At 45.5% G+C, this 288,358-nt stretch overlaps 2 protein-coding genes across 3 annotated transcripts in view; both read left to right on the top strand.

The window, feature by feature from the left end:
- The window catches only part of knl1 (kinetochore scaffold 1), a 170,106-nt gene extending 131,894 nt beyond the window's left edge, over positions 1 to 38,212 (top strand). Inside the window, exons 18-26 of the mRNA XM_070878795.1 lie at positions 6,701 to 6,796; positions 9,035 to 9,074; positions 10,727 to 10,807; positions 27,502 to 27,602; positions 29,991 to 30,059; positions 31,965 to 32,074; positions 33,955 to 34,073; positions 34,636 to 34,758; positions 37,927 to 38,212. Of these exons, the coding sequence (XP_070734896.1) occupies positions 6,701 to 6,796; positions 9,035 to 9,074; positions 10,727 to 10,807; positions 27,502 to 27,602; positions 29,991 to 30,059; positions 31,965 to 32,074; positions 33,955 to 34,073; positions 34,636 to 34,758; positions 37,927 to 38,065 (878 nt within the window). The 3' untranslated portion in view covers positions 38,066 to 38,212. The remainder of the gene's footprint in view (positions 1 to 6,700; positions 6,797 to 9,034; positions 9,075 to 10,726; positions 10,808 to 27,501; positions 27,603 to 29,990; positions 30,060 to 31,964; positions 32,075 to 33,954; positions 34,074 to 34,635; positions 34,759 to 37,926) is intronic.
- Positions 38,213 to 79,724: 41,512 nt separating this feature from the next.
- rad51 (RAD51 recombinase) lies at positions 79,725 to 203,126 on the top strand. Of its 2 annotated transcripts, none has more exons than XM_070878794.1 (10): positions 79,725 to 79,862; positions 90,760 to 90,857; positions 115,327 to 115,464; positions 145,292 to 145,409; positions 172,622 to 172,713; positions 173,341 to 173,435; positions 191,333 to 191,446; positions 194,675 to 194,804; positions 197,539 to 197,660; positions 202,103 to 203,126. In XM_070878794.1, the coding sequence occupies exons 2-10, from the start codon at positions 90,777 to 90,779 to the stop codon at positions 202,224 to 202,226; spliced, it is 1,014 nt and encodes a 337-aa protein (XP_070734895.1). In that variant the 5' UTR covers positions 79,725 to 79,862; positions 90,760 to 90,776; the 3' UTR covers positions 202,227 to 203,126. The 2 variants fall into 2 exon arrangements, with proteins under 2 accessions (XP_070734895.1, XP_070734894.1); XM_070878793.1 differs by having other exon boundaries at positions 79,725 to 79,870.
- Positions 203,127 to 288,358: the final 85,232 nt, after the last annotated feature.

Raw genomic sequence — 288,358 nt, 5'->3', positions numbered from 1 at the left:
GAGTTTAGAAGAATGAGAGGTGATCTCATTGAAATTGAGGAGGATTGATAGGGTAGATGCTGAGAGGTTGTTTCCCCTGGCTGGAGTGTCTAAAACCAGGGGTTGTAGTCTCAGGATAAGGGGTTGGCCTTTTAAGACTGAAATGAGGAAGAATTTCTTCACTCAGGGTTGTTAATCTTTGGAATTCCCTGCCCCAAAGAGTTGTGCATGCTCAGTTGCTGAGATAGGTAGATTTTTGGACTCTGGGAAATCAAGGGATCTGGGGATAGGGCAGGAAAGTGGAGTTGAGGTCGAAGGTCAGGCGTGATCTTATTGAATGGCGGAGCTGGCTTAAGGGGCCGTATGGCCTACTGCTCCAAATTCTTATGCTTCTGTTTTTAAAGTCGTGGTACAGGATTTAAGTGCACAATCAGCTAACACTTCAGTGTGGTACTGATAGAGTGCTGCATTGTCTGAGGTGCCATCTTTCAAATGAGCTGTTAAACCAAATCTGCTGTTGGGTAGATATAAAAGACCTCAGGGCACTGTCTTAAGAAGGATACAGGAACTCTTCTGATGCCCTGGCCAGCATTTATTTCCTGCAAAGCTAGGTGCCCTCAACTCAGTGCAGTACTCCAGATGGGTCTGGCCAAGACTCAGAACAACTGAAGCAAAACTTCCTTCCCAATGTATTCCAGCCCTGTTGAAATAAAGGCTCACATTCCATTAGCCTTTTTGATTGCATTTTGTACCTCTACACGAGCTTAATTGATTTATGTACATGGACACCTTAAATCCCTTTTGTTCTGCCGCAGTTCCTCTTGCCATTTAGAAAATATTCTGATTAATCATTCTTGATTTCAAAATAGATGACCTCACGCTTCACCACATTGACCTCTATATCAACGTTTTGTTCACTCATTTAATCTAGCAAATTCCTACTCCAATCTACATAATTTGGTGTCATCTGCAAATTTAGATATATGACTCTTCTTTCATGCAAGTCATTAATTTTATGGTGAAAAGCTGAGGCCCCACTACAGATTCCTGGGGAGCTCTACTTGTCACATCTCGCCAATCGGAGTACACTTCCTTTATCCCTACTTTCTGGTCCTACCTCCAAATTGCAAACCCATGTCACAGAGTTAACTCCAATTTACGAATAATCTCTTGTGTAGGCTCTTATGGACTTCCAGAAGTCATTTCATATCGACAACATCCATAGACACCCCTGACTACCATGTTAGTGACCTAAATTACTCAGACACCATCTACTCTTCACAAATCCACACTGACTTTCTTTGTTCAGCTCATACTTGTTCAAATGCTCAGCCATTCTGTCCCTAATGACGAACTCCAGTAACTTCCCCACAACTGACATATCTGTAGTTTCCTGTTTTCTCCCTCTCTTGCTAAAGAATTGAGTGGCATTTGCAATTTTCCAACCCAAAGTTCAAATTCCCAAATCAAGAGAGCTTTGGAAAATTATGACCAACACATCTACAATTTCCTCACCTATTTTTGCAAATTCCCAAATCATAAGAACATAAGAAATCGGAGCAGGAGTAGGCCACTTGGCCCCTCGAGCCTGCTCTGCCATTTAATATCATGGCTGATCTGATCATGGACTCTGCTCCACTTCTCTACCCGCTCCCGTAACCCTTTACTCCCTTATCGCTCAAAAATCAATCTGTCTCTGCCTTAAATATATTCAATGACCCAGCATCCACAGCGCTCTAGGGCAGAGAATTCCAGAGATTTAGAACCCTCAGAAATTTCTCCTCATCTCAGTTTTAATTGGGCGGACCCTTATTCTCAGAATATGTCCCCTAGTTTTAATTTCCCCTATGAGTGGAAATATCCTCTCTGTATCCCTCATTATCGAGCTCCCTCATTATCTTATATGTTTCGATAAGATCACCTCTCATTCTTCTGAACTCCAATGTATATAGGCCAACCTTCTCAACCTATCCTCATAAGTCAACCCCCTCATCTCCGGAATCAACCTAGTGAACCTTCTCTGAACTGCCTCCAATGCAAGTATATCCTTCCTTAAATATGGAGACCAAAACTGTACGCTGTACTCTAGGTGTGGCCTCACCAATACCCTGTACAGTTGTAGCAGGACTTCTCTGCTTTTATACTTTATCCCCCTTGCAATAAAGGCCAACATTCCATTTGCCTTCCTGATTACTTGCTGTACCTGCACACCAACTTTTTGCGTTTCATGCACAAGGACCCCCAGGTCCCACTTTACTGAAGCACATTGCAATTTTTCTCCATTTAAATTATAATTTGCTTTTCTATTTTTTTTCTGCCAAAGTGGATAACCTCACATTTTCCCACATTATATTCCATCTGCCAAATTTTTGTCCACTCATTTAGCCTAATAAATAATCCTTTGCAGATTTCTTGTGTCCTCACAATTTGTTTTCCTACCCATCTTTGTATCATCAGCAAACTTGGCTACATTACACTCGGTCCCTTTAAACCCAGTCATTAATATAGATTGTAAATAGTTGAGGACCCAGCACCGATCCCTGCAACACCCCACTAGTCACTATTTGCCAACCGGAAAATGACCCAATTAACCCGACACTGTTTTCTATTAGTTAGCCAATCCTCTATCCATACTAATATATTACCCCCAACCCTGGGGAATTTTATCTTGTGCAGTAACTTTTTATGTGGCACCTTATCGAATGCCTTCTGGAAATCTAAATACAACCGCACCCACTGGTTTCCCCTTATCCACCCTGCTCGTTACATCCTCAAAGAACTCGAGCAAATTTATCAAACATGATTTCCCTTTCATAAAACCATGCTGACTCTGCTTGATTGAATCATGCTTCTCCAAATGTCCCGTTACTGCTTTAATAATGGACTCCAACATTTTCCCAACGACGGATGTTGGGCTAACTGGTCTATAGTTTCCTGCTTTTTGTCTGCCTCCTTTTTTAAATAGGGGCGTTACATTTGCAGTTTTCCAATTCGCTGGGACTGCCCCAGAATCCAGGGAATTTTGGTAGATTACAACCAATGCATCCACTATTTCTGCAGCCACTTCTTTTAAGACCCTAGGATGTATGCCATCAGGTCCAGGGGATTTGATCCGCCTTTAGTCCCATCATTTTACCTAGTACTACTTCATTAGTGATGGTGATTGTATTAAGTTCCTCCCTCCCTATAGCTCCTTGATTATCCACTATTGGGATGTTTTTAGTGTCTTCTACTGTAAAGACCAATACAAAATATTTGTTCATCGTCTCTGCCATTTCCCTTTTCTCCATTATTAATTCCCCAGTCTCATCCTCTAGGGGACCGGACCAACATTTACTTTAGCCACTCTTTTCCTTTTTATGTACGAGAGCGCTTTGGAAAATTATGACCAACACATTTACAATTTCCTCACCTATTTTTACTGATACTATCAGGTGCCAGAGAGTTGTCCATCTTGTGCCTAATTTTCTTCTTTACCATTTTTTAAAAACTTGTATTCAATCCTCTTGACTTATTTTAGGTTCCCTTGTGATGCTGGTATTTGTATCCGTTTTCCTTGTGGAGGAAAAGGACAAAAGTATTCATTTAACAAGTCTGCCATTTCTTTATTATCTATTATAGTACCACCTGCATCTATCTTTAATGGGCCAACAGTTCTTGCCACGCTTTCTCTTCACATATTTATAAAACCTTTTGCTGTTAGTTTTGATATTCTTTGCAATTTTTTTTCATATTCCCTTTTTGCATCTCTTAGTACTTTCTTTGTATCCCTTTGTTTTTTATAACTCTCCCAGTCTGATGAATTTCCACTTTTCCTTGCATTTGTATGGTTTGGTACTGTCACTTACCTCATTTGTTGACCAAGGTGGAAAATGTTATCCTATTAGGGATAACATCTTTGAATATTTCCCGGGTTTCTGCAGGTTTACACATTAAGGACCCAAGTTTCGAGCCACGCCTAGAACGGCGCAGTCCCGACCTGGACGCCCGTTTTTCGCGCCACAAAGTGCGACTAAAAAAACCTTCCAGATTCTCCAGCTCCCTGCAGGTCGTTTGCAGCTCGGCGCAGCGCAGCAGGAGCTGTAGGGGGCACGCAAGTGCAGTAGCTCCAGACGCCCAAAACTGTGTGGGAGGGGCCCGAAGCACGCAGCCCCTAGCCCTGGCCGAATGGCCTCACTGGGGCTGCGTGAATAAGGCACCTCCCACGGCCAGCTCCTGCTTCCTCCCGACGCGACTTGACTCCTGCTTCCCACCCTCCGGTCCGGACCTGACACCGACCCGACTCCCGCTCTTTCCCCCCCCCCCCACCCTGACTGGACCCGACCTGAACTCCCTCTCCATCCCTCCCCCCGACCCGAACCGAACCGACCTCCTCCCACCGCCCCCCCGACCCGACCCAACGCCACCTACCTGTAAATCTGGTGCTGGGGACGGGCCCTGCCCGAAGTCTCAGGCCCGGCCCGGCCCATTCAGCCTCCCTCCCCCTCCCCCTTCTCCTTTCCTCCCCCCACCCGTCCCCCCCCAATCTCCTTTCTCCCCCCGCCCCCCCCCCCATCTCCTTTCCCGCCCCCCCCCCACATCTCCTTTCCCGCCCCCCCCACATCTCCTTTCCCGCCCCCCCCCCATCTCCTTTCCCGCCCCCCCCCATCTCCTTTCCCGCCCCCCCCCATCTCCTTTCCCGCCCCCCCCCATCTCCTTTCCCGCCCCCCCCCCATCTCCTTTCCCGCCTCCCCCCCCATCTCCTTTCCCGCCCCCCCCCATCTCCTTTCCCACCCCCCCATCTCCTTTCCCGCCCCCCCATCTCCTTTCCCCCCCCACCCCGATCTCCTTTCCCCCCCCACCCCGATCTCCTTTCCCCCCCCACCCCGATCTCCTTTCCCCCCCCACCCCGATCTCCTTTCCCCCCCCACCCCGATCTCCTTTCCCCCCCCACCCCGATCTCCTTTTCCCCCCCCACCCCGATCTCCTTTTCCCCCCCCCCACCCCGATCTCCTTTCTCCCCCCCCCCACCCCGATCTCCTTTTTCCCCCCCCACCCCGATCTCCTTTTCCCCCCCCCCACCCCGAACTCCCCACCCCCCCGATCTCCTTTCTCCCCCCCGATCTCCTTTCTCCCCCCCGATCTCCTTTCTCCCCCCCCCCCCCCCCGATCTCCTTTCCTCCCCCGATCTCCTTTCTCTCCCCCCCCTCCCCGAATCTCCTTTCTCCCCCCCCCCCCCCGATCTCCTTTCTCCCCTCTTCCCCCCCCCCCCCATCCCTCCCTCTGCTCTCTCCCCCCCCCCCCCCCTCTCTCCCTCTACCCCCCTCCCCTCGCTGTCAGAAACACAGACACTGACAGACAGAGAATGAGACACACACACACACACACACACAGAGATAGAGACACACTGGGGGGGGGGTGGGGGTGGGGGGCAGTCGGTAAGTAGAAAATGTTTTTTTTTAATTATGTCTTATTAATTTTTTTTGATTGATTTATTGGGTGATTTATTGATTTTATCATTTATTATTGATGATGGCTCTTTATTTGTAAAACTGAAGTGTTAAATGTTTGTAAACTTCCCTTTAAACCCCCCCCCTCCCATTCCCTACGCCTGATTTGTAACCTACGCCTGATTTTCTAAAGTGTAGACAAGGTTTTTTCGAGCGTACAAAAATCTTCACTTACTCCATTCTAAGTTAGTTTGGAGTAAGTTTTCACTGACGAAACTTTGAAAACAGGCGTAAGTGGCCGGACATGCCCCCTTTTGAAAAAAAATTCTGTTCCAAAGTGAAACTGTTCTAACTGACTAGAACTGGAGCAAACTAAATGGCGAGAATTCTGATTTCTAAGATACTCCGTTCTACACCAGTTGCTCCTAAAAATCAGGAGCAAATCATGTCGAAACTTGGGGCCTATCAGTTGAGCCCACTTTACTGTGGTCAATTTATTTCTCCTCCGTTCAATGTTTGCCTCACTTAAATTTAAAACATTAGTTTGTGACGCTTCCATCCCCTCTCGAACCTAATATTCAATCATATTTTTGTCATTATTCACAAAACATTCCTTTACCATCCCCAAGCTAATTGGTGCCAGTTCTGATGAGGTGTAACCCGTCTGTTAAGTTTTCTCAATATAAATGGATGAAGTCCGCTCTGGATGTGGTTTTCGCAGCCTGGGTGTCCTGCAGCAAAATTAGCTTAAAACTACAAGATTTTGTTACTGGTTGTTTGGTACGATTTGAAAAGGCTTGCAGATTGAGTTGTGGGCAGTGTCAAAAATGTGCCTGTTTGTCAAACAACATTTAGTAGTTTTATGTTCCTTTAGCAGCAGGACAGCTAGGCTATGGGAGCCAGCAACCATCAATTCACCTGTTTAGTCCCCTTGCCATTAGCAAGCCTTCATATAAAGCATTGCATTCAATAAAATAAAGTATGGTATTGGAAAAGAGCATTTGGCCTAGGGAGTCAAAGGTCTGTGTACAAATATGAACTGTCCCGATTTTTAACTTTTGAGTGATGAATAATCGCAATTTAACACTTCTCCCAAGATGATGAAGCTCTGCTTTTTCCTGATCCCTGAAAGTAATCCAGCAAAACGCCAATCCATTCTCGGAGAGTCCTGTTGCTGGCAATTGACGGCTGAATATGTATCTTGAAATATTTCTGCACTTTATTGATGATATAACTTGCTGTTTCACAATGGGAACTGTGAAAGTGAATGATGTGTCTTGCCTTGACTGCAGCAAATTTGGATCATCTGGGAGAGTGCAGTGTGGATGTCATTCACAGCGACGCAAGTCTGATGCAGCTGGAGCAGACTGTGGCCGACAAACACAAGGGTAAGAAAGTGGCAGGCATGAAGTAAGTTTCCCAGAAATCCTCATGGTTAGCTGGTTATCTCAAATAATTATGACATTTGTGTGGGCAGTTCTGATTTTAATATTTGGAAACTAGCATTAAAAACTGAAGTGTGGTGTGGGTACAAATCACAAACATTTCAGGTCTAGCAAGTTTAATCAGACCCTATAGTAGCAGGAGTAGAAATATGTGTCTGCTTTGAACACTTGAATTTCATTCTTTTGGGACGCCATGATTTCAAGCAGCTTTTGGGTAAAATTGTATTTTTAATTTAGTTGAACTGTTTTTTAAAACCCAAAATGTTTTTTAATTAGTTCAAATACTCTTAATACTTGTATGACACAATTAAGTTTTATGTTGGGTGTGGTGTTGAAGAGGAAATTATAATCTCTCTCAATTTCCCTCTCTCTCGCTGTCTCTCTCTCTCTCGCGGTCTCTGTCTCTCTCGCGGTCTCTGTCTCTCTCGCGGTCTCTGGCTCTCTCGCTGTCTCTGGCTCTCTCGCTGTCTCTGGCTCTCTCGCTGTCTCTGGCTCTCTCGCTGTCTCGTCTCGTCTCTCTCATTCGCGTGCTGCCTGTCTCGCCCTTCATCCACCTACAATTTTTCACTTGGTGGCTAGCTGCACTTGAACACATCTAAAACCTGTATTTGAATGGAGTTGAGTATGATGGGAATTAAGGGGCCGAAATTGCCCTCCGCACCAAATGGGGCATACCTCCCATTCTTAAAGATTTTTCACCGCTCCAATCCATTTTCGGCTCTTTATTTTTGTTATTGTATCGGTGCAGTATTCTGGGCTTCTGCGGAGCGGAAGAACCGTTGTCAGGTCGGTCAGCACTCAGACTTTTCAGCGTGTCGCTGATGATGTCAGCACGATCGTGCTAACGCGTCACAACGTCCCTCCCCTTCAGTTAAAGGGGAGGGCCGCTGTTAAGTCTGCATTTATTTCAGTTAGGTCCACTGGGCCATTAGGTTCGGCCGGGCCAACGGCCTGGCACCCAAGAGGGAGTGCTGGGCTGCCTGTTGGGGGCCTGGCCGAACCCGTGGTCACCATTGTCAAGTTGACCTCTGAGTCGGCCGACAATTAAAATAAAATGGCGGCTGCGGCAGTGCGCCCCCCCCTTAAGGGCAGATGCGCCACCCAGCCACAAGAAGCTTCCCGCCGGGGCAAAGCTGTCGGCGGCACCGACCAGCGACCGATCCACTCCTGTGGGGCAATTTTCCACGCGGCATGGAAAGGGGTTCACCGCCGGTCGGCGCGTGCCTGATGGGGCGGGAAGACAGCCGGGGCGGTCCCGTACACCGCTCCAAAATAAAGGAGGGCAATTTACAAATAGGCAGTTCCTCCGCGTCGACCTAGCGGTGATTGCTTTTCGCACCGTTGCCACCTCTTTGAAGCAGTAGCAGTAACGGTGCTTAAATGTCTGTTCTCCATTGGTTGAAAGTGTTCCACAACAAATTTCATAGTTGCTGGTCCACAGCACAAAAAACTGCTCCTAATTCAACACTAAATTGGGGCCCAAAGTCGGATGCTGCAAAGATGTGAGGTAAGAAGCAAAGATGTGAGGTAAGAAGCAAAAAGTTTGCACTGATGCGATTGGATATGCTTTAGAGACTGGATTTAAAGGCATTGTTGAGCTAAAGTAGAGGGAGCTGTACCCCACTGCTGTATTTAACTAGTCTTAATGTGCTTGATGCTGACTGTGGGTACCCAAAGGAGTTTTATTCCTAAGCATTGGCTTCCTTCACATTTGGGTACAGAACATTTTCTTCACTTGTTTTAATTGTGTTCTGTGTGAATGTTTTAGTCTTGCGCAGTTTCTGGAGAAACATGAGTAGTCTTGAGCGTGTGCAGACTTGGTTTCAGTTTTTTTTGTGTTCATAGCATTTTAGTGCTGTGTAAAATGCACTGTAATAATCTGTTTGGTCTTGGGCAATTCTAAAACTCAGTTTGCTGTTTTCAGTTCATCAGGGAATGTAATCCTTGTCTCAATTTGTAAATGATCAGAATGAATGGAAGCTGTACATTTTATCTAGATTTAGCTGCGCCTTTTTTGTCTGTCTCGTTCAGATTTATACTCTGGTTACCACAGTAAAGTTTTTGCTTGACAGCCCCCAAAAATAAATGTGCATAAAACTGGCATGTTAACTTGATATAACTCAAATGATATAATTCTTAACACTGCTCTGTATAACTTTGTGTTGTCCTTTTATTCTGCAGATTTGAAGAAGCTTCAGGTAGAACACTGTGATTTGGAAAGGTATATTTTTTCATTAATAGTTGTTGATGTGTTTATTTTCTCTTTTTTTGGTGCGATTATGTTGAGCTTCTGTTGTCACAGCAGAATGTTCCATAGTTCAGTTCTCAGGAACTGACATGCGAGACTATATTTCCCAATGTTTTATAGCTGAATATTTAATTGTCTACACTTTGTCTGTTCAATATGTATATTTGATCATTGTACTAAGATTAAAAATTGGGTGATTTTCATCTAGTGTAAATCAGTTAGAAATAGGAGGATAGAGCAGATGAATCTATGGCTGGAGAGATGGTACTGGAGGGAGGGCTTTAAATTCCTGGGACATTCGGACCAGTTCTGGGGTAGGTGGGACCTGTACCGGCCAGACTGGTTGCACCTCAACAGAGCCGGGACAAATGTCCTCGCGAGTGGTGGTTTTGCTAGTACTGTTGGAGAGAGTTTAAACTCATTTGGCAAGGGAATGGGCAATAGGATATAGCATGAGAAAGGAGAAACAAGGCGCACAAAGGATTGGGAGAGACAGATAGCACTAAAATTAAAAAAAATAATATGGTATTAGCTGGAGACAGACTAAGAATACAAGAAGGTCTTAGATAGGTTAACAGTGCATGTGGGTAAACTCAAAGCGTGGTAAATAAGGTTGATGAGCTTCAGGCACAAATAACCACATGGGACTATGATGTCGTGGCGATAATGGAGATCTGCTTAAGGCTTCAGTTTAACCTCATCATAATTATTCACAACTCTAGGTACAAATTCAGGTAGGTCTAGGAATGATAGCACTAGTAGGAAAGGAAATTTAAGTGCAAGCCATATTTAGAGGCTGGGGCAATTGAAGGGGAGTGTAACAAAGTGGGGGACAAAAATTAGAAAGCTTTTGGTGAGCATTACAAGATATCTTGACCCATAAGCAGCCTTTACCAAGTCTGAAGGAGCAGGGAACCAAGAATTTGCAGGCCAGCATGAAGAGAAAGGGACCATGAGGTGCAGGGATGTATCTGCAGACAAATGATGGCGTATCCCAGCACCTCGCTTCCTCTTAGATGCTGAAGTTGTGATGATAGTGGGAGGAAGGTTTTTCTTGTGCCACTCCACAGCACCATTCTATAGGCCAGCACTGCAACATGCTCACGATAGAATGCAGATAGGTTTTCAGCCTCAACTGACTGTTATTGCCCGTACACATGTACAAGCACCATGCTGCACCATGGTCCGAGTTGCATTTGCAGAAGGAGATATAACATGGCATCTGCTTCTCTACTGACCTTGAGAAGACAGGTTACTGAGTCATTCCCAGGTAAACTTGCCAGATATCACAGATATGGTCAGTGGGATCTTGGCTGGTGTGACACTGACTATTGATCACCCTGGCCTGCCTTCTTTCACGCAGCATGACATGTTGACGTAAAAATTCGTCTCGGGTGTTATCTAATCGGCCACCCATTATACATCCAACATGCTCATGGGCCAGAACAGCACCCATCCCTGCCCTCAGCTGGTGAAGGTGTGCCCACCATGTAAAGGCAGCACTCTTTCACCTGAGCTGCCCAGTAACCCTCCAACTCAGTTTATCTAGTATTTAAGCTATTTTTCATCCTAAAATGTACTTTTCATTTTCCTATTTAAACCATATAATTTTTTTTCTTCCTCAGTCAACTCACCAAAGTTCTTGCTGAAAAAGCGCTACAGGAAAAGGCTGCAAACTTGTGGGATGTTAAGGAAGAATTCCAGGAGTGAGTATTGAAACATGCAGCTCATTCACTTCAGAAACTGATCTTTGTGCAACAGGCTTGAAATGTATTGTGTGCGCCGAAGGGTGTGGGGCTTCAGGCAGAGCGTTGCAAATCTCTGCTGTGCTGCTAGAGGGAGATGCAGGGTGGCGGTTTCATCCCTGTTCGAAAACCTCCAAGGGGCACTCGGCTCTGGCTGTGGAGCTGCTCTCCTCCCTTTCATTTGGTACAGAAGGGGAGAATAACTTGCAGAAAGTTTTTACATGAGGTATGGGGGTCTTTGAGTCAATGCCTGCATTCTGTAAGACAGTGTGTAAAGGGAAAGATTAGCTTCAGATAAGTATATTACATGTGTAGTTCCCACCACTTAAGTGCTCAATTTTCCCCAGTTATCTGCGCCGTTTTTTTGGCAAGCGCTGTTTTTTTTGGCCTATATTAAAATATCCAAGTTTCCCCAAAGACACTGCGCCAGCGTAACTCCGTTAGTTACGATTTTTTTTAGGTTCGTTTTTTTTGCGTCATGGGGACGTAACTTGATGTCTGTGCCAGTTTTTCACATTTATGCAAGTTTGGCCAACTTATATTTTTCCTAGGACGGTGTATGTGACCACTCCCAAAAAACCTTCTGGGCACTTAAGCAAAACCAGCACACATTAAAAAAATCGGCGCAGAAAGACGCTATTGTTTTTAGGCGAAGTTTTGGTGGGAGTCGAGAACACATTAAATATGCATCATGAAGCTTAATTTTTTCAAACTTAAAAGGCAGAAAATGGAAGTGGAAGAAATGCAATTCTTCAAATTTTTTTTTTCAAAATGCCACGTCACCACTGAACGTCTCCAAACCCAAATGTCCTCATTTAAATGCCTAGCTTCCCATTCTAAGCAAGCCTATTGCGCATGCGCAGACCTGGGTGTGGTCCATACTAGGGTGTCGACCTTGGGGGGTGGGGGGGGGGGGAGAGAGAACAAACAAGCTTGTCCTGTTTTGAGCTTCTTGCAAAGGTACAATTTAATCATGGGGGCAATACTGGCAATGCCATACCCCGTGCAAGCCTTCTGCATGACGGTGCTGCGGAGAAGACGATTGATTCGACGTCATTGCATGAGGAACCTCCGAGCACATAGAATAGAAAATAGGTGCAGGAGTAGGCCATTCGACCCTTCGAGCCTGCACCGCCATTCGATAAGATCATGGCTGATCATTCCTTCAGTACCCCTTTCCTGCTTTCTCTCCATACCCCTTGATCCCCTTAACCGTAAGGGCCATATCTAACTCCCTCTTGAATATATCCAATGAACTGGCATCAACAACTCTCCGAGGCAGGGAACTCCACAGGTTGACTAACAACTCTGAGTGAAGAAGTTTCTCTTCATCTCCGTCCTAAACGGCCTGCCCCTTATCCTAAGACTGTGTCCCCTGGTTCTGGACTTCCCCAACATCGGGAACATTCTTCCCGCATCTAGCCTGTCTAGTCCAGTCAGAATCTTATGTTTCTATGAGATCCCCTCTCATCCTTCTAAACGCCAGTGAATAAAGGCCCAGTTGATCCAGTTTCTTCTCGTATGTCATTCCAGCCATCCCTGGAATCAGTCTGGTGAACCTTCGCTGCACTCCCTCAATAGCCAGAACGTCCTTCCTCAGATTAGGAGACCAAAACTGAACACAATATTCCAGGTGGGGCCTCACCAAGGCCCTGTACAACTGCAGCAAGACTTCCCTACTCCTATATTCCAATCCCCTTGCTATGATGGCCAACATACCATTTGCCGCCTTCACCGCCTGCTGTACCTGCATGCCAACTTTCAATGACTGATGAACCATGACACCCATTGCACCTCCCCTTTTCCTAATCTTCTGCCATTCAGCTAATATTCTGCTTTCGTGTTTTTGCCCCCAAAGTGGGCAGGAGGCCTTACCCATGTCGGGTATATCGAGACAGGCGTTCATACCTACACCCAAGTGATGCAGACTGTGTGAGAAGGCTGCGTTTCCACAAAGAAGTTGTAACCGAGATCTGTGAGTTATCTAGAAACATCAGGAGGACCGCTTTGTCAGTTGAAGTGAAGGTTGCAGCTGCACTTTCATTCTGTGCATCTGGATCATTCCAGGCCACAACCGGGGATATGCGCACCATTTCTCAACATGCAACACACATCTGTATTCGGCGGGTGACTGATGCACTATAAGCCCGGAGGAATGATTACATGAAGTTCCCCATGACTGTCCAGATAATGCGTGAAAGGGCTGTGAGTTTCTCCAGGATTGCTGGCTTCTCAAAGGTACCGGGCTGCATTGATTGTACCCAAATTGGCTTGCGAGCACCTTTGGAGGATTCTAAGATGTACAGGAACAGAAAAGGCTTTCACTCCGTTAATGTGCAACTCGTGTGTGACGAGATTGCATCACATTTTGTCAGTTGATGCAAGATACCCTGGGAGCACCCATGATGCGTTCATCCTACGTGAGAGCGTTATATGTGCCATGTTTCAGCAGCAGCCAGAAGGGCAGAGCTGGCTGCTGGGAGACAAAGGGTACGGCCTTGCCACCTGGCTCATGCTGCCCCTACGCGTAACCCGGACAGAAGCTGACCGGGAATACATGTCGCATATTGTGACGCGCAGCATAATAAAGGGCCATTGGCATCGTGAAACAGTGTTTCCGATGCCTGGATCATTCCGGAGGCTACTTGCAATACTCCCCTGAGATTGTCAGTCGGTTCACTGTTGTGTGCTGCATGCTGCATAACTTAGCCATCGTGAGGCAGCAGCAGCTGGTAGTAGAAGACCCACCTGAGGTGAGAGTGGCTGATGATGAGGAGGAAGATGCAGTTATCAACGAGGAAGCCATGTAACTACCTGAACCCGGAGCACGACGACAGAGGAGGACAGGCCTTTTACAATTGCTAGTGCCTTGCACTAACAGCTCGTCCGTGAATGCTTTGCTGCCTGAAGGCTCAGCGGCAACTAATCCAAATGGACCGTGTTTACTGTTTGAACCTGCTCCATAATGTTGTGGTGTGTTAATGGAACAAATAATGGAAATGATTCAGATATCATTTAAAATATATTTTATTCAAAGGTTTAACAAACATTTGTTTGTACTTAACTTAACTTTAGTAAACATATTCTTGTATCAAACTTTGAAGTTTTCAATTAAGATCACTTACAAAATTTTAAACTTGTAAATTTACATAACTTACAAAAAACTTTTAATTTGAGAAGTTACAACACTAATAACAATAATAACGACAACAACAGCTGCACCATCTCTCCTCCACCTTACTCTAAGACCGCCCTCTGCGCTTGGTCTTGGTACTCCACCACCCCTGCCCACAGGCGGTGGTGCAGCGTTTCTCTGGTTGGTACCAAGCTTATTCTTTCGAACATCTCAGGTAATGCGCACTTCTTGATGGGGGGGGGGGGGGGTGCAGACGATAATGTGGAAGGCCCGACTTGGGCCTCTTCAGAGGCTGGTCGGGGGATTGGAGTGGGAGTGGCAGTTGATTCTATCAATGGGTTTGGGGTCTGGGCGTGTTGCTTTATTGCAGCAGCTAACTCCGACATTCCCTCCCTCGTGTGCCCTGACTCTCTCAACTACCTGCAACATTCCCTCCCTCATGTTCACTGACAGCGCATCAACTGCCTGCGACATTCCCTCCCTCATGTGCCCGGACAGTGTTCCCATTTCTCGTGAGTGTTACTTTCTCCCGACAGTGCCAATACCTCATCATCCACCCCACTGATGGTGTCCAGGAGTGATCGTGTAAGGTCAATGGTCTCCGCACTCATTGTCATCATCTGTTCGAACCTGCACCACAGGACAGCACTTTTGAGCTCTCCTTCCCCTCCTCACCCTGGGTGTGCCTTGCTGCATCTCACTGGGACCCGCAGCCTCGGACGGTGGGGCCCTGGGTGTGCCTCGCTGCATCCCACTGAGACCCGCAGCCTCGGACTGTGAGAAACCAGTACTACTCGGGAAAGGGTCTGGCACCTGCACCTCCTCCAGAGTGTGTACAACAGTTTGGGCTTTATCCATCACCACCCCCTCTATCTCACCGCTATGCTCTTGGTCTGGAAGGTGGGATTGGAAGATGTTCTCCCCTTCTTATGCATCAGCTTCAGCCTCGTCAGGGTTGGCCTCAAGTTCTGCAAAATATAACAGAACAGACAAATGGTTAGCAGCAGAGGAGGGGGCAGGATGGCATGCACAGGCTCACACAGCGCAGGCAGCTGGCTGATTTGAAGGACCACGATGAATGATAGCACATTGCATCAACCGAAGCGTAGCTGATCGATACATCCCCATGAACCGAAGCATGGCGAGCCCATGGAGTACTTAACATTTAAGAAAGCCAGACTGGAATTTGCAGGACTTACCCTCTCCCTCGAGTGTGGGCCCAGCTTGTGCAGTGGTGGTTGCTTTTCTCCAGGCAGGACCCATCAAAGCAGCGACCCTCTCTTCCAAGGGTGTCAGTGGGTGCAGATTTGCCGGGCCGCCTCCTATTCGAGTTCTTTACCTCTTGTTGTGTGCCACCTTTTTCTGCAAATATGAAAATATAACTTTTTGGAGACGGTGTCTTTCTGCTGGGTGGGACATGTACAGATGGTCACATTTACAATTGCAATTCCATTGAATGGACACTAACTACTTGACTAAGGTTCTGCCACTTCTTTTTGCACTGGCCTCCAGACCTCGGGGTGGTCACCATTTTAGTAATCTTCTGCAAGTTGTTTCCTGCGTTTCATTTCTTTTGGTGAAACTTTTATTTGACCTCTGCTGGTGTCCAGCTTGTGCCATCTGGCCTCAATTACAGTAACCAGTGCCTTCACTTCATGCTGTAAGAAATTCCTGGTCCTTGAGCCAAGTTGCAAATTGTATTGCAGCTTCGATTTTTCCAATGAGAATTAAAGTTCTCACGCACAACTAGCTCTTTAAAAATGGCCGAATGCAGACCGGGAGCTTTTCTGGGCATGTGCTCCCGGAGCAGCCACGTCAAAAAAGTCCTTTTTTTTTCGTGCATGCGCAGGAGGGAGGGCATAGTTTTTTCAGCGCAGATATTAGGCTCCACCGCCCCCCCTGCCGAAGCTAAAGGACAGGCTGCGCGACGCCAGTTTTTTAAAAAATAGAATGGGGGAAACTTGCTTTTTTTTTGGAGTAGTCGAGTCCAAAAGAAATGGGTGTAACCTTTGCAAAACACCAAACAACGGCATTGGGAAAAATTGAGCCCAATATGTTCATGTTTAAAACGGGCAGTCGCATATATCAGCCAGAAAGCAATAACCATTCTCCATTTGCATCAATGTTAATTTCAATGTTGCCAGTTAATAGCGTTTTAAGTGCTCCATTCATTTCAGGCAGAAACATCTGTGCTTACTCACTCATTCACACCTCATAAAGTTTCTCTTTCTTTAAAGCCACATCCGTATCCAGTCCTTTCTTCTAGTTTGGTGTACTTTAGAGTGTTGCACTCTGATCTTTTTGCCCAATTCACATTTCTGCAGGTTTTACATTACCAGTTATTGGCACTGAAAAGACCATTGCTTTTTTTCCTGCAAGTCTTTCCAATTTCTGTTCCTCCAGCCTTCTTTAGCTTTGTTGCGATGTGGAAAGAATTGTATTGTACAAATGGCAACCCCTGATGTAGTATAATGGCCGGTATAAACCTTCTGAAAGTTTATTTTCTTTTTCTTTCTCTCCCTGTAACAAGCCACCCACATCTCCCTAATTTCCAGCCCCTTCAGTGGGAGTAGATTAGATGTCGGCCTTTGCATCTGCGACAGTGACTGGATAATTCCGGATAAAAAAAATGTGGAAATATCAATTTTGTAAGAACAACAAACTAACAGATGTAGAAAGAACATGTAAAGCAAAGCTATCATTTGTCTTCTTGCAAAGTTAACATTTCCATATTTTTTATCACCTTGATTACTTGCATAAGCCCACTTAATGCAGAAATAACCCTTGGTTCACTGATTCATGACTGGTAAATTATATATGTTTCTCTGCTGGCACCAAACTTTATTGTCAAAGAGCCAGTCTGGTTGCTCTTTCGTTTTGTTCCTTTGTTTATAAAATTTGGATTCCTGTTGAATTGATATTTATTTCATCTTGTGTAAGATGGAATGTTTTTTTGATTTATATTAAAAAAAAAAATTCACATGGGGAACATTTATAATTCCGGTCCTAAAAGATGTGACGTGTTACACTGACACACAGAGCTAATGCTAACCGTCCATGTTTTTTTTTTAAGTAAAAAAATATTTCTGTTTTGCAAAAAAAAGTGCAAGATTAATTCTGCAACTAATATCAGATAAAATCAAGAAGCCTTTCAGCCAAATTCTCATAATAAAAATAAACGTGTTATTAATAACAGCAATATAATCTCCAAAATTCAGACAAGATATGCAGTTTAAACATAAGACTCTCCTTAATCCCCAATGTCCGCCTCTTTCAATAGTGATGCCCTCTTCTGTTTTGATGCCCTCTTCTGTTTTGTATCATAGAAACATAGAAAATAGGTGCAGGAGTAGGCCATTCGGCCCTTCGAGCCTGCACCGACATTCAATGAGTTCATGGCTGAACATGCAACTTCAGTACCCCATTCTTGCTTTCTCGCCATACCCCTTGATCCCCCTAGTAGTAAGGACTACATCTAACTCCTTTTTGAATATATTTAGTGAATTTGGCCTCAATTGGTAGAGAATTCCACAGGTTCACCACTCTGGGTGAAGAAGTTTCTTCTCATCTCGGTCCTAAATAGCTTACCCCTTATCCTTAGACTGTGACCCCTAGTTCTGGACTTCCCCAACATTAATAAGAAAAGAACATAAGAATTAGGAACAGGAGTAGGCCATCTAGCCCCTCGAGCCTGCTCCGCCATTCAACAAGATCATGGCTGATCTGGCCGTGGACTCAGCTCCACTTACCCGCCTGCTCCCCATAACCCTTAATTCCCTTATTGGTTAAAAATCTTATCTATCGGTGATTTGAATATATTCAATGAGCTAGCCTCAACTGCTTCCTTCGGCAGAGAATTCCACAGATTCACAACCCTCTGGGAGAAGAAATTCCTTCTCAACTCGGTTTTAAATTGGCTCCCCTGTATTTTGAGGCTGTGTCCCCTAGTTCTAGTCTCCCCGACCAGTGGAAACAACCTCTCTGCCTCTATCCTGTCTATCCCTTTCATTATTTTAAATGTTTCTATAAGATCACCCCTCAACCATCTGAACTCCAACGAGTAAAGACCCAGTCTACTCAATCTATCATCATAAGGTAACCCCCTCATCTCCGGAATCAGCCTAGTGAATCGTCTCTGTACCCCCTCCAAAGCTAGTATATCCTTCCTTAAGTAAGGTGACCAAAACTGCACGCAGTACTCCAGGTGCGGCCTCACCAATACCCTGTACAGTTGCAGCAGGTCCTCCCTGCTTTTGTACTCCATCCCTCTCGCAATGAAGGCCAACATTCCATTCGCCTTCCTGATTACCTGCTACACTTGCAAACTAACTTTTTGGGATTCATGCACAAGGACCCCCAGGTCCCTCTGCACCGCAGCATGTTGTAATTTCTCCCCATTCAAATAATAATCCCTTTTACTGTTTTTTTTTTCCCAAGCTGGATGACCTCACACTTTCCGACATTGTATTCCATCTGCCAAACCTTAGCCCATTCGCTTAACCTATCTAAATCTCTCTGCAGCCTCTCTCTGTCCTCTACACAACCCGCTTTCCCACTGATCTTTGTGTCATCTGCAAATTTTGTTATACTACACTCTGTCCCCTCTTCCAGGTCATCTATGTATGCTTTCTGTGAGCTAGCCAATTCTCTATCCATGCTAATACACTTCCTCTGACTCTGCGAACCTTTATCTTCTGCAGTAACCTTTTGTGTGGCACCTTATCGAATGCCTTTTGGAAATCTAAATACACCACATCCATCGGTACACCTCTATCCACCATGCTCGTTATATCCTCAAAGAATTTCAGTAAATTAGTTACACATGATTTCCCCTTTATGAATCCATGTTGCGTCTGCTTGATTGCACTATTCCTATCTAGATGTCCCGCTATTTCTTCCTTAATGATAGCTTCAAGCATTTTCCCCACTACAGATGTTAAACTAACTGGCCTATAGTTACCTGCCTTTTGTCTGCCCCCTTTTTAAAACAGAGGCGTTACATTAGCTGCTTTCCAATCCAATGGTACCTCCCCAGAGTCCAGAGAATTTTGGTAGGTTATAACGAATGCATCTGCTAAACTTCCGCCATCTCTTAATACACTGGGAAACATTTCATCAGGACCAGGGGACTTGTCTACCTTGAGTCCCATTAGATTGTCAACCACTACCCCCCTCGTGATAGTGATTGTCTCAAAGTCCTCCCTTCCCACATTCCCGTGACCAGCAATTTTTGGCATGGTTTTTGTGTCTTCCACTGTGAAGACCGAAGCACAATAATTATTTAAGGTCTCAGCCATTTCCACATTTCCCATTATTAAATCCCCCTTCTCATCTTCTAAGGGACCAACATTTACTTTAGTCACTCTTTTCCGTTTTATATATCGGTAAAAGCTTTTATTATCTGTTTTTATGTTTTGCGCAAGTTTACTTTTGTAATCTATCTTTCCTTTCTTTCTTGCTTTCTTAGTCATTCTTTGCTGTCGTTTAAAATTTTCCCAATCTTCTAGTTTCCCACTAACCTTGGCCACCTTATACGTATTGGTTTTTAATTTGATACTCTCCTTTATTTCCTTGATTATCCACAGCTGGTTATCCCTTCTCTTACCGCCCTTTTTCACTGGAATATATTTTTGTTGAGCACTATGAAAGAGCTCCTTAAAAGTCCTCCACTGTTCCTCAATTGTGCCACCGTTTAGTCTGTGTTCCCTGTCTACTTTAGCCAATTCTGCCCTCATCCTACTGTAGTCCCACTTATGTATTAAAAGACTTTCTCTTTAGAAATGAATACAATAAATGGGAGAATACTGAGAGGTGTGGAGGAACAGAGGGACCTTGAAGTTTAAGTATACAGATCGTTAAAGGTAGCAGGGCAGGTCAATAAGGTAGTTTAAAAAGGCATACGGAATGCTTTCCTTTATTAGCTGAGACATAGAATACAAAAGCAAGGAAGTTATGCTAAGAAACATAGAAAATTAGTACAGGAGCAGGCCATTCGGCCCTTCGAACCTGAACTGCCATTCAATATGATCTTTGCTGATCATGCAACCTCAGTACCCTACCCCTGCCTTTTCTCCATACCCCTTGATCCCTTTAGCCGTAGTATAGTATTGGGCAGTCCTTGTATCGAGGATGACCTGCTTCCACACCAAAAAGGGATGGTTCACAGGTGTTTCAATGAAGGACTTGATATTCAAGGTCCCGAACTATGGGCCCAAGTTTCGAGCCGCGCCTAGAACGGCGCAGTCCCGACCTGGACGCCCGTTTTTCGCGCCACAAAGTTCGCCTAAAAAAACCTTCCAGATTCTTCAGCTCCCTGCAGGTCGTTTGCAGCTCGGCGCAGCGCAGCACGAGCTGTAGGGAGCGGAGCCAGGTCCCTGCACTGAAAACAGTGCCGGGACCTCTGCACATGCGCGCTACAATGGGCGCGCATGTGCAGTAACTCCAGGCGCCCAAAACTGTGTGGGAGGGGCCCGAAGCACGCAGCCCCTAGCCCTGGCCGAATGGCCTCACTGGGGCCACGTGAATAAGGCTCCTCCTACGGCCAGCTCCTGCTTCTCCCCCCTCGCCCCCGACACCGACCCGACTCCCGCTTCCCGCCTCCGGACCCGACCCGACCCGACCCGACTCCCGCTTCCCTTCCCCCGCCTCCGGACCGGACCCGACACCGACCTGACTCCCGCTTCCGACCCGCTCCCGGACCCGACTCGCTTCCCGACCCGACCCCCCGGACTGGACCCGACCCGACTCCCGCTTCCCCCACCCCGCCCCCGGACTGGACCCGACCTGACCTCCCTCTCCCCGATCTGACCTCCCTCTCCCCGACCTGACCTCCCTCTCCCTCCCTCCCCCCGACCCGACCTCCCTCTCCCCCCTAGCCGAACCGAACCGACCTACCTCCCACCACCCTTCCCCCCCCCCCCCCCCGACCCCGACCCGCGCTCCCCCCGACCCGACCCGCGATCCCGACCCGACCCAACGCCACCTACCTGTAAATCTGGTGCTGAGGACGGGCCCTGCCCAAAGTCTTGGGCCCTACCCGAAGTCTCGGGCCCGGCCCATTCAGCCTCACTCCTCCATCTCCTTTCCCCCCGCCCCCCCCCCCCCGATCTCCTTTCCACCCCCCCCCGATCTCCTTTCCCCCCCCCCCGATCTCCTTTTCCCCCCCCCCGATCTCCTTTCCCCCCCCCCCGATCTCCTTCCCCCCCCCCCCCGATCTCCTTCCCCCCCCCCCCGATCTCCTTCCCCCCCCCGATCTCCTTCCCCCCCCCCCGATCTCCTTCCCCCCCCCCCGATCTCCTTCCCCCCCCCCCGATCTCCTTTCCCCCCCCCCCGATCTCCTTTCCCCCCCCCCGATCTCCTTTCCCCCCCCCCCGATCTCCTTTCCCCCCCCCCGATCTCCTTTCCCCCCCCCGATCTCCTTTCCCCCCCCCGATCTCCTTTCCCCCCCCCGATCTCCTTTCCCCCCCCCGATCTCCTTTCCCCCCCCCGATCTCCTTTCCCCCCCCCGATCTCCTTTCCCCCCCCCCCGATCTCCTTTCCCCCCCCCCCGATCTCCTTTCCCCCCCCCCGATCTCCTTTCCCCCCCCCCGATCTCCTTTCCCCCCCCCCGATCTCCTTTCCCCCCCCCGATCTCCTTTCCCCCCCCGATCTCCTTTCCCCCCCCCGATCTCCTTTCCCCCCCCCGATCTCCTTTCCCCCCCCCGATCTCCTTTCCCCCCCCCGATCTCCTTTCCCCCCCCCGATCTCCTTTCCCCCCCCCGATCTCCTTTCCCCCCCCCGATCTCCTTTCCCCCCCCCGATCTCCTTTCCCCCCCCCCGATCTCCTTTCCCCCCCCCGATCTCCTTTCCCCCCCCCGATCTCCTTTCCCCCCCCGATCTCCTTTCCCCCCCCCCCGATCTCCTTTCCCCCCCCCCCGATCTCCTTCCCCCCCCCCGATCTCCTTCCCCCCCCCCCGATCTCCTTCCCCCCCCCCCGATCTCCTTTCCCCCCCCCCCCGATCTCCTTTCCCCCCCCCCCCGATCTCCTTTCCCCCCCCCCCGATCTCCTTTCCCCCCCCCCCGATCTCCTTTCCCCCCCCCGATCTCCTTTCCCCCCCCGATCTCCTTTCCCCCCCCCCCGATCTCCTTTCCCCCCCCCCCGATCTCCTTTCCCCCCCCCCGATCTCCTTTCCCCCCCCCGATCTCCTTTCCCCCCCCCCGATCTCCTTTCCCCCCCCGATCTCCTTTCCACCCCCCGATCTCCTTTCCACCCCCCGATCTCCTTTCCCCCCCCCGATCTCCTTTCCCCCCCCCGATCTCCTTTCCCCCCCCCGATCTCCTTTCCCCCCCCCGATCTCCTTTCCCCCCCCCGATCTCCTTTCCCCCCCCCGATCTCCTTTCCCCCCCCCGATCTCCTTTCCCCCCCCGATCTCCTTTCCCCCCCCCGATCTCCTTTCCCCCCCCCGATCTCCTTTCCCCCCCCCGATCTCCTTTCCCCCCCCCGATCTCCTTTCCCCCCCCCGATCTCCTTTCCCCCCCCCATCTCCTCTTTCCCCCCCCCATCTCCTCTTTCCCCCCCCATCTCCTCTTTCCCCCCCCATCTCCTCTTTCCCCCCCCCATCTCCTCTTTCCCTCCCCCATCTCCTCTTTCCCTCCCCCATCTCCTCTTTCCCTCCCCCATCTCCTCTTTCCCCCCCCCATCTCCTCTTTCCCCCCCTATCTCCTCTTTCCCCCCCCATCTCCTCTTCCCCCCCCCCATCTCCATCCCCCCCCATCTCCTTCCCCCCCCCATCTCCATCCCCCCCCCATCTCCATCCCCCCCCATCTCCTTCCCCCCCCCATCTCCTTCCCCCCCCCCATCTTCTTCCCCCCCCCATCTTCTTCCCCCCCCCATCTTCTTCCCCCCCATCTCCTTCCCCCCCCCATCTCCTTCCCCCACCCCATCTCCTTCCCCCCCATCTCCTTCCTTCCCCCCCCATCTTCTTCCTTCCCCCCCATCTTCTTCCTTCCCCCCCTCCTCTCCTTCCCCCCCTCCTCTCCTTCCCCCCCCCTCTCCTTCCCCCCCCCTCTCCTTCCCCCCATGTTCCTCCTTCCCCCTTCTCCTCCCCCCTTCCCCCTTATCCTCCCCATCCCTCCCCCTTATCCTCCCCATCCCTCCCCCTTATCCTCCCCATCCCTCCCCCTTATCCTCCCCATCCCTCCCCCTTATCCTCCCCATCCCTCCCCCTTATCCTCCCCATCCCTCCCCCTTATCCTCCCCATCCCTCCCCCTTATCCTCCCCATCCCTCCCCCTTATCCTCCCCATCCCTCCCCCTTATCCTCCCCATCCCTCCCCCTTATCCTCCCCATCCCTCCCCCTTATCCTCCACATCCCTCCCCCTTCTCCCCCATCCCTCCCCCTTCTCCCCCATCCCTCCCCCTTCTCCCCATCCCTCCCCCTTCTCCCCCATCCCTTCTCCCCATCCCTTCTCCCCCATCCCTCCCCCTTCTCCCCCATCCCTCCCCCATCCCTCCCCCTTCTCCCCCATCCCTCCCCCTTCTCCCCCATCCCTCCCCCTTCTCCCCCATCCCTCCCCCTTCTCCCCCATCCCTTCTCCCCATCCCTTCTCCCCCATCCCTCCCCCTTCTCCCCCATCCCTCCCCCATCCCTCCCCCTTCTCCCCCATCCCTCCCCCTTCTCCCCCATCCCTCCCCCTTCTCCCCCATCCCTCCCCCTTCTCCCCCATCCCTTCTCCCCATCCCTTCTCCCCCATCCCTCCCCCTTCTCCCCCATCCCTCCCCCTTCTCCCCATCACTCCCCCTTCTCCCCCATCACTCCCCCTTCTCCCCCATCACTCCCCCTTCTCCCCCATCCCTCCCCCTTCTCCCCCATCCCTTCTCCCCATCCCTTCTCCCCCATCCCTCCCCCTTCTCCCCCATCCCTCCCCCTTCTCCCCATCACTCCCCCTTCTCCCCATCACTCCCCCTTCTCCCCCATCACTCCCCCTTCTCCCCCATCACTCCCCCTTCTCCCCATCACTCCCCCATCACTCCCCCTTCTCCCCCATCACTCCCCCTTCTTCCCCCATCACTCCCCCTTCTCCCCCATCACTCCCCCTTCTCCCCCATCACTCCCCCTGCTCCCCCATCACTCCCCCTTCTCCCCCATCACTCCCCCTGCTCCCCCATCACTCCCCCTTCTCCCCAATCACTCCCCCTTCTCCCCAATCACTCCCCCTTCTCCCCAATCACTCCCCCTTCTCCCCAATCACTCCCCCTTCTCCCCAATCACTCCCCCTTCTCCCCAATCACTCCCCCTTCTCCCCCTTCACTCCCCCATCACTCCCCCTTCTCCCCCATCTCTCCCCCATCTCTCCCCCTTCTCCCCCATCACTCCCCCTTCTCCCCCATCACTCCCCCTTCTCCCCCATCACTCCCCCTTCTCCCCCATCACTCCCCCTTCTCCCCCATCACTCCCCCTTCTCTCCCCCATCACTCCCCCTTCTCTCCCCCATATCACTCCCCCTTCTCTCCCCCATATCACTCCCCCTTCTCTCCCCCATATCACTCCCCCTTCTCTCCCCCATATCACTCCCCCTTCTCTCCCCCATCACTCCCCCTTCTCTCCCTTCTCTCCCCCATATCACTCCCCCTTCTCTCCCCCATATCACTCCCCCTTCTCTCCCCCATATCACTCCCCCTTCTCTCCCCCATATCACTCCCCCTTCTCTCCCCCATATCACTCCCCCTTCTCTCCCCCATATCACTCCCCCTTCTCTCCCCCATATCACTCCCCCTTCTCTCCCCCATATCACTCCCCCTTCTCTCCCCCATATCACTCCCCCTTCTCTCCCCCATATCACTCCCCCTTCTCTCCCCCATCTCTCCCCCATCACTCCCTCTGCTTCCCCCCCTCTCTCCCTCTACCCCCTCCTCCCCCTCCCCTCGCTGTCAGAAACACAGACACTGACAGACAGAGAGATAGAGACACTGACAGAGACACACTGGGGGGGCATCCCAGCACGCTGTTGGAGGGCTCCCGGTGCTGCAGTCGGTAAGTGGAAAATGTTTTATTTATTGATTTTAAAAAAAATTATTTCTTCTTAATTTTTTTTGATTGATTTATTGGTTGATTTATTGATGTTTTTATCATTTATTATTGATGATGGCTCTTTATTTGTAAAACTGAAGTGTTTAATGTTTGTAAACTTCCCTTTAACCCCCCCCCCCCCCCCCCCCCATTCCCTATGCCTGATTTGTAACCTACGCCTGATTTTCTAAAGTGTAGACAAGGTTTTTTCGAGTGTACAAAAATCTTCACTTACTCCATTCTAAGTTAGTTTGGAGTAAGCTTTCACTGACGAAACTTTGAAAACAGGAGTAAGTGGCCGGACACGCCCTCTTTTGGAAAAAAAAATTCTGTTCCAAAGTGAAACTGTTCTAACTGACTAGAACTGGAGCAAACTAAATGGCGAGAATTCCGATTTCTAAGATACTCCGTTCTACACCAGTTGCTCCTAAAAATCAGGAGCAAATCATGGCGAAACTTGGGGCCTAAATACTGAAGGTTGGAAGATGCCTGTGCATGGATTTTTTTTTTAAGTGGGGTGGCCGTTGCACATGGGCTTTAGCCGTAAGGGCCACATCTAACTCCCTTTTGAATACGTCCAACGAACTGGACTCAACAACTTTCTGTGGCAGAGAATTCCACAGGTTCACAACTCTCTGGGTGAAAAGGCTTCTCCTCATCTCGGTCCTAAATGGCTTACCCCTTACCTTTAGACTGTGACCCATGGTTCTGGACTTCCCCATCGGGAACATTCTTCCTGCATCTAACCTGTCCAGTCCCATCAGAATTTTATAAGTTTCTTTGAGATCCCCCCCTCATTCTTCTAAATTCTAGTGAGTTTAAGCCTAGCTGATCCAGTCTTTCCTCATATGTCAGTCCTGCCATCCCGGGAATCAGTCTGGTGAACTCCCTCAATAGCAAGAATGTCCTTCCTCAGATTAGGAGACCAAAACTGCACACAGTACTCAAGATGTGGTCTCACCAAGGCCCTGTACAGCTGCAGTAAGAGCTCCCTGTTCCTATACTCAAAACCCCTCGCTATGAAGGCCAGCATGCCATTTGCTTTCTTTACTGCCTGCTGTATCTGCATACCTACCTTCAATGACTGATGTACCATGACACCCAGGTCTCTTTGCACCTCCCCTTTTACTAAGCTGTTACCATTCAGATAATCTGCCTTCCTGTTCTTGCCACCAAAGTGGATAACCTCACACTTATCCACATTATACTGCATCTGCCATGCATTTGCCCATTCACCTAACCTGTCCAAGTCCCCCTGCAGCCTCTTAGCATCCTCCTCGCCGCTCGCACTGCCACCCAGCTTAGTGTCATCTGCAAACTTGGAGATATTACCTTAAATTCCTTTGTCTAAATCATTAATGTATATTGTAAATAGCTAGGGTCCCAGCACTGAGCCCTGCGGCACCCCACTAGTCACTGCCTGCCATTCTGAAAAGGACCCGTTGATTTTGTAAACCACCAAAGGAAGATCCCTGGTCTGTGTCGTGTAAGTACTGAAGAAAACCCCTATTTCCCTGGAAGTATGTCCAGTCTATAGCAGCTCCCTGAAATAGTTGCTAACAGGACTCTGGAGAAGGATATAAATGAAGAACATCTTTGCTCGTTTTCTGGTGGTCATTATTGCAATTGATGGGAGTTTTCAAGGTAGCACTTTATTCCGCTTTATGACTGAAACTTATTTTCCGTAACACAGAATCTGACCTGATTCTTTTTCAGACCTGTTAAAATCTGCACAGGAACTACTTTCTTAACCACTGATTCAGTGAAATTGTTCCAAGCTAATTAATTCTTTTTGTTGCTGGGCTATTTTGCATTATAATGAAAGAGACGGAGAACATGGCAGTGGGGTGTTTCCTGAGAGTAGCCTTGGGAGGCAATGATCTGCTGGTTGTGAGTAAATGCTCTGTGCTGCGTGGTACTGAGCCATTCAGCTGAGGCAGATTCCAGGTTCAATTCTAAGTCTGTGCTCAGTTAATTGATCTCATCCAGAGCCCCAGTGAGGCACTAATTGTTCTTGGTGCCTTGGCTAAGGAGGGAAAAATCAGCCAGGAATTACATTCCTGACCACTGGGCAAGAGTATGTTTATTCTTACCAAAATGTTCCAATACATATAGGGGGCTAAATAACCTGGGAAAGAAGAAAATCTGAGAAAATATGTATTACAATAATGACAGAAAGATAAGCTGGATATTCTTGCACTAATCCAAGTTTCAATGCAAACATTTCATCACATTTTCGAATGTCTTGGATTTTTTTTCAACCAGTAATAGAAAAATATGATCTCCTCTCCCTGAAGAGACTGCAGAAGACTTTATTTATTTTAAATTTATCTTAAATTGCCTACAGTCTTGCACACCCGAATGTCTGTTCCCTTATTGCTGCAACACTGCTCCTCTAAAAGGAGCTTATTTAAACTCAATGTTTAATACTTGTTCTCGTATACTTATGTTAATGTATTTTCTCTTCTCAGGCTGTTAGAGTGGACATTGTTCATCTACCAGAATGATCAAGCTGTTTACAGGTTCCTGCACGAGTCCCTAGAGCTCACCTTGAAGTTTGAAGAGCCTGTGTGTAAGTGTTTTATTTAATTGCATGAAAGTACAAAGATATAAATCTATTGGTCTTTTACCAGTGCAATAGTAATTACCGAGATACAATTTTAACCTCCACCATTATGATTAATGTGTCAGACATGCTCCTGTGTGACTGTCTGAAATCATCGCCATAGATTAGTACCACCAGTTGTAGACTTGTAACTACCAGTCCCTCACCCTTGTGTTATACAAGACTCAACCCAAGTTTGGAAAGTCAAGTGCTATAATTGTACTGCAGGTGTGCGTCTCTCAGTTACATAGGGTCTACGACACTGGGGATAAAAAAAAACAGGCCATTCGGCCTAACTGGTTTATGCCGGAATTGATGCTATACACGAGTCTCTTCCCATCCCTCTTAATCGAACCCTATCAGCATATCCTATTTATTTCTCTCAAGCTTATCTAGCTTCCCCTTAAATGCATTGTTCAAGTGGACTTGTGGAAAAATTCACATACCAACCATTGTGCTTCACTGAGATCCTACTGCAACACTTGACCCTTGATCCAATGGACTGGATTTTCCAGTCTTTGCGCCCCGGAGCTGCGTAAAAGACGGCGGTGAGGTCTCCAGCGCACCGCCACAATCCTCCAGTCAGGTTTTGCGGTGACGCTGAGCAGCACCACCGGGAAGAGCTGCACTCTGGTTGCAACACCGGCGCGAGTTTGAGCTCCTTCTTGACCCAAGATATACAAGGCCTCCCTTAGCGCTGACGCAGGGCCCAGATGCCCATACTAAAGTGCAAACTATTCCCGGCTGCTAACTTTCCTGCCCTGCCGCTTTTTTCACCCTGTAAACAGAAAAGCCGAAAATCTAGCCATAAGTGTCTTAATGCAGCATATATGCATGTTGAGATAAAAAGAAAACTTCTCTTCCTCGAGGTGGGCTCCCTGATATAAGGAGTCGACACCTGCCCTTTGACATAGCGACCACGGAATCACTCAGACGAAACCTCGGTTCAACCGGTTTTATTCGAGCATATGCAAGGGAAGAGTTCAAACGTGAACCTTCCCAGAACAATGGTTCTCACCCACAATTGTATAACAAACCGAAATGTGTGCCTCTCGCTTATCAGCAAAGTTACATTGATTGGTCGTCTCTTATCAGAGTGGCTCTGAGTGGTGTTTCCCAACTGTCCATCTCCCGTCATATGTCAATTTGTGTTGTTCAGTGATGTAAACTTTGTCTTAGTCCCCATGACGTGTGAAGCAACTTTGTTCCCAAACACAGGCTTTCTTATCTCTTCCCCGAGAGAACTCTAGTCAAAATGTTATGTATCTTAACTGCTGACCTCTACTGTCTTTGTTACTAAGTTTAAGGATGGTTCATTAACCATCAAGCTTTGCAACATAGCAAGCTTTGCTGCTTCCCCTTCTTAAAACCCATTCAAGCAAGTGTATAAGCGTGCTTTACATACATAAGCGAGTTTTACATACAATTACAATCGCTATAAAGATAGAGGAACTCCAGATTTCTCAGAACCTCCGAATACTGTTAAGCCCTACAATTCAGTTCGGGTCTCGGTTTTCCTCCCCTTACAATGCACCTTTGGTTTGTTCTGTTGTCAACTTAGCTCAGTTGATAGCAATCTCCCCTGCAGGTCAGAAGGTTGTGGGTTTGAGCTTCATGCCAGGACTCCAGTGCAAGGGACTGAGGCATTGTTGGAGGTTCCGTCATTTGAATGAAATGTTAAACCGAGCTCTTGTCTGCCTGTTGTTAAATCTGTGTCATGGGAAATGGTAGGGTTAGTATTGATGACATCAAATGGGCTTAAGAGCTTTATTCTTCTGAATCTATCTAATTTCTTCTATTATTTTTCTGTTTTAGTAGAGCTAGTCAGAGCAGAGATTATGTATTCAATGCTCTGTCCAGTGATGGGTCCTCAAGTGATATGAATTAGAGAAAGGTGCACTCCTCTTCATGAATAATCTTATTGATGAAACCATGATCTCAGAGACCAATCTATACAAAACATTTGTTTCCCCCCCTCCCACTCCCTGGTTTCCTTCAGCCAGCAGTTCAAAACTCTGAACAGGGCCGAGAGGCTGAATGACCTACGACTGATCTTGTGTACTAATTGAGGGTGCAATTTCAGACTTTCTTCTCCCTCCCCACCCCCCCCCCTCCCCCCAAGTCTCCAAATGTAATGTAAAGCCACGCTGACGTCTGTACTATCAGTAGTATAATCACACTTCCAGAGGTGCACTTCAAAGGGAAAGGAGAAGATACAATGCAGCCCCATTGTTTCAATTATAATTTTCAGAGTGTTATCTAATAAAGTTACTTTTCTAAGCTATTTCTGTTTTTGTTTTAAGACCTGTTTGCCCCAAACTAATTTATTGACTTTCATTTTGTTTTTAAATGCAGGTGCTGGTCTCTCTCCCAGTGAGAAGTGCAGGAGAATCCTTGACATTAAACTTGTATCTCAGTTGGATGGTGAGTTAAAAGATCGTACAGTTGGACCTTTTTAAATGAGCATCCTAATGATTTTTTGCTTTGAATTTCTATAAAAAGACCAGTTTAAAATTAAATTAAATTTGTGCCGTGGCTCCAATCTCCACTTGAAGCAATACCAAGTTTTATTGTCATAGCAAAATAAAATCATTAGTTTGCTATGAATGGCTAATTTGTCCTGGCAACTTGGTGTGGATTGAGACAAAAGATTGGTGGTTACTGAAAGCACAGGAATATTGGTGGTTAGAATGGGAAGGGATGTGATGTACTGGAATTCTGTCATCAGTTGAAAGTTCTGCTTGAATTGGATACGGCTGCAGGATTTATTGTAAAAATCCAATACAGGTAATTTTAAAACCAATAATTGAAGCTATTTGGAATTATTATTGTATGTACCTTATGCAATGGACATATTTCACAGTTAAGAAAAGAGAAGGCTAATGGGCGAACCTGATAGATGCCTTAAAGATTATTAAAGGGTTTGATAGCTTAGACGTAGAGAAAATATTTCCACTTGTGGGGGGAGATCAAAACTAGGGGCCATAAATATAAGATCATTAATAAATCCATTAAGGAATTCAGGAGAACCATCTTTACCAAGGGAGAATGTGAAACTCGTTACCACCGGGTGTAGTTGAAACGAATAGCATAGATGCATTTAAGGGGAAACTAGATAAACACTTGGAGAGGAATAGAAGGATATGTTGATAGGGTTAGATAAGGGGTGGGAGAAGGCTTGTGTAGAGCATAAACATCGTATAAACCAGTTGGCTCGAATGCCCTGTTTCCGTGCTGTACATTGTATATAATTAAAACATCAAATAGCACAAAAACACCTCTCACGGATGGCGAACTGCCACCTCCAGCTCAAATCCACGTAATACTAGCTGCTCAAGCAATCTTTAAATTATTACAAAGCAGAATTCAGTCATTTAGTGGTAACGCGGTTTTGCTGATAGAGCCTGTATACTTCAGGTAAAAAATCTGAACAAATGGTAATTCCTTTATGCTGTTAGTCCTGGTTTGAAAGCTAAACACAGTGGGAGTGGCGGAGGGGGGGAGGGGCGGGTGGGAATTACGGTCAAAAGCTTCCTTCGGACAAATGCCTCCAACCTTAAAAAAAATTCCGAAATACCTGGTGGTTTTGGAGGAGCATAGAATTCCGTTCGGAGCCCTTCATTTGCTGTGCAGCGTACGGAGACATGTTTTCCAGATAACGTATCCTGGAATCACGTGGGCCTGGACCACCAATCACGATCTAGTATTCTCATTGATAATGATGAGAGCTCTGATTTTACGAGCTCCCATTACTATCAATGAGAATACCCCCCTAAAACACACAACACAGCACAATAAATTTTTAAAAACACCTCACATATTTAAAATTAATTTAAATTGAATGTAATTAAATGTTTTAGAAAAAAAAAATTGGCGTTTTAATAGGGTTAAATATAAACTTACCTTAAAGGACAGGGTTTTTAATATAAAAATGAATGATTAAATTTAAATTTTTCTGTGTTTTAAAACTCTTACGCTGGTAAAAGTAGGCTATACGCCTGCTTTTACCAGGTATAAGAGTTTGAAGGATATTCGTTGGGCAAATAGCCGAATCTCTGCCGCACGGATAACCTTCCTGCGGGGATGCGTAGGATCTGTCAAAAGAAATTTTTCATATTGGAAAAGCCAGTTCTCGGCGCATGCGCATTGTGCGGCGACAACCGGCTTTTGCGAGGCCTCGCCAGGTGAATGCGCACTTCGTACGCACCTGACGAGGCAGCAATTTTCGGCCCAGTATTTCCAGTCAAATCTGCATGAAGTGTTCCTTTATATAACACACTGACTGCTATTCAAACAAACTCAGTTTTAGTTTTCTTCTTTATTTTTCAGAGGGAGAAGCACCTTCACACGCTAAGCTTGTTCATGAGTTGATTATGATGTACTGGAAGAGTCGAGGCAGTTGGCATAGCGTATACCCAAATGAATCGCAGCTTCCCATGGTATGGATACAAGATTTAACTCGAGCGAATTGCACCATCATCCCTTTTGTGATTTTAATCACTCCTGCCCTCCACCCTATCACAGATCTTTGTTCTTTCCTCTTCCAACCCCACTTCTTTTCCCTGCCTCTGTACATACTTATAAACTGTTAAATCTCTAACTTCTTCCAGTTCTGATGAAGGGTCATTGACCTGAAACGTTAACTCTTTTTCCCACTTCACAGATGCTGCCTGATCATCTGAGTGTTTCTAGCATTTTCAGATTTCCAGCAAGTGCAGTACAATGCTTTTGTTCAGTGGTCTATTAGCTGCTTAGTGACACTACATCACTACATTATCCTTTTTTGAGGGCTTGGAAGCAAGTGGGTAGAATTCTTTGACAAAACATAAAGCAGAGCAATCTGTGCCTGTAATCCCAGTGGGTCATTAGTTGAAATTGTAGTCTGGTCTGATTCTCATACTGAGCCGAACCACGTTGGATGAGTTTTACCAGTTCTTGGGAAGGCTTCTTGTCCGAGCACTCTGCTGTTGGTTTGTGATTTATCACAGGAGAAGGAAACAGCAGCATGTAGATGTCCAAACGTACCTGGTGTCAGCCGACCACAGCAACATGTTGGCAGCTATAGTGAATTCTGTGACTGAATTGTCCCACCTTTTCAGATGGTGGGGGGGGGAACACCGTGAGAGAGACTGCAGAAAAAGGTCTATTAGAGTACATATGTATTTTGATGAATTAACACATGTTTCAATGGTTTAAAATATTTCCACTGGCTGTTCATACCCAAGGGCGTAAGTTTGATACTCACCAAAAGAAGAGACTTTTTTCATGCAGAAGGTTTTTAGAACCTGGAATACTCTTAATAATAATAACTTATATTTATATAGCGCCTTTAACATAGTAAAATGTCCCAAGGTGCTTCACAACACAAAACAGATAAATTTGACACCGAGCCACAAAAGAAAAAATTAAAGCAGATGACCAAAAGCTTGTTTAAAGAGGTAAGTTTTAAGGAGCTTCTTAAAGGAGGAAAGAGAGGTACAGAGACGGAGAGGTTTAGGGAGGGAATTCCAGAGCTTAAAGCCTAAACAGCTGAAGGCACGTCCACCGATAGTTGAGCAGTTATAATGAGGGATGTTCAAGAGGCCAAAATTTGAGGAGCGCAGACATCTTGTGGGGTTGAAACTGAAAAAGATTAGAGATGGGGAGGGGCAAGGCCATGGAGTGATTTGTAAACCAGGATGAGAATTTTGAAATCGAAACAGAAACCGTGGTAGAAACTGAATCTATAACAGCTTATCTATAAGGGAGGTGAATAAACAGTTAATGTTTTTTTAAGGGTATGGAGAAAGGACAGTGCTAAGTAGATAGCTTTTTCAGCGAGTCGGCAAAGATATGATGGGTCAATTGGCCTCCTCCAGTGTTATAACATTCTGTGATTCAGAAATGTCCCAAACCCTGATACAGATGCTAATTGCTGTATTTAAACACAGAAGCCTTCAACTTGGTTTCTTGGTTAAACAAAAATCTTGTGTTGTAAACAGCAATTTAGGTGTGAAGTGTTTGTAATCCAGTTTGATCAAGGACATTATCTCTTTCGTAGGTTTTATTTCAGCTATATTCTAGAATACCTTAACCAACAGGATGGAGTCTGAGTGTGTCTGATTCACCGTATAACATACAGGATGAAAACTACAATCTGCGGTGTGGCTGTTGGATTACTGATCTGTCTTCAGCTTTGTGTGTGTTTTAGTACAGTTCACAGCCCAGGGCTCCTGAGTTTTTCCAGCCATGCAAGAGATGAAGCACTCTGGTACATTGAAAGGCTTAAGCAATCCTTTCTGGTTTGGGTTACATTCTGCTTATCTCTTTGCCATTCCAGCTCTTGCTTGACGTCTCACTAGTGGTGAGTCGATGCCGCTTGCTTGGTGATGAACTGGAATATTTGCTGAACTGGGGATGCAAATTTGACATTCTGAAGACTGAGATTCAGCATACAGAGTAAGTGTAGCGGTAACAGACTGCTTGAAATTATCTAGTAGAAGAATCATTGGGGGAAGTGGGAATGGAAGAGTCCAGAATTTGAAGCCTCTAACCTCTTTCTCTATCCCCTTTCCAAACTGATCATGCAGTACATTAATATGATTTAACTTGGTGTCCATGTGTGGTCTCAGTCTATCTGTGACATTATACATGGGTAAGTGTCAGTGTTCCTTGGTCATGCTTAGACTTGTGCACCATATACTCCCAAATCTTGCCCCCACCCCCCCGCTCCCCGACTGAAATGACTGACCGACTGCACAGAGCAAAAATCGTATTCAAAATAAAAATTGAGGTTAGGAGAAGCATTTGAAAGCTTGACAGGAAATTGGTAACACAAAGTCTTGTGCATTAGCTCAGGTTCCCATTTGCCTCCTTAAATACAGAAATCACCCCAAAATGTGGGTCCATTGTTCGGGGGTCAGTCACAATCCTGTGTAATTATTTGAATCTGTGTTGCCTTTGATTGCTGTATTTGGATTGGTCTCACTCCGTGATCGTTGCTTTTCTTTCGCCTTCGCAGCGTGAAGTATCTTTTCTCAAGTTATGATGCATTGTCGAAGTTTGAACTTGCATTTCATCTGAAGCCAGGCTATCCATGGTGCCCATTACAGTTCACATTTGACTCTTGGTTTGGAAACATCAGGTGGGTCCAAGTACTGTATAGAAATGTTCTAACGTTCCTGGCCCTGCTTTGGTAGAGCTCTCAAAATGGAGCTAAAAACCCAGGGCAGGAAAGTGGTTCGTGGAGGGAGGTCACGTACCCTTTCCACAGGACCCGGGGGAAAGCATCAATATTCTTGTTGCACAAGGCCCGAAGAATTCTTTATCCAGCTCTGCATGGAATACAGTTGCACAGGTACTGACACCCAAGGAACAATCCAAAGATGAGCCTTGATCGAGTGTTTTGGCTGCCTATTTAACCATATGGGCATCACAGCAAAACCTGGTCCTGTCCTCTTTCTCTATCAGCACATGCGCACTTCATGCTGGGGTAAATTCCAGTCAGGAGCAGAGCCCTGACTTTTTTGTTTGATTTTTCTTCCCTGCCCCCCCTCCACCCCGCTTCACAATGCACAACTCCAATGGGACTTGTAGTACCACTTACCACAGACATGGGATCAAACTTGGACTATGTGGCTTAGCTGGATAAAATCATTGAGCTATCGGGGTTGCCCCAAGTAGCCATTATTCAATAATGGAGAAACTTGGCAGGCTACATAAAGATGGAGGACTTTATTGCTGAGTACAATTCTAACCACACCCAGTATATGTATATTTCACACTTTACAGCCTATGGTCACTTTAAAAAAAAAAAATGCTCAGGTGTGGGAATCTTGACTGATTTCACCCTACCCCCATTTTGTAGCCCAGGTACATTTGGGCTGTTTTATGGTACCAGCACTATTCTGACCGGGGATCAAACCTGGGACCTTCTCGGATGTGTGGCTTATTGTTACGTGTCATGCATTTATCTTCTAGGCCATTGTAATTGTCATAGACCATAAATGATTCCACATATCAAGCTTATGTTAGGTGATCTTGCCCAGAGTAACAGATCAGTAAAGATTCTCCGACCCATTCACTACCCAGCATCTCCTGCTAGAAACTGCACTTGAGGACAGAATTGGGCTTTATGGTGATGCCTCCTGTGGTTAATTATCCTCCAGCATTTACTGTCCAGTTTCTTAAATAAAGAATGGCTGACTTGGTTGAAATTGTGGAACTGTACTCCAGCAGAGTTATCACCTGTAGGAGAGAAGGAGATGAGGGGAAATCATGAGCAAGCAGTAATTTTACAAGTGTTGGTGCCTGCAGTTCCTTTGAAAGTTCTTGTGTTTAATTAAAGGGAATACAACTTCTTGTGAAAGGTCTGTAACTATTAAAAGTATAATGCAATGGGCTAGACTTTCCCGAGAGCCCCTCAACGCCCGATTGCCCGTCCAGAAAAAACGCTAACATTTTGGAAGTTACACTGGCGCAAATTTCCATTATTAAGTTAAAAATAATCGCCTGGCGAGAAAATGGATCTTGCACCATTATTCTCAGCGGTTAAAGGGGAAACTAAGTAAAACGGGCGGTTCTTAAAACTTTTTAAAAATTTAGTCCGAGGCTGCAGTTGGGCCTAGGGAGAGGCGAGGGAACTTTTTTTTTAATTCATTTTTTTTTTTAAGTTTAAAAACATTTCCAAGACACTTTTAAAGCTAATCGCCATTTTACAATTTTAAAAAAAAGAACCTTTAACTTACCTTTCTTTGCAGACTACTCACCTACCACTCTGTTTAAGCAGCTTTCACAGGGTGGTTCCCTCGGCATTCTGGATGGGCTGCTGTTGAGGCCAAACTTACGCCCTGGTGATTTTCTCGGCAGTTTGGTCCCGGCGGGCGTTTTGAGATTTGGGTGGTACCATTAAAAAACTTAGGGGGAAAACTTTCGCTAGGCGGTTTCTCTAGCAAAAACAGCTGTACCGCCAAGAAAATCGACAAAAATGAAGATGAAAGTTTAGCCCCAAGTTTCATGTTGTGACTAGCCTATTAATCAAGACAACGCTTGCGTCTGCACACACTTGGAGGCCGAACTCCAAACCATCATCAACACCTTCACCGAGGCTACACACTAAATATCCGTAAGACAACCTGACCCTGCCACACAGCACTCCCTCCCCACCCCCCCCCCCCAGTTATCAAAATCCATGACGAGGCCTTGGACAACGTGGACCATTTTCCATACCTCGGGAGTCTACTGTCAGCAAGAGCAGACATTGACGACGAGGTCCAACACCACCTTCAGTGCACCAGCGCAGGCTTCGTTCGCTTGAGGAAGAGAGTGTTTGAAGACCAGGACCTCAAATCCGGCACCAAGCTTATGGTCTACAGGGTAGTAGTGATACCCGCCCTCCTCTATGGCCGAGACATAGACTATATACGGCAGACACCTCAAAACACCGGAGAAGTACCACCAATGCTGCCTCCGCAAGATCCTGCAAATCCATTGGCAGGATAGACGGACCAACGTCAGTGTTCTCGCTCAAGCCAATATCCCCAGCGTCGAAGCACTGACCATACTCGATCAGCTCTGTTGAGTGGGCCACATCGTCCACATACCCGACACGAGACTCCCAAAGCAAGCGCTCTACGCACAGCTTCGACACAGCATGCGAGCCACAGGTGGGCAGAGGAAACGCTTCAAGGACACCCTCAAACCCTCCTTGATAAAGTACAGCATCCCCACCGATTCCTGGGAATCCTTGGCCCACAACCGCCCAAAATGGAGGAAGAGCATCCGGGAGGGCACTGAGCACCTCGAGTCCCATCACCGAGAACAAGCAGAAACCAAGTGTAGACAGCGGAATCCCAGGCTTCCCACCCACCCTTTCCTGCAACCACTGTCTGCCCCACCTGTGACAGAGACTGTAGATCCCACATTGGACTCCTCAGTCACCTGAACTCACTTTTAGCATGAAAGCAAGTCATCCTCGACTCCGAGGGACTGCCTATGATGAATCAAAAACTACATATAGTTCTATTCAAGAAAATTTATACAGCACCTTTCATGACCTAAAGATATTCCAAAAAGCTCATTTAGTACTTTTGAAATGTAATGTAATGCAGGCAACATCACTAATGTAATGTAGGCAACACAGCAGCCAAAATGCGCACAGCAAGCTCCCACAAGCAGCAGTATGATATTGGCCTGATCATCTTTTGTGATATTGTTCTATTAGAGAGTTCATTATAGTTGGGAAGTTATTGACAGAAAAAGTTCACTTATTTCATGCTGCTGGTAAATTTTAATCTTTTTTTTTAAATTGTAGTGGTGAACATATCAATGAAGTCCTGCTGACCGTAAAACCAGGACATAAATACCTGACCAGGATTGTGAAGAGTCTCTTCCTGACGCTGCTCATCATACCAGGAGCTAACAGATTCCGACTACGGCATGCATCTCCCTAACCAGGATAGGAAAGAATGAGCATTCAGCCATCTTTCTCAAATCAGAACAACTTCTAATTATCATTCCCATCTACACTTTTTGGCCTTTCGATGAGCTTTGTACAATAAGACAACAATGAATGGGAACTGGAAGTTGCAGTGAGATTGCACCCAGTCTTTTCACCTCGTGGTTGGTGGTGGGGGCGGCGGGGGGAGCTGCATTTGCATACAGGTCGCACTGAAAAGATGAAAATCTCCCTTATTTGGCTCCAAGGGGCATATGTAAATTTGCATTTGGGCAGTTCCTTGTGGCCCTGGGCCTACAGAACAAGATCTGCCTACAAAGTTGGCCATCTTGTTCTGAAAGACCAAGGATGGTTTCAGTAACACTTATGAAATAGATGCTTTTCTGGGGGTGGGGGTTAAGAATATTGGGGATATTTTTTCCTGGTACACTGGTGTAAATAACAGTTTTATGATGTTGCAAGCAGCACATAAGATGGCTTTTCCCCCATTGTCAGTACAGAGTACAAGGAGACGTACCCTGGTGATGCTTGCTGCATTCCCCAGCACTTAGTCCTTTCACCTCAACTGGCACAAAATATACAGAGTTTCTCTGTCTTCACAGGAGTGTAAAGTGTTGGTATCTGTCTTTTTGATAATCTTTATTGTAATTAAAGCATTTTATATATCAGCCACTGATCCTGATGCTTGTGTTTTTAAATTCATCTTGTAGTGCTGTTGTTATGCAGGTAAACATGGAGATAAACAACCACATAATCTGTACTTTATGGAGTTGAATCAGTGATCAATGTTGCCCAGTATACTAGTGGAATCCCTTGTTCATCCTTGAATAGTATCACACTATCTTTTATACCCATTTCAACAGGCAGACTAGGCCCCAGTTTAATACCTCATCCAGTGACAATGCAGCACTGCACCCACGTATCTACCGTAATTATGTGCTCAAGTCATGGGGCTGGATTTTCGGTTTTAAGGATTTCCGGGTGCAATTCGTGGCGGGATAACGTTAGCGACACAGCGAGGAAGTTTCGCTGAGAGAGAGCTCTGGAGACACGTTACAGTTCAGTCCGGCATTGCATGACAGAGTCTGTGCGCCAGAGCCGAATCTTCCTGCAGTGAAGGAGGTGGCCATTTTGCGCATGTGCTTTTTTTAATCCACCTCCTGGTTTTGTTTCCTGTCGCAAATAGTAATACAGGGCGTGGCTACTTCCTGCGCACATGCGCATTTAAACTGGCTCACTTCAGCCACTTCTGCGGAGATGGAGGAGGAGGCGCTTCACGCATGAGGCCAATGAAGCATTGGTGGGCGTGGTGGAAAGGAGGTGGGTGGCACTGCATATTCGCGGGGGCGGGGGGAGCGTTCCAGACCTCTGCCTGCGGTTTTTTAACAGATAGCTGAGGAGGTCTCAGTTTCAAACACTGGTTGGGTGGCCATCTGTGCCACAACAGCAGATGGGCTGTTTTGTAACCATAACGGGGAGCAGGGCGGTAAGTTTTTGTGCCGCCGCAAAATGATTGGCAAAACTTCCACCTAGGCGCTAAATCTTTGACGTTCATTTGACGCCCAGAAACACCTTTTTCTGCTTCGGCAAGATGCTAAATGGGGCATAAATTAGCGGAAAATCCAGCCCCTGGAATGACGCTTGAATCCACAACCTTCTGACTCTGAGGTGAGGCTGCTGCCAACTGGCATATGTTACAAACCCTTAAGTGAAAGGCAAAACGGATAGCCAAATGGATTTTCAAGAGATAATTTGAGTGATGTCATTGATTTCTCTAGTTGTATTATTGGTGGCTGACTTTTGATTGGCTTTTTTCATATCTCCTTGGTACTATAGTACTTAATCGGTAGTTTTCACACCCATTTGTTCATTGGTAGGTTCCATATCCATTCCATTGTGATCTGTTTTATAAATTATGTTTAAGCCATTTTGCACGTGTGAAGATCGTGTGCTCGATGCAAGCTTTTAATATGAAACGATCTAGATGAATGCTGCCATTAATATAATGATCAGGAAAGACTGAACCGGCTAGGACTCTTTTCTCTGGAAAAGAGAAGGTTGCAGGGTGACCCGATCGCGGTCTTCAAAATTATGAAGGGGTTCGATAGGGTAGGTGTAGAGAAGATCATTCCACTTGTCAGGGAGTCCAAAACTAGGGGTCTTAACTCTAATCGTCACGAATAAATCCAATGAGGAATTCAAGAGAACCTACCTACAAAGTGATTAGGATGTGGAGCTCGCTGTCACATGGAGTAGTTGAGGTGAACAGCGTAACACAGATGCATTTCAGGGGATGCTAGATAAGTAAATTAGGGAGAAAGGAATAGAAGTATATGCTATCGGGTTAGATAAAGTAGAGTGAGATGAAGCTCCTGCAGGGCTCAATGATGTATTTCTGTGCTGTACATTCTATGTAAAACATTGTATAAATTAATAACCGCACGTAATTCTTTATTCCGACATTATTAATTATTAGTTGCAAACTACTTTTTTAAATCAAGTTAACTTTGTTGCACCTCACTTGGGTTCTTGTTCCGGGGATGTGGGCGTTGCTGGCAAGGCCAGCATTTATTGCCCATCCCTATTTTCCCTTGAGAAACATAGAAAATAGGTGCGGGAGCAGGCCATTCGGCCCTTCGAGCCTGCACCGCCATTCAATGAATTCATGGCTGAACATGCAACTTCAGTACCTCATTCCTGCTTTCTCGTTATACTCCTTGATCCCCCTAGTAGTAAGGACTACATCTAACTCCTTTTTGAATATATTTAGTGAATTGGCCTCAACAACTTCCTGTGGTAGAGAATTCCACAGGTTCACCACTCTGGGTGAAGAAGTTTCTCCTCATCTCGGTCCTAAATGGCTTACTCCCTTATCCTTAGACTGCGACCCCTGGTTCTGGACTTCCCCAACATTGGGAACATTCTTCCTGCATCTAACCTGTCTAAACCCATCAGAATTTTAAACGTTTCTATGTGGTCCCCTCTCATTCTTCTGAACTCCATTGAATACAAGCCCAGTTGATCCAGTCTTTCTTGATGTGTCAGTCCCGCCATCCCGGGAATCAGTCTGGTGAACCTTCGCTGCACTCCCTCAATAGCAAGAATGTCCTTCCTCAAGTTAGGAGACCAAAACTGTACACAATACTCCAGGTGTGGCCTCACCAAGGCCCTGTACAACTGTAGTAACACCTCCATGCCCCTGCACTCAAATCCCCTCGCTATGAAGGCCAACATGCCATTTGCTTTCTTAACCACCTGCTGTACCTGCATGCCAACCTTCAATGACTGATGTACCATGACACCCAAGTCTCGTTGCACCTTCCCTTTACCTAATCTGTCACCATTCAGATAATAGTCTATCTCTCTGTTTTTACCACCAAAGTGGATAACCTCTCATTTATCCACATTATACTTCATCTGCCATGCATTTGCCCACTCACCTAACCTATCCAAGTCAGTCTGCAGCCTCATAGCATCCTCCTCGCAGTTCACACCGCCACCCAACTTAGTGTCATCCGCAAATTTGGAGATACTACATTTAATCCTCTCGCCTAAATCATTAATGTGCAATGTAAACAGCTGGGGCCCCAGCACAGAACCTTGCGGTACCCCACTAGTCACTGCCTGCCATTCTGAAAAGTACCCATTTACTCCTACTGTTTGCTTCCTGTCTGCCAACCAGTTCTCAATCCACGTCAGCACACTACCCCCCAATCCCATGTGCTTTAACTTTGCACATTAACCTCTTGTGTGGGACCTTGTCGAAAGCCTCCTGGACCTTAGACTGCTGCAGTCAGTGTGGTGAAGGCACTCCCACAGTGCTGTTAGGGAGGGAATCCCAGGATATTGACCCAGTGACTGAGGGGACGGCGATATATTTCCAAGTCAGGATGCTGTGCGACTTGGAATGGAATGTGAGGTGATGGTGGTCCCATGTACCTGCTGCCCTTGTCCTTCTACAAGATGCACTACAGCAACCCGATGGGGTGCCAATCAAGTGGGTTGCTTTGTTCTGGATAGTGTTGAGCTTCATGAGTGTTATTGGAGCTGTACTCATCAGGTAAGCGGAGAGTATTCCATCACACTCCTGACTTGTGCCTTGTAGATGGCAGATGTATTCTTTAAAACTTTAGTAGTGGCCTGCTCAATGTGCCAAGTGTTCTTCACCTTTTTTCTCAAACATAAACTATTGATGTTTACTAAAAAAAAATGGGTGATATCCATTATTGAGCAATGCCTGCCTTGACCAATAGAGGGAACTCGTGTTCTACTGCATCTGTTGGTGTCAATTCTTTGTCTATGTAAAGCACCATATCATTCCATCCATGTGTTGTGACACAGTGATCAGATGCTATTCACATCCTTGGTTCCTTGTGTACTATATCATTAGAGCAGCTTGAAATAGGATTGTCCCTGTATTGCACATAGTGAGGTCACTCTCGGTTATATTGGCATGAGAGGGCGGGTGGTCAATGAGCAACGGTGATGCCACAATAAAAAAATCACTTCGCCCCATTAAATTCCGGTCAGGTTAAAATATTTTTCCAGATTTTTTTTTTCCCTTTTGAAGCTGTTTGTTTTGCCTCGCCCAGGAGATTATATGGTTGGGGGTGGGGAAGAAAGTAAGGACGAAGTGTTTAGCCATGATGCCCCGGCCATCATGAGTGTGGGGCAGGCTTGATGGGTCAACTGGTCTTTTCCTGCCCACCATTTTCGTATGTTTGTTCTTTAAAAAAACCTCACTGTTTAAAACAAATCAAAGCTGCCAAACAAGTACATACTTGAACAAATCTCGATGTTAATATTTTAATAGAATGGCTTTTCTCCAACATATACATCAGGCACAAACAAATTGACTAAAATCGATAACAAATGTATAAAATTAAAATGGACTGTTTTCTTTCAAACAGAGGAGGCTGAGGGGAGAACTTATTGAGGTGTATAAAATTATGAGGGGCCTAAATCGGGTGGATAGGAAGGAGCCATTTCCCTTAGCAGAGAGCTCAACAACCAGGGGGCATAGATTTAAAGTGATTGGTAGGAGGTTTAGAGGGGATTTGAGAGGAAATGTTTTCACCCAGGGGATGGTGGGGGTCTGGAATTCACTGCCGAAATGGGTGGTGGAGGCAAAAACCCTCACCACATTTCAAAAAGTACTTGGATGTGCACTGGAAGTGCCATAACCTACAAGGCTATGGACCAAGAGCTGCAAAGTGGGATTAGGCTGGATAGCTCTTTGTCAGCTGCCACAGACATGATGAGCTGAATGGCCCCCTTCCGTGCTGTAAATTTCAAGGATTTTATGATGTGTTACAAGGGAGAACCAGTGGATGTGGTGTATTTGGACTTTCAAAAGGCTTTTGACAAGGTCCCGCACAAGAGATTGGTGTGCAAAATCAAAGCACATGGTATTGGGGGTAATATACTAACGTGGATAGAGAACTGGTTGGCAGACAGAAAGCAGAGAGTCGGGATAAATGGGTCCTTTTCAGAATGGCAGGCAGTGACGAGTGGAGTGCCGCAGGGCTCAGTGCTGGGTCCCCAGCTATTTACAATATACTTCAATGATTTAGATGAAGATATTGAGTGTAATATCTCCATTTGCAGATGACACTAAACTGGGTGGCGGTGTGAGCTGTGAGGAGGATGCTAAGAGGCTGCAGGGTGACTTGGACACGTTAGGTGAATGGGCAAATGCATGGCAGATGCAATATAATGTGGATAAATGTGAGGTTATCACTTTGGGGGCAAAAACTGAATGGCGGCAGATTAGGAAAAGGGGAGGTGCAATGAGACCTGGGTGTCATGGTTCATCAGTCATTGAAAGTTGGCATGCAGATACAGCAGGCGGTGAAGAAGGCAAATGGTATGTTGGCCTTCATAGCTAGGGGATTTGAGTATAGGAGCAGGGAGGTCTTACTGCAGTTGGACAGGGCCTTGGTGAGACCTCACCTGGAATATTGTGTACAGTTTTGGTCTATTAATCTGAGGAAGGACATCTTGCTATTGAGGGAGTGCAGCGAAGGTTCACCAGACTGATTCCTGGGATGGCTGGACTGATATATGAGGAGAGACTGGATCAACTGGGCCTTTATGCATTGGAGTTTAGAAGGATGAGAGGGAATCTCATAGAAACATAAGATTCTGACGTGACGGGACAGGTTAGATGCGGGTAGAATGTTCCCGATGTTGGGGAAGTCCAAAACCAGGGGACATAATCTAAAGATAAGGGGCAAGCCATTTCGGACTGAGATGAGGAGAAACTTCTTCACTGAGTTGTTAACCTGTGGAATTCCCTGCCGCAGAGAGTTGTTGATGCCAGTTCATTGGATATATTCAAGAGGGAGTTAGATATGGCCCTGACGGCTAAAGGGATCAAGGGGTATGGAGAGAAAGCAGGAATGGGGTACTGAGGGAATAATCGGCCATGGTCTTATTGAATGGTTGTGCAGGCACGAAGGGCCGAATGGCCTATTCCTGCACCTATTTTCTGTTTCTATGTTATCTGTGACAAAATTAAATAAGTCAATAGCATGCTGAGTCTTAGACAAAAATATTACATTTTTGTTGTAGCTTTTTCCCATCCTGAAGTGCAACTGCTTCCAACTTTCTGTCAAGCTCGGTCACTGAGTTCGGGTGAGTCCTCTTGGAGACAATTCTTGCATTTGTACTTTCCCTGAACATTCTTTGTTTCCAGAATCTCCTAGGTTCTGCACAGAACCGACCTTCTCTGTCCTGCTATATTAATTATTTATTATTCCAGCATTCCTAATTATTCATTACATAACTACCTATTACTTAATCTTAAACTAGTGAAATGACAACTCTTTTTACCACCAAGTTCCTAATCAAAACCCATTCAAACTCCCTCTTAAAATCAAGGCAACTCTGTTGCTCCTCATTTGGGTTCTCTCGCAGCTTTAAATGTCTCTCACTAGTTTAGTTCTTTATATATTATTTGCAAATCAAAAGAAAGCTTGATTACCACTTGGTAACAGCATGTAATTTGCTCCACAGTAAATAAAGGGATAAAGAACTAAATTGCACTCAGAAAGTACTTTAACACATCCTCAGGATGTTCCAATGTACTTCACAGTAATTGAATTACTTTTGAAGTGCAATCACTACTCTTATGCAGGCAAACCCAGATAAGACCTGCAGAGAGGCGAGGAGAAGAAGTGGGAAATGTGGGAGCACGGTCCCGCATTTCTGAACGCATTGCTTCAGCCTGAAGTTTGGATTAAGAAAACAGGAAGATTGAAGTTTGGATTAAAAAACAAGAAGATTGGAAGTTTGGATCGAAAAGAGATCGTTAGACAATGTGGTGCCTTCCAGCCATTGAGATGAGTAACTGGTCATTGTATGTTAAATATTTGATTGTACCTTTGTTACTATTGTTACCATCAGCAGGCTGGGGCATTGGAGGGAGCAGCGGCGTGGCATACTACTGCAGGGAGCAGCGCGTGCTGCTGCATGAAGGCGACGGCTACGAAGCCAGGTCGCTGACTGCAGTGCGGGCAGGCACAGCAGGAGCGACAAGAGCCCATAGAGGGAAGTGACCGGGGCCCAGGAGAGGCATGAATCTGGGGCTCAGAAGAGGCGAGGGCCCAGGGGCAGCATGGGCCAGCCCACACTGCGATATGTGTGTGCGCTCAGTCTGTGCAGCAGAGCTGGTCTCCAGTTAGTCTTGGGTAATCCTTGCCACTGGACCAAGACCTAGCTCTGTCAAGCCCATGTGGTGGCTGGTGTGCAACGGCCACCACACTTTTTTAAAATCCAAGCACGGGCATCTTCCACCCTTCACGATGTAGTTTCAGGACCTGAAATATTAGGTCCTTCATTGAAACACCTGTTAACTCATCCATTTTTGGAGTGGAAGCAAGTCATCCTCGCTTCGAGGGACTGCCTATAATGATGATGAGGAGGAGGCAAACCACGGCAAGGTACTGCGCGAGCTGGTGCAGGAGAGTGACGGCAGCAAGGTCCAGGTTGGTGATTGGAGCATGGGCAGATACAGCAGGAGCGGCGAGGTTGGGGTGAAGGAGCGGCGAGAGATTATAGAGGGGCGTGATCGGAGCCAGAAGAGGCGAGGGCCCAGGGGCAGCACAGGCCAGCCCACACTGCGATATGTGTGCACACTAGGTCTGTACAGCAGAACAGGTCTCCAGTTGTCTTCGTTAACCATTGCCATTGGACCAAGACGTGGGGTGGCCCTGCAACAGCCACCTCACGTTTTATATTTAAAAAAAATCCATGCACAGTCATCTTCCAACCCCTCAATTGGAGTTTAGGACTGGAACATCGGGTCCTTCATCGAAACACCTGGGAACTCGTAGAAGCAAGTCATCCTCGTTCGAGGGACCGCCTATGATGATGATGATGATAACAAGTCCAGAGAATTATAGACCAGTCAGCTTAACATCGGTAGTAGGAGAAATAATTGAATCCCTACCAAAGGAGAAAATAGAAGACCATCTAGAAACCAAAAATATAATAATGAATAGTCAGCATGGATTCAAAAGGGAAAGTCTTGCTTGACCAACCATATTGAATTTTTTGACGAGGTAACGGAGGGAGTAGACAATGGTAATGCAGTAGATGTAATTTATCTAGATTTTCAAAAGGTCTTCAATAACGTACCCCATAATAGACTGATGAACGTGGTCATAGCATGCGGAGTCAGGGGACAAGTAGCAGAATGGATAGCTTGCTGGCTTCACGACAGAAAGTAGTGAGTAGGGGTAAAAGGTAACTCTTCACAGTGGCAGAATGTGGGGAGTGGTGTTCCACAAGGATCAGTGTTGGGACTACTCTTACTTACAATTTATATTAATGATTTAGACTTTGGAATCAAAAACACAATTTCTAAATTGGCAGATGACACCAAATTGAGGGCGCTAGTCAATACTGAGGAGGACTGCAACAAATTACAGGAGGGCATTAATAAACTTGCAGAATGGGCATATAATTGGCAAATGAAGTTAAACACAATGTGAAGTATTACACTTTGGTAGCAAGAATAGGGAGGTCACTTATTACTTGGAGGGTGGGGTCGAGGAACAAAGGAATCTCGGAGCACAATTAAACAAACTACTAAAATTTACGACACGTGAGCAAGGCCATAAAAAAAAAAGCAAGCCAAGCACAGGTTTATTTATAGAGGTATAGAATTGAAAAGTAGGGAAGTTATGCTAAACCTATATCAAACCTTGCTTAGACCACACTTGGCCAAAATTGGTGGACACCGTCCGCGGACCGCCGACATACCACCCAAAATCGTGAAATTCATAAAACAAATACCTACATATCGCCCAGTGGGGAATTCATCAGCGATCTACCGGTGGGCAGTATGCATACCAGCCACCCACACGGAGCACCCTACATACCGCCCAAAAGTCTAACATTGGTAACATACCAGCGGAGCTGCACACCATACACCATCTGAAAAAAGGTGTTTTGATGCCGATCATGTGTCGGTGATATGTAAACTACAATGTTCGGCCTCATCCCAGCGATCTATTTCTCTTGCCCCCACTACTCCCAGCGATCTAGTCCTCTCTTTACCCACCCCCCCCCCGAGATCTAATACCCCGCCTCCGCACCCCTCCCCCCCCCCCAAGATCTTCTCTCTTTCCCCCCCCCCCAGAGATCTAACCTCTTCTCTCTGCCCCCACCCCTGGAGATCTAATCTCCTCTCCGACCCCTCCTCGAGAGAGAGATCTAATCACCTCCTCCTCTTCCTGCCCCCCTCCCCCGAAAAATGTGAAAATAAATAAATGACATTACAAGTATAAAACAGTATTTTACTGCACAATACAATTAAAAATCTAAACTTGTCCAAAGGCACTTATCTGCGATCCGACATTGGCAGTCTTTGGCTTCCGGACAGCTTTTCTCGGGTGGCGGGGGACAGAGGTCGAGATGGTCTATTCATATCCATGTACATAGAAATTATTTAAAAATGGGGGAAATTCTTTAAATTTCTTTAGCTTTATTTTAATCTGTAGAGATTGTGTACAAAGAAAAAGTTCTTTTGAGTTAATATTTTTGAATTCCAAGTTGGTTGCGGTTGTAAAGTGATAATTACCACTAAACTAATTGGGCACGTGATTTATTCTGATTTAATTCTGCACGCGCAGAACTCGGGACCCAAAGAGTCCCGAATCCCAGATAACTTACCCTGCACCGCTGGAGCAGACCTTCCATCGCACTCCGCTGACGCGCCGCTCAGGACCGCCCGGACGAATGTTGCCAGCACTCAGTCCCAGTGGTACCAGGCAGTGAAGATTGACTGACCACCGAGAATTGGGCGGTCCACCAAGTTCAGGCCCTTGGAGTACTGCGTACCGTTCTGGTCGCCATGTTATAAAAAGGATATAGAGGCACTGTAGAAGGTGCAGATTTGCAAGGATGATACCAGAAATGCGAGAGTATACATATCGGGAGAGGATGAACAGGCTGGGTCTCTTTTCTCTTGAAAAGTGGAGGTTGAGGGGTGACCTAATAGAGATTTTTAAAATTATGAAAGGTTTTTAATAGAAAGGATACAAAGAGAATGGTTCCTCTTGTGGGGACGAGCATAACTAGAGGCCATCAATATAAGATAGTCACCAAGACATACAATAGGGAATTTAGCAGAACATTCTTTACCCAAAGAGTGGTGAGAATGTGGATCTTGCTTCCGTAGGGAGTGGTTGAAGCAAATAGTATAGATGCATTTAAGGGGAGGCTCGACAAGAATTTGAGGGGTATGCGGATAGATTTAGATGAGGAAAGACGGGTCGAGGCTCGAGTGGAGCATAATTTAGACGGGTAATTATAGACCGGTTAACGTGACATCAGTAGTGGGGAAAATGTTGGAATCAATTATTCAAGATGAAATAGCAGCGCATTTGGAAAGCAGTGACAGGATCGGTCCATGTCAGCATGGATTTATGAAAGGGAAATCATGCTTGACAAATCTTCTAGAATTTTTTGAGGCTGTAACTAGTAGAGTGGACAAGGGAGAACCAGTGGATGTGCTGTATTTGGACTTTCAAAAGACTTTTGACAAGGTCCCACACAAGAGATTAGTGTGCAAAATTAAAGCAGATGGTATTGGGGGTAATGTACTGACGTGGATAGAGAACTGGTTGGCAGACAGGAAACACAGAGTCAGGATAAATGGGTTCTTTTCAGAATGGCAGGCAGTGACTAGTGGGGTGCCGCTGGGCTCAGTGTTGGGACTCCAGCTATTTATAATATACATCAATGATTTAGATGAAGGAATTGAATGTAATATCTCCAGGTTTGCAGATGACAGTAAGCTGGGTGGCAGCATGAGCTGTGAGGAGGATGCTAAGAGGCTGCAGGGTGACTTGGACAGGTTAAGTGAGTGGGCAAATGCATGGCAGATGCAGTATAATGTGGATAAATGTGAGGTTATCCACTTTGGGGGCAAAAACAGGAAGGCAGAATATTATCTGAATGGCGGCAGATTAGGAAAAGGGGAGGTGCAACGAGACCTGGGTGCCATGGTACATCAGTCATTGAAAGTTGGCATGCAGGTACAGCAGGCTGTGAAGAAGGCAAATGGTATGTTGGCCTTCATAGCTAGGGGATTTGAGTATAGGAGCAGGGAGGTCTTACTGCAGTTGTACAGGGCCTTGGTGAGGCCTCACCTGGAATATTGTGTTCAGTTTTGGTCTCCTAATCTGAGGAAGGACGTTCTTGCTATTGAGAAAGTGCAGCCAAGGTTCACCAGACTGTTGCCCAGGATGGCAGAACTGACATATGAGGAGAGACTGGATCGACTGGGCTTGTATTCACTGGAGTTTAGAAGGATGAGAGGGGATCTCATAGAAACACATAAAATTCTGACGGGACTGGACAGGTTAGATACAGGAAGAATGTTCCCATAAGAACATAAGAATTAGGAACAGGAGTAGGCCATCTAGCCCCTCGAGCCTGCTCCGCCATTCATCAAGATCATCGCTCCACTTACCCGCCCGCTCCCCATAACCCTTAATTCCCTTATTCTAAAAATCTATCTATCTGAATTGAATACATTCAATGAGCTAGCCTCAACTGCTTCCTTGGGCAGAGAATTCCACAGATTCACAACCCTCTGGGAGAAGAAATTACTTCTCAACTCGGTTTTAAATTGGCTCCCCCGTATTTTGAGGCTGTGACCCCTAGTTCTAGTCTCCCCAACCAGTGGAAACAACCTCTCTGCCTCTATCTTGTCTATCCCTTTCATTATTTTAAATGTTTCTATAAGATCACCCCTCATCCTTCTGAACTCCAATGAGTAAAGACCCAGTCTACTCAATCTATCATCATAAGGTAACCCCCTCATCTCCGGAATCAACCTAGTGAATTGTCTCTGTACCCCCTCCAAAGCTAGTATATCCTTCCTGAAGTAAGGTGACCAAAACTGCACGCAGTACTCCAGGTGCGGCCTCACCAATACCCTGTACAGTTGCAGCAGGACCTCCCTGCTTTTGTACTCCATCCCTCTCGCAATGAAGGCCAACATTCCATTCGCCTTCCTGATTACCTGCTGCACCTGCAAACTAACTTTTTGGGATTCATGTACAAGGACCCCCAGGCCCCGATGTTGGGGAAGTCCAGAACCAGGGGACACAGTCTAAGGATAAGGGGTAAGCCATTTAGGACTGTGGGCGAAGAAGTTTCTCCTCATTTGAGAGTTGTTAACCTGTGGAATTCTCTACCGCAGAGAGTTGTTGATGCCAGTTCGTTGGATATATTCAAGAGGGAGTTAGATATGGCCCTTACGGCTAAAGGGATCAAAGGGTATGGAGAGAAAGCAGGAAAGGGGTACTGAGGTGAATGATCAGTCATGATCTTATTGAATGGTGGTGCAGGCTCGAAGGACCGAATGGTCTATTCCTGCACCTATTTTCTATGTTTCTAAATGCTGGCATGGACTGGTTTGGCAAATGGCCTGTTTCTGTGCAGTATATCTTATGTAATCCTTCCGATCTCTCCCTCTGATCATCCACTCTCTCTCGCTCTCCCTCCGATCTCCCCCTCTCCCCCCTCTGATCGCCCTCTAATCACTTCTCTCTCTCCCCGATCCTCTTTCTCCGATCGATCCTGTCTTCACCCCCATGCCTTGTGTGAGGCCTTGTTTCACGGAGCTGAAAAAAGTGTGGTTACACCTTGTGGCTGCAAAGCCGCTACTGTGGGGTACTACGCATGTACAGAAGGGGATGAGGTGCGCATGCGCAAAAAAGGCGAGTCCGTCTGTGCTCATGCGCACAGGGACTGAAAAATGTTCGTGCAGATAATCACTTTGGACAAATTATTAGTTAATCTGCTTTCGGTGGTATTGGTTGAGGGGCGAATATTGGCCAGGCCACCAGGAGAACTCCCTACTCTTCATCAAATAGTGTTTTGAGATATTTAATCTCTACGTGAACACCTCCTCTGAATACAAAAACAAAATACTGTGAATGCTGGAAATCTAAAATAAAAACAGAAATACTCAGCAGGTCAGGCAGCATTTGTGGAGAGAGAAACGGAGTTAACGTTTCAGGTCGATGAGGGAGTTTGAATGGGTTTTGAACAGGAGCTTGGAGCTAAAACGAGTTGAGCTGATTCACTAGGTTATGGTCATCGACCTGAAATGTTAACTCTGTTTTTCTCCACAGATGCTGCCTTACCTGCTGAGTATTTTTTAATTATTCAATTAATGGCAAGGCCAGCATTTATTGTCCATCACTAATTGCCCTTGAGAAGGTGGTGGTGAGCTGCCTTCTTGAACCGCTGCAGTCCGTGAGGGGAAGACACTCCCACTGTACTGTTAGGGAGGGAGTTCCAGGATTTTGCTCCAGCGATGATGAAGGAACAGCAATATATTTCCATATCAGAATAATGTGTGACTGAGAAGGGAATTTGCAGGTGGTGCTGTTCCCATGCACCTGCTGCCCTTTTCCTTCTCGGCGGTCGAGGTTGTGGGTTTGGGACGTGCTGTCGAAGAAGCCTTAGTGAGTTGCTGCAGTGTAGCTTTTAGATGTTGCACACTGCAGCCACGGTGCGCCGGTAGTGGAGGAAACCAATCAAGCGCACTGCTTTGTCCTGGATGGTGTCGAGCTTCTTGAGTGCTGTTGGAGCTGCACTCTTCCAGGCAAGTGGAGAATATTCCATCATACTCCTGACTTGTGCCTTGTAGATGGTGTAAAGGCTTCGGGGAGTCAGGAGGTGAGTCACAGAGTATTTACAGTATTTTCTGATTTTACCTCCTCTGAATGGTGTCACTTCCAAAAATGCAACACCTTCAACAGTCCAGCATTCACTCATTGCTCAACTGAAGTGTTAGCTTAGATTCCATGCTCAAATCTTGGAGTGGGGCTTGAATCCACAACTTCCTGACTTAGAGGCGAGAGTGCACGCAAGGGCGCTACGCTGACACAGAAAGCATTCTCTGTCCTATTTCCTATTTGTCCTTCCCCTGAGTGAGCAAATTGATAGGAACCACACAGCTGAAACTGTTTTCTGCACCAGGACTTGTACAGAGCATTTTTAGAAATAAGAGTTTCTACTTTCGAGAAGTTATGCCAGGAAGGGTCTCCTCCAGTGGAGGTGCTTGTCATTGAAGCAATATATATAGAGAGAGAGAGAAGACACAAATAGGAAAAATGACTGGATAGAGACAAACGGTTTAAAGTTAATTTTATTGAAAAGTGGGCCTGTGTACAAAATGGCAGAACATGCCACCTTCTCCACTAACATTATTAGCTTGAGAGTGAGGGGACAGAGAGAAAAAAAGAGCTCAAGATAGAAACAGAGAGAAAGAAAACAGTGAAAACAAAAAAAGACGAGAGTGTTGTGTTCTTGCACACTACTATAAATTCACACGAGGCACATTCTGCAGACAAGGTCACTCTGTGACCCTAACCTTTGTTCACAGGACCAAGAAGTGATGACCCTGCATGGGACCTCCCTTTATATACCTGGATGACTAGGTGAGGAGTGTCTCCCACAAGTTCACCCCTGTGGTCAAGGTGTGCATTTCTTAGGTGTATACAGTATACAGTGTTGTTACATGAAGGTTACAGCTACATGAAAGTTACATACGTGACATCACCTCCCCCTCCTCCCCCCCACAAACGTCTTATGGGGTCAAAGATGAAGTCTTTCGGGTGGTCGACGCTCTCTCGTGGAGCGCCGCAGTTGGGGCTCTGGTTGTTGAGCCTTGGCATGCGTCTCTGTCACCTGCGGTGATTCTGGCTTGTCCGGGCTGGCCACAGGGACTGTGCATGCTGCTGAAGGTTCCTATTGCTCGTTCACTGGCAGTGTTGTGGGCAGCATCTCATGGTCTTCCTCAGTGTCCATGCTGAACCTTTTTTTTCACTTGGTCCAGATACTTGCGGCATATCTGTCCATTGTTAAGTCTGACCACTATGACCCTATTCCCCTCTTTGCCAATTACAGTACCCTCAAGCCACTTGGGCCCCAAAGCGTGATTAAGAACAAATACAGGGTCATCGATTTCTATACATCTCCCCTTTGAGTTACGGTCATGGTACTCATTTTGGGACTGGCGCTTGCCCTCAACAATGCCTGACAGGACTGGATGAATGAGGGACAGCCAAGTTTTAAGTGTACGTTTCATGAGTAGTTCCGCGGGTGGGACTCCCGTGAGCGAATGCGGTCGGGACCTATAGGCCAGCAGGAGGCGCGATAGGTGGCTAAGAAGGGAGGGTCCTTGAATCCGGAGTATGCCTTGTTTTATGATTTGGACCTGGCCTGGCCATTGGAAGCCGGCTTGAACTGTGCTGTCCTGACATGTTTGATGCCATTACCCGAAATAAACTCCCGGAATTCATAGCAAATGAAACATGGGCCGTTGTCGCTAACCAGGATGTCCGGCAAGCCGTGGGTCGCAAAGACCGCATGCAAACTCTCCACAGTGGTGGATGTCGTGCACGAATTCAATATGATGCACTTGATCCATTTCGAGTACGCATCAACAACGAGGAACATTTTTCCCGTGAACGGGCCCACGTAGTCTACGTGAATATGTGACCATGGCCTGGTGGGCCAGGGCCAGGGCCACGGGCTGAGTGGGGCATCCCTGGGGGCATTGCCCAGCTGGGCACACGTTGTGCACCTATGAACACAGTGTTCCAGGTGTGAGTCAATTCCCGGCCACCATACATGTGACCGGGCAATGGCCTTCATTAGCACGATGCCTGGGTGCTCGCTGTGGAGTTCCCTGATGAATGCTTCCCTTCCCTTCTGGGGCATGACTACCTGGCTGCCCCATAGTAGGCAATCGGCTTGGATGGAGAGCTCATCCATCCGTCTGTGAAACGGTCTGACCTCCTCGGGCCATGCTCCGTGTGTGGGCGCCCAATCCCCAGTCAGGACACATTTCTTAATCAAGGATAGGAGGGGATCTCTGTTGGTCTAGATTTTGATCTGGCAGGCTGTGATGGGGGAGCCTGCGCTGTCAAAAGCATCGACAGCCATGACCATCTCAGCGCTTTGCTCCGCTGCCCCCTCAGTGGTGGCCAGTGGAAGCCTGCTGAACGAGCCAACGCAATTTTCGGTGCCTGGCCGGTGCCGTATGGTGTAGTCATACACAGCCAGCGTGAGAACCCATCGTTGTATGCGAGCTGACGCATTGGCATTGACAGCTTTGCTGTCTGACAACAGGGATGTTAACAGCTTGTGGTCCGTTTCTAATTCTAACCTTCTGCCAAAAAGGTACTGATGCATCTTTTTCACCCCGTAGATACATGCGAGTGCTTCCTTTTCAACCATCCCATATCCTCTTTCTGCTTGGGAGAGCGACCTGGAGGCATAAGCCACAGGTTGGAGTTGGCCCTCATCATTACTCTGCTGCAACATGCACCCAACCCCATAGGATGATGCATCACATGTCAAAACCAATTTCTTACAGGGGTTGTACAGGGTCAACAGTTTATTAGAACAAAGCAGGTTCCGCGTCCGATTGAAAGCAGGTTCCTGACAGTCCCCCCAAAACCAATCACAACCCTTACGCAGGAGCACGTGTAACGGCTCCAACAATGTGCTTAAGTTCGGCAGAAAATTCCCAAAATCCCAGAAATGAACGCAACTCCGATGTGTTGCCGGGCCTGGGCGCACGATGAATCGCCTCCGTTTTGGATTCGGTGGGCCGGCTTCCGTCTGCGGCAACCCTTCTGCCCAAAAACTCGACCTCTTGGGCCAAAAACACACACTTGGACTTCTTTAGTAGCAGGCCTACCTGGTCCAGTCGGTGTAGCACCTCCTCCAGGTTGTGGAGGTGTTCCTCGGTGTATCGACCCGTGATAAGGATGTCATCCTGAAATACGATTGTTCCAGGGATGGATTTGAGCAGGCTTTCCATGTTCCTTTGAAAGATAGCGGCTGCTGAACGAATGCCAAACCGACACCTGTTGTAGACAAACAGCCCCTTGTGCGTGGTGATGGTGGTCAGTAGCTTGGATTCTTCGGCTAGTTCCTGGGTCATGTAGGCTGAAGTGAGGTCCAACTTGGTGAACAGCTTGCCGCCTGCCAGCGTGGTAAAAAGATCCTCCGCTCTCGGAAACGGGTATTGGTCTTGTAGTGACACTCGGTTGATAGTGGCCTTGTAGTCGCCACAGATCCTGACCGAGCCATCCGTTTTTAGGACAGGGACGATGGGGCTTGCCCAGTCGCTGAATTCAACGGCGAAATTATGCCCTCTCTTAGCAACCTGTCCAACTCACTCTCAATTTTCTCCCACATCACATACGGCACAGCTCTGGCTTTGTGGTGCACTGGTCTGGTGTCCGGGGTGATGCGTATTACTACTTTGGTACCTTTGGAAGTCCCGACACCAGGTTGAAATAGTGACTCAAATTTCTGTAGGACCTGTGAGCATGAACTTCGCTCCACAGATGAAATGCCGTGCACATTCCCCCCATTTCCAGTTCATCTCGGCTAGCCAGCTCCTCCCCAAAAGCACGGGACCATTTCCTGGGACAATCCAGAGTGGCAGCCAGTTCTCTGATCCATTATGTGTGACCACCAACATTGCACTGCCTAGCACTGGTATGATCTCTTTGGTGTATCTCTGTAATTGCGTGTCAATGCGTTCTAGTTTGGGTCTGCTAGCTCTGAGTGGCCATAGTTTCTCGAATTGTTGGACACTCATAAGTGACTGGCTGGACCCTGTGTCCAGCTCCATGCGTACCAGGATGCCATTTAAAAGGACTTTCATCATCATAGGTGGCATTTTTGTATATGAGCTGTGGATGTTTGCCACATGAACCAACTGAACTTCAGCGTCCATTGCTTTGTCCCAAGCATAACCCTGCCTTGTAGAGACCGCTCTTGTGATTCATCTGCCTCGTAAATTAGCCTCGCTGCAGGCTTCCTGCGCAGTCTGGCTAAATGTCCACTGAAGTTACAATTTCTACAGATAAATTGTTGAAACCTACAGGTTTTTGCAGTGTGTCTGCCCCCGCACCTCCAGCATGAGCTGAGATTGTTGTGAACAAAAGAGCTGTTACCAGGCAATTCTCTCTGATTTTCTCTTTGATTACTCTTGAGCACTCTGTTAGTGGCTGTCAATGGCCCCACCCCGGGACGTATTGTCCATTGTGATGGTGCAAATGTCCGTTCAACCTGCCATTGTCTCTATTGAGGACCCACTCTAGAATCTGTTACTGCCTGGGTGGTGTCGAATTGCCCTTGCCTGCCTGCGGGGTTCTGAGTCGCGTTTACAATGTTAACTCCCTGATCCATCACCATGTTGGAAGCAGAGTTGCGCGCGTATATTATCTTGGTTTCCTCCTCCCCCACCATGAAGGTCTGAGCCATCAATGCCGACGCTTCCAAGGTCAAGTCTGAAAAGCATGACCAATGACCTCAATGAAGAAATCCCTTAACATCTCCCCCTTGCAAACGTCTGTGAACTTACAGAGGCTGGCCAAGTGCCGAAGGTCCGCAGCGAAGTCCGGTATGCTCTGTCCTTCTCGACGTCGGTATGTATAGAATCGGTGTCAGGCCATGTGTATACTGCTCGCCGGTTTGAGGTGCTCACCGATCAGTTTGCTGAGCTCTTCGAAGGTTTTGTCCACCGGCTTCTCGGGTGCGAGCAGGTCTTTCATCAGTGCGTACGTCTTAGGTCCACAGCTGGTCAGTAGATGCGCCCTTCGCTTGTCAGCCGCTGCAGCTCTCAGCCAGTCCTTCGTGACAAAGCTCTGCTGGAGCCTCTCAACAAAATCGTCCCAGTCCTCACCAACACACTGCCGTTCCTCTGTGCTACCAGAGGCCATTCTCGTGAGTCGTTGATTCCCGTTTCTCGTCGCCAAATGTTGTGTCCTTATACACTGCTATAAAGTCAGACGAGGCACATTCTGCAGACAAGGTCACTCTGTGACCTGAACCTTTATTCAGAGGACCAAGAAGTGATGACCCTGTGTGGGACCTCCCTTTATATACCTGGATGACCAGGTGAGGAGTGTCTCCCACAAGTTCACCCCCTGTGGTCAAGGTGTGCATTTCTTAGGTGTATACAGTATACAGTGTTGTTACATGAAGGTTACAGTTACATGAAGGTTACATACATGACATAGAGAGAGGACACGAGAGAGAGACAAAGTTAAATAGAGATAAAGAAAGGAGACATTAGAGATAAAGAAAGGAGACATAGGAGATACAATTTGGAAGCAAACAAAGAAGCAGAGAGAGAGATAGAGCAAGGGAAATACAGAGTAAAAAATGAAATGTGACAGATACATTGGTACAGCAGCATCACACTCCCCACAGTTTCCAAGGGCTTTGAAATGATCATGGGAGAACAGTAATGATCGGAGTAAGACTTTAATCCTGTCTTTTGGCTGTTAGCCACTCAACACTCAGAAAACATGTGTTGACAGGATAAATGAAGTAGATGAACGAGAGGAACAGCAACTATTTTCTCAGATATGTCTTTGATGCTTGTCACTGTCTTGAGGTAGAATCAAATCTTTGAAGGAACTGCTTATTTTTCTCGATGGAGCTGCTGCCTTTCAATAAATTTTTGGTGATTTACATTTCTGATGAATTTTCAGTGAGTTCAACAACTCTGTCCTTCTCCATTTCAAGAGATAGTTAACAGATTTGGCAAACTTCCAAAAACACTGGAGCCTGGCTATAGATCATGTAATTTGAAAATGACCTTGAGCAGATGCCTGATGTTCCTCAGCTATCAAAGCATTCCTACTTCTTTGGCTAATGCTGCTGGAAGTCCTAAATGAAAGCATGGACTTCAGCCAATGTCAAAATTAGCTATTTGAATGGGATGTGATGCCCTACAACACGAGGCATGAGCCGAGATGGGCCTTTTAACTGGTACATGGGATGCCAGTCCCAGGTCATAACTTGCTGCTTGCAACCATTCCTATTGGCCAATCCTTCAGCCAGACCTTGCATGTAATCTGGGCTCCATCCATTCCCAGTTTTCAACCCTTCAAAGCAATCTGCATCCAGTGTGCTGTAGGACTGTTTCGTCACTCGTCACCTGTCGCCGCCTCCAGGCCAGATCCAAGGTCGGCCCATTCTTTGTCATTGAATTAAAGTACGCAGATGACACTTGCGTCTGCGCGCACTCGGGGCTAGGTCAGGGGGTGGGTGGATTAGTGTCAAGAGGCAGATCAGTCACTAAAATCTTTTAAAGAGACAGCGTGCCTCCATTTTAACTGGATTTAAATGTTTTTACACAAGGAAGCCAGGATTCCTGGTCCTCAGGAATCCCGGCAGGTAAAAGGAGACAAGAAAGGCTCCACCCAGCAGGTAATCAGCCTGTCAATCTGGCTGGCTGTCTGGCTAGAAACTGGTTGAAAAAATGTAAAAGACACTTCTGTAGGACATTTACGCTTCCCATCTGGAAATCTGGGGTAGAGAATTCCAAAGATTCACAACCTTCTGAGTGAAGAAATGTCTCTTCATCTCAGCACTAAATGGCTGACATCCTGAGACTATGATCCCTAGTGCGAGACACCCGAGGCAGGGGAAACAGCCTCTCTGCATCTACCCTGTCAAGCTGTCTAGGAATTTTTATATTTTAATGAGATCACCTCTCATTCTTCTAAACTAATTTTGTATTCAATGCCTCTATTTATAAAGCCCAAGATTCTAATGCTTTTTCTCACAGCCTTATCAACTTGTCCACCCACCTTCAAAGAGTTGTGTACATAAACCTCCAGGCACCTCATTTAAAATAGTACCATCTAGTTTATACTGTTGATCCTCGTTTTCCTTCTATAATGCATCACTTCACACTTCCCTGCATTAAATCACCGTCAAATCCAGCAGTACACCAGAATAATGAAGAGAGGTATTGGCAAGGAAAATAGACGTAAAAATGCTAGAATGGAACAAAACCAACTAATGCTTGGAGCAAAATATAGGAAGGGAGTGTTGAATGTGGATCTTTTTCCACTAAAGATATTTTTCCCTTTAAGAGGCCTGCTTTAGCAATTGAACTCTCCAGCCTTCTGTCGCTACTACTACTTAAAAGGCAAGGCTGATGCTGTGGATGAAACCCTGGAACTTGCAAATTTTCTGGCTCCAACAATTCAATATGGGCTTTGCATAACGGCAACAACTTTTATTTACATAGCGCCTTTAAGATAGCAAAACGTCCCAAGATGCTGCATAGTACTAATATAAGACAAAAGAGATAAATTTGACACTGAGCCACAAAAGAAGAAATTACAGCAGATGACCAAAAGCTTGGTTAAAGAGGTAGGTTTTAAGGAGTGTCTTAAAGGAGGAAAGAGAGGCGGAGAGGTTTAGGGAAGGAGTTCCAGAGCTTGGGGCCCAAGCAGCTGAAGGCACAGCCACCAATGGTTGAGCAGTTATAATCGGGGATGCTCAAGAGGGCAGAATTTGAGGAGCGCAGACATCTCGTAGGGGTGTGAGGCTGATTACAGAGATAGGGAGGGCCGAGGCCATTGAGGGATTTGAAAACGAGGATGAGAATTTTGAAATTGAGGCGTTGCTTAACCGGGAATCAAAGTAGGTCAGCGAGCCCAGGGGTGATTGATGAGTGGGACTTGGTGCGAGTTAGGACACGGGCTGTCAAGTTTTGGATGACCTCAAGTTTACGTAGTGTAGAATGTGGGAAGCAAGCCAGCAGTGGGTTGGAGTAGTTAAGTCTAGAGGGAACAAAGACATGGATGAGGGCTTCAACAGCAGAAGAGCTGAGGCAGGGACAGAGGTGGGCAATGTTACGGAGGTGGAAATAGGTGGTTTTAGTTATGCTGTGGATATGTGTCCAGAAGCTCATTTCAGGGTCAAATATGACCCCTAGCATGTGAACAGCCTGGTTTAGCCTCAGATAGATGCTAGGGAACGAATTTGTGGTGGGGACCAAAGATAATGGCTTCGGTCTTCCCAATATTTAATTGGAGAAAATTTCTGCTCCTCCAGTACTGAATGTCGGATAAGCAGTCTGACAATTTAGAGACCATGGAGGGGTCGAGGGAAGTGGTGGAGAGGTAGAGCTGGGTGTCACCAGCGTACATATGCAAACTGACTCCGTGTTTTTGTATGATATCACCATGGGGCAGCGAATAGTTGAGAAATAGGAGGAATCCAAGGATAGATTCTTGGGGGACACCAGAGGTAAGGATGCGGGGGTGGGAAGAGAAGCTATTGCAGGAGATTTTTTGGCTACGATTAGATCGATAAAAATGGAACCAGCCGAGAGCAGTCCCACTGAGCTGGGCCATGGTGGAGAGGCGTTGGAGGAGGATGAAGTGGTCAACTGTGTCAAAGGCTGCAGGCAGGCGCAGGAGGACAAGGAGGGATAGTTTACCTTTGTCACAGTCACAAAGTATGTCATTTGTGACTTTTATGAGAGCCGTTTTGGTACTGTGGCAGAAAACCAGATTGAAGGTGTTATATATGTAAACCTGTAAATACTTGTGTAACCACAGCGGGCTCATCCCCTGGAGTCCCAAGGGATCCCACAATCCCTTGGGTGCACCTGTTCTTAAGGAGGCCTCACAGGCTGGAGAGGCACGCTGGAGACTGCAAGATTCCAAAATTCGTGGAACCCCCCCAGTGTTTGGACTCATTGAAAAGGAAATTCGATTTGGGACTATCAAACAGAAAGTTTGGGACCCTAAAATGCTTATGGAAGAAATCTACAAGTTTTAACCAAGTTTGGGATTTTTAAAAGATGAATATTGGGTCTGCAAGAAAAGGGGTGGGGTCAATCTCGAAAAGGCCAATTTGGATATTGGAGTTAATCAAATTGTCTGGGGGAACTGTTTAACCTCAGTCAGCCTCCCAGAAAACATTAGCATTTAAACAATCGACCATGGAAGAAACATTACCACCCCACCCACAGGACCCAAATGTCACATACATATTCCAACACCTTTTGAACAGGCATAGAAATATCTGGCTCAGGCCAGGCTTGCCGAAAAAAAAAGCAGTGCTATCACAATAGACAAGAGCTCATCAACTCAGAAAAGTCTATCAATGCCAGATTAAAACTTAATGAAGTTTCAGTTAGCTGGGCAGCAAAACTTAAACAAAAGAAACGTTAAATTGGCACGCAGATTAAACAGGCTCTCAGAGTATAATTAAGTGCCTATTGTACCAAGAGAACAATCTCTATTCTGACCATCACAGAAATAACTTTTCTGACCAGCACTTCGGAACAACAAGATCGAGAGCGAGAAAACACAGGAAGAAACATTGTAACATCGGAGAAAAGAACTCACCCCAACTGGCTTCAATACGCAGCAGAGATCTTCTACCATGTCCGGGGTAAGGCAAGGCGAAACTGCTATAACCAAAGAACCCCGAAACTGTGAAACAGCCCTAACTGTCAAAGGAAGGATTGGTGAGCACTATCCCTGGAGCCCTAGAGTTTGACATAGTTAGAGAGTAAGTGGGAGGTGGGAGGTATTTATGTTGTGTTTATTACCTGTAATAAAGTATTCCCCGTTGTTTAGAACCGTTTGTAAGGTTTTACAGTTTTACTGGAGAGTATTTGTGTTATTTGCTTTCTTGAATAAAATCCATATCTTCTTTGTACAAAACAGTTGTCTGCTGCACTTTATCACATGCTGATTAATAAATCCAGGCTCAAGAACCAGGGAGTGGGAGCGACTCGCAACTGCTCTGGGAAAGCAAACTGACCCCACACACCACCCCCGACAAGACATGCAATAAAAGACTACGGTCATACTTTACTTTGAGCTCACAGTATCTGGTCAGACTCTTTATTCATACATAACAACTGGCGACGAGATACAGATGACGAACCCAACGATGCAGAGAACACTGGGCATCCTGGAGAAATTTTCGGAGAGAGATGATTGGGAAACCTTCGTGGAGCAACTTGACCAATATGTAAAGGGTTTTCACAGGGTTGTTGTGCCTTGGGTGTCTCTCTCTGGGCTTCTGCCCTCACAGCTTATGCCTGGCCTGTGAGGTACCCTGAGTGCTGCAAGAGCACCCCTGGAGAGACTGTGTCCACAGCTTATGAAGGGGGTTTTGAGACTCGTGCGTCCCCACAGCTTATGTCTAGCCTGTGAGGCACCTGTGAGTGTCAAACACTCCTAACCCCTTCTTCCCTAGCCTGTGACACACAGTTGAGTGTTTTCGAGGCGCTCCTAGCTTCCCTTACACGGTTCTGACATAAGACTCACGATCAGGAGATGTAATACAATAGAACTGAGACAAGATGATTCCAAGAAGAACTTCAGGCTTCCAATTTATTTGACAAGGTGTAACTCAACAAACAGCAATACACCAACAAAACAATCCCCCTAAATCCCACTAAAACGGACCCAACGAAAATCTTTACACAAGTATAGCAGTACAATGCCCAACCTCCCACCTTTCCTGGCCTAACCGAGTTGGGAGTTCTGGGGATCAGAGGTTATACTCACTACTGTGCCTTCCGCAGTCTGGTGGTTTGTTTCTTCTATCTTCGGTGTCTTCGGACACTGGTTTTCCTTCAGTGTCGAGAGGCTTGCTGGTTGTGGTTGTTGGATGACGAGGGCAGGGAAAATCATCACTTCTTTTCACTACGTCAGAAACCCCTTTTTTATAGCCAGTTTATCCAGTCCGCCTCTTCTGCTGAAGTCGATTCTTCTCATTGGTGGACTTTTGATTTTGAAAAATGCAGCAGTTTTAGATTTTTGGGGGTTTTTTCCACTGATGTTAACCTACTCAAGGTTTGAGTGGGTGTTGATTGCATTGGCCTCCTGTAGCCATTGTGCTAGTCTGGCCTGAGCCAGATATTTCTATGCCTGTTGAAAAAGGTATTGGAATATGTATGTGGCATTGTTTAAATGCTAATGTTTTCAAGGGACAAGTTTCGAGGGTATACAGTTCCCAGACAATTTGATTAGTTCCAATGTCCAAACTGGCCCTTTAGATATTGACCCCATCCCTTTTCTTGCAGACCCAACATACACCTTTTAAAAATCCCAAATTCGATTAAAGTTCATAGTTTCTTCCATGTGCACTTTAGGATTTCAAACTTTCTGGTAGATAGTTCCAAATTAAATTCCCTTTCCTATGAGTCCAAACACTTGGGGGGGGGGGTCTCCATGAATGCACCCCCCTTTTATCCCCTGCAGGCCTCGTCTGCCCTTTTAAAATTAATTTGTGTCCCAAAGTTTTCCTTCCATCGGTTTCAATTCACAGCCCAGACTGATCCCACAACCCTTTTCCTTCTGGGTAAAATGAGGGGGTTTTCGTCCTCCCCTACAAATACTTTGTGGCCAACGAGCTGGAAGGAGAAGCGAATGCTGCCAAAAGAAGGGCGGTTCTTCTCATCATTTGCGGGGCACCAACGTATGGCCTCATGAAAAATCTGCTTGCTTCAGCAAAACCCATAGAGAAATCGTACGATGATTTGTGCACACTGGTCCGAGAGCATCTGAACCCGAAGGAAAGTGTTCTGATGGCGAGGTACCGGTTCTACACGTACAAAAGGTCTGAAGGCCAGGAAATGGCGAGCTATGTCGCCGAGCTAAGACGCCTTGCAGGACACTGCGAATTTGAAGGACATTTGGAGCACATGCTCAGGGACTTCTTTGTACTTGGCATTGGCTATGCAGTGATACTTCGCAAACTTTTGACTGTAGAGACCCCAACCTTGAGTAAAGCCATAGCGATAGCCCAGGCGTTCATTGCCACCAGTGACAATACCAAGCAAATCTCTCAGCACGAGTGCTGCTACAAGTACTGTGAACAAAGTGATGTTATTTTCAATCGCAATGTACAGAGCAGACCTCACATGCCTGCAGCTGCACGTCCACAGATGTCTCAGAGTCCACCATCAAGGGTGATAAATGCAAGGCCATTAACACCTTGTTGGCGTTGCGGGGGCGATCATCATTTCCATTCATGCCGCTTCAAAGGATACGTTTGCAAGGGCTGTGGAACAATGGGACACCTCCAACGTATGTGCAGGCGAGCTGCAAATCCTGCTAAGCCTGCAAACCACCATGTTGCAGAGGAGGACAAATCCATGGCAGATCATGACGAATCAGAGCCTCAGACTGAGGAGGCAGAGGTATATGGGGGTGCACACATTTACCACAAAGTGTCCCCCGATAATGCTGAAGGTTGAATTAAATGGACTCCCGGTGTCAATGGAGCTGGACATGGGCACGAGCCAGTCCATTATGAGCAAAAAGACTTTCAATAAATTGTGGTGCATCAAGGCCTCAAGGCCAGTCCTGACTCCCATTTGCACTAAACTGAGAACTTACACAAAGGAACGGATTCCTGTAATCGGCAGTGCTCCTGTAAAGGTCTCCTACGATGGAGCGGTTCACAAGCTACCACTCTGGGTGATGGTCCCACGCTGCTCTGCAGGAGCTGGCTGGGAAAGATATGTTGGAACTGGGACGACGTCCAAGCGCTCTCGTCCGTTGACACTTCGTGTGCCCAGGTCTTAAACCTGTTTAAAGCTGTTTGAACCAGGCATCGGGAAGTTCCAAGGAGCAAAAGTGCAGATCCACCTAATTCCGGATGCACAACCCATCCATCACAAGGCGAGAGCAGTACCGTACATGATGAGAGGATGGAGATCGAGCTGGACCGGCTGCACCGAGAGGGCATCATTTTGCTGATCGAATTCAATGAGTGGGCCAGTCCGATTATTCCAGTCCTTAAGGGAGATGGCACCGTAAGAATCTGTGTTGATTACAAAGTAACTATCAATCGTTTCTCCCTGCAGGATCAATACCCACTACCAAAGGCAGGCGACCTTTTTGCGACGCTGGTGGGAGGAAAGACATTCACAAAGCTGGACTTGACCTCGGCCTACATGACGCAGGAGCTGGAGGAATCATAGAAACATAGAAACATAGAAAATAGGTGCAGGAGTAGGCCATTCAGCCCTTCTAGCCTGCACCGCCATTCAATGAGTTCATGGCTGAACATGCAACTTCAGTACCCCCTTCCTGCTTTCTCGCCATACCCCTTGATCCCCCGAGTAGTAAGGACTTCATCTAACTCCCCTTTGAATATATTTAGTGAATTGGCCTCAACTACTTTCTGTGGTAGAGATTTCCACAGGTTCACCACTCTCTGGGTGAAGAAGTTTCTCCTCATCTCAGTCCTAAATGGCTTACCCCTTATCCTTAGACTGTGACCCCTGGTTCTGGACTTCCCCAACATTGGGAACATTCTTCCTGCATCTAACCTGTCTAAACCCGTCAGAATTTTAAACGTTTCTATGAGGTCCCCTCTCATTCTTCTGAACTCCAGTGAATACAAGCCCAGTTGATCCAGTCTTTCTTGATAGGTCAGTCCCACCATCCCGGGAATCAGTCTGGTGAATCTTCGCTGCACTCCCTCAATAGCAAGAATGTCCTTCCTCAAGTTAGGAGACCAAAACTGTACACAATACTCCAGGTGTGGCCTCACCAAGGCCCTGTACAACTGTAGCAACACCTCCCTGCCCCTGTACTCAAATCCCCTCGTTATGAAGGCCAACATGCCATTTGCTTTCTTAACCGCCTGCTGTACCTGCATGCCAACCTTCAATGACTGATGTATCATGACACCCAGGTCTCGTTGCACCTCCCCTTTTCCTAATCTGTCACCATTCAGATAATAGTCTGTCTCTCTGTTTTTACCACCAAAGTGGATAACCTCACATTTATCCACATTATACTTCATCTGCCATGCATTTGCCCACTCATCTAACCTATCCAAGTCACTGTGCAGCCTCACAGCATCCTCCTCGCAGCTCACACTGCCACCCAACTTAGTGTCATCCGCAAATTTGGAGATACTACATTTAATCCCCTCGTCTAAATCATCGAAGGGCCTCACCTGCATCAACACGCACAAAGGTCTCTTCATTTACAACAGATGCCCGTTTGGGATTCGATCAGCCGCGGCGATATTCCAGAGAAACATGGAAAGCTTCCTGAAGGCGGTTCCGCGCACCATGGTCTTTCAGGACGATATCTTGGTTACAGGTCGGGACACAGTCGAGCATCTGCAGAACCTGGAAAAGGTTCTTAGTCGGCTCAACCACGTGGGGTTCAGGTTAAAACGCTCGAAGTGTGTTTTCCTGGAGCCTGAAGTGGAGTTCCCGGGGAGAAGAATCGCGGCAAACGGCATCAGGCCCACCAATGTGAAAATAGAGGCAATCGAGAACGCACCGAGGCCACAGAACGTGACGGAGCTGCGGTCGTTTCTCGGACACCCGAACTACTTCAGTAACTTCTTATCGGGTCTCAGCACATTGTTCGCATGCCTTACTGAATAAAGGAGACGAATGGGTATGGGGTAAAAGCCAAGAAAATGCTTTTGTAAAACCTAGAAAACTGTTATGCTCAAACAAATTGCTTGTGTTGTATGATCCATGTAGCATTTGGTACTAGCATGTGATGTGTCGTCATACGGTGTCGGGTGTGTATTGCAACAAGCTAATGAATCTGGGAAATTGCAACCGGTTGCTTATGCATCCAGAAGTCTGTCTAAGGCTGAGAGGGCCTACAGCATGTTTGAAAAAGAAGCATTAGTGTGTGTCTATGTGGTAAAAAAAATGCATCAATGACTGTTTGGGCTCAAATTTGAATTGGAAACTGACCATAAGCCGCTGATATCCCTCTTTTCTGAAAGTAAAGGGATAAATACGAATGCATCGGCCCGCATCCAGAGATGGCCGCTCACGTTGTCCGCATACAACTACGCAATCCGCCACAGACCAAGCACAGAAACCTGTGACGATGCTCTCAGTAGGCTGCCATTGCCCACCACGGGGGTGGAAATGGCACAGCCTGTAGATTTAGTCATGGTAATGGAAGCATTTGAGAGTGAGCAATCACCCATTACCACCCGACAGATTAGAATCTGGACAAGCCAGGACCCCTTACTGTCCTTAGTAAAAAATTGTGTGCTTCACGGGAGCTGGTCCAGTGTCCCATTAGAAATGCAGGAAAAGATAAAGCGGTGCAAAGATGAAATGTCTATACAGGCAGACTGCCTTTTGTGGGGTAATCGGGTAGTGGTACCCAAAAAGAGCAGGGTCACTTTCATCAGTGATCTCCACAGTACTCACCCAGGCATTGTAATGATGAAAGCGATAGCCAGATCCCATGTGTGGTGGCCCAGTATCGATGCGGACTTAAGAGTCCTGCATGCACAAATGTAACACATGCTCACAGTTAAGCAATGCACCCAGGGAGGCGCCACTAAGTTTATGGTCTTGGCCCTCCAAACCGTGGTCTATGGTCCATGTCGACTATGCAGGCCTGTTCTTGGGTAAAATGTTCCTAGTGGTTGTAGATGCGTATTCCAAATGGATTGAATGTGAGATAATGTCGGCAAGCACGTCCGCTGCCACCACTGAAAGCCTGCGGGCCATGTTTGCCACGCACGGCCTGCCTGATGTCCTTGTGAGCGACAACGGGCTGTGTTTCACCAGGGCCGAGTTCAAAGAGTTCATGACCTGTAATGGGATCAAACATGTTACATCTGCCATGTTCAAACCAGCATCCAATGGTCAGGCAGAGAGAGCAGTGCAAACCATCAAGCAGAGCTTGAAGAGGATAACTGAAGGCTCACTGCGGACTTGCCTATCCCGAGTCCTGCTTAGTTACCGCACGAGACCCCACTCGCTCACTGGGATTCCACCTGCTGAACTGCTCATGAAAAGGGCACTTAAAACAAGGCTCTCATTAGTCCACCCTGATCTACACGAACAGGTAGAGAGTAGGCTGCTTCAACAAAGTACATATCATGATAGCGCAAATGTGTCATGCGAAATTGAAATTAATGACCCTGTATTTGTGTTGAAGTATGGACAAGGTCCCAAGTGGCTTCCCGGCACTATCGTGGCCAAAGAGGGGAGGGAGTAGGGTGTTTCTGGTCAAACTTTCAAATGGACTCATCTACAGGAAATGAGTTTGGACCAAACCAAACTCAGCTTCATGGACTATCCAGAACAACCTACCTTTTTTGACCCCCCAACACACACATCAGTGGCAACCGACACAGCGATTGACCACGAAGCAGAACCCATCACCGGCAGCAGCCCAGCAGGACTCACCACACCAGGCAGCCCAGCAAGGCCAGCTGCACAGTAGCCCAGCGAGGGCCCAACAAACGACTCACCTAAACCAGCATTTGCACCGAGACGATCAACCAGGGAAAGGAAGGCCCCGATCAACTCACATTGTAAATAGTTACACTCTTGACTTTGGGGAGGAGTGTTGTTATATATGTAAACCTGTAAATACCTTGTGTAACCACCAGAGGGCTCATCCCCTGTAGTCCCAAGGGATCCCACAAAATCTTGGAAGCACCTGTACTTAAGGAAGCCTCACAGGCTGGAGAGGTACTCTGGAGACCTGCGATAAAAGACGAAGGTCACACTTTACTTTGAGCTCTCAGTATCTGGTCAGACTCTTTATTCATCCATAACAGAAGGGATTTAAGCATGGAGTTCTGGGAAAGATGGTCACGGATTTGGGAGGCGACAACATGTTCAAGGATTTGAAGAGGAAAGGGAGGTTGGAGATGAAGGTTAGCAAACACATCAAGGGTTCGTTTTTTTGAGAGGGGTGATGACGGCAGATTTGAAGGAGAGGGGAACAGTACTAGAGGAGAGAGAACCATTAAGAATGTCGGCTAACGTGGGAGCCAGAAAATGAAGTTAGGTGGTCAGCAGTTTAGTGGGAATAGGATCAAGGGAGCAGGAAATGGGTCTCATGAGCAGTTTGAGCTTGGAGAGGTGAAGAGGGAGACCAAAGAGAAACTAGAGAAGGATGTGAATTTAGTGCTAGGGCAGGGGGGAGCCTCAGAGGAAGTTGGGCCCCGGTGGGCTAGGGGAAGGAAGGGAACTCGCAGAGGCAGCTGATCGGATGGTCTCAATCTTTAAGATGAAGAAATCCATGAGCTCCTCACACATTGTTGGAGGTGAGTGTGGTGGAGAAAGGGGAGAAGAGTCTAAGAAGACAGTTAGCAGTAGAGAATAATAGCCGGGTGTTATCTTTGCATTCCAGAACTATCTTGGAATAGTGAGCAGTTTTTGCAGACAAGAGTAGAACCCATTAATGCTTTATGTGTTTGAGCCAGATCTGGCGGTAAATGGCTAAACCAGTTGTCCGCCACATCCGTTCAAGTCTGCGCCCCTTGGACTTGAGGGAGCGAAGATGAGGGCTGGACCAGGGGGAACGGCCAGGGTGAGAGAGAGTAATGATTTAAAAGGGACTAGGGCATCAAAGGTGGTGGTGAGGGTGTGGTTGAGCAGATCGGTGGCTGCAAAAAATTTCATTGTGAAAGGAAGGCCAAAGGCTGGACAGTTTGGAGTTGATAAGTGCAATTGTAAGAGAGTTTGGAGAGAGTTTTTTCCAGGGATGGATGCAGAAGGAAGTAGGTTTAGATTGGGGAAGGGGGATGTGGGTGGAGAGCGATACAAGGAAATGGTCAGAGATGCCTTATCTGTAATTGACATGGTAGGATTAGCGAGTCCACGAGAGATGGCAAGGTCACGGGGGCCATGAATATGGGTTGAGGAATTCACATGGAGGGAGAGATTAAAGGAGGACAGGAGGTTAGTGAACTCAGAGGAGTAAGAGCATGATGAATTGATATGAAGGTTGAAATCATTGAGGATGAGAAGTCGCTCGGTGCAGAGGCCGAGTGAGGAAAGCAGTGAGGATATATCCATGATAACATTTTTATCATATTTGGATGGTTGGTAGAGAACGAGAATTTAAAATGATAAGTGAGAGGGGTGGAATAAGGTGAGATGTTCAAAGGAGGAGAAAGTGTCGGGGGATAGACCAAGGTATGATTTGGTGATGAGAGCCACACCGCCACCACGGCGGTCTGGGTGGGGTAAGTGGTGGAGGGTATAGCCAGGCGGGGAGGCTTCGTTTAAAGATAATGTGTCATCATCCCTCAGCCAAGTGTCTCTCATGGTCATGATGTCGATGCAATCATCCACAATAAGGTCATGGATTGCAAAGGCCTTGTTCGCAAGTGAACAGACATTCTTCAAGGAGATCTGGAGAGGATCGGTAATGGCTGATCCACTGCCAGCATACACAGGGTCATCGCTTGGAAGGATGAGTTAGACGGGGAGGAGATTGGCAAGGTTAGAAGGTTAGCCTACCCCCCGGGCAAGCTTGGTGAGAGAGTAGGATTGGGGTTGCTGCTCGTGAGGAGATAGTGACGAGTGCTATGGTGGGCCCTTCGGAGAATGTCAAGAGAGGCACAGAGGGAAGCTGCAGGCTTGTCTAAAAAGGAGTCGATCCTGGGATGGCAGCAGGAGAGTAGGAAGGTCAAAGAGTAATGAAAAGTTGGGGTAGGGATCTGGGAGGACAGAGTATCCGAGAGAGGAGAGATGAAAGGCGGCATGACGACAGAGGGACTGGTCAGAGAAGGATAAAGAGAAAAGAAAAAGCAGGAGGAAGTTGAAATAGAAGTGACTGACTCGGGTCCGAAGCGGCAGCCAAATGCACACGGAAATAGACACGGAGGGGGGGAAAAATTAATTTACATAGTGAATACTACAATAGGGATTCTACAATAATAGAATCTAGATCAATTTTCTTGAAACAAAAATTGATTACAGGTAATGTATAGAATAATTATAAGTTAATTTAAAATAGAACTTCAGTAATTGAAAAGTTAAAACAGTTTAGATGTCTCATTAAATCAATTATGTAAATAAGGTTGGGCTGCCATAGTGCACTCTCATTTTCCAATCCCTAATTATGATTTGTATAATCAATGTCCTGAGAATCACTCAAGGGCCTCATAGAATTCATCATAACATCTCGTCTGTGTGGTATCTGGCAGTGCTTGATTGAGACATAGGGCAAGAAATGGAAGAATGTTCCATTCACCAACACTGACATTCTTCACCTTGATAAACGTAAAACAGGTGAGCCAGGGAGCAGCCCTGTAAAGTACTTTTCTGTAGCTGAAAGAGATAATCATCTGTGATGAATCACAGCAGCTGAGGGTCTACATAGAGGATGAACATCAATCCAAATTCTGGTTCCACTTCAGTCCCACGCTCCTGATCTTTGGGCACCCTGTGAGGAGGGGAGCGGGCAGGTTGGAAGGCCTCCTCATAGGACTACTCCTGGGCATGGCCAAGGGGGCCATCAGCTGGTCCAGGCAGCGGGCGGTGGAGGGGGTCGTTCAACCCGACTGCCTGCCTCTCTTCCGCAATTACATCCGAGCTTGGGTGTCCCTGGAGATGGAGCACGCGATGTTCACCGGTATACTCGCGGCCTTCCGCAAGAGGTGGGCGCCGAAAGGACTGGAGTGCATCATCACCCCCGGCAACCAAATTTTAATTTGATTTTATGTCTAAAGTTTAATTTGTTTAATTTGCTGGTTTTAGTGCCCTCGCTTTTAGCCAGGGTATAATTTCTCATTTTGGTGCCCTAAACCCGCCCCCCCAAAAAAGGGCACTGGAAAAAAATAATTATTTAGGAGTGTGACCCCCCTTGCAGGGGGTATTTGTTTAAAGTGCACAACTAAGATAGTTGAACATCAATCCAAGGTTAAACTAATGGACTGTGGAGCTTATATATTGACTTTTAACTCAATTGAAAGTCTTCTTCATGTCCACAAGCATTGGTGTTGCAGGATATCAACCTTGTCAATATTATGTATCAAACTAGAAAACCTCCTCATGTTGTCTGATGACAACATTTGCCATCACTAAATCCATCTGGTTTGGTAAACAATTTTAAAAATGACTGATCAACCTACTGTGCAGGATTTTGGTGAGTATTTTACATTGTAGAGTGTTCTATAATTACTAATTTGCATGAATCCTCTTAATAACTTGTTGATAAGCTTTATGAAAGCAGCTGTTATCTTTCCCTTATTCATTATTGTAAAGCACCCAAAAATAAAGGGCTCACATTTGTCAAATCTGACCAAGAGCCTTTTCCCAACCAATGATTTGCTAATACGGATACCTATAATTGCTTCCATCATTTTCAACCGAACTACTACCAATCTTCTTTCCATAACTCAGAACACAGGTTCTCAAACTGGGGTCTGTGGATCCCTGGGGGTCTGCAGAGACTTTCCAGTGGGTCCACAAAACAGTGAGTACCGCGCGGGGCTGGCCTTATGGGACATGTGGCAGCCGCACCCAGTTCCTGCCTCATGGCTCGCAGCAAGCCTGCTCACTCGCTTCCAGGTCAAAATCCTGGAACTCCCTACCTAACAGCACTGCGGGAGTACCTTCACCACAAGGACTGCAGTGGTTCGAGACAGCAGCTCACCACCACCTTCTCAAGGGAAGTTAGGGATGGGCAATAAATGGTGGCCTTGCCAACGATTCCCACATTCCATGAATGAATAAAAACAAATTGGAATTGAACTAGCAGATGGCCACTTCTTAGCAGTTTCCCTTAGGACTAGATGGAAGGAAACCACTGCATGTTCCAAAATAATGACACTGCTAATCTTGGGGTCTCTTACTGAATCCCAAAGCAACTTGGGGATCACAAACAAACCTTTGGGGAGGTAATGGTGATATGGGGTACTGTAATCTCCAAAGTTCTACTTTTACAGTTTTACCGATTTCTCATACAACCTGTCACAATTGTTTTGGCTGCAAATCAGCTGTGGATGATTGATCAATAATAGGATCCATGAACTAGTTGAACATTCCATGGTCATTACTTGGGCCTCCCTGGGAACCGTCAAATCATTATGGACTTCTTGAAAGAAACAAAACATTTTACATGAGGGAGCCCAACATTAATGGGGCTGCATTAATGATACAATGAAGAATTACAGGTCATTCTGCCTGGAACAGTGTCTGTTCAATATGTTAAAATTATTTTTTTTTAAATCTTGCATTAAATTAAGCTGTGCATATTTATGAAAGAAAGACTTGAATTTATATGGTGCCTTTCACAACCTCAGGGCCTCCCAAAGCACTTTGCAGCCAATGAAGTATTTTTGAAGAATAGTCACTGTTGTAATGTAGGAAATGCAGCAGTCAATTGCGCACAGCAAGCTCCCACAAACAGCAATGCGATAATCTGTTTTTGTTATGTTGATTGAGGGATAAATATTGGTCAGGACACCAGGAATAACTCCCCTGCTCTTCTTTGAAATAGTGCCAGGGGATCTTTTACATCCACCTAAGCAGACAAATTTAACGTCTCATCCAAAAGGAAGCACCTCCCTCAGCGTTGCATTGGGGTGTCAGCCTAGATTTTTGTGCTCAAGTTTCTGGAATGGGACTTTGAACCCACAACCTTCTGACTCAGAGGCGAGAATGCTAACCACTGAGCCACAGCTGACACTATGGGGCCAAAATTGCCCTCCAACCAAAAAGTAAGCACACTTACCGATCTTGAAGTTTTTGTTCCGCCCCAATCCATGGTTGAGCAGTTATAATCAGGGATGCTCAAGAGGGCAGAATTTGAGGAACACAGACATCTTGTGGGGTTGTGGGGTTGAGATTACAGAGATAGAGAGGGGCGAGGCCATGGAGGGATTTGTAAACAAGGATGAGAATTTTGAAATCGAGGCGTTGCTTAACCAGGAGCCAATGTAGGTCAGCGAGCACAGGGATGATGGGTGAGCGGGACTTGGTGTGAGTTAGGACACGGGCTGTCGAATTTTGGATGACCTCAAGTTTATGTAGGGTAGAATGTGGGAGGCCAGCCAGGAGTGCATTGGAGTAGTCAAGTCTAGAGGTAACAAAGGCATGGATAAGGGTTTCAGCAACAGTGGAGCTGAGGTAGGGTAGAGGCGGGAAATGTTACGGAGGTGGAAATAGGCGGTTTTAGTTATGCCGCGAACATGTGGCCGGAAGCTCGGGAGTTCCAGGTGCATGGAGAGAGTTGGGAGGTGCGTCGCTGAGGCCTATAAAAAGACCCAACGCGTCGGAGGAGGCTCGGGAGTTCCAGGTGCATGGAGAGAGTTGGGAGGTGCGTCGCTGAGGCCTATAAAAAGGCCCAACGCGTCGGAGGAGGCTTGGGAGTTCCAGGTGCGTAGAGAGTCGGGAGGTGCGTCGCTGAGGCCTATAAAAAGACCCAACGCGTCGGAGGAGGCTCGGGAGTTCCAGGTGCGTGGAGAGAGTTGGGAGGTGCGTCGCTGAGGTGTGGCTTGTGCAGCTACAGGGAGAAGGCAAAAAAGAAGTAGAAAGAAATAGAAAGGTGACGTCACAGCCAAGGGGGTAAGTGATAGACTGGTGACTGGTAAGTAGTTTTTCTTTTTTCTCTTCTATATCAGTGAGTAACTTGTAGCACTGTTGTTGCCAATTTAAGTTAATCTAAGGGTTAAGTCATGGCAGGAGAGCTCGGACACTACGTGTGCGGGAAGTGTATCCGCCTCCAGCTCCTGACAGACCGCGTTGCGGAATTGGAGCTGAAGGTGGATTCACTCTGGAGCATCCACGATGCTGAGAATTACGTGAATGGCACGTTTAGTGAGTTGGTCTTACCGCAGGTAAAGGATCCACAGCCAGATAGGGAATGGAAGACCAACAGGAAGAGCAGTGCAAGGAAGGTAGTGCAGGGGTCCCCTGCGGTCATCCTCCGGCAAAACAGATACACCGCTTTGAGTACTGTTGAGGGGGATGACTCATCAGGGGAGGGCAGCAGCAGCCAAGTTCATGGCACCGTGGCTGGCTCTGCTGCACAGGAGGGCAGGAAAAAGAGTGGGAGAGCGATAGTGATAGGGGATTCAATTGTAAGGGGAATAGATAGGCGTTTCTGCGGCCGCAACCGAGACTCCAGGATGGTATGTTGCTTCCCTGGTGCAAGGGTCAAGGATGTCTCGGAGCGGGTGCAGAACATTCTGAAAAGGGAGGGTGAACAGCCAGTTGTCGTGGTGCACATTGGTCCCAACGATATAGGTAAAAAAACGGGATGAGGTCCTACGAGACGAATTTAAGGAGCTAGGAGCTAAATTAAAAAGTAGGACCACAAAAGTAGTAATCTCGGGATTGCTACCAGTGCCACGTGCTAGTCAGAGTAGGAATCGCAGGATAGTGCAGATGAATATGTGGCTTGAGCAGTGGTGTAGCAGGGAGGGATTCAAATTCCTGGGGCATTAGAACTGGTTCTGGGGGAGGTGGGACCAGTACAAACCGAGGCAGGACCGGAACCAATGTCCTAGGAGGAGTGTTTGCTAGTAATGTTGGGGAGGATTTAAACTAATATGGCAGGGGGATGGGAACCAATGCAGGGAGACAGAGGGAAACAAAATGGAGACAGAAGCAAAAGACAGAAAGGAGATGAGTAAAAGTGGAGGGCAGAGAAACCCAAGGCAAAAAACAAAAAGGGCCACTTTGCAGCAAAATTCTAAAGGGTCAAAGTGTGTTAAAAAGGCAAGCCTGAAGGCTCTGTGCCTCAATGCGAGGAGTATTCGGAATAAGGTGGACGAATTAACTGTGCAGATAGCAGTTAACGGATACGATGTGGTTGGCATCACGGAGACATGGCTCCAGGGTGACCAAGGCTGGCAACTCAACATCCAAGGGTATTCAACATTTAGGAAGGATAGACAGAAAGGAAAATGAGGCGGGGTGGCGTTGCTGGTTAAAGAGGAAATTAATGCAATAGTAAGGAGGGACATTAGCCTGGATGATGTGGAATCGGTATGGTGAGAGCTACGGAATACCAAGGGGCAGAAAACGCTAGTGGGAGTTGTGTACAGACCTCCAAACAGTAGTAGTGATGTTGGGGAGGGCATCAAACAGGAAATTAGGGGTGCATGCAATAAAGGTGCAGCAGTTATCATGGGTGACTTTAATATGCATATAGATTGGGCTAACCAAACTGGAAACAATATGGTGGAGGAGGATTTCCTGGAGTGCATAAGGGATGGTTTTCTAGACCAATATGTCGAGGAACCAACGAGGGGAGAGGCCATCTTAGACTGGGTGTTGTGTAATGAGAGAGGATTAATTAGCAATCTCGTTGTGCGAGGCCCCTTGGGGAAGAGTGCCCATAATATGGTGGAATTCTTCATTAGGATGGAGAATGAAACAGTTAATTCAGAGACCATGGTCCAGAACTTAAAGAAGGGTAACTTTGAAGGTATGAGGCGTGAATTGGCTAGGATAGATTGGCGAATGATACTTAAGGGGTTGACAGTGGATGGACAATGGCAGACATTTAGAGACCGCATGGATGAACTACAACAATTGTATATCCCTGTCTGGCATAAAAATAAAAAAGAGAAGGTGGCTCAACCATGGCTATCAAGGGAAATCAGTGATAGTATTAAAGCCAAGGAAGTGGCATACAAATTGGCCAGAAATAGCAGCGAACCTGGGCACTGGGAGAAATTTAGAACTCGGCAGAGGAGGACAAAGGGTTTGATTAGGGCAGGGAAAATAGAGTACGAGAGGAAGCTTGCAGGGAACATTAAGACGGACTGCAAAAGCTTCTATAGATATGTAAAGAGAAAAAGATTAGTAAAGACAAACGTAGGTCCCCTGCAGTCAGAATCAGGGGAAGTCATAACTGGGAACAAAGAAATGGCAGACCAATTGAACAAGTACTTTGGTTCGGTATTCACTAAGAAGGACACAAATAACCTTCCGGATATAAAAGGGGTTAGAGGGTCGAGTAAAAAGGAGGAACTGAGGGAAATCTTTATTAGTCGGGAAATTGTGTTGGGGAAATTGATGGGATTGAAGGCTGATAAATCCCCAGGGCCTGATGGACTGCATCCCAGAGTACTTAAGGAGGTGGCCTTGGAAATATCAGATGCATTGACAGTCATTTTCCAACATTCCATAGACTCTGGATCAGTTCCTATGGAGTGGAGGGTAGCCAATGCAACCCCACTTTTTAAAAAAGGAGGGAGAGAGAAAACAAAGAATTATAGACCGGTCAGCCTGACATCGGTAGTGGGTAAAATGATGGAATCAATTACTAAAGATGTCATAGCAGCGCATTTGGAAAGAGGTGACATGATAGGTCCAAGTCAGCATGGATTTGTGAAAGGGAAATCATGCTTGACAAATCTTCTGGAATTTTTTGAGGATGTTTCCAGTAGAGTGGACAAGGAGGAACCAGTTGATGTGGTGTATTTGGACTTTCAGAAGGCTTTTGACAAGGTCCCACACAAGAGATTAATGTGCAAAGTTAAAGCACATGGGATTGGGGGTAGTGTGCTGACGTGGATTGAGAACTGGTTGGCAGACAGGAAGCAAAGAGTAGAAGTAAATGGGTACTTTTCAGAATGGCAGGCAGTGACTAGTGGAGTACCGCAAGGTTCTGTGCTGGGGTCCCAGCTGTTTACATTGTTCATTAATGATTTGGACGAGGGGATTAAATGTAGTATCTCCAAATTTGCGGATGACACTAAGTTGGGTGGCAGTGTGAGCTGCGAGGAGGATGCTATGAGGCTGCAGAGTGACTTGGATAGGTTCGGTGAGGGGGCAAATGCATGGCAGATGAAGTATAATGTGGATAAATGTGAGGTTATCCACTTTGGTGGTAAAAACAGAGAGATAGACTATTATCTGAATGGTGACAGATTAGGTAAAGGGGAGGTGCATCGAGACCTGGGTGTCATGGTACATCAGTCATTGAAGGTTGGCATGCAGGTACAGCAGGTGGTTAAAAAAGCAAATGGCATGTTGGCCTTCATAGCGAGGGGATTTGAGTACAGGGGCAGGGAGGTGTTACTACAGTTGTATAAGGCCTTGGTGAGGCCACACCTGGAGTATTGTGTACAGTTTTGGTCTCCTAACTTGAGGAAGGACATTCTTGCTATTGAGGGAGTGCAGCGAAGGTTCACCAGACTGATTCCCGGGATGGCGGGACTGACATATCAAGAAAGACTGGATCAACTGGGCTTGTATTCACTGGAGTTCAGAAGAATGAGAGGGGATCTCATAGAAATGTTTAAAATTCTGACGGTTTTAGACAGGTTAGATGCAGGAAGAATGTTCCCAATGTTGGGGAAGTCCAGAACCAGGGGTCACAGTCTAAGGATAAGGAGTAAGCCATTTAGGACCGAGATGAGGAGAAACTTCTTCACCCAGAGAGTGGTGAACCTGTGGAATTCTCTACCACAGAAAGTTGTTGAAGCCAATTCACTAAATATATTCAAAAAGGAGTTAGATGTAGTCCTTACTACTAGGGGGATCAAGGGGTATGTCAAGAAAGCAGGAATGGGGTACTGAAGTTGCATGTTCAGCCATGAACTCATTGAATGGCGGTGCAGGCTAGAAGGGTTAAATATGACTCCTAGGTTTTGAACGATTTGGTTTAGCCTCAGATAGATGCTAGGGAGAGGGATGGAGTCAATGGCTAGGGATTGCAGTCTATGGCGGGGACCGAAGACAATGGCTTCAGTCTTCCCAACATTTAATTGGAAAAAATTTCTGCTCATCCAGTATTGGATGTCGGACAAGCAGTCTGACAATTTAGAGACCTTGGCGTGGTGGAGAGGTACAGCTGGGTGTCGTCAACATACATGTGGAAACTGACTCTGTTTTTGGATAATATTGCCAAGGGGCAGCATATAAATGAGAAATAGAAGGGGGCCAAGGCTAAATCCTTGGAGGATACCAAAGGTAACAATGTGGGAGTGGAAAGAGAAGCCATTACATGAGATTTTCTGCCTCTGATTAGTTAGGAATGGAACCTGGCGAGTGCAGTCGCACCCAGGTGGACGATGGTAGAGAGGCATTGGAGGAGGATGGAGTGGTCAACTGTGTCAAAGGCTGCAGGCAGGTCCAGGAGGAAAAGTTTGCCTTTGTCACAGTCACAAAGGATGTCATTTGTGACTTTGACGAGAGCCGTTTCGGTACTGTGGCAGGGGCGGAAACCAGATTGAAGGGATTCAAACATGGAGTTCTGGGAAAGATGTGCACGAATTTGGGAGGCGACAACACGTTCAAGAATTTTGGAGAGGAAGGGGAGGTTGGAGATGGGGGCGATGTCATCAAAACATATTAGCTGGTCATTTATCTAATTTGCTCTTTGTTGGGGGGACTGCTTTGTCCAAATTGTCTGCCGAATTTGCTAAGGCAAATAGCGATGTGTGAAAGGCGACGTGGTCAATGAAACGTCATTCCTTTCTCCCAATCTTCTTCACGCGGGAGCGAGGAGATAGCTCACACACTGGGCGCGTGCTTGTGCGCGTGTAGTGCGGGCTGTCGTGTGCGCGCATGTTCCTAATGACGTTGCACGCGCTTGCGCCATGATGTCACCAGCAGATGGCGCGAGTTTTGGAAAAGACAACACAAGAGCGGCGCGAGAGCAACGGCCGGTGAGCGGACAGCCGTCGCCTGGGGGAGATAGTGCCGCGAGTCTCGGTCAGGGCCGCCTAAAGCCCTTCATTCTGAGGTAAAGAAGTAAGTAACCTTTAGGAGGGTGGCCTTGACTCGACTCTGGCCCGGAGGCCGCTGAGACCCAGATCGGGGCTCCTGCGATGAACGGTGATAATTGAGGCCTGTCCCTCCGTGTGTTTGGTTGACGGTGTTTGACTCCCCTGGGCGCCACTCGGTGGCTGCCGCCTCCTGGACCGGCTGGCAGCTCGCTCCTGTAACCGACTCAAGCTCCCCAATGCTGGCCTTGAGTGGATAATGCAGTCAATCGCTGAGCCCCCACCCTGCAGCCCAGGAAAATCCCAGGCCCATCCCTGGCCTGTGCTGAGTTAACTGATCCAAGCTGGTGAATTCCGAGTTCAAGGATTTAGGGAGGGGTGGTGGGAAGAATTAGCCCAGAGGCCCTCATTCAACTGAAAGTGTCCTGCTTTAAACGCTGCCAAGGACCGGCTTGGGCTTGCCTGCTGTGGCTCAATCACCTCCATGATGATGGCTGCTCGGGTGAGGTACTGGAGGGTAACTGTCCTCTGACTGCACTTCTCCAGGGAGGAGTCATGGTGTTGTAAAAATGGACAGGGATAAACACATGCTGGGGACACAAAATCAAGGGGTTGACCTAAAATGCAAACGTGTTTTTCTCCCCCTCCAGATTCTGGTGGGTTTGCTGGGTATTTCTAGTGTTTACTGTTTTTTTAAATCATTCCTTGTCTGTTTTCATGCAAAGCAGGGGTGTCAAACTCAGTTTACGTGGTGTCTAATTTGACCTGATGCTTGCCGCAGGCCTCTTTCAGCAAAAGTTATTTGGATACACTGGGGTTGAAATTAGTATATGTTTGCCAGTTTTTTGGGCATAGAATGAGTGCAATATACACCACTTTCTGGGTGCAAGGTCCTGCACTTAATCTACAGTGCATTTTGGTGCTTGCTGATTTTAGGCATCGCCTGTGACTGCTTGAAATCAGTATTGGATTAATTTAAATATGCAAATAAGGCTCCTGCCTTTATTTCATGGCCATTCTGCAAAATGTGTGAAAAACTAGATTGAACATGTGCTGTGCAAGCTCCAACTCGTTTTTCCAGTGGCTTAACCGGCAATCCGTAAAGGCACCGCTGATGTTGTATTTGACAACCTTGGTATTGTTTGATCCCAAGATGAGCTTCCGACAACATATCCGCTCCATCACCAAGACTGCCGACTTTCACCTTGTAACATTGCCCTATCTCCCTCAGCTCATCTGCTGCTGAAACCCTCATCCATACTTTTGTTACCCTAGACTTGACTATTCCAATGCACTCCTGGCCGGCCTCCTATCTTCCACCCGACAAAAAAAACTTGTGCTCATTCAAAATTCTGCTGCCCGTATCTTAACTCACGCCAAGTCTTGTTCACCTACCACCACTGTGGTTGCTGATCTAAACCAGCTCCCGGTCTGACAATGTCTCAATTTTAAAATCCTCACCCTTGTTTTCAAATCACTCAATGGCCTCACCTCCTCCCAGCCCCACAAGCCTTTGTGATCACTGCGCTCTTCCAATTCTGGCTTCTTGCGTATCCCTGATTGTAATTGCTCCATCATTGGCGACCCAGCTTTCTGCTGCCTTAACCCAAGATGCTTAAGAGATTAGAATTAGAGCAATGCAGATATGAGGTTTGTGGGGCTGAAGGAAATTAGAGATGGGGAGGGTGAGGCCAAGAAGGGATTGAAAACACGGATGAGAATTTACAATTGAAGCGTTGCTTAACCGAGAGTCAATGTAGGTCAGCAAGTACAGTGGTGATAGGTGAACGGGACTTGGTGCAAGTTAGGGTACGGGCAGCGGAATAGGCAAGTCTAGAGATAACTAAAGCATGAACGAGGGTTTCAGCAGCAGATAAGCTGAGGCAGGGGCAGAATTGAACGATGTTCCAGAGGTGGAAATAGGCAGTCTTAGAGATGGCATAGATGTGTGGTTGAAAGTTCATCTCTGGGTCATGTATGACACCAAGGCTGTGAACAGTCTGGTTCACCCTCAAGCAATGGGCAGGGAGAGTCATGGAGTCGGTGTCTGGAAAAATGCAAATGTGACGCCTCTATTTCAGAAAAGAGGGAGACAGAAAACAGGAAGCCAAAGACCAGTTAGTCTAACATCTGTCATTGGGAAAATGCAGGAGTCCATCATTAAGAAAGTAGTAGCAGAACATTTAGAAAATCATAATGCGGCCAATCAGAGTCCGCGTGGTTTTATGAAAGAGAAATAATGTTTGACAAATTTGCTGGAGTTCTTTGAGGATGTAATGATCTGGGTGGATAAAGGGGAACCAGTAGATGTTGTGTATTTGGATTTCCAGAAAGCACTTAAGGTGCCACATAACAGGACAGTGCACAAGATAAGAGTTCACTGGGTTGGGGGTAAAAAATTAGCATGGATATCATCATCATAGGCAGTCCCTCGGAGTCCTGGAGGATTGGCTAACTAACAGAAAAGAGAGTCGGGATAAATGGATCATTATCAGGTTGGCAAACTGTAACTAGTGGGGTGCCACAGGGATCAGTGCTGGGGCCTCAACAATTTACAATCTATGTTAATGACTTGGCTGAAGGGACCGAGTGTAATGTAGCCAAATTTGCTGATGATACAAAGCAAATTGTGAGGAGGATGCAAATAATCTGCAAAGGGATAGGCTAAGTGAGTGTGCAAAAACTTGGCAGATGGAGTATAATGTGGAAACATAAAAAAGCAAATTATTATTTAAATAGGGAGAGATTACAAAATGCAGCAGTGCAGAGGGATCTGGGAGTCCTTGTACGTGAAACACAAAAAGTTAGCATGTTGGTACAGCAAATAATTAGGAAGGCAAATAGAATGTTGGCCCTCATTGCAAGGGGAGATGGAGTATAAAAGTAGGCAAGTCCTGCTACAACTGTACAGGGTGTTGGTAAGACCACACCTGCAGTACTGAGTACAGTTTTGGTCTCCTTATTTAAGGAGGGATATACTTGCATTGGAGGCAGTTCAGAGAAGGTTCACAAGGTTGATTCCTGAGATGAAGGGATTGTCATATGAAGAAAGGTTGAGCAGGTTGGAGTTTAGAAGACTGCGAGGTGTTCTTATTGAAACAGATAAGATTCTGAGGGGATTTAAAACTGAACTGAGGAGAAATTTCTTCTGAGGGTTGTGAATCTTTGGAATTCTGTACCCCAGAAAGCTGTGGAAGCTGGGTCATTGAATATATTTAAGGTGGAGATACAGATTTTTGAACGATAAGGGAGTCGAGGGTTATGGGAAGCAGGCAGGGAAGTGGAGTTGAGGCTAGGATCAGATCAGCCATGATCTTATTGAATGGCGGAGCAGGCTTGAGGGACCAAATAGAAACATAGAAAATAGGTGCAGGAGTAGGCCATTCAACACTTCGAGACTGCACCACCATTCAATAAGATCATGGCTGATCATTCACCTCAATGCTCCTTTCTTGCTTTCTCTCCATACCCCTTGATCCCTTTAGCCATAAGGGCCATATCTAACTCCCTCTTGAATATATCTAACAAACTGGCATTAACAACTCTCTGCGGTAGAGAATTCCACAGGTTCACAACTCTCTGAATGAAGAAGTTTCTCCTTATCTCGGTCCTAAATGGCTTACCCCTTATCCTTAGACTGTGACCCCTGGTTCTGGACTTCCCCAATATCGGGTACATTCTTCCTGCATCTATCCTGTCCAGTCCCATCAGAATTTTATATGTTTCTATGAGATCCCCTCTCATTCTTCTAAACTCCAGTGAATACAGGCCCAGTCGATCCAGTCTCTCCTCATATGTCAGTCCTGCCATCCTGGGAATCAGTCTGGTGAACCTCCGCTGCACTCCCTCAATAGCAAGAACGTCCTTCCTCAGATTAGGAGACCAAAACTGAACACACTATTCCAGGTGAGGCCTCACCAAGGCCCTGTACAACTGCAGTAAGACCTCCCTGCTCCTATTCTCAAATCTCCTAGCTATGAAGGCCAACATACCATTTGCTGCCTTCACTGCCTGCAATCAACTTTCAATGACTGATGCACCATGACACCCAGGTCTCGTTGCACCTCCCCTTTTCCTAATCTGCCACCATTCAGATAATATTCTGCCTTTGTGTTTTTGCCACCAAAGTGGATAACCTCACATTTATCCACATTATACTGCATCTGCCATGCATTTGCCCACTCGCCTAACCTATCCAAGTCACCCTGCAGCCTCTTCGCATCCTACTCACAGCTCTCACCACCACCCAGCTTAGTGTCATCTGCAAACTTGGAGATATTACACTCAATTCCTTCATCTAAATTATTGACATATATTGTAAATAGCTGGGGTCCCAGCACTGAGCCCTGCGGCACCCCACTAGTCACTGCCTGCCATTCTGAAAAAGACCTGTTTATCCCGACTCTCTGCTTCCTGTCTGCCAACCAGTTCTCTATTCACGTCAGTACATTACCCCCAATACCATGTGCTTTAATTTTGCACAACAATCTCTTTTGTGTGGGACCTTGTCAAAAGCTTTTTGAAAGTCCAAATACACCACATCCACTGGTTCTTCTTTGTCCACTCTACTCGTTATATCCTCAGAATTTTAGAAGATTTGTCAAACATGATTTCCCTTTCATAAATCCATGCTGACATGAACCGATCCTGTCAGTGCTTTCTGAATGCGCTGCTATTTCATCTTTAATAATTGATTCCAACATTTTCCCCACTACCGATGTCCGACTATAATTCCCTGTTTTCTCTCCTTCCTTTTTTAAAAAGTGTGTTACATTAGCTACCCTCCAGTCCATAGGAACTGATCCAGAGTCGATAGACTGTTGGAAAATGATCACCAATGCATCCACTATTTCTAAGACCACTTCCTTAACTATTCTGGGATGCAGCCTATCAAGCCCTGGGGATTTATCGGCCTTTAATCCCATCAATTTCTCTAACACAATTTCCTGACTAATAAAGATTTCCTTCAGTTCCTCCTCGCTAGATCCTCGGTCCCCTAGTATTTCCGGAAGGTTATTCGTTGTGTCTTCCTTCGTGAAGACAGAGCCAAAGTATTTGTTCAATTGGTCTGCCATTTCTCTGTTCCCCAATGTAAATGCACCTGATTCTGACTGCAAGGGACCTACGTTTGTCTTCACTAATCTCTTTTCTTCACATATCTATAGAAGCTTTTGCAGTCAGTTTATATGTTCCCAGCAAGCTTCCTCTATTTTCCACCTCCTAATTAAACAGTTTGTCCTCCTCTGCTGGATTCTAAATTTTTCCCAGTCCTCAGGTTTGCTGCTTTTTCTGGCCAATTTATATGCCTCTTCCTTGGATTTAACACTATCCCTAATTTCTCTTCTTAGCCACAGTTGAGCCACCATCCCTGTTTTATTTTTACTCCAGACAGGGATGTACAATTGTTGAACTTCATCCATGTGATATTTAAATGTCTGCCATTGCCTATCCACCGTCAACCCTTTAAGTATCATTCGCCAGTCTAATCTAGCCAATTCACGTCTCATACCATCGAAGTTACCTTTCCTTAAGTTCAGGACCCTAGTCTCTGAATTAACTGTGTCACTCTCCATCTACCATATTCTGGTCACTCTTCCCCAAGGGGCCTCGCACAACAAGATTGCTAATTAGTCCTTTCTCATTACACATCACCCAGTCGAGGATGGCCAGCTCTCTAGTTCGTTCCTCGACATATTGGTCTAGAAAACCATCCCTAATACACGCCAGGAAATCTTCCTCCACCGTATTGCTACCAGTTTGGTTAGCCCAATTTTTATGTAGATTAAAGTCGCCCATGATAACTACTGTACTTTTATTGCACGCATCCCTAATTTCTTGTTTGATGCTGTCCCAACCTCACTACTACTGTTTCGTGGTCTGTACACAACTCCCACTATCGTTTTCTGCCTTTTGGTATTCTGCAGCTCTACCCATACAGATTCCACATCATCCAAGCTAATGTCCTTCTTTACTATTGCATTAATTTCCTCTTTAGCCAGCAACGCTACCCCACCTCCTTTTCCTTTCTGTCTATCCTTCCTGAATATTGAAGACCCCTGGATGTTGAGTTCCCAGCTTTGGTCACCCTGGAGCCATGTCTTCGTAATCACAATTATATCATATTCGTTAATAGCTGACTACTGCACCTATTTCTTAAGTTCTTGTGTCCAGGGAATGGAGTTTGTAGTGGGGCCCGAAGCCAATAGCGTTGGTCTTCCCAATATTTAGATGGAGGAAATTTCTGCTCATCCAGGACTGGATGTCTGATGAGCAGTCTGACCATTGAGAGACAGTGGAGGGATCGAGAGAGGTGGTGGTGAGTTAGAGCTGAGTGTCGTTAGCTTGCATGTGGAAACTTGCGCTATGTTTCTGGATGATGTAATCGAGGGGCAGCATGTGGATCAGAAACCTCTCCGATGTTCTTCAATATGAGAGTCAGTGCTTCATGAATCTCTGAATTTCTGTAAACTGAATAAATCATTTTCTTTTTCCTCTCTAAGTTAGGACAGTGGTTTAAAATTAGTTTAGTTAATAGTCTAATAAATAGAGACACGCCAGAGCACCTCAGTCCCGTCGAATGCACATACTGTGCCATGTGGGAAGTCCAGGCTGCTTCTTGTGTTCTGGATAACCACATGTGTAGGATGTGTTGTCAGCTGGAGGAGTTCGGTGTCTGGCTTTCACAGCTTGAGCAGTGGCTGATGTCATTGCAGTGCATCCGCAAGGCTGAGATCTACGTGGATGGCACGTTTCAGGAGGTGGTCACGCTGCAGCTTAAGAGTTTGCAGCCAGAGAGGAAATTGGTGACTGGCAGACAGGCAAGGAGGACCAGGTAGATAGTGCCTGAGTGCAAGAGAATTCAGTTCTGAATAATGGTAAGGGCAATGGTTCCTCTGGGAAGTACAGCCAGAGCCAAGTGCGCAGCACCATGAGTGGTTGCAGGACATTCTGAGGGGGGAGGGTGAACAACCAGAGGTCATTGTCCATATCGGTGTAGAAATGACATGGGTAGAAAGCGGGTTAAGGTCCTGCAGGCATATTTTAGGGAGCTTGGAAAGAGAATAATAAACAGGTCCTCAAAGATAGTAATCGCCTGATTAGTCCCAATGTCATGCGCAAGTGAGTACAGAAATGGGAGGATGGAGCAGAAGAATGTGTGGCTGGCGAAATGGGGCAGGAGGGAGGGCTTTAGATTCCTGAGGCATTGGACTGGTTCTGGGGGCAAGGTGGGACCTGTATAACCTGGCCAGGTTGCACCTCAACGAGGACAGGACCAACGAGGACAGTGGTGGCAGGGGATGCTGGTGGGGATATTTGCTAGTGCTGTTGCTGTTTAACCTAGCTTGGTAGGGTGATGGGAACCTGAGCATAGATTCAGAAGGGAGAGAAGCAAAGCTGGAAATGAAAGGCAGAAAATTAGTTAGCAAGTTTGGAAGGCAGAGGAAACAAAGGTTAGAAAATGGACAACAAAGGAGTTTGGCAGTGCTTAATGGTATATATTTCAATGCAAGGAGTCTAGTGAATAGGCAGAGCTGAGGGCACAGATAGACACATGGAAGTATGATATAGCTATTACTGAAACATGGCTGAATGAATGGCCGGAATGGCACCTCAACATTCCAGTTTACAGGGTTTTCAGATGAGATAGAGAGGGGGATAAAAAAGGAGGTGTTGCAATATTGCTTGAACAAAACAATTACAGCTGCGAGGAGGAATGATATGTTAGAAGGATCATCAAATGAGGCCATATGAGTTGAACTGAAGAACAACAAAGGAGCAATCACACTGCTGGGAGTGTACTGTAGATCCCCAAATAGTCAGAGTGGGATAGAAGAGCAAATATGTGGGCACATTTCTGAAGTGCAAAAACAAAAGGGGATTTCAACTACCCGAATATTAACTGGGATAGAATCAATGCAAAAGGTATAGAGGGTGCAGAATTCTTAATATATTCAGGAGAACATTTTTAGCTAGTATGTAGTAAACCCAACAAGGAGGCAGTTCTGGATGTAGTTTTAGGGAATGAAGTTGGGTAGGTGGAAAGGGCATAATTGGGAGAGCATTTTGGTGGCAGTGATCATAATTCAGTTAGATTTAGCATAGTTATGGAAAAGGACAAAGATAGACCGGGAGCAAAAAGGCCAATTTTTACAAAGCTGAAATGTGATTTAGCAAAAGTGGACTGGAGACGACTACTTGTAAATCAGTGTCCGATCAGTGGGAGGCATTCGAGGAGATGGCGGCGAGGGTTCAGAGCAAATATGTTTCCACAAAGAAAGCTCTCAAATCTAGCACTCCCTGGATGTCAAGGGGAATGCAAGGTAGAATAAGGCAAAAAAGAGAAGGTACCGAGAGCTAAATACTGCAGAAAGCCTAGAGGAGTACAGAAAGTGCAGCGGTGAAATTAAAACCAATTAGGAAAGCCAAAAGGGGGCATGAAAAAATATTGGCTAGGAAAATCCAAAGATGTTTTATAAATACATCATCATCATAGGCAGTCTCTCGAAATCGAGGAAGACTTGCTTCCACTCTAAAAGTGAGTTCTTAGGTGACTGAACAGTCCAATACGGGAATTACAGTCTCTGTCACAGGTGGGATAGACAGTCGTTGAAGGAAAGGAAAAGGTTGGTGGGGAGTCTGGTGTGCCATACGCTCCTTCCGCTGCCTGCGCTTGCTTTCTGCATGCTCTCAGCGACGAGACTCGAGGTGCTCAGCGTCCTCCTGGATGCTTTTCCTCCATTTAGTGCGGTCTTTGGCCAGGGACTCCCAGGCCTCAGTGGGGATGTTGCATTTTTATCAAGGAGGCTTTGAGGGTGTCCTTGAAACATTTCCTCTGCCCACCTGGGGCTCACTTGCCATGTAGGAGTTCCGAGTAGAGCGCTTGCTTTGGGAGTCATGTTCAGGCATGCGAATAATGTGGCCCGCCCAACAGAGCTGGCCGAGTGTGGTCAGTGCTTCGATGCTGGGGATGTTGGCCTGATCGAGTGCACTAACATTGGTGCGTCTATCCTCCCAGGGGATTTGTAGGATCTTGCGGAGACATCGTTGGTATTCCTCCAGTGATTTGAGGTGTCTACTGTATATGGTCCACGTCTCTGAGACATACAGGAGGGCCCCACCAGCGACGTCCTGGTCTTTGCTCCCCCCGGCTGCTGATCCCACTCAACAGCGGAGTCTCTGTCGAGCACATGGTGTGCACAATGGCTGTGGCCACTCTGACCTGTTTGACCATTCCTCCTTCCACAAAATGGACCTCTGACCTATCCCAATGCCTGCCCTCAGCCAGGCCTTGATTTTCTCACCACCTCACCGAAGGCGCTGCTCAGCGCCGAGCTTATGGCTCGCATCTTGCCGTAAGCAACTAGGTTCATACAGTAGTGCCTGGTCTCCAGTTGTCTTGGACCCCCTTGCCACTGGACCAAGACCTTGCTCTGCTAAGCCCGTATGATAGCTGGTGTGCAACGGCTACCTCACGTTAAAAGAACTCGTGCACAGGCATCTTCCACCCTTCAAAATGAAGTTCAGGACCTGGAACGTCCGGACCCTCCTGGACAACTCCAAAAGTGACGGACTGGATCGCCGCACCGCCGTAGTTACCCGCGAACTTAGATGCTTCGATGTCGACATCGCCGCCCTAAGCGAGACCCGCCGGGCAGGGAAAGGCCAGCTCAAGGAACAAGGTGGAGCTTGCACCTTCTGGAAAGGCAGACCAGAGGAAGAACGCCGCCTCCATGGAGTCAATTTCGGCATCAAGAACGAGCTGGTCGATCGCCTCAGAGACTCCCCCTGTGGGATTAGCGAACGTCTCATGACTTTCCGACTCTCCCTATCCCAGGACCAGTGCGCCACAGTTATCAATGCGTACACCCCAACACTCGACACAACAGATGAGGCCAAAGAGGGATTTTACTCCAGCCTCGAACAATCCCTGCCCCCGTCAGTATGGACGACAGACTGATCCTCCTCGGCGACTTCAGCGCCAGGGTCGGTAACGACTCATTCCTCTGGGGCGGCGTGATCGGCAGAGAAGGGGTAGGGAAAATCAACTCCAGTGGTACCCTGCTCCTGACAAAATGCCCAGAACATGACCTTGTCATAAATATATGAAGAGCAAGAGGATAACTAAAGAAAAGTAGGGCTTAATTGAGACCAAAACGGTAATTTGTGTGTTGAGGCGGAAGATGTTGGTATGGTTCTTAATGAATACCTTGCATCTGTCTTCACAAAAAAGAGGGACGATGTAAACATTGTAGTTAAGCAGGATGAGTGTGAAATATTAGATGAGATAAACACAGTGAGAGAGGAAATATTAAAGGGTTTAGCATCTTTGAAAGTAGATAAATTGGCAGCTCCGGATGAAGAGCAAGGAAAGTGGGATTAGGCTGAATTTTCAGCCGATACAGACACAATGGATCGAATGGCCCAATTCTCTCCTGTAAATTACTATGATTCTGCTTTGCTAATATCAAAGTTTTAAGGCATGCACAGCTTGTGTTTCAATTTGGGCACGATCTTGTTAGTGACCTCCCTGTGAGGACTTACAAGAAGTAATGATGTAGCATTTTTTATAATCTCCTCCACATTTTTAATTTCCAGTGAGCCTCTTGGGGTTTTGATATCTCCCTGACTACCTTTCATGTCATGATGCGGTGCAGTGAAATTACTAATTAAGTCCAAAGTATATTATTTGTATTGGGTAGGTCGAGTAGTGGTATGTCTATTACATTAATAACTCATTTTACTTGAGATTGCTTATAATACTCCCACTACTTTCTCTTTTTTTTAATCAATCAGTTTTGTGTTTAAAGGAAACTTAATTTGGTACAGTGCATTGTTTGTGGAAACAATTTGATTGGACAGAACTGCTGAAATGTCTCCAAAATCCTTTCGTCAGTTATAATTTTATTTCATTTTCAGTTTCTTAAAGTTCCAAAATGGCAATGCAAACACGAACTGAGGAGAATGCTACCGTGGAAGAGGAAAGCTTTGGGCCACAAGCTATATCTCGTTTGGAGGTAATTTTTTTTTTGTAATAATCTGGAGATTGTTAGAAGGAACTTAAATTTGTGACTCTTTTTTTTCTATCCCATGTACATCAGTTGCATTTCTCTTTGTAGTTCTCTAATTGGTTGGGTCTGTTTTAATCGTGGATCTGATCCAATTCTTCAGTCAGTATTCTCTTTTTAAAAAAAAAAAAATTCGTTCCGGAATGTGGGCGCTGCGGACAAGGTCATCATTTATTGCCCATCTCTAATTGCCTTTGAGAAGGTGGTGGTGAGCGGCCACCTTGAACCACTGCAGTCCTTGTGGTGAAGGTACTCTCTCAAAGCTGTTTGGGAGGGAGTTCCAGGATTTTGACCCAGCGACGATGAAGGAATGGCTATGTATTTCCAAGTCAGGATGGTGTGTAACTTGGAGGGAAACTTGCAGGTGCTGGTGTTCCCATGCACCTGCTGCCCTTAACCTTCTAGGTGGCAGAGGTCGCAGGTTTGGTAGGTGCTGTCGAAGAAGCTGTGGCGAGTTGCTGCCGTGATCCTAATCAGTGGATCCATTACAGATCCAATCCGGACCTGGGTCAAACAGGGCTGCGTCATTGCTCCAATCCTTTTCTCAATCTTCCTCGCCGCCTTGCTCCACGTCACAATCAGCAAGCTCCCCACTGGAGTGGAACTAAACTACAGAACCAGTGGGAAGCTGTTTAACCTACGCCACCTCCAGGCCAGGTCCAAAATCACCCCAACCCGTCGTTGAGCTGCAGTATGCGGATATGCGCAGATGCAGGCGTCATTCAGAGGCTTGAACTCCAGGATATAGTCCATGTATTCATATGAAAGCATAGGTCTTACGCTTAACATCTGTACGACAAAGGTTCTCCTCCAGCTTGTCACCGCCGCACAGTACTGCCTTCCAATCATCAAGATCCATAGCACTGCCCTGGACAACGTGGACCATTTCCCATATCTCGGGAGCCTCTTATCAACAAAGGCAGACATTGATGCGGAGATTCAACAGCGCCTCCAGTGCAGCCGTCGGCCGTCTGAGGAAAAGCGTATTTGAAGACCAGGCCCTCAAATCTACCACCAAGCTCATGGACATAAGAACACATAAGAACATAATATAAGAATTAGGAACAGGAGTAGGCCATCTAGCCCCTCGAGACTGCTTCGCCATTCAAAAGATCATGGCTGATTTGGCCGTGGACTCAGCTCCACTTACCCGCCCGCTCCCCATAACCCTTAATTCCCTTATTGGTTAAAAATCTATCTGTCTGTGATTTGAATACATTCAATGAGCTAGCCTCAACTGCTTCCTTGGGCAGAGAATTCCACAGATTCACAACCCTCTGGGAGAAGAAATTCCTTCTCAACTCGGTTTTAAATTGGCTCCCCCGTATTTTGAGGCTGTGCCCCCTAGTTCTAGACTCCCCGACCAGTGGAAACAACCTCTGCCTCTATCTTGTCAATCCCTTTCATTATTTTAAATGTTTCTATAAGATCACCCCTCATTCTTCTGAACTCCAACGAGTAAAGACCCAGTCTACTCAATCTATCATCATAAGGTAACCCTCTCATCTCCGGAATCAGCCGAGTGAATCGTCTCTGTACCCCCTCCAAAGCTAGTATATCCTTCCTTAAGAAAAGTGACCAAAACTGCACGCAGTGCTTCAGGTGCGGCCTCACCAATACCCTGTACAGTTGCAGCAGGACCTCCCTGCTTTTGTACTCCATCCCTCTCGCAATGAAGGCCAACATTCCATTCGCCTTCCTGATTACCTGCTGCACCTGCAAACTAACTTTTTGGGATTCATGCACAAGAACCCCCAGGTCCCTCTGCACCACAGCATGTTGTAATTTCTCCCCATTCAAATAATATACTCTTTTACTGTTTTTTTTCCCCAAGGTGGATGACCTCACATTTTCCGACGTTGTATTCCATCTGCCAAACCTTGGCCCATTCGCTTAACCTATCTAAATCTCTTTGCAGCCTCTCTGTGTCCTCTACACAACCTGCTTTCCCACTAATCTTAGTGTCATCTGCAAATTTTGTTACACTACACTCTGTCCCCTCTTCCAGGTCATCTATGTATATTGTAAACAGTTGTGGTCCCAGCACCAATCCCTGTGGCACACCACTAACCACCGATTTCCAATCTGAAAAGGACACATTTATCCCGACTCTCTGCTTTCTGTTAGCCAGCCAATTCTCGATCCATGCTAATACATTTCCTCTGACTCCGCGTACCTTTATCTTCTGCAGTAACCTTTTGTCTGGCACCTTATCAAATGCCTTTTGGAAATCTAAATACACCACATCCATCGGTACACCTCTATCCACCATGCTCGTTATATCCTCAAAGAATTCCACCAAATTAGTTAAACATGATTTCCCCTTCATGAATCCATGTTGCGTCTGCTTGATTGCACTATTCCTATCTAGATGTCCCGCTATTTCTTCCTTAATGATAGCTTCAAGCATTTTCCCCACTACAGATGTTAAACTAACCGGCCTATAGTTACCTGCCTTTTGTCTGCCCCCTTTTTTAAACAGAGGCGTTACATTAGCTGCTTTCCAATCCGCTGGTACCTCCCCAGAGTCCAGAGAATTTTGGTAGATTATAACGAATGCATCTGCTGTAATTTCCGCCATCTCTTTTAATACCCTGGGATGCATTTCATTAGGACCTTGGGACTTGTCTATCTTGAGTCCCATTAGCCTGTACTATCTCCCTAGTGATTGTCTCAAGGTCCTCCCTTCCCACATTCCCGTGACCAGCAATTTTTGGCATGGTTTTTGTGTCTTCCACTGTGAAGACCGAAGCACAATAATTGTTTAAGGTCTCAGCCATTTCCACATTTGCCATTATTAAATCCCCCTTCTCATCTTCTAATGGACCAACATTTACTTTAGTCACTCTTTTCCGTTTTATATATCGGTAAAAGCTTTTACTATCTGTTTTTATATTTTGCGCAAGTTTACTTTCGTAATCTATCTTTCCTTTCTTTATTGCTTTCTTAGACATTCTTTGCTGTTTAAAATTTTCCCAATCTGCTAGTTTCCCACTAACCTTGGCCACCTTATATGCATTGGTTTTTAATTTGATACTCTCCTTTATTTCCTTGGTTATCCACGGCTGGTTATCCCTTCTCTTACCGTCCTTTTTCACTGGAATATATTTTTGTTGAGCACTATGAAAGAGCTCCTTAAAAGTCCTCCACTGTTCCTCAGTTGTGCCACCGTTTAGTCTGTGTTCCCAGTCTACTTTAGCTAACTCTGCCCTCATCCCACTGTAGTCCCCTTTGTTTAAGCATAGTACGCTCGTTTGAGACACTACTTCCTCACCCTCAATCTGTATTACAAATTCAACCATACTGTGATCACTCATTCCGAGAGGATCTTTTACTAGGAGATCGTTTATTATTCCTGTCTCATTACACAGGACCAGATCTAAGATAGCTTGCTCCCTTGTAGGTTCTGTAACATACTGTTCTAAGAAACAAACCCGTATGCATTCTATGAATTCCTCCTGCGGGCTACCCCGTGCGATTTGATTTGACCAGTTGATACAGGGCTGTAGTAATACCTGCCCTCCTGTATGGATCTGAGGCATGGGCAATGTATAGAAGGCACCTCAAGTCGCTGGAGATATATCACCAACGATGTCTCCGCAAGATCCTGCAAATCCCCTGGGAGGACAGGCGCACCAACATCAGTGTCCTCGACCAGGCTAACATCCCCAGTATTGAAGCACTGACGCACTCTTATCAGCTTCGCTGGGCAGGCCACATAGTTCACATGGCAGATATGAGACTCTCTAAGCAAATGCGTTATGTGGAGCTCTGTCATGGTAAACGAGCCAAAGGAGGACAGCGGAAACTTTATAAGGACACCCTCAAAGCCTCCCTGGTAAAGTGCGACATCACCACTGACACCTGGGAAACCCTGGCCGAAGACCGCCTGAGGTGGAGAAAGTACATCCGGGAGAGCGTTGAGCTCTTCGAGTCTCAACGCAAAGAGCATGAAGAGGCCAAGCGCAGGCAGTGGAAGGAGCGCACGGCAAACCAGCCCCACTGACCCCTTCCCTCGACTAATGTCTGTCCCACCTGTAACAGGGTCTGTGGCTCTCGTATCGGTCTGTTCAGCCATCAAAGAACTCACTTTGGGAAGCAAGTTCTCCTTGATCCGAGGGACTGCCTATGATGATGATGGTAGAGGTCACGGGTTTGGGAGGTTCTGCTGAAGAAGCTGTGGCAAGTTGCTGCAGTGCATCTTATAGATGGTACACACTGCAGCCATGCGGTGGTGGTGGAGGCAGTGAATGTTTAAGGTGGTGGATGGGGTGCCAATCAAGCGGACTGCATTGTCCTGGATGATGTCGAGCTTCTTGAGTGTTGCTGGAACTGCAATTATCCAGGCTGTGAAAAGTATTCCATCACACTCCTGACTTGTGCCTTGTAGATGGTGGAAAGGCTTTGGGGAGTCAGGAGGTGAAACTCTCGCCGCAGAATACCCAGCTCTGACTTGCTGTAGCACAGTATTTATGTGGCTAGTCCAGTTAAGTTTCTGTTTAATACTGATCCCAAGGATGTTGATGGTGGGGGATTCGGCGATGATCATGCCGTTGAATGTCATGGGCGATGGTTAGATTCTCTATTGTTGGAGATAATCATTGCCTGGCACTTGAGTAGGGGGCGGAATGTTACTTGCCACTTACCAGCCCAAGCCTGAATGTTATCCAGGTCTTGCTGCATGCTGGCATAGACTGCTTCATTATCTGATGAGTTGTGAATGGAACTGAACACTGTGCAATCATCAGCTAACGTTCCCATTTCTGACCTTATGGTGGGATGATCATTGATGAAGCAGCTGAAGATGTTTGGCCTAAGACACTGCCCGGAGGAACTCCTGCAGTGATGTCCTGGGGCAGAGATGTTTGGCCTCCAGCAACCACAACCATCTTCCTTTTGTGCTAGGTGTGACTCCAGCCAGTGGACAGTTTTCCACCTCATTCCAATTGACTTCAATTTTAGTGGGACTCGGTCAAATGCTGCCTTGATGGCAAGGGCAGTCACTCTCTCCTCGCCTCTGGAATTCAGCTCCTTTGTCCACATTTGGACTAAGGCTATAATGAGGTCTAGAGCCGAGTGGTTGTGGTGGAACCCAAACTGAACATCGATGAGCAGGTTATTGGTGGTTAAGTGCCGCTTGATAGCACCGTCAACGACACCTTCCATCACTTTGCTGATGGTTGAGAGTAGACTGATGGGTGGTAATTGGCCGTATTGGATTTATCCTGCTTTTTGTGGATAGGACGTACCTGGGCAGTTTTCCACATTGTCTGGTAGGTATCAGTGTTGTAACAGGAACAGTATGGCTAGAGGTGCATCTAATTTTTGAGCACAAGTCTCAGCACGTCAATCAGGATGTTATCGGGGCCCATAGCCTTTGCTGTATCCAATGCGCTTGTCCGTTTCTTGATATCATGTGGAGTGAATCGGATTGGTTGAAGACTGGGTTTTGTGATGGTGGGAACCTCGGGAAGGAGCTGAGATGGATCATCCACTCGACACGTCTGGCTGAAGAAAGTTGCGAAAGCTTCAACCTTGTCTTTTGCACTCATGTGCTGGGCTCTGCCATCATTTAGGATGAGGATGTACATGGAGCCTCCTCCTCCCGTTAGTTTTATTGTCCACCACCATTCACAACTGGATGTGGCAGATCTGCAGAGCTTTGATCTGATGGGATTGCTTGGCTCTGTCTATAGTATACTGCTTCTGCTGTTTAGCATGCATGCAGTTCTGTGTTGTAGCTTCCCTGGGTTGGCACCTTTTATTTTTTAGGTGCACCTGGTTCTGTTCCTGGCATGCTCTTCTACCATCCTCATTGAACCAGGGTTGGTCCCCTGGCTTGATGGCAAAGGGAGATTGAGGGATATACCGGGTCATAAGGTTACAGATTGTGGTGGAATACAATTCTGCTGATGGGCCATAGCACCTCATGGATGCTCAGATTTGAGCTGCTAGATCTGTTCTGAATCTATCCCATTTAGCAGGGTAGTAGTGCCACACAACACGATGGAGGGTGTCCTCATTGTGAAGATAGGACTTCGTCTCCAAAATGACTACGGTGGCGACTGTTACAAATACTGTCATGGATAGATGCATTGCGACAGGTTGATTGGTGAGGACGAGGTTCAGTAGATTTTTTCCTTGTGTTGGTTCTGTCACCATCTGCCGCAGGCCCAGTATGGCAGCTATGTCCTTCAGGACTCGGCCAGCTCAGTCATTATTGGTGCTACTGAGCCACGCTTGGTGATGGACATTGATGTCTCTCATCCAGAGTAATTTCTGTGCCCATGCAATTCTCAGTGCTTCTGCCAAGTGGTGTTCAACATGGAGTACTGATTCATCAGCTGAGGGAGGGTGGTAGGTGGTACTCAGCAGGAGGTTTCCTTGCCTATGCTTGACTTGAAGCCATGAGACCTCATGGGGCCCAGAGTCAATGTTGCGAACTCCCAAGGCCACTCCCTCCACTCAGTCTGGTGGCCATTGGCAGAAAAGTATGATTCTGTAAGTATGACTGTCAGGCTATTGCTTGACTAGTCTGTGGGCTAGCTGGGGTGAATGTCTCTGGAACAGCGAACGTCCAGAGATGGAAATAGGCGGTCTTAGTGATGGCACGGATACGTGGCTGGAAGCTCATCTTTGGATCCAATATGATGTCATGGTTGCGAACATTCCCATTCAGCTTCAGACAGTTACCAGGGAGAGTGATGGAGTTGATGGCTTTGGAACTGAGTTTCTGGCAGGGACAGAAGACATACCATTTGCCTTTCCAATTGCTAGCTGTACGTGCATGTTTACTTTCTGTGATTCATAAGGACACCCAAATCCCTCTGTATACCAACATTAACTTGTGTCTCACTTTTTAAAAAAAAACATTCTGCTTTTTTATTCTTCATACCCAAGTGGATAGTTTCACATTTCCCCACATTATACTCCATCTGACACCTTGCCCACTCAATTAGTTTGTCCATATCCCTTTGCAATCTCTTCGTATCATTCTCTCAGATTACTTTCCCACCTAGATTTGTATTGTCAACAAACTTGGATACATTATACTCGGTTCCCTCATCCAATTCATTGATACAGATATATATACATATATATCATCCGAAAACATGGAGTTAGTTTCCACATGTACACTGACAACATCCAGCTCTACCTCTCCACCGCTTCTCTCTCAACCATCCTTGGTATCTAAATCGTCAGACTGCTTGTCCAACATCCATTACTGGCATGAGCAGAAATTTTCTCCATTTAAATATTGGGAAGCCATTATCTTTGGTCCCCGCCACAAACTGCATTCCCTAACCACTGACTCCATCCCTCTCCCTCGCGTCAATCTGAGGGTGACAAGACTATTTGCAACCTAGGTGTCATATTTGACCCTGAAATGAGTTTCCAGCCATATATCCGCGACATAACTAAAACAGCCTATTTCCATCTCCATAACATTGCCCGCCTCCGCCCCTGCCTCAGCTCTTCTGCTGCTGAAACCCTCATTCATACTTTGTTACCTCTAGACTTGACTACTCTAACTCACTCCTGGCCGGCCTCCCACATTCTGCACTACGTAAACTTGAGGTCATCCAAAACTTAGCAGCCCGTGTACTAACTTGCACCAGTCACCCATCATCCCTGTGCTGTCTGACCTACATTGGCTCCCGGTTAAACAATGCCTCGATTTCAAAATTTTCATCCTTGTTTACAACTCACTCTATGGCCTTGCCCCTCCCTATCTTTTTTTTCCCGCCTACCCATGTCACAAGATGTCTGCGCTCCTTAAATTCTGGCCTCTTGAACATCCCTCATGATAACTGCTCAACCATCGGTGCCGTGCCTTCAGCTGTTTGGGCCCTAAGCTCTGGAACTCTCTCCCTAAACCTCTCCACCTCTCCTTCCTCCTTTAAGCCGCTCCTTAAAACCTATGTCTTTAAACAGACTTTTGATCATCTGCCTTAATTTCTACTTTTGTGGCCCGGTGTCATATTTATCTGTTTTGTCTTGTAACACTGTTGTGAAGCGTCTTGGGACGTTTTACTATGTTAAAGGCGCTATATAAATAAAAGATTATAATAATAGATTGTAAATAGCTGAGGCCAAAGCACTAATCCTTGGGGTACCCCACTAGTTACAACCTGCCAACCTGAAAATGACCTGTTTATGCCTATGCTTTTTTTTGTCCTTTAACAAATCCTCAATCCAAGCTAACATATTACCCCCAATCCCTTGAGTATTAATCTTGTGTAACAATCTCTGGTGTGGCACCTTATCGATTATCTTTCGAAAATACGAGTATACTACATCCACTTGTTCCCCATTATCAATCCTGCTGGTTACATCCACAAAAAACCCTAATAGATTTGCCAAACATGATTTCCTTTTCATAAAATTGTGTTGACTCTCCCTAATCGTATTATGATTTTCTAAGTGCCCTGTTACCACGTCCTTAACAATAAATTCTAGCATTGTCCCTACATTCCTCTCCCAACCACTGTCTTGGGCACCTTCATGTGGTAAGCTCCCATTGATTTCACGTTCCTGGTAATTTTTATCCTATATTGAAGTATTTCAGCCTGTTCCATTAAATTACGTGCTGCTTGTATTTGCGAAAAGCTTTAAATGCTGATCATTGCATTGTAGGGACTATCTTGGAGATAACAAATGAGCTATTTTATGGCTGTGAGAAATTACTGCTCAGAATAGTTTGTACAAATAAGTTATGACTTTAAAAATAATTCATGTTATGCTTTTGAGTCATTAAGACATATATAATATATTATATATACAATAGTCTGACTGGGTGAAGGAGCTAAATTAACACAAAAATAGTATAATTTACCTGCAGCAATAGAATATAAAGCATGGACAGAGTAAATGCTGTTTAGCCCAACAAATCCATTGTATATCAGTCAACGATTGAGCTCAGTTCATCTTCTTAGCCAGTTTTTTTCAAAGATAATCCAATTACTGAAAAATGAACAAATTGATTGGGAGAGGGTTAGTGAAGATTATCAATCATAATTCTTTCAGACTATTGAAAGAAATACTGAAAGGGTGGCTTTTTTTATGCTGGTTTGGCGTTTTGCAACATTTTTTCTTGGTCCCTGCCGCCCCAAACAAATCCTTTTTTTGATTTGTTCGGCTTGATTGGAGAAACCAATTCTTGGAATTTGGGAAGAAATACAAATAGCAGTAAAATAAATATAAATGAATATAATCTGGCTTTAGAATGGCATCAGAAATTGATAGGAATTCACGACTTGGAATTGTCCCTTTTTATATGAGATTAGTTACTTAAATTACGTGGTAAGTTGTCATCATCATAGGCAGTTCCTCAGAATTGAGGATGACTTGCTTCCACTCTAAAAGTGAGTTCTCAGGTGGCTGAGGAGTCCAATGCGGGAATTATAGTCTCTGTCATTGGTGGGGCAGACAGTGGTTGAAGGAAAAGGTGGTCAGGGAGCCTGGGTTGATGCACGCTCCTTCCGCTGTCTACGCTTGGTTTATGCTTGTTCTCGCCGATGAGACTCAAGGTGCTCGGCGCACTCCTGGTAAGTTCATTTGTGGGCATGTCTACTGTCTGCTGTAAATTGCCCCCAAGTCCTATGTTGTGATTCTCTACCTCTTTTTTTTTTTTTGCAGGGGGTGGGGGGGTCGATATTTTTGGTTATGTTCATAGCACATAACATAGTGTGCTATGAACTGGTCTTTTGTGCTACTCATTCAAGCTGCGGTTGCAGGAGTGCTGTTGACAACATAAAGTTAATCTGATCCACCTGCAGGATAATGGGCTGACTTCCAGACTGCTAGGAATTTCAGATGTTTGCGTTGGAACTATTGTAAGAAGAAAATTAAAGTTATTGGAATTTTAAAATAACGGGGTTAGAGTGCCAACTTGAATGGACTGTTAATCCTATTGTCTCCAGAGTACATCGCAACGAGGTTTAATATATCTTAAGATAAGGTCTTACCGCATCTGCATCTGTAGGATCATACCTGGTTACAAGCGACAGCAAGGCCCAGGCTACTGCAATGAATCACATGTCTCCACCTGAGACCAAGACCAAGGGTCTGCTCTTACCAGGCCAAGGGTCAACTTTGGAACATTAACTGGTTTTATTTACATTGAACAGGTGAATAAAAAGTAAACGGTGTAACACTGAAGAGTACATCACTATACAATGACAACTTTCATTTATATGCCAAATAATGCATTGCACAACATTAATGTATTGTTACAAATTCAGGTTTGCTATAGATACCACCTTAGATTCAGTGATGTAACTTGCTCCCATACGTTGATCCCACAATCTTTGTGCTATTGTAGACTCTCGCTGCACAGTATCTACTGATACTACCCAGAGCTTGACAGATGTGTCCCCTTGTGATAGGAACCAGATATTCGTATCTTTCGCGCACACCTCCCCAATCCTTTTTAAGGCAGACTAAAACAACACCGAGTAGGATTAGGCCAGACACAGATCGTAAAGTTGTGTTATTTCACAAATAGCAAGGAACATTGACTCAGTATAGCTTATCCTCTATAATGCTAAACAAGGAACAAAGTACACTTCCCCCACATCAGTTATCTTGCTTGATTTAAACAAAATAGCTATTAATGACCCTCCTTCTGAGCCTGACCTCTTCGTTTGTTTAAAATTTGACTGAGTTTGCAGCCTTTGTTGGACCTGACTGTTGGTGAGTATTTCGGTTTCTTTTTTTATCTCTGTATTCATAGCCAGAAGGGGAAGTCTGGCAGGCACCTAAAGACTCAGTACCCAGGACCAGAGACTTCTCAACATGAGGAGTGAGATGTTTACTGAGGGGCTAATGAATTGCTTACTATTAAGGAAATCAGCTTCAGTGTCTAGTGCATTAACATATTAACCACCTTTCATCTCCGTGCTTTTTTGAAAGAAACGTATGAATATATGGCTAAAACCCAAATTTAAAATGAACTTTCCCAAATCCTTTTTATGGAAAAATGGTCACAAAAATCTCATTGTGATAGTTATATAATAAGGTATCACAGAAGAGTTTTGTTACAAAAATTAAGGCACATAGTATTACAGGGAAATATGATCTGCCAAGAGGAAAGGGATAGCTATGGGACAAAAAGCAAGTAGCAGGGATAAATGGATCTTTATGGATTGATGGGATATGGTTAGTGGTGTGGATCAAGAAGCTGCTGGGACCTCTTGATTTTTTGTCTATAAATCATTTGGATATAGACCTAAGGAACGATATTGAAGTTTACTGATGCCAAATTAGCGAGTATAGCAGCGGGAAGAAGAATACAGAAGGACATTGTTTAGTGGAGGAGGTAGGTAGGTGACAACTATAGAAACATTTTAAGTTAAATATTTTTGAGGGGGAGAAGAAAGTGTAGCTTAAATGGTAAGCTAAACATGTTTGAACCCCTTGGGTTTCTGCCCCTGCCCCAACACTGAAACGGCCCTTACCAAAGTCACAAATTATATCCTATGTGATTGATTGATTGTGGCAAACTATCCCTCCTCATCCTTCTCTACCTGATTGCAGCCTTTGACATGATTGACCACACCATCCCATCCAACATCTCTCCTCTGTTCCACATGTTCGCTGACAACACTCAGCTCTAGCTCACCACCACTTCTCTAGACCCTTCCATTGCCTCTGATTTGTCACGCTGCTTGTCCAACATCTATTATTGGATGAGTAGAAATGTTTTATTAAATTTTAGAAAATCCAAAGCCCATTGTCTTTGGTCCCTGCCATAAACTCCATTCCCTAGCCATTGACTCCATCCCTATACCTGGCCACTGTCTGAGGCTGAACCAGACTGTTTGCAACCTTGCTGTCTTGTTTAACTCTGAGCTGAGCTTCTGACCTCAAATCCTCTCCCTCACCAAGACTGCCTAACATTGCCCATCTCTGCCCCCCTGCAGCTCATCTGCTGCTGAAATCCTCATTCATGCCTTTTTTAACCTCTCGTTTTGACAGTTCCAATGTTCTCCTGGCCGGCCTACCATTTTGCACCCTCCGTAAACTTGAGCTCATCCAGACTGCAGCGGTTCAAGAAGATTGCTCATCTCCACCTTCTTGAGGGGAATTTGGGATGGGTAATAAATGTTGGCCTTGCCTGCTACTCCCACCCCAGGAACGAATTAAAAAAGAAACATGAGGACTTGATTGTGTTAGTGCAGAGCCTTGGGAAATGGAATGGACCCAGTCAAGAGTCCTGTCGACACTCTGCTTTCCAGAAGACTCTTCCCTTTACTTTTGTGGTGTAGAAACCTTAGCTGAGAAAAAAGAGTAATATTTTAGAAACATGGGTGTGGAAAGTGGAGTCATCCCTGCAGATCCGATGAAGAAAAAGATGCACTCTGCAGGGAAGCTGGGTGAAAAGATACATAATCTGATAGGATTTGGATTGGAAGAGAATGTTTTTGATCTGCACAAAGGTGGTCATAGCTGGGACACATGCGGTTCAACATTTATGTAGTGGAAGTGAGTAGAATTGAAAGATATTATTTAATGGCTGAAGTTATTAAAGTTAAGTTGAGCCAAGCAGTCGTTGGTGGGGACTGGTTTGACTGTTTTTCAAGGAAACCATGCTGATGAATGACTATGTCCATGGTGAAAAGGAAACCATTAGTAAAATTATGAAAGCAGCAGAGGAGGGGGTCACTGATTGTAGGTGGGTAGGGACTGGGCAAAGCAGGGGTGGGAAGAGTAGAATTAGGGAGGCATTTAGTTTAGTGGGACAGGGATAGGCTGAAGCAGTAAGATCTCAGTAAGAGGTAGTGGAAATCTGGAACTCTGTCCAAAAGGCTGGGTCAGTTGAAAATTTCAAGTCTGAGATTGCTAGATTTTTATTAGATGTAAGGGTATTGGATTATGTGGAAAGGCTGGGTAAATGGAGTTGGGATACAGATCAGCCATGATCCAATAGAATGACATAGTAGCTCAAGGCACTGAATGGCCTGTTTCTATGTTCCTAAAAGATGAGATCAGTAATAGTCTGAAAAATGATGGCTGGTGCTCACTAATCGAGTGATGGTGCAGGGATTGAAGATTCTTTAAAAGTTGAGGAACAGAGCGAACTAAAGTGAAATTGCACGTATCTTTAAAAGTGGGAGTGTAGCTAGAAAAGGCTGTAAAGGCGATTCTAGGGTTTACACATCCGGACAATGATCGTGAAAGCAAGAAATTATGCTGAATTTGTACAAAGGTTCGTCTGGCCACAGTGGAAGTTTTAGGGGCTGGAAATTGCCCCCCATCCCATTTGGGGTGGATTATTCGAATTATCACCACCCAGCAGGAGTCGGAGGAAAGGGGTGGAAAATTCAACTCTTCAACTCTGACACTGCCTCCCAGCGCTTTGGGGTGTTGATGGAGGTAGTATCGGGGCGGTGTCCATCACCATCGCACTGACCATGTCAACGCTGTGGTGATGACGTCTGCACGATGCAGCGAAGTCCCTTCCCTCACTGTCTCAAAGAGGAGGGACGCTGCGAGTTCTAGGTGGAGCCCACTGTCACCAGGGATGATTTTGGTTGTCCTGGCACCCAAGAGGGGTGCCGGGCTGCTTGTTGGAGGACCAGCTGAACCAGAGGCCGCCATTGTTGGCTGATTCAGGAGTTGGCCGACAATTAAAACAAAATGGCGGCTGAGGCTGTGCGCCCTCCCCTTTAAGGGCGGCCGCACTGCACTGCCACTGGCAGCTTCCTGCTGCGCCAAGTTGTTGGAGGCACCGACCGGCTGCGCTTCCGTGGGGCAATTTCCCCTACGGAGCGGAAAAAGGGTCGCCGCAGGGCCGTAAGGAGTCGGCACGCTGAGTGGAGTGGAAGCACTGGGCATGGTGGAATCCCATTCAAGCCGGCCTGGGGGCAATTGCGGATGGGTCGGCCCTGCCCCTTGGCTGAAAGGTCTTACCGCTCTGTTACCACCTCTTGGAGGTGGTAATGGGCCTTAAAGAAGGGGTTAATTCCTTCCCCCCCCCCCCCCCCCCCCCCCCCCAAAACATAGGTGTCGCCCTAAGCATCACATTATAAGGCTGTTCGAGAGGTGGAAAGCGAATGACTAAAATCACACTAGGAATCGGAGATTGTAGTTCAAAAGAAAAAACACAAATGCATTGCATTTATTTAGTGCCTTTTATGGCTCAAGACATCCCAAATTGTTTTAGAATCAATGAAGTATTTTTGAAATGTAGTCACTGCTGTAATGTGGGAAATGGGCACACAGAAAGCTGCCATAAACAGCAATGAAATAAATGACCCGATCTATCATTTAGGTGTTTGAGAGAGAAATATTGGCCAAGACACTGAGAGAACTCCCATGTAAAATAAATAGGGTTGAATACAAAGAATTAAAGAAAGCCTGCTATTAGATCAGCAAAAAGGTTAATGGAAAAAAGAATTGTAGACAACTGTGGCAGTAATGGGAAGAGCTTTTTTAGTTATGTAAAGAGTCAGAAAACTGTCAAAGATTGCCTTGAACAACTGAAGGGTGTTCAAGGACAGATTACAAATTACTCAGTTTAGCGGAAATATTAAATGAGTACTTTGCATCAGTATTCACCCTTGAAGATGCTCGAATATTAGAATTTAATAATTTAATAATGCTAGTTTTATCAGTAACATTAACATCGATATGCATATTGTTTTAGAAAGAATTAAGAACTTAAAAATAGAGCAGCAGGGCCGGATGATATCCACCTGAGGATCCTTCGGGAGATGGGACATGTGCTGTGCGAGTCCCTGGCCTGCATTTTTAATAGCTCACTGCACTCTGGAATGGTTCCTACAGATTGGAGGGAGGCTAATGTAGTCCCCATTTTTTAAAAAAAAGTGACAAGGCAGACCTGGCTAACTATAGGCCCATCAGTTTAACATCATTAATAGATAAGATGCTTGAAAAAATCATAAGGGATGCAATATATGAATACTTGGATAGGGAGGGACATATTAGGGACAACCAACGTGGCTTCATTAAAAAAAGGTCATGTGTCTCAAATCTAATTGTATTTCTTGAGAAAGTTACAAAGTTGGTGAATGAGGGAAGTCCAGTAGATATTGTCTACTTTGATTTCCAAAATGCTTTTTACATGGTACCGTCTCTCGTATTAGTGAAAATATATTGAGCTGGATTCAGAACTGGCTGGCAGGGCGCAGGTAAAGAGTAGTTATAGATGGATTTGGATCTGTTTGGAGACCAGTCACCAATGGTGTCCTGCAGGAATCAGTGTTGGAATCGTAGCTTTTTACTATTTTTATTAATGATCTGGATCCAGGGGTTGGTGGCACAATTTGCAAATTTGCAGATGATACCAAGATCTGAGAGTGCTAGAACTGTAGAAGAGGCTCGTCTGGTTCAGGCAGATCTTAATGTGTTGGGAGTCTGGGCTCAAGACTGGAAAATGATGTATAACTTGGAAAAGTGCAGTGTTATGCATGTGGGCAGGGTAAATGCTGACCATTCACACACCCTCCAGGGAGGTGGAGATAGAAAGAGATTTGGGCATTCGAGTGCATACATCCTTAAAGGTACACGAGTAATGCTATAGCTAGAGCAAATAGGGTGTTTGGGTTTATCCATACGATAATTGAGTATAAGATGAAGCGTACTGTCTTGTCCTTATACAAGACCTTAGTTAGGCCGCATTTGGAATACTTGTTCAGTTTTGGTCTCCTTGCGTGCTGGGTGATATTGAAGCTCTGGAAAGGGTACAGAAGAGGGCCAGTAAACTCATTACAAATCTAAAGCATCTTAGTTATTAAGATAGGTTAAAAGAGTTGGGACTCTACCTTCGGGGGGGGGGGGCATTATGATTGAGGTTTATAAGATAATGAAGGGAATAGACAGTGTTCCAGCCAACAGTTTATTTCAATTAAATAGGTTAGGCAGAACCAGGGGGCACAAATTTAAGTTATATAAGGCTAGATCTAGGTTAGATGTCAGGAGATGGTTCTTTTCTTAGAGAATAGTAGACCTCTGGAACAAGCTGCCCTCATGTGGTGTATGCAGACTCACTGAATTCCTTCAAGCAAAAGCTGGATTTGTTTCTGGCTGTGCTGGAGATCACCTCTTACAGAAAATAGGTACTGCAGGGAATTTAATGGCCAGAGTGATGATCTGGACTAGTTTTGATCACCTAGATGAGTCGGAAAGGAATTTTTCAGATTTTTTCCCCCCAAATTGACCTGTGTTTTTAAAAATCTTTTTTTTTTTTTGCCTCTCCCAGGAGATCACATGGTTTCACGTGTATATGCTGTGATATACAAGGTATTGCAATTGCGTGGAACAGGCTTGACGGACTGGATGATCTTCACCTGTTTCTCATTTTTCGTATTCATATATGGGATCTACCTGAGGGGGCAGGTGGGGCATGGGTTCAACATCTCATCTGAAAGACAGCACCTTGCACAGTGCAGCATTTCCTCAGTATTGCACTGAAGTGTCAGCCTAGATTTATATGCTCAAGTACCTGCAGTGAGATTTAAACCTACAACCTTCTAACTTAGAGGCAAGAGTGCTACCATTGAGTCACGGCTGACACTGGAGACATTTTTCCCCCCACTGGAACAGAATAACTTAAGGGGGTATCTAACAGTTTTTTTTTCAAGATTATGTGAAGTTTTGAGATGGTAAATAGTGAACAATTGTTTCCACTAGCTGGTGATTGACTAACACGTGGCAGAGTCAAAACTATTACTAGAAGAATGAAGGGAGTGATTATAAGGTGGTTATTAGAACATGAATGCGTTAGCGCAAGTGGCTGTTGAGGTATAGACTATTGTATCATTTAAAAGGATTTGGATAAGTATCTGTAAAGGAATAATATAAAAGGGAAAGAGTTGGAATATGGAAGAGTAGATGGCTTCATTTTAACAGCTGGTTTCCTATGGTGTAACTTCTATGATTCTGTAAGTGCAGTTTTTTCACTTTATAGCTTATTAATTAATATCAACACACCAAATAAGCCTAGTAACAATACGGCTGATGTTTCTCCTGCATGTGAGCCTCTGTATACAGAAGTTAAATCGCTGAACTGTGGAAAGGCTTGTTTTTTCAGGTCATTGTGCTCCCAGTAGCCACCAGGGTCAATTTTATGAGCCATCTGTTTCACATTTATAGGATAATGCTTGGAGAATACTGGGAGCATTTCAATGTCGTGTGCTTGGAGTTATGATTTATAATGTGCTGCCACAGAGGTCAATTTTCTCTCTTGCTTCACAATAAATATACAAATGAACAAAAGAAAATATTTGGGCAATATAAAGCCATAATGTACTGTTGATCAATGTTAGATTATATATCAAATACAATGTATTGACATTCCAAGGACTGTTGAATGAGGACAGTGGTGAATTCTTGCACTCCTTAAGAAAAGTCAAGAATTGGCTGATCAGCCTTTGTGTTGTGAAATGGGTCTTCACACAAAGAAAATTAGTCCACTTTCTACCAAAATAGTGTTGGATGATGAGATACATTTAGGGTTAAAGAAATTCAGGATGGATTTATTTTATTTAAAATTGCTCAGGACAGCAACTCTCCTCACGTAGAGGAACTCTTCAGTGATTTATAGAACTGGGATTGGCAAGGCAACCAGGCAATGGGAAAGATGCAAGTGGTGGAGGGATGGCGCACGAATGGTTGAATAGAGAAGCTTTTGAAGGTGGGGGGAGAGAAATAGCAAGGTGAGGCAAATAGATGCCCTTTCTATGACTGAGCTCAATACTACAAATTTCATCTGGCTGAGTCTTTGCATTACATAAGAAACATTGAAAATAGGTGCAGGAGTAGGCCATTTGGCCCTTCGAGCCTGCACCACCATTCAATATGATTATGGCTGATCATGCAACTTCAGTACCCCATTCTTGCTTTCTCTCCATACCCCTTGATCCCTTTAGCTGTAAGGGCCACATCCAACTCCCTTTTGAATATATCTAACGAACTGGCCTCAACAACTTTGTGGGAGAGAATTCCACAGGTTAACTACTCTCTTGAGTGAAGTTTCTCCTCATCTCGGTCCTAAATGGCTTATCCTTAGACTGTGACCCCTGGTTCTGGACTTCCCCAACATAGGGAACATTCTTCCTGCACCTAACCTGTCCAATCCCGTCAGAATTTTATGCTTCTATGAGATCCCCTCATTCTTCTAAATTCCATTGAATATGAGCTTAGTCAATCCAGTCTTTGTTCATATGTCAGTCCTGTCATCCCGGGAATCAGTCTGGTGAACCTTCGCTGCACGCCCTCAATAGCAAGAATGTCCTTCCTCAGATTAGGAAACCAAAACTGTACACAATATTCAAGGTATGGCCTCACCAAGGCCCTGTACAACTGTAGTAAGACCTCCCTGCTCTTATACTCAAATCCTTTCGCTATGAAGGCCAACATGCCATTTGCCGCCTTCACCGCCTGCTGTACCTGTATGTCAACTTTCAATGACTGATGTACCATGACACCTAGGTCTTGTTTCCCCTCCCCTTTTACTAATCTGTCACCATTCAGATAATCTGCCTTCCTGTTTTTACCACCAAAGTGGATAACCTTGCATTTATCCACATTATACTGCATCTGCCATGTATTTGCCCACTCACCTAACCTGTTCAAGTCATCCTGCAGCCTCTTAGCATCCTCCTCACAGCTCACACTGCCACCCAGCTTAGTGTCATCTGCAAACTTGGAGATATTACACTCAATTCCTTCATCTAAATCATTAATGTACAATTGTAAGTAGCTGGGGTCCCAGCACTGAACCTTGTGGTACCCCACTAGCCACTGCCTGCCATTCTAAAAAGGACCTGTTTATTCCTACTCTTTGCTTCCTGTCTGCCAACCAGTTCTCTATCCACGTCAGTACATTACCCCCAATACAATGTGCTTTAATTTTGCACACTAATCTCTTGTGTGGGACCTTGTCAAAAACCTTTTGAAAGTCTAAATGCACCACATCCACTGGCTCCCCCTTGTCCACTCTACTAGTTGCATCCTCAAAAAATTCTAGAAGATTTTCCACGCATGATTTCCCTTTCATAAATCCATGCTCACTTGGACCAATCCTGTCACTGCTTTCCCAATGCGCTGCTATTACATCTTTAATAATTGATTACAACATTTTCCCCACCACCGATGTCAGGCTGACCGGTCTATAATTCCCTGTTTTCTTTCTTTTCTCTTCTCTTTTCTCCCCCCCCCCCTCTTTTTTTTTAAAGAAAGTGGCTACATTAGCTACCCTCCAGTCCAAAGGAACTGATCCAGAGTCTATAGAATGTAAGAAAATGACCACCAACGCATCCACTATTTCTAGGGCCACTTTCTTAAGTACTCTGGGATGCAGACTATCATACCCTGGGGATTTATCAGCCTTCAATCCCATCAATTTCCCGAACACAATTTGCTGACTAATAAGGATTTCCTTTAGTTCCTCGTCCTCCTTGCTACACCCTCGGTCCCCTAGTATTTCCGGAAGGTTATTTGTGTCTTCCTTAGTGAAGACACAACCAAAGAATTTGTTCAATTGGTCTGCCATTTCTTTGTTCCCCATTATAAATTCACCTGATTCCGACTGCAAGGGACCTACATTTGTCTTCACTAATCTTTTTCTCTTCACGTATCTATAGAAGCTTTTGCAGTCAGTTTTTATGTTCCCTGCAAGCTTACTCTCTTCTTCTATTTTTCCCCTCCTAATTAAACCCTTTGTCCTCCTCTACTGAACTCTAAACTTCTCCCAGGTTTGCTGCTTTTTTTTGGCCAATTTATATGCCTCTTCCTTAGATTTAACACTGTCCCTAATTTCCCTTGTTAGCCATGGTTGAGCCACCTTCCCCGTTTTATTTTTTATGCCAGACAGGGATGTACAATTGTTGAAGTTCATCCATGTGATCTTTAAATGTCTGCCATTGCCTATCCACCGTCAATCCTTTTTAAGTATCATTCGCCAGTCTATCCCAGCCAATTCACACCTCATACCGTCGAAGTTACCTTTCTTTAAGTTCAGGACTCTTGTCTCTGAATTAACTGTGTAACACTCTGCCTTAATGAAGGGGCCTCGCACAACAAGATTGCTAATTAATCCTCTCTCATTACACAACACTCAGTCTAGGATGGCCTGCTCTCTAGTTGGTTCCTCGACATATTGGTCTAGAAAACCATCCCTTATGCATTCCAGGAAATCCTTCTCCACTGTATTGCTACCAGTTTGTTCAGCCCAATCTATATGAAGATTAAAGTCACCCATGATAACTGCTGTACCTTTATTGCATGCATCCGTAATTTCCTGTTTGATGCCATCCCCAACCTCACTATGACTGGTGGTCTGTACACAAGTCTCTAGCGTTTTCTGCCCTCTGATGTTCTGCAGCTCTCCCCATACAGATTCCACCTCATCCACGCTAATGTCCTTCCTTACTATTGTGTTAATCTCCACTTCAACCAGCAATACTACCCCACCTCCTTTTCCTTTCTGTCTACCTTCCTGAAGATTGAATACCCCTGGGTGTTGAGTTCCCAGCCTTGGTCACCCTGGAGCCATGTCTCCATAATCCCAATTGCATCGTATCCGTTAATAGCTATCTGCACAGTTAATTCATCCACCTTATTACGAATGCTCCTCGCATTGAGACACCGAGCCTTCAGGCTTGTTTTTTTAACACTCTGTCCTTTTAGAATTATGTTGTAATGTGCCCTTGATTTTTCTGCCCTCCACTTTTACTTTTCTCCTTTATACCTTTTGCTTCTGACCCCATTTTACTTCCCTCTGTCTCCCTGCATAAGTTTTCATCCCCCTGCCCTATTAGTTTAAATCCTCTCCAACAGCACGAGCAAACACTCCCCCTAGGACATCGGTTCCAGTCCTGCCCAGGTGCAGACCGTCCGGTTTGTACTGGTCCCACCTCCCCCAGAATCGGTTCAAATGTCCCAGGAATTTGAATCCCTCCTTCTTGCACTATTCCTCAAGCCACGAATTCATCTTAACTATCCTGCTGTTTCTACTCTGACTCGCACATGGCACTGGTAGCAACCCTGAGATTACTACCTTTTGAGGTCTTACTTTTTAATTTAACTCCCTGGCTCCTTAAATTTAGCTCGTAGTACCTCATCCCGCTTTTTACCTATATGCACCATGACAACTGGCTGTTCACCCTCCCCCTCCAGAATGTCCTGCAGCTGCTCCGAGACATCCTTGACCCTTGCACCAGGGAGGCAACATACAATCATGGAGTCTCATTTGCGGCCGCAGAAACACCTATCTATTCCCTTTACAATAGAATCCCCTACCACTATAACTCTCCCACTCTTTTTCCTGCCCTCCTGCGCAGCAGAGCCACCCACGGTGCCATGAACTTGGCTGCTGCTGCCTTCCCCTGATGAGCCATCTCCCCCAACATTACCCAAAGTGGTATATCTGTTTTGGAGGGAGATGACCGCAGGGGATCCCTGCATTACCTACCTTTCACTGCTCTTCCTGCTGGTCACCCATTCCCGATCTGCCTGTGTAACCTTTACCTGCGGTGTGACCAACTCACTAAACGTGCTATTCACAACATCCTCAGCATCGCGGATGCTCCAAAGTGAATCCATGCACAGCTCCAGTGCCGCAATGTGGTCTGTCAGGAGCTGCAGCTGGATATACTTGCCGCGCACACAGTAGTCAGGGACACTGGAAGCGTCCCTGATTTCCCACATAGCACAGGAGGAGCATGACACGGGTCTGGGCTCTCCTGCCATGACTTAACACTTAAATTACCTAATTTGGCAACAATGACAAGGTTTCTTACTGATAAGAAAAGGAAAAAAGATAAAGAAAAAGAAAACTATTCACCAGTCAACCAGCCAATCACTTACCCTCTTGGCTGTGACGTCATACTTTGATTACTTTTTACTTCTTTCTTGCTTTTGACCCCGCTGCAGCAGAACATAAGAAATAGGAGCAGGATTCAATAAGATCATGGCTGATCTGGTCATGGACTCAGTTCCACATCCCTGCCTGCTCCCCATAACCCTTTACTCCCTTTTCGCTCAAAAATATCTCTGTCTCTCCGCCCTAAATATATTCAAAGACCCAGCCTCCACAGCTCTCTGGGGCAGAGAATTCCATAGATTTACAACCCTTTCAGAAGAAATTCCTCCTCATCTCTGTTTTAAATGGGTGGCCCCTGATTCTGTCCCCTAGTTTTAGTTTCCCCTATGAGTGGAAATATCCTTTCTGCATCCATCTTGTCGAGCCCTCTTGTAATCTTATATGTTTCGATAAGATCACCTCTCATTCTTCTGAACTCCAATGTGTATAGGCTCAACCTATCTTCATAAGTCAACCCCCTCATCTCCGGAATCAACTTAGTGAACCTTCTCTGAACAGCCTCCAATGCAAGTATATCCATCCTTAAATACGGAGATCAAAACTGTATGCAGTACTCTAGGTGTGACCTTACCAATACCTGTACAGTTGTAGCAGGACTTCCCTGCTTTTATACTCCATCCCCCTTGCAATAAAGGCCAATATTCCATTTGCCTTCCTGATTACTTGCTGTACCTGCAAACTAACTTTTTGTGTTTCATGCACAAGGACCCTCCCAGGTCCCTCTGTATTGCAACACTTTGCAATTTTTCTCCATTTAAATTGTAATTTGCTTTTCTATTTTTTCTGCCAAAGTGGATAACCTCACATTTTCCCACATTCCCACATTGTACTCCATCTGCCCAATTTTTGCCCGCTCATTTAGCCTGTCTATATCCCTCTGCAGATTTTTTGTGTCCTCCTCACAATTTGCTTTCCCACCCATCTTTGTGTAATGTAGCTAAGTTTGCTGTTGATACTCAGTCCCTTCATCCAAGTCATTAATATAGATTGTAAATAGTTGAGGACCCAGCACCGATTCCTGCGGCACCCCACTAGTCACTGTTTGCCAACTGGAAAATGACCCATTTTTTCTGATTCTGTTAGTTAGCCAATCATCTATCCAAGCTAATATATTACCCCCAACACCATGAACTTTTATCTTGTGCAGTACCCTTTTATATGGCACCTTATCGATGAGCTCAAGGCTCTGGTGAGGCATGAGCACACAACTTTCTGACTCCAAAGCAGGAGTGCTACCACTGAGCAACGGCTGACATCAAAAGAGATGACTCTGATCAGATGGGATGAATAATTCCACTCTCTGGATGTGAGGATCCTCTGTAAAATGAGCTTGTGCGAGACCCATTATACTCTTCAAAATATGGCACTAAATTAGCAGTCCAGCACATCAAACCAAATGGTTGATGTGGGCTATTGCAGTGATAGAAGGAAAGAATCTAGCATTTATTTAGCACCTTTCACATCTCAGGACATCCCAAAATGCTTCACAGCCAATTCATTACTTTTCAGGTTTATCCTGGTTGTTTTGCAGAAAAATACAGCAGCTAATTTGCATATGGCAACGTCCATCAAACAGCAATTAGAAATGTGACCAGTCAATTTGTTTTGATGGTTGAGAAGTAAATGTTGGCCAGGATACTGCTCTTTTTTTTGAACCGTGCAATGGGATCTTTTATAACATCTCATTTGAAAGATAGCATCTCTGACAGTGCAGCATTCCTTCGGTACAGCACTGACGTGTCACCCTAGAGTCTGTGGAGTGGGACTTGGCTCAGAGATGATTGTAATTTTTTTTTTGTCATTGGATGGTGTGATGTTTGTTGTGAATGAACAATAACATATCTCAACTGTTCACTGATTCCAAGCTGAGTTCATTCCTCACATCTGTTGTCACCAAAACCACCACCGTACTAGTCTCTGGCCTTGTCTCTCCCTTTCTGCTGCTGCGCCCCTACTCCATGCCTTTATTACTTGTGGCTCAGCGCTCCAGTATTGTCCTACCTTGTATCCCTGCTTTCACCCTGCACATATTGCAATGAATTCAGAATGTTGCTGCTGTGTCCTTGCACACTCAAATCCCCTGCACTTCCATTACCATCACCCCCACCAGGCTGTACTGAGAATATATTTCTAAATCCTTATTCACACCTTCATGTCTCCACAGCTTCACCCAATCCAGCGCAATAACTTTTGTTCTGCCTTGTCCCTTATCGAACAACAGTCTGCTCCTCATTCCCTATACTGATCCCTCTACCAATGGCAGCCACTTTTGCAGTCACCATGCCCCTGCCCTCTGGAACTCCCTTTCAAAGTTTCTTTGCCATATCTCCTCCTTTCATGCTTTTAAAAACCTATTAAAGACTTTTCTCAGTTGTATTTTTTCCCTGCTCTTATTTCCATTTTAGCTATTCTCTGATCCATAAAGCACTATAGGACGTAGTATTGTATAATTGCCAAGTTGTTGCTGTTAGTATGTGAATTGGAATTCAGCTTTAACTTGTAGTGAATGGATTTTAAAGAGAGATTGTTATCCCTGTAAAATTGATCTGTCTTTGCTTCTATTCTCAGCAATGTGGGATCAATGCTAATGATGTGAAAAAGCTGGAAGAGGCTGGTTTCCATACAGTGGAGGCAGTAGCCTATGCCCCAAAGAAAGAACTGCTAAATATCAAGGGCATTAGTGAAGCTAAAGCGGAGAAGATACTGGTAAGAGTGCAACTAAACATAGAACCATAGAAAAATAGGTGCAGGAGTAGGCCATTCGGCCCTTAGAGCTTGCACCACCATTCAATAAGGTCATGGCTGATCATTCACCTCAGTACCCCTTTCCTGCTTTCTCTCCATACCCCTTGACCCCTTGATCCCTTTAGCCATAAGGGCCATATCCAACTCCCTCTTGAATATATCTAACAAACTGGCATCAACAACTCTGCGGAAGAGAATTCCACAGGTTAACAACTCTGAGTGAACAACCCTCATCTCGGTCCTAAATGGCTTACCCTTTATCCTTAGACTGTGACCCCTGGTTCTGGACTCCCCCAACATCGGGAACATTCTTCCTGTATCTAACCTGTCCCGTCCCGTCAGAATCTTACGTTTCTATGAGATCCCCTCTCATTCTTCTAAACTCCAGTGAATACAGGCCCAGTCGATCCAGTCTCTCCTCGTATGTCAGTCCTGCCATCCCGGGAATCAGTCTGGTGAACCTTTGCTGAACTCCCTCAATAGCAAGAACGTCCTTCCTCAGATTAGGAGACCAAAACTGAACACAATATTCCAGGTGAGGCCTCACCAAGGCCCTGTATAGCTGCAGCAAGACCTCCCTGCTCCTATACTCAAATCCCCTAGCTATGAAGGCCAAAATGCCATTTGCCACCTTCACCGCCTGCTGCACATGCATGCTAACCTTCAATGACTGATGTACCATGACACCCAGGTCTCGTTGCACCTCCCCTTTTCCCAATCTGCTGCCATTCAGATAATCTGCCTTTGTGTTTTTGCCACCAAAGTGGATAACCTCACATTTATCCACATTATACTGCATCTGCCATGCGTTTGCCCACTCACCTAACCTGTCCAAGTCACCCTGCAGCCTCTTGGCATCCTCCTCACAACTCTCACCGCCACCCAGCTTAATGTCATCTGCAAACTTGGAGCTACTACTGTCAATTCCTTCATCTAAATCATTGATGTATATTGTAAATAGCTGTGGTCCCAGCACTGAGCCCTACGGCACCCCACGAGTCACTGCCTGCCATTCTGAAAAGGACCCGTTTATCCCGACTCTCTGCTTCCTGTCTGCCAACCAGTTCTCTATCCACGTCAATACATTACCCCCAATACCATGTGCTTTAATTTTGCACACCAATCTCTTATGTGGGACCTTGTCAAGAGCCTTTTGAAAGTCCAAATACACCTAGTTTATGTCAAATCACTGATTCTGTACTATGAAGACTGCAACAGCGTACCCTGTGGAAGAGCAGAGTTCACTGACAACAACCTCCGGATTTCTGCCTTGAATTGCACATGTGCGGATGCCAGAAGTTGCAAGTTGCTGTCAGTTTCACAGAGTAATGACTGCAAACAGTGACGGTATAGACGTCATTGCAACCGCAAAATCCGGGCCACCTATAATTAAACTTGGCTCAAGAAAAGATTTTTTGCAACTAGATATATCATCCATAATTTACTCCTTTGTTTGAACCAAACAGAATAAAATTGAATTGGAATAGCATAAAATGTTAACTTCCTACTTACTGTCTGCCGCTCCTATCACCGACTATGTCCAATTTAATGCTTCTCCATTTACATTGCTCGCATCTCCAGAAGAGCATACTGTGCATATGCAGGTAAGCTGGAGGCTGCATGTCTTAAGTAACAGAATGGATTTCTGTGCGTGCAACATTAGCAATGGCCTTTTCACATTTATTTGCACAAATGTTGACATTAAGGCATGAAGACCCAAAGAACGAATGGTCAATGTCAATGCAAAGCTCAATGGCGCTTCCTCTGGGGGGACAGAAAGCCACCAGATCTTAATATGTTGTACTCAGGAACCAATCCCACTGATTCATGTTTGTTGAAATGGAAGTTATCCTTCATTTGATTGCAGTCACCTTCAAACGGAGTACCTCTGAAACCTCAAAAGTCTAAGCAAAAATATAACCCACATCAGCTGACCTGAATCGGTGGCATTAGTAATTGGGTACAGCTTGTCAACATCTGTTGGCCTTCTGAACACCAGACCAGTACTTTTAGAGGGAGAACAAAGAGGTACAAATATGAGTTCACTTTCAGGTTCTGGAAACAACTTCTCATGCAGATCTTTGTCTATTTCTCTGATCTTGGTTAATATTTGAATGGAGAGGGAGGCACAGGGTTACATGTTCAGAGCATGATACTCTTCTTGGGTTACCACTCCCATAGCAACTCCGTGCAATCTGTTGGACCAAATGATAGCTGTTGTACTTTCTCATTGGATAGTGAACACCGATGCTCAATTCAGTTTAATGCCATTCTTGATTAGTCATATTCTACGAGCCTTCCACGCTAGCCTTAACAAACTTGATGTTGTCGAAGCAACAAAGAGGTGTATATCCTGAAGTAAAACATGCTGGAGCTGCAATCACAATTAGGCAGAACTCTCAAATGGAGAAAATTATTGTCCTTTACATTTCAGGAGCAAAATAAAGGCAGTTCATCAAGGACCAGGGCAGACTGATAGATTTTTGGTGTTATGGGGCATCTGATTCTGGGTACCTCTGTTTGAAGAAGGTGACTGCAATCGGACGAGGGATATCTTGTATTTCAACAATCTAAGTCAGTGGACTTGGTTACTGGGTGCCAAAATCTAGGCCTCCTGGCATGCCTCTTTACTGTGTTAGTACTCTGGATCTTAGTCCTGATTTACCAAAGAAGCACAGTTAATGTGGAGAAAAATGTTTGTTCTTTGCTCTTGAGATATGTAATGGTGTGCAATGGAAAACTGTTGAACAAAATTGCAGATATTTAGAAATTTTTAACATTAGGGTAGGAAAATTGAGGGCTGCTTTTGTGAATACTATGAAGAAGTAATTTTTAATTGGCATAAAGTAACTTGAAGTTTTACCCAGGGACCACTTTTGTGTGGTGGTTAATCGGGAGCATAAATTACTTTGAAACAAATAGATGTGTTTTTGGTCAGAGAGTAAATTGTGATTATCCTCTTGGGAGGGGTGGGGTGGGGGAGGAGATGTGGTCTCTTGCAATTAAGATTGCTTTAAGATGCTCCATGGTGGAAGGTTGAAACCAAGTCAGCCCTTTGTAGTGGACTCCGTAATCCAATATTTGAGCCAGGCAATATTGCTATAGCTCTTGATAAATCAGCTGGCTCATTAACTGGATCAGGAATGGTCGACTCATCACTAGAAACTGTGATCCTTCCCATTTGTCCTTCGATAACCCTCTACCTCTAAACCAATGTCCAAACAGATAGGATGGTCCTGGCTTGATTTTGGAAGTTTATTACTTCTCTTTGATGCACTACATTGTTTTAGCCGGTTAAACTCCAGTATTAGCCCTATATGCACTGGGGTTTGAGGGGTCTTTGGATCTTGCTAACCTGTGCCTGAACTGTCTGGACTTGGGCAAGAGAGTGTATGCAAATTGGAACTTTTGTTGCATCGCCTCTAAGGCATGCATGTCCTTTCTCAGATAATGAGACCTAAACTGTACACAGTACTCCAGGTGTGGTCTCGCCAAAGTCCTGTACAATTCTAGTAAGAATTCCTTACTCTTTTACTCCAACTCCCTTGAAATAAAGGCCAACATGCCATTTGCCTTCCTAATTGTTTGCTGTACCTGCATGCTAACTTCCTGTGTTTCATGCATGAGGACACCTAAATCTCTCTGGCTAGCGGTCAAGGACAGGAGGGTGTGACTACGAGTGAGGAAGGTATGGGGATCCAGGAGGTAGTGATAGAGGAGCCTCAGCACTTGCTCTTGTCCAATAGGTTCTCTGCAGCCGTGAGCGTGAGTCCCGAAGGCTGCCCGGTGCCAGGTTAAGGACATCTCTTCAGGGATGGAGAGGAACTTGGAGTGGGAGGGAGTAGCGTTGTCGTGGTCCACGTGGATATCAACGATATGGATAGGACAGAAAAGAAGGTTCTGCTAAAGGATTTTGAGCAGCTAGGAGGCAAATTAAAAAGCAGAACCACAAAGATAATAATCTCTGGATTACTACCCGAGCCATGAGCAAATTTACATAGGTTAAATAAGATCAGAGAGCTAAACTCGTGGTTCAAAGACTGGTGTGGGAGAAATGGGTTTTGGTTCCTGGGACACTGGCACCAGTACTGGGGTAAGAGGGAGTTGTTCCGTCAGGACGGACTCCACTTGAACCATGCTGGGGCTAGGGTCCTGGCGAACCGAATAACCAGGGCTGCAGAGAGAGCTTTAAACTAATTAGTGGGAGGGAGGGTTCAGGTGAGCAGAAACCTAAAGGCTCAAAGAACAAGGTGAAGGCAACAGAGCAGGGTAGCATTGGGGGAAATGAAAACCAGAGTGGGACAGAATCTATAAACATAAGAGTGTATCAGAAACTGGGACCATAGCAGGAGAAAATGGTAAGAAAACATTTAAAAGCTCTTTATCTGAAGGCACGCAGCATTCGTAACAAATTAGATGAGCTGTGGGCACAAATAGTTACAAATGGGTATGATCTGATAGTTATAACAGAAACGTGGTTGCAAGGTGACCAGGACTGGGAATTAAACATTCAGGGGTACTTGACAATTTGGAAGGACAGACAGAAAGGAAAAGGAGGTGGGGTAGCTCTGTTGATAAAGGATGGAATCACTGCAATAGTGAGAAATGATGTTGGCTCAAATGATCAGAATGTTGAAACAGTTTGGGTGGAAATGAGGAATAATAAGGGGAAAAAGTCACTGGTGGGCGTAGTCTATAGGCCCCCTAACAGTAGCAACTCTTTTGGTCGGAGTATAAACCAAGAGATAGTGGGGGCTTGTAAAAAGGGAACAGCAATAATCATGGGTGATTTTAACCTCCATATTGATTGGACAAATCAAATTGGTCAGGGTAGCCTTGAGGAGGAGTTCATAGAGTGTGTAAGGGGCGGGTTCCTTGAGCAGTATGTAACGGAATCAATCAGGGGTCAGGCTATCTTAGATCTGGTCCTGTGTAAATGAGACAGGATTAATCAACAATCTCCTCGTAAAGGATCACCTTGGAATGAGTAACTATAGCATGATTGAATTTCAAATTCAGATGGCGGGTGAGAAAGTTGGATCTCAAACCAGCGTACTAAGCTTAAATAAAGGAGACTATAAGGGTATGAGGGCAGAGTTGGCTAAAGTGGACTGGGAAAATAGATTAAAATGTAGGACGGTTGATGAACAGTGGCATACATTTAAGGAGATATTTCATAACACTCAAGAAAAATATATTCCAGTGAGGAGGAAAGGGTGTCAATGAAAAGGTAGCTATCTGTGGCTAACTAAAGAAATAAAGGATGGTATCCAATTAAAAACGAGGGCATACAAAGTGGCCAAAACTAGTGGGAGGACAGAAGACTGGGAAGCTTTTAAAAGCCAGCAAAGAATGACTAAAAAATGATTAAGAAAGGGAAGATAGACTATGAAAGTAAACTATAAAAACAGCAAGAGTTTCTACAGGTATATAAAAAGGAAAAGGGTGGCTAAAGTAAATGTTGATCCCTTGGAGGACGAGACCGGGGAATCAGTGATGGGGAACATGGAGATGGCAGAAACTCTGAACAAATATTTTGCATCAGTCTTTACAGTAGAGGACACTAAAAATATCCCAATAGTGGAGTGGGGTGGGGGGGGAAAGAAGAACTTAACACAATCGCAATCACTAAGGGGTGGTACTCAGTAAGATAATGGGACCAAAGGCGGATAAATCCCCTGGACCTGATGGCTTGCATCCTAAGGTCTTAAGTGAAGTAGTGGCAGGGATAGTGGAGGCATTGGTTGTAATTTACCAAATTTCCCTGGATTCCGGGGAGGTACCAGCAGATTGGAAAACTGGATTAAAAAAGGATGCAGACATAAAGCAGGAAACTATAGACCAGTTAGCCTCACATCTGTGGTTGGGAAATTGCTGGAGTCCATTATTAATGAAGCAGTAGCAGGACATTTGGAAAAGCATAATTCAGTCAGGCAGAGCCGGCATGGATTTATGAAGGGGAAGTCATGTTTGACAAATTTGCTGGAATTCTTTGAGGATGTAACGAACAGGGTGGATAAAGGGGAACCAGTGGATGTGGTATATTTAGATTTCCATAAGGCATTTGATAAGGTGCCACATAAAAGGTTACTACACAAGATAAAAGTTCACTGGGTTTGGGGTTATATATAGGCATGGATAGAGGATTGGCTAACTAACGGAGAACAAAGATTCGGATAAATAGTTCATTCTCTGGTTGGCAATCCGTAACTAGTGGGGTGCCGCAGGGATCAGTGCTGGGACCCCAACTATTTGCAATCTATATTAACGACTTGGATGAAGGGACCGAGTGTAACGTAGCCAAGTTTGCTAACGATACAAAGATGGGAGGAAAAGCAATGTGTGAGGAGGACACGAAAGACATGCAAAAGGACATAACAGGCTAAATGATTAGGTAAAAATTTGGCAGATGGAGTATAATGTTGGAAAGTGTGAGGGTATGCACTTTGGCAGAAAAAAACAAAGAGCAAGTTATTATTTAAATGGAGAAAAATTACTAAGTGCTGCAGTGCTGGGGGACCTGGTGCATGAAACACAAGGTTAGTATGCAGGTACAGCAAGTGATCAGGAATGGCAATGGAATCTTAGCCTTTATTGCAAAGGGGATGGAGTATAAAAGCAGGGAAGTCTTGCTATAGTTATACAGGGTATTGGTGAGGCCACACCTAGAATACTGCGTACAGTTTTAGTTTCCATATTTAAGAAAGGATGTACTTTCTTAAAGGAACTGGAGGCAGTTCAGTGAAGGTTCACTAGGTTGATTCCAGAGATGAGGGGGTTGACTTATGAGGAAAAGTTGAGTAGGTTGAGCCTCTACTCCATTGGAATTCAGAAGAATGAGGTGATCTTATCGAAACGCATAAGATTGAGAGGGTGTGATGAGGTGGATGCAGAGAGGATGCTTCCACTGATAGGGGAGACTAGAACTAGGGGGCATAATCTTAAAATAAGGGGCTGCCCATTTAAAACTGAGATCAGAAGGAATTTTTTCTTCAGAGTTGTAAATTTGTGGAATTCTCTACCTCCGAGAGCTGTGGAAGCTCGGTCATTGAATACATTTAAGACAGAGATTGACAGTTTCTTAACCGATAAGGGAATAAGGGGTTATGGGGAGTGGGCAGGGAAGTGGACCTGAGTCCATAATCGGATCAGCCATGATTGTATTAAATGGCGGAGCAGAATCGAGGGGCCTTATGGCCTACACCTGCTCCTATTTCTTCTGTTCTTTATTCTCTGAACACCAACATTTAATAATTTCTCATTTTTATTTTCTATTTCTACCAAAGTGAATAACCTCACATTTCCCCACACTCCATCTGCCACCTAATTGCCCACTCACCTAATCTGTCTATATCTCTTTGCAGGCTCTTTGTGTTCTCCTCACAGCTTACTTTCCCACCTAGCTTTGTATCGTCAGCAAACGTGATGCATTGCACCGGTCCCTTCATCTAAGTCATTAATATAGATTGTCAATAGCTAAGACCCAAGCACTGATCCCTGCAGCCACGATTACTGCAACTCTGAGATCACCCGGCATGCTCTCCAGATGAGAGAGATGACGTTGTGTATTTGCGTCAGTAGTGCTTCTCCGCCATACTTCAGTGCCTCAGCAGGGATTCCATCAGCACCTGTAGCCTTGTTGTTTTTAAGCTGTCTTATGGCTTTTTCTACCGCGTGCAGCGTTGGGGTCTTGCTGAGATGGTGGCGGGTAGCATGCTGCGGGATGGAGTAGAGAACACTGTGGCAACTACAGCGGAATCTCCCTGCTATCAGCCACAGGAAAAGTCGGCGCTAGAATCCTCCTCAACCGTCGTCTTACCATGGCCGAGGTGGTACTCCTGGAGTTACAGTGCGGATTTCGTCCCCTACGGGGCACAACGGACGTGATTTTTGCAGCGTGACAGCTAGAAGAAAAATGCAGGGAACAGTGCCAGCCCTTGTACATGGCCGCCTTCGACCTTACAAAGGCCGTTGACACTGTCAACCGTGAGGGTCTATGGAGCGTCTTCCTCCGTTTCAGATGCCCCCAAATGTTCGTCACCATCCTCCGACTGCTCCATATCGACATGCAGGCTGGATTCATTACAGACCCATGTCCGGACCGGGGTCATACAAGGCTGCATCATCGTACCAACCCTCTTCTCAATCTTTCTTGCCATCATGCTCCACCTCACAGTCAACAAGCTCCCTGCTGGAGTGGAACGAAATTACAGAACCAGTGGGAACCTGTTCAACCTGCGCTGTCTCTGGGCCAGGTCCAAGACCACCCCAACCTCTGTCGTCGAGCTACAGTACGCGGACGACGCCTGTGTCTGCGCACACACACAGGCTGAACTCCAGGACGTAGTCGACGTATTTACTGAGGGGTATGAAAGCATGGACCTTACGCTAAACATTCGTAAGACAAAGGTCCTCCACCAGCCTGCCCTCGTCGCACAGCACTGCCCCCGCCCCCCCCCCCCACCCCCCAGTCATCAAGATCCACGGCGCGGCCCTGGATACCGTGGACCACTTCCCATAATCAGGAGCCTCCGATCAACAAGAGCAGGCATCGAAGCCGAGATCCAGTGTCGCCTTCGGCCGCCTGAGCAAAAGAATGTTTGAAGACCAGGCCCTCAAAACTGCCACCAAGCTCATGGTCTACAGGGCTGTAGTAATACCCGCCCTCCTGTATGGCTCAGACATGGACCATGTACAGTAGACACCTCAAGTCGCTGGAGAAATACCACCAACGATGTCTCCGCAAGATCCTACAAATCCCCTGGGAGGACAGACGCACCAACATTAGCATCCTTGACCAGGCCAACATCCCCAACATTGAAGCACTGACCACACTTGATCAGCACCGCTGGGCGGGCCACATTGTCCGCATGCTCGGTACGAGACTCCCAAAGCAAGCGCTCTACTCGTGTCACCATTGCAGACAGCACATGGGAGTCAGGAGCATGGCGATACCTCTGACTCCGAAGACAGGTCGTCAGGCCTTGCACCTTCTCCAGGTTCCCCACACATGGCGCTGCCACCGTCACCTCCCGTTTTCCCCCCAGCCCCCCACTGCAGCTGCGCTTGGGGCGCACTGCTGCACAACACACTGGTCTCGACTCTGGCAGGAGTAGGGGGTGAATCCCCAAAACATTTGGGGGTGAAGTGGAGAGGGGGGGAAAGGCGGTGGTCGCAGGTAGATTTGTTTGGGGGGCGGGGAGGGGTGGAGGGATTGTTTATTTGGAAAATACCCCAAAAAATTGATTACAATTTTGTTTACTGTTTGTGGGAAGCGTTGTGGGTGTTTTTTTACTTAAATGTTTGCTGTTTTGTTTACTGTTTTTTGGGGGGGGTGCGGGAGGAGGAGCTGAGTGTGGCGGGCGTTGTGGGTTTTTTTAGTATGAAAAATTGTTTACTGTTTGGGGTGTTGTGGGTTTACTGTTTAAAGTAATGTTTGATTGTGGTCGACAACAAGCTGCACGTTCAGGAAGTGGGAATCCCTTTTGGTTCCGAAACACCCCTGCATCCTCTAAATGTGCTTGCAGGGCAATGTGCGTACAGTCTATTGCATCCTGGACCTTGGGGAAGCTTGCTATTCTCAAAACCCAGAGCCCTCTCACTCTGTGTCTCCCTGGTCATTGGGAAGTTTATAAAGTCAAACCTTCGTGCGTAAAGTGCTTCTGTCACCTGCCGAATGCAGCAATGTGTGGCGTGCTGAGATGCAGCAAATGCCGCCAACTGATGCCTGAAAGGAGCCTGATGCATAGAGTGAAAGTGCCACAGTCATCTTAACCTCAACGGGCAGTGCGGTCCTGATGATGCTGGTAGGCTGCAGATCTCCCTTAATTAGCTGGCATATCTCATTGATGACCTCTTTTCGGAAGCGCAGCCTTCTAATGCACGCTTTATCGGACAATTCCAGGTATGATCGCTTATCCCTGTAAATGCGTTGGGTGTAAGATCTCCTCCTCAGCAGTCTGGCACCTCTATGGGCACAATGCTCTTCAATAAACCACCTTCCAGCTGTATTCTGCAGCATGTAATTACTGGCTGAGAAATTGCAGGCCCCATTTCTTTAAAAGTCCTCTAAACTGTCGAATTATTCAATTTTCCTTCAACAATCATAAAAATAAAGCAGATACTCCACTCTACCCTCATTATGTATTGATTTGAAACAACTTCTAAAATACACTCAAATGATTTAAATGCTATCTACAAGTAAAGGCAGTCTTTTCTTCAAATACATCTGGTTTCAAAATGGCGTCCATACCACTGGGTTAAGGTCAGTTAAGTGCACCGTTTTCAGGGTGGTAGAAAATGCAGGCGGTAATTTGGGCGAAATGCCGAAATTAGCGCTGGCCGATGAAGTCCATGGAAAATCGACTACAAATCATGGGCAGGCGGTTCCGTTTACCGCTGGTGGTAATAGGCTGCCGAAATTACCGCCGGCAGTAAGTGGGCGCAAGTTTCCTCTGGGAACGAAAAATGGGCGGTATTGGCATAAAAGTCTAAAAATGGGCAACAATCTGGCAGTAAGATGCCAAAAGTCTAGCCCATTTTGTTCATACATTCTATCCTAAAGTTTGTTAACTTACAAAATGTGGCCTTATAAAAATGGAGTGTATAATGACATGGGATGACAACTTCCGTTTTGCGGTTTCTGATGAGCTGAGGCAGGGCGGAGATGGGCGCTGTTAGGCAGTCTTGTGAGAGAGAGGATTTGAGGTCGCGAGCTCAGCTCGGGGTTAAATCGGATGCCAAGATTTCGAAAAGTCTTATTCAGCCTCACAGTGGCCGGATAGAGGGGTGGAGTCAGTGGTTAGGGAATGGCTTCGATCTTCCCAATATTTCATTGGAAGAAATTTCTGCTCATCCAATACTAGATGTGAGGCAAGCAGCGTGACAAATCCAAGGCAATGGAAGGTCAGAAGAGGTGGTGGTGAGCTGGAGCTAGGTGTCATCAGCATACATATGGAATCTGTCGCTGTGATTTTGGATGATGTTGCTGAGGGGCAGCATGTAGATGAGAAATAGATGGGGGGTTCTAAGGATAGATCCTTGGGGCTTCCATAAGTAACTGTGGTAGCGGGAAGATTAACCATTGCAGGAGATGCTGTGGCTACAACTGGATAGATAAGAGTGGAACGAGATAGGGTAGTCCCACCCAGCTGGTCAACGGAGGAGAGGCGTTGGAGGAGGTTGGTGACAACTGTGTCCAAGGCTATTGGTGGGTCAAGCTGATAGTTTATCACAGTCACGGTTGCAAAAGATGTCATGTGCAACTTTAATAAGGGCTGGTTCAGTTCAGTGGTAGGGATGGAAACCTGATCGGAGAGGTTCAAACATGGTGTGGGAGATATAGGCATGGATTTGGGAGGTGACAACACATTCAAGCACTTTGGAGTGGAATGGAAGGTTGGAGATGGGGTGGCAAGGATAGAGGGGTCAACGGTGGATTATTTGATAAGGAGGTGATGACGGCAGATTTTAAAAGGAGGTGGACATTACCAGAGCCAGTATACAATATGAGCTAACGGGGTCAGGAAGAGAAGTTGGGTGGTTAGTAGTTTAGTGGGGATAGGGTCAAGAGAGCAAAAGGTGGGTCTTCAGGACAAGGTGAGCTTGGAGGGGGCATAAGGAGAGATGGGAGAGAAACTAGCACAAGATGAGAGTTCAGGGCGAGGGCAGAGGGATAGGGCAGCACAATATTGCTTTCCTCTAACTTGTGGTTTCATGGATGCTTGCACTGAATAAACTATTGGTGGCAGTAAGTGACCATTATTGGTGGGTTGCTTAGTTTGTGTGGTTTTAAATATGAATTCTGCCATTTGTGTACTAAATAGAAGATGCTGCATGTGAAATTGTTGATTTCCCCCCCCACCCCCCCCCAAGTTGAGGGTTACTGCACAATACTTCAAGGATAAATTCATAAACAAGTTCCCTTCTTAGGCAATCCCTTGGATGTGGCCCGTCCATCAGAGCTCATCGAGCGTGGTCAATGCTTCGATGATGGGGATGTTGGCCTGAGCGAGAACACTGATATTGGTGCGCCTAGCCTGCCAATGGATTTGCAGGATCTTGCGGAGGTAGCGCTGGTGGTACTTCTCCGGTGCTTTGAGGTGCCTGCTGTACTTAGTCCATGTCTCAGAAACATATAGGAGGGCCGGTATCACTATTGGTGCCGGGTTTGAGGCCCGTGTCTTCAAACACGCTCTTCCTCAGGCAACCGCAGGCTGCATTGGCACACTGAAGACAGTGTTGGACTTTGTCGTCAAAATCTGTCCTTGTTGACAGTCGGCTCCCGAGGTATGGAAAGTGGTTCACGTTGTCCAAAGCCCCGTCATGAGGCTTGATGATCGGAGGGCAGTACTGTGTGGTGGGGGCAGATGGGTAGAGAACCTTTGTCTTACGGATGCTTAGTGTAGGATGCGTCTATGAGTACTGCCAAAATGGCCGCCTTGTCTCTGGCTCTCCAATATCACTTGACCTATTGCTAATTGGTCCCCTTGGAGGATAAGCCACACCGTAACTTTGTCTGGAGTGTATAATTGGAACCACCTAGCCCAAGTTCTGACTCGCTTTGCAAATTGTAACTCGAGCCATTTTGACTTCAGAAGCCACAGAGGTTAAATCTTCCCAAAAACCAGCAAGTTCCAGCCAAAGTCCCTTACCCCAGTGCGTGCATCCCTCCCCCAGCTGCAGTCCCTTACCCCAGCGCAAGTCCATGACCTTACCGCCCCCTCCCCCGGCCACTGATAGGGCAGTGTGTGCAGATTATTAACAGGTTTATTGGGTATGAAGTGAATAGTGAGTTGTGACTTCTGGATTTCATCCACTCCAACGATGTCCCTTGTAACACACGCACCGAGCTTTCTGAGAAATCGGGTGTGGGTGTAAAGGGGGCTGGAAAAACCTCTCTTTCCACCAAGTGTCAGCCTTTAGTTCAGTGGTAGCACTCTCATCTGAGTCAGAAGGTTACGAGTTCAAGCTGTACTCCAGCGACCTGAGCACTAACCTAGGACGACTCATTAGTACAGTACTGAGGGACTGCTGAACTATAAAATGCATCTTTAATCCCCAGACTGCCCTCTCAAGAGGATATAAAAAATCCCATGGCACTATTTGAAGAGATGAGGATTTCTTGAGCAGTCCTGACTATTTAACGCAGTCAACACCTCAAAAATAAATTAACTGCTCATTTATCTCATTGCTGTTTGTAAGACCTTGCTGTGTGGTAATTGATTGTTGCCATGTTTGCCTCGAAGGCCAAGTGACTACACTTAAAAAGTATTTCATTGCCTGTGAAGCGTTTTGGGATCTATTAGCATGTGAAAGGCACTATATAAATGCAAGTTCTTTCTATTTTATTGGTTTAAGTAGGAATCAAAGCAAATAAGAACTCGAGTGTCTGTTCTGTGGGTAACTAAAGGGAGAAACAAATGGGACTAAAAGCTGAAAAATCCCCTGGACATGATGGCCTACATCCTAGAGTTCTAAAAGACATGGCTGTAGAGATGGTGGATGCATTGGTTGTGATCTTCCAAAATTCCCTAGATTCTGGAACAGTCCAAGCAGGTTGGAAAGTAGAAAATGTAACCCCACTATTCAAGAAAGGAGGGAGATAAAGCAGGAAACTATAGGCCAGTAAGCCTGACATTCAGTCATCAGGAAATTCCTGGAATCCGTTATTAAGGAAATGGTAACAGGGCACTTAGAAAAACATATTAGGCAGTCAACATGGTTTTATGAAAGGGAAATCATGTTTAATAAATGTATTAGTTTTTTGAGGCTGTAACTAGCAGGGTAGATAAAGGGGAATCAGTGGATGTAGTATATCTGTATTTGCAACAGGTGCCACTTAAAAGGTTGCTATGCAAGATGCTCATGGGGTTGGGGGTAACATATTAGCACGGATCGAGAATTGGTTAATGAACAGAAAACAGAGAGTAGGGATAAACGGGTCATTTTCCAGTTGGCAGGCTGTAACTTGTGGGGGGGGGGGGGGGAGGCCGTGCCGCAGGGATCCTCCTCCTCATCCTCATCATCCTCATCCTCAGAATCGAGGAAGACTTACTTCCACTCCTGAAGTGAGTTCTTTGGTGGCTGAACAGTCCAATACGAGAGCCACAGATTCTGTCACAGGTGGGACAGATAGTCGTTGAGGGAAGGGGTGGGTGAGACTGGTTTGCCGCACGCTCTTTCTGCTGCCTGCGTTTGATTTTTGCGTGCTCTCGGCGTTGAGACTCGAGGTGCTCAGCGCCCTCCCGGATGCACTTTCTCCACTTTGGGCAGTCTTTGGCCAGGGACCTCCCAGCTGTCAGTGGGGATATTGCACTTTATCAGGGAGGCTTCGCGGGTGCCCTTGTAATGTTTCCACTGCCCACCTTTGGCTCGTTTGACGTGAAGGAGCTCCGAGTAGAGCACTTGCTTTGGGAGTCTCCTGTCTGGCATGCAAACTATGTGGCTGCCCAGCGGAACTGATTGAGTATGGTCAGTGCTTCAATGCTGGGGATGTTGACCTGGACGAGGACGTTGATGTTGGTGCATCTGTCCTCCCAGGGGATTTGTAGGATCTTGCGGAGACATCGTTGGTATTTTTCCAGCGACTTGATGTCTACTGTACATGGTCCATGTCTCTGAGCCATACAGGAGGGCAGGTATTACTACAGCTCTGTAGACCATGAGCTTGGTGGCAGTTTTGAGAGCCTGGTCTTCAAACACTCTTTTCCTCAGGCAGCCGAAGGCTGCAGTGGCGCACTGGAGATGGTGTTGGATCTCGTCATCAATGCCTGCTCTTGTTGATAGGAGGCTGCCGAGATAAGGGAAGTGGTCCACGTTGTCCAGGGCCGCGCCATGATTCTTGATGACTGGGGGGCAGTGCTGTGCGACGAGGACAGGCTGATGGAGGACTTTAGTCTTACTGATGCTTAACATAAGGCCCGTGCTTTTGTTCGCCTCAGTAAATACGTCGACTATATCCTGGAGTTCAGCCTCTCTGTGCGCAGATGCAGGCGTCGTCCGCGTACTGTAGCTCGACAACAGAGATTAGGGTGGTCTTGGATCTGGCCTGGAGACGGCGAAGGTTGAACAGTTTCCCGTTTGTTCTGTAGATTAGTTCCACTCCAGAGGGGAGCTTATTGAGGGTGAGCTGGAGAATTGCAGCAAGGAAGATCGAGAAGAGCATTGGTGCGATGGCACAGCCTTGCCTGACCCCAGTCCGCACGTCTGGTTATTGTGACTCTGGAAGGAGCTCTTCAGCCACTGGGAGAAGGTGATTGAGGAGGATTCTTGCGATGACTTTCCCTGCGGCAGACCGCAGGGACACTCCTTTGTAATTACTGCAATATGACTTGTCACCTTTCTTGAAGATGGTCACGATTACAGCGTCTCTGAGATCCCCTGGCATGCTCTCCTTCCAAATAAGCAAAATGAATTCTTGGATTCGCGCCAGTACTGCTTCTCCGCAATGCTTTAGTGCTTCGGCGGGAATTTCATCTGCTCCTGAGGCCTTGTTCTTCAGTTGTCGGATGGCCTTTTCAATTTCATGCCGGGCTGAGATTGTGCTGAGGTGGTGGCGGGTAGCATGCTGCGGGATGGAGTCGAGGACACTCGCGTCAAAGACAGAGTCTCGGTTAAGGAGATCTTCGAAGTGCTCCTTACAGAGGGCACTGACTGCCTCTCTGTCCTTGATGAGTACCTCTCTATTCTTGGACCTCAGTAGGGTAAGGACCTTGGGTACTTGGGCCGTAGGTGGTCTTCTCTGCGCTAGAGAATCCATGCACATTGATGCAGGATCTCCTGCGCTTTTTCCACCCAGCATCTGTTCTTTAGGTCGCGAGTTTTATGTTTGACATCGGCCTTGAACAAGTAATACAGGGCTCAATCAATGGTGGAATAAACATAGTATTCAGTAACTCCATATGTGAACATTGTGAGGCATAGTTAAATTTATCAGTCATTTGTGGCTTATCTGGCTTTTTTTGCATGTTACAAAATATGCTTGAGGCTTATTCTTCACAGTGGTGCTCATTCTTCTTCAATTGATATGTGTTTCTCAAATGGCATACAGACAGTTGCGCTGCAAAAATCATGTCCGTTGTGCCCCGTAGGGCACGGAATCCTCACTGCGACTCCGGGAGAAGCCCCTGGGCCACACAGAGAAGACTGTTGAGGAGGACTCTAGCGACGAATTTCCCAGTGGCTGATAACTGATATTCCTCTGTAGTTGCCACAATCGGACTTGTCAGCTTTTTTTAAAGATGGTCACGATCACTGCATTGCTGAGATCTTCCGGCATGCTCGCCTCCCTCCAGATGAGAGAGATGAGGTCATGTATTCGTGCCAACAGTGCCTCTCTGCCATACTTCAGTGCCTCAGCAGGGATTCCATCCACTCCTGTAGCCTTGTTGTTTTTAAGCTGTCTTGTGGCTGCTTCTACCTCGTGCAGTGTTGGGGTTTCACTGAGGTGGTGGTGGGTAGCATGCTGCGGGATGAACACTCGAGTCAAAGGCAGAGTCTCGGTTGAGGAGATCTTCGAAGTGCTCCTTCCAGCGGGCCCTGACTGCCTCGGTGTCCTTGATGAATGTTTCCCCGTTCTTGACCAGTAGTGGGATGGAGCCCTGGGTGTTTGGACCGTAGGTGGCCTTGACTGCGATGAAGAATCCTCGCACATCATGGCTGTCGGCCAGCTGCTGTATCTCCTGTGCTTTTTGCATCCACCACCTGTTCTTTCGATCCCGGATTTTTTTGTTGCACCTCAGCCTTGAGTCGTCTGTAAAGCTGCTTTGCTGCTCCCGAGTTGGGTTGTTGTTTATGGCTCAGAAATGCCCTGCGCTTGCGATCTATTAGCCCTTGGATCTCCTGATCATTCTCATCAAACCAGTCCTGGTGTTTCCTGGTTGAGTGACTGAGCATCTCTTTGCAGGCACTGGTTACAGAGGCCTGGAGGGCAAAACAAGCGCTGTGGGCATTCTGCGTCTTGGGGTCATCAAGGCACGCCAGGTTAGCTGTGGGGTGCTGACTGTATAGGGCTATCTTAGCTGGGTCCTCAAGTGCCCCAGCATTGACTTTTTTTGCGCCACTCCTCTGGTGCCCTCTCCGCTTTGGGGTTATGTTGATGTCCTCTATGGGGCACAACGGACATGATTTTTGCAGCGCGACAGCTGCAGGGAACAGTGCCTTCGACCTTACAAAGGCCTTTGACACGGTCAACAGCGAGGGTCTATGGAGTGTCCTCCTCCGTTTCGGATGCCCCCAAAAGTTCATCACCATCCTCCGCCTGCTCCACGACGACATGCAGGCCATGATCCTCACTAACTGATACATTACAGACCCATTCCAAGTCCGGGCCGGGGTCAAACAGGGCTTCGTCATTGCGCCAACCCTCTTCTCAATCTTCCTCGCTGCCATGCTCCGCCTCACAATCAACAAGCTTCCCTACAGAACCAGTGGGAACCTGTTCAACCTTCGCCGTCTCCAGGCCAGGTCGAAGACCACCCCAACCTCTGTAGTCGAGCTACAGTAGGCGGACGAAGCCTGCAGCTGCGCACATACAGAGGCTGAACTCCAGGACATAGTCGATATATTTACTGAAGCGTACGAAAGCATGGGCTTTACGCTAAACATCTGTAAGACAAAGGTCCTCCACCAGCCTGTCTTCGCCGCACAGCACTGCCCCCCCAGTTGCCCTGGCCAACGTGTACCATTTCCCATACCATGGGAGCCTCTTATAAACAAGAGCAGACATTAACGACAAGATTCAACACTGGCACCAGTGCAGCCTTCAGCCGCCTGAGGAAAAGAGTGTTTGAAGACCAGGCCTTCAAAATTGCCACCAAGCTCATGGTCTACAGGGCTGTAGTAATACCCGCCCTCCTATATGGCTCAGAGACATGGACCATGTACAGTAGGCACCAAGTCGCTGGAGAAATACCACCAACGATGTCTCCGCAAGATCCTACAAATCCCCTGGGAGGACAGACACACCAACATTAGCGTCCTCGACCAGACCAATATCCGCAGCATTGAACCACTGACCACACTTGGATCAGCTCCTCTGGGCAGGCCACATTATTCGCATGCCAGACACGAGACTCCCAAAGCAAGCACTCTACTCTGAACTCATTCACGGCAAACGAGCCAAACGGAAACGTTACAAGATCACTCCCAAAGCCTCCCTGATAAAGTGCAACATCCCCACTGACATCTGGGAGTCCTTGGCCAAAGACCGCCCTCAGTGGAGGAAGTGCATCCGGAAGGGCTGAGCACCTCGAGTCTCATCGCCGAGAGTGTGCAGAAATCAAGCGCAGGCAGCGGAAAAAGCGTGAGGCAAATCGGTCCCACCCACCCTTTCCTTCAACAACTATCTCTTCCACCTATGACAGGGACTGTGGTTCTCGAATTGGATGTTCCGCCACCTAAGAACTCGTGTTAAGAGTGGAAGCAAGTCTTCCTCGATTTCGAGGGACTGCCTATGATGATGATGACCGAGACAGTGTTTGCAAGTGTGTGCTAGTTATTACAGTTTCACGTTGCTGGGGGTGGTTTGTGTTTTATTTAGATGCTTCATGTACAGTTTTGGGGGTTATAAAGTTTGAAGGGCAGCAGTGGGTTTTCTAATTTGCTGATGACTGTGGTGAGATTAGTTCCAATTGACTTGTAACCTAATTCATTTTTATTCTAAACTTTCCCCCCTCCATCTGTCCTGAAAATGTTGATTCTCTCTAGAATATGATTCCGGAAACCTTCTGCGATCTTGTTGAAAGGGCCATCATTTTTCTGGGCTAGGCAATAACTGTGGCCTTGCCAGCATCCTGTGAATCTTTGTTTTAAGATGTGTGCCCGGGCTGTTCATGTTGATTGGCTGTGATGCCCTTCAGAGGAATGTCTAAATTGCCTATGTGATTTTTATGGGGTATCAATGCCCTTGCAATTTCCAGCAGGGATCATTGTTTACAGACTGGGGGATAATTTTGACTTTGTGCAATAATGTAAAACAGGTGAAAGTGAATCGGTAGCCAGTTTTACATCTTCTGATTTTTTTATTTCCATTGGAGAGATGTAAAACAGGCTGCCGATTCGCTATCACTTATTTTACACTATTTCACAAAGTCAGAATTACCCCCAGGAATGAAAAATACGAATGATTTGTTTATTTAATCTCCTGTGGAGTCTAGGGTTACTCATGCCAGTTATAGTACTGAAACTGTTGTCAGCTGGGGCAATTAATGTGAATGCTTCAAATATTATATTTTGTGAACATGAGATGTGTGTATGTATTATGTGTAAAAAAATTAGAATAATTTTTTTTAATGGAATAAATTATGAATTTGAATTTTTAGAGATTCTTTGTCAGGAATTTTGATTGGCATACTGGTCCCATTACAAATCTCCACTGACCCATGTAGTTTGAAAGATTTTTGGCTAGAAATTCGATTAGTTAACACCACTCTTAGCCAGAGAGGCGCTAATGGGGCGCTAAGCACCTCCTGCCTGAGCACCGCGCTGTCGGTGCCTGCCGCGAACTTCACTGAAGGTTTAGCGGCGGTGCTGATAGTTTGCGCTGCGCTCGCTAGCGCCTCGCTGTCGGTGCCCATCAGAGTGTGCAACATTCCCACCGCGCCACATTTGCAAAATTCAGTCTTTCGCCAGCCGTAGCGCCTGGCGTTGAGACCAGCAGGCAAAAGCAGTCGGTCCAGCGACGATCCCGGGGCGATATCGTCCGGAGTCAAGGTAAGTGCTGAAATTTCACTTTTTCAACTTTTACTTATTTGTTGCAGTAGTGGGGAAGTGTGGGTGAGTTTATTGAATTCTTCGAGATTTTTTTTTCATCTTTAGGCGCTAGGATGCCGGCATCCTAGTGCCGAAGTAGGCTTCCTGCGCTATCGCACCATTAGCGCCCGAAGAGGAGTGTGGAACGCTTCTCTTGGCACTCCACTCTCCTTGGGGCGATGCAATTGAATATCCCACTTTGAAACGGTAGACATAGCCCGGTGTAAAAAATAACGCCCCAGCGGCGTCATCGCCTCAAAGCGGATTATACCAAATTTCTAGCCCTTGCACTTTTAGGGCTGGGAATCCGTGCTCATTGACCCGAGAAGCACGCTAAACTCAAAGCTGGCCTGGCACGTGCAAAGAACAGAAAAATTCCACGATCCAGGCCAGCTACACGCAGAAAGTTCGTTTCTAAGTCATTTTATTTTCATATGTCCTGTGTGCCTCAGAAAATTCTACTTGGGATGTCAAAGTATGTTTATTTCTTTTTAGATTTAATTTCCTCTGGTTAAAGTTTATTGCTTTTTGTACTGATGTAATATGTATCCTGTAGAAAACTAAATATTGCAGTTTAGAATCTCCTGATGATTTAGGGAATCTATCAAGGGTAGGTGAATCTCACCAACCAGCTTTGATATGTCTGGTCAGGGCTGCATTAATGGATCTTGGGTGGACTGCTGTATAGACTTGACAATTGTCATTATATCACTGGGTCAGGAAGGGGAAAGTTAACAATAGTTTGTTTCTGATCGCTTCTTATCGATCCTTGCTGGAAGCAAATGTGTGTGGATACTTGGGCAGGACAGAATCAGGCTTGGCTGTGACTCCCCTGAGTCAAATAGTCTGCTGTCACTCACTGTCTAAACTTGCACGTAAATAATGAACATCACATGGTGGGGCCAGTTTGGGGAAGGGGCCAGTGTGGAGAAAAGGAAAGAGAAATTTTGAAAAGTATTGGGAGCTTACTTTGTGTTTTTCAGCATACAGAGTTGTAATTAAAAAAAATTACAATTTTCCTATTTGGTTATGGGCATTGTGCCAATGGCACTAATTATAGGAAATGCCAGTAATACTTACTGCATTATTTTAATTAAAAAAGACCACATATATCAACTTAAATATGCTAAATACTGGAGCTGAAATGGAAGTTATCAAGTTGTGTGGGTTCCTGTGCCAAGCTGACTGGAATTAGTGTATATTGCAAAAGCCACACTGTCCACAGCAGTAATCTGCAACCATTTGTTGAAGAAAATCAGTGCATTTTTTTTTGAAAGGCTACCTACAGTTCATCTCATCGTATCTGTGGATCAGGGCATTAGAGATTGAAACTCGATTGGGGAAAGGAGAGTGATGAGTATCTGTTCTTCTACCTGATTCTGTCATTGTTTTGTTCATTGCTGGGGAAGAGAAGAAGCTGGGGCTAACTTTTTTTGAGGACCATACCTATCTGTATAAAAATCATGCATGTATGGCTTGTACATCCTATCCCCAAATGTTAATATCTGTAAACTTTTTTCATGTCTGCATTTATTGTGGAAACGTCCTACATAAGCATTTATAATGGTAATCCTAAGGAAACAATTTATAATGAGTAAAATCCTATGTTAATATTTTGCATCACATTCTGTTCATGAACAAGTTACATCACTCAGAATGCTTTTTGAAATGTTCATTCACCTCATTTCCTCAATTAAATTTCTAATGTCTAGGTTAAGGTTTTTATACTCAGCATCCCAAATGTACAGCACAGAAGGAGGCAATTGAAACAATCAAATCCGTACCAGTGATTAAACTGGAGCCATTCACTCTTCTCCCATTTCCCAACTCTCTCCCCATATTCATTTTTGTTCTTTATAGTTCTTGTCCAACCCTGCAAAGCATGCTTTTACCTTCTTAAGGTACATGAACAGAACTGTTTTGGCACACCAACTGTTTCAACCTGTCCTTGTCCCACCAAACTAACTTTGTCTTATCTTGACTCTTCCTCCCGTCCCCACCTCATCCAGTCCGGCCCACCCATACTGGTGACTCCTTTTCTGATTTCACATTCCATAGCTCCAATGGTCTCCATGGATGTACAGTCCCTTTACACCTATGCCCCTCACCAGAATAATCTCTGGGCCCTACACTACTTCATTGAAAAGTTGCCCAATTAGTACCCATCCACCACCTTTCTATGCTGAGCTGAAGTGCTCATCTTTCAACTTCACACACTTCCTCCACATAAAAGGTGTCACTAACAGAGCCTGCATGTTTCCAGATATGCATGTCTTTTTACAGAATGTATGTGAAGCATTCTGTTCCAATCCGAGTCAAGTCTCCCCTGGCTTCTCCCTCTGTTACATTGATAACTTAGTGCGGTTTCCTTCTCACTTTGAGCTAGAATTTCATTAGCTATGCTTCCAATTTTCACCCATTCATCACCTTGACGCAATCTTCTCCGACATCTCTCTCCATCTGTGGCAATAGGCTTTGAACAGAGATTTATTAAAAACCTAATTCCTACAGTTGCCTGGATTATGCTGCTTCTCACACAGCTTCCTGTGGAGAATCCATCCCTTCATCTCCACTAAGGTTGCCAACTCTGGTTTGGCATATTCTTGGCGATTTGATCACATGACATTCGATCATGTAACACTTAATCATTGGTATTTGATTGACATTTTCCCACTTGCAAATATTTTATTTACCTCAGTTGTCTCTATCAACAAACGCAAGTATATTTTTTCATTTTGTTTTATAACTAGATGAATAACAACTTATAAATCAAAGAACACAAAAGAATAGAAAGATTTAAGAATAAGTAATTTTTAAATAAAAACTACTTCTGTGTATCGACGGCAATGAGAACCATCAAGTAAATACCACTAATTCAACAAAAACATCGATATAAATAACTTCTAACTAAAGTTTTCATACAATTTTAAGACTTTTCACAATACACAGCAGGTTATAAAAATAGTAAATAAACCCAAACCTCATTCAATTCACTGGCTCCCATACCCCCCACCACTGAAGCCCAGCGTCAGGTAGGCGAGGCTAAATACAAGTTCCCCTAAATCCTAAGTTTCCCCCTCCACAATGATAGACCTAAGGATCTCCCCATGCTGTCAGACAGCAGCTGTCCCATTACAGTGCCCTCCTCCCCTAAGTGCTACTAAACCCCATGACTTTTTTTTTCTCTCTTTCCCCCACCCCCCCAACTAATGCTAACTACAATGGCTACTCCACAACAAGTAATAAAAACAGAATTTTACACATTCAGTCCATTTAAATTAGTGACCTAGAAAATACATAAGTTTATTACATGGAATAACATCCCTATTATCATATCTTCCAAATCAGCAATCCAGGAGATCAGCTTGTCTATTTTAGGAACAGCGTCTTGTTCCTAGTGAATAGCTATCGCACTTCAATGTTTCACTTCTAAAATTATCTTGAGTGGGAAAAAAAGCTAGTCATTTCCCACTGGTACATTTGACTTGGGAAGGAGATAACAGCTTGCAAGTAGCTGCTGATCCACAAAAACAATTCTGCTCTAATTTTAATAATCCCGAAGAAACCTAGCTGGTATCTTTTGGTGGGGGTGGGGTGGTTGCTAATATCTTCACAATAAGGAAAACGTGTTATTGCTGCTTACTGTATATGAAGCTAAGTTAGTGCGTGTTTTTGGTACTCATGAGAAAATGTTATAAAGCTGATTATTATCACCTTAACACCGAAAGAGAAAATAATTCACGAGTGGTTTGAGAAGTAGCTGGTTATTGCATTGACTCTTTCGTATGGTGGTAGAAAAGCAAATCAAATGTCCGTATCCAGGCCAAATCTTCCGGAGTAACAGAGTGGATATCTTGTAGGCTGCCTGCAAATTTTCTGAGGGCAGTGCTCAATGATGTGCTCCAAAGTCTGATCAGGAGCTCCACAGTTGCACGATGGGGATGCTTTATTCTTCCATCTATGGAGAAGGTGGCAGCATATACCATGAACAGTTCTGAGGCGGTTGATGGTTGTCTGCTTTTTGCGAGGAAGGTTTGATCCTTCAGGTTGTACTGGGGTCCTCTATAAGGAATCCATTCCTTATGTCACAGTTCTTCCAAGCATATCACTATCAGTCATCAAGGCTAAGGTGAGATCGCTGAATGGCTTTGGCGACAGTCCAAAATGGCCATCTACATTTGAGACAGATTGGTGGTAAGTTGTTCAAGTCGGCCTGGATCGGCATGTCATTGCTGGTCTCGCGGTTGTATTCTCTGGAGACTGCATATTCGCAACGTGGGTGTGGTGGTATGATGCTTGCAAGCACGGGCAGCCAATTGCAATTGTGGGCACCTCGCGCAAGGTCAAGGCAACAATACAGATGACCTCATTGCACTGACTGTATTCTGTTGCTGGTATTTGTATCATGCTTGAGTGCGAGACAATTCTTCAACTTGACATTTTTAATTTTATGATTTCCCACCACTTACTTTCTGCTTCCCAGCACTCTTGCTTTGATCATCCAAATCATACGTGGGTGTGTCCTTGTCCACCTCCCTACGAATTTCCAAACATATGAAATGGTCAACCTAATGTTTGGCATTTCTTGGAAAATTTAATTAGAAAATGGCCTACAAATGTAAAATACTGCGGATGCTAGAAATCTGAAATAAAATTGGCCCTGTGGGTTTTCTTTAGTGGCCTAAAGTTAGGGTCAGCTTGGTTCAGTGGTGGCACTTTCGCTCAAGTCAAAACGTTGTTGATTCAAGCCTCACTCCAGGATTTGAGCACATAATCTAGGTTGGCCCTTGAGTGCAATATCAGTTTGCATTTATATAGTGTCTTTAACATAGGAGTATGTCGCAAGGTGCTTCACAGAAGCGTAGTCAAACAAAAATTGACGACATTAGGCACTTTACAGCGTTCTGGCCTCAATATTGAGTTCAGCAACTTTAAATCTTAATCACTGCTCCCATTTTCTCGAACATTCTGTAACCATTTACACCTATCTTCCATATTTGTCCCATTATCAGCTCTTTCTGCCTTGCACCATCATCCATCCCTTTTGTCATTTAATCACTCCTGCCCTCTACCCTTTCATAGACCTTTCCTTTTGTTGTTTTCCTTGGCTCTGTACTTGCAGCAAAGCTGTTCATCCCCAACCTTTTCCAGTTCTGATGAAAGGTCATCAATCTGAAACATTAATTCTGTTTCTCTCCCCATGGACCTGCTGAGTGTTAGCAGTATTTTCTGGTTATTATTCGTAGAGTCGTACAGCACGGAAAAAGACCATTTCAGCCCATCGTATCTGTGCTGGCTCTTTGAAAGAGCTATCCAATTAGCTCCACTGTTTTCCCATAGCCCTGCAATTATTTCCCCTTCAAGTATTTATTGAATTCTCTTACAAAATTTAGTATTGAATCTGCTTCCATCACTTTTTCAGGCAATGCAATCCAGATCATCATAACTGCGTTTTTTAAAAAAAAAATCTCATCTCCCTCTGATTCTTTTGCCAATTACCATAAATCTGTGTTCTCTGGCTACCGACCCTCCTGCCAGTAGAAACTGTTTCTCCCTATTTATTCTATCAAAACCCCTCATAATTTTGAACACCTTTGTTAAATCTCCCCATAACCTTCTTTTCTCTAAGGAGAGCAATCCCAACCACTCGAGTTAACTGTTTAAATAAAAACAGAAAATGCTGGAAATACTCAGCAGGTCGGGCAGCATCTGTGGAGAGAGAATCAGTTAACGTTTCAGGTCGATGACCCTTCGTCAGGAAAAAGTTTGCGATGTAACAGGTTTTTAAGCAAGTGTAGGGGCAGGGAAGGGTGTAAATGGAAAAATCATCAGCTGCTATGGGAAAAAGAAAAAAAAAGAAAAAAGAAAAAAAAATAGGGACAGGGGTTACGGTCTGAAATTGTTGAACTCAATGTTGAGTTCAAAAGGCTGTAAAGTGTCTAAACGAAAGATGAGGTGCTATTCCTCGCTTACATTGAGCTTCATTGGAACAGTGCAAGAGGCTGAGGATGGAGAGATTAGAGTGAGAGTGGAGCGGAGAATTGAAGTGACAGGCAACCTGAAGCTTTGGGGTCATGCTTATTCTGCAAAGCCGTCACCCAATCTGCGTTTGGTCTCCCCACTGTCGACGAGACCACATCATGAGCAGCGAATACAGTGTACTAAATTGAAAGAAGTACAAGTGAAACAGTTTCACCTGGAAGGAATGTTTAGGTCCCTGGACAGTGGGAAGGGAGGAGGTAAAAGGGCAGGTGTTGCATCTCCTGCGCTTGCACAGGAAGGGGAGGAGGTGCTGGGGGTGTTTTGAGGAGTGGACCAGGGTGTCGTGGAGGGGAATGGTCTCTTTGGAATGCTGAAAGGGGAGCGAAGGCGTGTTTGGTGGTGGCAATATTTTGTTTTTGTACTAGTTAACTGGTTGTTCATCACATTGCTGTTAGTGAAGAATGTGCTGTGTGTAAATAGGACTGTCTTGTAAGCCTACAAATAACAACATTTAAAGTAATTCACTGGCTGTGAAGTGTTTTGTGGCATCCTGAAGACATGAAAGATGCTGTTTTTTTTTCTTGTCACATGCATTCATAGTTCTTGCCTATATTTTACTTTCTCCTGCAACAAACCAGCCTCGTCACTAGCAGCCTAGAACTTTGACACTAACTTGGCTTTCTGTGATATTTGTCCTTGATCTAATAATGCACTCTGAGCATTAATGACCTATTTCACGACTTAGGAATATTTCGAATAGCCCAAGCATAGTCAAACCTCTCTTGGTAACAACAATTCAATGGACATGTTGCATTCCAAGCAGGCAGCTCTTGGAAATCATATAAATCATTTTTGCGAGTGATGTTGTATTGGCGCTAGCACATTTAGAAAATACACAATCATATAAATAAAGTAGGCTAAGTACACCCGAGGGCAGAACATTATTACTGAAACCAATATATTATCAGATTTTAGTCTTTGAATTCAATATTGGATTGCTGAAAACTTGGACATAGAGATCTAGTTTCTGGATTTAATTATGGTCCTAAGGGTTTTTCTGTGCCCATGGCAGTTAATATTTACTGAGGTTGATTGAGTTTGTGCACTTTTGTATTTCATCATCGTCCTCATCATAGGCAGTCCCTCAAATTCGAGGAAGACTTGCTTTCACTCAGTGAGTTCTTAGGTGACTGTACAGTCCAATACGGAAATTACAGTCTCTGTCACAGGTGGGACAGACCGTCGTTGAAGGAAAGGGTGGGTGGGACTGGTTTGCCGCACGCTCCTTCTGCAGCCTGCGCTTGTTTTCTGCATGCTCTCGGTGACAAGATTCGGTGCTCAGCGCCCTCCCGGAGGCAGACAAAAAGCAGGAAACTATAGACCAGTTAGCCTAACATCTGTGATTGGGAAAATGTTGGAGTCCATTATTAAAGTAGCAGGACATTTGGAAAAGCAAAATTCGGTCAGGCAGAGTCAGCATGGATTTATGAAGGAGAAATCATGTTTGACAAATTTGCTTGAGTTCTTTGAGGATGTAACTAACAGGGTGGATAAAGAGGAACCAGTGATGTGGTGTATTTGGACTTCCAGAAGGCATTTGACAAGGTGTCACATAAAAGGTTACTGCACAAGATAAAAGTTCACGGGGTTGGGGGTACTATATTAGCATGGATAGAGGATTGGCTAACTAACAGAAAACAGAGTCAGGATAAATGGTTCATTCTCTGGTTGGCAACCGGTAACTAGTGGGGTGCCGCAGGGATCAGTGCTGGGACCCCAACTATTTACAATCTATATTAACGACTTGGAAGAAGGGACTGAGTGTAACGTCACCAAGTTTGCTGACGATACAAAGATGGGAGGAAAAGCAATGTGTGAAGAAGACACAAAAAAATCTGCAAAAGAACATAGAAAGGCTAAGTGAGTGAGCAAAAATTTGGCAGGTGGAATATAATGTTGGAAAGTGTGAGGTCATGCACATTGGCAGAAAAAAACAAAGAACAAGTTATTATTTAAATGGAGAAAGATTGCAAAGTGCCGCATTACAGCGGGACCTGGGGGTACTTATTCATGAAACACAAAAGGACAATATGCAGGTACAGCAAGTGATCAGGAAGGCCAATGGAATGTTGGCCTTTATTGCAAAGGGGATGGAGTATAAAAACAAGGAAGTCTTGCTACAACTATGCAGGGTATTGATGAGGCCACAGCTGGAATACGTAGTACAGTTTTGGTTTCCATATTTACGAAAGGATATACTTGCTTTGGAGGCAGTTCAGAGAAGGTTCACTAGGTTGATTCTGGGGATGAGGGGGTTGACTTATGAGGAAAGGTTGAGTAGGTTGGGCCTCTACTCATTGAAATTCAGAAGAATGAGAGGTGATCTAATCGAAACATATAAAATTATGACGGGGCTTGACAAGGTGGATGCAGAGAGGCTGTTTCCACTGATGGGGGAGACTAGAACTAGAGGGCACGATCTTGGAATAAGGGACCTCCCATTTCAAACAGAAATGAGAAATTTCTCTGAAGGTTATAAATCTGTGGAATTCGCTGCCTCAGAGCTGTGGAAGCTGGGACATTTACGACAGAAATAGACAGTTTCTTAAATGATAAGGGGTTATGGGGAGCGGGCGGAGAAGTGGAGCTGAGTCCATGATCAGATCAGTCATGATCTTATTGAATGGCGGAACAGGCTCGAGGGGCCTTTGGCCTCCTCCTATTCCTATTATGTTCTTATACACTTCCTCCACTTCGGGTGGTCTTTGGCTAGGGACTCCCAGGTGTCGGTGGTGATGTTGCATTTTATCAAGGAAACTTTGAGGGTATCCTTGAAATGTTTCCTCTGCCCACCTTTGGCTCACTTGCTGTACAGGAGTTCCGAGTAGAGCGCTTGCTTTGGAAGTCTTGTGTCAAGCATGAGAACAATGTGGCCTGCCCAATGGAGCTGGCCGAGTGCTTTGATGCTGGGATGTTGGCCTGATCTAGTACTCTAGCTTTGGTGCGTCTGTCCTCCCAGGAGATTTGCAGGATCTTGTAGAGACATCGTTGGTGCTATTTCTCCCGTGATTTGAGGTGTCTACAGCCAATTAAGTATCTTTTGAAGTGTAGTCACTTGTACTGTAGGATAAGCGATCTCTAATTAGAGGCAGCAGCGTGCGGCGGCCCGGCCCGGACATCGGCGCGGTCCCGGCCTGCAAGACCATCAGCGGGCCAGGGCCATCGGAGAGAGCAGTATGCGGCGGCATACCACTGCAGGAGGTCGACGGCTGCGAAGTCAGATCACTCGTTGCAGTGCGAGCAGGCACAGCAGGAGGGGCGAAGCAGCAAGAGTTTGTAGAAGGAAGTGACTGGGACCCAGGCGAGGCGTGAGTCTGGGATCCAGAAGAAGTGAGGGCCTAGGGGCAGCATGGGCCAGCCCACACTGCTATATGTGTGCTCGCTCGGTCCGTGCAGCAGAGCTGGTCTCCAGTTGTCTCTGGTAATCCTTGCCACTGGACCAAGACCTAGCTCTGTCAAGCCAGTGTGGTGGCTGGTGTGCAACAGCCACCACACGTTAAAAAAAAATCCAAGCACAGGCATCTTCCACCCTCCAAGATGTAGTTCTGGATCTGGAATATTAGGTCCTTCATTGAAACACCTGTGAACTCTTTCCTTTTTGGCGTGGAAGCAAGTCATCCTCGTTTCGAGGGACTGCCTATGATGATGAGGAAAAGCGGCAGCCAATTTGCGCACAGCAAGCTTCCACAAACAATAATGTGATAATGACCAGATAATCTGTTTATGTTGATTGAGGGATAAATGTTGGCAGGACACCGCGGATAGCCAATCAAAGAGGCAACTGCAATTGCCCACTCATTCTGGCTATTGTCGTCATGGGAAGTTTACGAAACTCCCAATCATGGCAAACAATCCATCCGGCATACTTTTGTATTTATAAAGGAGATGTTTAGCTTTAATTAACACTTCATTATAAGCATTGGGGTTGAATTTGAATGTCCTCCCATATCGCACAGATGTTCCCTAGTCACGCCTTTGTTTTCTTTTCCTTTAGGCTGAAGCAGCTAAGCTTGTGCCGATGGGCTTTACTACAGCTACAGAGTTTCACCTGAGGCGCTCTGAAATCATCCAGGTCACAACGGGGTCGAAGGAACTTGATAAACTTCTCCAAGGTGTATATTACAATTTTATTTGAAAGCTTCTATGTGTTGGGGTAGTAAGGAGAGAGGCACTGAATGAATTGTAGGTTTGGTCATTCTTGGATTTCAGAATGCCTTTCACAAAGTACCACACAAGAAATTATTAGAGAAGATCAAGTAGAAGAGGAGTAGCAAATTGGTTTTAAAAGCTGGTTGGAAGGGTGGAAACCGATTCCGAGTTAAGGGAAATTTATCAGTAATTGGAAATGTGTAGCAGTGATTCAGAGTTCTGTTCTGGGACAGCTTCGGCCACTATGTACATCAATGATTTGGATGTATAGCTAGAGGGAGTGGTATCCAAATTTGCAGATGATGCTAAAATAGGCATAGTAAATAATTCTGAGAACCAAAGGAAGCTACAAGGCGATACTGATAAAATGGTTGGATGTGCAAAGACAAGGTAGATGGTATCAATATTGCTAAATGTGAGGTGGTAAATTTTGGAAGGAAAAAAAGTTATAATATTTTTAATGGAGGAGGTGCAACACTTCCAGAGCCGCCTTGCCCCCTAGGTGCCAAGTAGTTGCCTACACTACATGACACCAAGCGGGTAAGGAGTCCCTTGAAGTGATGCATAAGGCATCACAACTGTATGGGTTAGGCTAGATTTTCCTGTGAAATGTCTTTGTATGTTTGTATATAAGGTTGTGTGACGTAAAAATACAGAGGAGTTTGGGAGTTCAGGCTCAAAATACATTAAAAGCAGCACATCAAGTAAATAAGATCATTTCATAAAATAACAATTGGAATATTTTACCGCAATAGAAACATAGGGCCCAATTTTGGCCATGACTTGCATCAATCTTTTTTGGAGTAAGTTGTTTTTTCTGTTGTAAGTTTTAAAAAAAATACCATTTTCCCCCAAAAATTTGCTCCAGAGTAAGTCAGTTAGGTATGATTTTTTTTCAAAAGGATGCATTCCCAGACACTTAAGCCAGTTTTGGCCATTTATGCCACTTTGGCCAGCTAAAATTTACTCCAAATCGACTTGGGTCAGCGTATGCGGGTAGTTAAGAAATCGGCGCAGATTAAAGCACCAAGACTTAAAAAGCACAAAACAAAGCACAAAAATAAGCATTCAATAACAAATTAAAAATAGAAGGTAGCTGAGGACCTGCACCAAGACTTACAAAGCCCTAAACAAACGACAAAAAGTAATAAGAAATCAATCAATAACAAATAAAAAAAATAGAAGTCCTACCTTTATTCCAGAATTGAGCTTTTTTTAAAAAAAAGTCTCCACCCCTCCCATCAAGACACACATTCTTTTTCCTTCCCCCCCCCCCCCCCCCAATCAAAACTCTCAAGCACAACCAGCAATGAATAAAAAATAAAACTGAAGTCCTATCTCAGCACAGGAACTCGGTCAGCTGGGGATAGGGTGCGGTGAGATCGGGGCGCCCCTTCGGCTGGGGATAGGGGCTGCGAGCATCGGGTCCTGCTCACAGCCTGCAGGACATGCTGGGAGGGCAGCAGCATGTGCGCAGACTTCACTGCGCATGCGCGCAGGTGCCGGCACTCTTTTTGGCGCTGGCCTGTTGCTCCACCTCCCCCACTTCACAATGCACGCCACGCTGGAACTCTGGGGACTCGGAAGGCCAGGATGGGGCGACTTTTTTCCGGCGCCGTTTCCAACGCGCAAAGTCGGCGCACTTAAGGTAAGTGCGCCAAAAAAAGGGGTTGGGCAAAATTGAGCCCATAGAAATTTACAGTGCAGAAGGAGGCCATTTCGGCCGGCCGACAAAGTGCCGCACAGCCCTCTTTGCCCTGAAGGTTACATAGATAAACCAATGAACAATGGCGGAAAGGTAAAGAGCACCCAGCCCAACCAGTCCGCCCCACGCAACTGCGACACCCCTTACACTGAAACATTCTACACTCCACCCCAACCGGAGCCATGTGATCTCCTGGGAGAGGCAAAAACCAGATTTAAAAACCCAGGCCAATTTGGGTTTAAAAAAAAATCTGGGAAAATTCCCCTCCGACCCATCCAGGCGATCGAAACTAATCCAAGAGATCAACCTGGCCGTATTCGATTCCCTGCAGTACTTACCATCATATCTGCGCTGGCCAGCAAGAGGTTATCCAGTCGAATCCCAATTACCAGCTCTAGGTCCATAACCCTGCAGGTTACAACACTTTAAGTGCCCATCCAACCATCTTTTAAATGTGTGGAGAATCTTAGTTATGCGGACAGATTGGATAGGCTGGGTTTGTTCTCATTGGAACAGAGGAGGTTGAGAGGAGACCTCATTGAGGTGAGGGTTTTTGCATCCACCACTCTTCCAGGCAGCGAGTTCCAGATCCCCACAACCCTCTGTGAAGAAGCCCCCCCCCTCAAATCCCCTCTGAACCTTCCACCAACCACCTTAAAACGATGCCCCCTCGTAATAGACTCCTCCACCAATGGAAATAGGCCCTTGCTATCCAGTATATCCAGACCCCTCAATATTTTGTACACCTCAATGAGGTCTCCTCTCAACCTCCTCTGTTCCAATGAGAACAAACCCAGCCTATCCAATCTGTCCTCATAACTAAGATTCTCCATTTCAGACAGCATCCTAGTATATCTCCTCTGCACCCTCTCCAGGGCAATCACGTCCTTCCTAGAATACGGCGACCAGAACTGCACGCAGTACTCCAACAGTAGCCTAACCAGAGTATTATACATAAGCTCCCTGCTCTTATATTCTATGCCTTGGCCAATAAAGGCAAGCATTCCGTATGTCGCCTTAACCACCTTATCCACCTGGCTGCCTACTTTCAGGGATCTCCAAGATCTACAAGCACTCCAAGGTCTCTTTGTTCATCTACACTATTAAGTGGCCTACTGCTTAATGTGTATACCCTTTCCTTATTAGCCCTCCCAAATTGCATTACCTCACACACTTCTCCGAATTAAATTCCATTTGCCACTGCTCTGCCCACTTGACCCAGTAGATTGATATCTTCCTGCAGCCCATGACTTTCCTCTTCATTATCAACCACACAGCCAATTTTATTGTCATCTGCAAACTTCTTAATCATACCCCCTACATTCAAATCTAAATCGTTGATATATACCACAAAAAGCAAGGGACCCAGTACTGAGCCCTGTGGAACCCCACTGGAAACATCCTTCCAGGCACACAAACACCCGTCAACCATTACCCTTTGCTTCCTACCTCCAGCCAATTTTGGATCCAACTTGCCACTTTGCCGTGCATCCTATGGGCTTTAACCTTCGTGACCGGTCTACCATGTGGAACCTTATCAAAAGCCTTGCTAAAGTCCATATACACTACATCGTACGCACGACCCTCATCGACCCGCTTGGTTAGCTCCTCAAAAAGTTCAATCAGGTTAGTCAAACACGATCTTCCCATAACAAATCTGTGCTGACTGTCCCTAATTAATCCTTGCCTTTCCAATTTATCCTGTCTTTCAGGATTTTTTCCAATAATTTTCCCACCACTGAGGTTAGGCTGACAGGTCTGTAATTACTTGGCCTATCCCTTTCTCCCTTCTTAAACCAGGGTACCACATTAGCAGTCCTCCAATCCTCCGGCACCATGCCCAAATCCATAGAGGACTGGAAAATGATGGCCTCTGCTATTTCCTCTTTTATTTCGTAATAGGTATGGAATGTAAAAGTCAAGATGTTCTAGTAAATCTATATAAAGGCTATTAATACCACAGTTCGAGTGGGCACTCCACTACAGGAAGGATATTCAGGCAACAGAAAGAGTATAGCATGAGAAGAGCCTGATGTTGAAAATAGATGTGAAAATTGATACACTCCTTGGGACTGATCCCGGTTGCCTTTCACCAAAATCAAAAAAGAAGTAATTTCTCTGTGAAATTTCTGCTTGAATCCAAAATAACTGAGTTGTTACACAATTTTGTTTAGCTGTATATAACTCAGTACCATTGGAGTTTGAAGACTTGAAGGTATGTGGTTAAATTACATTAAGCTTTACTCTCACCTTTGAGTCAGAAGAATTTCGTTGGTTGTAAAGTGTTTTGGGAGGTCCTGAGGTCATGAAATGCAAGATTTTTCTTTCTGTATAAAGCTTATGGTCCACTTGACCTAAAATGCTTCATGCAGTCTGTAAAATGTGTGGGGGCCAGTGGCAACAAATTCATCATTCTAACACTAATATTGAGCTACAAATCTCACCCAAAACGTTAGAAAATGAAGTGTGTTTGTAAGCTTTTTATTGTTTAGTTGAGAATTCTTTTTATGTTTTGCATTTTAAGGATTACAGGACATCCAAAAGGTTTTAAAATGTTAATATTCATATTGGTTTGTACATCTGGTCTTAATTCCACAAATGGAATACAAACCAGTAATTTACAGAAGGCCCTTGCTTAGGATTGAAATGGAGGGCTCAATTTCTCCCAGTGAATTGCATTGTATTTTTGGCGCGCGCCGCTTCCCTAAAGATTGTGCGCCAGCGAAACTCGGTTACTTACGAATTTTTTAGGTTAGTTTTTTTTTGCGGCATTGGGGGCGTAACCTGAAGTCTGCGCCAGTTTTTCACATTTATGCAAGTTTGGCTAACTTACATTTCTCCGAGGATGGCGCATGTGACCACTGCGAAAAAAAACCTTCTGGGCACTTAAGAAAAACCAGTGCACATCAAAAAATCGGCAGGAAGACGCCATTGTTTTTAGGCAAAGTTTTGGAGGGAGTCAAGAACACATTAAATATGCACCATGAAGCTTAATTTTTTTTCAAACTTAAAACGCAGAAAATAGAAGTTTAATGCAAATCTTTAATTTGGGATTTTTTTCAAAGTGCCACTCCACCAAACATCTCTTAACTCGAGGGTCGGAGCGCCGGCCGGCAGAATTGCGCCCTCACCCGGATACGGGCTTGGGGCTCGGCTTCAAAAGAAGCCTGGGTGGTGGGGGGGTGGTGGTGGAGTAAGCCGCACCGAAGGGATGAGAATCCTTGCACTATGCAGCAGCAGCATCAAATGAAGCCCCCCGGGGTGGTAGTGTGTGTGTGGAAGCCAAACTGAAAGGATGAGAATTCTTACATTATGCAGCAGCAGCATCAAATGAAGCCCGGGGGGTGGGGGGTGTTTCCTGATCTAAGCAAGCCTCTTACGCATGCCCAGATCTTGGGGAGAGGCAAGAAAGAAGCTTGTCCTGCTGTTTTGAGCTTCTTGCAAAGTACAATTCAATCATGGGGGCAATACTGACAATGCCGTACCTCATGCAAACCTTCTGCATGATGGTGCCGCGGAGGAGACGATTGATTCGACGTCATCGCATGAGGAACCTCGGAGCATGTAGGATGGATGGGCAGGAGGCCTTGCCCACATCGGGTATATCAAGACAGACGTTCATAACTGCACCTGAGTGATGCAGACTGTGTGAAAAGGCTGCGTTTCTGCAAAGAAGTTGTAACCAAGATCTGAATTAGTAAAAGCAGACCTGAACCGAGAAGCATCAGGAGGACTGTTTTGTCAGTTAAAGCAAAGGTTACAGATGCACTTTCACTCTATGCATCTGGATCGTTCCAGGCCACAACAGGGGATGTGTGCGCCATTTCTCAACATGCAACGCATATCTGCATTCGGCAGGTGACTGCTGCATTATATACCCAGAGGAATGACTACATAAAGTTCCCCATAACCGTCCAGGCAATGCGTGAAAGCGCTGTGGGCTTCTCCAAGATTGCTGGCTTCCCAAAGGCACAGGGCTGTATCGATTGTACCCACATCGCCTTGCGAGCACCTTTTGGAGGATTCCGAGATGCACAGGAACAGAAAAGGCTTCCACTCCATTAATATGCAGCCCGTGTGAGACGACATGCATCGCATCATGTCAGTTGATGCAAGATACCCTGGAAGCACCCATGATGCGTTCATCCTACGCGAGAGCGCTATATTTGCCATGTTTCAGCAGCAGCCAGAAGGGCAGAGCTGGCTGCTGGGAGACAAAGGGTACGGCCTTGCCACTTGGCTCATGATGCCAGGAATACATGTCGTACATTGCGACGCGCAGCATAATAAAGGGCCATTGGCATCTTGAAACAGCGTTTCCAATGCCTGGATCATTCCAGAGGCTACTTGCAATACTCCCCTGAGATTGTCAGTCAGTTCACTGTTGTGTGCTGCATGCTGCATAACTTATCCATCATGAGGCAGCAGCAGCTGGTAGTAGAAGACCCACCTGAGGTGAGAGTGGCTGATGATGAGGAGGAAGATGCGGTTGACAACGAGGAAGCCATGTAACTATCTGAATCCGGAGCACGACGGCAAAGGAGGACAGGCCTTTGTGCCCATTTAACAATTGCCAGCAGCACATCAGTGAACGCTTTGCTGCCTGAAGGCTCAGCGGCAACTATTCCAAATGGACCATATTCACTGTTTGGACCTGTTCCGTAATGTTGTGTTAATGGAACAAATAATGGAAATGATGATTCTTTCTTTCAAAAAGTTGTTTTAACAATTTGAATAAAATATATTTTAAATTATAACTAAAGTTTGATACAAGAATATTTTTTATTAAAGCTTTAAGATCACTTACAAACTTTTAAACTTGCAAATTTACATAACTTACAAAAAACTTTTAATTTGAGAACAGTTACAACAATAATAATAACAGCAAAGAAAGGCTGCACCTATCTCTTCTCCACCTTTATTCTAAGATCACCCGTTGCGCTTGGTCTTGTTGACTCCACCCCTGCCCGCAGGCGGTGGCGCAGTGTTTCTCGGGTTGGTACCAAGCTTCTTATTTCGAACATCTCTGGTAATGTGCACTTCTTGATGGGGGTGGGGGGTGCGGGAGCAGGTGGTAATGTAGAAGGGCCCAGCTTGGGCCTCTTCAGAGGTGGGGATTGGAGTGGGAGTGTTCCCTTATTGCAGCAGCTAACTCTGACATTCCCTCCCCCATGTGTCCTGACAGTGTCTCAACTACCTCCAACATTCCCTCCCTCATGTGCACTGACATTGTATCATCTGCCTGAGACATTCCCTCATGTTCCCGGACAATGTTCCCATTTCTCATGAGTGTTGTTACTTCTTCCGACAGTCCCGATACCTCATCATGGTGTCCAGGAGTGATCATATAAGGTCAGTGCTCTCCACACTCATTGCCATCGTCTGAACCACATCTGTTAGATCCTTCACCTCAGGAGAGCGCTGTCGAGCTCTCCTTCCCCTCCTCACCCTGGGTGTGCCTCGCTGCACCCCACTGAAATCCCCTGCCTCGGACTGTGGGAAACCATGGAATGTCCCACCAACACGCGTACCACTCAGGAAAAGGGCTGGCACCTCAATGGCGGCACCTGCACCTCCAGAGTGTGTATAACAGTGGGGGCTTCATCCATCACCTCCCCCCTCACCCCCATGCTCTTGGTCTGGAAGGTGGGATTGAAAGGTGTTCTCTTCAAGCTTATCCGCGTCTGAATTTTCTGCATCGATTTCAGCCTAGTCAGGGTTGGCCTCAAGTTCTGCAAAATATAAATGGTTAGTAGCAGAGGAGGGGGCAGGGTGGGTGGCATGAGTAGGCTCTCAGCGCAGGCAGCAGGCTGATTTGAAGGAGCACGATGAATGATAGTACATTGCATCAACCGAGGCGTAGCTGACGGATACATCCCCATGTACCGAAGCATGGCTCGTCCACGCAGCACTTAACATTTAGCAAAGCCAGACTCTGGAATTTGCAGGACTTTCCCTCTCCCTCGAGTGTGGACTCAGCCTGTGCAGTAGTGGTTGTTTTTCTCGAGGCAGGACCCATCAAAACAGTAACCCCCTCTTCCAAGGGTGTCAGTGACTGCAGATTTTCTGGGCCGCCTCCTGTTCGAGTTCTTTCCATTTTGTTGTGTGCCACCTTCCTCTGCAAAGATGAAAATATAACTTTTTAGAGAGGGTGTCTTTCTGCTGGGTGGGACATAGAGATGGCCACATTTACAATTGCAATTCCAGTGAATAAATTACTTACACTAACTACTTGACCAAGGTCCTGCCACTTTTTGCACTGGCCTCCAGACCTCCGGGTGGCCACCATTGCACAGTAATCTTCTGCAAGTTGGTTCCAGCGTTTCTTCTTCTTTTCTTTTGGTGAAACTTTTATGTGACCTCTGCTGGTATCCAGTTCGTGCCATCTGTCCTCAATTACAATAACTAGTACCTCCAATTCATGCTGTAAGAAATTCTTGGTCCTTGAGCCACGTTGCATCTTGTATTGCAGCTCTGATTTTTCAACAACTAGCTCTTTAAAAATGGCCGAATGCCCGGAAGCTGTACTGGGCATGCGCAGAATGGGAGAGGCATCATTTTTTTCGGTGCAGACCGCCCCCACCCCCCCCCCCCACCCCCCGGAAGCTGAAGGACAGGCTGCGCGGTGTCAAATTCAAAAAATAGAAAGGGGAAACTTGCTAATTTTTTTTTTGGAATAGTCGGGTCCCAAAAAATCGGGCGTAACTCTTGCAGTACGGCAAAAAACGGCATTGGGAAAAATTGAGCCCCATATCTAAACAGATTGTTGAAATTTACTTTAATATATTTTAGTGTAGTACTTTAAAGCAAGCTTTTGAGTTTTTTGTGTCAGCAGTTGGGAAATGTTAAATGGAGCGGCAAGCATGATTGTAATATTTGATTAATTGCTTTTCCAACATTGGGCTTGTAGAATTATATTTTGATGCATTTCTTCTTGTGAGGCTTTAGTTTAAGTAGTTGCAGCAGGGAACTTAAAGTATTGCTTTTAAACCACTGCTGTATATTGTACATGCAGTGTATTAATACTAATGTTTATATAAAAATATTGATGTTTAAACGTTACTCGTGCCTTGATTTTTAATAGCTGGAAAATGCACAATTTTTCATTTTTAATGTTGCATTTGGGATACTGCACACTAACAGTCTCAAGTGAATATTGCGCCCATAAATATAATTCATAACCAGAGCTACAAAACGAATGCGTGGAACAGGGTTCAATTATCCAAACTAGTTTTTATTTGGAAATTATAGGCTGAATTTTAATTACTTTACATCCAGATTTTGTGGTGGTCTGACTCCTCACTGATGTTTGTGTTATGCTGTGGGAGAAAGAAAGATAAGTAAGGACACAACACTATGATCACTGCAAGTAAAGAGGAGCCTGTCTTCCAGCAATGTTTACCACATGTTTGATTGTGGTTGAAGGAACATGCCTGTTCTGCCACAATACATTACTTGTGCTGGCATGCAGGCTACATAGAGTGCATATATTCACCCTTCTACCTGCCTAAATAGATTTCTTTATAGTGTTTTGGGCACGCAAAATATATCTAGCTGACAAACTGATTGCAAAATATCTAACCAAATAGTGTCTCTTGCAGTTTTCCGTCAAGATGACTGTTAAATTACCTAATTCATTGTCCTGTTAAATGTGTATATGGAGTGCATTTTAAATGAGGACATCCTAGCTTTTAGGTTTAATACTGATTCCAAAAAAAAAATGTGCGATAGTTCACTTTGAGATGATAAATGCACCCACCAAATATTTTTCTGTATCATGTGGGGCTACTATCGCCATGGGTTCCAAAGCCCATCTCCCCGCCCTCTGCATAGAGAATCAACAGCTTTTTATGCAATGTGAGTCCTAGTTTATTTAAGTAGGCCTTTCCAATAAAACCAGCTGGAGTCTTTTATATTGCACCTCCCATATGACTGCTCTGTAGTTTTAAAACTCTACATTGTTCTAATGGATTAAATTTCAAGATTTTGTAATTTATTTCATATTTGAGTGATCTGTGTCAAAAATATGTATTTTTTTTATACAAGTTGAGGCAAATTTTGTGGCTCTGCTTGCAATTTGTTTTCAGGTGGTTGCATGTGCAAAGCACAATAGATCGATATAGCTTTATAGGCCCCAAGTTTCGACATGATTTGCTCCTGATTTTTAGGAGCAACTGGTGTAGAACGGAGTATCTTAGAAATCGGAATTCTCGCCATTTAGTTTGCTCCAGTTCTAGTCAGTTCGAACAGTTTCACTTTGGAACAGAATTTTTTTTTCAAAAGGGGGCGTGTCTGGCCACTTACGCCTGTTTTCAGAGTTTTGTCAGTGAAAACTTACTCCTGTTTTCAGAGTTTTGTCAGTGAAAACTTACTCCAAACTAACTTAGAATGGAGTAAGTGAAGATTTTTGTACGCTTGAAAAAACCTTGTCTACACTTTAGAAAATCGGGCGTAGGTTACAAATTAGGCGTAGGGAACGAGGTGGGGAAGGGAAGTCATTAAATTCTACAATCAATTCTTAGTTATACTTATACAAATATTATACAAATAAATCAAACCTGAATAAAAATGTATAAGCAAAGAAAATATTAAATAAACCATCTTCCTACTTGTGTGAAACAGCAGCAGCATTCGAGCTGCTGTGCTTCAGGCAGACCTTTCATGTTGGAGACAGGCAGGGGTGTGGCATCAGTGTCTCGACGGCAGCGGTAGGCGGTAAGCAGCCTTCGAGCTGAGCTGCGGTGCTTGAGGCAGGCCTTCATTCCCCACGAAGATGCAGCACCCTAACGGACTTGAGGCCATTTGGTTATTGGTTAGCAGCGGCGTCAGTGGCTGGCCGGGAGCCGAAGAAAGAACACAGGTCACACGCAGCTGATTAAGATTCTTTAGGCCGTTGGGCCACGCTTATGGGGCGGCGTCAGTGGGTCCAAGAAACAAATCTTCACTTTTTCTGCAGTCCTTTTAAAAATGGCCGAGTGCCAATGTTTGTTTGAGACTGCGCATGCGCGCACGTTCCAACGCGCACGCGCAGGGTTGCAGGCACCACGAAGGCTAATTTAAATTGTACCCGCCCCCTGCTACTTAGAAAATCGGCGCGAGTGCGAAGAGCGCGCCGCTCCAAGGAGCTCGAGAATATCGGACTTTTTTTTTTTAAGCGCAGTTTTCGACGCGAAAAACAGGCGCCCAGCTCGGAGGTGTGCCGATTTCGCCGCGGGACGAAACTTGGGGCCATTGAAACAATAGGCATTTTCAAAATTCGCCCTCCCCATCCCCAAACATCCTTGATTATGCCACTGGTGCTTTTAATGTCTCCAAGTACTTCACCCATTCTCTGTTGCCTTTGCTCACCAGGTAAAAATAGGTACCTCCATTTGGAATGAAATTTTTGTTTCTGCATTCTGTAAGTCGATCAAGACTTGCACGATCATGTCTGAATCTTCTCTTCGTTTACTTGTCTTAATTCACTAGATGTTAGAATCCTGCTTCAAGATCTGTAACAATTATGAATCTTTCCATATGACTTAACCGAGAGTAAACTACCTCACATTTGTGTACCAGTCCCTAGTTGCATGAAAATTTGATAGCACCTGAACTGTCCCAGTTGGACCTGAATGTCACTGATAATTCTGTTGAGATTAATCATTCCATTCTAAATTTAGTGAATTTATCTACATCCCACTGTTTTTTGGGTTAAGTATTTCAACAAATAAAAGTAATGTTTTTGTGTCTTGAGCTCCAACAATGCTATAGAAGTAGTATCCAAACTAATCTTTTCACACTGGTAAGCTTTAGCAGAAATGCATAAATGCTAGCCTTGATTTAAAGGGCAATTGTTTTCAAACGTTTCTCCGTTTGGGACCACTTTCAAGTATTGACACACTTTGACCTCTGTTCTGACATCTGAAAGATACTCTGAGGATAACTGGTGTCATTAAGAAAAGGTTTTGTAGGGTTTTATTTAAATATTATGGTCTCTGCTTTCTTCATGAACAAAAATCCAAGCTCTGTTGCGGTCACTTTCCCTCACTTCTGTTGTAGCAATAGAAATAACATTTGTAAGTTAAGAAATATGTAAAAATAGATATCTGGTGAGTAGCAAGACCTGCTGGTTTGAAAACCCATGATGTATATTTTATTTTGCAGTTAGTAAGTGGCCCTGCTTCACAGATGTGCGTGGCTTAGAATCCCAGTTTATTGTGTTCACAGTGCAAATGTCTTATGATCAATGACAGAGAAGGATAAAGGCCCCCTCTGGTCCATTCAGTCTATCCCACACAATTGTGATGTCTTGTGTATCACAATATATACACTCTACACCATGGTTTTGATTTTATGATAAGGCATACTATTTTTGACCTTGTACAAGACCGTGGTCATGCCTCACTTGGAGTACTGTGTCCAGTTTTGGTCGTCTCACATGTGATCTCCTGGGAGAGGCAAACATAATTAAAAACCCAGCCCAATTTGGGGGAAAAAATCCGAGAGATTCCTCTCTGACCCATTTAGGCGATTGAAACTAGCCAGGAGATTAGTCTGACCCTGAATCCCATGCAGTACCTACCTTTTTGTAAGGGGTAATGTCCACCCCAGCCAGAAAAGGTCCAGCTCCCGCTTGAAGTAATTCAGCAAAATGGTGTCCACTGCATGAGCACAGTAGCCTGTTTCACAGGTCCACTTCCTAATGTTTAACTTAAAGTTGTGACCTCTGGTCCTCCCTAATCTATGTAATTGGAACAAACTGTCAACTGGAACACAATATATTTCCTTCATCTTATGAACCTTAAGCAGGTCACGCCTAAGTTTGCGTTTCTCTAAAGTGAAGAGTCCCAACTCTTTTAGCCTATCCTGATAACTAAGATGCTTTATACTGGGAATTAGTCTAGTGGCACTCCTCTGCACTGTTTCCAGAGCCTCTATATCACCCAACTTTAGGAGATTAAAACTGGACACAGTATTCCAAGTGAGGCTTGACCAAGGTCTTGTACAATGTCAAAATAGTATGCCTCCTCTTAAAATCAACTGTGCTATGAAATCACCCCAGCAACCTATTTGCTCGAGCTATTGCTTCACGGCATTGCTGATGTAACTTTAGAGAGATATGCACTAGAATGACCAGATCTCTCTCTCCACCTTCTTTAATGCTTTTCTCTGAAGGGTGTATGTATGTTGAACATTCGCCCTGCCAACATGCATAATACAGCACTTTTCCAAATTAAACATAATTTGCCAGTCATGAGCCCAACCTCCAACGCATTAAGTTCCGCTTAAGTCGTTGAGCAGAACTAACATAGGAACATAGGTGCAGAAGTAGGCCATTCGGCCCTTCGAGCCTGCACCACTATTCAATATGATCATGGCTGATCATGCAACTTTAGTACCCCATTCCTGTTTTCTCTCCATACCCCTTGATCCCTTTAGCCGTAAGGGCCACATCTAACTCCTTTTGACTATATCTAATGAGCTGGCCTCAACAACTTTCTGGGCAGAGAATTCCACAGATTCACAACTTGGTGAAAATGTTTCTTCTCATCTCGGTCCTACATGGCTTACCCCTTATCTTTAGATTGTGACCCCTGGTTCTGGACTTCCCCAACATCGGGAACATTCTTCCTGCATCTAACCTGTCCAGTCCCATATGAATTTTATAAGTTTCCATAAGATCCCCTCTATTCTTCTAAATTCCAGTGAGTATAAGCCTAGCCGATCCAGTCTTTCCTCATGTCAGTCCTGCCAATGCGGGAATCAGTCTGGTGAACCTTCGCTGCACTCCCTCAATAGCAAGCACGTCCTTCCTCAGATTAGGAGACCAATACTCAAGGTGTGGTCTCACCAAGGCCATGTACAACTGCAGTAAAACCTCCCTGCTCCTATACTCAAATCCCCTCGCGATGAAGGCCAGCATGCCATTTGCTTTCTTTACTGCCTGCTGTACCTGCATGCCAACCTTCAATGATTGATGTACCATGACAGCCAGGTCTCGTTGCATCTCCTTTTACTTTTCTGTCACCATTCAGATAATCAGCCTTTCTGTTTTTGCCACCAAAGTGGATATAATCTCCACATTTATCCACATTGGTCAAATGCATGGCAGATGCAGTATATTCACCTAACCTGTCCAAGTCCCTCTGCAGCCTTTTACCATCCTCCTCGCAGCTCGCAGCGCCATCCAGCTTAGTGTCATCTGCAAACTTGGAGATATTACATTCGATTCCTTTGTCTAAATCATTAATGTATATTGTAAATAGCTGGGGTCCCAGCACTGAACCTTGCGGCACCCCACTAGTCACTGCCTGCCATTCTGAAAAGGACCCATTTATTCCCACTCTTTGCTTCCTGTCTGCCAACCAGTTCTCTATCCACGTCAGTACATTATCCCAATACCATGTGCCTTAATTTTGCACACTAATCTCTTGTGTGGGACCTTGTCAAAAGCCTTTTGAAAGTCCAAATACACCACATCCATTGGTTCTCCCTTATCCACTCTACTAGTTACATCCTCAAAAAGCTCTCGAAGATTTGTCAAGCATGAGTTCCCTTTCATAAATCCATGCTGACTTGGACCGATCCTGTCATTGTTTTCCAAATGTGCTGCTATTACATCTTTTAATAATTGATTCCAGCATTTTCCCCAACACCGATGTCAGGCTAACCGTTCTATAATTCCCTGTTTGCTCTCTCCCTCCTTTTTTAAAAAGTGGAGTTACATTAGCTACCCTCCAGTCCACAGGAACTGATCCAGAGTCTGTTGGAAAATGACCGCCAATGCATTTACTATTTCTAGGGCCACTTCCTTAAGTACTCTGGGATACAGACGATCAGGCCCTGGGGATTTATTGGCCTTCAGTCCCTTCAATTTCCCTAACCATTGACAAGGATTTCCCTCAGTTCCCCCTTCTCGCTAGATCCTCAGGCCCTTAGTATTTTCGGGAGGTTATTCGTCTCTTCCTTAGTGAAGACAGAACCAAAGTATTTGTTCAATTGGTCTGCCATTTCCTTGTTCCCCATTATGAATTCACCTGATTCTGACTGCAAGGGAACTACATTAGTCTTCACTAATCTTTTTCTCTTCATATATGTAGAGAAGCTTTTGCAGTCAGTTTTTATGTTCCTTGCAAGCTTACTCTCTTACTCTATTTTCCCCCTCCTAATTAAACCCTTTGTCCTCCTGTGCTGAATTCTAAATTTCTCCCAGTCCTCAGGTTTGCTGCTTTTTCTGGCCAATTTATATGCCTCTTCCTTCCTTGGATTTAACACTTTCCCTAATTTCCCTTGTTAGCCACAGTTGAGCTTCCTTTTTTATTCTTATGCCACACGGGGATGTACAATTGTTGTAGTTCATCCATGGTGTGGTGGGATACTCTGCCACAGTTAGTAATTGAGTGAGTACAATAGTAATATGCATAGAAAAATGTATTTTCAATGAATGGAAGAGTGCAGCTTACATTTTGAATTAGTAAAAAGTTTTGAATCCGCATTGGTAATTCTATAAGGCTGTGTAATATGCCATCAAGGTTCTAAGATACTGGGTTCTATGCTGCACGATTGAATGAGTGGGCTACAACAGCTCGTATGGTAACTGTCAACAGGTAAGGTTATTCTCCAGTATTCTTTCAATTTTACATGGAGGATAACCAATAGCTTGGATTGTTACCAAGCTGCAATGTTCATGGGGTTCATGAGTGTAAACCGTAGGAGCAACTTAATGAACATTGTCCAAACCCAGGGCACGTTTCACCTTTGAAAAGTTTTGATATTTTTCCTCAGTTATGTTTTTTTTCCTATGATCTTTGAATTTTACTTCAAATTTATCATTTACCCCACTCCTACTGCTGGTCTCTCTGTTGATGAATGAATATTGCTATGTGACTTTGTACCACATGACTGCAGAAGGGTGATTTAACAAGTCTTGATGGCAGACCAATCACTGACCAAGGTTTACTGGGCTATGATACATGTTTGTATCATAAGGAAACTCTTTGCTTTGTTAGATTAGTCACAAAAATGTGTATACCTTTCAACTCCAATTCACTGGATTTTTTGTTTAAAATGGACAGTCACCCCCCTCGATGATCCCATGAGCATTAATGTCTCCCTTAACTTTCCCAAAAGTGCAATTGTTTTACTGCTAACCATGGCTTTGTAATTAGAACACACAACTTTGAAATGAGACATTTAATGTTTCCCTCTCTTTCCCCTTCTCATTTCCACCCCATCCCTGTCTCCACATCAGAGTGGGAGGCTGCTTTTTTGTTCTGGTGTGAATATTTTGCAGTATATTGTTTTACTACTTTATTGCATTGGTCAAGTTTTTTGTGAAGTGAGTTAGGGACTTGATTGAGAATAGTATTTTTTAAATTTCCTCAAAATTAATATGGTCATTATGCATTTCGACAGAGATGAAAAACCACTGAAGTAAGAATTTTATGTTTAAATTGACACTCTTGGAGTGTGGATAAAAAGAGTTTGGCGTAAGAGTGGGGCTTTGAAATTTACGGGCAGAAGCTCCTGGAATGGTATATGCATTTCTTTCGGGAATACCTGAGGTTTTTTGTTTTTGCTGGAAACTGCTCTTGGCAAAGAAGAGGGTATTCGAAATGTGTAATTCCATGGTTGGTTTGTCTTATCAGAAACAGCCATGTTATTTTCATGTACTGCAAATTCTTCCAACTTAAAAGGAACGGAATGATGATTTTTGAATAAACCACTAGAGTTTGGGTCAAATTTAATTACAAAGACGCATTTATTGTACAATTATGCTAACCAGAGTTTCTTCCCAGGACGTCATCTTTGGAACTGTTTGATGGGAAGCTCCCTATTTTGTTTTAGATGTACAGTATTTGGTCAAAATTCAGTTGTATGGTCACTGGCAGCATTAAAATGCATGTAAAGGCACCTCCCAACTTACTAAACATTACAGTTCACAAGAACCCAGGTTCAATCCTCGGCCTGTGCTGAGTTAGCTGATCTTAGTCGGGGCAGCAGTTGGGAGACTACTGTAAACCTTAGTATCGCAGGGCTGGATGAAATTCAGCCTGATTGCTGTTCATTGACTTCTGAAAACTATACATGTATGGACTTCGGATCAGATCAGCTGCAAAACCTTAGTATTGATTAGCATGCAGACTCTTACTGTCTGTGTTCATTTGAAAAGCCATTGAACCGAAATGCTGAAAGGTTGTTGGTGCCTGTGGAACCATTTCACTAAGAAGCCATGCTTTTAGGAAAAGAAGGGAAAAAATGAATAAACTAAGTATATATTCACATAATTATGAAAGGATCAGTTTCTCATTACTTGGAGCAATGGCAAGGCTTGTATATCATTTTACTTCAGTTTTTATATGGTGTCTTAACATATTTACTTGCGAAAAACACTTGTGGAGTTCCACTTGACAATTTTACTCTCTGGGCTCAAATTTGGCCCAGCCCTTTTTTTGGCGCATTTACTGGAGATGTGCCGCTTTTCTCCGTTGATAAGTGCGCCGAAAAAAATCGCTCCCCACTTTGGCCACTGTCCGGCTTCTTCTCGATCATTGCGCAGTGTGGCCAGTCGGATCGGGGCGGAGTCAGCGTCCTGCACATGCGCAGTGGAGTGCCCGCGCATGCGCAGTAGCTCCTCACTCCCAGTCTCTGTGTGCGTGCTGAAATACAGTTGAGATCTACAGTCTTCTGGGATGGCCTTGGAGAGAATTCTTTGCTTTCCTTGGTCCAACTGCTGCTTTTGCCCTTCTATTTGTGCTAATGAACTAATACCAATCTATTTGGTTGAGAAGGATTCCATGCCTCATGCTTCCCCTCTGTCATATCTTGATAGTGTGACTTAATTCAGTCATGTGTCATTCTGCCATCTTAAAAGCTTTCCCTCATCATACCTGACATCTCAATCAGTCTGAAACAACTTGAGCCAATTGGTTTGTACCTTAAATGCACTTTTAGAGCTGCTACATCCAACTTATTGAAAAGCATTAAATGTCATCTTCTGCCACTCCTGTCACTCGTGCTATTTCCTTGTAACTTGTATTTGGCATTTGTGTAGATCCACCTTTTCACTTTTCTTGTAGTCTGGTGGCTAACCACCTTGGTGGTTGTTTCTTGAGGAAAACTGACCTTTTTTGAGTTACATTTTTCCTGCAGTTGAAATTTGAAGAAGAACTTCCCTCATGCTGTTTGACCAGATTATTAACTATCTGGACCTGGAATCTCTGTGGGGTTCCCCTAATCTTCTGCCATAATTGTGGTAGAACCCTGGTGGTAAACAGCTGTTTTTAAACCATTAATATTACGGGGGTGCCATCTTGCAGAAGAAACGCCGTCAAAATTCCACACGGTGAACTCTAGCTCTAGTCCCAAAGCCATGAGGACGGTGTGCCTTTTGAGAATTTCCCTCTTACCATCTCTTCAATCATCTTTCCAGTCCAACTATTCCTCTATTCAGAAGTTTGCTCAAGTTCTTTTTTTAAAATTTGTTCCGGGATGTGGATGTTGCTGGCAAGGCCAGCATTTATTGCCCATTCCTAATTGTCCTTGAGAAGGTGGTGGTGCCCTGCCTTTTTGAACTGCTGCAGTCCTTGTGGTGAAGGCGCTCTCACATTTTGACGCAGCGCTGATGAAGGAACGGCAATACCTTTTCAAGTCAGGATGGTGTGTAACTTGGAGGCGAACTTGCAAGTGATGGTGTTCCCAGGCGCCTATTGCCCTTGTCCTTCTAGGTGGTAGAGGTCGCGGGTTTGGGAGGTGCTGCTGAAGAAGCCTTGGCGAGTTGCTGCAGTGCATCTTGTAGATGGTACACACTGCAGCCACGGTGTGCTGGTGCTGGTGGTGGAGGGAGTGAATATTTAAGGTGGTAGATAGGCTGCCAATCAAGCGGGCTGCTTTGTCCTGGATGGTGTTGAGCTGCTTGAGTATTGTTGGAGCAGCAGTCGTCCGGGCAAGTAGAGAGTATTCCATCACACTCCTCATTTGTGCCTTGTAGATGGTGGAAAGGCTTTGGGAATTCAGGAGGTGAGATACTTGCCACAGAATACCTAGCCTCTGACCTGCTATTTTTGCCACAGTATTTGCGTGGCTGGTCCAGTTAAGTTTCTGGTCAATGATAACCCCCCAGGATGTTGATGGTGGGTGATTTGACAATGGAATGCCGTTGAATGTCAAGGAGAGGTGGTTAGACTCTCACTTGTTGGAGATGGTCATTGCCTGGCGCTTGTGTGCCACAAATATTACTTGCCACTTATCAGCCCAAGCCTGAATGTCGTCCAGGTCTTGCATGCGGACATGGACTGCTTCATTTTCTGAGGAGTTGCGAATGGAACTGAACATCATGCAATCATCAGCGAACATCCCCACTTCTGACTTTAGGATGGAGGGAATGTCAATATTGAAGCAGCTGAAGGTGGTTGGGCTTAGGGCACTGCCCTGAGGAACTCTTGCAGCGATGTCCTGGGGCTGAGTTGATTGACCTTCAACAACCACAGCCATTTTCTTTATGTGCTAGGTATGATTCCAGCCAGTAGATTGTTTTCACCCGATTCCCATTGACTTCAATTTTACTCTGCTCCTTGATGTCAAGGGCAGTACTCCCCTCATCTCTGGAATTCAGCTCTTTTGTCCATGTTTGGACCAAGGCTGTAATGAAGTCTAGAGTTGTGTGGTCCTGGTGGAACCCAAACTGAGCATTGGTGAGCAGGTTATTGGGGAACATGTGCCGCTTTTATAGCACTGTGGACGACGCCTTCCATCACTTTGCTGATGATTGAAAGTAGACTGATGAGGTGGTAATTGACCAGATTGGATTGTCTTGTTTTTTGTGGACAGTACATTCTGGGTAGTTATCCACATTGTCAGTGTTGTATCTGTACTGGAACAACTTGGCTAGAGGCGCGGCAAGTTCTGGAGCACAAGTCTTCACCACGACAGCCGGGATGTTGTCAGGGCACATAGCTATTGCTGTCTCCAATTAGCTCAGCAGTTTCTTGATGTCACATGGAGTGAATTAAATTGGCTGAAGACTGGCTTCTGTGATGTCAGGAGGAGGCCGATAGGGATCATCCACTCGGCACTTCTGGCTGAAGATGGTTGCAAACACCATCTTGGGTCAGGCCGGGTAAGGATGATAAATTTCCTTAAAGGACATTAGTGAACCAGATGGGTTTTTATGACAATCCGGTAGTTTCATGGTCACCATTAGCTTTTTATTCCAGATTTATTTCATTAACTGAATTTAAATTCCCCAGCTGCCATGGTGGGATTTGAACACGCTCACTATCCGGATCATTAGTCCAGGCCTCTGAATTACTAATCTAGTAACATAGGGCCCAAGTTTCGGATGTCCTCCCAGAACGGCGCACTCTGAGGCCCGCCTATTTTTTAGAATAAAAAAAAGTGCCTAAAACTTATCTCATGATTCTCCGAATCCAGCAGGCCTGTTTCACAGTCAACGCAATGCAGCACAAGCAGCTGGGGCGGAGCTACAGCCCTGGGCCAAAAAGAGTGCCGGCAGCTGTGCGCATGCGCCAGTAGCTCCTGGTCCCCAGATTCTGTGTGCGTGTGCTGCTGGCTGTGTGGGAAGGGCCCAAAGCACGCAGCCCCTAGCCCTGGCCGAATGGGCTCCTGGATCGGCCAGAGTGTCGATTTGCAGCACGTAACCCCTAGCCCTGGCCGGGTGGGCTCCTGGAGCGGCCAGAGTGACTATTTGCAGCCCAAAGCACGCAGCCCCTAGCCCTAGCCGAATGGGCTCCCTCATCATGGCCAGAGTGCCGACTTGCAGCCCGAAGCATGCAGCCTCGAGCCCTGGCCGGGCTTCCTGTGCTCCCGAAAGGGTAGGTGAGGTAGGAACTTTTTATTTATTGAATGATTTTATTTTTTATTATTTATTGATTTATTTATCATTTATTATTGATGGTTCTTTATTTTTAAAAGTGAAGTGCTTAATGCTTTGTAAAATCCTCTAACTTCCCTTTCTCTCCCCGCCCCCTCCATCTCTGGATATCTGCGCCTGATTTCTAAAGTCTCCAAGGTTTTTCAGAGCGTACGAAAGTGAACACTTACTCTGTTCTACCTTTAGTTTGGAGTAACTTTTCGCTGCCTAAACTTGCAAAACAGGCGTAAGTGGCTGGTAACGCCACCGTTTGGGGGAAAAAAACTGTACTAAAACGAAACTATACTAACTCACTTAAACTGGAGCAAACTAAATGCCGAGAATTGAGATTTCTAAGATACTCCATACTAAACTAGATGCTCCAAAAAAAATAGGAGCAACTCGAGCTGAAACTTGGGCCCTATCACTATGCTATTGGTCATTAACAAAGTGATTCTTGCTCTTCAAGCTACTGTTGGATCGACCTTGCACCTGAACCGTCTAAAATTATTGAAGTAACTGTTGACTCATTATCCATCACCTTAGAAGTTCTGGCCCTAATTCACATCTGCAGTGAAGGTGTAAAGCTTGGCCATGTCATTGCTTATCTTATTGCTCATTTGAACACTTCAGTGAATTATCTGTGATTGCCATGAACATCTCCAAAGCCTTTGATACAGTCTGGCCTGGAGTATACAGGTTATCATATAGCCTCCCACTAAAGCTATGCTCAGATTTTATTTTCTGATTGTTTCATCTGTACTATTGCTGATGGCTCTCATACCGCTTTGCATAATTTTTAGCTTTTTTTCCCTCATGCTGCCTACCTCCAATTCTGCCTCTATTTTATCTATACTGCAATCATTCGTGCACCTCTGAATTTTTCTTGTTCTTCAAGCACCAAATATGCTGCCATACGTGCCATTTCTCTTTCAGCGACAGTTATAAACCAAGACACATCACAGTGCTTTATTCTTTCCCATGAATTCATTACCTCCCTTTTCCCTCCTTCCACGAAGCTTGGCATCACTTAATTGCTCTTTTGGATTTTACCTACTTAATTTTAACATTTTTTTTAAATTTCAACCGTAGTCGGGTGTCTTACTCTAAGGATCCTGGCCTTTCAACCTGTTTTTGTCAATTTAAAAAAAAACATGTCTTATTTACTGCAATGGCACCAATATTTTATGGGAATATGACACTTAAGCTAATATGCTTTACTATATCATGTTGCATCTTGTGGTGTTCTTAAATCATGACCTCAAATTACTACCACCAGTCCTTTACCACTGGTGTATATAGCTCAAAAGTTGCGACAGAATCTGTAATTCAGTTGCAATGATGGATGTATGCCCACAATTTAAGAGGACATGCTCTGTTCTGTTTTATTGAAGTCACTGACAATATTGGTATTAATTAAGCAAACTCCTGATAAGGGGTTTGTTACATAGTATTACTGTAGTCTTTTGTATTGGTTTATTTTACCATTTTTGATGCACTGTCCATTGTAAATTCCGCATTTTAAAAATATGAACCCTTTGTCCAATTTCTTACAAGCAAAGGAATTGTGACTAAGAGGTTAACAGTAATGGATACATTCATTGTGATTTTTTTGGGGGAAATAGTAGAAATAATTCTATGTCTGCATGTGTAGATGGGGAGAAAAACAAGATGACCAGGAATCAGTTAAGACATTGCATAATCTTCATCTCCAAGTGATTTTCACTTCAGTAGTTTAAGGTGGCAGTAGAATTGTTCAATTGTAACTCTCAGAAATGGGATTCTCTTCTCTTCGCTCTCTCTTCCCACCGACCCCCCCCCCCCCCTTCTTAACGGATTGATTTATTTGTTCTTTTCCTCCATAGTTAACACCATTTAGTGAAAAATGATAAAAATCAGTCCTGCTATATGTTCTCTCCTACCTCCCACAGATGGCTTGGTAAGATTGGTGAAACACACACTGATGACTGAGAAATTCTGTGTGCATATTTGTTGGTAATTGGTTGGAGGGTAGGAGACCAAGTAGGGTTAAAGGGATATGACAAATAGTGCTCCCCATGGATCTATTCTGCGACCTCAGCCTTTCGTCATATATATCAATGACTTGGATGAAGGAATAGAGTTGTATATCAAAGTTTGAAGATGACACTACGTTGGGAGGCACAGTAGTGCAGATGGGAACAGGAAGTTACAAATGAATATAGATCGATTTAAATAATTGGGAAAAACTAGCAGAGGGAGTTCAATGTAAAAAAGTTTGAGATCCACTTTGGATCCAAGAAAGACACATCTGAATGTTTTCTTAATAGTGAGAGACTAGGAATTGTGGAGGAGAAAGGGGAATTGGGAATCCAGGTGTGTACACATCATTCAAAGTTAGTGCATAGATACAAATTTAATCAAAAAGGTCAATGGAACGTTAGCCATTATCTAGAGTAGCTAAAATACAATGGTGAAGAAGGTATGATTCAGTTCTGCAGAGCATTGGTCAGACCCGATCTGGAGTACTGTGTTCAGTTTTGGGCAATGCACCTGAGGAAAGATGTATTGGCCTTGGAGAGGGTACAGCGCAGATTCACCAGAATGATACTCGGGCTTAAATGGTTAAATTGTGAGGACATGTTGCATAAACTTGGCTTGTATTCCCTTGAGTTTAGAAAGTTGAGGGGTAAAGTTGTTTAACTGATTCTATAATAAAAACAGAAAATGCTGGAAATACTCAGCAGGTCAGGCAGCAGCTATGGAGAGAGAAACAGTTAACGTTTCAGGTCGATGACCTTTCGTCAGGACTGACTGAGGTCCTAGTAGAGATCCCTGGAGAACAACACTTGTCACATCCTGCTAATCAGAGTACATTTCCCTTATCGCTACTGTTTCCTACCTCCCAACCAATTAGCAACCCATAAATGAAAAGGAAAACTTGGATTTATATAACGCCTTTCACGACCACCGGACGTCTCGAAGTGCTTGACAGCCAATGAAGTACTTTTGGAGTATAGTCACTGTTGAAATAGTCATAGTCAACATCTTCACTGAGGCGTACGAAAACGTGGGCCTTACATAAGAACATAAGAAATAGGAACAGGAGTAGGCCATACGTCCCCTCGAGCCTGCTTCGCCATTCAATAAGTTCACAGCCTGATCTGATCATGGACTCAGCTCCACCTCCCTGCCCGCCCCCCATAACCCCTTATCCATTTATTGTTTAAGAAACCGTCTATTTCTGTCTTAAATTAATTCAATGTCCCAGCTTCCACAGCTCTCTGAGGCAGCGAATTCCACAGATTTACAATCCTCAGAATAAATTTCTTCTCCATCTCAGTTTTAAATGGGCGGCCCCTTATTCTAAGATCATGCACTCTAGTTCTAGTCTCCCCCCATCAGTGGAAACATCCTTTCTGCATCCATCTTGTCAAGCCCCCTCATAATAATATGTTTCGATAAGATCACCTCTCATTGTTCTGAATTTCAGTGAGTAGAAGCCCAACCTACTCGACCTTTCCTCATAAGTCAACCCTCTCATCTCTGGAATCAACCGTGTGAACCTTCTCTGAACTGCCTCCAAAGCAAGTATATCCTTTTCGTAAATATGGAAACCAAAACTTGGCCTCACCAATACCCTGTATAGCTGTAGCAAGACTTCCCTGCTTTTATACTCCATCCCCTTTGCAATAAAGGCCAAAATTCTATTGGCCTTCCTGATCAGTTGCTGTACCTGCATACTATCCTTTTGTGTTTCATGCACAAGTACCCCCAGGTCCCGCTGTACTGCATTTTTCTCCATTTAAATAACTTGCTCTTTGATTTTTTTTCTGCACTAAACATTCATAAGACAAAGGTCCTCCACCAACCTGACCCCACCACACAGCACTGCCCCCCAGTCATCAGGATCCATAGCGCGACCCTGGACAACATGGACCATTTTCCATACCTCGGGAGCCTATTATCAGCAAGGGCAGACATCGACGACAAGGCTCAACACTGCCTCCAGTGCGCCAGCGCAGCCTTCGGCCACCTGAGGAAAAAGTGTTCGAAGACCAGGCCCTCAAATCTACCACCAAGCTCATGGTCTACAGGGCTGTAGTGAGACCCGCCCTCCTGTACGGCTCAGATGTAGACCATATACAGTAGACATCTCAAATCGCTTGAGAAATACCACCAACGATGTCTCTGGAAGATCCTGCAAATCCTCTGGGAGGACAGACGCACCAACGTTAGCGTCCTCGATCAGGCCAGCATCAAAGCACTGACCACACTCGACCAGCTCCGTTGGGCAGGCCACATTGTTTGCATGCCTGACACAAGACTCCCAAAGCAAGAGCTCTACTCTGAACTCCTCCATGGCAAGCGAGCCCAAGGTGGGCAGAGGAAACGTTTCAAGGACACCCTCAGAGCCTCCTTGATAAAATGCAACATCCCCACCGACACCTGGGAGTCCCTGGCCAAAGACCACTCTAAGTGGAAGAAGAGCATCCGGGAGGGCACTGAGCACCTCTAGTCTCATCGCCGAGAGCAAGCAGAAAAAAAGCGCAGGTAGAGGAAGGAGTTTGTGGCAAACCAGTTCCCACCCACCCTTTCCTTCAACCACTGTCTGTCCCACCTGTGACAAGGACTGTAATTCCCGTATTGGACTGTTCAGTCACCTAAGAATTCACTTTTGGAGTGGAAGCAAGTCTTCCTCGATTTTGAGGGACTGCTTATGATGATGTAGGAAACATCACAAGCTTACTTCCAATTCTATGCACGCTCATTTTTGTTCATCTTTTGTGCAGAACTTTAGCAAATGCCTCCTGGAAGTCCACATGGACAACATCCATAGATGCTCCCTTATCCACCGTGTTGGTGACCTTTTCAAAAAATTCAACTATATTAGTCAGACACAACCTGCATTTCAGAAATCCATGCTGTTGCTTTGATCAGCTCAGACTTGTCTGCAAGTGTTCAGATTCCAGTAACTTTCCACTGACAGGTCTGTAGTATCCTGGTTTCTCCTTCATTCCCTTCTTAAATAATCTTTCTTGTCGAATGTCCCAGTACTAGTGTTGTAACTAGAAGGCTGCAAGGTCTGGGGTTCAGTGCAAGTAATGATCTGATGATGTCCTAGTATATAAAAAAAAAATGAAAACTCTCCAATGGTACAAGTAAAGCATAACTAAGCCATGAAGATCTGAAATTGGATCCTTGGTGTATATTAAGCTGACTAATATGTAGAATGACTGAGTGCTTCACTTGGCCTCCATGCCCCTGGCTAAATCGACTACTTTTGTGCTTTCCTGTAACCACTGCTGGAAAGTTTGTGTGTGGACTTTGGGTGGGGACAGTCTGTGATAGTCCCATGGGAAAATAGTCTGCTGAAAGCAACAATTTGCATTTAAATAAATCATTTAACTTAGAAAAACATCCCATGTGCTTCAGAGGCATGAAGTAAAAAAAATAGATGCTGAGTGAAGAGTTGGAGCTTGGTCAGAGAGGGAGGTTTTAAGCAGGTCTTGGAGAGATAATTCCAGAGAATGGGACCATTGCATCTGAAGGCAGAAAGGAATGGCAGCACAGGGATAGTGGGAGAATGCACAACAAGCTGGAATAAGAGGAACAGAGTAGGGATGTAGGACTGGAAGAGGATACAGCGGTCAGGAGCGATGAGGCCATGGAGGGATTTAAACACCAGCATGAGAATTCTAAGATGTTGGGGGACTGTGAGCCAATGTTGAACAATGAGGATGGCAGTGATGGGCAAGTAGAACTTTGTCTGGGATAGGATATGGACAGCAGTTTTAGAATGAGCTGAAGGAGGGTGGAAGATCAGAGGCTGGCCAGAAGAGCATTAGAATAATCATGTCCGGAAATGATAAACACATGAATGAGGCAGGTTAGGTGAACAGAGATGGAAGTAGTCTTTGTGATGTGAGGATGTGAGGTTGGAAGCTCAACTTGCGGCCAAACAACATTGAAACTAGTCTAGTTCAGCCGAAGAGCAAGGCTGGGGTTGAAGTTGGCGGCAAGAACCCAGAATTTGTGGCGAGCTGAATATAATGGCATTGGTCTTGCCAATCTGTAGCTGGAGGAAGCCAATGGTCATTCAAGACTGGATGTTGGACAACCAGGCTGAAGATGTAGGCATAGCGGAGAGTTAAAACTGATTGTCATTTGCGTACATGTGGAAGTAAACCTCACGTCTGGATGATGCTGCCAAGGGATAACGTGGATGAGGAAAATGCGGAGACCAAGGATGGATCCTTGGGGGAACTCTTGAGGGTGACAGTGCATAGGTGGGAGGAGAAGCCATTGCTGGAAAAAGCTCATTATTTAGGCTTCTCGTATGAAGAATGACAAATTGCATGAGTTACTATTGCATGACTGACATTTGTGGAATTGTAACCTAACGTGAGCCAGTGTCTTCAGTAAGAGATGGTGAAGGCAACTGCATTTCCCATGAATGGTTTGTAGTTCTGACACTACCAGGTTTTATTCCTCAAGTCCCGTCATAATCCACAGGAACATGTTGTGTGTGGAATTCTTTACCATAAGTGGTTTGGAAATGGATCCCGGTCTTGCTGTTTCTGGATCACTATCTTGTTTGTATTGAGCCTGTGATACTATGATTTTGCTTGATGTTGCAGGTGGAATTGAGACTGGTTCAATCACTGAAATGTTTGGAGAGTTTCGTACTGGGAAGACCCAGCTCTGTCACACACTGGCAGTAACATGTCAGGTACCTAATGTATACAGTGTTTTTGTATTCCTCATTTGATCATCATGCTTAAATCAGTTGTTTCTCAATTATCCTGTCTATTGAGGATGCCATCTCCTTTTCCCACCTCCACCAAGCATTGCATTTGATTTTACATATTTCAGGTGGTGAACAGTTGACCAACATCTATTATTTTCTTTCTGCCAGTGCCATTTTGAGCTGCTTTGCTTAGCTTATTTGTAATGATTATTTTAAAAGAAAGTGACTGCTCTCTGCTCTCTGGGGAAGTGTTTCTACTCCACTTGACATTTTCCAGGGACCTGCTTATAATGGCATATCTCCTTTTGGGGAGAAATCAGCCAGTACCCTCATGGGAAATCCAGAGGTGTTGTTTTTATAACATTACACGCCAATTAGTTGTAGAGAAATGCATAAGTGCCTCTGCCATTCCAGACCAAGTTTGGGGACGCTAGTATCTCATGGCAGTGACACCTGTTCAGTGTGAAATATCATTGCGGTGGAGCAAACCCCCTTCAGTAGATCCCAGTTAAAGGCAGTTACAAGGAGATGGAAGCTGTTGATAAAAGTGCAAATCTTTTTCTGCTTTGTTGAAAGCTTATTAATTTTTCCCCTTTTATTGACATGCAGTTACCTATTGACCGTGGTGGTGGAGAGGGAAAAGCTATGTACATTGATACTGAAGGTACATTCCGCCCAGAACGCCTTCTAGCTGTTGCTGAAAGGTTTGTATTGCAGCTGTAATTGTTAAATTCTATCATCGGATTGGATGAGCATTCGGAGTTAATTGTCTACCATTATGCTTAGTTCGCTCACACATTCCTTGTTAAATTAGTCAGTACCAGAGCAGCCCATAAGAAATATTTCAGGACTGTTTGGCCTCATTACTTATAATATATACTGTGCCTTGGACTAATGAGACACACCAGAACTAATGAGAAGAGATGCATTATCCCAGTATGCTAGACTCTGTTCTGATCAAGACATTAACTCTGTTTCGATGGACAACTATCCATAATGAATCTCCTAAAAGTGCTGAGCAATAGTAAGAATTAGGAAAGATGACTGAAATTGTGGTCAAAAATGCGTATTGAGTAGAGGGACATAGCAAGGCAAAGAAGTTTATGAAGTTGCACAAATGGACCAGCAGGGGAGCACTGGAGGCAAGAGTCAGAGGACTAAAGGACATGGTTTGGAGGGGGTTGCAAAATTAGGTTCATGAGGGATTCAAAAGCAATGACATCGATTTTGAATTCCGTGTGTTGGAGTCCAGTGGAAGTTCGCAAGGATAAAGGTGATCACCAAATGGGACTTACTGCAGGACAGGATGTTGATGGCATATCTTTAGGTGAGTTGTAGATTGTGATGGGTGAGTTGTAGATTGTGATGGGTGGAACTTTGCAGGAGGGCTTTGATAATTTTGGAGTATTGAAAAATGGATAAGGGCTTCAATTGAGGTGGAGGTGAGACAGGAGTGGAGGTAGGCAATTTTGCTTGGGTGGAAGTAAGCAGTTGTGGTGATGGATCAAATTCAGTATTTGAAGTTCAGCTCTGTGTTGGAGAACCAGCTGGTTCAGCATGAAGAAGCAACTGGCGAGGTAGGATGGAGTCGGCATAAGGGTATGGAATTTTTGGTGGGAGGTGAATAAGATGGATTTTATTTCCCTAGTGCTCAATTGGAGAAGGTTCTGGCTAATCCACAACTTGGTATCAGGTAGTCTGACAATCCAGGTGCTGTCAGCATACATATAGAGACTGGCGCCCATGCCTGTGGACAATGTCTGAGGGGCACATGTAAAAGAAGAGGAGGGAGCCCAGATGGTTGCTGTGCTAGCCTAGGAGAAGCCATTGCTGAAAATGTGATGGTTGCACAGGCAAGACTGAAACCAAGCAAGTGTAATTCTCTGGAAGTGGACTTCAAAGGAAGAGGAGGTGGTTTGGAGAATGGAGGGTTTCACCATGTTGAACGCCAGAGGTTCAGAAGACGAGCAGGCATTACATGTTACAATCATATTCACAGAGGGTGTCATTTGTGATGGAGCAGGGCAGTCTCGATGCTGTGGCGATAGTGAAAAAGAGATTCAGAAAGAGAATTTGGGGAGAGATATTTGCAATGAGCTAATTGGTGATGTATTCAAAGAATTTGGAGAGGAATGGAAGGCTAGCTTGTAGACAGTCGAGAGTATGATTTTGAGAACAGGATGTTAGTCTTGAAGATGTGTGGATGTGTGTAAGAAAGTAATTGAGTGTGTAATAGGGCAAGGAGAGGAAATTGGTCAAAATTGTGCTGACAAGGAGGTTGAAGGAGCAGGAAGGCTGTCTTGTCTTGAGAAGTGAGGCTGGGGGAAGGAATGCAGTGCAATTTGACTGAGGTAGATTTGGGGGCTGAGGGGTAGAGGATGGGGTAGAGAAGGAGGCAGTGGCTATTTCTGGAAGCATGTCTCTTGTGGAGACTACATTGTTGAATCTGTTCTAACTTCTGGCCATGAGGATTTGATTTAGTGTTTCTGTTGGTTGTATTTGTGTTTAATCCCTGGCATTACATTTTGTTTTGTGGTGAGGCTTTTCTTGCCTCTGCTGTTTAGGGCAAATCCAATAAGAGGTTTCAAAAAAGGGAAAAGCACTTCCATATGGACAAGTGACATAATTTGTTACCTTGAATTCCCCAAGTTCTACCTCCACCACCCTTTCAGGCAGTGCATTCCAGATCATAACCACTCACTGCATAAAAATGTTTTTCCTCATGTCACCTTTGGATCTTCTGCCAATCACCATAAGCCCATGCTGGCTCTCTGCAAGAATACTTCAGCTAGTTCCAATCCCCTACCCTTTCCCCGTAGCCCTGCATTTTATTTTTCTTTCAAGTACTTGTAAATTCCCTTTTGAAAGTCATAATTTATAAGAACATAAGAAATAGGAACAGGAATAGGCTATACGGCCCCTAGAGCCTGCTCTGCCATTCAATAAGATCATGGCTGATCTGATCATGGACTCAGCTCCACCCTCCCTGCCCACTCCCCATAACTCCTTAACCCTTTATCGTTTAAGGAACTGTCTATTTCTGTCTTAAATTTATTCAATGTCCCAGCTCCCACAGCTCTGAGGCAGCAAATTCCACAGATTTACAACCCTTTGAAAGAAGAAATTTCTCCTCGTCTCCATTTTAAATGGGCGGCCTCTTATTTTAAGATCGTGCCCTCTAGTTCTAGTCTCCCCCATCAGTGGAAACATCCTCTCTGCATCCACCTTGTCAAGCCCCCTCATAATAATATGTTTCGATAAGATCACCTCTCATTGTTCTGAATTCCAGTGAGTAGAAGCCCAACCTACTCAACCTTTCCTCATAAGTCAACCCTCTCATCTCCGGAATCAACCTAGTGAACCTTCACTGAACTGCCTCTAAAGCAAGTATATCCTTTCGTAAATATGGAAACCAAACCTGCATGCAGTATTCCAGGTGTACCTCACCAATACCCTGTACAGCTGTAGCAAGACTTCCCTGCTTTTATACTCCATCCCCTTTGCAATAAAGGCCAAGCTTCCATTGACCTTCCTAATCACTTGCTGTACCTGCATACTATCCTTTTGTGTTTCATGCACAAGTGCCCCCAGGTCCCGCCTTACTGCAGCACATTGTAATCTTTCTCCATTTAAATAATAACTTGCTTTTTGATTTTTTTTTTCTGCCAAAGTGCATGACCTCACACTTTCCAACATTATACTCCATCTGCCAAATTTTTGCCTACTCACTTAGCCTATCTATTTACTTTTGCAGATTTTTTGTGTCCTCCTCACACATTGCTTTTCCTCCCATCTTTGTATCGTCAGCAAACTTGGCTATGTTACACTCAGTCCCTTCTTCCAAGTCGTTAATATAGACTGTAAATAGTTGGGGTCCCAGCACTGATCCCTGCGGCACCCCACTAGTTACTGGTTGCCAACCAGAGAATGAATTATTTATCCCGACTCTCTGTTCTCTGTTCGTTAGCCAATCCTCTATCCATGCTAAAATATTACCCCCAACCCCATGAACTTTTATCTTTGTGCAGTAACCTTTTATGTAGCACCTTGTCAAATGCCTTCAGGAAGTCCAAATACACCACATCAGGCAGTGCATTCCAGATCATAACCACTCGCTGCATAAAAAAGTTTTTCTTCATGTTGCCTTTGGATCTTCTGCCAATCACCTTAAATCTGTGCCCTCTGCTTCTCGCCCCTTTGGCTAATGGGAACAGTCTCGCTCTCCCTCTCCCTCTATTCTGTATAGACCCCATAGATTTTGAACACCTCTATCAAATCCACTTTCAATCTTCTCTGCTCCAAGGAGAACAACCCCAGCTTCTCCAGTCTATCCACATAACTGAAGTCCCTCAACCCTGGAGCCATTCTTGTAAATCTTTTTTGCACCCTCTCTAAAGCCTTCGCATCCTTCCTAAAGTACAGTGCCCAGAATTGGACACAATACTCCAGTTGTGGCCAAACCTGTGTTTTATAAAGGTTCATCATAACTTCTTTGCTTTTGTACTCTATGCCTCTATTTTTAAAGCCCAGGATCCCGGATGTATGCTTTTTTAACCGCTTTCTCAACCTGCCCAGATTATAACCACTTGCTGCGTAAAAAAAAGTTTTTTCTCATGTCGCCTTTGGATCTTCTGCCAATCACCTTCAATGATTTGTACACACATACTCCCAGGTCTCTCTGCTCATGCACCCCTTTAGAATTATACCCTTTAGTTTATATTGCCACTCCTCGTTCTTCCTACCAAAGTGTATCACTTCGCACTTTTCTGCGTTCTACGTCATCTTCCACGTGTCCGCCCATTCCACCAACCACCAAGTTTAGTGTCATCTTTAAATTTTGAAATAGGGCCCTGTACACCCAAGTCCAAATCATTTAATATATATCAAGAAAACCAGTGATCTGAGTACCGACCCCTGTGGACCACCACTGTATACCTTCCTCCAGTCTGAAAACAGCCATCACCATTACTCTGTTTCCTGTCACTTAGCCAATTTCATATCCATGCTGCCACTGTCAGTTTTATTCCATGAGTTTCAACTTTGCTGGCAAGCCTATTAGATGGCACTTTATCAAACGCCTTTTGGAAGTCCATGTACACCATCAACCGCATAGTCCTCATCAACCCTCTCTTGTTACCTCATCCAAAAATTCAATTAAGTTAGTTAAGCACAATTTGCCTTTCACAAATCCGTGCTTGCTTTTTTGTCTCGGATTATCATTTCTAAAAGTTTCTCCATCATCGAGGTTAAGCTGACTGGCCTCTAGTTGCTGGGTTTATCCTTGCACCTTTTTTGAACAAGGGTGTAACATTTGCAATTTTCCAGTCCTCTGGCACTACTGCCATATACAAGGAGGATTGGAAGATTATGGCTAGTACCTCTACATTTTCCACCTTTACTTCCATCAGCATCCTAGGATGCATCTCATCTGGTCCTGTGACTTATCCCACTTTAAATACTGCTCGCCTTTCTAGTACCTCCTATCAATTTTTATCCCATCCAATGTTGCAAGTACCTCTTCTTTCACCATGACTGGCAAAATCTTCTTCCTGGGTAAATACAGATACAAAATACTCATTTAGTATCTCAGCCATGCCTTCTGTCTCCATGTGTAGGTCTTCCTTTTGGTCCCTAATCGGCCCCACCCCTCCTCTTACTAGCCGTTTACTATTTATGTGCCTATAGAAGACTTTTGGATTCCTTTTTATGTTAGCTGCCAGTCTATTCTTATATTCCCTCTTTGCCCCTCTTTCTTCCTTTTTCACTTCCCCTCTGAACTTTCTGTATTCAGCCTGGTTCTTTCTTGTATTCTCAACCTGACATCTGCCGTACACCCTTTTTTATGCTTTATCTTCATCTCTATCTCTTTTGTCATCCAGGAAGCTCTGCCTTTAGTTGCCCTACCTTTGCCCCTTTGTGGGAATGTACCTTGACTATAACCGAACCATCTCCACTGAAAAGGCTGCCCATTGTTCAATTAAACTTTTGCCTGACCATCTTTGATTCCAATTTACTAGGACCAGATCCATTCTCAACCCACTGAAATTGGCCTTCCTCCAATTAAGTATTTTTTACTCTAGATTGTTCTTTTTCCTTTTCCATAGCTTGTCTAAACATTATGATACTATGATCAATGTTCCCCAACTGAAACTTAATCCACCTGACCCATCTCATTCCCCAGAACCAGGTCCAGCAATGTCTCCTTCCTTGTTGAGCTGAAAATGTACTGATCAAGAAAATAATCCTGAACACACTTCAGAAATTCTCTCCCTTCTCTGCCCTTTACACTATTACTATCCCAGTCTATATTGGGATAATTGGAAGTCCCCATTATCACCACTCTATAGTTCTTGCACCTCTCTGTAATTTCCCTGCAAATTTGCTCCTCTATATCCTTTCCACTAATTGGTGGCCTATAGAAAACACCTAGTAGTGTAATGGCACCTCTATTATTTCTTAACTCTTAACTAAATGGATTCTGTCCTTGACCCCTCCAGGACATCCTCTCTCTCCAGCACTGTAATATTCTCAATCAATACCCCACTGCCTTTCTTTCCTTCCCTATCTTTCCTGAACACCTTTTATTCAGGAATGTTTAATACCTAATCCTGCCCTTTTTTTGAGCCTGGTCTCCGTTATTGCCACAACAACATATTCACATGTGGCTATTTGCGCCTGCAGTTCACCAACTTTATTTGCATAGAAACATAGAAAATAGGTGCAGGAGTAGGCCCTTCGAGCCTGCACCGCCATTCAATAAGATCATGGCTGATCATTCCTTCAGTACCCCTTTCCTGCTTTCTCTCCATACCCCTTGATCCCCTTAACCGTAAGAGCCATATCTAACTCCCTCTTGAATATATCCAGTGAACTGGCATCAACAACTCTCTGTGGCAGGGAATTCCACAGGTTAACAACTCTGAGTGAAGAAGTTTCTCCTCATCTCAGTCCTAAATGGCCTACCCCTTATCCTAAGACAATGTCCCCTGGTTCTGGACTTCCCCAACATCGGGAACATTCTTCCCGCATCTAACCTGACCAGTCCCGTCAGAATCTTATATGTTTCTATGAGATCCCCTCTCATCCTTCTAAACTCCAGTGAATACAGGCCCAGTTGATCCAGTCTCTCCTCATGACAGCCCAGCCATCCCTGGAATCAGTCTGGTGAACCTTTGCTGCACTCGCTCAATAGCAAGAACGTCCTTCCTCAATTAGGAGACCAAAACTGAACACAATATTCCAGGTGAGGCCTCACTAAAGCCCTGTACAACTGCATTAAGACCTCCCTGCTTCTATATTCAAATCCCCTAGCTATGAAGGCCAACATACCATTTGCCTTCTTTACCGCCTGATGTACCTGCATGCCCACTTTCAGTGACTGATGAACCATGACACCCAGGTCTCGTTGCACCTCCCCTTTTCCTAGTCTGCCACCATTCAGATAATATTCTGCCTTTGTGTTTTTGCCCCCAAAATGGATAACCTCACATTTATCCACATTATACTGCATCTGCCATGCATTTGCCCACTCACCTAACCTGTCCAAGTTACCCTGCAGCTTCTTAGCGTCCTCCTCACAGCTCGCACCGCCACCCAGTTTAGTGTCATCTGCAAACTTGGAGATATTACACTCTATTCCTTCATCCAAATCGTTAATGTATATTGTAACGAGCTGAGGTCCCAGCACTAAGTCCTGCGGCACTCCACTAGTTACTGCCTGCCATTCTGAAAAGGACCCGTTTATCCCGACTCTCTGCTTCCTGTCTGCCAACCAGTTCCCTATCCACGTCCGTATATTACCCCCAATACCATGTGCTTTGATTTTGCACAACAATCTCTTGTGCAGGACCTTGTCAAAAGACTTTTTTGAAAGTCCAAATACACCACATCCACTGGTTCTCCCTTGTCCACTCTGCTAATTACACCCTCAAAAAATTCCAGAAGATTCGTCAAGCATGATTTCCCTTTCATAAATCCATGCTGACTTGGTCCGATCCTGTCACTGCTTTCCAAATGCTCTGCTATTTCATCCTTCATGATTGATTCCAACTTTGCCATGCTTCGTGAGTTCACAAACATGCTTTGTAAACCTATTTTACACCATCTTGTATTTTTTCTTCGTCTGACCCCACCTAATACCTTTTACTCTAGTGCTATCTGTTATATATGTAAACCTGTAAAAACCTTGTGTAGCCACCAGAGGGCTCATCTCCTGGAATCCCAAGGGATCCCACAATCCCTTGGGATCACCTGTACTTAAGGAGGCCTTACAGGCCGGAGAGGCACTCTGGAGACCAGCAATAAAAGACTACGGTCACACTTTACTTTGAGCTCACAGTTGTTGTGTATGACTCGCTATTCATACACAACAACTGGCGACGAGATATACATGACAAACCCAACGATGCAGAGAACAGTGGGCATTCTGGATAAATTTTTGGAGGGAGATGATTGGGAAACCTTCGTGGAGCAACTCGACCAATACTTCGTGGCCAACGAGCTGGAAGGAAAAGCGAACACTGCCAAACGAAGGGCGATTCCCCTCGCTGTTTGCGGTGCACCAACATATGGCCTCATGAGAAATCTGCTTGCTCCAGCGAAGCCCACAAAGAAATCGTGCGATGATTTGTGCACACTGGTCCGGGAGCATCTGAACCCGAAGGAAAGCGTTCTGATGGCGAGGTACCGGTTCTACACCTACAAAAGGTCTGAAGGCCAGGAAGTGGCGAGCTATGTTGCTGAGCTGAGACGCCTTGCAGGACATCATGAATTTGGAGCACATGCTCAGGGACTTCTTCATACTTGGCATTGGCCATGAAGTGATACTTCGCAAACTTTTGACTGTAGAGACCCCAACCTTGAGTAAAAGCCATAGCGATAGCCCAGGCGTTCATTACCACCAGTGACAATACCAAGCAAATCTCTCAGCACACAAGTACTGTGAACAAAGTGATGATGTTTTCAAATCGCAACGTACAGGGCAGGCCCCACATGCCTGCAGCTGCACGTCCGCAGATGTCTGAAATCCACCACCAAGGGTGATGAATGCAAGGCCATTAACACCTTGTTGGCGCTGCGGGGGTGATCATCGTTTTCATTCATGCCACTTCAAAGGGTACGTTTGCAAGGGCTGTGGAACAATGGGACACCTCCAATGTTTGTGCAGGCGAGCTGCAAACCCTGCTAATCCTGCAAACCACCATGTTGCAGAGGAGGACAGATCCACGACGGATCATGACGAACCAGAGCCTCAGACTGAGGAGGCAGAGTATATGGGGTGTATACATTACCACAAAGTGTCCCCCGATAATGCTGAAGGATGAATTAAATGGACTCCAGGTGTCAATGGAGCTCGGCATGAGCCAGTCCATTATGAGCAAAAAGACTTTCGATAAATTGTGGTGCATCAAGGCCTCAAGGCCAGTCCTGACTCCCATTCGCACTAAACTGAGAACTTACACAAAGGAACTGATTCCCGTAATCTGTAAAGGTCTCCTATGATTGAGTGGTGCACAAGCTACCACTCTGGGTGGTACCAGGCGATGGTCCCACGCTGCTCAGCAGGAGCTGGCTGAGAAAGAACTGGGACGACGTCCGAGCGCTCTCGTCCGTTGATGACACTCCGTGTGCCCAGGTCTTCAAGTTCCCCTCGCTGTTCGAACCAGGCATCGGGAAGTTCCAAGGAGCAAAAGTGCAGATCCACCTAATTCCGGGGCCACGACCCATCCATCACAAGGTGAGAGCAGTACCGTACCTGATGAGAGAGAGGGTGAAGATCGAGCTGGACGGGCTGCAAAGAGAGGCCATCATTTTGCCGATCGAATTCAACGAGTGGGTCAGTCCGATTGTTCCCGTCCTCAAGGGAAACGACACCGTCAGAATCTGTGTTGATTACAAAGTAACGATCAATCGTTTCTCCCTGCAGGATCAATACCCACTACCAAAGGAAGACGACCTTTTTGCGACGCTGGCAGGAGGAAAGATGTTCTCGAAGCTGGACTTGACCTCAGCCTACATGACGCAGGAGCTGGAGGGATCATCGAAGGGCCTCACCTGCATCAACACACACAAAGATTTCTTCATTTACAACAGATGCCTGTTGGGATTCGATCAGCCGCAGCGATATTCCAGAGAAACATGGAAAGCTTACTGAAGTCGGTCCCGCGCACCGTGGTCTTCCCGGACGACATCTTGGTTACAGGTCAGGACACAGTCGAGCATCTGCAGAACCTGGAGGAGGTCCTTGGTCGACTCAACCTTACGGGGCTCAAGTTAAAACGCTCGAAGTACGTTTTCCTGGCGCTTGAAGTGGAGTTCCTGGGGAGAAGAATCGCAGCGGATGGCATCAGGCCCACCAACTCGAAGATGGAGGCAATCGAGAACGCACCAAGGCCACAGAACGTGACGGAGCTGCGGTCATTTCTAGGACTCCTGAACTACTTTGATAACTTCTTACCGGGTCTCAGCACACTGCTAGAGCCACTGCATGCCTTACTGCGTAAAGGAGACGAATGGGTATGGCGTAAAAGCCAAGAAAATGCCTTTGTAAAAGCTAGAAAATTGTTATGCTCAAACAAATTGCTTGTGTTGTATGATCCATGTAAGCGTTTGGTACTAGCCATGTGATGCGTTGTCGATGGGGTCGGGTGTGTATTGCAACAAGCTAACTAATCTGGGAAATTGCAACCGGTTGCTTATGCATCCAGAAGTTTGTCTAAGGCTGAGAGGGCCTACAGCATGTTTGAAAAAGAAGTGTTAACGTGCGTTTATGGGGTAAAGAAAATGCATCAATATCTGTTTGGGCTCAAATTTGAAATGGAAACTGACCATAAGCCGCTGATATTCCTCTTTTCCACAAGTAAGAGGATAAATATGAATGAATCGGCCTGCATCCAGAGATGGGTGCTCACGTTGTCCACATGCAACTACGCCATCCGCCACATGCCAGGTACAGAAAACTGCGCTGATGCCCTCAGTATGCTGCCATTGTCCACCACGGGGATGGAAATGGCACAGCCCGCAGACTTAGTCATGGTAATGGAAGCATTCGAGAGTGAGCAATCACCCGTCACAGCCCGACAGATTAAAACCTGGACGAGCCTGGGCCCCTTAATATCCCTAGTTTTAAAAAAAAAAAATTGTGAGCTTCACGGGAGCTGGTCCAGTGTCCCATTGGAAATGCAGGAAGAGATAAAGCCGTACTAGCAGCACAAAGATGAAATGTCTATACAGGCAGACTGCCTTCTGTGGGGTAATCGGGTAGTGGTCTCCAAGAAGGGCAGGGACACTTTGATCAGTGATCTCCACAATACTCACCCTGGCATTGTAATTATGAAAGCGATAGCCAGATCCCATGTGTGATGGCCTGGTATCGATGCGGACTTAAGAGTCCTGCGTGCACAAATGTAACACGTGCTCACAGTTAAGCAATGCACCCAGGGAGGCGCCACTAAGTTTATGATCTTGGCCCTCCAAACCGTGGTCCAGGGTCCATGTCAACTATGCAGGCCCGTTTTTGGGTAAAATGTTCCTCGTGGTTGTAAATGCGTACTCCAAATGGATTGAATGTGAGATAATGTCGGCAAACACGTCCACTGCCACCACTGAGAGCCTGCGGGCCATGTTTGCCATGCACGGCCTGCCTGATGTCCTTGTGAGCGACAACGGGCCATGTTTCACGAGTGCTGAGTTCAAAGAGTTCATGACCTGTAATGGGATCAAACCTGTTACATCTACCCCGTTCAAACCAGCATCCAATGGTCAGGCAGAGAGAGCAGTGCAAACCATCAAGCAGAGCTTGAAGAAGGTAACTGAAGGCTCACTGCAGATTCGCCTATCCTGAGTCCTGCTTTGCTACCGCACGAGACCCCACTCGCTCACTGGGATTCCACCTGCTGAACTGCTCATGAAAAGGGCACTTAAGACAAGGCTCTCGTTAGTCCACCCTGATCTACATGAACAGGTAGTGAGCAGGCGGCTTCAACAAAGTACATATCATAGTGCAAATGTGTCACGCGAAATTGAAATCAATGATCCTGTATTTGTGTTGAACTATGGACAAGGTCCCAAGTGGCTTCCCGGCACTATTGTGGCCAAAGAGGGGAGTTAGGGTGTTTTGGGTCAAACTTTCAAATGGACTCATCTACCGGAAACACTTGGACCAAACCAAACTCCAATTCACGGACTATCCAGAGCAACTCACATTGGACCCTACCGTTTTTGACCCCCCCAACAGACACACCAGTAGCTGACACCGTGGTTGACCATGAAGCAGAACCCATCACCTGCAGCAGGACTCGCCACACCAGGCAGCCCAGCAACGCCAGCTGCACAGCAGACCAGCAAGGGCCCAACAAACTATTCACCAAAACCAGCATTTGCACCTAGACGATCAACCAGGGAAAGAAAGGCCCCAGATCGACTCACCTTGTAAATAGTTACACTATTGACTTGGGTGGGGGGGGGGGGGTGGGGTGGGGAGGAGGAGGGAGGAGAGGAAGAGGAAGGAAGGGTGGAATGTTATATATGTAAACCTGTAAATATCTTGTGTAGCCGCCAGAGGGCTCATCCCCTGGAGTCCCAAGGGATCCCACAATCCCTCGGGAGCACCTGTACTTCAGGAGGCCTCACAGGCTGGAGAGGCACTCTGGAGACCTGCAATAAAAGACTACAGTCACACTTTACTTTGAGCTCACAGTATGTAGTCAGACTCTTTAATCATATGCAACACTATCTGTATCTCCCATGCTTTTGTGCACCAAGTTTCTCCTTTTTAATGCTACATGCTGGTGCCCATCTCCCTGCCAAATTAGTTTAGACCCTCCCTAATAGCATGAGCATACCCCCACCCCGTGAGGTTATAGGCCTTGGCTCTGTTGAGGTACAATTCGTCTGATCTGTACAAGTCCCACCTCCCCCAGAAATGGTCCCAATGTCCCAGGAATGTAAAGCCCACCCTCCTGTGCCATCTCACCAGCCATGCATTCATCCACTCTAGCTTCCTATTTATTTCTAAACTCCCTTGCGTGTGGCTTTGGGAGTAATCCGGAGATTAGTACTCCCTCTTTCTACCTATGTCATTAGTACCGATATGGACCATGACCTCTGGCTGTCTACCTTCCACCCTCAATATGTCCCGCAGCCACTCCATGACATCCTTGACCCTGGCACCAGGGAGGCAACAGACCATCCTGGAATCACATCTGCGGCCGCAGAAATGCCTGTCTGTTTCTCTAACTATTGAATCCCCTTTCACTATTGCTTTCTCTATCTATCTTTCTCTCTCTCTCTACCCCCCACCACCCTCCCCATGTATAGCTGAGCCACCTGTGGTACCGTGGACTTGGTTCTGGCTGTACTCCCCAGAGGAACCATCACCCTCACCTGTATTAATACCGGTTAGAGAGAGAGAAATGCACGCGGTGGACTCCTGCGCTACCTGCCTGGTGGTCCTCTTCTGTCTGGCGGTCACCCATTCCCTCTCTGCCTGCATGCTCTTAAACTGCGGGGTGACCACATCCTGAAATGTGCTATCCACATAGCTCTCAGCCTCACTGATCCACCGCAGTGACTCCAGCTGCTGCTCAAGCTCTGAAACCCGGAGCTTGAGCTACTTCAGCTGACTACACTTCCTGCTCATGTGGTTCTCCAGGGCATGAGAAGCTTCTTGGATTTCCCACATGGCACAAGATATGCATTCCATGGGCATGTGGCGAATTGCCATGCCTCTATTTAAATAGACCATTAATTAACGTCTAGAAATAAATTTAAGACTTTGGAAAGTAGCTGGTGAGTGTTATTTTTTTAATCAGCTCCTTACCTTGTGCTGATTCTGATGTCATTCTTTCAAATTCTGCTTGTTGAGTTGCTCAGGTCCACTCCTTCTGGTCTCGGACCTGCTGTCACGTGCTGTTTATGCCGCTCAGGTCCGCTCCTTCTGGTAACTTTGGGAACAATATGAAGCAGAGTGCTGAATTGTAAATCTCTTTTTTTTCCCTCTCTTTCAGTCCTCCATAAATTAAATCTGTACTCTGTCGAATACTGTGAACTGTAATGTTCCTTTTAAATCTCAGATTTGTGTGAACCCTTGTTGAATATTTATTAATGCTGAACGTTTGGACTGCTGGCAGCACTTGCAAATTTCAGTCTGCCTGGGTTGACCATGAGCAGCTATAAAGTCTAATGGGTCTTGTGATATTGCGAAGAGTCAAGATCAAGTGTAGTGTTCTGGTGAAGCAGGGTTAGAGAACAGGTGATAATTAGACCAGGCTCTGCAGATGTAATTCAATCCCTATTTTAAAGTCATACATTCTATCCTTATTTTTATATTTCCATCATAAATTCCTATGTCCACATTAATAATGGAAGTTATGTAAACTTGTCACACTGTAATAACACCATTCTTGTTAGCACTGCAGTGCCTCCATGTGTGTGGAGGGTATAACTACAGCTTGACAAGTTTACATTGGCAATTTCTGTTATAAATGTGGACATAGGAATTTATAATAGAAAAGAAGTTGAGGCAGTGTGTGAACACACCAGCCAATTGGGAGATAAAGGCAGCGCAAGTCAGCCGGAGCAGCGAGAGCCAGCCCAACCAGCGCGAGAACATGCCAACCGATCGGGAGATAAAGCAGCATGAATCGGCCGGAGCAGGGAGAGCCAGCCCAATCAGTGCCAACTGACCTGGGAGGATAAGAAGTAAAAAGATTGAAAGTGTGATGTCACAGGAAAGCAGGGAAGTGATTGGTTGGTCTGTCTTTCTCTCTCTTTCTTGGGCATTGGTTTAAATTAAGAGCTGGAATTAAAAATCGAAACTTTCAAAAGAGATGGCAGGGCAGGTGATGTGTTCCTGCTGCTGCATGTGGGAGCTGGTTCACCCCATTGACGTCCAACACGACCACATCTGCAGTACGTGTCTGCAGCTCAAGGATGATGAGCTGGAGTCTGAGCTGCGGACACTGCGACACATCAGGGAGGGGAGAGTTACCTGGACACTGTAGTCCAGGAGGCAGTCACACCCCTTAGATTAATTAATTCAAATTTGGTCCGTGATTAGGGACAGGGGGTTGTGACTCTGAGGCAGGTATGAGGGTCCCAGGATGTAGCATTAGAGGAGCCTCAGCCCTTGTTCTTGTCCAACAGGTACAAGATTCTTGCTGCATGTTTGGACGAGGGCAGAGATTGCAGGGAGGATGAGCAAACTGACCACAGCACCATGGTACAGGGGGCCATTCAAGTGGGGGAGTAAAAAGAAATGTTGTAGTGGTAGGGGACAGTATCATTCGGGGGATAGATACTGTTTTCTGTAGCCGAGAGCGAGAGTCCCGAAAGCTATGTTGCCTACCCGGTGCCGTGGTTAAGGATTTCTCCTCTCGGCTGGAGAGGAACTTGGAGTGGGAGGGGAAAAATCCAGTTGTGGTCAACGTAGGTACCAATGACATTGATAGGACAAAGAAAGAGGTTCTGCTGAGTGAGTATGAACAGGTAAGGGCTAAATTTAAAAAGCAGAACCTCAAAATTAATCTCTGGATTACTAACTGAGCCGCGAGCAAATTTGCATAGGGTAAATAAGATCCGCAAGATGAACATGTGGCTCAAGGGTTGGTGTGGGAGAAATGAGTTTCAATTCATGGGGCACTGGCACCGGTACTGGGGTAACAGGGAACTGTTCCATTGGGACAGGCTTCACTTGAACCAGGCTGAGGCCAGAGTCCTGGCGAATCGAATAACTGGGGCTTTAAACTAAATAGTCGGGGGGAAGGGATCCGATGAGCGGAAATGTAAAAAGAGAAAGGAGAAGGCAAAAGTGCGGGATAGCAATAGGGGTAATGATAACCAGAGTGTGACCGGAAGGGACAGAGCGTATACACATAAGACAAAATTAAAAGCTCTGTATCTGAACGCATGCAGCAATCGTAACAAGATAGATGAGTTGAGGGCACAAGTAGAAATAAATGGGTATGATCTGATTGCCATTACAGAGACATGGTTGCAAGGTGACCAAGGATGGGAACTGAATATTCAGGGGTATTTGCCATTTTGTAAGGATAGGCAGAAAGTAAAAGGAGGTGGGGTAGCTCTGTTAACAAGGAATGAGATCAGTGCAGTAGTGAGAATTGATACTGGCTCAGAAGATCATGATATAGAATCAGTTTGGGTGGAGATAAGAAATAATAAGGGTAGGAAGTCACTGGTGGGAGTGGTCAATAGCCACACTGTAGGACAGAGTGTAAATCAATAAATAAGAGGCTTGTAAGAAAGGTACAGCAATAATCATGGGTGATTTTAATCTTCTTTGGACAAATCATATTTCCAAAGGTAGCCTGGAGGAAGAGTTCATAGAGTGTATGCAGGATGGCTCCTTGGAACAATACTTTGTGGAACCAACCAGGGAGCAGACTATTTTAGATCTGGTAATGTGTAACGAGTCTAGCTTAATTAATCTCATAGTGAAGGATCCTCTTGGGAAGAGTGATCATAGCATGGTAGAATTTCAAATTCAGTTTGAGGGTGAGAAAACTAGTTCTCAAACTAGTATCCTGAACTTGAAGGTAATTACAAAGGTATGAAGGCAGAGCTGGTTAAAGTGGACTGAGGAAATATATTAAAAGGTAAGACTGTAGAAAAGCAGTGGCAAACCTTTATGGCGATATTTCATAACTCTTCAAGATATGTTCCAGTGAGTAAAAAAGACTCTGAGAAGGATGAACCATCCGTGGATAATTAAGGAAGTAAAGGATGGTAGCAAATTCAAAACCAAGGCATACAATGTTGCAAAGAATAGTGGAAGGCCAGAGGATTGGGAATTTTTTAGAAACCAGCAAAGAACGACTAAAATAATAAGAGAGAGAAAAGATAGCTTATGATAGTAAACTAGCAAGAAATATAAAAACAGACACTAAGAGCTTCTGCAGATATATAAAAAGGAAGCGATTAGCTAAAGTAAATGTTGGTCCCTTGAGCGGATGAGATTGGGGAATTAATAATGGGAAATGGCAAACTTTGAGCATATATTTTGTATCGGTCTTCACAAAGTCTTTAAAGCATCCGAATAATGGATAATCAAGGGGCTATAGGGAGGGAAGATTTTAAAACCATCACAATCGCTGAAGAAAAAGTATTCGGTAAACTAATGGGTTAAAGGTGGACAAGTCCTCTGGACCTGATGGCCTGCATATTAGATGGTTGCAAAGATAGTGGATGCATTGGTTGTAATCTACCTGAATTCTGGAAGGCCCCAGCGGACTGATAAATTGCCAATGTAACGTCCCTATTTAAGAAAGGAGCGAGACAGAAAGCGAGGAACTATAGACCAGTTAGCCTAACATCTGTCATTGGGGAAAACGCTGGAGTCCATCATTAAGGAAGTAGTAGCAGGACATTTAGAAAATCATAATGCAGTCAAACAGCATTAGCATGGTTTTATGAAAGGGAAATCATGTTTGACAAATTTGCTGGAGTTCTTTGAGGATTTACTGAGCAGGGTGGATAAAACGGAAGCAGTAGATGTCGTGCAGCTACAACACTGGCATCTCCCTGACGAAGTGGAAAATTTTTCCAGGACCACTCTACTCCAGACCTCATTACAGGCTTAGTCCAAACATGGACAAAAAAGCTGAATTGCAGAGGTGAGGGGAGAGTTGACTACCTCAACGTAAAGATAGCATTTGACCAGGTGTGGCATCATGGAGCCCTAGTTAAATTGAAGTCAATGGGAATCATGGGGAAGACTCTCCGCTGGCTGAAGTCATACCTAGCACGAAGGAAGATGGTTGTGGTTGTTGGAAGTCAATCATCCCAGCCCCAGGACATTGCTGCAGAAGTTTGCCAGGGCAGTGTCCTAGCCCCAGCCATCTTCAACTGCTTCGTCAATGACCTTCCCGCCATCATAAGGTCAGAAGTAGCAATGTTCACTGATGATTGTAGTGTTCAGTTCTATTCGCAACTCCTCATGCAGCAAGACCTGGACAAAATTCAGACTTGAGCTAATAAGTGTCAAGTGACATTTGCGCCACACAAGTTCCAGGCAATGACCATCTCCAAAAAGAGAGTGTCTAACCACCTCCCCTTGATATTCAATGGCATTACTATTGTCATAGATGAAATATAATGTGGAGAAGTGTGAAGTTATCCACTTTGGTAGAAAAAATAGAAACGCAGAATATTTTTTAAATGATGAGAAACTGGGAAATGTTAGAGGGACCTGGGTGTCATGCATGAATCATAAAGATAGAAATACAGGCTAATTTTTTTTTTTTAAAGAGTTAATTGGAACTGAGTAGAGTAGTAAAGTTGTAGGAGTCTACCCACTAAATAACTTGTGCAAATACTGTAAACTATTCGTGTTCTGCAAAACTTTTGTAATCAAAGTAAAGGAATCCAAAAACAATGTGCTAGTTTCACTAATGGCTTTAATGTGAGTTTGCTGGCAAAAAGTTTATCAAAGGAAGCTATAAATCACACTTGTAGGCCATAAGACATGTATGAAGGTGTGTGCCAATTTTTGTAGTATGCAAGTTTATCAATTTAGTGACAAACTTTGGAATAATATTGCTCTTGTATATCTTAGAGTTTAAGCCTCATTTCTTACACTTTTCAGATACAATCTTTCAGGAAGTGATGTACTGGACAATGTTGCATATGCTCGAGCTTTCAACACCGATCACCAGACCCAGCTATTGTACCAAGCATCTGCCATGATGACGGAATCCAGGTACCAACTTTCATGATACAAATTGTTCAATGAGCACTTTTATTCAGATTGTTCAAAATCTCAGCTACTGCAGGAGAGTTTACTTTATTATTTACCATATGTTTTTATGACCTAGTAGTAATCTTAGCCTATTAACTATGCTGAAGTATGTTACTCTAGTTAAGTACACACAGGAGATTGCATTTCCCACCATGGAGAGCATAGATTATTCAAATATTTAGTACGTGGATCAGGCTTACATTTAAACTTCATTCTACACACACATCACTCTCCAGTTTCAGGATAACCTTTTCATTTAAAGCCCTTATTACTGTTCTCCACATGAGAAATAAGTCTACATAATGTATATTTTTTAAATATGGTAGTTATGAGTGGGTATTGCAGTTGGATCCTTCACCTATGACCTGAATTTGAATCTAGTGCAGATTGGTGAAATGAAATTTCATCTCTAAATTGCTGACTTTGTGTCCTATGTAAACCTTTCTTACCCCAGGCCCCAGTGAGTGCAGGCCTACCATTTAGCAATTTCCCTAATTTGGCACAAATAGTCAATACATTTCAGTCAGAAAACATAAAATAGCTAGTACAGGAAATGTTAATATTCACACCGTAGCAGATGCACTTGAAGTTAAGGTCAAGGCCCATTGATACTTTACTTTGCATCTGTCTACGGCGTATCTGACACGAAAGTATTTGAAATTGAAAATGGGCACCATGGTAAAAATGTTTTATTCGCCACGATTGCTCATGAAAAGGTATTCCCTTCTTCTCCTATCCATGCACCCGCCTGAAAATAAAAGTTTGAAACTTGTTGATGGAACTTTGTTAGATCAGGTCTAACAGAAGTTAATTACTAGTATAAAAATGTGGGGTGGATATTAACATTTATATTGCATGACAAAACGAAGGGAAACTTGGTTTCTAGTTGATTTCTATTAATTAGCTGCTTGTGAATCTGTGACTCCTGCTTTGTGGAAGTTGACCAACAGCAGTAAACTATTGTATTATCTTCAAAGTCCAGCTACAGCTAGGCAATCTGCTAGCTATAGTGCTCGGGCTCTGAACAGAGATCTCCCAAAAGTAATCTTCTGCCCATCTCGCCTTTTAATTATTTGCTCCTCAAGGTGAGTGGTGTTTGTGCTGGGCAGTGGAACATATTACCATTTCCATATCCAGTGTCCGCATCAGGCACACCCAGGTCAGGTATAGCGCAGCCAACTGCAGAACTGAAATGACAGCGGAAATCTTAGAAGGGGACCTGTGAGTGATGGTATACTCAATACTTTCTATGGCTAGATAATATGTTGAAGCAATTAAAGCTATGCCAGGTATGCAACTAGATGAGTAGAGTATGTCTTCACTTAAAGTAAGACTTAAAATGCACTGGTCAGACTTCACTGGTCAGCATGCCACACAAACATATTTTTGGAGAGGGAGCAGTGCAGAACTACAAAACTGATCCTGTCTAAAGGAGATGTGTTATGAAGAAAGATGAGAAAAAATGAGGGAAATTGGATATATACTTCAAAAATAAAAATTTGTAAGACTATGGGGGAAAGAGCAGGGGAATAGGACTAATTGGATATCTGTTTCAGAGAGTTGGCACAGACACAATGGGCTGGATGATTTCAAGAGGTTCGCCAAGGGGTTGGGGACTTTAAAAAATTAGATTTAAAAAAAAAATAAACACATATACAGGCAAAGTACATCATGTAAAGGTGGGATCGAGCTGAGAAAACCAGCGGCCCCGACTCAGACCTTTGTTTCTCTCCGTCCCCCCACCTTCCGAATGTTTGTGATATTGCCGGCAGCTGCCGCTAAACCCAGGCCAGCACTCGCTGAGAAGAGAGTGAGGCGGCAGTTACTGGGTGCAGATTCTCCAGCTCGAACTTTCCGTCCTCCGCTCACATTAGGTGCACGTGCACATATTTCAGATTTGAATTTCTTCTGTCCTATTTTATGTTGTTCGTGTGGTCGCAATTGTCAATCAAATGAAGGGGCAAGGAAATAGGCGGCAGCTGCCAGGGGGAAAAGGAGTTGCTGGGGTCAAACAGTGAGTTGTGTCTTTGTGGAGGAAGAAGAGCAGAATATGTCAACATTAGGAAATTTAGGATTAACACGACCAGCAAAACTGAAACAGTTTGCAAACTCATTTAAATATTCTGCACTGGCTAATTTTCCTCCCATTTTCTCTCCTGTCTTCAAAGTGTTGATTCATACTGTAATATAATTACAAGGATACTGACTGCCCTTTGTTGCCTAACCTCATTCATTCTTCACTTGCAAGCCTGCCTATACCTTGAGTGTTAGCAGTCTTGCTTTACCAAGAAGAGCATCGCAGACAGACCTGATATGATTGTTTACACCCAATGTTGGCTTCCAGCTAGTATTTCAACCTTCCAGAATTGACCTGGAGTTGCTAGGATTAAACCATTAATCTGGAAACCGCTGCGAGCAATTTGGGAGAAAAATCATACAATCCTTTTTTTAAAAAAAATAGTTTTGTTTTCATTTTACACTTTTGTTTATTAGTTATAAAAAAATATTGGGAAGGGAGACTGTTTGACAATCAAGCAGTGCACCGGGACCAGCTGGTATGTCAGGAACAGTCAGTGAGGGAGTCGGGGATTGCGGGGTAAAGAGGGTGACTGGGGGGGGGATCAGGTGGTTGGGGCTCGTGGAGGGATATAGGCATGGCGACCAATATATTTCTGCAGTGCAGGGATAGCAACAGTAAAATGGTGAGTGGGAGTGATGCTAAGAATTTTTATACAGAAAAAAAACCTTATTGTTACAGGGGGTCCGTGGAATTTTTATAACACGGGAGGGGGGACCTCAGAAGCAAAAAGATTGAGAACCCGTAGTCTATAAAGAAGGCATTCGGTGGGGCGGGGGCATCCCATTACAGTATATGCAATATTAAATAGTATAGACAAGGCAAACTCCGAAAATTACCTTTGTAAATGAGAGGAATAGGATCAGCAGACATAATTTCAAATTAATGAAATGCAAGCTTCTTTACTTTGAAATATTTTGAATATTTCCAGATATGCTAGTGGAGGCATAAACCAGTGCATTCAGAATGCAGCTGGATGAGACAATTAGATTGCTACAGATATGAACTTTGATGGGGCAAATAGCTTTTACTTGACTACTTCTCTTATATTGTCGAGTTCTACTATGGTTGCTGAATACAATTTTTTAACCAGTCATCTTCCCATTTTGTAGATATGCCTTGTTAATTGTAGACAGCGCAACAGCCTTGTACAGGACAGACTACTCTGGGAGAGGCGAACTATCAGCTAGGCAGATGCATCTTGCACGGTTTCTACGGATGTTGTTGCGACTGGCAGATGAGGTAAGACTTTTACTCATTGTACAACATTTTTGGCTCAAAATTTTGCATTCAGAGACATTTGTGTATCAAGGTTGGTAGGGATTAAGATAGTCTTGATATTTTTTGGGGGTGAGGGAGAGGCAGTGGAGACTTGTATCAAATGACTAGGAAAGGATGGGTAAAGAAAAATGCAGCATTGCTTTGAGTTGGGAATCACTACTAGCCAGCTTGCTAACATTTTGTGATTGTTTAGCCTTGTAGGGGGCAACCTGTGGATACTAGGGATTCTCTAAGTGGAAACTAAATGGCTGAAAATTGTTAAATATTCCAGTATTCAGTATGCTTACCCAGCACCATATTATTTCTCAATTTTCTTTGTTTCTAAACCAGAATTGTTGAGGGGAGGGAAATACATTTCTCCAGAACCCATAAGCATTTACAGCACCGAAGTAGCCATTTGATCCATTGTGTCTCCAGCAGCTCTTTCCTAAACCAATTCAAAACTAATCCTACTGCTCTGCACTTGCCCCATACCCCTGTATCTTCATATGCTTTCTCTGCTTTTCACATGATATAATGATCTTTGCTTCAGACAATCCCTGTGGCAAAGCATTCTATGCGCCAACAACTATGCGTAAGAGCATTTGCTCTTAACCTCGCTGCTTACTCTGTGTCAGTTGACCTTCATCTCTGACTCACTATCCAAAGGAAATAGTCTTGCCCTTGTTAGCCCATCAAAACGCTTCATAAATCTTCAGAATTTTTTTTGAAATGAAGGACTGTTGCTTGGATGTACTTGAAGGATTTGATTGGTAAATTGCAAGAATCAAGTTATTAAATTGTATAAGAACATAAGAAATAGGAGCAGGAATAGGCCACCTGGCCCCTTGAGCTTGCTCCGCCTTTCAATATCATGGCTGATCTGATCATGGACTCAGCTCCACTTCACTGCCCGCTCCCCATAACCCTTTATTCCCTTATCGCTCAAAAATCTGTCTACCTCTGCTTTAAATATATTCAATGACCCAGCCTCCACAGCTCTCTGGGGCAGAGAATTCCATAGATTTACAACCCCCTCAGAAAAGAAATTCCTCCTCATCCCAGTTTTAAATGGGCGGCCCCTTATTCTGAGACTATGTCCCCTAGTTTTAGCTTCCCCTATGAATGGAAATATCCTCACTGCATCCATCTTGTCGAGCTCTCAATTTATCTTATATGTTTCGATAAGATCACCTCTCATTCTTCTGAACTCCAATGTGTATAGACCCAACCTACTCAACCTATCTTCATAAGTCAACCCCCTCATCTCTGGAATCAACCTAGTGAACCTTCTCTGAACAGCCTCCAATGCAAGTATATCCTTCCTTAATTACGGATACCAAAACTGCACACAGTACTATAGGTGTGGCCTCACCAATACCCTGTACAGTTGTAGCAGGACTTCTCTGCTTTTATCCTCTATATTCCTCTTGCAATAAAGGCCAACATTCCATTTGCTTTCCTGATTACTTGCTGTACCTGCATACTAACTTTTTGTGTTTGATGCACAAGGACCCCCAGGTCCCTCTGTACTGCAGCACTTTGTAATTTTTCTCCATAAATTATAATTTGCTTTTCTATTATTTCTGCCAAAGTGGATAACCTCACATTTTCCCACATTATGCTCCATCTGCCAAATTTTTGCCCACTCACTTAGCCTGTCTCTATCACTTTGCAGGTTTTTTGTGTCCTGACAATTTGTTTTCCCACCCATCTTTGTATCATCAGCAAACTTGAATACATTATACTCGGTCCCTTCATCCAAGTCATTAATATGGATTGTAAATAGTTGAGGACCCAGCACTGATCCCTGCAGCACCCCACAAGTCGCTGTTTGCCAACCGGAAAATGACTCATTTATCCCGACTCTCTGTTTTCTGTTAGTTAGCCAATCCTCTATCCATGCTAATATATTACCCCCAACCCTGTGAGCTTTTATTATGTGCAGTAACCTCTTATGTGGCTCCTTATCAAATGCCTTGTGGAAATCCAAATACACCATATCCACTGGTTTCCCCCTTATCCACCCTGCTCGTTACATCCTCAAAGAACTCCAGCAAATTGTCAAACGTGATTTCCCTTTCATAATTCAATCAGAGTCAACATGGTTTTATGCTTTTCCAAGTGTCCCGCTACTGCTTCCTTAACAATGGACTCCAGCATTTTCCCAACGACAGATGTTAGGCTAACTGGTCTATAGTTTCCTGCTTTTTGTATAGTTCATTCAAAACCATAGACGATTAACCGCTTTGAACATGTGCATTTAAACATAGGGTTTTACATTAGCTTGCAATACAAGTTCATATTGCACAAGAAGATTTTTTTATGCAAAGTTGGCACTAGGCCTAGAACACTGTTTTTACCGGAAGTTCAATAGCCCTGTTTTCCTGCACTTTCAGGCCTGTATGCTTACAGTCAGTGGGTCTGTTATGCAATGTGTTTGTACTGCATGAATCCATTGTCATTTTAATGGTTCTTACTCTTTTAAATACTAATCTGTGCCACAGAGTTCTGTAATTTTGAGCTATTAGCTCTGCTGGCAAAAACTTTGTTTACTTGGGCTTTCAGAAATGTTAATATCTCAATTGTGCATATATTTTGTGGACCTAAAAAATACATGAAAACTGAAGGAGAAGATTTGTGATTTATTTAACTTGTATAGAAATTAGAGTGGTGTGCATCACATCTTAACATATTGCACTTATTTTTCTTCCAGTTTGGGGTAGCTGTTGTAATAACTAACCAGGTTGTGGCCCAGGTCGATGGGGCAGCAATGTTTGCTGCTGATCCAAAAAAGCCAATTGGTGGAAACATCATTGCTCATGCATCTACAACGAGGTAAAATGGAATTATACGGTGGTAACCACAGTTTACAAAAAAAAACACATTTCTCATTTCAGTGCATGCTAGGTTTATGGACAGATAGATGTGTTTGAGCATGGCTGACACAGCAATTGGCTGTTTGCCTGTGTTAAACAATTTAAAAATGAAGTTTCACAGGATTCTAAATGGTGACTATCTGATTTTAAAATTTGCTTTGCACAGGCTGCAGTTGGAATGCAATTTACAAAGTCCAACTGGTGTGAGACTATCACCTTTAAAGTTGTCCGTCTAATTAATAATTTCAATTATTTGACAGTTATTCACCAATCCTCTCCAATTGTTTCCCTTCCACATCTGGAAGCACTGACTCCCTTGCTGGGATATGGTTCCATAGAATTCGGTCACCCTCTGATACATAGAAACATAGAAAATAGGTGCAGGAGTAGGCCATTCAGCCCTTCTAGCCTGCACCGCCATTCAATGAGTTCATGGCTGAACATGCACTTCAGTACCCCCTTCCTGCTTTCTCGCCATATCCCTTGATTCTCCCGAGTAGTAAGGACTTCATCTAACTCCCTTTTGAATATATTTAGTGAATTAGCCTCAACGATTTTCTGTGGTGGAGAATTCCACAGGTTCACCACTCTCTGGGTGAAGAAGTTTCTCCTCATCTCAGTCCTAAATGGCTTACCCCTTATCCTTAGACTGTGACCCCTGTTTCTGGACTTCCCCAACATTGGGAACATTCTTCCTGCATTTAACCTGTCTAAACCCGTCAGAATTTTAAACGTTTCTATGAGGTCCCCTCTCATTCTTCTGAACTCCAGTGAATACAAGCCCAGTTGATCCAGTCTTTCTTGATAGGTCAGTCCCACCATCCCGAGAATCAGTCTGGTGAATCTTCGCTGCACTCCCTCAATAGCAAGAATATCCTTCCTCAAGTTAGGAGACCAAAACTGTACACAATACTCCAGGTGTGGCCTCACCAATGCCCTGTACAACTGTAGCAACACCTCCCTGCTCCTGTACTCAAATCCCCTCGCTATGAAGGCCAACATGCCATTTGCTTTCTTAACCGCCTGCTGTACCTGCACGCCAACCTTCAATGACTGATGTACCATGACACCCAGGTCTCGTTGCACCTCCCCTTTTCCTAATCTGTCACCATTCAGATAATAGTCTGTCTCTCTGTTTTTACCACCAAAGTGGATAACCTCACATTTATCCACATTATACTTCATCTGCCATGCATTTGCCCACTCACCTAACCTAGCCAAGTCACTCTGCAGCCTCATAGCATCCTCCTCACAGCTCACACTGCCACCCAACTTAGTGTCATCCACAAATTTGGAGATACTACATTTAATCCCCTCGTCTAAATCATTAATGTACAATGTAAACAGCTGGGGCCCCAGCACAGAACCTTGCGGTACCCCACTAGTCACTGCCTGCCATTCTGAAAAGTACCCATTTACTCCTACTCTTTGCTTCCTGTCTGACAACCAGTTCTCAATCCACGTCAGCACACTACCCCCAATCCCATGTGCTTTAACTTTGCACATTAATCTCTTGTGTGGGACCTTGTCGAAAGCCTGCTGAAAGTCCAAATATACCACATCAACTGGTTCTCCCTTGTCCACTTTACTGGAAAGTGGGGTTACATTGGCTACCCTCCACTCGATAGGAACTGATCCAGAGTCAATGGAATGTTGGAAAATGACTGTCAATGCAGCCGCTATTTCCAAGGCCACCTCCTTAAGTACTCTGGGATGCAGTCCATCAGGCCCTGGGGATTTATCGGCCTTCAATCCCATCAATTTCCCCAACACAATTTCCCGACTAATAAAGATTTCCCTCAGTTCCTCCTCCTTACTAGACCCTCTGACCCCTTTTATATCCGGAAGGTTGTTGGTGTCCTCCTTAGTGAATACCGAACCAAAGTACTTGTTCAATTGGTCTGCCAGTTCTTTGTTCCCAGTTATGACTTCCCCTGATTCTGACTGCAGGGGACCTACGTTTGTCTTTACTAACCTTTTTCTCTTTACATACCTATAGAAATTTTTGCAATCCGCCTTAATGTTCCCTGCAAGCTTCCTCTCGTACTCCATTTTCCCTGCCCTAATCAAACCCTTTGTCCTCCTCTGCTGAGTTCTAAATTTCTCCCAGTCCCCTCGTTCACTGCTATTTCTGGCCAATTTGTATGCCACTTCCTTGGCTTTAATACTATCCCTGATTTCCCTTGATAGCCAAGGTTGAGCCACCTTCCCTGTTTTATTTTTACGCCAGACATGAATGTACAATTGTTGTAGTTCATCCATGCGGTCTCTAAATGTCTGCCATTGCCCATCCACAGTCAACCCCTTAAGTATCATTCGCCAATCTATCCTAGCCAATTCATGCCTCATACCTTCAAAGTTACCCTTCTTTAAGTTCTGGACCATGGTCCCAAGTGGTCATTCTTGTGTGAGCCTTGATTCTGAATATGAACAGACTGTTCACTGTAAGGGATAACACTTGATCCTGTCATGTGATAAATGTTGGATTGTGATTGGGGTGAAAACCCTAGCAGATTATTCATTTTATGGATACAGGTTCCAGGAACCTCCTAAGAAATGGTAGCGAATCACATTGTTTAAGACCCATGCCACTTGTGTTATTCTTTGGCAATGTTTATTATCTACCTTTTTGAGAAATGTAGCTTGTGAATGGTCAGAGTTTCACAATGGGATTAATTGTATCATTGGGAATTATTGCTCTGTTCTGCATTAAACATGTCTCCGTCTTGCTATGACCTTTCTGTTTCCTCTTTCCCCATCCCACCTCCTGCAGCTCATGCTGCTATGAATGTGGCAGAAGCACACAGAGCCTCATGGTTATTAGATGTTTTCCACACCAATAAACTTATTGAAGCTGTAACTGTTGTTTCATAACCAGCACCATTTTGCTGCTTGTGTTCACTTTTTATTGCAGATGTTTGTCTGAAGTAATGCGGTTCTGTATAGCATTAAACTTTCTCCTGGTTGTTTTTTGTTCTCCTTCTTGAAACACTATTCAAGCAGTTTGATGACCTGTCCTCAAGCTGTAATCAATGCCAGTCGGAAACCAACTGCCAGAAGATGCACAACACAATCAATTATGATTGAACCATTACATTTTCTATGGTGAAATGCCAGGCCTTCACCTGATGCTTCAGTGAAAATGCAGTCCTGATTGGTAAAGCAATGTGCGGACAAGAATCTCCTCCTATTTCATGGTACAGGATACAGCACTTGGTGATTTAAACATGCTGAGCGAAACCCATTTTAAATGTCTAGTTTTAGTAAATGGGAGTATTTGCAGTGAAATGCAATGGAGAAGGACCTTGTGGCATGTCATATTCTGGGCTACTCAGTCAACCTCTCCATTTCCAAGTCCTTAATCTTGATGAGGCGATCTCTTACCATCTATTACCCCTTGTCATAACACCTCTGCTGTTGACCCACTAAGTTGACAGTTTGTACCAAATCAGCCACCTCTGACACAGACTCAGACTCAGTTTTCATATGTATGCTAATGACATCCAGCTCTGCAGTTTCATTCCTTCTCCTTGACCACATCGTGCCGTCTGATTGTATGCCCAAAATTATCGTGGATGAGGCACAACTTCCTGCAAATAATCATCAGGAAGACTGAATGAATTGTTTCTGTCGCCCACAACAAAGTGTCAGGTGAAAGCCCGGCATTTCATCAGAAAATGTGAAGGTTCAATCATAGGTTCCTTGCTACTCCTGGCATCTCTCCCCTCCTGGCCCCATCACATTGAGCCACACCATTCAATCTTGAGCTGAGCTTCAAACTCCACATCCAGCCCATTACCAAGACTGCTTATTTCCATGTCTGCAACATTGCCTGCTTCCACTCATATAAAAGCCCATTTGTCACTGAGTTGCTTACCTCTGCTTTTGACAATCTCTGGACTCTTAAATGTATTTCATACTGGCCACCCATCCTCCACTCTCCATGAACTCCAAAAGTTCCTAAAGCCCACTGCCTGAAACCTATCATGCACCATCCAGCTCACCCAAACAACCCTCTCTTTCTCTCTCTTTCTCCAAGCCCCCCCACCTCCCCATTATCTATAAGTGATGAGGAAAAGGGACCCTGGCTGATATATCTCCAACTGAGATCAATTGTAGCATCCTTCTGTTTCTCTGTTAGATGCTGAGTTAACTCTCAATCAGGAATTGAACCATCATGGTTCCTATAGCTCAGCTGCTCACTGAATTAACTAGCAGAGCCATCAAGGGAACCTTTTAAGCTGCTTTTTCGAAGTAGTAGGAACTAAATATTCTTGTGAATGGAGAATAAATGTTGATGAAAAGGCTTTGCTCAGATTATTTAAAAGAGACAAAGACTAGCTGTGGGGACAGCTGCCAGATAATTGCAGATTGCCTATCTTTTCTTTATTTCTTTTTCAGGTTGTACTTGAGGAAAGGCCGAGGTGAAACACGAATCTGTAAGATTTACGACTCTCCCTGCTTGCCTGAGGCAGAGGCTATGTTTGCTATCAATCCTGATGGGGTTGGGGATGCTAAAGACTAAATGCAAATGACCCTTCCTAGTCTTGTGCTAGAAGATAGTGACAGCAAGCAAACATCCCCAGGACAATCAGTAATACTATGTGCAGATTTCTCACTAACCTGCTGAGTTTTGTAAACGCTTGAAACTTTTGACAGCTTTCGGCTTCAACGAATAAAGCCACACTTAATTACTATCTGATGTTTTGGAAGATCTAATATTAAAATGGAGGCCATAGGGAGGATTGATTTATTCTGACCCCGTGTTTATACTGTTTGGATAGGTCAAAGTGGGCAGAGAAAACTAGTTGAACAGAGATTCATTAAGTGTTTGTGTTAAATTATTTCCAGATTGACTAGCTACAGTTTCAGTGGCAATAATATGAGGCTCTGCTGTGATGGATCACTGCTGAAAACCATTGGTAGCAAATTGGAATACTTGTTGAGCACATAAGGAATGATAGCTGTCACTGTATGTAAGGCTATTTGCAGGTTTCTGAGCTTTATAGATGAGAAGTACCCTTTTAGAGATGGGGAGAGAGAATGAACCACATAGTAACCATGGAACATCTATAGCAAATTGGCTCATGTCTATCCTAATAGTGGGTCATTGAATCTATGAGTTGCAAAAAAGAATCTGATAAAAATCAGACTCCTTTCTTTTGGTTTTGTTTCTTTGATTTGTTTTATGTAACAAGATATCTGTTGAGGGTGTAGAAATGGATACACCTAGTGCATAATTTTGTTAAACTTGGTAACAATGATATAACATACTATTTAACAGAGGAATTTGAAATGCTTCTGTCTTAGTCTACTCTTAACAGGATGCCGTTTGCCTTTCTTTTATAAGCAAGGCTCACAAAAGCCATTCTTGAAAATGATGGAAAACTTGAAATTCATATCAATAAACTATTTTGACAATTTATTTAAATCTCTGCAGTTTTTACTTTGTTCAAATGTGCTCTTCAAACTGAGGGACATTAGTCATGCAGAGTGAAGCAATTTCCATTTCAACCACACCGTATTTCAGGATAGCGTGGTTATGCAGAGTAAAGCTTCCTCCACTTTTCCCTATTAAAGTGTCTCAGCTCCAACCATTGAAGAGTGCCTTGAACTTTCAGTGAAATATTTCCATTTCCCCCATCAGCCAACCTGTGACTTCTTAAATTGCATCCATACCAGCTAGGAACTAGAGTGCAATGGTTCAGATTCATTTCACTTGAGAACCTTGCAGCAAGCAGATACAAGATGACTCTTATCCCACCAATCTGAGTGGGAATTAAAACCAGATCCCAAAGGTGAAAGATCAGTGCCTTATCCACTGCTTTATCAGTTTGTATAGACTTAGCAATATGCCAATTTCATGTGATAGAATCTACTCAAAGTATTGCACTCATTTCCTGCTGATCACATTGATTTGCTCAGTCAAACACATTGGCATATTGCAGTGCTCTATCCTCTTTTGGAATTGGTCATTTGTGTCTGCTGCAGAGGATTGGCCTTGTTGAGATGAACATTACCTTTTGGCCTTTGGCATATTCAGTGGACAACTGACAATACAGGTGTACTTGCATAGAATGTACAGCACTGAAACTAGCAATTCAGCCCATTGCTGCTGTTTATGCTCAACACGAGACTCCTTCCACCCCTCTTCATCAAACCCCCATCAACATATCATTCCATTCCTTTCTTTCTCGTGCTTATCTAGCTTCCCTTTAAATGCATCTATGCTATACACCTCAACCATTCCATGTGGTATCGAGTTCCACATTCGTGCCACTCTTTCAGTAAAGAAGTTTCTCCTCAATTCCCTAATGGTTTTATTGGTGGCTCTCTTATATTTTTGGCCTCTATATTTGGTCTCTTCCTTCCCCCCCCCCCCCAATAAATGGAAACATCTTCTCTAAAAAAAATCTCCTTCATAATTTTAAAGACTATTAAATCACCCCTCAGCCTTCTCTTTTCTAGAGAAAAGAGTCCCAGCCTGTTCAGTCCTTCCTAATAAGTCTAACCCCTCAGTTCTGGTACCATCCTTGTAAATCTTTTTTGCATCATCTCCAGTGCATCTATATCCTTTTTATAATATGGAGACCAGAACTGTGCACAGGTTAGATACAAGTTTAACATAACTTCTGCTTTTATTTTCTATCCCTCTAGAAATGAACCCCCAGTGCTTTGTTTGCTTCTTTGTGGTGTTTGAACCCGTTAATGATTTGTGCATCTTGTAGATCAGGGATTCTCCACCTTTTTACTTCTGAGCTCCCCTTTTCCCCCCCCCCCCCCCCGTTATAAAATTCCTACAGGCCTCCTGTACAGAACACTCACATTTTTCTGTTTTTTTTAAAAAAAAATAGTTATGCAATTAAACTTACACACATTTTTGTTTTACTTAATGTGAAATTTGGATGGCTGAATTAATGTGGGCAGAATGGTCTACCTCATCTGTAATTATGATCTTGTGGAAAGGATCGAGGACCACATTTTGTTATAACTAAATCAGTTTAGTCAGACTTGTAAGTGGTGGTCCCATGGTATTTAGTGAATGGACTGCAGAGCAATTCTGGTACACTATGACCAGGAAATTTCAGAAATTGTGGCAGGATGGGAAAGTGTCCCAAGGCAATTGCCCCAGCTTTCATCATAAAATTATAAATAACGTATCCTACAAGCAACTGCATGTTTCTAAACCTACACAGAATTCGACATAAACTGAGATGTCTATAAAAAATAATAAATACTTTTTCCCAACTTAAGAGAGTATCAACATTTGCTAAGGGGTTTGTTAATTTTTAATTGCTGGAAAGTTTGCGACCAACAGTAGAATGGGATCACACAGGAGGCTCAGATGTGGTGCAAGAGTATGGCAGCCAGCTTTGCAGCAGCAAAATAAACGCAGCTTCTGCTGCAGTCACTTTCAAAGAAATAATTCAGTATTCAATTTGCTTTCCAATAGTTGGAATATTAAAACTGAATTTCAATTTAATAACAGAAGCCAAAGGAGGCAGACAAAAAGCAGGAAACTATAGACCAGTTAGCCAGTTGTTGGGCAAATGCTGGAGTCCATTATTAAGGAAGCAATAGCAGGACATTTGGAAAAGCATAATTCAATCAAGCAGAGTTAGCACGATTTTATGAAAAGGAAATCATGTTTGACAAATTTGCTGGAGTTCTTTGAGGATATAACGAGCAGGGTGGATAAGGCGGAACCAGTGGATGTGGTGTATTTGGATTTCCACAAGGCATTTGATAAGGTGCCACATAAGAGATTACTGCACAAGATAAAAGCTCACTGGGTTAGAGGTAATATATTAGAATGGATAGAGGTTTGACTAACTAACAGAAAACAGAGAGTTGGGATAAATGGGTCATTTTCCGGTTGGTAAACAGTGACTAGTGGGGTGCTGCAGGGATCGGTGCTGGGTCCTCAACTATTTACAATCTATATTAATGACTTGGATGAAGGGACCGAGTGTAATAATGTCAAGTTTGCTGATGATACAAAGATGGGTGGGAAAGCAAATTGTGAGGAGGACACCAAAAAATCTGCAAAGGGATATAGACAGGCTAAATAAGTGGGCAAAAATTTGGTAGATGGAGTATAATGTGGGAAAATGTGAGGTTATCCACTTTGGCAGAAATAATAGAAAAGCAAATTATAATTTAAATGGAGAAAAATTTCAAAGGGCTGCAGTACAGAGAGACCTGGGGGTCCTTGTGCATGCAACACAAAATGTGAGGTACAGCAAGTAATCAGGAAGGCAAATGGAATGTTGGCCTTTATTGCAAGGGGGATAGAGTATAAAAGCAGAGAAGTCCTGCTACAACTGAATAGGATATTGGTAAGGCTACACCTAGAGTACTGCATATAGTTTTGGTCTCCCTATTTAAGGAAGGATATACTTGCATTGGAGGCTGTTTAGAGAAGGTTCACTAGGTTGATTCTGGAGATGAGGGGCTTGACTTATGAAGGTAGGTTGGACCTATACACATTGTTCAGAAGAATGAGTGGTGATCTTATCGAAACATATAAGATTATGAGGGGGCTCGACAAGGTGGATGCAGAGAGGATATTTCCACTCATAGGGGAAACTAAAACTAGGGGACATAGTCTTAGAATAAGGGGCTGCCCATTTAAAACTGATGAGGAGAAATGCGGGTTGTAAAGCTATGAAATTCTCTGCCCCAGAGAGCTGTGGAGGCTGTGTCATTGAATCTATTTAAGGTGGAGATGGACAGACTTTTGAGTGATAAGGGAGTAAAGAGTTGTGGGAAGCGGGCAGGGAAGTGAAGCTGAGTCTATGATCAGATCAGCCTTGATCTTATTGAATGGTGCAGCAGGCTCGAGGGGCCAAAAGGCCTACTCCTGCTCCTATTTCTTATGTTCTTGTGATGCAATGATGTACATGTAGCCCGATGTTACGGTCAGCCTGACAATGTTTCCATTTTTTTCCCCTCTCCTGCCCCAATCAGCTGGATTGATTCCCACACATGCCAATAGTCAGGTTAATTTGTTATTTTTTGCCTCTTGCACACTCCAGGGTTTCTGTAACGGTTCCTGTGTTTGGCTCACTTGCAGTCAGTAGCTGAGTCAGGGTAGGCACTTTACCCAGCACATTTATGTCTGCGTTGTCAGATATGACGCAGAAGATATGCGCCGGCTACTTGTCCACCTCAGTCAGGGCGACAGATCCTGACCACTTGTGCAAGTCTATGGGTATGTTGCAGCTGCACTTTGCACAACCTGGGCTTCAGCTGCGCGAGCTGGCACCATGTGAACTACACTAGCAGGTTGAGATATTTCCGACTTCCGATAGATACTCAACCAGCTCCGTTGGGCGGGCCACCTCGTCCACATGCCCTAAGCAAGTGCTCTACTTGGAACTTCTACATGGCAAATGAGCCCCAGGTGGGCAGAGGAAACATTTCAGGGACACCCTCAAAGCTGCCTTGATAAAGTGCAACATCCCCACCGGCATCTGGGAATCCCTGGCCTGACTGCCCAAAGTGGAGGCAGTGCATCCGGGAGGGGCTGAGCACCTCGAGTCTCGTCGCCGAGAGCATGCAGAAATCAAGTACAGGCAGCGGAAGAAGCATGAGGCAAACCAGACTCCCCATCCACCCTTTCCTTCAACCACTGTCTGCCCCACCTGTTAGAGACTAATTCCTGCATTGCAGTCACATGAGAACTCACTTTTAGAGTGGAAGCAAGTCTTCCTCGATTCTGAGAGACTGCCTATGATAATGACTCCTCATCAACATTCCCTCTTAGCTGCTTGGTCTGGATGGTACACACTGCAGCCATGGTATAGAGGTCTGCAGGTCTTTCACCGACTTACATGGAAGAAATCCCATGCAAAAATTTGAATAGGACGTGCAGCCAGTTAAAGGGATTGCATGAAAAAAAAATTTAATTTGACATCGCTCCTCGCCCTCCATCCCTTATCATGTCAGCCAGTGGCTCAGTTGGTAGTAAGATCTGGTCAACATTCAGGCCTGGGCTGATAAGTGGCAAGTAACATTCGTATCACACAAGTGCCAGGCAATGACTATCTCCAACAAGCGAGAGTCTACCATCCCATGACATTCAACGGCATTACCATTGCTGAATCCCCCACCATCAACATCCTGGGGGTCACCATTGACCAGAAACTTAACTGGACCAGCCATATAAATGCTCTGGCAACAAAGGCAGGTCAGTGGCTGAGTATTCTGTGGTGGGTGTCTCACCACCTGACTCCCCAAAACCTTTCCACCATCTACAAGGCACAAGTCAGGCGTATGATGGAATACTCTCGACTTGTCCAGTTAACTGCAGTTCCAACACCATCCAGGACAAAGTAGCCCACTTGATTGGCACTCCATCCACCATCTCAATATTCACTCCCTCCATCACCGACATAGCGTGGCTGCAGTGTGTACCATCTACAAGATGCACGGCAGCACCTCCCAAACCCACAAACTCTTACCACCTAGAAGGACAAGGGCAACAGGTGAATGGAAACACCACCACCTCCATGTTTCCCTCCAAGTCACGTACCAACCTGACTTGGAAGTATATCGCCGTTCCTTCATCTTCGTTGGGTCAAAATCCTGGAGCTCCCTCCCTAACATCACTGTGGGAGAACTTTCACCACAGGGACTACAGCGGTTCAAGAAGGCGGCTCACCATCTTCTCATGGGCAGTTATGGATGAGCAATAAATGCTGGTCTTGCCAGCGATGCCCACACCCCAGGAACTTAAAAAAAAAAACCCTCGTCTCTGAGCCAGAAAGTTGTGGGTTCAAGTCCCACTCCAGAGCCTTGAGCGAAAAAATCTAGGCTGAAACTCCAGCGCAGTGCTAAGGGAGTGCTGCACTCTGAGGTTCCGTCTTTGGGATGAGACGTTAAACCGAGGCCCTGTCTGCTCCCTCAGATGGACATTAAAAAAATCCCATGGCACTATTTCAAAGAAGAACAGGAGTTATCACCGGTATTTTGGCCAATACTTAGCCCTCAATCAACAGTTTATCTGATCATTATCGCATTGTGTTTGTGAGTTTTCTGTGTGTAAATTGGCAGCTGTGTTTCCTACATTACAACATTTCAAAAAGTACTTCATTGGCTGTAAGGTGCTTTGGGATGACCAGTGGTCATGAAAGGCGCTATATAAATGCAAATCTTTCTTGCTTTGGGTTGCACGGAGTTGCTTTCCCACAGCTCCGCCCTCCCACTTTAAAGGCTGCAAAGGGCATCGCTGTCAGTCAGTGATAAGAGGTGGTGCTGGGCGAGGACAGTGTTAGCTAGAGGTCCGTGAGAAGGTTTCAAGGGGACCACCAAAAATAAGGTTCTAGCTGATAGAATCCCAGGTTGAGAACCCCTGCCCTAGGTCCCTTTGCACCACTACCCCAGTTAGACTCTTTATTATCCAAGCAGTATCTTCAGTTGCGAAACATAAGGTTCAAAGAGCCATTGTTCCTTCAGCACAATATCTAAAGCGAAATGCAAGACATTGAACATATTTACATTATAGTGTTGGTTTATTTGGTTAAATTCACTCTTACTTGCAATAATTGCAAGATCGAATACTATTTTTATTTTTGTTTTACTTTTGTCTCCCAATGGAACACTTGCTTCCTACACTGGTTGTAGAAAGGCAGCTGAACATATTTTTTTCATTATTTATAACTGACTTTTAGCACATTGTGTGAAGTTATTAGCTGTTGGATGCTAACACGTCCTGAGTTGCAATTTCCAGGGGCTGGGCAAAATATTGAGCTAAATTTTTAGTTTGATTACCCAAAACAGTTGACTGAATTCCCTATCATCATATTAGTATTGGTATTCCTCTTGTTAGATGTGCTTTAGCAAGTATGTTAAAATGTGTTGTATCATATTACGTGTGCTAAGTAACACCTGTGAAAATACTGTGCCATGTAACTTATTAAAGCTTTCTGCACGTAAAAATACTGTTATAACTGGCTGCTTTGGTTATTACTTTTTTCCCTGCAGTTTCTGATTGAATTTCAAAATATTCTTCATCTTTATGAATTGATGAAGTATTTTTTGTTCACAAATGCGTGCCACAATGTCTTGCATGCCACAGTGTATTACTTACCTCTTATCAGATGATGCATAACTTTTCCAGGTTCTCCTGCTTCCCCTCACTCAGTCTTTATTAAAAAAAGACAATTTGGGAAATGCAACAAAACTTCAGTTGACTGATCCTAACATGACATTGACCATCGAAGTATATTTGTGCATGCTTATCAACGTGAGTCCCGTGCACTCCTTCCTCACACTGTTGAGCAGCGTGATTTCACCATCATATCCATTTCTTCCACTCTCCGGTGATCTTGTAATTGCTCAGATTCACTTGAAAGCCTGACACACTGGTATTGTAAACCTGAGTGTCTGTGATGGTAGTGTTGGTAAGTAACATAGTCTCAATTAACATTGTCACATTAGATTGCTATGCACTAATGCAGAGAGAAGCCACTTTGGACATTAGTATTTCAGTTAAAAATGAGTGCATCTCAGCGAGTGCTACCTTGAAATTATCATTTGCAGTCATGTCCATCTCCCTTTTCCCTAAATACTACTAAATGCAATTAGGGGACAAAAGCAAGGTGGCAGAATTACTTGCTTTCATTTGGGGAGGAAGGCAAAGAGCGGAAAAGCATTGGATTATCAAGAATGTGTAAAATTAAACAAAATGCTTTATCAAATAAGCAGAAACATAGAAACTTACAGCGCAGAAGGAGACCATTCTGGCCCATCGTGTCAGCACCGGCCGACAAAGAGCTGCACAGCCCTTGGTCAGCAGCCCGAAAGATTACATATAAACCTAAGAACAATGACGGAAAGGCAAAGAGCACCCAGCCCAACCAATACGCCTCACCACAACTGCGACACCCCTTATACTGAAACATTCTACACTCCACCCCAACCGGAGCCATGTGATCTCCTGGGAGAGGCAAAACCCAGGCCAATTCAGGGAAAAAAAAATCTGGGAAAATTCCTCTCTGATCCATCCAGGCAATCAAAACTAGTCTAAGAGATCATCCTGGCCATATTCTATTCCCTGCAGTACTTACCATTATATCTGCGCCGTCCAACAAAAGGTCATCCAGTCTAATCCCAATTACCAGCTCTAGGTCCGTAACCCTGCAGGTTGCTGCACTTTAAATGCCCTTCCAACCATCTCTTAAAAGTGGTGAGGGTTTCTGCATCCACCACTCTTCCAGGCAACGAGTTCCAGATCCCCACAACCCTCTGCGTAAAGAAGCCCCCCCCTCAAACCCCTCTAAGCCTTCAACCAACCACTTTAAAATTATGCCCCCTCGTAATAGACCCCACCACCAATGGAAATAGACCCTTACTATCCACTATGTCCAGGCCCCTCAATATTTTGTACACCTCAATGCGGTCTCCTCTCAACCTCCTCTGTTCCAATGAGAACAAACCCAGCCTATCCAATCTGTCCTCATAACTAAGATTCTTCATTCCAGGCAGCATCCTAGTAAATCTCCTCTGCACCTTCTCTAGTGCAATCACGCCCTTCCTATAATACGGCGACCAGAACTGCACACAATACTCCAGCTGTGGCCTAACCAAAGTATTATACAATTTAAGCATAACCTCCCTGCTCTTACCTTCTATGCCTCGGCCAATAAAGGCAAGCATTCCATATGCCTTCTTAACCACCTTATCCACTTGGCCTGCTACTTTCAGGGATCTGTGGACAAGCACTCCAAGGTCCCTTTGTTCATCTACACTATTAAGTGGCCTACCGCTTAATGTGTATACTCTTTCCTTATTAGCTCTCCCAAAGTGCATTACCTCACACTTCTCTGAATTAAATTCCATTTGCCACTGCTCTGCCCACCTGACCAGTAGTTTGATATCCTCCTGCAGCCCATAACTTTCCTCTTCATTATTAACCACACAGCCAATTTTAGTGTTGTCTGCAAACTTCTTAATCATACTCCCTATATTCAAATCTAAATCGTTGATATATACCACAAAAAGCAAGGGTCCCAGTACTGAGCTCTGCGGAACCCCACTGGAAACATCCTTCCAGTCACAAAAACATCCATCAATCATTACCCTTTGCTTCCTACCTCCAAGTCAATTTTGGATCCAACTTGACACTTTGCCCTGTATTCCATGGGCTTCATAACCAGTCTACCATGTGGGACCTTATCAAAAGCTTTGCTAAAGTCCATGGGGCTAGACTTTCCACTTGGTGGCTAAGGCCCCAAAAAATGGGCCTTATTCCAGCAATGTGTGATGTATCGCCCATGCTGATCGCCGTCATAAGGCCCACTTTTTTTTGCGATTTTCCACTCGGCCTTACCCCAGCGATGTCAAATGGGTGATCTGATTTTTCAGCGATCTCACCATCACCCAAAAAAAGAGGAAGTGAAATGGAAGTCCAAAAATAAGCTTCCCTAGCAACGATATTGTGCCCATGTGTGGGATTTTTTTTTTGGGTCGATTTTTTTTTGCCACGTTTGGAGAGTTCATGCTCAGAAGGAAAGAGAGGGTCGGAGAGAGCGGGAGAGAGAGAAGGAGAGAGGACTTGGTCAGTTGATTATTACCTGGTATCCTAAAAGACGTTTCAGCAATGTCCATGCACATTCAAAATCGAAATGAAAGGGAAATGGAAAGGAGAAGGGCCAAAGCCTTCAGTGACGAGGCCAGCGAGGCACTTGTAAATGTGGTATCAACAAGGTGGGAGGACTTGACACGGGGTGGCCTTGGGAAACCTCCACCCCGTGCTTACAGACGGATCTGGCAGGAGATTGCCGATGTTGTCACATCGGCATCCCATACGGCTGACCAGTGCCGCAAGAGCTGGAACAGCCTCCTGGCAGTTGCCAGAGTAAGTTTGATATGTCTTTAAAACATATTTAAAAGTCATATTTGAAAGCACACATATGTATTATTTACTTCATGTTTATAAATTATTATTATGTATTATTTACTTGATGTTTATAAATTGCAAAAAAATTCCTCAATGTTAATTATTCATAATGTGAAGTTTAAAAACTACACTAAATGAAAAAAAATGACATTACCAATTACATTTATTCACCCTAATACTAAGTTGCATGTTATAGTATTAAAAATTATTAATATGCAGCCACCAGAGTAAGTTGCATTTTAATATTTAAAAGCTATTTAAAAGTCGTATTTAAAATCATAAATATGTATTGTATACTTACTGTGTATAATTAGAATAATATTAAAAATTATTCATATGCACTACGATGTTATGTAATAATTGAACATTTAAATCAGTCTTTAATGTTTATTGTCAAGCAAGGTAGCTTATGCCATGCAATGTTAAATTATCATTTACAGAAATAGATCAGTTTAAACCGCGCGGAGCAAAGGAGGAACGGGTGGCGGCCCCGCTCAAGTGCACGTTCTGAATCCATACGAGGAGCCTGGTGGGCCCTTATCCAGGGGTTCGCGGAATTCTCTGCGAACTGAAGCCAGTTTCCAGCATCCTGGAGCAAGTTCTGCACAAACTTCTCCAACTGGTCTTCTGAGCAGTCACAGACTGCAAGGGAGACCTTGGAGGCTATTCGGCAGCAGACAGCCACAACCAATGCCCTACGGCATGCATTGCTAGCTGGACACGGCGCTGCATCCCAAGGTTGTCGTGTCTGCTCGCAGTGAGACCCCGAGCACGCAAGCGAGTACAGTTCCTCCTGACTCGGAAGTGGAGCTTCAGGCTTCCGCTTCTGCTCCGTCACCTCCACCACGGCAGGAAGTCTTGCCGCCCCACTCTGCACGACGTCTTGGTGTCGGTCTGCGTAGACCAAAACGGGCGGGTGGGGTACGAACACGGGGTGGGGCTGGACCTGGAGGGAAACGTGGCCGCAGGTAGGGAGGGGGGCGTTTTTTCAGTTTGTTCAATTGTTCTTGTTCCTGATTTACTTTTGTTAGTTGTTAAAGGTTGGTTGTTAATTGTTAAATGTTTAAGATGTTTGTATTTTTGAGGGAAGGGTGGGTTGGTGCGAGGGGTGGGGTGCAGGGGGTTGGAGGGATAGTTTTTCAATTTTTATTTGCCTTTTTGTGGTTAAAATTTTTTTTCTTTAATTCAATAAATTGTGTGTGTCTTCTCTCTTATTTACATTAGTTATCAATTATACAGATGTTATTCTATATCTGTTCATTCTTTTAATATACGAGTACTTTAGTAACACTTCAGTAACACTAAAATAAGCATAAATTCTGATGATAGGCCATTGCAGGCAAGACCCCAAGTAATTGAAAGTATTGATTAACCCCCAACTGTAAATCAACATCTGAAATGTCCACATTTAGCGAGTGGAACCCCTTTCCGAAAAGTACTCACGGTCTGTGCCTCCCTGGTCATTGGGAAGCTCATGAAGTCCCTCCACGAGTGTAAAGAGCTTCAGTCACCTGGCAAATGCAGCTGTGTGTAGTGTGCTGATGTGTGATGGTAATCTCTCAACAATATCTAATCACTGTACGCTGCACTCTCCAACAATATCAGTAAATAAATTCACTATGTAAAAGCTTCTTAATAAATTCAATATATAAAATATATATAAAACCTTCTAATAAATTCTAACCTATTCACTAAAAACAATGTAATAATACCTATATGAAAAATTACAGCTCTCAGTAAATTCTATTTTCTAAAACCTATTTACTAAAAATAACGTAATAATACCTATTTATATTCCCTGCCCCAATATTCTGAGTACAACCAACTCTCTAATTAAATCACAACTAATCCTTCACCCTTCTTCTGAAGTCAAAATGGTGTCTGTAGTGCCCATTTTCCTTCTCTTAGGCCCAGAAAAAGCAACTATTTCTCAGCACTCTTTTGGGCCTTGCATCGGCCCAGCGCAGCTAAGTGAATGCTAGATGCTGAAACTTGGGATGGGCCTTGTGCGGGTTATAATTTTGGCGATCTTCTCGGCGATCAAAGTGGAAACTTAAGCACCTGTTTTTAGGGCGATATTTTGGGTCTAGTTTCTACTTTTTGCTCAAAATGGGCGAAAGAGGTCCGTTTTGGGCCATATATGGGCCATAAATGGGCGATGTGAAGTGGAAAGTCTAGCCCCATATATACTACATCGTACGCATTACCCTCATCGACCCTCTTGGTTACCTCCTCAAAAAATTCAATCAGGTTAGTCAGACACCATCTTCCCTTAACAAATCTGTGCTGACTGCCCCTAATTAATCCTTGCCTTTCCAAATGCAGATTTATCCTGTCTTTCAGGAATTTTTTCAATAATTTTCCCACCACTGAGATTAGGCTGACTGTAATTACTTGGCCTATCCCTTTCTCTCTTCTTAAACAAGGGTACTACATTAGCAGTCCTCCAATCCTCCGGCACCATGTCCAGATCCAAAGAGGACTGGAAAATGATGGTCAAGGCCTCTGCTATTTCCTCTTTTACTTCGCTCAACAGCCTGGGATGCATTTCATCCAGGCGTGGGGACTTATCTACTTTCAAAGCTGCTAAACCCCTTAATACTTCCTCTCTCACTATATTTATTTCATCCAGAATATCACACTTCCTCGATAGCAGTATCTGCATTGCCCCTTTCCTTTGTGAAAACAGATGCAAAGTATTCGTTAAGAACCCTCCAACATCTTCCGCCTCCACACACAGAATACCCTCATGGTCTCTAATAGGCCCTACCCTTTCTTTAGTTACCCTCTCACTCTTAATATATTTAAAGAACATCTTACGGTTTTCCTTAATTTTACTGGCCAAGAATTTCTCATGCTCTCTCTTAGCATTCCTAATATCCTTTTTAATTTTGCCTCATAACTTTCTATATTCCTCGAAAGATTCTATAGTATTTAGCCGTTGATATGACAGAAGTGTCCCTTTTTTTCTTAATCCTCTCCTGTAAGTCCTGAGACATCTAAGAGGCTCTAGAATTATTTTTCCCAGCCTTTTTCTTTAAGGGCACACGTTTGGCCTGAGCCTTCTGGATTTCCTCCTTGAATGGCTCCCACTGTTCCGACACTGATTTACCCACAAGTAGCTGTTTCCAGTCCACTATGGCCAAATCACTCCTTAACTTAGCAAAATTAGCTTTTCCCCAATTCGGAACTTTTATTCCAGGCCTATTCTTGTCCTTATCCATAACCAACTTGAATCTGACTGAATTATGGTCACTGGCACCCAAGTGCTCTCCCACTAATACCCCTTCATTCCACTAATACCAGCTTAATTCCCCAAAACTAAATCCAAGACCGCCCCCTCTTGTGTTGGGCTTGCTACATACTGACTAAAAAAGTTCTCCTGAATGCATTTCAAGAATTCCGCACCCTCTATATCCTTCGCACTAAATTTGTCCCAATCAATATTTGGATAGTTAAAATCCTCTACTATTACTACGCTATGGTTTTTGGACTTCACAGCAATTTGCCTACATATTTGCTCCTTTATCTCCCTCCCACTGTTTGGGGGTCTATAATACACACCCAGCAGTGTGATCACCTCTTTTTTATTTTTCAATTCGACCCATATGGCATTTGATGATCCCTCTAACATATCATCCCTCCTCACCGCTGTAATATTTTCTTTAATCTCTACCGCAACCCTCCCCCCCCTTTTTATCCTCCTCTCTATCTTATCTAAAAATCCTGTAGCCAGGAATATTGATCTGCCAAACCTGCCCCTCTTTCAGCCATGTTTCTGTAATGGCTATAATGTCATAGTCCCAAGTGTCTACCTGTGCTCCTAGCTCATCCATCTTATTCGCTATGCTCCTTGCATTAAAGTATATACCATTCAGCACAGGAAGACCTCCTTGCTTACTACATACTAAGCCCTGTTTTCTCTGTCTTACAGATTTGCTTTCTAGATTCTTGCTATCCAATTTCAGCTTTACTTCCTTCCCTTTTGAATTGGTTCTCAGGTTTCCATCCCCCTTCCAAGCTAGTTTAAACTCTCCCCAACAGCACTAGCAAAACTCCCCACGAGGATATTGGTCCCAGCACTATTGAGGTGCAACCCGTCCGATTTGTACAGGTCCCATCTCCCCCAGAAGCGGTCTCAATGCCTCAAGTATTTAAAGCCCTCCCTCCTACACTAACTTTCCAGCCACGTGTTCATCCTTTCTATCCTTCTATTCTTGTACTCATTAGCACGTGGCGCCGGTAGTAACTCGGAGATTACTACCTATGAGGTCCTATCCTTTAATTTTCTTCCTAGCTTCCTGTATTCTTCCTGTAGGACCTCATCTCTTATTTTACCTATGTCGTTGGTCCCAATATGGGCCACGACCTCTAGCTGCTTACCCTCCACCCCCCCAGGATGCCCTGCATCCGCTCTGTGACGTCCTTGACCCTGGCACCAGGGACGCACAAAACCATTCTGGAGTCACATCTATGGCCACAGAAACGCCTGTCTGTTCCCCTAACTATACGATACCCTATCACTAGAGCTCTTTTGTTCTTCGTTCCTCCCCCTTGTGCAGCTGAGCCACCGGTGGTGCCTTGTAATTGCCTCTGGCTGCACTCCCCAGAGGCACCATCGTCCTTACCATTACTCAGAAGTGAATATTGGTTTGAAAGCGAGATGGACTCACGGGGCGACTCCTGTGCTACCAGCCTAGCACACTTACTACGTCTGGTGGTCACCCACTTCCCCTCTACCTGCACACCTTTAAGCTGCGGGGTGACCACCTCCTGAAACGTGCTATCCGCATAGTTCTCAGCCTTGCGGATGCACCTTATTGACTCCATCCGCTGCTCCAGCTCCGAAATGCGGAATTCGAGCAGTTGAAGCTGGAGACACCTCCTGCACACATGGTTGTCTAGGCTGCGCGAAGCGTCCAGGACTTACTACATGCTGCAGGATGTGCTCCCCACGAGACTGAGCTGCAGTGCCATCCCTCTAGTTAGCCTTATCTAGTTTAAAATCTACTTAAAAAGAATTAGAGAAAAGAGAGCTACTTACCAACTCACCTCACCGACCGCTGTGGTCTTGCAAACTCACAGCCTCCGAACTCCCGACTCGCCGAACTCAGGGCTTACCGACTCGCCGAACTCAGGGCTTACCGACTCGCCGACCTCACAGGGCCTACCGACTCGCCGACCTCACAGGGCCTACCGACTCGCCGACCTCAGGGCTTACCGACTCGCCGACCTCACAGGGCCTACTGACTCGCCGACCTCAGGGCCTACCGACTCGCCGACCTCACAGGGCCTACCGACTCGCCGACCTCAGGGCCTACCGACTCGCCGACCTCACAGGGCCTACCGACTCGCCGACCTCACAGGGCCTACCGACTCGCCGACCTCACAGGGCCTACTGACTCGCCGACCTCAGGGCTTACCGACTCGCCGAACTCACAGGGCCTACCGACTCGCCGACCTCACAGGGCCTACCGACTCGCCGACCTCAGGGCTTACCGACTCGCCGAACTCACAGGGCCTACCGACTCGCCGACCTCACAGGGCCTACCGACTCGCCGACCTCACAGGGCCTACCGACTCGCCGACCTCAGGGCTTACCGACTCGCCGACCTCAGGGCCTACCGACTCGCCGACCTCAGGGCTTACCGACTCGCCGAACTCACAGGGCCTACCGACTCGCCGAACTCACAGGGCCTACCGACTTTCCGACCTCACAGGGCCTACCGACTCGCCGACCTCACAGGGCCTACCGACTCGCCGACCTCACAGGGCCTACTGACTCGCCGACCTCAGGGCTTACCGACTCGACAAACTCACAGGGCCTACCGACTCGCCGACCTCACAGGGCCTACCCACTCGCCGACCTCAGGGCTTACCGACTCGCCGAACTCACAGGGCCTACCGACTCGCCGACCTCACAGGGCCTACCGACTCGCCGACCTCACAGGGCCTACCGACTCGCCGACCTCACAGGGCCTACCGACTCGCCGACCTCAGGGCTTACCGACTCGCTGAACTCACAGGGCCTACCGACTCGCCGAACTCACAGGGCCTACCGACTCGCCGACCTCAGGGCCTACCGACTCGCCGAACTCACAGGGCCTACCGACTCGCCGACCTCAGGGCCTACCGACTCGCCGACCTCAGGGCTTACCGACTCGCCGAACTCACAGGGCCTACCGACTCGCCGAACTCACAGGGCCTACCGACTCGCCGACCTCACAGGGCCTACCGACTCGCCGACCTCAGGGCTTACCGACTCGCCGACCTCACAGCGCTTACCGACTCGCCGACCTCACAGGGCCTATCGACTCGCTGACCTCAGGGCTTACCGACTCGCCGACCTCACAGGGCCTACCGACTCGCCGACCTCAGGGCTTACCGACTCGCCGACCTCACAGGGCCTACCGACTCGCCGACCTCAGGGCTTACCGACTCGCCGAACTCACAGGGCCTACCGACTCGCCGAACTCACAGGGCCTACCGACTCGCCGACCTCAGGGCTTACCGACTCGCCGACCTCACAGGGCCTACCGACTCGCCGACCTCACAGGGCCTATCGACTCGCTGACCTCAGAGCTTACCGACTCGCCGACCTCACAGGGCCTACCGACTCGCCGACCTCACAGGGCCTACCGACTCGCCGACCTCAGGGCTTACCGACTCGCCGACCTCACAGCGCTTACCGACTCGCCGACCTCACAGGGCCTATCGACTCGCTGACCTCAGGGCTTACCGACTCGCCGACCTCACAGGGCCTACCGACTCGCCGACCTCAGGGCCTACCGACTCGCCGACCTCACAGGGCCTACCGACTCGCCGACCTCAGGGCTTACCGACTCGCCGACCTCACAGGGCCTACCGACTCGCCGACCTCAGGGCTTACCGACTCGCCGACCTCAGGGCTTACCGACTCGCCGACCTCACAGGGCCTACCGACTCGCCGACCTCAGGGCCTACCGACTCGCCGACCTCACAGGGCCTACCGACTCGCCGACCTCAGGGCTTACCGACTCGCTGACCTCACAGGGCCTACCGACTCGCCGACCTCAGGGCCTACCGACTCGCCGACCTCACAGGGCCTACCGACTCGCCGACCTCACAGGGCCTATCGACTCGCTGACCTCACAGGGCTTACCAACTCGCCGACCTCACAGGGCCTACCGACTCGCCGACCTCAGGGCTTACCGACTCGCTGACCTCACAGGGCCTACCGACTCGCCGACCTCAGGGCCTACCGACTCGCCGACCTCACAGGGCTTACCGACTTGCCGACCTCACAGGGCCTACCGACTCGCCGACCTCACAGGGCCTACCGACTCGCCGACCTCAGGGCCTACCGACTCGCTGACCTCAGGGCCTACCGACTCGCCGACCTCACATTGCCTACCGACTCGCCGACCTCACAGGGCCTACCGACTCGCCGACCTCACAGGGCCTACCGACTCGCTGACCTCACAGGGCCTACCGACTCGCCGACCTCAGGGCTTACCGACTCGCCGACCTCACAGGGCCTACCGACTCGCCGACCTCAGGGCCTACCGACTCGCCGACCTCACAGGGCCTACCGACTCGCCGACCTCAGGGCTTACCGACTCGCCGACCTCACAGGGCCTACCGACTCGCCGACCTCACAGGGCCTACCGACTCGCCGACCTCAGGGCCTACCGACACGCCGACCTCACAGGGCCTACCGACTCGCCGACCTCAGGGCTTACCGACTCACCGACCTCACAGGGCCTACCGACCCGCCGACCTCAGGGCCTACCGACTCGCCGACCTCACAGGGCCTACCGACCCGCCGACCTCAGGGCCTACCGACTCGCCGACCTCAGGGCTTACCGACTCGCCGACCTCACAGGGCCTACCGACTCGCCGACCTCACAGGGCCTACCGACTCGCCGACCTCACAGGGCCTACCGACTCGCCGACCTCAGGGCCTACCGACTCGCCGACCTCAGGGCTTACCGACTCGCCGACCTCACAGGGCCTACCGACTCGCCGACCTCAGGGCTTACCGACTCGCCGACCTCAGGGCCTACCGACTCGCCGACCTCAGGGCCTACCGACTCGCCGACCTCAGGGCTTACCGACTCGCCGACCTCAGGGCTTACCGACTCGCCGACCTCAGGGCTTACCGACTCGCCGACCTCAGGGCTTACCGACTCGCCGACCTCACAGGGCCTACCGACTCGCCGACCTCAGGGCTTGCCGACCTCCCGACTCGCCGACTCTCCCGCTCTCGGACTCTCCCGCTCTCAGACTCACTTGCTCTTAACTGACGACTTAATTGTTACTTCACTTTCTTTCCATAAAGTAGCCATTGACAAAGAATGCTATTTCATAAGAATGTCACCGTTCTGCTAATTTAAATAGTTTTTACCCAAATGAAGTGTTTCAACTGCTGATTTTAAATTCAAGCTAATAAAGTAATGTACAGTGCAAAATGGTGATTCAGCAGCATTCACAACATTGAAGCCCCAAAACACTGCACTATAGAATAATAGGGCTTCATCTGAGTTCCTGATCTCAGCTTTGTAGAAGTACCAAGTGGCCTTCCCACAGGGATAAAGAGAAATGGGGGAGGTGGGATGGAGGGAGTTGTCTCGGGTCACTTCCACATATTTCCTGGCAACTGGCTTTAGAGTGGCATTGCTGGTCAGCCTGCTCAATGCAAATTAGATGTTTTGTGGGCAATAAAGGGGGAAAATACTTGGAAGAAGTCACACCCTTCCAAATTTGGTTGTGTTGCGGCCCAGAGGGGCAGTAATGTGCCTCGAATGGCTTACGGTCTGTCCGCGCAGGTTGTAGCGCCCCGCCTGGAAATTTGGTTCAGGTTTACCGTTGGCGCGAAGCGTTATAGCCTCGCCGTGCAATTTCAATCAGATCATGACTTCAGTACGAGTGCAACGACCTGCTAGCGCCCCGCTCTCAAAATTAGGTATCTGCGCCTCATTTAGCATCCGTCGCTGAACATGTCTAAGAAACCAGGTGGTCCCAACTTCTTTAAGCGATACCTGGAGTCTATTTGAAGAGAGGAGGTCAGAGTGAGTGCAACATTTCGACAGAGCACGGTGCATAAACCTCTTGGCTGCGGCAGATTTATCTGACCTTGTAGGTTCCTAGCAACTTGAGTTTGAGAGTTCCATGGCTGCATTATTAGCACGCCAGCATCGCCTTCTAAATGCTCTTGTTAGGCGGCGTCAAGATAGAAGGGCTGTTGGCCATGTCGGGCCATGACTGCGGAGACCCCGTAGACGACAGGACAGGAGGCCTTACACCCCCATGGGTTTACCAGGAGCACGCTCAAACCTGGACATGCCGGAGGAGCAGTGTGTCAGAAGGCTGCGCTTCCCACAGCGAAATGCCATCTCCTGCAGGCAGACATCGGCATCAGCACTGTGCTGCCCATCTCAGTGAAGGTCACTGGCGCTGACTTATGTTTCCAGCTCCTTCCAGGCTCCATCAGGAGACATATGCAGCGTCTCTCAATTCACTGCACATTGCTGCATCTGTGACGTGACACACGCTCTGTCCAGACAGAGAATTGACTTAATCACGTTCCCAATGAGCAGGGATAAACATAATGAGCGGACATGTGACTTTGCCAGGATAGCGAGCTTCCTGATGATTCAAGGAGCCATTGACTGCACACACGTGGCTTTGCGAGCACCATTCCAGAATGCTGAGGTCTTCCGAAACAGTAGGGGATACCACTCCCTGAATGTGCAGCTGCTGTGCGAACACATGCAGTGCATCCTCGCAGTGAATGCCTGCTATCCTGGCAGTGCATCCTCGCAGTGAATTCCCGCCATCCTGGCAGCACACATGATACGTTCATCCTGCATGAGAGCAATGTGCCACGAATGTTTCACTCACCACGGGAAGGGCTCGACTGGCTGCTCGGGGACAAAGAATACGGCCTGGCCACCTGGCTAATAATCCCCCTCCATAACCCCACCACCCAAGTGGAGCGTCTCTACGATGACAGCCATGCGGCCACCCGCAACATCATCGAGCAGACAGAAGCAGCATTTCTGATGCCTGAACCACTCTGGGGGTAGCCTTCAATACGGCCCTCAACAGGTGTCGCTAATCATTATGGTATGCTGTTTTCTGCACAACTTGGCTGTAATGAGGGCCCAGGCATTGCCCCACGTCAGGAGGGCCCAGGATTGCAGCCCCACGCCAGGAGGAGGAAGAGGAGCCTGCTGAGGCCTTGAATGGCCAACCAGGCAAGGAGGAGGAGCAGCAGCTGGCACGGAGGAGGTACCATGGCAATGCTGCCGGTGCAAGGGCTACACGCAGCGGCTCATAATGCATCGCTTCTCTTGAATGAAGGAAGCTGACGGATGCAGATGATATTGGCTGGGCTATGTGCTATGAAAATGGCACATCTCGGTGAAGTTATACATTAATACACAAGACGGGAATGGAAATGGTCAAATTAACATTTTATTAATGGCATCAAAAGTCTCACCTCAAACATCACACCAACACCCCCTCACAAGGAACGAATAACAAATTTGACAAATGCCCCTTGAAACAGCATAACATACAATCGACTTCAGCAATATGTGTACAAACGCCTTTTGTAATTCCACAACAGCTTCCATGTGCCATATTAGGTCTAGACCCATACACCACTAACAGGCGTCCACCAACAGCAACGAGATATTTACAGGATGAGGACATCTGTCCAGGATGGGTAAAGCCTTTACTGAGACTTGCTCAGCGATTTGCCACCACTTTCCTTAACCTCCCTCCACGCCTATTGCTTCTCCTTAATGGGGCCGCAGTGCCTGCAGCAAGGCTGCTTGAGGTCTGCTGTGTCTGTAAGGCAGACACTACAGGTGGCCTAGCAGGAGGCCCTGGACCAGCTCTAGGCCTGGAAGACCCGGCTGTGGACTAGACCACCTCAACATCAGCGGCAGCAGTCTCGGATGGCTGGGGTGTAGACAGCAGCAGGTGCAAAGGCGGAGACGTGCTGGCCCACCTCCCTTCATAGCCTCCTGAATATTATAGGAGCGAGCCTGCCTCCACTGAAAGGTTGGAGCACATTCCAGTGCCTGTCCACAGCCTCCGCTAATGCGTCCATAGCCATGGCCAAGAAACAGTGTGCACGATGACGATCTCTTTCCTCCTCCATTTTCCCACTGAGCAGATTGAGAAGTTGGAACTGCGCATGCGCATACTTATCTTCCCATGCATTGAAGATTCGCCTGTACACAGGATGTATACCGACCTTCGCACCAAGCGCATTATCTCTGGAAATTTACCGCTGAGATTTTCGGTTCCACCGCCCTAAGAGAATTGTGCAATGACTGATTAGCGCTCCCTTTCCCTCTTGGAGCGTAGAAATCTAATTTCGCAATAGACGGTGCAAACCTTTAAGGGGCGTTATTGTTACCGCCTCGACAGGATTAATGCCTCAAAATGGGCGATACCAAATTCCTAGCCCAAAGAAGCTTGTCAGAACAGATGAGTGTTCATTTTTTCCCTTTTGGCAGTCCCTCGAAACGAGGATGACTTGCTTCCACGTCAAAAAGGGATTAGTTCACAGGTGTTTCAATGAAGGACCTAATATTCCAGATTGAAGGGTGGAAGATGCCTGTGCGTGGATTTTTTTAACGTATGGTGGCCATTGCACACCAGCCACCACACGGGCTTGACAGAGCTAGGTCTTGGTCCAGTGGCAAGGATTACCTAGGACGACTGGAGACCAGCTCTGCTGCACGGGCCTAGTGCTCACACATATCGCAGTGTGGGCTGGCCCGTGCTGCCCCTGGGCCCTCGCCTCTTCAGGCCCCGAACTTGTGCCTCTCCCGGGTCCCGATCACAACCCTCTACATTCTCTCGCCGTTCCTTCGCCCCGACCTCGCCGCTCCTGCTGTATCTGCCCGCGCTCCAATCACCGACCTGGACCATGATGACATTCCTCTTCGCTGCTGTTGTCCTCCTGAACCAGCTCGTGCTGTACCTTGAAGTGGTACGCTGCCACGCTGTCCAGGGGCCGCCGCTCACTGCCCCTTTTTTGGCACCAGCCTAAAAAGAGTGGGGCGGATTACACAGCAGCCTCGATGCTGATGACATGCTCCCTGATCTGGTTCAGCGGGATGGGGTCCTCAACCCTTTATAAATGTTTGGTATATGTGCATCATCTGAGATAATTTAGGTGTAATAGCATTTTTTTCACCTGGAATGATTCCCATTCTAAACTAGTTACGTGTTATTGGAACATTTATAAATGCATTCTGTGCCTAAAGACCATTATATTTGCATTTGCTGTAATTTAAAATACATGTTTAAATACTTGTTTCTTTTACAGGTATTTACCTAATTTTGTCTGAGGATGAAAGATCCCTATTCAGGAATTTAAGTACTGAAAATGTTCTTGTGACCTGAGGATTTAAATCCTGAAACTAGTGTAGCTTAATACAACTAATACGTTCCCTGTCAACATACTATCAGATCAATTCAGTAGAAGCCAGAAGATGTTATGCTAAGACTGTATATTGCCTGGTCAGACCACACCTTGAGTATTGTGTTCAGTTTTGGTCACCAAGATGGAAAGGAAACATTCAAGCTGTGTGGGGAGTGCAGAGAAGAGCCATAATGCTGATCCCTGCCATGCAACTGGGAAAAACTGGGAAAGTGACTGAGAGGGGATCTTGCAGGAGTATACAAAGAAATTAAATTTTAATAAATAAAGTAAATCTTGAGTATTACTTCAGGGTATACCAGGAGATTTGCATGACCGGTCATAGATTAAAACTCAGAAAAGAACGCATGCCGGGAAGAGGTTCACTGAAATAGTAATCTATACTTGGTGTAGTTAATACTGAGGAAGACGGCGACAACATACAAAAAGATGTTAGCAAACTTGCAGAATGGGTGTGTAAATGTCAAATGAATTAGAGATGTTGAAAAACTATTTCCTCTAGTAGGGTAGTCCAGACAGGTGCATACCTTATAATTAGAGCTAGGCCGCTCAGGGGTGATATCAGGAAGCACTTCTACGCACAAGGAGTTGTGGAAATGGAAAGTGGTCCACTCTGTCCAAGGTCTGGCATGGATCTTGATGATCGGGGGGCGGGGGGTAGTACTGTGAGGCGAGGGCAGGTTGGTAGAGAATCTTTGTCTTACGGCTGTTTAATGTAAGACCCAGACTCTCGTACGCTTCGGTGAAGGTGTCAACGATGGTTTGGAGATCGGCCTCTGCGCAAACGCAAGCGTCGTCTGCATACTGTAATTCAATGACCGAGGTTGGGACAACCTTGGTACTCGACTGGAGGCAACGGAGGTTGAACAATTTCCTGTTCGTCCTGTAGATTAGCTCCACTCCAGTGGGGAGCTTGTTGGAGGTTAGATGAAGCATTGCAGCGAGAAAGATTGACAAGAGCATTGGTGCAATGATACAGCCTTACTTGACCCCAGTCTGCACTTAGGGTCTGTGGTGGATCGGTTGGTAAGGATCACGGCTTGCATGTTATCGTGAAGCAGGTGGAGAATGGTGACAAATTTTTGAGGACAGCCGAATTTGAGAAGGACATTCCATAATCCCTCTCGGTTGACAGGGTAGAAGGCCTTTGTGAAGTCGAAAATAGGCAGCTCAAAGCACTGGAGAAGTACCACCAACGTTACCTCCACAAACTTCTGCAAATCCATTGGCAGGATAGGCGTACCAACGCTGGTATTGTCTCTCAAGCCAACATCCCCAGCATCGAAGCATTGATCACACACAACCAGCTCCGATGGGCGGGCCAAGTAGTCCACATGCCTGATACAGACTCCTGAAACAGGCGCTCTACTCCGAGCTCCGACACAGCAAGCGAGCTCCAGGAGGGCAGAGAAAATGCTTCAAGGACATCCTCAAAGCCTGCCTGAAAAAGTTAACATCCCCAGCGACTCTTGGGAATCCCTGGCCCATGACCGCTCAAAGTGGAGAAGAAGCATTCGGGAAGGCGTCGAACCTTCAGTTTCTCCATTGGGAGCACACTGTAGTCAAGTACAAACAGCAGAAGGAGCGTACGACAAACTAAGCACCCCACCCACCCATCCCTTCAACCACTACCTGTGTCAGAGTCTGTAGATCCCGCATTGGACTCATCAGCCACCTTCGAACTCATGTTAGTGTGGAAGCAAGTCATCCTCGACTCTGAGGGACTGCCTGAGAAGAAGAGTGGAAATCTGCAACACCCACCCACCCCAAAAAACCTGTTGAGTTTTCATAGGAAATATGGCCCGACAAGTCCATGGCAGCTTTTATGCTCCACTCGAGCCTCATCTAACTCATCAGTATAACCCTCTATTCCCTTCTCCCTCATATGCCACCCCCCCCCCCCCACCCACCTTAAATACATCTGTACTATTTGCTTCAACTAATCCCTGTGGTAACAATTTCCACCTTCTCACCACTCTCTGGGTAAAGAAGTTCCTTCTGAATTCCTTATTTGATTTTTTGGTGACTATCTTATATTAGCCTCTAGTTTTGCTCTTCTCCACAAGTGGAAACACTCTTACCATCAAAAGCTTTTATAATTTTAAAGACCTCGGTTAGGTCACCCCTCAACCTTCTCCCTTGAAGAGAAAAGAGCTGTCCATCCTTTCCTGATTTCCACATTACAACAGTGACTACACTTCAAAAGTACTTCATTGGCTGTAAAGCGCTTTGATTCGTCCGGTGGTCATGAATGGGACAATATAAATGCAAGTTTTTCTTTCTTTCTGATAGGTATAACCTCACAGTTCTGGTATCATTCTTGAAAATCTATTTTGTACCCGCTCTAATGCTTCAATTTCCTTTTGATATTATGGCGACCAGAATTCTAAACAGTATTCCAAGTGTGGTATAACCAGGGTTAGATACAAGTTTAACAAAACTTCTCTACTTTTCAATGCAATCCCTCTAGAAATAAACCTGAGTGTATAGTTCGCTTTTTATGGCCTTGTTCACCTGTGTTGCAACTTTCAGTAATTTATGCATTTTTATTCCGAGATCCCTTTGCTCTTCCACTCCACTTAGATTTGTATTTTCCAAATAATATGTGAGCTCCCCACTTTTCTTGCCAAAATGTAATACCTCACACTTATTTGTGTTGAACTTCATTTGCGAATTATATGCCCATTCTGCTAGTTTATAAATGTCCTCCTGTAATTTGTTGCAATCCTCCTCAGTATTGACTATCGCCCCCTCAATTTAGTGTCATTGCAAATTTAGAAATTGTGTTTTTGATTCCAAAGTCTAAATCATTAATATAAATTGTGAACAGTGGTCCCAGCACTGATCCTTGCGGAACACCACTTTCCACCTACCACTGTGAATAGCTATCCTGTACTTCTACACTCTGCATTCTGTCATGCAGCTAGCTATTTGTCCCCTCACTCCGAATGCTCTGACCTTGTTCTTTAGTTTATTATGTGCTACCTTATCAAAGGCCTTTTGAAAATCTAGATAAATTACATCTACTGCATTACCCTTGTCTTCATTGTGGTTGGTCAAGCAAGACTTTCCCTTTTGAATCCATGCTGATTATTCAATATTATATTTTTGGTTTCTAGATGTTCTATTTTCTCCTTTAGTAGGGATACCATTATTTTTCTTCCACCGATCTTAAACTGACTGGTCTATAATTCCCTGGACATGTTCTATCTCCCTTCTTAAATATAGGTATTACATTAGTTATCCGCCAATCCTCTGACACTACATCGTGTTCTAACGCATTATTAAATATGTCGTAATGCCTCTGCTATCTCTTCCCTATATTCTTTTAAAATGCGCAGATGTAATCCATCCGGACCAAGGGTTTTATCCTAAGTTAGTTTATTTAATATTTCTCCTCTCTCTTTATTTTAAATGCAGTTATCTAATTTCCAATCTCATCATCCGATGTCATGTCCACCTGTTCTGACCTCCTGGTGAATACTGAAGCAAAGTCATTATTTAATATTTTTACCATCTCGATCACATTATATTACCCATCCCGACTTTCCTTTTTTTATTTATGTGCCTGTAAAATATTTTACTATTTTGTTTTATGTTCCTTGATAATATAATTTTATTGTTCCTTTTTGCCTTCCTAATTGTTTTTTTGGCTTCTCTCCTAAACTCTTCGTATTCTCTCTCGTCAACCTCGCTCGCCCTTGCTGTAAATATATTTAGTGTATGCCTCTTTTCTTACCCTCAATTTTTCCCTGTGCCTCTATTCATCCATGGTGTCTCATTAGAGTTTAGCTTATTCTTGTTTTTTTTTTAGTGGTATTGGGGTAACAATTAGTGGGTGCATAGCTTTAAGAAGAGAATGATGGGAAAAAATGTCAAGTAAGCTAAATGTAAGACACAAAGGCAGGTTAAAAGAATGCCTCAGTTAAATAAATCTGGTGAAAACAGAATGGTCAGCAGGGACGGATCCACAGGTACCCCAGAGATAAGCTTGTGGAGTGATCTTCACTGATTGAGTAGAGAAACCAGCTGCTAAATGCATTACAATTAAATAAATGATCATCATCATCATAGGCGATCCCTCGAAACGATGGCAGAAAAGGGTAAAGGTAAGGGGGGCAAAAGTCAAACCAAGATCCTAAAAAAAGAGTATGAGAAGACCGAGATTAAAATAGGGAAGTTGGGGTGGGATCCAGACTGGACATCATCCCAACATAGAGCATTTTGGGATCAGCTAAAGAATCATAGAATCATAGAATAGTACAGCACAGAAGGAGGCCATGCGGCCCATCGAGTCTGTGCCAGCTCTTTCGAAGAGCAATCCAGTTAGTCCCACTCTCCACTCTTTCCCTATATGCCCGCATTTTTTTTCCTTCAAGTGTTTATTCAATTCACTTTTGAAAGCTACTCATGAAATTGCTTCCACTACCCTATCAGGCAATGCATTTCAAATCCTGACCATTCGTTGTGTAAAAATGTTTTTCCTAATGTTGCCTCTGGATCTTTTGTCGGTCACCTTAAATCTGTGCCCTCTGGTTATCGACCCTTCACCCATTGGAAACAGTTTCTCCTTATTTATTTTATCTAATAAATTGTGATCTTAAATACCTCTATCAAATCTCCTCAGCCTTCTCTGCTCTAAGGAGACTTCAAATAATGCCATGGGATCTTTTATAACCACTTGAGAGAGGAGACAAGGCCTCTGTTTAACAACTCATCTGTACGTCTGACAGTGTAGCACTCTCTCGTTGCCACAGTGAAAAGAGTAAATGGGCTAAAAATTGGATTACACCCGAAAACAGTGGCGGGGATCGCCGTTGAAAGGAATGCAGGCAGCATGCGACCTTCATGCTGCCAGCTGATTATAATGAATGTAGCGTTCAGCCCAGTGCTAAACGTGCTGCTGAGTGTTTGAACACTCAGCAGGGGGCCCAAATTAGCTGTCAATTCCAGACGTGTCGCACCTAGGAACTGGCTGTGATGCAGGAAGAAGTTTAATGACATAATTCGAGTGATCAAGGTCAGTGAATGAATCTTCAAATGCCATATCCCATGATCTGCTCCCCTAGCCTCACACACTGTTCAATGCTCCACAACCCCCATCACTCACCGACCAACAGTCTCCAGCAAAGACAACTCATTCCTCACATTCATAGCTTCACCTCATCCTCACATGCTGAGCACTGCTGCAAGGCTCACACCCACATCTCACAGCTTGCACACATTGTTAGCAATTCAACCATGATGGACTCATCACCCAAACACATTGTACCACACTCACAGACACACTTCCCTTTTTAAGGTGGCTCATAACCAGAGGCAGCAAGGGCTACCCAAAGGGCCACAGGCATGCCTACATAATCTCAACCCCCAGAGGAGGCAGTGCTGAACGTTCAAGGGCAGGCAATCGCTGAGCCCATGACCTGCGGCAGGCCTGGAGCTATCCAAGGTGTCAGTATCCTCAGACTGGATCCTCTTTCTCGCATCCCATTTCCCTCTCATCCCACAATCTCTTCGGACTTACAAGCTGCAGATGGTGTAAGCATGCACCACTTGCTCCGTCCCACGCTGCCCCTCCCATTACCGCAACCTTACCCTTGTGCCTTTCTCCTTTCAGATAGCCAAGAACTGCCACCTGGCCAGGCACTGGTGGAGCAGCAGGAAGTCAACGATCATGAAGACACAGCGCCACTTGATTTCACAGTCCCAGCCACCAACTCAGATACAGACACTCCGCGTACTTTAGAGGATAGGTTAGATGTTGGATCTGCACATGGTGAGGCACCGGGCATGAGTGGTTCTGCTGCAGAGAACTCAGATGGGGACTTCAATAGAGCGGCCTATAGAAGAAGACTGATGGGTATGCACAACTAAATGCTTGGTGCATTGGCAGGCCTGCCAGAATGCCTGAAAGTAATGTCAAGGAGCATGGAGGAAAATGTCAAGGAGCATGGAGGAGTCTGGCTCCAACCTTGCACAGGACTTTGCACAGAGCTTGGAGCCCATCATTTCCAGCATGGAGCCCAACTCCATTACCACACTTGTGGATCTAACCATGGTGCAGGGTCTGACGGCCGACGTCTCAGCTTCCATTGCAGCCACTCAACGTCTGGGTACTGCAGTGGAAGCGAGGAATAGAAATTGACTTCCGCCCTCCGTTTTTTGACATTTTTCTCAGCCACAACCCATGCAGCGGAGATGCCGTCGCTATTTGGCACTTTGTAGTTTTAATGGGGGCGGAAGTGTCCTTGCAGCAGGTCCACCGCCTCAACCAGTCATCAGCGCTGCGCTGACGTGTCACAACATCTCTCCCCTTCAGTTAAAGGGAAGGGCCGCTGCAAACTCTGCAGCCACGTCAGTGGCAAACATTGGGCCACCAAGGAGGGTTTCGGCCAGGCCAGCGGCCTGGCACCCAAGAGGAGGGGGCAAGGCTGCCTGTTGGCGGCTCAGCCGAACCCGGGAGCATAATCGTTGGCCCGACCTGGCAGTCGCCGACAATAAAACATAAAATGGCGTCACCGGCAGCGCTACCTCCCCTTTAAGGGCGGCCCCGCCGCCAACCAACAAGAAGTGCGCCGACAGAAAAAGCTGTCGGGGCATCGGTCGGCGGCACTACTCCCACGGAGCTATTCCACTAAAGGGATATTTCCCATGAAGCAATTTCGGGAAGAGGTCGTCGCCGGTCGTTAAGGGGTCGGCGTGTGCACGCTGCAGCGGGAACATGGGCGGAGCGGTCCCTTACATCACTCCGACCCTGAGGAAGGGCAATTTACAAAATGGCGGTTTCCCGCGGAGAGTCGGTGGTCATTCCGCGCTGCCATGTGGTCGCCGCTTTCAGGCGGCCAGAGGCCTTATCGGGAGGGGCAATTTCGGCCCCTTGGTCTTCTGTCACGCAGGCTCAGACTTCTGCCATGCAAGCTCTGACTGCTGCCATCGTGGCTGCATTTACCAATGTGGAAAGGGGCTTGCAGAGTTGTTAACGCAACCCAGCAATCTGTCCTCCAACAGATTACTAGGATTACTGAGGTGCCGCCCCAGAGGAGTGACATTAGCTCTATGGAGCATGAACTTGCCGTCCTCTCTCAGGATGACAGCATTCATGGTCCCACCACTGCCACTCTGCCAGTGCCCTAGCTGTTTCCTGTCAGCCAGCCCAGACTGACACCATCCATGCCCAGGAGGTGCAGGTTACAGCCGGGCCTTCTAGGCCCAGAGCTGCTCGAGGTCATCCTGAAAGGCCATCTGCAATCTCCCCTACTGAAAGTCCACAGCCTTCCACCAGCCATGCTGCAGCCACTGGGGTATCACTGTGTAGGTGCACTAGAACAGGCAAAGGCACACGATGGTCAGACACTAAAGGAATGCACAATGTTGACTTTTTATGTAATATTGGATGGATTGATGTATAAAGTCAATTTTGAATGTTTGTTTTGTGTGTGCTTTCATTTCAGCATTGAGGCCAAGAAGAAACTGTGAAGATCGGTATCAGAGGGATTGTAAGGTGTGGGACTAGTGGTGAATGTGGACTTGGGGTTGCGTTCACTGGAAGCACAGTTGGATGAGTCGATCACAGACAGACCTGGAAGAAATGATCTGTCTGGGTTGCCTCCTCCCTTTTGCTTCCTCCTCTTTCTCCTCCTACTCCTCTTCTGTTTTCTCCTTGTCCACTTCCACCTCCTCTTCCTCTTTCTCCTCCTCCTCCTCCTCTTCCTCCTCAGCTGGTTTCTGTATACCTAATGGCAAGAGTTGTGGCCTCATGATGGCGAGGTTGTGGACCATGCAGCAGACCAGCAGTGCTGTCCTTGCCCTGGAGTAAGGCTGCAGGTCTGGTTGAAAGAGGTGGCAGAGTTTTGTGAGCACCTCCTTCGTCAAGCGTAGATGCCTCACACACTGCTCCTGGCTCAGGCTGCGGTAAGGGAATTGCTCTCGGAAGAGCCTAGGTAGGTGAGACCACCTGTGGAGAGCCCTACTCCCTTTTCTCCTCCCACTCCCTCTACGAGCAGCTTGTTCCCTTCTTTGCTGCCTCTGCTCCATCTCCCTGTCCTGCTGCACGCCAAGGGGGATGACAGCTAGAGCACCCATAATTGAGAGCAAGTGAACTGACCAGAACCTTTGAAGTCAAATGCAAGGCCTTCTCCACTTGCAGCAGTGTTTACTGTCACCTCACCAACTTGAAACAACTTTAGAAAGCTCTGAACGGTTCCCAAATTTTCAGAGAGCCAGTAGAAATCAATCAGCAACTAACCTTGGAGTGGTTGCTGATCCATTTAAATATCGTTGGACGGGGATCCTTGCTGATGCTGATTGCATGTTCAACAGTGCAAGGTTAACACAGGGCATTGACATCACGATCTGTACACTCTTCATACTGTTATTTATGTAAACATTGTAACTGTGTAAGACTTGCCATCAGAGGGCGCAACTGTTGGAGACCCAAGGATCACCTGCACACCTCATACAAGGGAGTATAAAAGGTTGTCTACCATGCTGCTTGGGCACTCTGGAGTTGTATTAAAGAGACTAAGGTCACATCAGTTTTAGCTCACAGTACTCAATCTTGTGAAGTTCTTCCATACTTAACAATTGGCGATGAGTAACAGATTATGAACTTTCACGCGGTCATTGCTGCCGTTGGTATTTTAGAGAGATTTGTAGAGGGTGATGATTGGGAAGCCTTCGTTGAGCATCTCGACCAGTACTTCATGGGATCGATAAAGCGATCAAACACAGGGTGGGTCCACAATATGCGGCATCAGCAAGAATCTGCTAGCACGGGAGAAACCAACGGAGAAGACATATATAGAGTTGCGTTTGCCGAGGGAGAGCACCTTAATGGCCAGGTATCGCTTCGACACACACCACCGCTTCGAGGGCCAGGACGTGGCGAGTTATGGCGCCGACCTGAGATGCCTTGCAGGAACTTGCGAATTTGCTGGATTTTTTGGGGAAATGCTGCGGGACATTTATGTGCTTTGCATCGACCATGAGGTCATTCTTTGCAAGCTGCTGTCCGTCGAATCCCTAGACCTGAGCAAGGCCATCACGATAGCCCAGGCATTCATCCACGAGCGATATTACCAGACAGATATCTTCCCAGCATCGAAGCTCACCGGCAAGTACTGTGTATAAAATAACATCACTAGCAGACAGAAGTGCATATGACAGGGCCTACACGTCTGCAGCTGCAATAGCTAGGATGACTCAGAGTCCGCCATCGGGTGTGAATGCAAATCCATTAGCACCATGTTGGCGCTGGGGGGGTAATCATCGAGTCCATCAATGTCGAATCAAGCACTAAGTGTGCAAAGGCTGTGAAACAATGGGGCACCTCCCTCCAGCGAACGTGCAAGAGTGCTGCGACTCACCACGTGGCAGAGTCGGCCGAGGATGATCGATCCGGCGCGGATCACCCAGAACAAACAAGAGAGGCAACTCAACCCGAGGAAGTAGTGTATGGGGTACACACCTTCACCACCAAGAGCCCTCCTATCATGCTGAAAGTCAAATTGAATGGTATTCCGGTATCAATGGAGTTGGACACGGGGGCGAGTCAATCAGAAGGCTTTTGAGAAACTGGGGGCCAACAAGGCACAAAGGCCCAAACTGAGCCTTATTCAGACAAAGCTGTGTACCTACACCAAAGAGCTCATACCAGTCATTGACAGTGCGGCAGTTAAGGTGTCGTACGATGGAGCTGTGCATGATTTATCACTGTGGATTGTACCAGGCAATAGCCCAATGCTATTCGGCAGAAGCTGGCTGGGAAAGATTCGATGGAACTGGGACGACATCAAAGCACTATCTTCAGTGGATGATGCCTCGTGCGCCCAAGTGCTGAGCAAGTTTCCGTCACTATTTGAACCAGGCATCGGCAACTTCACAGGCGCCAAGGTGCAGATCCATCTCGTCCCTGATGCACGGCCCGTTCATCACAAGGCTCGAGCAGTTCCATATATGATGAGAGAGAAAGTCGAGATGGAACTGGTCAGACTTCAACGAGAGGGAATCATATTGCCAGTCGAGTTCAACGAGTGGGCCAGTCCAATTGTTCCGGTGTTGAAAAGCGATAGCATGGTCAGAATCTGCGGACACTACAAGGTGACGATCAACTGAGTCTCGTAACAACACCAGTACCCCTTACCCAAGGTGGATGACTTGTTCGCAATGTTAGCGGGGGGGAAGTCTTTCACCAAGTTGGACCTACCCTCAGCATACATGACACAGGAGCTGTTTGAATCTTCGAAAAGATTGACTTGCATCAACACACACAAAGTACTGTTTATATACCACAGGTGCCCTTTCGGGGTTCGCTCGGCTGCTGCCACCTTCCAGAGGAACATGGAGCGTCTGCTAAAATTGGTTCCATGCACCGTTGTGTTTCAAGACGACATCCTGATCACTGGTCGTGACACCACCGAACACCTACACAACCTGGAAGAGGTTCTAAGTTGACTAGACAGAGTGGGACTCAGGCTGAAATGCCCCAAGTGTGTTTCCCTGGCACCAGATGTCGAATTTTTGGGGAGAAAGATTGCGGCAGACGGCATCAGACCCACAGACTCAAAGACAGATGCCATTAAGAATGCACCCAGACCACAGAATGTGACGGAGCTGCGTTCGTTCCTAGGATTCCTCAACTATTTTGGTAACTTTCTACCCAGGTTAAGCACTTAGCTGCACATGTTGCTACATAAGGTTTAGTTTAACATCTGTAGTGGGGAAAATGCTTGAAACTATCATTAAGGAAGAAATAGCGGGACATCTAGATAGGAATAGTGCAATCAAGCAGACGCAGCATGGATTCATGAAGGGGAAATCATGTTTAACTAATTTACTGGAATTCTTTGAGGATATAATGAGCATGGTGGATAGAGGTGTACCGATGGATGGGGTGTATTTAGATTTTCAAAAGGCATTCGATAAGGTGCCACACAAAAGGTTATTGCAGAAGATAAAGGTACGCGGAGTCAGTGGAAATGAATTAGCATGGATAGAGAATTGGCTGGCTAACAGAAAGCAGAGAGTCGGGATAAATGGGTCCTTTTCGGGTTGGAAATCGGTAGTTAGTGGTGTGCCACAGGGATCGGTGCTGGGACCACAACTGTTTACAATATACATAGAAGACCTGGAAGAGGAGACAGAGTGTAGTGTAACAAAATTTGCAGATGACACAAAGATTAGTGGGAAAGCGGGCTGCAAAGAGATTTAGATAGGTTGAGCGAATGGGCTAAGGTTTGGCAGATGGAATACAATGTCGGAAAGTGTGAGGTCATCCACCTTGGAAAAAAAAAACAGTAAAAGGGAATATTATTTGAATGGGGAGAAATTACAACATGCTGCGGTGCAGAGGGACCTGGGGGTCCTTGTGCATGAATCCCAAAAAGTTAGTTTGCAGGTGCAACAGGTAATCAGGAAGGCGAATGGAATGTTGGCCTTCATTGCGAGAGGGATGGAGTACAAAAGCAGGGAGGTCCTTCTGCAACTGTATAGGGTATTGGTGAGGCTGCACCAGGAGTACTGCGTGCAGTTTTGGTCGCCTTACTTAAGGAAGGTTATACTAGCTTTGGAGGGGGTACATAGACGATTCACTAGGCTGTTTCCGGAGATGAGGGGGTTACCTTATGATGATAGATTAAGTAGACTGGGTCTTTACTCGTTGGAGTTCAGAAAGATGAGGGGTGATCTTATAGAAACATTTAAAATAATGAAAGGGATAGACAAGATAGAGGCAGAGAGGTTGTTTCCACTGGTCGGGGAGACTAGAACTAGGGGGCATAGCCTCAAAATACGGGGGAGCCAATTTAAAACCGAGTTGAGAAGGAATTTCTTCTCCCAGAGGGTTTTGAATTTGTGGAATTCTCTGCCCAAGGAAGCAGTTGAGGCTAGCTCATTGAATGTGTTCAAGTCAGATAGATAGATTTTTAACCAATAAGGGAATTAAGGGTTATGGGGAGCGGGCGGGTAAGTGGAGCTGAGTCCACGGCCAGATCAGCCATGATCTTGTTGAATGGCGGAGCAGGCTCGAGGGGCTAGATGGCCTACTCCTGTTCCTAATTCTTATGTTCTTATGTTAAGGGTGACGGCTGGGTTTGGGGTAAATCTCAAGAGACAGCCTTTGAGAAGGCCAGGTGTTTATTGGTGTTGGTGATAAGGCCAGAAACCTACTTTGTCCTAATAAGTTACTTGTACTGTATGACCTGTGTAAACAATTAATGCTAGCTTGTGATGCATCTTCGTACAGGGTCGGTTATGTGTTACAGCAAACCAATGTATCGGGCAAACTTCAACTGGTTGCATACGCATCTAGAAGTCTGTCTAAGGCAGAAAGAGCCTACAGTATGGTCGAGAAAGAGGCGTTAGCATGTGTATATGGGGTTAAGAAAATGCACCAATACCTATTTGGACTTTGGTTTGAGCTTGAAACCGGCCACAAACCGCTCATTTCGCTGTTTTCAGAAAGCAAAGGTATAAACACCAAAGCTTCGTCCCACATCCAAAGATGGGCACTAACGTTGTCCGTCTTTGACTATGTTACCCGCCACAGACCAGGCACGGAGAACTGTGCTGATGCCCTCAGTCGGCTACCATTCCCCACTTCCAGGGTGGAAATGGCGCAGCTTTTGAGATGCGAGGGGTCACCCGTTACTGTTCGTCTGATCAGGACCTGGACCAGCCAGGATCCTGTGCTATCACTTGTAAAAAGTTGCGTTCCCGGGGAAATGCAAGATGAAATTAAGCCGTTTCACCGACGCAAAGATGAAATGTCCATCTAGTCGGATTGTCTCTTATGGGGTAATCACGTGGTTTTTATCAAAAATGGCAGGTAAACGTTTATACGCGACCTACACAATACCCACCCAGGCATAGTCATGATGAAGGCTATAGCCAGGTTGCATGTTTGGTGGCTCGGCATTGACTCGAACTTAGAGTCATGCGTACACCAGTGCAACACATACTCACAATTGAGCAATGCACCAAGGGAGGCTCCATTGAGTCTGTGGTCATGGCCCTCCAAACCGTGGTCCAGGATCCACGTAGATTTTGCTGGCCCCTTTCTCGGAAAGATGTTTTTAGCTGTAGTGGATGCTTACTCTAAATGGATTTAATGCGTAATCATGTCATCCAGTGTATCCACTGCCACCATTGAAAGCCTCTGGGCTATGTTCGCCACCCATGGCTTGCCCGACGTCCTTTTCAGTGACAATGGACCATGTTTCACCAGCTTGGAATTCAATGAGTTTATGACCCGCAATGGCATCAAGCATGTCAGGTCTGCCCCATTTAAGCCCTCATCCAACAGTCAAGCAGAATGGGCAGTCCAAACTATCAAGCAGAGCTTGAAGTACGTGATGGAAGGCTCCTTGCAGACCCGCTTATCTCGGATTCTGCTCAGCTACCAGACGTGACCCCACTCACTCACTGGGGTTCCCCTTGCAGAATTGTTAATGAAGAGAGCACTCAAACCCAGGCTCTCCCTAGTCCACCCGGATCTAAATGATCATGTGGAAACCCGGCATCACCGGCAAAACATGAACACGCGGCTTATTCGCGTGACATTTATGTTAATGACCCTGTGTTTGTCCTTAATTACAGTCATGGTCCTAAATGGGTCACTGGCACTGTCTTGGCCAAGGAGGGGAATAGAGTGTTTATAGTCAAACTATTGCATGGACAAACGTGCAGAAAGCATTTGGATCAGACCAAACCGGTTCACCAACAACCAGGAACAACCTGAAGAGGACATCACTATTATCGACCCACCAACACACACCCACCAGCAATCAACCTCGCTGTCAATCAAAAGGATGAACCCACCATTCCCAACAGTCCTATCAGACCAGCCGGCTGCAGTGCAGCAATGGTCCAACCAACTCACCCGTGCCACAGTTTGAACTCAGAAGATCAACCAGGGAGCGTAGCGACCCGAATCATCTCAACTTGTAAATAATTTGTATCAAAGACTTTGGGGAGGAGTGATGTCATGTATGTAAACATTATAACTGTGTAAGACTTGCCACCAGAGGGTGCAACCGCTGGAGGCCCAAGGATCACCTGCACACCTCATACAAGGGAGCACAAAAGGCTGTCTGCCATGCTGCCCAGGCACTCTGGAGCTGCACCAAAGAGACCATGGCCACATCAGCCCTAGCTCACAGCATCAAAGGTAGCATCAAAGGCGATGCCATCAAAATAATCTTGTGTCAGTGTTATGAATACACCGCCAAGTGTCTGGTTGAAGCCACTAAACAAACCACTGAGGAGAGAGAGTAAGGCGTGGACACTGTTAGAAACACAGATACAGGATTTAAGGATAAAATCAAAAGAAAAGGAGGCACGAATAAATCAATTGGAACAGGAAGTAGTGCAGTTGAAAGAACAGATAGATCAGATGGTACGAAAAAATAAAGGTAGTAAATTTGAATGGCAAATAAGGGAGAATGAGCCCCCCGGATACAATGAGGAATATAGGGTTAAGGCTAACACGCCCCAGGAAGAAAGAGAGAATGGCGCACCCCCGTTAAGAGCAGCCCTGGTAGCGATGAGGCGAGTTACGCAAAAGAGCAACGCAGTCCCATATGTAGTAGAAGAGTACCATCCGTTCTCCCCATCTGAAAAAATGTTGGTAATAAAGGGACTGGGAAAGTTGGCACGGAATTGGCCAAATAGGGACTTCTGGAACAACTTGGAGTCCGCGGTACAATGCATAATATCGCGGAGTTGGACGTGCATGGAATAATTAATAATATGTACCCGAAAACAACTTGAGAGGCGTTACCGGCAGCCCTGAGAAATGGGGCTTGGATGAATGCTCAGGGACGCACCCAAAGTCAAAATATTAAAGCTTTTTGTGAGATCGTGCAACAAAACCTTGAGGGAGGAAGAGTAATGTGGGGATTGATCGTTGCGGTGAAACAAGGTGGGCAGAAGGACCCTGCGGGATCCAAAAGGAAGTACAAAGCATGGCAGGGAAACCATTATCATCATCATCATAGGCAGTCCCTCGAAATCGAGGAAGACTTGCTTCCACTCTAAAAGTGAGTTCTTAGATGACTGAACAGCCCAATACGCAAATTACAGTCTCTGTCACAGGAGGGACAGATAGTGGTTGAAGGAAAGGGTGAGTGGGACTGGTTTGCCGCACGCTTCTTCTGCTGCCTGCGTTGTTTTCTGCATGTTCATGGCGATGAGACTCGAGGTGCTCAGCGCCCTCCCGGATGCTCTTCCTTCACTTAGGGTGGTCTTTGGCCAGGGACACCCAGGTGTCGGTGAGGATTTTGCATTTTATCAAGGAGGCTTTGAGGGTGTCCTTGAAACATTTCCTCTGCCCACCTGGGGCTCGCTTGCTGTGTAGGAGTTCCGAGTAGAGCACTTGCTTTGGTAGTCTTCTTTCAGGCATGTGAACAATGTGGCCTGCCCAATGGAGCTGGTCGAGTGTGGTCAGTGCTTCGATGCTGGCCTGATTGAGGACGCGAACGTTGGTGCGTCTGTCCTCCCAGGGGATTTGCAGGATCTTGCGGAGACATCGTTGGTGGTATTTCTCCAGCGATTTGAGATGTCTACTGTATATGGTCTACGTCTCTGAACCATACAGGAGGGCGGGTATCACTACAGCCCTGTAGACCATGAACTTGATGGCAGGTTTGAGGGCCTGATCTTCGAACACTTTTTCCTCAGGTGGCCGAAGGCTGCGCTGGCGCACTGGAGACTGTGTTGAACCTCGTCGTTGATGTCTGCCCTTGCTGATAATAGGCTCCCGAGGTATGAAAAGTGGTCCACATTGTCCAGGGCCGCGCTATGGATCTTGATGACTGGGGAGCAGTGCTGTGTGGCGGGGTCACGTTGGTGGAGGACCTTTGTCTTATGAATATTTAGTGCAGAAAAAAATCAAAGAGCAAGTTATTATTTAAATGGAGAAAGATTGCAAAGTGCTGCAGTACAATGGGACCTGGGGGTACTTGTGCATGAAACGCAAAAGGATAGTATGCAGGTACAGCAAGTGATCAGGAAGGCCAATGGAATTTTGGCCTTTATTGCAAAGGGGATGGAGTATAAAAGCAGGGAAGTCTTGCTACAGCTATACAGGGTATTGGTGGGGCCACACGAGGAATACTGCGTGCAGTTTTGGTTTCCATATTTACGAAAGGATATACTTGCTTTGGAGGCAGTTCAGAGAAGGATCATCATCATCATCATAGGCAGTCCCTCGAAATCGAGGAAGACTTGCTTCCACTCTAAAAGTAAGTTCTTAGGTGACTGAACAGTCCAATACGTGAATTACAGTCTCTGTCACAGGTTGGACAGACAATGTTTGAAGGAAACGGTAGGTGGGACTTGTTTGCCGCACGCTCCTTCCGCTGCTTGCGTTGTTTTCTGCATGCTCTTGGCGATGAGACTCGCGGTGCTCAGCGCCCTCTCGGATGCACTTCCTCCACTTAGGGCGGTCTTTGGCCAGGGACTCCCAGGTGTCGGTGGGGATGTTGCATTTTATCAAGGAGGCTTTGAGGGTGTCCTTGAAATGTTTCCTCTGCCGATCTTGGGCTCGCTTGCCGTGTAGGAGTCCTGAGCAGAGCGCTTGCTTTGGGAATCTTGTGTCAGGTATGCGAACAATGTGGCCCGCCCAACGGAGCTGGTTGAATGTGGTCAGTGCTTCGATGCTGGGGATGTTGGTCTGATCGAGGAGGCTAACGTTGGTGCATCTGTCCTCCCAGGAGATTTGCAGGATCTTGCAGGGAACAGCACCAACCCTTGTACATGGCTGCCTTTGACCTTGCAAAGGCCTTTGACACTGTCAACCATGAGGGACTATGGGACAGGGAAACATTGTGTTTACGGCAGTAAACCGTTTGTTTAAGAGACAAAAAAAATAGAAAAGCATTTCTATGGGCTAGAACCTCCACTTTTGTGCTTATCGCCCAAAAATGAGCATTATTTCCGGCGTGGGCGTTAAAAAAGGGTTTTCAGATCGCCGGCTTCTCGCCCATTCTCAAAACACCTAGTTTCCATTTTTGAAAATGGACATTACCGCAAGCGATATCAAATGGGTGGTAACGTTAAATTTTTTTTGACCTTCTGCGTTAAAGTGTGGCCGTCCTTAGCAATGGCATGGCAACGTTCAATTCCCGCAATTCTGGAGGTCAAGGGTCATCATGACATGCGCAGAAGAGGAGACAGAGATAGAGGGAGCTCAGAGGGACTGAAGGTGTGTTTGGATGTGGTGTGGCTGGTTTGGGAGGAAGGAGGGAGACTTTAGAGCTTCACAGCAAGTAGGCAAACAAAAAGTAGCTGCTACCAGCCACATATTTGCCCGAATTTGGCCTATAATAGAGAGAGAGGAGAAGGCATCACAGCACGCTGTGGAGACTGACGCTGGAGAGAGCTGTGAGGTGGGAGAGGAGCACATTGGACGGCACAAAAGAGCCAGGAGGTCAAGTTACGCTGGGGTGATTTGACACCGGGAGGGCGTGAAAAGCCCACCCCAAAGGCCTACCAGAGGATATGGACCGAGATAGCAGAGGTGGTCTCGGACGACCAACGAGGTGCGTGAGGGCAACCAATGCCGCAACCGATGAAACGACCTTGTGGGATCCACAAGAGTAAGTATTACAATGATTTACATTTACTTATGTATTTATATAATTTGATTTGTAAGTCATGAGTGACTATCATCAGATGTGAGGTCTTTCACTTTTATTGGAAATGTTTTACTCAAAACCTGCAATCACGGTGCACTTCTTCAGGTAAAGAATGATAATTTTCAGAATAATTGTTATGTTTGTATGTAAACCTTACCAAAATGTAAGACTTGCCGCTAGGGGGCACACCTGTGGGAGACCTAAGGGTCACCTGTGCACCCTGGGGCAAGCAATAGTGGAAGGCCGAGTAAACAAAGGCAAGAAACAAAAAGGGCCACATTACATCATAATTCTAAAAGGACAAAGTAGTTAAAAAAACAAGTCTGAAGGCTTTGTGTCTTAATGCAAGGAGTATCCGTAATAAGGTGGATGAATTAACTGTGCAAATAGATATTAACAAATATGATGTGATTGGGATTACGGACGTGGCTCCAGGATGATCAGGGCTGGGAACTCAACATCCATGGGTATTCAACATTCAGGAAGGATAGAATAAAAGGAAAAGGAGGTGGGATAGCATTGCTGGTTAAAGAGGAGATTAATGCAATAGTTAGGAAGGACATTGGCTTGGATGATGTGGAATCTATATGGGTAGAGCTGCAGAACACCAAAGGGCAAAAAACGTTAGTGGGAGTTGTGTACAGACCTCCAAACAGTAGTAGTGATGTTGGGGAGGGCATCAAACAGGAAATTAGGGGTGCATGCAATAAAGGTGCAGCAGTTATCATGGGTGACTTGAATATGCATATAGATTGGGCTAACCAAACTGGAAGCAATACGGTGGAGGAGGATTTCCTGGAATGCATAGGGATGGTTTTCTAGACCAATATGTCGAGGAACCAACTAGGGGGGAGGCCATCTTAGACTGGGTGTTGTGTAATGAGAGAGGATTAATTAGCAATCTCATTGTGCGAGGCCCCTTGGGTAAGAGTGACCATTATATGGTGGAATTCTGCATTAGGATGGAGAATGAAACAGTTAATTCAGAGACCATGGTCCAGAACTTAAAGAAGGGTAACTTTGAAGGTATGAGGCGTGAATTGGCTAGGATAGATTGGTGAATGATACTTAAGGGGTTGACTGTGGATGGGCAATGGTAGACATTTAGAGACCGCATGGATGAACTACAACAATTGTACATCCCTGTCTGGCATAAAAATAAAAAAGGGAAGGTGGCTCAACCGTGGCTATCAAGGGAAATCAGGGATAGTATTAAAGCCAAGGAAGTGGCATATAAATTGGCCAGAAATAGCAGTGAACCTGGGGACTGGGAGAAATTTAGAACTCAGCAGAGGAGGACAAAGGGTTTGATTAGGGCAGGGAAAATAGAGTACGAGAGGAAGCTTGCAGGGAACATTAAGACGGACTGCAAAAGTTTCTATAGATATGTAAAGAGAAAAAGGTTAGTAAAGACAAACGTAGGTCCCCTGCAGTCAGAATCAGGGAAAGTCATAACGGGGAACAAAGAAATGGCTTTAGACCAATTGAACAAGTACTTTGGTTCGGTATTCACGAAGGAGGACACAAACAACCTTCCGGATATAAAAGGGGTCAGAGGGTCTCGTAAGAAGGAGGAACTGAGGGAAATCCTTATTAGTTGGGAAATTGTGTTGGGGAAATTGATGGGATTGAAGGCCGATAAATCCCTAGGGCCTGATGGACTGCATCCCAGAGTACTTAAGGAGGTGGCCCTGGAAATAGCGGATGCATTGACAGTCATTTTCCAACATTCCATATACTCTGGGATCAGTTCCTATGGAGTGGAGGGTAACCAATGCAACCACACTTTTTTAAAAAGGAGGGAGAGAGAAAACAGGGAATTATAGACCGGTCAGCCTGACATCAGTAGTGGGTAAAATGATGGAATCAATTATTAAGGATGTCATATCAGCGCATTTGGAAAGAGGTGACATGATAAGTCCAAGTCAGCATGGATTTGTGAAAGGGAAATCATGCTTGACAAATCTTCTGGAATTTTTTGAGGATGTTTCCAGTAGAGTGGACAAGGGAGAACCAGTTGATGTGGTGTATTTGGACTTTCAGAATGCTTTCGACAAGGTCCCACACAAGAGATTAATGTGCAAAGTTAAATCACATGGGATTGGGGGTAGTGTGCTGACGTGGATTGAGAACTAGTTGTCAGACAGGAAGCAAAGAGTAGGAGTAAATGGGTACTTTTCAGAATGGCAGGCAGTGACTAGTGAGGTACCGCAAGGTTCTGTGCTGGGGCCCCAGCTGTTTACATTGTACATTAATAATTTAGACGAGGGGATTAAATGTAGTATCTCCAAATTTGCGGATGACACTAAGTTGGGTGGCAGTGTGAGCTGCGAGGAGGATGCTATGAGGCTGCAGAGTGACTTGGATAGGTTAGGTGAGTGGGCAAATGCATGGCAGATGAAGTATAATGTGGATAAATGTGAGGTTATCCACTTTGGTGGTAAAAACAGAGAGACCGACTATTATCTGAATGTTGACAGATTAGGAAAAGGGGAGGTGCAACGAGACCTGGGTGTCATGGTACATCAGTCATTGAAGGTTGGCATGCAGGTACAGCAGGCGGTTAAGAAAGCAAATGGCATGTTGGTCTTCATAACGAGGGGATTTGAGTACAGGGGCAGGGAGGTGTTGCTACAGTTGTACAGGGCCTTGGTGAGGCCACACCTGGAGTATTGTGTACAGTTTTGGTCTCCTAACTTGAGGAAGGACATTCTTGCTATTGAGGGAGTGCAGCGAAGGTTCACCAGACTGATTCCCGGGATGGTGGGACTGACATATCAAGAAAGACTGGATCAACTGGGCTTGTATTCACTGGAGTTCAGAAGAATGAGAGGGGACCTCATAGAAACATTTAAAATTCTGAGGGGTTTAGACAGGTTAGATGCAGGAAGAACGTTCCCAATGTTGGGGAAGTCCAGAACCAGGGGTCACAGTCTAAGGATAAGGGGTAAGCCATTTAGGACCGAGATGAGGAGAAACTTCTTCACCCAGAGAGTGGCGAACCTGTGGAATTCTCTCCCACAGAAAGTTGTTGAGGCCAATTCACTAAATATATTCAAAAAGGTATGGCGAGAAAGCAAGAATGGGGTACTGAAGTTGCATGTTCAGCCATGAACTCATTGAATGGCGATGGAGGGTCAAAGGGCCGAATGGCCTACTCCTGCACCTATTTTCTATGTTTCTATGTTTCTATGTATAAAAGGTGATTCACCATGTTGCTTCCTCACTCTGGAGTCTGAATAAAGAGACTAAGGTCACAACAGTTTGAGCTTGCAATATAGTCCTGTGGATTTATTCTGAACATAACAATAATGATTAAATCTGTCGGTTATGTGTTGTATCAATGTCTGTGACAGTACCGAGCAATGATATCACGCAATGATCTAATGCCATGTTGTCCTGTCACCTTTTACAGAAGAACTATCCACGATGAGGTCTTTGCAGAGGCAAACGCGTGGGGGGCCACCAGTCCCCTTGAGACATCACTGACATGGAGGAGTGAGTGCTCGCACTCGTGGGGAAGCACCCCCGGACAGCCACGGACGCATCTGCAGACCCTGAAGTGATGCCACGTGAATAAAGCTTACACCATTGTGTCATGTAAAGTCAATAGATGCCACACCCACTCATATCCGAACGATAGATGATTTCTAAAATTGTCATAGAAATAATGATGCCCTAATGAAAATCATTGCAATGCAAATGTGTTGATGGTCATAAAATGTGATGTCGGCGATGATTTTGAGAGCGGTGGTGCTTTTGTCGTGCATATGCTGTGTGTAGCGCTGGACTCACCTTGTGACCCTAACACCCCCTTCTCCTCTAATAACCTCATTTGTGTTTTTCAGCTCAGCCAGCAGCGCGTCCCCAGGCAAGACCACAGAGCCAGAAGATGGGGGCGTGGAGCAGGAGTCAATGGACGATCCTACATCTGGTGTTGAGGAGCTCTGATTCTCGCCCATCAATCCGTTGCGTCTGTCTCCACGGATGAGAGCGCCGATTTCGAGGAACCTACATCGCCATGCTCCAGAAGCCATTCCACCCCAAGGCCATCTAGTGGTCCTCTGGTCATTCTCGCCTCTACACTGGAGGTACCAGCCCCAAGCACCTCGCCACAGGGCACCCCATTTGTTCCCAGGATGCGCCGACCCCGCGGAGGTCCCGTGAATGTGGCAGGTCTGTTCCATGAGCGCCACATGACAGCGGAGAGATGGTACAGTTATTCAAAAGGACTGTAGACATTGGTGACCAGCTCATCGAAGCATTGGGGGGCATATCCCAATAGCTGGCCACCATGACCGAGTACATTCCGCGGATGGAAGGAACTCTGCTGCTACAGACCACCCAGTGGTCCTGGAGCACTGCACTAGGTTCTGCACCACCACTGCAAATGACAGATGAGAGCAAGGACCATGATCCTGCTTCTACCTCAGAGAATGTTGCACCTCGGCATCCCCTGCTCCCGTACCGTTGCAACGACCACATCTGCCTTCATCCCCCCCCCTCCCCTCCCAGTGAGGCACCGCCTGAGGAGCTCCTCAGCCAAGCACATTGGAGTGAGGGGGGGGAGGGATAGAGGTGGGGAGAAGAAGGGAAGGGGGGGAAGGAAAGTGAGGTGCATGTCCGCAGGTGATGGCTGTGTTATATCTCCATCTGGGTGTATGCAATTTGTTGCAATGAATGGGGGCTGTGGACCACACTCCTGCTTTGCTTTTGTATTATGTGTTGCTGGACATGTTGAACATGTGATTGATGTCAATGGTGGAAAAAGTGGGGTGTGGGCGGGGGTTGGGTTTTATTGTCTGTGATACTTATGATTTCAGATCAATGTTGGTATAAAATTTTTGTTATTGAACATAATCTTGTTGCACATTGTCTCAGATAGCTGCATCGTTACACACTGTAGATTCCTTAACATGAAAGGGTTAAATACAATGTAAACTTTAACTGGCACCAAGATGATGGGCACCATTGATGTCTGAGCTGCACACACATCAACGCTCTTTCAGGCAAATCGTTCAGATTTCAGCTCCTCAAGTAAGAGTGGGATTTTAAAAATGACAGCCAGACTGCTGGCGTTCGTTCAGAACAGTTCCACTTTTTGTGGGCGGTTTTTTGGGCGACTGATATTGTGGGCGATATGTGTGCGAGGTGGGGAAAGTGACGGTGGGCGATCTATTGGGTGTTAGTTTCGCCAAACGTGCTCTTTACGATACAAAAAAGTGGGCGGGTGGTATTATTGAATTTCAGCGTTCATTCTGTGCGGAAAGTAATGGTGAGCGATATTATGGGCGTTGATTCCGCCCCCAAAAATTGGGCGAGCGGTAATATTTTTTCCCGGCGTTAACCACATGGGGAAAGTAACACTCGACGATAAGTTTTCTAAAAATGCCCGTCAGTTTCCATCTTGTGCCAAAATGGGCGAGATATGGGCGGTATTCATCATTTCAGCGGTAAAATAGGCGTTAAGTGGGCGTTAAGCATGCAAAAAAAGTGGAGGTTCTAGCCCTATGAGTCTAAGAAGATGAAACCGACACTTAAGCTTCTAACTTTAGTGCTGAGAAAAATAAAACATAGAATTTGCTACTATGGATGTTTGAATAGTCATGGAATGTATGGTGTGTGATGTTTCAGTGTAAATGGTAAAGTTAAAAAACATGTGGATGTTTATTTGTCTTGGTGTGTCTGTAGTTCCTTTTTTCAACTGGAACGTTAGTTTACGATATTGATTTGAATTAATTTGGCGTTACTGAGGTTAATTAACCTATTAAAACCAGATTTTTATTATGCATGGTGGAATTCTGGTTGGTGTAAATTGTGTGAGAAGTCTTTAGTTCCGGACATAAGGTAATCACATAACAAATTGGTATTTAACAAAAAAAATTCTGGCCAATTTCAAGAATGGGTGACCCGGGGAGAAAAAGGGAGGGACTGCTATTATGTGTGGAGTACAGAATCATTGTAATGTGTAAGCTATTGGTATGCGTGGAATATAGAATGTAATGCAACTTTTAAAATGCGGAAAAAGGAAAGTAGGTAGCTGTCTGCACAAGACTTCAGAAAGCAACACCTTTTGCAGAGTTGAATATTAATATTTTGAGCATTTTTAAAACTTTAAGAAAATTTTAAGTTTTGAGTTTGAGTGGATGTTTCCCTCAGTAACAAAAAGAGGATCATAAAGCCTCTGATAAAGCCCCACAAAATGACGTGTGTGGCATGTATGGAAATTGGGTGGTAGAACAGACCAGGGAAAACGTAGCCCAAATACAGAAGGGTGAGGTAACCTTGTGGATCAGTAATGAGCAACTGGCCAACTTGTCTCGTCGGGGAGAAGTAATCCCGGGGTGCCAACTCAGGGGAATGGTGCGGGTATACCCACCTTAAATGAATGTAAAATGAATGGCGGGAGTGTGTTAGGATTGATATTGGCAATACCAGTAATTATACCAAAATCGCTACCTCGGAAATGAGGTTCAAAATATAGAGATCATTGGGGACAAGACTCATATAATGTACCATGAGATGTTACCTTATGCAGTGGACTATGCAGACAGTCTGATAGGGACTAAGTTGGAAGGGTGTACTACTCGCCAGGGAATAACTATTTTCTCCCATAAAATAAGTTTTGACCCAAGGGCAGCATGCGGATTTAATGTAACAGAGAGAGAAATAAATTGTACTATGGAAGCAATTGGGGCCCACCTCTCGCACACTCAGGCCGCATATGTGGACAAAAGAGAATGCTGTGTGACCACTAACCAGAAAACCTTTGAGCATGCAGATCGGACGTGTAAGGTCCCCAGCCCAACGTTCTGTTTTACCCCGGAAATACCAAGGAGGATAACGAGAGCTGATCGATATCCACAAGCGACAATCCATATCGATCCAGGGGTCAGAAGCAAACGAAGGAGAACTCTCTAACTACATCAACAGTTTCGGGTACAGAATACCAGAAGAATTGGTCGAATTGCGATGGAAAATCATGGGCCCTCAGAAGATGTTTTACACCCTACAACAACAGAACGACGACATCGGAGATGAGATGAGGAACATCAAGACCATAACGTGGTGGGATGACTTATGGGATGGGGGCTGAATGTGCAGATTCATCCGTGGATAAGAATAATATCTCAAGTGTTAGTGATAATTCAGTGCTGGTTGTGGTGTATCTCCTTTGTATAGCACGTATATTACAGAAACAGCAAAAAGCTCGACAACTGGAAAAGACAATTGCCTTGGGAACCAAGACGATAACCTGGGAAGGAGAAGGGAGCCCTAGAGGAAATCTCGTTAGTATAGAGACAGTATATTCGCCACATGTAAATAGGTGGGAGAGGATAGAGTTAGCAGTAATACCACGGTATCAGCCCATGAAAGTAATGGAGTTAGATGCATGGCACTGGATAGGCCCGACTGATCACCGTGGCCCGAAAGAAAAATACAGGGTAATTTTGGCACCGTGTGTAAACAGGGGTTTGCCATGGCCGAAAAGGGGGGCTTGTTGGGGTAAGCACCGTGTGCTTAGTTTTAAGAAGAGAATGATGGGAAAAGATGTCAAGTAAGCTAAATGTAAGTCACAAAGGCAGATTAAAAGAATGCCTCAGTTAAATAAGTCTGGTGAAAACAGAATGGTCAGCAGGGAAGGATCCACAGGTACCTCAGAGATAAGCTTGTGGAGTGATCTTCACTGATTGTGCAGCGAAACCAGTTGCTATACGCATTCCAATTAAATAAACAAGGCAGTTAGGAAAAGCTTAGGAAAGGAGACATTCACAGACAGGGAGACTTTCATTGTGCAGGGAAATCAGCTAATAGACCCCTGATTACGGGGCCCATGAACCATCAAAACCATTATGTGCACCATAAACTTATTAACTTAAAGACAGTATCTGTATGCACATGAAACCTCCCGGAACAAACACAATATAATCCCGATATAACTGGTAGCAGAATTGTATTTGATTGAGAAGGTGGTGGTAGACAACCATACCTTTCCCGTGCATATGCTCGAGAAATAAAGACCTGATGTTGTATTAAGACCTATGCGACTCGCCTCATTAGAAGAATTAGAGGTGGTCTTGGTTGAAAAGCAATTGAGACAGCGCAGGCGCATTCCACCCGGATGATGTCCAGTCTTTAAAATGTTACCTCAACAAGCAGAATATATTTTTCCCAGACTCTGTTGAACACCGTTTTAAATATTTCCCACTGCTGTTCTACATCATTGTTTGTCAATATTGTTGTCCATTTTATTTTCAAAAGTACTTTTCTCAGCCCTGCAAAATTGGCTTTTCCACAATCTATTACCCTGGTCTTCGTCATACTTATGTCCTTCTCAATTATTATCTTAAAGCGTATTATATGATGGTCACTATTGCTTGGATGTTTCTCTACTTTTACTTCTCTTACCTGCTCTGGTTCATTCCCCATTACTAGATCCAATAGTGAATCCTCCCTTGCTGGGCTTCTTGCATATTGGATTAGAAAGGAGTTCTGTACACATTCTGTGCACCTACCTCTTCTGGCCAATTAATATTGGGATAATTGAAATCTCCCATGATGATTATTCTATGTTTTTTTACTAATTTCCCTAATTTGTTGGCATATTTCTTCCTTCACCTCCCTTCCATTATTAGGTGGTCTGTAGACTACAGCTATTAGTGTGATTGATCCTTTATTATCTTTTATCTCTATTCACATGGATTCTATTTTTGTCTTGCTGATAGCTGCGTCACTTTTTTCAACTGCCATTATGTTATCCCTAATAAGTACAGCTACTCCACCTCCCTTTTTTCCCTCTCTGTCTTTTCTAAATATGCTATACCCCGCAATGTTTAATTCCCAGTCCTGATTTTTCTGTAGCCATGTTTCAGTAGTCCCTACTATGTCTGGTTTCTCACAATGTATTATTGCCTCCAATTCCCCTGTTTTGTTATGGACACTTTGTACATTTCTGTACAGACAGTTGAACTCTTTAATAGCAGTCCCTCTCACTTTATTGTTAACCATCTTTTTACACTCCTGTTCTATAACTCTATTTATTCCCTGGCCATCAGATCCTCCCTTACTTTATTCTTTCCTATGCTCTCCTTTCCTGTTTTGTTTATATTTAGGCTGGTTTCATTTCTTGCAGATCCCTCCCCCCATCTTACTAGTTTTAAGCTTTTGCCACCTCACTATTTACCTTTTCTGCTAGGGCATCGGTCCTATCCTGGTTCAGGTGGAGCTCGTTTCATTGGTACAGTCCTTCCTGTCGCAGTACTGGTGCCAGTGTCCCATGAAAAGTAACCCCTCTTTCCCACACCAGCTCTTTAACCACGTGTTAATTGTCCTGATCTGACTGTTTCTATGCCAATTTGCACCTGGCTCGGGCAATAATCCAGAAATTATTACCCTCGAGATCCTTCTTTTTAATTTCATTCCTAACTCCTGATACTCTTTCAGCAGGACTTCCTCCCTGTTCCTACCAATGTCATTTGTTTCGAATAGACCACAACAACTGGATTTACCTCTTTCCTTTCCAAATTCCTCTCCAGCCAACTCGAGATATCCCTTACCCTGGCACCGGGCAGGCAATACACCCTTCGGGGTTCTCGTTTCTGGCTGCAGCGGACACTATCTATCCCCTTAATTATAGAATCCCCTATCACTACCACACTTCTATTCTGCGCCTCCGTCTCTTGGACAGCCTTCTGATCCACAATGCCTCGGTCTGCATTATAATGGTCTTCCCCGCAGTCTTTTTCCTTATCCTCACAGGTAGCGTGTACATCGTACCTGTTGGATTGGACCAGTATCTGCAGGACCTCCTTAACTTCTCCTAAGTCCTTGCTACCCAGCTCCCTAACCGTCACACTCTCCCTTTCCTGAACCTTTGCTTTCCTCTGGGATGTGATGGTTTTCTGGATAAAACTAACCAGAAATTCTTCCCTCTCCTTTATGTTTCAATATTAGTTATAGTTCCCTATAAACTAAGAGACAGCTCTTAGTTTAAATCACTGTCTAACTGAGATAGAAAAAACATTGTAATGCTCACCAACCAATCACCTGTCCTGTGGAGGCAAAAGCAGCACTTCCTTACCCCTCTACTCCGAATTCCCACTCTCTGCAAATTCCCAAGTTTAACTCTCTGTTTAAGTGCACTGAGTTTGGACAGTCGAAAAAGTCAAAACTGAGTTTGATGGGTTTTTGTTATGCAAGGGTATTAAGAGTTATGGTAGATGGAGTTAAGATACAGATCAGACATGATCTAATTGAATGGCGGAACAGGCTCAAGGGGCTGAATGACGTACTCCTGTCCTTATGTTCCCTGTTTAAATATGAGTGTGAAATGTTGCATTTTATAAGGAGATCACTATGATGCACAGTTCTGGTCTTCATGTTACAAAAAGAATATAGAAGCATTGGGAAAAGTGCAAAAAAAGATTTACAAGAATTATGCCAGAACTAAGAGGGTACAACTATCAGAAAAGACTGAACATGCTGGGGCTAATTTCTCAAGAAAAGACAAGACTGAGAGGTGACCTGATAGATGTCTTAAAAATTATGAAGCGGTGCGATAGGGTAGACATAGAGAAGATGTTTCCACTTGTGGGGAGTCCAAAACTAGGGGTCATAAATATAAGATAGTCACTGTTGTGGAGTATTACAAAGATACTCAACACAGGTCTGTTTCGGAGAAAAGAATCGTTTATTAAGTACTCAATCGAGGGAGAGGCAGCTTCTACACAAGTTTGGTAACATGGTGACCCAAACCAGTCGTTCTCTCCGAGCAGCTTTGGGGCTGCTATTTTTATACTTTCAAAATATATACAAAATCATGAAGCATACGCGCGTAAGTTTTCCATTGGTTATTTCCCCTAACATGTCGCAAGTCTTCGCCTAGTTACAACAACTTCATTGGTACATACAATTTCATTATTTCATTTCCATGCATCTCTTATCTGATTAGTTACGTGCTACATCATTACTTTTCTACGGTTAAGCAATTCCTGTGAAAGTATTTCTTCCCAGACCTATTTGTCCTTGACTAAATCTTCTGTTAATAGACAGACAAAGCTGGGGTGTTTCAATTCTTCTTTGTATCATTATCTCGTGTAATTCTGTCTATGCTAGGACATCTGCCAAATACTTCCTTCTCAAGAGTTATATGTTACGGTTCCACGCTCAGCTTAAGCTTAGCCACAAACGTTTTAGAAATACTAATGATTTTTAACCCCTTCAGTCACCAATAAATCCAGTAAGGAATTCAGGAGAAACTTCTTTACTCAATGGTGAGAATGTGGATCTCGATACCACATGGATTGGTTGTGGTGCATAGCATAGATGCATTTAAAGGGAGGCTAGATGAGTACATGTGGAAGAAAAGAATACAAGTTGATAGGGTTAGATTAAGTAAAGTGGGAGGATGCCCGTGTGGAGCATAAATATCGGCTTAGACCTATTGGGGAAAATGACCCATTTCTGTGCTGTAACGTTTTGCTTTGTTCTGGATGGATAGCCTGAATGGCTTCCCTCAATCTGTATATGAACTCTGAAGTGTGGGGTTATGGGGTTTCCTGTTGTGATTTAAATTCTTTGTTTAAGAATTAGGAGCAGGAGTAGGCCATTCGGCCCCTCGAGCCTGCTCCGCCATTCAATGAGATCATGGCTGATCATCTATCTCAACTGCACTATCCCCATGTCCCTTGATTTGCTTAATATTCCAAAATCTATCGATCTCTGTCTTGAATATACTCAAAGACTGAGCCTCCACAGCCCTCCAGGGTAGAGAATTCCAGAGATTCACCAGTCTCTGAGTGAAGAAATTTCTCCTCATCTCAGTCCTAAATGGCCGACCCCTTATTCTGAAACTCCTGGTTCTAGACTCCTCAGCCAGGGGAAATATCCTCCCTGCATCTACCCTGTCAAGCCCTGTAATAATTTTGTAAGTTTCAATGAGATCACCTCTCATTCCTCTTAACTCAAGAGAATATAAGCCTAGCCTACTTAATCTTTCCTCATAGGACAATGCCCCCTATCCCAGAAATCAGCCTGGCGAACCTTCGCTGCACTCCCTCTATGGCAAGTATATACTTTCATAGGTAAGAGGACCAAAACTGTGCACAATAATCCCGGTGTGGTCTCTCCAGGGCCCTATATAATTGCAGTAAGACATCTTTACTCTTATACTCAAATCCTCTAGTAATAAAGACCAACATACCATTTGTTTTCTTAAATGCTTGCTGTACCTGCATGTTAACTTTCAGTAATTCGTGTACAAGGACACCCAGGTCCCTCTGAACACCAACATTTCCCAATCTCTCACCGTTTAAAAAATAATCTGTTTTACGATTTTTCCTACCAAAGTGGATAACTTCCACATTTCTCCACATTATATTCCACTTGCCATGTTCTTGCCCACTTACTTAGCCTGCCTATATCCCCTTGAAGTCTCTTTGCGTCCTCCTCACAACTTATAGTCCCACTTAGCTTTGTATTATTAGCAAACTTGGATAAAATACATTTTGTCCCATCATCCAAATCATTGATATAGATTGTGAATAGCTGAGGCCCAAGTACTGATCTGATCGCAAGTTTCTCTCTCTCATCATTTTCATAGAATGGTTACAGTAGCGAAGGAGGTAATTCGGCCTGTTGAGTCCATGCTGGCTCTCTGCAAGAGCATTTCATCTGGTCCCACTCCCCCACCTTTTCGCAAAATATTATTTTGGTCGTCACAAATTATCAGACCAGAATGAGTCTTAATTAATTTTAATCTGCTTTGCACAGGTGCGGTGCTACTGGGACAGACTTTTGCTAGAAGTGGAGGGTGTCGGAATGAAGGAGAATGTAAGGTTTATATATCTTGTAGGTTGGCATGAATCTCCCACAAAAGCAATCTTCCACGTGCTAAGAAACCACACAACCAGTCCCACAGCCCAGCTGTAACTGTGTGTGATGTTGCTGTTAGATTGCTTACTTCATCAAGAAGTTAACTGAAAAAGAAAATCACCTTTATATTGTGCAGGAAGAATAATGTCTAAGTGATATTTTTTCCTTCATTGACGACTTGGACTCTATATGAAGGATGCTTTAATTTGAAGATTGAAGACCTTTTAGGGTATACAATCTGTTACCTGTTCATAGTATAGTTTTATATACAGAATTTTATTTAAATCAACATTACATATTCTGCAGTATTATGACCTTGTACTGCAATTTTTCAAGTTGTATGTGTCTCCCTTTCTTACTTTATTTTAATGCTAACCCTAACCCTAACTCCCCTATGGTTTCCATCCAGATTGAAGCCAGTGTTTTTTGCTTTTTTGCCCTGGACTGTATGAGTGTTGAGGTGTTATGTCTCATGGTTGACATTGTCAACCATTTCCAACTCCCACAATGCTACATGCCTTCTTTGGTGAAACATGCCTTCACCAATAGATCACAATATTATTGTTAACCTGCTTTCTCAGCAGACTGCGGTTGTCATTGAAGGATTGCACCAACAGCTTGCATTTATGCAACACCTTTAGTTTTTTTTAAAAGCAGCCCAAGGTGCTTTGCAGAGATATTAAGCAAAAATGGATGCCAAGCCAAAGAAGAAGATATTAGGAGGGGTGACCTCCTTGGTCAAAGAGGTGGGTTTTAAGGAGGTTCTTGGAGGAGGAGGAAGGTGAAAAAGCAGAAAGGTTTAGGGAGTGAATTCTAGAGTACGAAGGCACCGCCGCAAGAAGTGGGAGGAGGCAGAAGAGGTTAGAGTTGGAGGAACGGAAAGGTTTGGAGGTGGTATATGAGGTTACAGAGATTGGGAGGGGTGAGGCCATAAAGGGATTTAAATACAGAATGAGAACTTTAAATTAGAGGCATTAGGGGCCGTGAGATAATGTCGCCCAGCAAGGACAATGGTGATGGACAAGTGGCAGATGCTGTGTGATAGGATACAGACTAATGTTCCCTTTAAGCTGTGCAGCCATACAACTCTCGGGACTTCCCGCTCAGCCGGATCGCTGGCTTTTCAATGGCAAAAAAACGCATGTGCGCGATATTTTGAATGGGCATCGCAGATCCTTAAAGGGGCCCGCAATCAAAATAAATAATGGGAACATTGATGCAGGCAGCAGAGCATTGGATGAGTTGAAGTTTACCGAGTGTGGAGAATAGGACAATAGTATAGATGAGGATTTAGTAGCAGATGGGCTGGAGCGGACAGTTACAAGGTGGAAGTAGGCAGTCTTTGTGATGAAGAGGATTCTGGGGTCATAAGGTCATTACAGGATCAAATACAATGATGAGATTGCGAACAGTCAGATTGAGCTCAAGACTAATAGGTGAGGGGAATGAAATCAGTATAAGAGTTTATGGCGGGGACGAAGATGATGGCTCGATTTTCATCATTGATGGCCATGCCCTGAGCCCTAAGCTCTGGAATTCCCTCCCTAAACCTCAACCCCTTCCTCCTTTAAGACACTCCTTAAAACCTAACTCTTTGACCAAGATTTTGGTCACCTGTGCTAATATATCCTTAATAAAAATAGAAAATGCTGGAAATAGTCAACATGTCAGGCAACATCTGTGGAGAGAGAAACAGAGTTAGTGTTTCAAGTTGATTACCTACCAACAGATCCGAAAAATTTAGAGATGTAACAGTTTATACGCAAGTACAGAGGCGGGGAGGGGAGTGAAGAGGATGAATGAACAAAAGGGAAGGTCTGTGATAGGATGCAGGGCAGGAGATGCATCTAGAGGAGCTGTAAATAGCTATTACAATTTACAGCTTCTCTAGATCCATCTTTTGTTTCTTTACTTGTCCCATTACCACCCGCTTTTGCCTTGCATCATCATCCCTTTTGTCATTTAATTAGTCCTACCCGCCACTCTATCATAGACCTTCCTTTTTTCTTTCCTGCCACCCCACTTCACTGGCTCTGCACTTGCACCTCTATATAGAAACATAGAAAATAGGTGCAGGAGTAGGCCATTCGGCCCTTTGAGCCTGCACCACCATTCAATATGATCATGGCTGATCATGCAACTTTAGTACCCCATTCTTGCTTTCTCTCCATACCCTTTGATCCCTTTATCTGTTACATCTCTAACTCTTTCCAGTTCTGACGATAGGTCATTGACGTTAACTCTGTTTCTCTCACCACAGATGCTGCCTGACCTGCTGAGTAGTTCCTGCATTTTCTGTTTCTTTTTCAGATTTCCAGCATCCGCAGTATTTCGCTTTTGTTCGAATATATCCTTATGTGGCTCAGTGTCAAATTATGTTTGATAACGCTCCTGTGAAGCGATGAGGGAAGTTTTACTGTGTTAAAGGTGCTATATAAATGCAAGTTCAGTCTTCCCAATGTCTAACTGGGAAATACTAACACGCAGTCTGAAAGCACAAAGAAGTAGAAGGATTGAGAAAGGTAGTGAAGTAGAGCCGAAAGTCGTCAATATACATAGAATCTTATACCACAGAAGGAGGCACTTTGGCCCATTGTGCTTATGTCGGCTCTTTCAAAGAGCTATCCAATTAGTCCCACCCCGCTGCTCTTTCCCCATTGCCCTGCAATTTTTTCCCCCTTCAAGTATACATCCAATTCCCTTTTGAAAGTTATTACTCAATCTGCTTCCACCACCCTTTCAGACAGTGAATTTCAGATCATAACTCGCTGTGTTAAAAAAATTCTCATCTGCCCCCGATTCTTCTGCTAGTTATCTTAAATCTTTGTCCTCTGGTTATTGACCCTCCTGCCAGTGGAAATAGTTTGTCCCTCATTACTCTCAGAACCCTTCATAATTTTGAACACCTCTATTAAATGTCCCCTTAACCACTGCTTGAAAGAGAAGTATCCTAGTTCCTCATGTCTCTCCACGTAATTGAGGTCCCTCATCTGTTCTATTTTACCCTGAGATGAGTTTCTGACCCCATATCCTCCCCATCACCAAGACTGCCTACTTCTACCTCCATAATATCACCCATCTCTGCCCTGCCTCAGCCTGCTCATCTGCTGAAACCCTCATCCATGCTTTTGTTACCTCCAGACTCGACTTTTCAAATGCACTCCTGGCCAACCTCCTATCTTCCAACCTCTGTAAATTTGAGCTCATCTAAAACTTTGATACCTGTATCCTGACTAGCATCAAGTCCCATTCACCCATCATCCCTGTGCTCGCTGACCTACATTGGTCCCAGTCCAGCAACATCTTGATTATAAAATTCTTATCTGTTATATATGCAGACTATAGATATACTCTCTGTGTAGTCACTGTATAGTTGCATAAAATGGAGACTTGTTACCTGATGTAATATCAATAAGGTTTACACTGTGTATACTTTGCTGGCACCACTAGAGGGTGCAACTGGTGGAGACCGGGGTTTCCTGCCCCTATGGCAGAGGCTGTCCACCAGAGGGCACTGCAGTGGGAGACCTGAGGGTCATCTGCATAAGTGTGCAGGACCCAGTATAAAAGGCTGCCCACCATGCTTGTGCCTCATTCTGGAGTTACGAATAAAAGACCAAGGTCACCACAGTTTGAGCACATGCATTGCCTCGTGGAGTCATTCATAAGTGCATTACAGACATAACAACTGGCGACGAGGATATGGACTTTCACATGATTATGGCTACCTTTGGCACACTAAAAGACTTTGCAGAGGGTGATGATTGGGATGCCTTCCCGGAAAGGCTCGAGTAATATTTTGTGGCAAACGACCTGGCAGGGGAGACGGACACATTGGCGGAGAAGTGCAAGGCTATACTGCTGAACAGTTGTGGGCTCGAGGTCTACCGCCTTGTCAGGGACTTGTTGGCACCCACGAAGGCCAAGGATAAGACATACGATGAGCTGACTGAACTAATTCGCGATCAACTAAAACCAAGTCAAAGCATCATCATGGCCAGGCACAGGTTCTACACTCACTGCAGACCTGAGGGCCAGGGGATTGCAAAATATGCTACCGACCTCAGGAGACTTGCGGCACCATGTGATTTCGGCACGCACTTCAACGAAGCATTGCGAGACATCTTCGTTATGGGAATTGGCCACGAGGGCCTCCTTCACAAGCTATTATCTGCCGACACCACAGTCAACCTGCAGAAGGCCATCAGCATCAGTTAGGCGTTCATGACCTCGACCTGCAGCACCAAGCAAATTATTCATCCTGTGGACTCAAACCCGGCAAGTACTGTACACAGAATGGTGCCTTTCACAGGCAAGACTGTAGAACGTGGCTCTGCCCAGGGCAGAGAGCACAGACCTCAGGGTTCCAGAACTCAGAGTCCGCCAAGGGGTGCTAATCGAGTAGCACCATGCTGGCGTGTGGAGGAAACCATAGGGCTCACCAGTGTCGGTTTGCTGAGTATGTATGCAAAGCTTGTAACACGAAGGCCCAACTCCAGTGTATGTGTAAAAGAAATATGACTCACCGCCTAGCAGAGGAGTCGGTAGATGACTTTGAATCCAGTGGGGAATATAATGATTTGGCCAGAGAGGCAGCTCAGCCCCAAGAAGAAGTGTATGGAGTGTATACCTGCACCACCGATTGTCCTCCAGTGAAGATGGAAGTCGAGATAAACGGCGTTCCAGTCTTCATGGATGTGGACACAGGAGCGAGCCAGTCAGTGATGAGCCAGGATGCCTTTGAGAGACTATGGAACGAAAAACGACCTGAGCTGGTTCCAGTACAGGAAAAGTTGCACACCTACACCAAGGAGCCGATCCCAGTCCTTGATAGTGCGGATGTAAGTGTAATCCATAATGGCGTGGTGCACAAGTTACCTCTGTGGATTGTTGCAGATGATGGTCCAACGCTACTCAGAAGAAGGTGGATGGGTAAGATCCAGTGGAAATGGGAAGACCTCTTCACTCCAGCAATCGGTGTCCCCCATGCTCAGAGGCAAAGCAAAACCTCACCTTCGTTTGGGCCAGGCACCAGAGAACAGCCCAGCATAGCACCTGAGGCACAGACCGTCCATCACGACTGCGTGGCAATGATCCGACTGGAACGACCTAAAAGTACCTTCCCCGCTCCAGTGGCAAGACTCCTGGGGAGGAAGATCGAATTCACAGGCACTCTTCCAGCTTTTGTGGCAGAATCGCGTGAGAGAAGGATCAAGGCAGTCGACCTTGAGGACAGAGGCAAAATGGCGTTCCTGCTGCAGAGAGGTGCAGCATGTGCATATCACGAGGCGCAATGCTGAGGGACCAACACATGGTGTCTAACAAAGGATTTGATTGGGGTAAAGCCAGCAGGGTTCTCTTAACGGAGACCTGCAACCAACTGAACTTAAAGAGACATTGTATGCATGGCAATCAATGTAACGAACCGATTAAGATTGTGAACAAAATGTTGTTGCCAAATGTTGGTTCCAGTCCTAATGTAAAGAACAAAATGTTGTTGCCAGATGTCAGGAATAGAGTGTCCCCAAAAGTAGCAAGCGAGCGAATTCGGGAGTGGAAAGGCGCTGATCCTGATGCCCTGCCTCAGGTGTCCCTACAAGTTATAGGCCAGTGACCTCAGGAGGGTGAAGGCATTGATCCTGATACCCTGCCCCAGGTCTATCCCACGCTGCAGTCACTCGATGACACTAATTGCCACAGACCTGGAAACAAAAACGGCACCAATACACGCAGTCGGCCGCCATTGCCCATCACCCTTGTGGAGACGGTGCAGCCCCCAGACCTAGTCGCTACCTCGGCCATGTCTGAGAGTGAAAGGTCAGAACCAACGAGTTCCCCAAACGGGACCTGGAACAGCCAGGTTCCCAACACCGTTAGAGAGCAAGCAGAAGATTCTGCAACCCTCAAAGGAGGACAGGGAGGCCACACACATCTGTGGCTCTGCCCACCACTAGGCAACGGCAAAGACCCTGAGTCCTGGCTAGGTGAGCGAACCAAGCCCACCCCACTAGCAGGGGGCGCAGCGCCGCCATCAGACGACTAGGACCCAGTCCGGTTGCTCTGGAACTAGTATCCTCGCATACCTGTACTGCTACCTCAGTACTGACCATGACTGAACCATGAATGCAATCTACCCAATCCAGGTGCACGACTGCAAAACATAATGAATGTAAGTCACTGAACCAAGGTGTCACGATAAAAACTGTAACTTCCTTTCTTTGTACTTGCACTGTGTCTGATCCTGTATGTTAATGTAATGGGCCTGCTGCATGATCTCGCTGGGGGGGGAATGGATGTATATAACCATGGACACACACATGGATCACACCCAGAACCCACTGAAACCTCCATTGCATCATCGAACCATCCAAACTGGTAACCACTACCCAACGTTGTGCCAAAAGGACTTGGGGGTTAACAGGGAGAGAGCCAAGCCAAAGCACAGCCAAGGTGCAAGGGCTATTGGCACTTAAGTCTGGGGAGAGCTAAGCCAGAGCACATAGTGCAAAGGTAATTGGCACAAAGGGCTTGGGGGAGAGTGATGTTGTATATGCAGACTATAGATATACTCTCTGTGTAGTCACTGTATAGTTGCATAAGATGGGGACTTGTTACCTGATGTACTATCAATAAGGTTTACACTGTGTATCTACTATGCTGGCACCACTAGAGGGTGCAACTGGTGGAGATTGGGGTTTCCTGCCCCTGTGGCAGAGGTTGTCCACCAGAGGGCACAGCGGTGGGAGACCTGAGGGTCACCTGCATAGGTGTGCAGGGCCCAGTATAAAAGGCTGCCCACCATGCTTGTGCCTCACTTTGGAGTTACGAATAAAGGACTAAGGTCACTACAGTTTGAGTACCATGCATTGCCTCTTGGTATCATTCATAAGTGCATTACAGACATAACATTATCTTTGTGTTCAAATCCTTCCATGACCTTTCCGCTCCCTACCTCTGTAACCTCCTTCAGCCTACAACCCTCTGAGATCTCTGCACTCCTTCAATTCTGGCCTCTTGTGCATCTCTGATTTCCTTCACCCCTCCATCGGTGGACGTGCCTTCAGCTACCTAGGCTCTAATCTCTGGAATTCCCTTCCCAAACCTCTCCATCTTTCTACCTCTCCTTTAATTCGGTCCTTAAAATCTACCCGTTTGATCAAGCTTTTGATCTCCTGTCCTAATAGCTCCTTATGTGGCTCGGTGTCAATGCTCAGATGAAATGCTTTAGAAAGTTTTACTGTGATAAGGGGGATATGTTTATTGAGGGATAAATATTGACCAGGACACCAGGGATAACTCTCCTGCTCTTCTTCAAAATAGTGTCATGGGATATTTCACATCCACCTGAAAGAGCAGACTGGGCCTCGGTTTAACGTCTCATCCGAAAGATGTATAAAGGGGCTGTATAAATGTAAGATGTTGTTGTACCATTCCAGTAAATCAACTGCAACCTCTCCAAAGCTTTGACAGCCTTCCAAAATATAGTGCCCTGAATTGGGCACATTACTCAAGCTGAGACCAGTCATTTATAAAGGTTTAGCATAACTTCCTTGCTTTTGTATTCTATGTTCCTGTTTATAAAGCCAAGAATCCTGTGTACATTTTTAACAGCCTTCTCAACTTATCATACATGTGGCAGCTGCCCACATGTCTTCAGATTATATCGCCAATCGGCAGTTTGTTGATGGCGAAGAGGAGAGGTCCCGGATAGAACCTTGGGGACCTGCAGAGATAATTGTGTGGGTGGGAAGAGAAGTCATTGCTATAGATGCTCTGGCTAGGCAAGAGTGGAACCAAGCAACAGCAGTCCTACTAAGCTGGACAATGGAGAAGGACATTGTGGTTAAACGTGTCAAAGGTTGCAGAGGCTGAGGCAGACGAGCATAAAAATAAGGGAAAAATAGTTAATTTTTCAAAGGCAATATCTGATTTTTTAATGAAGCAAATGACCATTGTGTAGGACCTTATCTCCTTTAAAGAGGTAGTGTTTCCTTCAGGACTCTCTTTCAAAAGCAAACAACCATTGCAAGATCATAAACCTCGATGTATTGGATGCTGAGTTGGAGAGTTCACTGATTTTGTTATTAACCCATGGTTTAACCTATATATCTTCAAAAGCATTTTTACATGGTTTGTTGCCTTCCAGCAATCTGATCCAAGCAGATGATATATTGAAGCTGCATTTGATTCTGTTAGTCTGGTCTGTGGGCAGCACATAACCTGTTCCTCATTTGGTCAGCGAGCCTCACAAATCTGTCTCTCTTACTCATCCAGTAGTGTAATCAGTCCATGGCGGGCATGATCCAGGGAAATGGTGATGTCCCAGACTTTTGGCACTTGAAATTGCGTATCGGCACGCAAAAAAGATTTTCAGCTGATGGGAACTTCCGCTTTAGCGCTCCAAGGGAAAGAGGAGCGCTAAATCAAGCACTCATTTCTCTTAAGCGCTAAAGGGAGTGAGAGGGGCGGTATCGGCAGAGTGCTGCACAATGTTCCGTGCAGCGCTGCCGTCTGTACAGGCTCCTTCCCTCGCTTAAAGGGAAGGGCCAATGCTGGGGTAACTTGAGTTTTCCTGCTGTCTGTGTTGGGCCATGGTACCTGAGCTACATCCATAGCAGCCCCAAGCACTCTAAGCGAGTGCAGGGCTGAGCAATCGTTGGGGTCCAAAAAAATCAAAAAACACCACGCTGGGAAGATAAATAAATTTTGCCCCACCTGACCACCACTGCCTTTTATTAGTGCTTCCCAAGCGGCCAGCCGAGGTGGCAATGCCTCCTGCAGCTGCCGTTGTTGATTTGCAGAGGGCGGGAGCGAATATTGCATCCGGGGCGGTAACAGGACACTGCGCAGCAGATGACGTCATGATCTCCAGGATGCAGGACAGCGAGGCGGTAAGTGTTATTGCTAGCGCAAAACCGCCAGGGAAGTTCGTGGGCGTCGCTGAATTCGCCGCGCCCTGTCGATAACCCCTTAGCCCCCGATATCACTCTCCTGCAGGCATTAATGGGAGGCGCAAAGCATAGAAACAATTTCTTCCCCTTAATCTCTTTTTGAACAGCTGTTCCACCTTGTGGTTTTTGGCCCTATTCCCAGTCAGCCTAACTGGCCTGATGCCTCAGGGTTTTATCACTTTGGCATCCTGTTATTTTCTATGACCTCCTCATTTTCTCCTGGCTCACTCTACTGCTTTATATGTCCCTGCCAGTTACAAGTTGGTCCTGGGTTTGCCCCAAATATTTTAGCTCTACTCCCAGCCCAGATCCATCCTCTACCAGATGCACACGATGAGCAGTGTGAGAGAGTTCATTTGTTCAGTCAGCAGATAAGTGAGCGTGTATTGCTGTCATGAAACTCAGTGAATCTTCAACACTGCGCTATTCCTCCACCACAACTTGTAGCTACAGTTTGATTATCTGACACTTGCGCTCTGAAAGGTTAGGCATTCCTAAACTGGTGTGTAAGCTCAGATCTTGTATACCATTTGATTCATCAACTCCTGCAAAATATTGTCATGCCAGAAGTACTAACTGCAAGAGCATATTTTACAAGTAGAAGGGATGTCAAAATTGACCCTAACTTTTAACTTGTATATTTTTGTAAGTTCCCAATAAAACTTGTTCTTTAACATAGTAACAGTTTTATTTCCTGAGCATGTCTAGCTGACATGCTCCATTGAATAAGCAACACAAGGTATAAATATTGGTTCTTTTCCCCCTCGTATCTCGGTTCAAATCCAGACCAGACAGATATTTGCTGTTTCCCTATTTTTCTACTGACTCCAAATGACTGCTTTGCACGAGCAAAGGTGTCTATCTTGGTGCAGTGTATAGCACTCTTGCCTCCAAGTCAGCGGGGCATGGGTTCACGTCCCACTCCAGAGATTTTGGCATGTAATCTAGGCTGACACTTCAGTGCAGTATTGAGAGAGTGCTGCACTATCGGAGGTGCCATTTGTCATGTATGTAACCTTCATGTAACTGTAACCTTCATAACAACACTGCATACTGTATACACCTAAGAAATGCACACCTTGACCACAGGGGGTGAACTTGTGGGAGACACTCCTCATCTGGTCATCCAGGTATATAAAGGGAGGTCCCACGCAGGGTCATCACTTCTTGGTCCTGTGAATAAAGGTTCAGGTCACAGAGTGACCTTGTCTGCAGAATGTGCCTCGTGTGAATTTATAGTAGTGTGTAAGGACATTACACCATTATTTGAATGATTCGTTAAACCAAGGACCCGACTGCCCTCTTAGGTGGACGTAAAAGATCCAGTGGCACTATTCAAAGAAGAGCAGGGATGCTCCCCTGGTGTCTTGGCCAATATTTATCCCACAAACAACATCACTAAAGCAGATTTTCGACCTCAACAACACTTTCCCGCCCAATCCCCATATCCCTTGATTCCCCAAGAGTCCACAAATCTATCTATCTCAGCCTTAAATATAATCAATGGCTCAGCATCCACGACACTTTGTGGTGGAGAATTCCAAAGATTTACAACCCAAGTGAAGAAATTTCTCCTCATCTCAGAGTTAAATGGCTGACCCCTTATCCTGAGACTATGCCCCATAGTTCTAGACTCTCCAGCCAGGGAAGACAATTTCTCAGCATCTACCCTGTCAACCCCCTTCAGAATCATATATGTTTCAATGAGGTCACCTCTCATCTAAACTCCAGAGAGTATAGTCTCAATCTGTCCTCTCATCCCAGGAATCAATTTAGTGAATCTACGTTCAAGTATGTCCTTCCTCAGATAAGGAGACCAAAACTGTGCACAGTACTCCAGGTGAGGTCTCATCAAAGCCCTGTACAATTGCAGTAAGACTTTCTTACTCTTGTACCCCAACCCCCTTGCAATAAAGGCCAACATGCCATTTTCCTTCATAATTACTTGCTGTACCTGCATGCTAACTTTCTGTGTTTCCTGTAGGACACCTAAATCTCTCTGAGCACCAACATTTAATAATTTCTCACCTTTTAAAAAAATATTGTTTTTCTATTCTTCCTACCAAATTGAATTACCTCACATTTTGTCATATTAAACTCCATCTGCCGCCTTATTGCCCATCAGCTCTTTGTGTCCTCCTCACAGCTTACTTTCCCACTGAGTTTTGTATCATTAGCAAACTTGGATACATTGTACTCAGTCCTTTGATCTAAGTTATTGCAGATTGTAAATAGCTGAGGCCTGAGCACTGATCCTTGCAACATCCCACCAGTTACAGCCTGCCAACTCGAAAATTACCCATTTATCCCTACTCTCTGTTTTCTGTCCGTTAACCAATTATTGTCCTGCAGTTATAGCTCAACATGAAGCAATTCTTCAGATTAACCTTTTTTATGCCTCTCATTTGTTTCCTTTCAGGGGTGAAGCGTCTAGCGTTTTTCTCATTTTTTCCTCCGTACTCATTCCTCTACTACTAGGGTTCAGTATTCAAAAGGATTGATTTTGAGTGCGAAGAAATTGGTATGTGCACAAGGATAGAAAGTGCTTTGCTCTTGTGAACAGGGCACATGAGAGTGTTGAAAGAGAAGAGAAAGTTCAATCAGCTATCCTTATCCATCAAGGTTAGTCCCACATTCCACAATGGGGTTTACTGTGGACATTGCCGACTGCAGGATTTTGAGGTATTGATTCCCCCTCTGCCCATCCTGCATGTGCTGTTGTTATAGGCAAGCATCGTTCAGTCAGATTGCCACCCTGCACTTACTGATTTTCCACAGTACTGACCGTGGTCCAAGGGGCCAGCCTGTTTATCAGAACTTCCTCGGGAAATGTGATGTGTGCTCCAATGATTTCTATTTACAGCGGGCTGTCTTTTTTCCTCTTAACTTATGGGAGAAAAGTATGTTGATAAAAATCAAATCCAAAGTTGAAAAAGAAAAGTAGCATTGTGAAGTCTTGAGAAATAGCTGCTGAGTTATAAATCCAGTCCCATGACAGGTTTGGTAAATTTGAATTTATTTTGCTTTGTAAGTTGTGGTATTGAGGGTATGTAGAAGCTTGCTGAATCAAAATCCCCACCACACAGAAGGTTGAAGTATATAATGTTGGGTTCCTTGCTGCTGCCTGGGACTTGAAAAGCAGTTAAGTAGCAAAAAATGTCTACTCACTGTAATGTATTTGCTTCATGGGTTCTTTGTTTCAGAATTCATAGCAACACATTGCTATTAAGAACTAGTTGGTTTATTAGCAAAAGGTTTAACAATCACACTATACATTACCAGTTCATCCACCAGGCTCACAACCATCTGCCTCATCGTGGATCCCCCAAACCCAACTGGCTGGGGTTTTATTTGGTTATGTGAACATCACGTGACTGGCTAAGCCACTCCCAACTCAACAGCTCTACAACTATTTTAATTCTAACTTTAAATCAAGTGCCCCTTTTTGGTAAGGGCACTGGAACCTACAAATTTCAAAATAAACTTTTACGGGCACTTAAATCAAATAAAAATTTGGTAGTCGGGGGGCAGGGATGAGGCACTCCAGTCCCTTCAGTGCCCACCTCTCATAGAAGACCATGAGCGTACTGGTGAACACCGCTTGCTCCAACTCCAGGGACACCCTGGCATGAATGTATCAACAGCTCTACAACTATTTTAAGTTGTGATCAGTAATCAAGTGCTCCCTGATTAAAGGGTGAGGGACACTCCAAAAACTTTTCAAGTGTCCCCTTGTTTTTTTTTTTGAGGGCACTAAAACACAAATTATACAAGTGCCCCTTGGCTAAAAGGGGGGGGGGCACTAAAACCGGCACAATAAACAATTTAAACTTTAGACAAAAAAATCTAATTAAAATTTGGTTGCTGGGGGGCAGGGATGAGGCAGTCCAGTCCCTTCAGTGCTCACCTCTCCCAAAAGCCACCAAGTTCCAGGTGAAGTCCCTTACCCCAGTGTAAGTGCATTCCTCCGTCAGCTAAAGACCCTTATCCCAGCAATCGCTCCGCCAGCTGAAGACCCTTACCCAAGCGCAAGACCTTTCCCCCAACCTCCCATAGATGGGGCATTGTGTGTGGATTGTTAACATGTTTATTGGGTATGAAGTGAAGTGACAGTGTCGTGACTTCTGGATTTCATCTACTCCAACGATGTCCCTTGTAATACGCGCACCAAGCTTGCATGCATCAGGGGGTAGGAAGAATGTGATCCATCTTCTCTGAGTTCCGATCTCCCACCCCACTCCCACCTGTTTCTCTCTTCCCACCCTCACCTGTCTCTCTCTTCCCACCCCCACCTGTCTCTCTCTTCCCCCCCCCCACTCTCAGGCTCTCTCTCTCCGGCCGCCCGCCCCCAAGCTCACTCTCCCTTCCCCCCCCCCCAAGCTCTCTCGCTCTCTGCCCTGTCCCCAAGCCCTCTCTGTGCCCCCCAGCTCTCTTTCTCCCCAAGCTCTTTTTTTCTCTCTGCCCCTGCCCCCCCAGCTCACTCTACCCCACCCCCCCTCAAGCTCTCTCACTGCCACCAACCCCCCAGCTCTCTCTCCCCCAAGCTCTCTCTCTCTGTGCCCCGCCTGCTCTCTCTCCCTCCCCCCCCCCCACCAAGCTCGCTCTCTCTGCCTCACCGCAAGCTCTCTCTCCCCACTTCTCGCTCTTCCCACCTGCTGCCACTCTCCCTAATGCCCACTCTCTCCGCCTGCCCCCCCCTCTCTCCAGTACTGCAGGAGGCTCGGCGGATGCGTTCGGCTGCTCAGCGGAGGCATCGTGATGTTGGATGCATGCGCAGAAGGGGGAACTAATACAAATAGTTATTGCCATATAATTGCAAGGTTTTTTTTTAAGAATCATCTGTTAATTCACCTTTGTGATCTATGTTGTAGTCAACCGATGTATCTAGCAATAGGTGGAGATATTTAGGTTTGTTTTACTAATTATTTGGGTTGGGGAGAGAATATGTAATATGTGTATTATTTTTGTCTAATTATTCCCCTCACCCAATTTTTTTCATCACTTCTATTAAATGTGGTCATTATCTATAAGGGTTTGGTGCCACAGCCAATGACACCCCTCCAGTGCCTCACCCAAATGATCAGTCTTCACACATGACCCTGAATTCTGTTAGTCAGCTGTTCAACTGTGGCTGGTCATTGCTGCCAATTCCAACCTCCCTATACTCAATGTCTACATTTGGGCATTTTGAGCTGGTATTGTTTGAATGAGCCCAGGTGCAATGCTCTCAGTGCGATTGATTAACAATGGTTCCTGATTACTGATTGTACAACCCATCCAGTTTCAGTTAACAAGAAATTGATATTTTTTGTACATAAATCTGTAGGCTCTAGAATATAAAAGGAAAGCTTTAGCTGCTGTGTTGAAATTTCCTTTGTCTTAGCTTCAGAACTGTCTGAAGTATACACCTGTCCAGGGACATTGCCTATTAATAACAAGTGGAGTCAGTTAAATGCATTTGTTAAAGGAAAGAATTGGTGTGTTATGTATGCAATCCTATGTAACCAGCATTCTACCACCACCAGAGGGTTTATCTATTGGAGTCCCAAGAGATCCCAGCATCCCTTGGGAGCACTGTATATAAGCAGGCCTCCCATGCTGTACCAACACTCTGGAGTTAGAATAAAGAGGCTAAGGTCAACTTAATCACGTCTACAATACTCAATCACGTTACTTTATTCTGGACGTAACAACTGGCGACGAGATAATGAACCATCACGCGAAAATGCAGAGAACTGTTGGTATCCTGGAGAAATTCTCAGAAGCGGACGATTGGGAGGCCTTCGTGGAGCGACTCGACCAATACTTCGTGGCCAACGAGCAAGAAGGGAGTGTGAACGCTGCCAAACGAAGACCAATCCTCCTCACCGTCTGCGGAACATAGAACATAGAAAATAGGTGCAGGAGTAGGCCATTCGGCCCTTCGAGCCTGCACCGCCATTCAATAAGATCATGGCTGATCATTCTTTCAGTACCCCTTTCCTGCTTTCTCTCCATACCCCTTGATCCCCTTAGCGGTAAGGGCCATATCTAACTCCCTCTTGAATATATCTAGTGAACTGGCATCAACAACTCTTTGTGGCAGGGAATTCCACAGGTTAACAACTCTCTGAATGAAGAAGTTTCTCCTCATCTCAGTCCTAAATGGCCTACCCTTTATCCTAAGACTATGTCCCCTGGTTCTGGACTTCCCCAACATCGGGAACATTCTTCCTGCATCTATCCTGTCCAGTCCCGTCAGAAGCTTATATGTTTCTATGCGATCCCCTCTCATCCTTCTAAACTCCATTGAATAAAGGCCCAGTTGATCCAGTCTCTCCTCATATGACAGCCCAGCCATCCATGGAATCAGTCTGGTGAACCTTCACTGCACTCCCTCAATAGCAAGAACGTCCTTCCTCAGATTAGGAGACCAAAACTGAACACAATATTCCAGGTGAGGTCTCACTAAGGCCCTGTACAACTGCATTAAGACGTCCCTGCTTCTATATTCAAATCTCCTAGCTATGAAGGCCAACATACCATTTGCCTTCTTTACCACCTGCTGTACCTGCATGTCCACTTTCAGTGACTGATGAACCATGACACCCAGGTCTCATTGCACCTCCCCTTTTCTTAGTCTGCCGCCATTCAGATAATATTCTGCCTTTGTGTTTTTGCCTCCAAAATGGATAACCTCACATTTATCCACATTATACTGCATCTGCCATGTATTTGCCCACTCACCTAACCTGTCCAAGTCACCCTGCAGCCTCTTAGCATCCTCCTCACACCACCACCCAGTTAAGTGTCATCCGCAAACTTGGAGATATTACACTCTATTCCTTCATTTAAATCGTTAATGTACATTGTAAAGAGCTGAGGTCCCAGCACTGAGTCCTGTGGCATTCCACTAGTCACTGCCTGCCATTCTGAAAAGAACCCGTTTATCCGACTCTCTGCTTCCTGTCTGCCAACCAGTTCCCTGTCCATGTCAGTATATTACCCCCAATACCATGTGCTTTGATTTTGTACACCAATCTCTTGTGCGGGACCTTGTCAAAAGCCTTTTGAAAGTCCAAATATACCATATCCACTGGTTCTCCCTTGAACACTCTGCTAGTTACATCCTCAAAAAATTCCAGAAGATTCGTCAAGCATGATTTCCCTTTCATAAATCCATGCTGACTTGGTCTGATCCTGTCACTGCTTTCCAAATGCGCTGCTATTTCAGCCTTAATGATTGATTCCAACATTTTCCCCACTACTGATGTCAGGCTAACCGGTCTATAATTACCCGTTTTCTCTCTCCTTTTTTAAAAAGTGGTGTTACATTAGCTACCCTCCAGTCCATAGAAACTGATCCAGAGTCGATAGACTGTTGGAAAATGATCACCAATGCATCCACTATTTCTAGGGCCACTTCCTTGAGTACTCTGGGATGCAGACTATCAGGCCCTGGGGATTTATCAGCCTTCAATCCCATCAATTTCCCTAACACAATTTCCTGCCCAATAAGGATATCCTTCAGTTCCTCCTTTTCACTAGACCCACTGTCCCCTCGTACCTTCGGAAGGTTATTTGTATCTTCCTTCATGAAGTCAGAACCGTTCAATTGGTCTGCCATTTCTTTGTTCCCCATTATAAATTCTATGGCCTCATAAAGAATCTTCTTGCTCCGGTGAAACCAACAACCAAACTGTATGAAGAACTGTGTATGCTAGTCCAGGAGCACCTAAATCCGACGGATAGCGTTCTGATGGCAAGGTATCGATTTTACACATGTCAACAGTCTGAAGGCCAGAAAATGACGAGCTATGTCGCCGAACAAAGGCGCCTTGCAGGACATTGTGAATTTGATGGATTCCTGGAGCAAATGCTAAGAGACTTTTTTGTGCTTGGCATTGGCCATGAGGTTATCCTTCGCAAATTATTGACTGTTGAAACACCGACCCTGAGCAAAGCCATAATGATAGCCCAGGCATTTATGTCCACCAGTGATAACACCAAACAAATTTTGCAGCATAAGATGTTTCGGCAAGTACTGTACACAAAGTAACGTCGTTTTCAGGCAGGAATGCATATGGCAGAACGTACACGCCTGCAGCTGCAGGACCTCAGATGACTCAGAGTCCGTCATCAAGTGTTAATGCGAGGCCGTTAACACCTTGTTGGCGCTGCAGAGGTGATCATTGAGCCCATCAATGCCGCTTCAAACACTATGCGTGCAAAGACTGTGGAACAATGGGACACCTCCAGCGAATGTGTAGATGAGCTGCAAACCCTACAAACCACCACGTTGCAGACGAAGACCGATCCATGGTGGATCAAACTGAACTAGAGACTCAAACCGAGGAGGCAGAAGTGTACGGGGTACACACCTTCACCACGAAATGTCCACCGATCATGTTAAAAGTTGAACAGAACAGAATTCCAGTATCCATAGAATTGGACATGGGTGCGAGTCAGTCCATCATGAGCAAAAAGGCCTTGGACAGGCTGTGGTGCAACAAGGCACACAGGCCCAAGCTGAGAACTTACATTAAAGAGCTGATCCCTGTAATTGGCAGCGCAGCAGTAAAAGTCTCCTATGATGGAGCAGTGCACGAACTCCCACAATGGATTGTACCAGGAGATGACCTCACATTGTTCGGCAGAAGCTGGCTGGGAAAATTCCGCTGGGACTGGGACGACATTCGAGCGCTTTCATCGGTCGACGACGCCTCATGTGCCCGGGTTCTGAGCAAGTTTCCGTCGTTGTTTGAGCCAGGCATCGGAAGTTTCTGGGGGCGAAGATGCAGATCCACTTAATTCCCGGTAGATGACCCATCCACACAAGGCATGGGCGGTGCCCTATATGATGCGAGAGAAAGTGGAGATCGAGCTAGACAGGCTGCAACGAGAGGGCATCATCGCACCGGTGAAGTTCAATGAGTGGGCCAGTCCGATTGTTCAGGTTCTCAAGGGTGATGGCACGGTCAGAATTTGCGGGGTCTATAAAGTAATGATTAACCATTTTTCGCTGCAGGACCAGTACCTGCTACCAAAAGGCAGACGACCTATTTGCAACGCTGGCAGGAGGAATGACGTTCACTAAGTTGGACCTGATCTCGGCCTACATGACGCAGGAGCTGACGGAATCTTCGAAAGGCCTCACTTGCATCAACATGCACAAAGGTCTGTTCATCTACAATAGATGCCCGTTTGGGATTCGATGCCGTCTGCCGCGACTATTTTTCAAAGGAACATGGAGAGTCTGCTAAAATTGGTTCCGCACACCGTGGTTTTCCAGGACGACACGCTGGTCACAGGTCGGGACACCATCGAATACTTGCAGAACCTGGAAGAGGTTCTAAGTCGGCTAGATCGTGTGGAACTCCGGTTGAAACGCTTGAAGTGTGTTTTCCTGGCGCCAGAGGTCAAGTTCTTAGGGAGAAGAATCGCGGAAAGACGGCATCAGACCCACCGATGCCAAGACAGAGGCCATCAATAACGTGCCGAGACCACAGAATGTGACGGAGCTGCGGTCGTTCCTGGGACTCCTCAATTATTTTGGTAATTTCCTACCTGGGTTAAGCACCTTGCTAGAACCTCTACACGTGTTGCTACGCAAGGGAGATGACTGGGTATGGGGGAAATCACAAGAGACAGCTTTTGAGAAAGTCTGAAATCTGTTATGTTCCAACAAACTGCTTGTCCTGTAGGATCCTTGTAAATGTTCAGTGCTAGCTTGCGATGCGTCTTCGTATAGGGTCGGGTGTGTGTTACAACAAGCAATCGAATCGGGAACATTGCAACCGGTCGCTTATGCGTCCAGGAGCTTGTCCAAGGCCTACAGCATGATTGAAAAAGAAGCTCTGGCATGAGTTTAAAAAAAATGCATCAGTATCTGTTTGGGCTTAAGTTCGAGTTAGAAACTGACCATAAGCCACTCATATCGCTATTCTCAGAGAGCAAAGGTATCAAAACCAATGCCTCTGCTCGCATCCAAAGATGGACGCTCACGCTGTCTGCATATAACTACGTAATTCGCCACAGGCCAGGCACAGAGAACTGCGCTGATGCCCTCAGTCGGCTACCATTGCCCACCACCGGGGTGGAAATGGCACAGCCAGCAGACTTGCTCTTGGTGATGGATGCATTTGAAAACGAAAAGTCACCCGTTACGGCCCGCCAAATCAGGACCTGGACCAGCCAGGATCCTTTACTGTCCCTTGTAAAAAACTGTGTCCTCCATGGGAGCTGGTCCAGCGTCCCAGCGGAGATGCAGGAAGAGATCAAGCCGTTTCTCTCGTCCACCCTGATCTCCATGATCATGTCGTGGGCAGGCGGCATCAATAAAGCATATACCATGATCGCGCAAATTTGTCACGCAATATTGAAGTCAATGACCCTGTATTTGTACTCAACTATGGACATGGTCCCAAATGGCTTGCTGGCACTGTCATAGCCAAAGAAGGGAGTAGGGTGTTTCAGGTCAAACTCGCAAATGGACTAACTTACAGAAAGCATTTGGATGAAACCAAACTGCGATTCACAGACAGTCACGAGCAACCTGAAGAGGACACCACCAACTTCGACCCGCCGACATGCACACAAGTGGCAACCGACATCACGGTTGACCACGAAGCTGAACCCATCATCCCCAGCAACCCAGCAAGGCCAGCTGCGCAGCAGCCCAGCGAAGAACCAACCAACTCACCTGCACCTGCATTTGTACCGAGAAGATCGACTCGGGAGCGAAAAACCCCAGATCGTCTCACCCTGTAAATAAGTGTACTATTGACTTTGGGAGGGAGTGATGTTATGTATGCAACCCCATGTAACCAGCATTCTACCGCTACCAGAGGACATATCTGTTGGAGTCCCAAGAGATCCCAGCATCCCTTGGGAGCATTGTATATAAGCAAGCCTCCCATGCTGTACCAACACTCTGGAGTTAGAATAAAGAGACTAAGGTCACACTTACTCACGTCTACAGTGCTCAATCACATTGTCTGAGTCATGAGGCAGAACACAAACTAGGATTTGAATCTAATAAAATCATGTCTTGTTTGTCAAGGCTTTTTGTTGAAGCTGTTTATTCTACATGTTCCCTTCCTTTCTGGTCTATCACTAAAGAAGTAATTTGAAATTGGATGCTTTTTGATTAATTGTGAAGGATATCCTTTTATCTTCTATGTGCTAGCTTAGACATTGAAAAAGAGACTTGACCAGGCTGGTATCCCAAGTTCTTCAATTTCCTTATGTTGCTATGGCGCTATATGTCTTGGAGGTCAATCAATGCTCCATGAGGTTCACTTCTTCCTTCAAGGACTAGTGTTGAAAAGTTACTGAAGAGACCTGCTGTTATTTTGTCACAGTGATAGTACATAGAAATATAAGAAATAGGAGCAGGAGTAGGCATTTGGCCCCTTGAGCCTACTCCGCCGTTTAATAAGATCATGGCTGATCTGATTATGAACTCAGCTCCACTTACCTGCCCGCTCCCCATAACCCTTTATTCCCTTATCACTCAAAAATCTTATCTCTGCTTTAAATATATTTAATGACCCAGTCTCCACAGCTTTCTGGGGCAGACAATTCCATAGATTTACAACCCTCAGAGAAGAAATTCCTCCTCATCTCAGTTTTAAATGGGCGGGCCCTTATTCTGAGACTATGTCCCCTAGTTTTAGTTTCCCCTATCAGTGGAAATATCCTCTCTGCATCCACCTTGTCGAGCCCTCTTGTAATCTTGTATGTTTCGATATTATCACCTCTTATTCTTCTGAACGCCAATGAGTATAGGCCCAAACTACTCAACCTATCTTCATAAGTCAATCCCCTCATCTCCAGAATCAACCTAGTGAACCTTCTCTGCACAGTATGTACTGTATTTGTTTATCTACTGATTCATTCTTGCTTCCGTACAACCTTACTCATGTTAATAAATTCAAATTAGTATGTTAGCCTTGACCGTCAGTGTGGTGGTTGCTCCAATTTGGAGGGATGAGGTACATACAGAGTATGCGCCTCATCCCTGCACCCCTACAGACTGAGGGTTCATCATTCATAGTGTGGTCCGCTATCCTAAATATTTCCTGCATGAGCTCATTTCAGAACTTGGCTGTGAAAGCTGACTTTTACAGGGACCATGAATTGTAGGGAATTTTCAGCTGGCAACACATCCAGGACACAATGGTGAAAGGCTATTCTACTTAACTCACAGACGCCCAGAATTTATTTTTTTCCAAAGACTGTGTGTATGTATGTGTGTGTCTTTTTCATGTGGTACATGTTTAGTCTGTCATACTTTGGATATCACATTTTTCTGCATGCAAAATTTGTGTCAAACTTTAAGAAAAGTATTAGAGAGAGAAAGGAAACCAGTCCTACTTTCTCATGCCCCAGTTACTCCAAACATAGGCATTCTATTTGTAGTACAGACTATTTCAAATGTTGTGAACAGTAAGGATCCCAGGACTTATCTTTGTTTCCTACTTAGCCAATTTACAGAATCCTCTTTTATCTTGGTAATTTCCCTTTAGTATATGCTCACATGAGAAAGGTTATTAAATTATTTCTGAGAGTTTGCTTGTTCACCAATTTTATTACATTCTTAAACAATTCCAATATATTTCTTGAGAATGATTTGCCCATGATAAGTTTATATTACTTTAGAGTTAATGTATTTTCTTATTAAATAAACTTGAATTGCTCCTACCAATAAACACAGATGTTACTCCAACTTTGGATGTCAAGCTCTCTATTTAAAAAAAACTAGAATGTTAGTAATTTTCCAACCATTTAATTCTTGCCCAGTATTTAATACTAATACTGCTGGTCCCAGACACAATATTTGAAGCCCTGGGCTAGCTGCTTTTTGTGCGATGTAGTGGAACTATTACAATCAGTTAGAGTATACCTTAGGGTTACCATTACAACTCGTATAGGTTCAGTAAGGTATGGGCTTCATTCCATCCAAGAGCCATAAAATGTGTCAAGTCTTTTAAAGTTTTACACAAGTTTTTTGTGTAATTTTGTGCATCAATAATTGAACATTTTTTCTAAATACACCAGTTGAGGTAACTTGGAAACAACATTTATTGGGCTCTAAGCTGAGCTAATTTGAGCTCTTGCTGTGAGAGGGTTCAGGGGGTCTTGTAATTTATGTTTTATAGAATAATTCAGAAAGAACCTCGCTGCATGGGGCATATCTGTAGATTGTTGCCTTTGCGTTCACTATAACATGTATTGCATTTTAAAACTTATATGCTAAATGAAGCTCTAAGTTTGTTTTGTTAGAGAAAGAAAGACTTACATTTATATAGTGCCTTTCATGACCACCAGACGTCTCAAAGTACTTTACAGCCAATGAAGTACTTTTGGAATGTAGTCACTGTTGTATTGTGGGCAATAGAGATCGGCTGTGCCTTTGTTCAGACTCACCTATTCCAATGCTTTATTGGCTAACCTCCCATGATCCACCCTTTGTAAACTTCAGCCCAAAATTCTGCTACCCCTATCCAATCCTGCACCAAGTCACCCATCAACCTGTGTCCTCACTGACCTACATTGTCAGCTATGGCTCAGTGGGTAGCACTCTCACCTCTGAGTCTGAAGGTTGTGGGTTCATGTCCCACTCCAGAGATTTAAGCACAAAAAAAATCTAGGCTGACACTCCAGTGCTGAGGGATTGTTTCACTGTTGGAAGTGCTGTCTTTCGGATGAGACATTAAGCCGAGGCCCTGTCTGCTCTTTCAGGTGGATGTAAAAGATCCTATGGCAATATTTTGAAGAAACGCAGGGGAGTTATCCCTGGTGTCCTAACCAATATTTATCCCTCAATCAACATAACAAAAACAGATTATCTGGTCATTATCACATTGCTGCTTGCTGTGCGCAAATTATAACAGTGATACACTCCAAAAGTACTTAATATTTGCTACAGATGAAAACAATTTAATTTTCTCACCTCTCTCCCTAAACAATCCCCCTTGTTCTCAATTATTTACGTGATCATAAGAGATATATTTCCATATAATAGATTTGTAGGTTTTTTGGAAGCTGTTGATGTGGTGCAGCATTAGACAGAGCTTTCCTCCACTGAGTCTCCAGTTATCAGTACCTTGCATCGAGTTACAAGAAATTTACAGTACAGAAAAGGCCATCCGGTACAACTGCTCTACACCAGTATTTATGCTCCACATGAGCCATTTCCCGCCCCTCTTCATCTAACCCTATCAGCATTTCATTCTATTCCTTTCTCCCTCGTGCTTATCCATGAAATGCGTCTATGCTATTCGCCTCTACTACTCCATGTGGTCGTGAGTTCAATATTCAAACACACTTTTGGTAAAGAAATTCTCCTGAATTCCCGATTGGATTTATTGGTGGCTATCTTATATTTAGGACCCCTAGTTTTGGTCTCCCCCACAAGTCGAAACATCTTCTCTACCTCTTATATAATCTTAACAGCTTCGATTAAGTCACCCCTCTGCCCTCAGTACTCCAAGTGTGGTCTAACCAAGATTCGATACGTTTAACACAACTGCTCTGCTTTTCAATTCCAGAAATAGCCCCCAGTGCTTGCTTTACTTTATTAATAGCCTATTAACTGAGTGGATAGCTACAATGTCCAAGCTCTGTATCAATATGCTCATCAACATGTCGATTGGAATTTTCCTTACCTTGGCGGGGCCGGTACCCGTGGAGGGTCCTGACCCCACTGCTGGCTCCTAACCGTTGTTGAAAATGAACTTAGCTTAATGGGCCTATTAAGCCCAACCAGCGGGTTACCCGGCCCAATGAGATGGAGCAGGTCTGGTGAGGTCAGGGGAGATTGAAGATGTCAGTTTCAAGGAAGGGGATCTCATATGGGTGGGTGTATGGGCCCAGTCAAATGGAAGAAAACCTTTGTTGGATTATGGCACTGTTCAAAGATAGAGGGCAGTCTGGATGTATTTGGCAGGGATGACTGGGCTGTCCAGAAAAGGACCCAGATTCCTGAGTTCCAGGCTGAGCCTGTGCATTACTTATTCCGACCAGCATATGTCCTCTGATCTTTCACTCCATGTTTGGGCAGGAGAGACTGCTCTGCACGACTGCGGGAGAACACCTCTTGTTACATTTGGTAGTGACAGATGCACTGGATCTCGTAGAAATTTGGAATATTAAATGAATAATGTAATGACCAAATGTTTAATGATTTTAGCATTGAATATTTTTTAATTTTTGTAACTTTCATTATATCTTGTAGATGTTTATATAGCTACAAAAATCAAGACAGTGACTGGAACCATTTGGGGGAAAATAAACTGGTTCAAATTGCAAGTGGTTGTATTCGTTGCTTCTCTATGGAATCTGTCTTTGACTATTTTATCTGATCAATATGCTTAAAGTTTCTTATTTGAGTCAATCAGAAAAGTGTTGCTTGATTTTCTTTTTCTTTCTATGGGCAGATTTAATGTGTGACCCTTAAACATTTCACGAGCAATATGTTTTTTTGCAGGACTTTTCATTTTATAGACATTAACATTTCAGGTGTGATCCCTTCAGCAGAATTGGAAGATAAGCAAGCTCCTTTGCAGATCTGAATAAAACATACCGAGGAGGGAAGAGCAGCAGACAAATTCAAGAGTCAAGAATGCTATCTCTTATTGCAAGGAAACAGATCATGGGTTGAATCTTTTTGAACATGTGAGTTTCTTGGATTGGAAACTACAGTTACTTTCTGCTTGCCAGTGGACGGACTACGGCTGGAATTTTACCGGCGCTCAGAGGATGGGATTGGAGGCGGGTCAGCAGTGAAATTTGAAATGATTGACAGCGAGTCGGGACCCCGCAGTGAACCCGCCACCACGCTACTTTACCAGGTGTTGGGTCTGTCAATGCTGAACAGACTCGACACGCATCGGCGGCGGAGGGAATTGACGTGATTAATACCTTGTTAAAAGGCTATTAATCACAATTTTGAGCTGAACTTACCATTTTATAAGCTATTTCACAAGGTTTATGGTGCTCAGGGATCACGTCGGGTAAGTAGGTTGGATGTTCAATCAGTATCCATTCTTCTGATTATTTGACAGCTGCAAATGTGCTATAAAAGTTCCCATTTCACAGCTGTTCAAGTTCCAATCTCAGAAGCTGCAGCTTTCAAGATTTGGAAGACACATTTGAACTTTATGCAGGTTGGAAGTGTTTGTGGTAAACTCTCTATCCACTGTCACCTCCTTGGAACAACCTCTCTCGTCATTGACAGATTTCTCTGTCATCTCAACTTCACCTGCCATATATAACATCAGAATGGGCACGATTTATGCTCTCTCACCTTGGTCCTCACAATCTGATGGCAATCAACCACAACAGCAGCACCATCAACAAGAGCGTCAACCTTCTCCTCAACTACCTGATGCTGCAGAGGGCATCAGCACAGGGATGCACCTCGCCGGAGGGGATAGCCCCAACACAGGGTAAACAAGCAGAGGATGAGCTTCCTCAACATGACAGAGCAGCAGTGCCAAAGGAGGCTCAGACTATCGCGCCTGGTGTTCGCCGACATTTGCAAATTGCTGGAGCAAGACCTGCAGCTCAGAGGAATGGGTGGACACCTCTTCCTCGTAGTTGCCCTCAATTTCTGCAGCAGACATTTGTGGCATTTCGCAGTCGGCCGCCCACAGATGCGTCACACAGGTCACCGATGCCCCTCTGACAGGTCAGCCAATTGTATCCACTCTGCAACTGATGAAGCCAGTATTACTGAGCACGCCTTTCCCCTCTGGCTGGCTTCCCACAGGTGCAGGGCGTCATCGGCTGCACACATGTGGCCATCAGGGCACCCCATCGGAACCCAGCAATATTTATCAACCACAACGGCTTCCACTCCCTCAACGTGGGATGAAGAAGACCTGGAGGAGCTGGCGGTGCAAATGCGACCACGTTGCTGGCCATCTGGCCAGGCATGACCTAATCATTCCCGGATTTATCTATCTTTATGCAGCACAGACATGTGGCTGCCACATGCATGGGCAAGTTGGCACCACCCCACAGCAACACCGTAGAGCATCCGTACAATGACCAGTATATCTTTTCACTGTCACTACCATTGCTGGATTAAAATGAGCCCTAACCGTTCACTGTGCCACTTCCAATTGTGCACATACATTTGGCAACGACTGCAAAGTTTCAGAAATAAATGATTTAATACAACAAGTTAATAGAATATAAACTTCACAATAATATTTAACAAAAAACCCAAGTAACTACCCTTGTGACTCTGTGTGCGATCTTTGTTTTCTGATTGCTTCTACATGGTGCTACACCTATAGCTTCAGCAGAGGTAAGGCAGCCTCCTCACTTCCCTGCTGTGCCCACTTAGATGCCTTTGGCGGTCATCCTCTGGGTTTTGTAGTTTGTGATGACTCGGCCAAAGTCTGCTCCTCCTGCGACTGTGCAGGGGCTAACTCAGCCACCACTGTCCGGGGAGGCACCTAGGGCTCTGACAGAAGAGTTGGCAAGGGGCTGGAAGAGTGAGCGCTTGGAGAGGAGCCCCCACTTCCATGTCCCCTCCCACCATCATCCCTCTCATGGGCCACCCGCACTTCTCTGCTGGCAAGTAGCTTGAGAGCACCTTGCTGCATATCAGTGAGGCCATGAGGGCCCAGATCTATAATGAAATTTCTCCTACAAGGGACGTCCATGATCCGGTGGTTTCTCTCTTCCATAGATGACCATCTATTTTGAATTGAAACCATATTCTCAGGAGACTGGCGCATTATGTCCTCCATGCAGGTGGCCATTCTATCCACAGAGGAAGCTATAGTTGCCAGTGCGTGCACCACGGTGGTGCTCATGTTTGAGATGGGCTCCTCCATTCTCTGCACACTCGCAGTCACCGCGGTTGTGAAAACTGTCAGAGCCTCCTAAACTTGTTCCTGCAATTCCAGAATTGCCCTCTTCCTGGATGGCCCCCGAGGCTCAGCATCTGCATGCAGCTGGGCAGAGCTAGGAGACTCCTGCACCCTCCAGCGAGGAGTTTCCACTGCTGAACCTGTCTCCACCCTCTACTCTTGCGCACTGGTGATGGGTGAGACACCAGGTGACAAGACTACTCTATCTCATGATGGACGGTGCTGGCTTACCTTGTCTGAGGTGATGCTGCACCCTCAGAGTCTGGACACCTCAGGGGAGTCCTCTTGCTCTTTTTCCTGGACAGTTGGGGGGTGAGGGGGGCTCTTGATGGACCTGAGAGTAAAGACATCAGTTAGATATGAGATACTGATTGCAGACACATACCATTATACACATGATGAGCATTCAATTTTTCTTGACATCAGACCCCATATGAGTGATTGATGAAATCCATCTAGGTGTATGGAAAATAATTCTGTCACCTGGTTGTTCTAATGAGCCCCTCTCTCCATCCCACACTTCCGGCTGGTCCACCAGTCCAGTTATTTCCAGGGCCGCTTCCTCTGCATGCATAAGGCCATGGCTTGAGGGCCTCATCCCATTCTCTCCCTCTGTCTTATTATGGGCTCTCTTTTCCTGCAAGTGGGGAAAGAAGAGAAGGCTGAGTGAGAGTGAGAGTAAGGAATCGATGAGATAGATCTTTAGATGGGGACTATGATGGAGTGGGGTGCCAATACCAAGCAGCGACATGGCGAGAGGATTCTACTTCCTGATTTTCTGAGCCAAGATCCTTTCTCTTTACTGTCCTTTTGTCATTATCAGGGCTACTGCCCCCCACCCCACCCCCCCTCTTTCCATTCAGACTGTCTTTCAGATTGTCTTTTCAAAACATCAAGTACCCTGGAACATTTAGTTCCCAGCCTTGGTCACCTTGCAAACACGTCTCTGTAATGGCTATTAGATCAAACTCATTTATCTCTATTTGTGCCATTCGTTTGTCTATCTTGTTACAAATACTTTGTGCATTTCAGAAGAGCCTTTAAGCTGTGAGGAGAACACAAAGTGTCTGCAAAGGGATATAGATAGACTAAGTGAGTGGGCAGTAAGATGACAGATGAAGTATAATGTAGGAAAATGTGAGGTTAGTCACTTTGGTAGGAAGAATAGAAAAACAGAATATTTTTTAAACCGTGAGAAACTGTTAAATGTTGGTGTTCAGAGAGATTTGGGTGTCCTTGTGCAAGCATGCAGGTACAGCAAACAATAAGGAAAGCAAATGGCATGTTGTCCTTTATTGCAAGAGGGTTAGAGTATAAGAGTAAGGAACTGTTGCTACAATTGGACAGAGCCTTTGTGAGACCACACCTGGAGTACTGTGCACAGTTTTGGTCTCCTTATCTAAGGAAGGATATACTTGCCTTGGAGGTGGTGCAACGGAAGTTCATTAGATTGATTCCTGGGATGGCGCAGCCCGCAGACCTTTGCCTGGTCATGGACGTCTTCGAAAGCGTAACGGCCCGCCAGATCAGGACCTGGACCAATCAGGACCCTGTGTTATCTCTTGTAAAAAGTTGCGTCCTCAATGGGGGCTGGTCAGCGGTCCCAAGAGAAATGCAAGACGAGATAAAGCCGTTTCACCGTCGTAAAGATGAAATGTCCATCCAATCGGATTGCCTCTTATGGGGCAACCACGTCGTCCTGCCAAAAAAAGGCAGGGCAACCTTCATATGCGACCTACACAGTGCCCACCCAGGCATAATCATGATGAAGGCTATCAGCAGATCCCATGTCTGGTGGCCCGGCATTGACTCGGACTTGGAGTCGTGCATGCGCCAGTGTAACACTTGCTCACAATTGAGCAATGCCCCCAGGGAGGCTCCACTCAGTCTGTGGTCCTGGCCCTCAAAACCATGGTCCATGATCCACGTAGATTATGCAGGCCCCTTTCTAAGAAAAATGTTCTTTGTTGTAGTGGACGCCTACTCTAAGTGGATCGAATGTGTAATAATGGCAGCCAGCACATCCACCGCCACCATTAAAAGCCTCAGGGCCATGTTCGCCGCCCATGGCTTGCCCGACATTCTGGTCAGTAACAATGGTCCGTGTTTCACCAGTTCGGAATTCAATGAATTCATGACTCGCAATGTCATCAAGCATGTCAGGTCTTCCCCGTTCAAGCCCGCATCCAACGGCCAAGCAGAGCGGGCAGTCCAAACCATAAAGCAGAGCTTGAAACGTGTCACAGAAGGCTCCTTACAAACCCGCCTATCCCGGGTGCTGATCAATTACAAGACACGACCCCACTCGCTTATCGTGGTCCCCCCTGCAGAGTTACTAATGAAACGTGCACGCAAAACCTCAATGATCAGGTGGAAACCAGACATTATCGGCAAAACATGTACCATGTTCGCGCAGCTGTAGCACATGACATCACTGTAAACGACCCGGTGTTTATGCTGAATCACGGTCATGGCCCCAAATGGTTCGCTGGCACTGTTTTTGCCAAGGAGGAGAATAGAGTGTTTGTTGTCAAACTGCTTAACGGACAAACATGCAGAAAGCATTTGGACCAGACCAAATTGCGATTTACAGATAACCAGGAACTATCGGGAGAGGACCTTACCTTCAGCGATCCACGTACACACACCCAATCAGCAACAGACCGAGCTGCCAACCACGAGGATGATCCCACCATCTCCAACAGTCCAGTCAGACCAACAGCGCTGCAAGACAGCAGTGGCCCGACCAACTCACCCATGCTAGAAGTGACACTCAAACGATCAACCAGGGAGCGCAGAGTTCCAGATCGCCTCAACCTGTAACTAACTAACTAACTCGCATCAAAGACTTTGGGGGGGGGGATGTTGTCATATATGTATACTCTGTGTATATACTATGCTGGTACCACTAGAGGGTGCAACTGTGGGAGGCCCAGGCAGGAGCTGTATAAAAGGCTGATCACCACACGGTGAAGGCACTCTGCAGACAATAAAGAGACTAAGGTCTCAGCAGTTCAAGCATAGCATTAGGTCTCGTGGAGTTATTCTACAGATAAGTAGAGACATATTACTTATGCTTCTTTTTGTGTTGTTAGCTGGTGTCATCACATTAGGATGTGTGTGAGGGGTGCATTGTAAAATGGGGATGTGATAATATTGATAAAGAGAGAGGGATGTGTTACGGTTCAAGGGGTGTTGGGGTGAGTAAGAATGTGCAAGAGTAGGGTTGGCAATGCAGAGTGGTGGGGCTGTGATGATAGGCACAGCAACATGAAGGTAAGTGTGTCTTTATACTGACTTTTCCTGATCTTAAAAGATCATTAAACCGGTTGCAGCACTGCACCCATGACCACTGACCTGCAATCTCCAGCGACGCTACCTTCGTCTCATGGCAAGGCCTCTTCCTAACATCAGTAGGGAAGAGAACCTCCCTACGTGCTCTGACTCCCTCCACAAGAAGATGGAGTGAGTATTCGCTGAAGCGAGGAGCAGTCCTCTGCCACTGGGAACTTATTGTCATGACCTGCAAACTCTCCCAGTACCGAAACCTTTGAAATCATGTGACATCAAATGGGGTCTTGGCCCCTTTAAATATACTGGCACAAACGTGTCACTGCTGACATCACCAGACCCACACCTTTTAATTGGGTTGGGTGACACACAGGGCGGGTTTAACGAGGCCCATTACAGGAATATCCTTTCTTTTCCAGCAGGATGAAGACAGTAGCGGGCTCATCTCCCGCCACCGCCCTCACCTGCTATGAATCCGCCCAGGTAGGTGAAATCGCGGCCTACAGTTCTCATTGTAGTTCAGCTGTATTTGGTATTCTGTTTTTAGGACTCAGCTGATGTTTTATCTAAAGTGTCTTTCTGGTTTCATGTTCAAGCAATTATCCTGTTGTTTTATCCACAGTCCCACAAGACAGAACTGGAATGTTGCCTCCAGTATGTAGCTCATGTAGCTCTCAGTTATTATGGCCCCGATATTTACTGGGGCGGGATTTCCATGCAGAGGGAAGGAGTTCTGGGTCGGGAGACGTCTGGGTTTCCTCGAACTCCGTTGAGTTTTAACTCCATGGTGTGCATGTTTTATAACAGGTTCCGAACACAAATGAGGCACCATGGATGAATAAACTCTCAAGGGAAAAATTGCGGGTAAGGAAAGAGGCATGCACTACGTACAGGGGCAGCAGGGGAATGGATGACAAGGGAGAATACAAAGGAATTAGAAGAAAAGTCAAAACAACAATTGGGAAAGCAAAGAGGAACTATGAAATTAAATTATCAACGAACATAAAACAAAATAGTAAAATATTCTACTGGCGTATAAATAAAAAAAGGAACGTTGGGATGGGAATAGGGTCAATAAGGGATGGACTAGTTAACATCAAAGGCAGCGATAGCGAAATGGCAGAAATATTAAATGGTTATGTTCCTTCAGTATTTAGCAGGGAAATGGATCAGGTGAACATGACATCGGAAGAGAGAGTAGAAATGATACAATTGCATTTAAAATAAAAAGAGGAGAAATATTAAATAAACTAACTCAGAGGATAAAACCCCTGGTCTGGATGGTTTGCATCCACGCATATTAAAATAATCTCGGGAAGAGATAGCACAGGCATTATTATACAAGTTTAATAATTCATTGGAACAAGGTGTAGTGCCAGAGGCCTGGCAGATAGCTAATGTAATACCTATATTTAAGAAGGGAGATAGAACATGTCCAGGAAATTATAGACTAGTCAGCTTAACTTTGGTGCTTGGAAGGATTAAAAAAAAATTCCTTCCTGGGATGTGAGCCAAAATGTATTGCCTATCCCTTATTGTCATTGAGAAGGTAGTGGTGAACTGCTATAGTCCGTGTGGTGAAGGTACTCCCAGAGTACCATTAGGGAGAGAGTTCCAGTATTTTGACCCAGCAACAATGAAGGAACGGCGATATATTTCCAAGTCAGGATAGTGTGTAACGTGGAGGGGAACTTGCAGGTGATGGCGCTCACATGCGTCTGCTGCCCTTGTCCTTCTCGGTGTAGAGGTCGTAGGTTTGGGAGGAGCTGTTGAAGAAACCACGGTGAGTTGCTGTAGTGCATCTTGTGGGTGGTGCACACTGCAGACACGGTGCGCCAGTAGTGGAGGGAGTGAATGTTTAAGGTTGTGGATTGGTGGCTTCTTTGTCCGCGATGGTGTCGAGCTTCTTGAGTGTTGTTGGAGCTGCATTCATCCAGGCAAGTGGGGAGTATTGCATCACACTCCTGACATGCCTTGCAGATGGTGGAAGGGCTTTGGGGAGTCTGGAGATGAGACACTCACTGCAGAATACCCAGCCTCTGATCTGCTCTTATAGCCACAGTATTTATATGGCTGGTCCAGTTAAGTTTCTGGTCAATGGTGACCCCCAGGATGTTGATGGTGGGGGATTCAGCAATGGTAATGTCATTGAATGGCAAGAGGCAGTGGTTACATGCTCTATTGTTGGAGATAGTCATTGCCTGGCACTTGTGTGGTGAGAATGTTACTTGCCACTTATCAGCCCAAGCATGAATGTTATCTAGATCTTGCTGTATGCGGGCAAAGACTGCTTCATTATCTGAGGAGTTGCGAATGGAACTGAACATTGTGCAATCATCAGCGAACATGCCCACTTCTAACCTTGTGATGGAGGGAAGGTCATTGATGAAGATGGTTGGGCCGAGGACACTGCCCTGAGGAACTCCTGCAGTGATGTCCTGGGACTGAGATGATTGACCACTGACAACCACAACCATCTTCCTTTGTGCTGGGTATAACTCCAGCCAGTGGAGAGTTTTTCCCCTGATTCCAATTTTACTAGGGCTCCTTGTTGCCACACTCGGTGAAATGCTGCCTTGATGTCAAGGGCAGTCACTTTCACCTCACCTCTGGAATTCAGCTCTTTTGTCCATGATTGGACTAAGGCTGTAATGAGGTCTGGAGCTGAGTAATCCTGGTGGAACCCAAA

This window comes from Pristiophorus japonicus, chromosome 4 (assembly GCF_044704955.1).
Source record: "Pristiophorus japonicus isolate sPriJap1 chromosome 4, sPriJap1.hap1, whole genome shotgun sequence".
Lineage (NCBI taxonomy): Eukaryota > Metazoa > Chordata > Chondrichthyes > Pristiophoridae > Pristiophorus > Pristiophorus japonicus.
Note: the sequence above shows the minus strand (reverse complement) of the source record. Positions and strands in the feature narration are given on the sequence as shown.

Bases quoted from the DNA above. Each gene is read 5' to 3' on its own strand.
- rad51 (XM_070878794.1), top strand. From the start codon at position 90,777: ATGGCAATGCAAACACGAACTGAGGAGAATGCTACCGTGGAAGAGGAA. The intron at 90,858-115,326 runs GTAATTTTTTTT...TTCTATTCTCAG, and splicing joins AAGCTATATCTCGTTTGGAG to CAATGTGGGATCAATGCTAA. The intron at 194,805-197,538 runs GTAAGACTTTTA...TTTTTCTTCCAG, and splicing joins TGTTGCGACTGGCAGATGAG to TTTGGGGTAGCTGTTGTAAT.